We start from the raw sequence: 288,358 nt of genomic DNA on the forward strand, positions 1-288,358 counted from the left end.
TTGTCATCTTGCTGTATTATCCCAGGATAAAAGGGCAGGATGGGGAATCTTTCTTGGACCTCTTTGATCTCTCTCTCTCTCTCCCTCCCCAACCTGACCTATTGAGGGAGACACTAATCCCATTATGATGACGCTTACTACCTAATCACCTCCTAATGCCTTCAGCTTTGGGGTTAGGGTTTACCGTCAAAGTTTAAGGAGAGACAGGGACATTCAGGTCATAGTACTTCACATTTTCCCTGTCTGAGTTTTGTTCCCAAGGCAGTTAAAACTCAGAGAGGTTAAATAGAGCACGATAAAAACTCAGAGAGAGAAACTGGGGTTCAACCTGAAGACCAGAAAAGCAAAGCAGCCGTCTTACCTCTACCTCAGTCTGAAATGTCGATCCTGCCTCCAGCAATCTCAGAATGAGACTGTGACTGAGAGCTGTCCCCTCCCATCTTATCAGCCTCTCTAAGGTTGGGATTAAAGATGTTCACCACTATGATTAAAGGCATGCACCATCCAGTTTCTATGGCAAACTAGTGTGGCTACTGGGATTGAAGGTGTGTGTTAGCACTGCCTGGCTGTAAGGCTGACTAGTGGGGCTGTTTTATTCTCAGATCTTCAGACAAGCTTTATTTATTAAAATACAAATGAAATGCCACTACAGTTAAAAACTTGCCTGAGGTTACAGAGTCAATGTAGTAGCCTGAATATTACTTCTAGTAACATCTGCCTGTTTAGTCCACCTAAACAGGCAGATGTTACTAGATGTTTAGTTCTGTTATGCTTGGGTCGGTCTTCCTATGTACGCTCACATCATGAATCTATCTTTTTTTTTTTTTTTTGAGTTCCAAAGGTACGCTACCTAGAAAGCTCACCAAAGGCCCCCATGCCTGGGATCATTTCTCTCTGCTGGTGGCCACAGCCCAGGTTTTGGTACCCAGAAGAGATGCAGAGGAGATAATAACTTGTTTGGTGTGGGTTCTCTGTTGGGATTTGCCCGACAACCCCAAGTGGAAAGTGTTCGTACACGTCTGCGATGCCGAGATAGACTAATGACCCCTGTTTACCTCCTCCTGCGCAGCCGCTTTGAAGAGAGAGGGGTAAAGGGCTTAGATGCTGTTTCAGGGGCCATGCAGAGCAAGGCGGGGTGACTAACATCAAAGCTTTGCACTGCGGTCTGTGTCCCCTTTGTGTGAGTCCCTCACCTGCACCAATGGGAGCAAGGCACAAGACTGCCTCACTCAAAACCCGCCACGGCTCCTATCCCCATGTCCAGAGTCACCAGGTACTGCCCTGCTTGTTATCTCTATCCCAAGGTGCCCCCAAAGTCTCAATTTATAACCATTGGTGTAACTGTTAATAACAAACTTCTTACATTTTAAGAACTATTTTAATATTTTACGTGTATGGGTGTTTTGCCTGCATATATGTCTGTGTAGCATATACATGAAGTGTCTGAGAAGGCCAGAAGAGGCTGTGGGATCCTCTAGGTCTGGAGATAGCTGTTGCGTTGGTGCTGGGAACCAGTCTTTCAACTACTGAGCCAACTCTCCAACCCCAAATTTTTATTCTTTGATAGTTTTGTACTGGAATTACAGACAATTTTAAGCCACTGTGTGAGTGCTAGAACTCAAATCTGGGTCCCCTGAAAGGGCATTTAGTGTTCTTAATGACTGGGCCATCTCTGCAGCCCCAATAGCAACCATCTTAAAAGTCAAAAGTGGTTAAAGCACTCACCATGCTAGCTAGCATGAGGACTGGAATCTGAATCGTCAGAACCCACACAAATGCAAGGTGTGGATTGTGGCCTGACTGTTACTCCAGCCTGGGAGGGTAGAGACAGGATCCCCATAGCAAGCTGCTTAGCAAGAGTAGCTATACGATGGGCTCTGGGTTTGATTAAGAAACAAACCCTGCCTCAATGAAAGATGGAAGACTGATCAAAGATGATTTCTGACACCAACCTCAGGCTTCCACATGCATGTGCAGACTTGCACACCCACAAACACACATGCAACCACATACTTGTAAAACATGCACACCTGCAAATACACATGCAACCACATGTGTGTAAAGCATGTACACACAAATGTACACCACACACACATGATGTGCACACATACACAGGCACTCACACACACACAAAGGACAAAAGAAAATAGAAATAAAATCCAAAGAGCCCTGGCTCAGAGCTTATAGGCCCATAGCTTCATGCTCCATAGGTCCAGCCATTCTTGTGTTTTTCCATGCCCTGTTTCTCATAACTCAAGGCCTTTGTGACACTGTCCCTTCTCCCTGAAATGATCTCTCCTGTTCACTTCTCTAGACAATGGTCACAAGGTCACCATTTGCTTACACCATTCCATCACCAGGACCAATCCCTCCCCGAGCCTTTCAAAGACCCTCCATATCTATGAACACAGCACAGGCACCTGAGACTGCTGCTCCGTCAGATCCATGAGTTCCCTGCTCTTAATTCATCCTAAGCTGCCAGCCACTGGCTCCTACCTCAGTCTCAGACTGAAATGGTGATTCTGCCTCCAGGAAACCTCAGAATGAGATTGATCTGAGAGATGTCTCCTCCCATTTTATATTCCTCACTAGTTCAGGGATTAAGGGCGTGCACCACTACTGCCCCGTTTCTATGGCTGCTGGGATTAAAGGTGTGTGTCACGGCTGCCTGGTCTGTAAGGTTGGCCGGTGTGGCTGTTTTACTCTCTGATCTTCAGGCAAGCTTTATTAAAACACAAATGAAATGCCACTACACTGCGACAGTCGCTTCCAACCTCACACCGTATTTTGAGGACAGCTTCAAGTGGTCTGGATTCTGCCATGTGGTAGGCACTGTGTCCATTCGTAGCGTGAGAGGGGGGTTGAACAACGCATAATGACAAGGCACCTAGGTCCTCAGCGAAAGACAGCGCAGTCAACCTGGGGACAACCTCCTAAGCACTGTGTGAGTACACACCACAGCCTGAACTGTGCCAGGGACTGAGGGGATCTACCTCTCTGTGTGCAACCCTTTGGGTCTGGAAATTACAGTGGAATGTGATGGCCCAGACAGGTGCTGTTGGAGCTGGAGGAGACATGGCTCACTCAGATGAGAGAGAGATATTGTTCAGAGGAGGCACTGTGGGAGACCTGGCAGACTGTCAACTTGACAGAAAAAAAAATACGTACAGTGTCTTGGGGTTAAAGGGGCTTCATTTGTTAGAGGATTCTGAATAATAGGTTGTAAGGAAGGGAGCGAGATGAACTTGGAGAAAGGCATGGAGGATACATCAAGAAGGGCCTTGATTGCTGTGGTCGGGAAGGCCAGACTTGCCTTTAGCTTAGGGTGTAAGCACCCATCCAGCGCAGTAGGCAGTAACACAGAGGCTAGTTTGCAGGGAAACCCCCATACCGCAAAGCTTCAAGGCTCAGCCACTCAGAACTGTAAGAACTGTTTGCCCCAAAAGTACTTCCAGGCTGGCCACAATCCCTCTGCATCATGTGATTTGTGGTCCTCAAATTCTAGGGGGAGGGCTGGAGGTAGAATATTACCGTACAGTTCCAGGTGGAACTTGGTCCCTTGCGTGGGGTAAGAAAGACTTATTGCCAATTTAAGTGAACTGTTCAGTTTGGGAATTGGCAATACTGAATAATTCCATCTTGGCACAGCACAAGAATATCACATTCTAGAACCATCGGGAAAATTGAGATTAGACTCTGTATCAGGAGATCTCATTGAATCAATGTTAAACGTTACAGTTATGGAGGAGGGTGGTCCCAGCCTTAGGAGAGAGTGGCGCGAGTATTTAGGAGTGATTCAACCAAGGTCGGTGACTTATTTTATATCGATGTTACACATGTCTGGAAGCAAATGTGGGAAAATATGAATGACCGGTGAAGCGAGAGAGACTGGGGATCTGTAGATTGGCACTGCTGCCATCCTTCTGACTTCTTTGTAGGTTTGATTGTTTTAAAAGTAAGTGAGAAGAAGAAGAAAATCAAACTCCAAGCAGGCACTGTTGAGTGCTCGGACTTCAAGTTGTGGCCCTCTGTAGGTGCGAGCGGGTTCCTGGAGCCACTCACGCAGCACGGATATCTTGGAGTTCCCCGGGAAAGCGCTTGAAAATCTGTCTGCAATTGCAAAGCTGCCACCATTCCTTCCCTTCGACAAAATCAAAACACAAAAGGGAACTCCTTTGTGCACTCTGCAATATTATGTCGCTTGGCTGTGCCAGAAAAAGATTTACAACAACTGCCAGGTCAACGTTATATTTGAAAATGCCACTCACGGGAATCTCTCTCTCTCTTTCTCTTCTTTCCCTTCCTCCTTCCCTCCCTCCCTCCTCTCTCTTTCTCCCCCATCCCGTGTATGTGTGTGTGCCTTTCTTTGGAGCCTAGCTTTAAACTACCAATAGAATTCTCATCTCAGGCCCCCCAGGATGCACGGCGCCTTTAATAATTCACAGCGCAATTCTATCATCTGTCCCCACTGCATTCCTCGCTCCAGAGCTTTATAAAATGTGTTTGCAGATGATTGCATCTGGGCTGAAGAAATACAGCGAGGGTGCCTCTTGAGAGAAGGGCGAGAAAATGATTTATAGCTACAGAATATAATAAATAACACAAGAATAGCTGTAATTAGTGAAGGCGAGTCACACGATTGAGCAAATAATGTGCTACATGCTTCAATATTAGCAGGCGACATGTGCCCTTCAGGGAAGTGATTATTCAGCAGCAAGACAGACAGGTCGGAAATCTTCCCGTCTAGTCACCCTTTCTGCTTACTCTGCGCCTGTGTTTGGCAACACACCCAAAGAAATACGAGACTCCATCATCTAACGAGAATTTATCACATATAATTCACTCCTAAAAGAACCATTGATTGGAAACCATTGTACATTTCAGAGGTTGAGAAAGAACAGAGTTCTGCAACCCTTTTTATTCTGAAGCATTAGGTTTTCTTTGAATTAAGGGTATATGTATGTGTCAGTGAGCGGGTATGTGCCAGTGTGAGTGCAAGTGCCCACATGGTCCAGAAGAGGGCAGTATATCCCCTGGAACAGGAGTTACAGAGACTGTTCACCATCTGACACTGGGAACTGAGCTTGGGTCCTCTGGAAGAACACTCCAGACTCTTACCTGCTGAGCCAGTGGTTCTCACCCTTCCTAATGCTGCAACCGTTTAATAATCCTCATGTTGTGGTGACCTCAACCATAAGATTATTTTGTTGCTACTTCACAACTGTAATTTTGCTATTGTTATGAATTGTAATATAAACAGCTGAGGTGCTAGATAGTTGATATGCGACCCCTGTGTGGGTCACGACCCACAGATGAGAGCTACTGTAGCCTAGCTGTCTCCGAACCCCACTGCAAACCATTTCATCTTGAGCCAGACAAAGAAACTTTCCAGGGAGAACCAGCAAATGTTTGTACTTATAAAACTGAAAAGCCAAATTTCAAGTGATTATCTGTTTCACCACCTAACATCTCACATTTTCTGTTTAACTCACTTCCTTCTTTTGAAATTGATAACTTGAACACCGATTTTACAACTTACTGGAGACTTGCCCTAGGTAGAAGTACACGAAGTGAGGACTCCCACTTCCACTCCCTTCAAAAACATCTTTCTGGTAGAGAAACTAACCCGCAGAATGGAAAGGAATAGGACCCTTGGGGGAATCTTGGCTCCGAGTGGAGAAATGACAGCTGTTGTCTTTACTTCAACAGGAAAGTTCACAGTGCTCTGCATCCTACCAGACACAGAGCGGGTATAGCCAAAGTCTGCAGGGTTAGCATCTGCCACCAGATGGACATGCAGAGCGCATGGTGGTGGTTGGAATTTGACACATTTGGGAGGAGGGAATCTCAGCAAAGGCATTGCTCGTATCAGATTGGCCTGTAGGTACGTCTGTGAGTCACTTTCTTGCTAATCGAGGCAGAGGGTTAACTGGGAATGGCATGAGTCTTGAAATCTCCAAGTTCACCCCCAGTGGTACCTCCAGGGGTACCTCCTCCAACAGGGATACACCACCTAAGCCTTTCCAAATAGTTCCGCCAACTGGGGACCAGAAATTCAAACATGTGAGCCTAGAGCGGCCATTCTCATTCAAAATACCACTGCCAGCTTCCTGCTCTTTGCACCATGTCTAGACTTGTATGTGTGCTGCCTCACCTTCCTGTTGTTATGGGCCCTCTCTCCTCTCTCTTTCTCTCTCTCTCTTTCTCTCAAACTGTTAGTTAAAACCAACTTTTCCCCAAATAAGTCGCTTTTTGTCATTGTAGTGGTTTGAATGAGAAATGGTTCCCATAGGCTCAGACATTTGAACCCCTTGTTGGTGATGCCGTTTGGCTTTGCTGGAAGAAGTATGTCACTGGGAGCCGTGTTTCACAGCCAATATCCTCCTACCACACCCAGTTCGCTCTCTCTGCTTGGTTGCTTATGGTTCAAGACGTGAACTCTCAGCTTCTTGTTCCTACTGTCATGCTGACCATCTGTTGTCGTAGCTTCTGGACATGATGCTCCCTTACCCTCTGGAACTGTACGCCAAGATGAACTTGTTCTTTTATAAGTTTCCGTGGTCATGGTGTTTCATCACATCAAAGCAACAGAAAAATGCCTAATAGAGAATCCAAGAGTGTATTGCACATAGACATCAATTTGAATTAAATAAGCTGTTGCAAAGCACTCAGTGTAGTGTCTGATATACAGCAAATGATCGATGTATATTAGCTACCAAGCAATAAGTGACAGGTAGTCTCAAAATGCTATACCTGTGATAGTTACCAATACACTGCCTCCCCTGCCCCATATCCGCAATCACCCATCTTTGCCTGCTCTGTAAAAGTGGATGCAGATTCTTTAGGGCTTTCCTTTGCTTAGCTGGCAGTGACCTTTGTCAACAGAAGGAGGTGAAGAGACATGGCAGGAGAGGCTTCCCCTCCTGGCTCTGATACGCTCTCTCCTGTAGCTCTGGAGCACTGATGTGGTATCTGCAGAACTCAGCTGTTACAGTCCAAGCAGCTTCTCCAGTACCAGCCCTTGACGTACACCTAACAACACCCAGTAGACAATGGCTGCTCCCTACCCTTGCCCACATGAGGTTTTGCAACCATGTTCCTCCACTGAGACACTTTTATGCACCTCTTTTCCCAGCACCTGGAAAAGAGTTTCCTAATAGGTTTCAGAGAGCAGATTTCTAGAACGTTCCATTGCTATGCCATTCTGATTTTTCTGCCTTTCTATGAGCCAGAGTTCTACCTTCACCCCCAGGTCTGAGCGCTGAGGTGAGGGAGCCCCTCTTTGTGCATTCTGTCAGCCTGGACAGCTAGTGAGTAATGCACACATCCACTCTCCTTACGTTCTTCAGTGTTCTTTATTCCTTTAACCTCATGCTATAGCAATGATTTTTCATATTAAGCATCACTCTGGGGCCAGCACTTGCTCCTAAGTTTGACAACCTGAATTCAATCTGTGGAGCATGTATGGTGGGACAAGAGAATCATCTCCTGTAAGTTGCCCTCTGATCTGTATGCATCTCACCACACACACATACATACACACACATGTGCACACACTCATACACACATGCACATGCAAAATAATTATAAACACCCCCATTCAAATTACCATTTTATTTCTTTCCCTTAATTGGATACAGACTGATACAGGTGTCTGGAGATCAAAGAATCTGAGAACCTTGGCCTTAGAACATTAGTTTCTGTAATAGCAGCTATCTGTGCCAAATAAGTTTAGGGTACTTTGTGTTATAATGAACTAGGATTTTGTAGAACAGGCATATAAAAGATAAAAGGATACTAAGACTTTTCAAGAGAGGATAGTTGTATGTAATATTTTCTTATGTCTTATGTGACCACGGTGTGGTGGTAAGTGGTGTGTTTTGTGCGCATGCGCACCTGCACTCATGTGCGTAGACATACAGCTGTATTTTAATGAAACATTTTCTGGGACTGATATTCCTAAAGCTCACACTGTAAACAGTGCTGAGTTAGTAGCTGGAGTCATTAATTTTGGATGCTTTTGTTCTTCTGTTTCCTAAAAGTAGTTCATCTTCCTTCAAATTCGTTTCTTTGTCCCTTTGTCTGCTACCTTATATCCACTCTGATTGGCTCTCCTAGTCAAGTTCTCCATTCCTGCTTCTGCTATGACCCATGAGCAATCACTATTTTTCCTCTTCCTTCTTCTCTCCTCCCTAGTCCCGTGGTCGCATTTCCAGATGTTCAACACAAGCAATCGGTCTTCAGCTGCTTACAGGGAAGTGGGGAACATTTGGGGGGGGTTGACCATTTTTGTAGGTCAAGTCCTAGCAATCATTGCAGCCAGTGTTTAGGTGCACTGGAGAGGACGATGGCACGGGTGCTACCACGGGAGAAGGTACGTACCATTGGGCTTCACAGGTAGACTGACGTCCCTGCCCCGCCCCGCCCACTCCCTCACCCCTGCTTTCCCATCCCCACCTTGGAGTAATATGGACTCTTTAAAGTTAGTCCTTGCAGAACATCAACTCAGAACAAGGTATTTTTGCAAGTGTTAGTTTAAATCTAGGTATGAAAGAGCGGCTAGTTCACACCACGGTGAGATCACCTTACATTCCAAGTGGTTTCATCTTCAAAACTATAGGAAATAAGTAGTTACTGATGTTGAAAACTTGACTCATAGGACATTCAAGACCAAGAAATGCCGTCTAAAGTTCTGCCCACTCCTTAGATGAGGTAGAAAGTGGGCCTCATTCACTTTTCACCTCCAACACCAACTTTGATCTTCATTTAATTCCATTTATCTGTGCATCTCTGTGTGCATAGGGTTTGCATTAGATGCTACAGGTGCGACAGGTGTGAGCCGGTCAGATGACTCCCAGAGACTCGGGTTGGGGGAGGGGGTAGAAATGAGATACAGACTTGGTCCTCTATGTAACGTCATTCTGTATTTTCAGGTGATGGAGGAGAGGGCAGGAGAGCTGAGAAGAGGGCACAGAGAGAGGAAATGGTATGACGAGGGAGTTGGATGAGTGAGAAACTGACTCCCCAGGAGTCAGGCTAGCCACCCATCAGCACTGTAAATCCCACGGAGTTACAGATCCTGAGCCAGAACCCAGTCATGTTCAACTTCCTGTAATACGCCCAGGTTGGATGATGGCACAACAGGAAGAGGTTGTCATGCCTTTACCCAACCATTCTCCACGTCATGAGTTGGTAACTGCCAATCAAGAACCGAGCCGCCAATCACACCAAAGGATGTTGAAGAAAAGTGTTGTGATGGGTGCCCTTCACGTTGAAGCCATTTGCCGGGCAGAGTTTCATTTCCTCGTGGCAGGAATGCATAGCAGGAGCTGGTGTAAGCTGTACCCGGGGAGACTGCTCCAGACACACACCTCGAGGTTCCCTCTCTTCTTGGGCCCATCATATGTGGATTTTCAAAACCTCACAAGGGGTCTTTCTATGTTTCTGTATCTAGGGATCATTGTCTTACAGGATCCCGGGTGATGGGTATTATCTTAGAGCCTCAGAAAAATGCCCGCTTTCCAGAGAGAGCAGCAAGCAGGTGCTGCTATACCCAGTAATTTAGAGACATCAAGTTGTTTACCCACGCCCAGATTTTATTCAGCAGGATCACCAAGATGAAAGAGCATTTCAGGGAATACCCTTGTGCCCCCAGCTGTACCGTCATTAATAGTTTACTGTACGGCTACATCGTCTCTTCAGCCAACTATCATCCCTCCATCCATGAATCATGCTGTTCTTATGCATTTACAATAAATTCCAGACATCACTGCCTCTCCTTTTAAATATTTCAATGTATGGATCATTAATTAGGGCTTAATATTTCTATTATATTGCAGTAATCTTTGTATTAAAAATTCACAATTTGTGTTCTTATTATATTGTGTATTCATGGTGCAGGTAAAGGTCAGAGGACAGAGGAATGTCATTCCTCTGGTGACATTCAAGTGTTTTTTTTTTTTTCTTCTTTTTGAGACAGAGTATCTCATTGGGACATGAAACTTACATCTGTCTGTCTCTGCCTCCCCAGAGCACACCACAGTTCCCAGATTTTTTTTAAAATTAACATGGGCTCTGATATCTTTATACTTGCAAGGCAAGTACTTTACAGGCTGTGTGCTCGCCCTAGCCCCCGGGTGCAGGCATTCTAGTTGTGTATTGTCTAATGTTAGATAGAATCATGTGATCCAAACTGCTATCAAGACATAAAATGTTGCCCCAACCCTTGAAAGTTCCCTTGTGCCCCTTCCCAACCAACCCCTTCTCCTGCTCTCCTAATCCCCTACTTCCCGGGGCCAAGCACTGTTCTGATTTCCCCAGGACGACATTTGGACTGTTCTGGAAGAGCATATTAACAGAACCCCACAGTGAAGTATAGCATACCGTCTTTCATTTAAAACTCCTTTCACCCAGCAGTCTGTAAGGTTTATGCTTTTTCTTGCAAGTAGTTGGGTTTGTGGAGGGGCAGGGGTTGCTCTGTTCTATCATTAGTTTATAGTCTATTGTGCAGGTAGATACACGGGCTTGTTTGCCCACTTCTTTATTGCAACAATGTAATTTTGAACCAGTTATCGGTGTCAGGCTGTATTCATGAAAGGTATTTATATTATTGAGATGTATCTTGTGCAAAACAAACACCACACACAGCACAAGAACACACGCACAAGCACACATGAATTATCTTCCTTTTGGGTTTGGAGTATTTAGAATACTGATGGAGAATGTTGTATGGAACACAAACTCTAGAGACAGTTGAAAGAGCAGAAGAGATAGATACCTTCACATTTCCAAACGTGCATTTATAGTTATTAGTGTGCGCACATGTGCATGGGCACTCATGCTTGCCACAGTGTTCTTGTGGAGGTCAGAGGACAACTTGCATGAGTTGGTTCTTTCCTTCTATTACATGGGCTCAGGGAATTGAACTCAGGTTGTCAATCTTGACAGCAGATGCATTTAGCTACTGAGCCATCTCCCTAGCCCCAGAATACTCTCAATACTTAAAACTTGAGTTTGCTTATTTTAAAGGTTATTTCCCTACCTTGTGTGTCCTAGCTCAATGATTTCATAATTGGTCTAGCTGCATTTTATTACAATTGTTTTTTTTTTTTTTTTTTTGTATTTCTTCTCCAATTAACTGGGAGCTCCTTCATAGCAGACCTTCTCTTGTTGGTACCCTCAGAGTAGAACCTGGCACGTGGAAAGTATTTAGTAAATGCTTCAACAAATGGAGCTGGCAAAATGGTTCAGCAAAGTAAAGGTGCTTGCCACCGAAACTGAGGACCCGAGCTTGATTCCTGGGACCCACATAGTGGAAGAAAACTGACTCTTGTAAATTGTCTTCTGACCCCAATGAAAGCATAACAAGAAGGGTTCTCCCAATAAAATAAAGGTCAATTTTTTAAAAAGTGAATAAATAGATTGAAAACCCTATAGGAATGATTCATTTATCCAAGCTCAATCTCTGTTCTCTGCACGACTGAGGCAGCATTCTGTGTCTGTGGACAACTGCAAAATCTTGTCTTAGTTCTATATCCTTTGATTTCTAATCGCACTCTCTGGAACTGATGCCTGGGGCAGGAATGTGCATTTGGCTCCCGCAACAGAGAGGTGGGGCTGCAGACCGAAAACAGTTGACAGCGCATCAATCAAAGTCCACGCTTGGGATGCCCCAACCCTGAATCCCAGAAGGTGTTGAGATCTTGGAGTCCCACCTCCTGATTTTTCAAAAAGACTGAAGGATGGGGGATGCCTCTGGACCCTCCAGGGTTCCAGGAACCAATCTTGACACCGGCCAGTAGGTAGCTCTCAAGAGCAAGCAGAAGGAAATAAGGAAGGATCTGGAGGGGAGCAAAGAGGTGGGGCTTCAAGCAGTAAAATGGTTTCGCTAAAGCTGACATCAGAACCCAGTCCTCTTCCCCGGTCCAGCTCTGGTGCCACCAGCTTTTTGTATTTTTAGCATCACTGATGTTATAAAAGATGGCATCTATTTCCCCTTTCCTGACGGCAACTTAATTATGAAAGCGGCCGTCTCGGCTCGCTGCAGCTGTTGCTTCCAGGTACCTGAAATGCTGGTGCCCCAGCTGTCTTGATTGAGAGGCCCAGTTTGCAAGAAAACAAGGCAAAATACTTTGCTGCCTTGATTCTAGTGGGAATTTAATTTAATTAGCATCTGATTTACACAATGCACTTCTGACAGCTGTGTTTGTAGAGTCTCCGTGGAAGCGAGAAATTACCATCCATTGAAATCATCATCTAGGCTTATTTATCATCCTGCCGCATCTTCCCAGCCTTGAGCGCTGGGGACTTCTGTGTATTTCTGGCACGCTTCACGGAGGTTACGGTAAATAATACTCAAGCGAGTGCACCGGGCTTTGTGCGCTGCTTAGTGCAGGCTTGTTCTGCAGCCTTAATAGGTTGGGGCTGGAAGCAAGGATTCGGAGGTTTCATCAAAGGACAGGTGCCTTTTAATGTTGGGTTTTAAGGAAGATGAAAAGATGGCAAACAAGAGAATGCTGAACACCTGGGCAGGAGTAGCTGGCTGCTCTGAGGAGGTGGCTTGGGATGGATGTGGGAGACGGAGTAGATTCTCGTCTTTGCATGACCGAGTGGTGACATTATTAGAAAGAGAAACATCCACCAGACACGCTGGTAAAAATAGAAATAAAATCTTTCCCAGTTCAACATGTCACTTGCATACCTGGAAAATGCCCATTTCCTGGTAATCCTCCAGTTGTATACAATGAGAACATTAAAACTTAAAGGTGGTTTATAAACTGTATCTTAGGGCTTTTCAAAGCAGACTTGCTACTTTTTGGGATACTCCATGCACAGCTCATCTCATCATAGATCTTTCTGGAAAGAATTATATAGTTTATCTGCATTTTGCAGCTTGCCAGTATACATTAATGTGTGAAGGATAAGCATTTTTCATTTCGTTTAACCAAACTCGTCCAAAAGATTAAATTTGGAGAGTCCATTTTTATAGGAAATGTATTAATGCCCAGAAGAAGATACAGAATATAAAATAATAAACACTAGATAAGATTACTGATATCAGAGGAATTAAATGACTTTCCCAAAATCATATGCATTCTTAGTAGCAGGGTGAGGACTGGAATTAATGTTAGCCACTCCTGAGCCATTTGCTTGTCTATCTCCTGGTCTCTGGTGTCTATAAAGGCGGCCTACAGGTCTTCAGCTGGAGGGCTAAACTCTATTTGTTCTGTCTTTCCCTGTTGCCTCCCTCCCACAGTACACAAATTCCTTCCAAGTCCCCGCACTTAGTAAGGAACTTAACCTCCCCTTCTCCCAGCCCTTCCTACCTGTCCTCTAAAAGACCAAAAGCAGTTGTTGATAATAGGGGACAAGTTGACAGGAAACCTTTCCCTATCACTCCGACCTAAATTCCTAATCTACCTACTTCCTCTCAAAGTCTATCTTCTGATAGATAGCACTCTGTAAAAATTCTCACTCTATGCTGCCTTCCTCCTTCTTGTGGAATCTGATCCCTGCAGCCAAGGATTCATCTTGCTGAGTTTCTCTGACTCCAGGTATTAAGGTCATATCCTCAGCCTAGCGGAAGTGGCTCTCCACAGACGCAGCTTTCCTCAGTCACCTGTCCTGCCTAAGAGCCATCTATAGCTGTGAATAAACAGGAAGAGCTGTTCTGTTCTGTTCTGCTTTTTCTGTTGCTGTGATCAAATATCCTGCCAAAAAGCAACATAGGGGACAAAGGGGCTCATTTCAATGTATGATGTTGGTTACATCTATCATTGTAGGGAAGCCAAGGGAGGAACTTCAAATAACTAGGCACATCACAGCCACAGTCAAGAGGTCAAGAACAGAAAGACATGAGTACACATGTACACACACCACACACACGCACATGCACATACACACACACTACCTTGCTTGCATTTTTTGATTTTTTTTTCATTATTAAACAGTTCAGGACCTCCTGCCTAAGGAGTGGTGGTTCTTCCCGCATCAATTAACTGAGTGAAGTAAATATACCAGAGAAACGAGACCCACTTCCATCTAAGTCCTTCATTTGAAACACTTCATATTTCTTTTCCCAGAAAAAGTATTGCCTACCCAAAGTAACTAAGATCATCAGAACCATGCCATTCCCTTGGGATGGTGCTGTGCAGTGCACAGCATTGCAGCTAACGTCGCTATGCTCCAGAAGGCCCGCTCTTCTTAGCCCTTCGCAGGACAAGCCATACAAGCCAAGAAACTGGAATTAAAATCTAAGTCTCTTGACTATTCACCAGGCATTTCCCTTACACTCCAAGACATTCTCCCTCCCGCATTCCAAGCATTCACTTGTAGTCTCTGGTGAGGACCCCTGGTCCTGGCTTTTCTCTGTTCCTCGTCCTGGAGCAGGCTGGCCAGGGAATTTGAAATTTTTACTGAGTTATACACACTTGCAGTTGATCTCTGAGTAGAGCAAACACAGAACCAGGCGTTTCTTCGTCCATATTAGAGTCTTTGACATCGTTTGATGAGCCTGAGGGAGCCAAGACAAGGGGTTCTGTGTAGCATTAGAAGAGCGTGGGCGTATTTAAATCTAAGACGGACGAAACAGCACGGAGCTGCTCTGCAGAGCACCTCATGGGAACATGGGCCAGCTGGCTGGTGTAGTAGCTCACTAAATATGGTGGTGGAAACTTCCTAATGCTAGCCGAATGTCAGCGGTATTCATCAGCGTTCTCCCGGGAAACAGACCCAAAGGGGTTTATTTGGAGGTACTGGCTCATGGTCTCATGGGCCTGGTAGGTCTAAAATCTAGACAGCAGAGCGGGTTGGGAATTCAGGTAAACTTTCATCCTATAGTTTTTGTTGTTTTTTTCTCCATACATGCATGTAATATATTTTGATCATCTTCAACCACTTTATCGTTTCTTATTCCTCTCCCACACCTCCCTCTGGACCCTTTCTTCCAACCCCCCCCACTTCCATTATGACCTACTAAGTTTAATTGGGGTCCACCACTGAAGGAAAGCAGCCATTGATTTCTAAGCCTCTTGGACAGGGGTGGAGTCTTCTCTGTCCCTCCCCGTCCCACGCTGGAATATAACAGGCTCCGTCTTGAGCAGGTCTTGTGCTGGTGACCATGGTTGCTGTTCACTTGTGAGTGTAATACCCATGCCCTGTCTTGAAGGCAGCATTTCCCAGCGCTCCTCCTCATACTCCAGCTTTTACATCTTCTACGCCAACTTCCATGATGTCCTTCCCCTGAGCACTGTAAATAAGGGATGTTGTGGCTGCCCTGTTTAGGACTGAGCCCTCAACAGTAATTTCTTCTCAGCTGCGTGACTAGTTATTAGTCTCTTCATTAACTGAGGCCTTCTGCAAGGTGACGCTCCTCTGACCAAGGCTCAGAATAGCGTTAATCTGTAAGTATCAACATAAATATTTAGAAGGCAGTTTGACAACATGTTCACTTACATGTTATGATTTTGAGAGAGGCTTGTTCCCTCCCCAGAAACCTTAGTTTTGTTTCTCAAAGGCCCCAAATGACTGACCGAGGTCCACTCAGATTATTGAACATAGCTGCTTTTACTTAGAGTCAATTGACTGTCATTATTAACCATTATCTATAGAATGTCTCTAAACCATAGATCAGTACCCCAAAGATCTGGGTCCTGAAGCTTTGTAAAGATGATATATGGAATTAGGGCATGGTGGCCCAGTCCTTGGGAAGCCTCTGCGTACCAAGAGGCAGGAAGATCTTGAGTTGAAGGCAAGCCTAGGCTACTTAGTGTGGTCATCTCAAGAAGAAAGATGCCTCAATGAAACACCCATCACATCAGCCAATGAGGAAAGTAGATATTTTAGTCAGTTGCCCCAAGTTTGCAGTAGTAGCTCCATATACATACAATTTCAGGGATTAATTTATTTACAATTTGAAAATGAAGGTTTAGCCAATATTGATATATTCTTAGAAGCCATCTTGCTTGTGGGAAGATGTCATCTTACCGAGACGCTAAAACAATGTTTCCCTCACTATAACCAAACTATCATGAATATTTATTGTAAAGACATAGTTTCTACGGAAATTCACTCAATTCTAAATAAAATTTTGTCTATATTATACCTTGATTTCTATAGTAGGTTAGTCTATCGGCAGGCTTGAAGAAAACAGGTAAAAAGAAATAATACTTCTTTTCAAGTAATTTATTCTAATAAAAAATACTGCCCACCTGAATAATCCATGATCCTTTGCCTCTGATGTTCTCAAGATTTTTTTTTTCCTTAGAGAAAGTTCCATGGCTGCTTGAGAAGCTGTCTACTGTGTTTGCTAGCTTATAACAAAGGTCTATAAGATACTTGAGGAATAAAAATGGTTAAAGTTTGCCTGGCTTCACTCTGATGCTGGTAGATGAAGTAATTATATATTAAAGTTGGAAGTGGTGCAATTTGGCAGGGGATAGAAAATTTTATGGGGATAATTGAAGGACATCGTCACCAAGCAGCAGCAAGGCTCAGCATTCCTTGGAGGGACGGCTGATTCGGAGAAAGGCGCTTGAGTGATTTATGCTGATGATAAAGGATGGATGCCTGTGTGCATCTGTCAAAGAGCTCCTCTCGTCACCTTACATTTTCTGAATCGTTACTCTGAAGGTTAAGGTTCGGATGTCTCAATCTTTAGCAAATTAACCTTCATTTGCCTACGTTACACACAATAAAAATACATTGATAAATAATCTAAACTACCAACAATCAGAAAGTCATTTAAATTTAGATTCATTCAGAAGACTTTGTGACATGATTCCCTTAACTGTGGATCTGTTTGGATTGACAAGAATTTGGGGTTCACATGTTGCTGAAAGAGGTAGCTAACTACTCCCCCTTTCTATGTGTGCCATGGAGCCTTGGAGATTGACAGATAGAATTAGGCAATATAGTTTCTCCATTATTATCTAGCACCCATAGATTTACAAGGGGGCAAAGATAGCTTTTGAGAAGAAAAAGACTAGAAGTGTGACTTCCTCAAGGTTCAAATATGTAGAGAACTAGGGATGGGTTTCAGGTGGTAGAGTGTTTACCAACATGCACAAAACTGTACATTTAATCCCAATGCCACATCAACTGTAATGTTGTGCAGTCTAGTGATCACAGTGCTTGGGAGGTAGAGGTAGGGGGATCAGAAACTCAAGGTCATCTTTGGACATATAAAGAGTTCAAGACCAGCCTGAGGTACAGAAATTCTGTCTACACACACACACACACACACACACACACCCGTACACACACACCATTTAAAGATGTATACAAGTCAGGATAGACTTAATAACAGTAACCAAGGTGAGAGTGTGATAACGACCTAGGGGGTGACCAGCTATAAAGAGGGAGAGGCCCGTGAGAGGGCTCAGTGGCTCGGGGTACAAGCCTTATTGTACTTACTGTACAAGCCTAGTGACCTGAGTCCAAGCCCCTGAACCCATAGAAAGGTGGACAGAGAGAACCAGCACCACGAAGTTGTCCTTTGTCCTTCACATGTGCAAGAAAATCACATCCACAAACATCCTCCCAACACACCAGTGTTAGTAAAATTGTTTGAACTTACAAAAGAGGGGAGTCTAGACCGGTGGCAAAGATGCTGTGTCTTGGTTGTTGGTGAGAAGTATCGGTTCTGCCTATGGAGTCTGGTAATGAGAGAACCTCTTCCTACTGAGCCATCTTGACAGTAAGACTGCCTTTGGGGGAAATGGCTGCTGAGGTCTGAGAGTTTTGTCACTGCAGAGGTGTTGTTTCCAGGAGCCTAAACTCTCTCTTTTGAAGTGATCATGACTAGTCTTACAGAGAACCGTTTGTTTTGGTTTGGTTTGGTTTTTGGAACATTGCAGACAGCTCTGGGCAAATGGCAGGTAGCAAAGGAAATGGGAGACTTTAGTTGCAGGAGGCAGAGGAGACAGTTATGTGCCTAGGCTTCCCCACCTCACAATAAGGGTGGAGGCACATCTGATATGGCTTGGTGAGTTCAGTCTAGTCTTGAGGCACGTGAGATGAAATACTTACCTTCTAGGAAGACTATGGTTCTAGGTTGAACTTAAGCATCCTTAGCCATCCCTAGGAATGTGTAGAAATAAAATACATATTGGAAGTATTGCTGTGTGAGGGCAAAATTTATGATGAAATATGTTAGCTTAGAACAGCAAATAGTTCTGACCTCAGATTCTGTAAGTCAGGAACTCAGGAGAGGTGTAGCTTGAAGGTCTTGTCTCAGGAGCTCTAATGAGGCTGTCAGCAAGCTGCTGGGTGGATCTGCAACCATCTGTAGGCTAGGAGGTCATCTTCCAAGCTTAGTCCCGTGGTTGGGAGCAGCCTTAGTTGCCACTGGATGTTTGTCTCAAACTCTTGTTCCATACCACATGGGTCTCTTCATAGCCTTGTTTAGTGCAGGCTGCTACAGCAAACACCATAGGCTGGGTGGTTTATAAAGACCATAAATATACTTCTCACAGTTCTGGGAGTCAGAACTCTCTAGGTGGCACCATAGCCAGGGTTTGAAACGACCATCTTCAGGGTTCTGAAAGCTGTCTTCTCACCTGGTAGACATATAACTGGCTACCTCTGGCCTCTTACCAAGGCCTAAATCTCCTTCAAGGGGAATCTGATGTGATGATCTAACACCTCCCACATCTAAAACAGTCACACTGAGTTGAGATTTTGACATATGAATTTAGGAGTCTGGGAAGAAAGCATTGCGTCCATTGCATTGCTCGAGTGCCCTCACAACATGGCAGTTGGATTGCTGGGGGGAGGGGAAGTGCAATCACATTGGGAATGTAGTCGGCATTTTAAACTTCAAAACCCACCTCCACTGACACACCTCCGCCAATAAGGCCACACCTCCTAATGCTTCCCAGACAGTTCCACCAACTGGGGACCAAGCACTCAAACATATGATCCTATAGGGGCCATTCTCATTCAAACCACCACAGCCTGGCTCCCTAGAATCATCGACAAGTAGTTGTTTAGCAAATGGATAGTTTTATTAGAAAAGTAAAACAAACAAAAAAATCACTAGAGCTTATTCTGAAAGAAAAGAGCAAGTAAATTAAGTATAGATTTTTGCTTTGATCTGACACCTGAGGTTTATGTAACTAATGCTTAGCCTCGAGGTGTGGCCCCTTCTGCTGTGTCATAAAACCCTCGAATCTGTTTCACCTTGAAACTGAACAAACAGAGCATGTCAGGTGACGAACTAAGCTTGCTTAATGAGGACAGACCATGCAAACCTGGGATTCTCGTTCAATGCCTATTAATCAGATTCTCCAGTGAAATGGAGGCAGTAGGATGGGTAGATGATAGGTCGGCAGGTAGATCTTATATGGGGAACTGGATAGATGTTATTAGAAAAAAGCTCTCTTGCTTTCAGAAGCCAAGAAATCCCACCGTCTGCCACATGCAACCTGAGAATTCAGGAAAGTTGGTGGTAGAACAAATCAATCGCAGTCCAAAAGCCTGAGAATGGGGTGGGGTGGGCAGGCCATGACCTAAGTCCTGGTCCAAGGGCTGAGAACGGGCAGAGTGGCATAAGCCGTGACCCAAGCCCCAGACGAAGGACACAGAAGAGAAGAAGGAACAAGGCATTTAGCTCAAGCAAGAAGGCAGCAAAAAGGGGGAAATCCTCCATCCTGGACTTTCTATTCCACTCAGGCCTTGGATGGAGTTATATGATGTCCTTGACACCGCAATGCGTTCGAGTGCTGCTCTCACTGAAATAGTCCCACAGATAGTCTTTAATCTGGGCCCAGTTGCCCCGTGTCTGCGCTCTGTGCGCTGGCACCCAGTTCGCGAGCTTCCGGCAAGGGGGCTGGAGGTTAAAATAACACAGACACACACAGACAGAGAGACAGCGACACGGGTCATCCTTGAATTTCCCAAAAATGCCCCCTTTATTGTGTTCGGGGGCAGATTATATAGAGATAGCCACGCCCCAGCCAGACCCACCAGAAACCACTCTCCTGTCATCAGGAACTCCTGAAGGTCTCGTGCTCAGAGCAGCTGTAGGCACTCAGATCAGGGGATTACAAGAACTTCAGGATCTGGGGTCTCACTGCTCCCAACACCCAGTCAACTCAGCACATCACCGATGTTAAAAAATTTAGTTGACGCACAGTGACTTTAGTGTCCAATTATGGCTAACTGTTTTTCCTCAATTTTCACATAAAATATCCCCTGGATTATCTGCTGAGATCATTTTTAGCTCCCTTTCCTGAGAATCATCTTCATTGAGAAAACGACCCAATAACCGTGTTGCTACAATGTGTCTCTGCCCTGTGGGCCACTGGAACTGAATTAGGGACTGACACAGGACAGAGGAGGGCTAATCAGAGCCTGCTTCCTGTCTGTCTAGAGTTGGGACTGAGGTCCAGAACACCAGTTACCGAATGGAGGAGTAGGAAGGTTATTGCATCTTCTTCTGCCTCTGGAGCAGGACAGAGGAGAAAGAAAAGGCACCAACTTTGGTAGTTCCTCATCAGACTGTTAAGAGACACTGTTGAGATTTATCTGACCTTGGAGGAACCTTAATATCCTTCCAAAAATAATCCTATCTTGTTATATAAACTAGTTTAAATTAGATTTGCTTCCCATAGCAAACCTGTTTTAGACACAAGAACATCAAGGTTAAGCAACTTACATGGGGGCGATGGGCCATAGAATTGGCAAAGCCGAAATAATCCAGGATCATATTAACTCACTGACCTTTCACCCATCTTCCATGACACTAAAAAAGAAAAAAAAGTGCTTCCCTTTTCAGGGTCTTCGGGGTTCACACCCCATAGCCCTGTGATGCTGCACTGTAGAGGAAGAAACATAACCAGAGGGGACAGAATTCTTTACATCTGTTGCCAGTGCTTAATTTCCCCAGCATGCTAGTGTTTCAACAGTCATGAAAGCATCAATGCATGGAGGAGCCAAAAGGTCAGAAGTTGGAAGATCCCAAGATCAGGAGAGTTGGGACCACGATCAGTTCTGTTCCACCAACTGCTTCCCAAATCCTCTCTGCCCCCAAAAATCCTGCCTACCCATCAGCCAATCAGCATTTTATTAACAATGGGAGCAACGCATCTTCATAGTGTACAAACGGATTATCCCACAGCACAGATGGGAACTGAGTCACACATGGGCTCCCACAGACCATGATGGGGATACCCTTTGATAAGACTTACCTGAGCTAAGGGGGCTCACTGACTCTGGACTGACTGCAGGGGAACCAGCACAGGACCAAACTAGGCCCTCTGAATGTGGGGGACAGCTGTGTGACTGGGGCAGAATGCGGGGCCACTGGCAGTGGAACCAGGATTTATCCCTAGTGCTTGAACTGGGTTTTTGGAGTCCATTCTCTTTGGAGGGAGACCTTGCTCAGCCTTGATATAGTGGGGAGGGCCTTGGTCCTTCCTCAAAGCAATGTGTTAAACTTTCTTGACTCCCCATTGGAAGGAAGCCTTACTCTCTCTGAGGAGTCAATGGGGGGTGTGGTGGGGCAGAAGGTAGAGGGAGAGGGAGGAAGAGAGGGAGTGAGAACTGGGACTGGTATGTAAAATGATAAAAGATTCTTTTTTAAAATAAAAAGGTAATGTAATGATTAAATTCCCAATGGTAAAATAAGCCCCGACTAATTCAGACAGCTGTATGGAAGGAAATGAAATACATATGTTATAAGGCGAATGTATAGGTTAAGTTTAGATTTCTGGCTTTGTTTTGTTTTTGTTTTTGTTTTTTTTTACTGGACCCTAGAACCACCATAAAAAATGGCAGTCCAAACCTCCAGGCCCAAAGTCCCATAAGGCACTGCAGTTGTGCAAAGTCAGGGCTGACAGGATTGTATTACTGGAATGACAGACAGCAGGGTAGGTGTTTACAATTTAAAAATGTATGTTGTGAAAGTATCTAACATCTCTTTCATTGTTACATACAGCTCTTGAATTCTTGAGACTTCATTCATGAGCTTAGAACCAGAGCAAGCTCAGAAGTACTGCCATTGTGCTGCTACCATGGTAACCAACAGCCAAGGCATTGGAATGCAGGGCTAGCTTCTGTTGTCCATCATGAGCTGGAATCTGCCACCAGGCCTCCTCCGGAAGAGATGGCCCCATACTCTTGGCCACCAGCTCCCAGGTGACACTTTTCATTAGGAATCTTGGCATCCTGGGCCTCTGGTTCATTCCCTTCAGTGTCCTTGTCAACTTCCTGTTTGGAGAGAAAGGAGGGAAAGCTTCACAGAAGAGCCACAGAGCTCTGAACTCCCTCTTGTAGAGACACTCATGTAAGGAGCTTTGTCTTTTAAGCAACATCAAACCTCACACCCAAACATTTTGCTATTCAACTTTTGAAATCGTGACTTCATGGGAATGAGGCAAGCACGAGTGTTACGGCACAAGAAGCGTTGGCAGTGTGAGCCAGTCTGGCCATGGGAGCTCAGTGCAGTTGTGCGACTTCATCACCAGGGAGAAATACATTCTTCCATACACTTGCCATCTAGATATTCCCTGTAGGCTCACGTATCTGAATCCTTGGCCTCCAGCTGGCAGTGCTGTTTCAGGAGATTGTGGAAATTTGGGGAATGAAAGGCCTAGCTAGAGGAAGTGGGTTGCTGGAGGATCAGCCAGCTTCCTGTTCCTTCTCTATCTCCTAATCCACCTGGATGTAAAGAAACAGCCTCACACCGCCACTGCTATGGAGTCATTGGCCTCCAAGTCTTCCCTGCTACTGTGATTCTGTCAACCTGTGAATCATCCTTGCTTAAGTTGCTTCTACCTGCGTTCAGCCAGAGCCAGCAGAAATCTAACTAGTGAAATGCCCCTCCCATCTCAGAGTCCCTGGCACCCCCCAGCAGGACTTTACCTACCTTATCTTGTGTTCTGCGATACTCATTCAGCACATACTGATATTTGGGTTTGGTAAGACCAAAGAAGACGGCAAATCTTTCACCAAGGAATTCACAAGCTGGAAGGAAGAACAGTGCTTGGAGAAACTGAATCCATGATTGAAGCTTCGGGTCAGCCCAGGTGCTAAGAACCTAAACTTGTTTGCAATGGCCTGTCCTACCACACTGGGCCTCTGGAATAGCCAGGACCACAGGCATGGGTCACCATGCCCAAGAAATTTGTATCGTTATGAGCCAAAGCCCCACATGAAAATCACTGTAGGCTCTTCCTCCGTTCTCTCATCCTGTAAGGTTCTGTATCTTTTACGAGTCCTAGGATAGGCCAGGAAACCTAAAGCTGTGCTGGCTCCTTCCTTCCAGATCAGAGCAACCTTTTCTAATGGGGACCAGACTTTCATGGTTCTCTTAGAGTCTTCTCTTTATGTGCGTTTTCCTGCGTTTCCCTGTCCCTAGTCCCTGAGTTGTCCCTATCCTGACAACTATGAGCACAAATTGCAAATCTGGGCACATACTAGTCTACCCGATTCTTTGAAAATTAAAGCCCACGAACACATCATCATTTGTCTTTGTGTCTCAGAGTCCAGCTAGGTGCAGGGCATGCGGTAGGCAGTCAGTAATGCTTTTCTAATGGATGAATAGAGATGAGTTTGTGAGAGCCACAGTTTAGGCTTTCTCAGAATTCTAAAGTAAAAAGTAACTTTTCTTGCTATCGCATTCACGAGCAGACAAATTAGAAGGAAATGAGTCATTATACATTTGCCAATTGTGTTCAAAATGAAACAAATGCAAGTAAAACAAAGTAAGATTCTATGCGCTATAAATAAGCATATAGGACATCCTGTATGTCCCCAGGAGGGGCCGAGAGAGCTCATGTTTATAGCAGAATAACTGTGCTGGGAGAACTTAGCACTGTGTCGTTCAATGTTCTTTTTTTTAACAAAAACAGGGAAGGGTGTCCAGATGGAGAATAAACTCAGGAAGGATTGACTAATGGCTTCAATTATTTGCATCTTTGATCCATGAAAGAAGAACGTGGGCTGATTTTGCACAACTCTGAGAGTGATGACTACACTGATGCAGGAACTTTCAAAGGAGAAAATTTGGGTCAAGATAAGAAAAAGATGTGATAGCCGTCTGTTCTCATGTGGTTCAGTCTTCAGTGGACAACACAGATTGGTCCACAGTATTCAGTGGGCAACACAGATCAGTACACAGTCTTCAGTAGACAACACAGATCGGTCCACAGTATTCAGTGGGCAACACAGATCAGTACACAGTCTTCAGTAGACAACACAGATCGGTCCACAGTCTTCAGTGGACAACACAGATTAGTACACAGTCTTCAGTAGACAACACAAATTAGTACACAGTCTTCAGTGGACAACACAGATCAGTACACAGTCTTCAGTGGATAACACCAGTCAGTACACAGTCTTCAGTGGACAACACAGATCAGTACACAGTCTTCAGTGGATAACACAGATTGGTCCACAGTCTTCAGTGGACAACACAGACCAGTACACAGTCTTCAGTGGACAACACAGATCGGTCCACAGTATTCAGTGGGCAACACAGATCGGTACACAGTCTTCAGTAGACAACACAGATCAGTACACAGTCTTCAGTGGACAACACCAGTCAGTACACAGTCTTCAGTGGACAACACAGATTAGTACACAGTCTTCAGTGGACAACACAGATTAGTACACAGTCTTCAGTAGACAACACAGATTGGTACATAGTATTCTGTGGGCAACACAGATCAGTACACAGTCTTCAGTGGGCAACACAGATCAATACACAGTCTTCAGTGGATAACACAGATCGGGTCACAGTTTTCAGTGGACAACACAGATCGGTACACTTGCCTAGAGCTGTCATTAGTGTTCAGAATTGCCAGGATGGGAACAGCTCAGGGACTAAGCACAGGGTGACTCGGGAAACTCACATACAGAGAAGAGCTGAAGAGAGTGGGAAAGCCTGGTTGGCATGGATGCCATGGCAACAACCAGTGAGTCTTCAAGTCACAGTAAAACTAATACTAATGGAGTGATATGGTCAGATGGAATGACCCTCCAAAGAATCCATGTTTTCCACAATGTTGGAAGGCAGTGACACTGAAATTACATTGGAAAGTCAATCCCATCCCAATCATAATCCATGGGTAGAAAGAAAAGCAGAAGGCAGATAGAAGAATCTCTGTGTCTTTGGGACAGTTACCACATGAATTTAGAAGTTACCAGATTATCATTTCTGAATCCTGGGGAGTGGATGGAACAGCTGGAAGTCTCATATGTCTTGGAGAATCAGTAAATACACAGAAAAGAAAGAATGAAAAAAGGAAGGAAGGAAGGAAGGAAGGAAGGAAGGAAGGAAGGAAAGAAGGAAGGAAGGAAGGAAGGAAGGAAGGAAAGAAGAAAGGAAGGAAGGAAGGAAGGAAGGAAGGAAGGAAGGAAGGAAGGAAGGAAGGAAGGAAGGAAAGGGAAGACAAAACCCAAATGTTGGCGGAGGATGCTAGTTCATTTCCTGGCCACCCGGGCCTGAAAAAACACACAGAAACTATATTAATTACAACACTATTTGGCCTTCTAGCTCAGGCTTCTTATTAACTAACTCTTACACCTTAAATTAACCCATTTCTATTAATGTATGTATTGTCACTAGGCTGTGGCTTACCAGAAAGGTTCTGGGTCCTTCTCTTACGCCAGTTTCATGATGTTTCCTTGACTCTGCCTACTCTCTATATCACTTCAGATTTCCCACCTGGCTTTAGTCTGCTAAGCCACTGGCTTTAACAGTTTTATTCATTAACCAATGGTAATAAAATATATTTGCAGCATACAGAAGAAAATCCCACAACACACAAACCTTAGCAGTACTTACTAGAAATTGAATTGCTTGCTACTTGACCTGCCCAAAACCAGAAGTATGATCCCCATGAAAGTTTAGACTGAAAAATAGAAAGAAATCAAATTAGGATAATTAATAACAAGTGGGCAAAGGCTGCCAAGTCTGGCAACTCGAGTTCAGTCCCCAGGCCCCGTGTGGTGGAAGGAAAGAGCTGACTGCTACATGTTGTCCATTGGCCCCCACACGCATACCATGACATGTGTGCTCTCAACCTCAACAAATAAATGACTAAGATAAAAAATTTAAAGATAATTAATATCAGGAACAGCGATTGGCAATTCTTTCATAGAGATTTCAAAATGTACTGTAAATGTTTAATTTTCTCTCTTACCAACGAGAAAACTAGCAAACCAATGGCTGTCTGTTGCCTATATGTGATCTAAAAAGCTATCAAGAAAACCAAAAGCTTAATGTAAAGCCATATTTTCCATATAATTTATCTGGATCAACCACTCATTTATTCCCCTCCTCCCATCAATACTAACACGATGAGCTTACAGGGTCATATGCTGAGTTCTGGTCCTCTTTTTCTTCCTCTTCCTCTGTGCTGTATTCTTCCATGGTGTCTCCGTCAGCAAAGTGGATAACCCTTTTGGGAGTAGCGCTTTTACGAGGTCCACTCATTTCTGATTCTGACTGTTGGAGGTGGTCTTCCTCCACAAGGGGTTCTCCCAGTTACATGAAAACAGAATGCCCCAGGACAAGCTGCCCAGGGCAGGGTTTATATGTAGCTAGTTGTTTTCAATGAAGGTAAGGGCAGAGGTCAGAGGCAATCCTATCAGGCAATCTTGACTCCTCACATCTGAGAGGAATGTTCAGTCTGTATCAGAATTAAAGAGATTGATTTAGTAAAGATGTGGTTATTGGATGTTTGGACAAAAGGTTTCAGCATGGCTGCCAGATCTTTTAATCACTGTGAAAGCCACAACTGTTGGGAGGCGTAAACCATTGACCATCAAAGTTTCTCAGTCATTGCATTTTGCACTGAGAGGTGACACAGGGAGCATTCATGAGCACAGATTGCACAGACAGGAGAAAATATTTGCAAAGCCTATTGCAGTAAAGAAGCACGTTCAGAATATGTAAAACATTACTATAATTCAATAGTTAAGACATAATTCTCACATGAGCAAAAGAGTTTAGCAGGCTACCAAAGATGAATTACAGATAGCAAAGACACACACGAAAGGATGGCCATGCCATTGATCATTAAAGACATGCATATTAAAGCCTAATAAGATGTCAACATGGGCCCACTAGAGTGACTAAGATTTAAACATGACTAACAATATCACATATCGGGCATGCGTGTGAGGCAACCGGAGCACTCATACACTGCTAGCGAAGAGTTGTTTAGATCTGGAACATTCGCCAAAAGCCCAGGTGTTTCAGGTGCAGTCCCTGGCCCGTAATGCTACTAGAAAATGGTAGGACATTTAGGAGGTGAAGTCTGGCAGAGGAACTGAGGTCATGTTGGAATGTGGTTCAAGAATAGATTGTGCCAGGAGAATTCTGAGTGCTTGTGATAAAACTCCAAGAAAACAAGACAAGAGACGTGTGACCTCCAGTTTCTTTAAACACAGAATTGTTCTGGGAATGTATGTTCATGCTCCTCCCAGCTGTAGTGGGTAGGAGTCGGTTTACTCCAGAATATTCATTACAAGCAGCTATTGTTATTTGTTGATATGCCTCTATGAAAAAGAACACGCTTTTGCCATGTGCGGCTTGCCCGCCATGTGTGGCTTGCCATCCACCTGTGTCTTGTCCTTGTGGAGGTACACTTTACTCTTGTGTCCCTTCTTAACCCTCAGAGTATAAACTGTCTGATGCTCTGAATAAAGCTGGCTACTGCATGAGACTTTAGTTCACCACATTTATCGGTTCTATTCTCTCAGGTCCCACCGCCTCTAGTGTGGTGATAAGGTCATTCGGAGTGCACCCTTGAAGGGACTGGAGCCCTTTCCTCTTTCTTTGTTTCCTCTTGATTACCATATGACCAGGCTTCCTCTGCCATGTTCTCACCATGTTGTGCTGTGCCACCAAAAGCCCAAGTAACCACAAACAGAAACCTCTCAATCAGTGAACCAAAATAAGTCTCTCAAGTCACTTTAGAGAACCATTTGGCAATTTCTTAAACATTAAACATACATTTACCATATACTTTTTTAATCCCTTCTTTTGATAACTATCCCCCAAAAAAGAAAAAAATCTTTTTAACATACATATGTGAATATTCATATCACCTCGATTTGTGAGAGTCCCAAACTAAACACAAATCATAAGATGGACAAACCAAAGGTGGTTTATCTGGTCAGTGAGATGCTACTCAACAATCCAGAGTGATAAACAACTAACACTTGCAATACAGTGAAGGACTCTCAAGAGCATTATGTCAAGCGAGAGAAGCTAGTCATTCCACGGCGTGATTCCATTTATGTTTAGTGAAGGCATCATACAGATGTGAAAACAGCTCAGTGTTTGCTAGGAATGAGGGTTAGGGAAGAGAACTAGATGGAAATATCCCAATAAATGTCATGCTATAATAGGGGGTCACCTGACTCCACACATTTATAGCAATCAAATTGACATGGAAGTTAATTAACTTTATTTCATTTCTTAAACGTTTATTTATTTGTGTGTGTATGGGGGGGAGGTTATACCATAGCATTGAGCATGGAAGTCAGAGGTTTAAGTAGTTGGTGCTCCTTCCACATTAAAGCTCCCAGGGCTTGAGCTCAGGTAGTCAGGTTTGGCCACAAACACTTGCTGAACCATCTTGCTGCCTCTAATTTTGTTATATTTAAAGTACATCTCAATAAAACAGAAAAGCTTTGCTGCCAGCATACCTATATTTAATTTTTTATTACTTAATAAACCCCTGTCATAATATGCTCATCTATTAAATAATAATACAGAATGATATAGTACCTTATAAAGACATACAAAAGGTAGAACAATTCTTAGATAGAAAATAATCTTTAATAAAAACTATTATTAAGTATCTATCTTTAGCTTAGTAGTGTATATAGCAGGCACCAATATTGTAAGCACACTTATTTTTTAAAAAAATAACATTTAATATATTTTAAAAATTATATCAGCAAGTAGGGGAGACTTAGTTGCTTTGGAATAATTCTCCTTTTTATTCCAAACACACAGACAGAAATCCTGGATAAAATTAACAAACAAAAACTTTAGCTCATAGCTGCTCTAAGAAGGGTGTGAAGAGGAGATGGAGAGGGAAGTGGAAGAAGAAAATAGAAAGGTAGAAAGGTAGGGAGGCAGGGAGGAAGGAAGGAAGGAAGGAAGGAAGGAAGGAAGGAAGGAAGGAAGGAAGGAAGGAAGGAAGGAAGGAAGGAAAATAGGAAGGAAGGAAAATGGGAAGGAAGGAAGAAAGGAAGGAAGATTTGAAAGAAGGAAGAGAAGGAAGGAGGGGGGAAGGGAGAGGGGAAAGGCTGAGGTATCAGAATCAGAGGAAATGATGAGTTGGAGCCCAGGCAGCAGCTCCTGGGAGTTTCCAAGTCAGATGCAGGCCTTGAGGCTGGAATGCTACTAGCAATACTGAGAGCCCAAGTCATGGACTCTGTGAGAATGAGGAGCTAAAGTGAGCTACACACAAAAGGCCAAGATAATAAAATACTATCACATCTCTAACTTATAGACTAAAGAAACTCTCCCAGGGTCTGCAGAAATAGCAGAGGAATTTACCGTATTGTGGCAATACTCTCCTGGAAACCGACTGGAATGCAGGCCAGTGCACATGCTGCTAGGCAGCTGGTTCAGGGGCATTATGTGGATGATGCTCTATGACAAAGCCAAGGAATCAAAAACCAGTCTAAGCCTCAGAACCCTGCCGAGTGGAAAGGCAAACCTGCCTCGGAATGAGTTTGCGTCATCAGGACAGGGCATCCTGAATCTCCGCTAAAACCACCTCTGATGAAGATGTACTCGCAGAAACTCAGAGACCGTGTGAAGAAACAAAGTGTCACGGTGGAAGGGCACCCACATCTGTGTTCGCCAGCTTTCTGCCGCCGTCACAAACGATTTGGGATAATCAGCTTGCAAGGAGAAAAGGCTTAGCTCGATTCCGTGTTCCAAAAGGAGAAGCTGCTTGTTTCGTGGTGTTCAGCAAGCAAAACGAGAGGAAGTAAAAAGGGTTAACGCGTGCTCCCAGTGGCCAAGCGTCCTTCCACTGGGTCTTACTTCTGAAAGGCTCTACGATGCACCTCTCACAATTTTAGCAAATAGACCTTTGGGTGGCATTCAAGATCTATGACAGACCTGATCCAAGAATTAAGAATAATAAAACAAGTGGTGTGATGGGTTTCTTGGTTGTCAACTTGACTATACCTGGAACTAAAAACCCAAAATGGAGGGCACTTGGAGAGCTTTTTGCTTAATTTGAAGTAGAAAGATCCATTCTTAATCTGGATTTTTGAGGTAGGAAGACACACCAGATCTAAGCTGGGCCACGCCTTCTCCTGGAAACCTATATAAGGACGTGGAAGAAGGAAGCTTTGGCCTTTTGCCTACTTGCTCTTGTCCTGCTAGCAAGCCCATTCCTTCACTGGCACTAGAGCCGACTCCTTCGGGATTCTGGCTTACACTGAAGACCAACTGAGACATCCAGCCTCATGGACTAAACAACCGCTGGATTCTTGACTTCATTCACAGCCACCCGTGTGGGATTAGCTAGACGGCAGCCTATAAATCATTCTAATAAATCCTCCTCTCTATATAGAGAATCATTCTGTAACCTCTGCTACTCTAGAGAACCCTGACTAATGCAGGTGCAAACTCTAAAGTGAGTCTTCCTGTGTCTGCTGTGTTCAGAAAGCCAAAGGGAAACGCAACACCCACAGAACAGGTCAACTTGAAAAGGGACTAGACAGAAATTCTAGAAATTAGGTACACAACCAACACGGGGAAGCTTGGGTATAAATTTAAAGTAGTGGAGAAATCTAAGAGTATGGAATAAATATGTACATTTAGCACAAGACTAGGGTTGCGAGCTATAAAATGTAGGTAAGAGAGCGAGAGTTGTCTAATAAAAGTTTTGAAAGCACTGAACAGGAACAGAGGGGAGGAAATGGCTTGTCAGCTGTCCATGGTAGAAGAAAGGTACAAGCCTTCCAAACTGGAAACAGAATACCTGGGGGGGTGAATAGGCATGAAATCGAATACAGATAATGAAAATTACAGAAAAATGTTTCCTCATTAGCAGTCCTAAGAAAGAACATGTATGCTAGCTAGTCACTGCTGCTGAAATATATCTACAGCCCAACAGAAAATAATTAATTTGACCGAAAAAAAGAAGATTACTTGTAAACGTGTAGCAATTATAGTACTGGCCAACTTCATGTAAACAATGGCCTATCAGACCTTGCATTGTTGTCAAAAGGAATTCAGTAACTAGCAAAACAATAATTTAGAGTGAAAACATGGCTAATAATTTTCTCTGTCTTCATTGAAAGACTGTATGTCAAAAAGGAGCAAGAGTAATATGCAAGAAGCAGAAATTACTAAAAACAGGAAAATTCAAATCACAGTAAGTATTGACCCTTAACACAATTTCAGTGGAGACAATATGAAGATAAAACAGTACTAAGTGTTAGACCATTAAAAAATATGAGCGGATAGCTTCTAAGCATTGTTTAGGGATAGGTTAGATAGGATAAGTTGTTTGACTCACAATGAGCAATTTAAAGTGAGAGTTCCAGGTCAGCCAGAACTACACAGTGAGTCTCTCTCTCTCTCTCTCTCTCTCTCTCTCTCTCTCTCTCTCTCTCAAAAAAATTGGCAAAACAAATGAAGACAAGGAAGAGGAGACCAAGTGGGAAACTTAAGAACAGAATATGAAGGAAAGGAAAGTATTAGGAATACATCAGGGGTAGAAATAAATGTCAGCCACTGTTAGCATCCTTTTTAAAGGCTGAGAACTCAAATTTCAAAACTATTTTGTGAGCAGCACAGGCATGATTGGATACGTGTGCACACATATGCACTCATGTATAAAGCTACCTGTGATTTTATTTTTGGTAACACAAGTAACCAAGTCTCATTGGTGCAATGCTCAGTTTATGAACTGGAATGATCAGAGTTCTAGAACTCCCGGGAGACAGACATGTTAAATTCATCTTCTGAGGCACAAGTTACTGTGCCTTTGGGGATCACTGAGGAGACCTGGAGGCTCCACCTGTTGTCCCTGACTTAGTGCCAGTGTATTCCACAAGAGCCACAGTGACAGAAAGTAAAGATACTATTTGGTTTCAAATGACAGTGCGTATTAAATAAATAAGTCTTCATTAAAATTTGTTTCTATAGTTTTTGTTTTTTGGTCTTCTCTTTTTGGTTTTTCGAGACAGGGTTTCTCTGTGGCTTTGGAGCCTGTCCTGGAACTAGCTCTTGTAGACCAGGCTGGCCTCGAACTCACAGAGATCCGCCTGTCTCTGCCTCCCGAGTGCTGGGATTAAAGGCGTGCGCCACCACCGCACGGCTTCATTAAAATTTGTTAAGACCAATATAAGAAGCACGATAGTATTGAACAAGTAAACATAACACGCCATGAGAAACAAAACCCATTCTATGACAATCCAAGGAAAATAAAAAGATTTCAGAAACCCACTCACATGACCTGTTTTTCATTCCTCGCTGTAATGAGTTGCCTTTTAGTGTTCTCTGCAGAACAACATTTGGTGCTAGCAGCTCCTCCACAGATGGTAAATTAATCCCATCCAACTGAGGCTGAGTCCCTGTGTGTGCTGACGTGGAAATGATCTTGTGTTTGTCTTATAAGGAGGGGCATGTTTGAGTTGTGGGAAGGTTTCCTGTATTTACATGGTCAGCATTGACCAAACCTGGTGCTCCCAAACTCCACTTTATGTCAGAACCACCTGGGTCAAGATAAAAGTTCCAAACAAAGGCCCTGCAGGCCACTTAAACTGCCGTCCCTGGGATACAAGGGACCCTGATTTCTGTGAAGCTGCCTAGGTGAACTTAAGGATCAGCGTGTCATATAAAGAGTGGAGAAAGATGACTTACAAATTCAAACAAAAATTGTGGGAATCAGTGAGGTGGTGAACGACAGAAAGCTTAAACTTCAGGCCAGTTCTAGAATGTTCTGTGCATTATTTTCTAGGAAGGTTCCTTACCTTTTACTTCTGAGCCCTATCCACTTCAGTCTCATCAAAAAGTAAAAAGCTTGAACATGAAAGCTTTAAATAAGGCTTAACAGTCTGGTTGTAGTCAATTTACTCACAAGACCACCCAAACACATCTTTCCACGCAAAGCCAGCCCCACATAGAGCCTGCTCTGCCTATTACAGGCTGAGAGCTGCTGACTATGATTTTATCAAAGTGTCTTCTGGAGAAAATGCTAGCCTCTGTTCTTCATAACAACAGAGTTCAGCATTCAGTAGACGCGCACCTTTGATTCAGAGGACTCCTAGCGAGATGGAGGGTGGAGGAGGACTAGCTCACAGCTGGCTTAGAGAAGGGTTTTCTGCCACCTAATGGGCATTTGAAAACATGCCGTACAGAATTCACCTTGCTGATCACAGTGCCTGTCCTACAGCTCAATACTGAGCAATTTGGAATGCTTGGCTTTATTTTTGAACATCTTCACAGCCTTTCTCTTTACATCAATTCCTAGGTCAAATGCTCCATGTGTCAAACTTTTTAACCTGTTTGATTCTTCGGAAGAACTTTACTTGTTTCTTAAAAACCTGACTCGAGGTGATCAAGGATGCTTCCAGGTACACATTGTAATCAGCAGTGTGTCCTGTGCCCAGCCTTTCAATATTAGATGCCTCTTGATGATCTTCTTTGACTCTGTGACTACACACATTTGACTCCAGAGTTTATATATTCCACATCAGGCTTTTGCTCTGGTATATTTATTTCACAGATCTACCTCCTAGCCTTGGATATCTAATAGATTTCCTGATTAGACTGAATCACTAGATAAACACACACACACACACCATCTGTCTGTCTCTCTCTCACACACACAGTCTCTTTCACACATACCATTGTCTCTCTCTCTCTCTCTCTCACACACACACACACACGCACTCATCGTGGTAGTCTTGTTATCTCAATACATGGCAATTTTATCCTGGCTTCTCAGGCTAAAAGCATTAGCCATTATTGATTCTTCAATCAAACCTCATATTAAATGTCAGTAATATACAATTATCTTGTGTATTTTCAGAACCCTAAGATTTTCTGCCATCAATTGTCTCACCCTAGTCTGTATTATTATAAAGGTCTCTTTAGGCTTCCTATACAGGAAAAAAAAAAAAAAAGCAGCCCAAATTGTTCAACTGTTTGATCCTGTCACTCCTGTTTAAACCACTCCAGTGGGCCAAGTCAAGGCCCAGTGGCTTCTGAGGTTGTGGTGTTACCTCTTATGCTATTGTTGTGAAATTCTTGTTGGTATGGTTTCAAGACAGCAATACCCCAGTCATTCCCCAAGTGTGATCACCTGCATGTGACCCTCATATGATTGGCCTTGTGGAAGGGGGCGAGGAGGGCCTTCAGACACATCATGGAAGATGCTAGGTTACACAGGTGGTGAGAGGTGACCGTCAGGACTATAGCAATGTAGCCCCTTGAGGTGTCACTCACGCCGAGCTGAGGCTTTGCAGGTGACTCGTCACCTCCGCTCCTGTAAGCAACACCATTACTGATCAGTTCAGAAGCTGGACTTGCAGGAAAATGTCTTGTTGGCCTACCTTTACCTCCTCCAGTTGTGGTGAATAGCAATGGCGTTCTTAGGAAGCCACACAGGGTCTATTCTCCCTTAGAACCTGACCCTAGCCTTGATAGACGCTCTCCCCACAGCCACCTTCAGCTGGTTGTTCTCCTCACTTCTTTTGCATTTTGTACCTTTTTGTTTCGGGTCTATCACTCAGAACACCTTATCCCCCCCCCCCCCCCGCCATCCTTCAAGGCCACTTTCCATCCTCTGATTCTTTTGTCTTTTTCTCACCCACACCATACCCATTTGCTCACTTTCTGTATCCCACGGCAGAACAGGTGTACTGGTTACCTTTCTATTGTGATCAAATTCTACAACCAAGGCAACTTAGAGTTAATTGGACTTATGGTTCCAGATGTTAGAGTCTTGATGTTGGAACAAACGCAAGGTAGCAGACGGTTGGGGCAGCAGCTGAGAGCTCACATCTTGATTCACAAGCAAGAGGCAGCGAGCATACTGGGATAACAGGAATCCTCGAAGCTGACCCAGCAACACACCTGCCAGACAAGGTCACATCTCCTAATCTTTCTGGAGGTGTGTAGCCTGGAAGATCCTGACGAGGTGCTCCATGTCCAGCTAGCCACAACACACAAAATATTGCGCTGTACTTGTAATATGAAATATTATGTAATATGTACTTGTGATAAGAGGTGGTTAAAATACCAATATAAACACAAGCATAAACTAAATATGCCAAGAAAATTAACTCAGGAAGCAGAACTGACACAAATGTCATTTAAATTATTACTGTAAGAAAAAATTTGTACTGTACTAAATCTGCTATTAGCTAAGTATATAAAACACACACTCCCACAAAAAATCCAATGAAAATGTAAGTAAAATTGCTTTTATTTTCATAAATAAAAGATAAATCATTATATAAACACTGAGCAGCGTAGCACTGTCCTTGCCTGGTATGACATACATGCAACACGACTGTACAGTTCCATCTCCCTACAGTTTTCATGCCAGTGTTCCACACTCGCTATCTCCCCAAATTCCCAATACCACTTCAAAACCTTCTATGATGGGGTTCATTAGGTGTCACCTCTTCAGCCAACAGAAGACTTCTTGTCTGACCATGTGAACACCGCCAATTACGGATTTCATCACCTGTACTTACTGTAGAAGCACTGAACATATATGTGCTTCCATTTCACCAATGGTGGTTTAGTCCAGTCCACAAAAATCTCCCTACCTAGTTAATTAGTACTAGTACCTAAAACAAGCCCCACGGGCAGAGAGCAAGCAGACTTGAGCAAGTACTAGTTAAAGAGTTGTCAGTAAATGGCACCTAGGACAAGCACTCTGTACTTAGGGGGAAACTTAGTATTTTTTCTACAGGCAGCAAAACAAACCAAATGCCCATTTGTTCATTCAGTAGTTTCTCCAAGTGTTCTGAAAGCTGCAGCTTCAAATGTTAAATAGATACCGTAAGCTGTAACTACCATTTCTATTTTTAAAAAAAAAACTTCATTGATTCTATGGAGTGTTTCCAAGGAGTATAAACTATGATATATGATTTATTGAATAAAATCTTGATTGAAGGATAATATGTTCATTCTTTATCATGAGATGTATATTCCTGTTTCAATACTTTATGTGACTGATGTGTTTCCCACAGGGTTGCTATGTAGTTGCAGTGGTTTGTCTAAGTGCCTGCCCACTGGTGCGTGCACAGTGAGCTCTCATGTGCACTACTGTTCCTATCAAGTGAGCCCATCTGCCCGTTATGAACAGGAGTTAACACTGCAGGAGAGTAACCGAGCAGGACACACTACAGATATGTGACTTTGAAAGTGTCACACACCCTCTATTTCCCAGTCTGTGGATATAACCAAACTGTTTAAGTGGTACCCACTTTGAAGATCATAGTTTATATCTATATCCCAACCTTCTGCTGCTATAGCCTTTGGCCTACAGCCAAAGAAGTCTGATAGGCTAGATGTCGAAGAAAACCATGTTAAAGACAATGTACACCAAAATCAGTTAACAAAGGGTATTTTCTGAAAATGCTTTTAACAAAGGAGTCATCAGTGTGATCCAGGACAACCTATCTCGACTGAGCCTAAGAAAGGCTTTCTTTACAACATGCAATGCTGTGCTTCTTTAAAACACACTTTCCATTCTTTACCTCTCTCTACAGAAACACCAAATACTAGTACAAAGCTTTGTCCCTTACATAAAAAAATTCATTAGAAAAAGTACTTGTAAAAAAAAAAAAAAAACCACTGTCTGGACACTGAGGGTGACGATGGGAACATGGGACTCTGCAGGGAAGGGAAGTGTACGCCATCACCGGTTTCCCTAAGTTCCACATTCCTCTAAACACTGATTTTTCTAGTAAATTATTGGCTGCTAAGTGTAAGGAAAGAATTTGGTCTGAAGGTTTTCTGATTTTTAACTGCAAATTTCTTTTCCCACCAGAAGACTGAGTTAGACTAAAATCTAACAAGTCGGTGACAAGAGGGGAACTCATTTCTTTTCAAACATCCTTCTGGTATCAAACAAGAAGCAAAACACTTTTTTATGAAGGTAGAAAAACATTAACATGAAACTTACTCTCTAGTGTTCAAATAAGTCCAACACCCCCACACACTCATTAAAGGCATAAAAACAACCCTTCCAAGTGTCGTCCTGATTAAAAAAGCAGAGCCCAGAAACAAAAGCATAAAACCAAGAATAAATAAACAAAAGGCCAAGTCTCTCTGAAGTCAGTAATTACCCCATGGGCTTCAGAGAAATCAGAAAAGGTGAAGTGAAGCCCCGCAGTTCATCTTAGGGACTGGCAGCGAGATCTCTAAACAAGTGTCACTTAAGAGACAGAACACCCAGTGTCCTTTTGAGGTTTGATATCCGGTTCTTTCACAGGTTTCACATCGTCTTCCGGTTTGGGTTTGACCTAGGGAGAAAGGAAACATGGTGAATATGCAAATGGAGCTTGAGGAAACCCGCAGAGGTTTCCTCTACTTCCTACCTTCCAGAGTGATATTAAAGGATGGCACTGAGGTGACCCACGCCACGGGGTCGGAGGGTGTACTCCTCCTCTACAATCTTTCAGTAAAGGAAAAACTTGGTAACAGAGATGATTTATGACAATATAAGCTATCTTTTAAAGGACTGCTTCAGAAGCCCAATAGGAAGAAAAAGTGATTGTATTAAGGAGTCCCAGCACTCGGGAGGCAGAGGCAGGTGGATCTCTGGGAGTTCGAGGCCAGCCTGATCTACAAGAGCTAGTTCCGGAAAAGGCACCCAAGCTACAGAGAAACCCTGTCTCGAAAAACCAAAAAAAAAAAAAAAAAAAAAGGAGTACTTGTATGGGGAGGAAACTATAAAAATATACAATTTCAAGGGAGGATTACAGTTATAAAACAATCCCCGCTCCTTCGGACACAGATCCCTAGTCTTTTGGTAATGAAACAGACCTTTCCTGTGAGCTACCGTCTGATTCAGAGCGCCACAGGAGCTTAGGGATGAACGAATGCACACACATTCTATTCACTTCTGGATGACTAACAGAATGCTGCCATTAACCCGAATCTCCAAATTCCTGGGGTCAGAAGGGACATTGCTATAGCAACATCAACACGGATTCCCCCCACCCCCCACCCCATCGTCTCCTTAAGAAAGCACTGACAAGCTGTGAAAATGAGGTGATGTGATGTGTTGGAAACAATGTCAGTAGATTACACAGAAATCTAGAAGTCACTGAAGGGGTAGGGGCTACTACTGAGAACAATCTACACCCGATTAGATGAAGCACTGTAATGAGCCAACTGAGCATTCAGACAAATACATAGACCTGCTGGAGTAAACAAAGACACGCAAAACTAGCTTTACAGTCTCCTTAAACATCTGTGACTGGAAAGAAAGCCCCAGTCTCATACACTGTCATCCTTGGGTCTCTTGGTGAGATCAAACGCAGCCAACGCTTCCGGTGTCCAGTGAGCACTCATAGGAGGAAATTCAAAAGGCACAGGCTCTACCAGTCCATAATTTGCTTTGAGTTCCAGTTGTGGGGCTTCTGTTGGGATTTTTTGAAAGTAACTGCAAAAAAGCAATTTAAATAGTAGTTTATTCATTTCTTCAGCAACACTTGAGCACCTAACATGTTCAAAGCTACGATGAGTATGACGGTTCTCAGCTCTGGGGGCACAGTCCCAAACGGACGGGCTGAGAAGTTGGGAGGCCCTAGCGGATTACAGCACAATGCAACAGCGTTCAAGGACAGAAAGAATACAGAGAGGGGTAGTGGGCCTGGATTTGGGGGCTCAATCTATTTTCAAAGGAAGGGAAAAAAAAAACTAAAGCAGACAAGTGAAAACATCAGTGTGACCAAATGCAGAGAGAGTATCACAGGAAGAATATAAAGAGGCAGGAGGGACAAGAATGATTCTCCCAACCTATGAAGGCACCGAACTACAGTTTGCACTGACAACTGTTGATTTCCTAATAGTTTCAGTCTTACTGCCTGAAGGGACCAGGAAAATTTACAAGAAAATTAAAATTTCCTACTTTATAGCTAGCTCAAACCAGAGTGAGACAAATATGTAAAGAAGTTGATTATAGACACACACACACCACACCCTGCACAGAGATAGCAGATAGAAGCAAAGTTTAGAAAAAATGAAGTCTTTATAGGAGTATCCTGATGAAATAAACTTTGTTACCAAACCCCACTTCGATTTTAAACCTACTTTTTATGACATCATATACAGAATAAAAGGCCCTACAAACAACTTCATCACCAATTTAAAAAGAAAATTAATACTAAATTTAAATGCAATCTAAGACACATCCTTTGGGACTGGAGATAAAACTGTTACTACAGTGACTATGGTAGCAATCCCGATCAAGGAATGAGGCATACGCACATGAACCCATTTTCTCGCTGACATTTGTCCAGGGTGTTCTTCACAAGGCTGCCAAGCTTCCGGAAGAACAGGTGACCTGACGGCTTGGCTGTAGGTCCTGGTCCTTTGGTTTCCCCGTACTCTCTGCACAGGGCTTCAGCCTCTGCGTACACTGCGGAGAGGACAACAGTCTGAGAACGGCTGGGCCCTGCCCGCGAGAGCTCAAAGACCTAAGTCAGGGACCGTGGCTTCTGCTGTTTTCACCTGCTGTGAAAGCAACACGAAGACAGTGCTGGTGGGAGGTGCTGTTTTCTAGAGGCTCGAGGATAAGACTTTTTTTCTTTTCTCCAAATATCTTGTCTATTTCTTTCATGAACTTAGCTATCTTACCCATTTCTTTCATAAACTTATAGAGTCTACACATTCCCTTTAGGATGAAAGATTTTTTTTTTTTAAGAGAGTTAAAATCCTGGAAGGAAAACTTACATTTTTCTGCTTCTTGAAGAGACCTGATTGCTTCTCCACATTTATCGCTAGCCAACAGGGTCTGGCCATGGTAACAATATGCCTGGCAAGAGAAACACATTTGCATAGATTCTGTGCTCAGATTCCATGTCACACTGTCAGGCACTGTTTGGACTATCCATGCAAGCCTTTACTTGAGGTAGGCTTCCCCTATCTCTGTCCAAATTAAATGAACAGTTAGGCCCAGCCCTGACAAGAAACAGATATGTCACTACGCTCTAAGAGCAAAACCTGCTAGCTGAAACTTGTTTGAAAAATGAGGACAGAACTATGAAAAGGAGTCAATTCTTTGTTATGCACACATAAAGAGATCGGGCCGTGTTTTGAGATGAACAAGCAGAGTCTGCTGACTGTCCCACTCCAACCCATGTCCCACCCTCATATGTCCATATATACCCCTCCTCCTGGGCTCAGGATCCTCCTCCCATCTCAGCTTCAAACGCTTAGGGTTACAGGCATGTCTCACCAAACCCAGTAAGGACCACAGGTTTTAAGAAAAGCACACCAGCCTGAAGTCTACTCATAAAAATCTGCTGAAACAGACAACTGGTGCTGAGCAGTAGCATGCTGTAAAACATTATATAATGGAAGGGGTAGAAATATTTACTTAACTCTGAAAAAGGTTCTGACTGCCTCCCACATGATAACAACCTTAAGTTTGGTCATTTAATCAACAAGTAAAGAGCTTCTAAAATGGTGCAAACTGGTGGTTTTTGTCCTAGGTCATACACACTGTGTGGTATGCCTAAGGTTAAAATAAATCAACAACAAAAGCACGGTGTGTATAGAGGTGTGAGTGAGCAGGGGCTCAGAGGCCAACCTTAGGTTCAGTCCCTCCCGTCTGCTCTGTTTGAGGCAGGCTGTCCTATTGTTTGCTGTGAGGCATGCAAGACTAGCAGCTGGCATTTCTGCCTTCTATCTCACTGTAGGGTGCTGGCCTTACAGATGTGCATGACTGCATTCAGCTTAACATGGCTTCTGGGGATCTGAACTCAGATCTTCACACTTGCTCACAACCTACTGAGCCATCTTCCCAAGCCACTGAGGTTAGAATTTGTTGATACAAATTTGTCCTCTCATGGACAAGATAAAACAACTGAGAGAATTCATTATGTGCCTAGCCTGAAAATACGATTTGGGACCGCGCAGCACCTCTAGGTCTACAACTGTCTATCCTCTTGCACTCACTCCTGAGAGCTGCCTGTCACTGGCAATCACTTCACCATCTGCAGGGCTGTCGGGACTTACATAGGCCGTGTAGAAGCACATCTTCAGGTGAAGGTACTTCCTCCATTTAGCAGAGTATGCAGGCTCCAAACTGGATAAAGTATGATCTAAAGTTACATTTTAAAAAGCAAAATATCATTTCACCCAGTTTCACTGGAACATTCCTTAGTTCCTGTGTTCTGGTGCTAATAAAAGCAGAATGTCATCTAGTCTAAATTCAAGCTTTCATACATTAAGAAAAAAAAAACTCTAAATACTTAATATGATTTATTTCTTCATAATTATGTATTTGAACAACATAATAAATACCTCTTCAATTTAATGGTTAATATAGCTTTAAATTAATGGCAAAATCCAAACATTTTCCTAAATCAATTTTGACTTCCTTATTTTCAACTTCATTATCACTGTCAAACTTTTCTTCATTTCCTTCAAAGCCTATAATAATTTCTTCTTAAACACCGAGCCTGCCTATCCCTTCACACAGCAAGCCCATGTGGGAGCTGGGAATTTTCTTTCAAAATTATGATCCAATCAAATCAGACTCACTTTGTTTTGCAATCAAACTAAAAAGCCACTTTCCTCCTGCAAGCATTCTCTGGCACGCCCACACTGTTCAGTTTCTTACATCAGTGATGCTGTATCTTATACCATGATCTGACTCCAAGTTCACCTCCTTCCCTAGACTGGGAATTTATTCTTATCTATTCCACAACCAAAATAGAAACGGGCCTCCGAACAGAAACCTAAGTGTGTTTCCTAGATCACAGGACCCAAGTTCTGGTTTTCACCTTCCACATGCTAGTAGTCACGTTATTGGTGGCCATATAACACTAAATAAGGACAACAGCTATAAAGATCTGGGCATGGTAGTGCAAGACTTTAGTCTCAGCACTTGGAAGACAGAAGCAGGTGGATTTCTTGGGTTTGTGGCCAATCTGGTCTGTCTACATAGTCAGTTTTCAGTCAGGGCTACACAGAAAGACCTAGTCTTAAAAATGAACTAACTAACTAAATACATATGTAAGATTGTTATAAAGACCAAAATGAGCAATGGCTGCATATAACCAGATATAACTGGTGGAAAGTACACTATCTTTCTATAAGCCATTGTTAATACATTGGCTGTGAGATGCTGGGGCCTGACTCAGGAGCTCTACTACAAGGTATATTCCCAGCTCCTTACACATTAATTTATACCATATTAACTAACATGTATACATGCATATTTGTGTCTGAGAGGAGCATGTGTGTGTGTAGGCTATTGACCCTATCTGTTGAGACAAGGTCTCTTGGCTTTTACCTGGATCTTACTGACTGAGCAAGGCACAGGGATCCCGCGTGACTCCTCCTCCTTGGCAGTAAGATCACAAGCACTTGTCATCACGCTTGGTTCTTTTACATCCTACAGATCGAACTTAGGTCTTAATGCTCGCATGGCAAACACTTGACCCACAGCGCTGTGTCCCTGCTTTTGAGACAAATTGTCCAGGCCAACCTTGATTTTACTCTGCAGTCAGGAGGCCTTGGAACAATCCTCCTGCGACAGCCTCTGGAGCACCTGTGCCACCACATCTGGAGCTACCATACCTGGCCTCTTATTTTTAAAAAGGCCAAAATCCAAAGATTTTGTTCTAGTAATGTAATGGGAAATACGAGATTCTCAGCAAAAATCAAATGAACACGAAAACCGAAGGACTGTTAGTTTAACAACACGGCGAGTTTACCTGCTTTCTGGTAGAAGCTGGCCGTTTCATAGGCAAGTGCAGCAATCAGTCCTGGAGCATGCTTCAGCTCAATTGCTCGGGCAATTGTTACTGTAACCGACACATAATAAATACAATCTCTAAGTTCACATCCAGTTATGGGAAGTTCAGTCATAACAGCAGAAGACAGCCTGACAGTCTTCTTTCAGATTTTCAGTTTTTCAAAAATATGTTTTAGTATAAAATTTATAGAAAACAAACACAAAAAGAAAACACTGATTTTATGTTTCTGATACAGTATCTTAAATCACTAGCCAACTATTAGCACAGAGAATTACTAAAATAGCAAGACAGAAGAAGAAAAGTGCTTTGAAAGCACTCAGTCTTGACATACAGATAAAAAGCTTATAGTAGTTACTTTAGTTTTTGGAAACTGACAGATGAAGACTTCAGGTAATTTAATGATGGGAGAAGGAAAGTAATAAGCACAACACAGGAGGAGGGATGAGCAGCGTTGATGCTTGCAGCAGGAACGAGGCTCGCAGTTAAGATTACAAAGTACTCTTTCAGAAGAGCCACGTTCGGTTCCCAATGTGCATTTTGGGAGGGTCACAACCACCTGTAACTACAGCTTCAAGGGATTTGGCACCCTCTTTTGACCTCCAAGGGCACCCACACACATAACCCCACCATATACACTCTCTTTCTCACACACACCTAAAAATTAATCTTAAAGAAAAAAAAACCCAAAGATGAACATTAATGTTATCAAAAAGGCATGAAATCAAAACCCTCTTTAAAGAAACATCAGCTGGAAGGAGCTCTCTAGACAGCAAAGGAAATGTTATAGGGTAAAACGGCCCTTATAATCAGTTCTTAAAATTTAAAACTTAATACAGCTAATTGTGGTATTTTCCAAAGACTCAAAAGCCAATATAAACAGTCTTAAAAGCAAAACACCTTGGAATGTTTCCATACCTTCTTGAGCCTCAGCCTGGCACTGGATGATGTAAGTATCTATAAGCCGAGCCTCTAAGTCCTGGCCCTTTTCTGCTGGTGTAAGAAGTTTGGGTATATGACTTTCCTGGAGAGAAAAAACAGAAAACAAACATGTCAAATCTCATCTTAATGCTCCTGTCAGAGGCGAAGATGTGATTATGGGATATTCAATTTAGAGACTCACTGGGAACCTAAGAGAACAGACCAAGCAGTGTCTGTAAGCTCACAGGCGTGGTGAGGACTTATCTATTCAAAGTGAATTTTTATAAGAAATCCAGAAGTGAGACTTAGGTTATGGATAGACTTCTTTGCCAATACAATATAATGCAAAGCATATCTTTATCTTAGAAAGTATTTAGCTGCAATAGTAATGAAAATTCTCTTTTGTTCTGTGACTTGTTCATTCACAGTAAGAGCTAATGTTGAAAAGAAAATACTGCAAATTCTACATCATCTAATTCAGGATGAAGAAACACCATACGGCTGCCTCCAGAGGCCCTCAGTAATCAGTAGTTTCCATCATAAGAAGCAGAAGGGCAGTGTCAGAGGAAGACAAGCATTTTTTCCTCAGAGTTCCTGTCCTATATTCAGGCTATCTGATATCATTATATTGCAGTGATTGGCTGGCCAGTGAGACTCAGAATGCGACCTCAGAGTCCGTACTGAGGGACTGCGACTGCTCCCAGTGACAGCAGAAAGTAGTGCGCGCAGTAGCACAGACATCAACTGATCTGTTTTGTTTTCACTCAGGGTAAGACACAGAAAAGTAAGCAGAATATTACAGCTAAAGCTTCTAGCTATGATCCACCAACTTGAAAGTAAAAATGGAGTTACTAGCATAGTAACTGGCTGTGGCTACCAGGAAGGCAGCTAAAGTACAGCCTGCACAGTCAGCTCAGACACAAGCCCTGGACATTTGCACTCAGCCACCGTGGCTGCACACATTCCCCTTGTCACCACTGCCTAGACAACACAGTAGCACGAGTACTCACAGAGCAGTCACTCTGTGCTAGCTGACGAGCGAGGTATACAGTACACAGGCCGTGCACAGCTTACATGCAGAGCCCACGTCATTTTAGAAAAGGCACCACGGAATCTAGATTTGGGTATGCAGATGTGGAAGGGCAGTCTGTTCTTGAACCAACTCTCTGCAGTTACTGCAGGGACTGGACTACCTCTCTGACACAATGGAGTTACTAATCCTGACACACAGTCCAAGATTTAACAAGGTGCCACCCCCTGATCCATCCTACCCCGCCCTGCTCCCCAACCCCATTTACCTTTAAATGTTTAAAAATCCCAGCTGCAATTTTTAGGCTCCGATGGACATCTTTTGCTTCATCTTCTGTTATGCTTTAAGACAGTGGTTATGCAAGTTAGAGGATGCGCCTTATTTCTGGTCCTAACAGCTACCACGTTATCAGAACACCAAGGCTGGGACATGGCTCAGTTCCTAAGAGCACTTGCTGCTCTTGCAGAGGACTCAGCCCAGCTCCCAGCACCGGCTCACATGCCTGTGACTCCAGCTCCAGGGAGACCCAACACCTCTGGCCTCCTCATGCATGAGCACATACCCACATACAGACACTTAACCAAATGAGTTTCTTATTGTTAGTTTTCTTCCTTAAAAAGAAATCTAATTTCCCTAAATAAATTAAAAAAAAAAACAAAACTAAAAATGCACATGAAACATACCCAAGACTCTGCAGATGAACAGCAAGCTTGCCTCGAAAGAAATACTAAACAGTCTTATGTCTTTACAGACTGCTCTGCCATAAACACATACAAAATACTACGAACTTAACACATCACGGCAGCTACACACACTACTCTGTTCATCTGAGTCACTCCACACCGGCCAACATGACTCATGTTTACATGTCTGCATATTACTATGTGTGGATTACCCAGAATGGATGTGCCAGCTTCTCAATGCTGTATGTATGTTACTATGAAAGTTGTCTCATCTAATTTTACAATTCTTAAAAAAAGTTGTTATTTCTCTGTGTGCATTGGTGTGTGAGTGGAGGTCACAGACAAGTGTGTGGGCTCAGCTCTCTCCTCCCCTTGTTCTGTGTCATTGACGAGCTTGTGTCATTGGGTGGCAAGCACCTTTACCCACTGAGTTACCTCATTGGCATCATGCAATTCTTTAGTCCTCTAAACAATTTTTTATGTACCTTTAAGGGTTTTTTTTAACCTCTTTTTCTACAAATTGCCTATTCATATCCTTTATTTTCAACTGACTTGATAGATGTTGATTTTTAGATTATACATTTAAAAATGGACAACTTATAACGAGTTGCAGGTTTGCTGACCAATTCTGTCACTGTTTGAAATCTCTGTTTATAGTACTTTAAATGTAGTCAAGGAGCCACACTTTTAATGGCTTCTTGGCTTGGGGCCTTACTTAGCTCTACTACCACATAGCAAGATTATGGAAACCTTTCCCCTTGTAAAACCAGAGTACAGGCTGGTGGCTGCACAGGCTGGCAACCTGGAATCAACCTCTGGAACCCATGCAGAAGTGAAAGGAGAGAACCTACTGCACACAGCTAACCCTGGCCTGTGCGTCCCCTGCCTACCCCAAGAGCAATAAATAAAAATTTACAAAACAAAGATTAAACTGCCTAACTGCAGTTCTTAAGTATGAACAATGACTCTTGTACTTAGTTCAAGTGGAACGTTTTAGAAAATAGCCTAGACTTAAATTCAATATATTTAAAACAACAACAACAACAACAACAACACACACACACACACACACACACACACAAATAAAACCTTTGCTTTCTAACTTACTTTTCTTTTCCAGCCAATCGTGAAGCATATTTGGTATACCATAATGCTACGTTAAATCCCATGGATATCAGTTCAAAAACAGCATCCTGCTGGGCACTGGAATTAGAAATGAAATCATTAAGTTCTGTAAATTATGAAGACACAGCTAAACAAAGCTTACTTGGCTTAGCAGGGTAGGGCTCTTGCTGCCAAGTTTGATGGCCCGAGTTTAATCCCTGGGACCCACATGGTTGAAGAGAAACGATTCCTGCATGTTGTTATCCAATCTTCGCGTATGTACTATGACATGCAGGCTCACACACATGTACACATGACAACACATATAATTAATAAGTGCATTAATTAAAAAATTATGAAGATACAAGTTGGGCACAGTGGTGCACACCTTTAATCCTGACATTTGGGAGGCAGAGGCTGGTGGATCACAGTGAGTTTGAAGCCAGCCTGGTGTACAGAGTCATTTCCAGGGCAGCCAGGGCTACACAGTGATAGCCTGTCTCAAACAACAACAACAACAACAAAAACAAACAAACAAAAAACCAAAGAAACCAAAAGAGAGAACTGACACACATAAATACAGGTAACTAACAATCTAAATACAGTGGTACAGAATTTTCTTAGTTTGCTTTCTATGTGCTAACACAGAAAGCATGCACACACACACATGTACACACATACACACACAAGCATGCACACACAAACTACTTGGGGAAGGAAAGGTTTAGTTCAGCTTACAGCTTACAGTCTAATATGACATCGGAACAGACACTCAGCACAGGAAACCGGAAGCAGAACTGTGGCAGAGGCCACGGTGGAACGCTGCTTACTGGTTTGCTCCCCATAGCTTTCTCGGTTTCTTTTTTATACAATTCAAGATGACCTGCCCCGTGGTAGCAACTCCCAGGTGGGCTGGCCCCTCCTCGCATGAATCGCTCATCAAGAAAATGACCCACAGGTTAATCCAATGGAAGAATTTTCTCAATAGAGTTCCCTCTCCCAAATGACCCTAGTTTACACCAAGCTGAGAAAAAAAAAAATTAACCAGCACAAGTGTGAACTATGTACTTCACAGTAATAATCACAAAAAAAAGTAGTTTCCAAAGCTGTTATAGAATAGCTTTAAAACTATGTATTTCTGAGACTCCTAAAAAGTCAGAAAGCCCTGGGTGGTGGTGGCACATGCCTTTAATACTAGCACTCGGGAGACAGAGCTTGTTCTGTAGCCCAGGTTGGCTTCAAACTCATGATCCTTCTGCCTCAGCGTCCCTCGCACGTGGTTATCAGCATGTGCACCATTGCTCAGCTTAATCCATGGAACCAATACTGGGATGATGTGGGGAAAGCGCTGAATTTACGTAATTCAAGCCCTTCACAGTCTGCCAAGTTTTTCAATGTAAAGAGGATGAAGACTTGATCCTTAAAAAATAGACTTCACGGGGCTGGAAAGATGGCTCAGTGGTTAAGAGCACTGGCTGGTCTTCCAGAGGACTCAGGTTCAATTCCTAGAACCCATGGCAGCTCCCAACTGTCTGCAACTCCTGTCACAGGGGATCCAACACTGTCACAAGAGACATATGTGCAGGCAAAACACAAATGTACATAAAATACAAATAAAATTAAAAATAGTCTTTCACAACAACAACTCCTTAATTTTGAGTGAAAAACAGTGATTACACACACACACACAAAAAAACCCAGGAAGTCTTGGAAAACTCTGGTATTCAAGACTACTAGAATCCACACAACATGTCCAAGGAAGAAAGGAAAGCAACAAACAGTGAATGTCTTAATTCTGTAAAGCCTGGCATTACATCATTCATCACGCCTACAGTTTCTCATTTTGTTCCTCACAGTATCCCATTATCATCATCACATCAAAATCTAATTAACGTGGATGTTCATAGAAAACCTACACTGTGTCTTGGCATGTATGAATCCAACATTCATCCTTTCTATTGTAACACCACCCTGGGATGTGATCTCCAATCGCTTCCTTTCTATTTCTGCTTGCTTGTGTTTATGGATACACATGTGTCATAAAGCATACGTGGAAATCAAAAGGTAAATTCTGGGAGTTGGCTCTGTCCTTTGACTCTATGTAGGGTCTGGGAATTGAACTCGGATTGTCAGGCTTGGCAGCACACATCTTCACACACTGAGCCACCTTACTGGCTTCTTTTCTATTTTTTATTAAACAAAGATCTATGGCCATTTTAACAAGCCATTGTGTTTTTAAAAAATAAAGGTTAATGTCGCAATGACCTATTCATAGTTGAGGAGTGAGAAAGTTTTAAGAGTAGAAACACAGTTAGAAAGGAGGGGGGAAATAAAGCCAGTTTTGGACTGCAAACTGGGTGTTATTAAACAGTCCAATGTGTTTAAAGTTAATATTTATTTTTGCTGCAAAAATGGATTTTGTCTGGTAGAAATACATTATTTTAAACTTATACCACACACTAGTTTAAGTCAATATTTTAATTAATTTCTTTACAAGTGACAATGCTTATCTGTTCTTCTTCAAATACACTGGCCAAACAGTTAAAGCAGAATTGGAGTTAGGCCTCATCAGCACCGCTCACCTCGGAACATGTCCTTGCAATGTATCAGTCCACTTGAAACTCTGCACATATCGTAACTTGCTTTCTTGGGTAGAGTCTCCCAGTGAATTTATGAAACCTATGAAAGGAAGCAACATATTTTAATTTTAGAACAAATATTTTTTCTAGTTAAAATTGTATTTGTACATAGCTGGGCGTGATGGTGCGTGCCTTTATCCCAGCACTAGGAAGACAGGCAGGCGGGATCTCTGTGAGTGCAAGGCCAGCCTGATCTACAAATTGCGTTCCAGGACAGCCAGGGCTACACAGAGAAATGCTGTCTTGAAGCCCCCTCCCCACCAAAAACAATTGTTTTATTCATATAATTACTTTTTTCAGGTGCCTGAATGAACCTTCTGGTACTGAATTTCTCCTTCCCCTATTTTGCATATTCTTCTATTAATAAAATATGAACTATATCTATCTATAGTTATCTATATCTATCTACCTATCTATCTATATTATAGATATAGATATCCACTTTTTAGACTATTAGTAAGACCATGTACCACCACTTACAATGTCACGTTGAGACCCAAGCATTCCAAACAAAGCCTGGGAGATAAAACTATCTGTATCTGAACAGTCAAATGCACAGACCACATAGCTGGTAAAGTGACCAACCTTGTAAAAGTGAAAAATACAAGTCTGCTGCGTTCTTCATCGTTTCCGGGTTACAGCTCAAATCAGTGAACAACTCGAGGAGCCGAGTCCTGGATGATCTCAAATCACTAACATCAACAGACAGGAAAGCTAAGTAAGCTGTGTTTCAAAGACTACATAAAAACAGTTCAGAGGCTACAACTTAAAAGTATTAAAACAATACCACAGATCCCCTGATTCCTTCTTTATGAAGTACCAATCCCAAGGAATAAATTTAATTAGGGTCAATGTTAGAAATAAATGAAGTTTCTATTAACAATTGCTTCAAAAGTTATACGAAAATAAACTCAGTCTAATTAAAGGGGCAATGCAAGCACCCAATTATACAATAAAAATATATAGCAAGTTTTAAAAGCAAAAATATCAACCAGGTATGGCAACACAAACCTGTAATGTAGTGCTCAGGAGGTGGGAGAGGAGAGGAACCCTTAGCTACAGAGCCGAGGCAAGGCTGAGGCAGCTCGGGCTAGCTGAGACCCTGTCTCCATCAACATAAATAACAACTGAATGGATTTAAAATTCATTCTTCCTTCTCTGTGTGTGTATGTGTGTGTGTGTGTGTGTGCTGACAGGGTTTCTTTGTGTAGCCTTGGCTGTCCTGTAACTAGCTGTGTAGACCAGCTGGCGCTGAACTCACCTGCTTCTGCCTCCTGAGTGCTGGGATTAAAGGCATGTGGCATCACTTGGCTCACTTTTCATTCTTTAGCCAATAGTTTCGGGGGAAACAGAAATTTAATGTACTTGTGTATCATTTTAATAACTATTTTGATTCCTAAATTTGGCACTCCACACAAAACATCTAACATATACTGTATGAATAAATATACATCCAGAAGATGTGAAACTGGATGGCCAAGGTGCCCCACACGCCATTCTTCTCCGACTTTCCCTCTTGGTGACAGTGTGTACTACAGTTCCAGGATGCTCCTCCCCATGCAACACTTCTTCTCTATGTCCCCAGTTCTCTCCCACACATAAAAAGGCCAGTCTTTGGCCTTCTGCTTGTCTCTTCTGAGAACTCACATCTTCAATGACTACCTCTCCTAGATCTGCAGCATCTAATCTGCATCCACGTGTAATCCGGGAAGCCATGAGAGTTCCAGAAATCACATTTAATGGGCATTGACTTAAGACCTTTAAAATAGGTTTAAGTTGCTGAAGAGTAAATTTAAACTATAGACACATAGAATGCATGATATATAATACATACTCTGAATATTTTCAAAGTCATTTGTAAATTTTCTCACTCTAAATACATGTTAGTGTGTGCGTGTGCACACACATGCAAATATTCATGCCTGGGCATATAAGGAAGTCAGGGGTTGGATGTCTGGGTCTCTCATCGAACCCAGAACTTTCCATTTCATCTAAACTTGCTGGCCGACTCTAAGATCTGCCTGTCTCCACATCTTGTGCTCAGTGCTAGGGTTCAGAGGTGTGCCATCCTGACCATTTTTTATGTGGATGTTAGGGAACTCAGGTCTCATGCTCATGCCTAAATTACCTATTTCTAAGGCATGCTTTTCTCAAGTTGTATAACTTTAAGATGAATTTAACTTTGGGCATGTTGAACTTTGGGTGACCACATGAGCGCCTGCATGCGTGTCTGAGACACACACACACGGAGCAGAAACAAAAGAAACAGTGGACCTAACATAGTGGGTAGAGTTTGCCAACTCCTGATACAAGTTAAACAATTTATGCGACCCTCAGCTCAAGTCCTTTCTCCTACATCACTACTTTGAAGGCCACTTCAAACCATAGCAATCTCTCCCTGCTTGGAATATTAATAATTTACTGTCTGGCCCATTAACAATACTTTTTTTTTCCGTTTGTTTGTTTTTTTGGAGACAGGGCTTCTCTGTATAGCTTTGGAGCCTGTCCTGGAACTTACTCTGTAGACCAGCCTGGTCTCAAACTCATAGAGATCTGCTTGCCTCGGCCTCCTGAGCGCTGAGATTAAAGGCGTGCACTAGCACACCCTGCTAACAATACTCATATCTTATCTTATGGCTCTGTTGAAATACATAGTTTAACTTTGTTACTGCTTTAACCCTTCTGGGACTCATTTACTGATCTAAGATTAAGTATGTGGCCCTGATGCCTAAAAAAGCTTAAATATCCCACGATTTAATCTTCATCTGTTGATGATAAAATAGAAATTTATCATGAGTTCAATGTTAGAAATGTGTCACACATTTCTATATTGACCATATAGATCAGTCCCTTGAAGCCTGCCCAACCAACACTGCTTAAGTTAAACTAACCGCTTACTTGCAAATCTTCGAAGCAGGAGGACCAGTGATCATGCCATAGTAGTTAAAAGACACGGGAGCTGTAGCTTTTAAAGGGTTCCTATGAAACCAATGTGTCATTTTCTCAAGATGTGTTCTACAGGCTGAAGAGACATAAAAATTGAAGAAACATTAAGTCAGAAAAAGACACAGTAAAAACTGGCTATTTTACAAGGTGTATAAACTTTATGCATAAGCTATTATACAGAAAATATACATATATAAGCATAATACACCACAAATAGATTTTGTCTTAAATTGAGTCTATAATTAGGTTATGTATAAGAAAATTAAGAACTCTGTGAGTCTGGCTAAAATGTGTTCTCACCAGTCTGGGAGAGAAGCTGAGACGCCGGTAGGGCTCCAGACTACACTTCTGAGAAGCAAAGCCGAGACTTGGTTGGATAGCTTCAAACAATAGGACCTAATGAGTCTCATTTCCTTAACACAGTCAAACGGATCCCCCCATAAACACTAAGTCTTCTGGAAATAAATAAGCTTCATATTCATTTCATTTTCCACATATTTCTGGTGCTAAAGGACCTTGGTGGATACCTTGTGTTCTGCAATCAATTGATTGGGTGTTAAACTGCTAGGACTATTTTTATAAGAAAATGTAAATTGTACAAAAACATTTGAAAAGCTTCCTCAATAAAATGTCAACCTAAAAAATGTAGCATAAAGAAAAAAAGCAGCACTGTTTTTTTTTTGTTTTGTTTTGCCTAAAAGTTCCTGGGTAGGGAATGCATTTAGTAACACAAGAAGGCTTCAAGCTGAATTCTCAAACATCTCATTAGATTCCAGAAGAAACACAGAAGCAATTCTGATAAGACAAATGCAATTTAAAGGCATTGTGCAGGTTTTCAATCCACCTTTATTGGGGGAAAAAGTGTGTGGAAGGATGCAGTGTTCTGAAATATCAACATTATGCATCACTCGGGTTAGACCCACTCATGACAAAACCGGTTTTGGGAAGCACCCGATAGTTAGTGAACAGAGAGAATGAATTTTATACTCAGGGGATACCTGGGCAGATCCACTTAGGACTCAAAACACTGAATATGCCCCTTCAGAACATATTACCAAAACAGCGTCTATACATAACACCTTCAAAACCTACGCAAACGCAGCACTAAGTGCGCCTACCATACTCTAAGAAAATTTTGAAAAAAAAAAAAAAATCCGCGACTGTTCCTGCTCCATCCTTCAAACACTCGGGTGACCTGGCACTTTTTGGGTCTCCAGACCTCGGAGGGTGGGGTCGAAGAACGACACACCCATCCCTCAGGAGCCTGCAGAGCCCCAAGTACAATCCCGAAAACAGAAGGTCACCTGCCAGACCTCCGGAGCTCCCCGGAGCCTACCTGCGGTCTAGACACTGCTCGCGCCCACTTCCTGTTTACCGCCCGGCCTCTTCCTCCGGGTGTTACCGAGTCAGGGGCCGCGACCCCACACACCCGCCTCCTGACTCGCGATCGGCTCTTAGGGTAGCACAGCGATCCTGTCAACCTCGGAAGGCCAAGCAGATGATAGCCAAGCCACGGTTCTGTGTCTAGCAACCCCTCTAACATCCAAAGGGGACGCCGAGCGGGGAGAGTCGGCCGATCTAGCTATTAATCCATCGATTCCTTCACTGTCTACCACCCAAGGGGCCATAGAAGCTCCCGTGAAGGGGGTGACCCTCCCACTGGAGTGCAGGGCCTCGAGGGGAGAGAGAGCACGGGCTCACACGCCTCATGACAAGCTTACCGGGGACTTCAGAGTCTGTCCGCCACTCTTCCTGCTGGAGGAAAGGGCAGGCAGGACCGGAGTCCGCCAGCGAGACAAGGAAGGCGCCGGTAGCACCGAGACGACAGGGCTAGAGAAGCCGGAAGCGGGGCCAGCCGCTAGGAAGCGTCACGTGACTGGAGACCGTGACAGCCGCAGGGGCGGCCGTGCATGTCTCAGAGGGGCGGTTCCGCCGCGTTGTGGCGGCCCCTGGGCTCGCTGCGTCTGCCCGCCCTTTTGTTTTCTCTTACCTCTCCAGATCCTGTCTGGGCCCTAGAGAGGGGGGCTGTGGCGGAGGTGGGGTGGGGTGTCCCCCGAGCCAAGGCCGGAAGCCGCCGTAGCGATGGCCTCGGCGGGTCGGGGCGGCCTCAACCTAACTGGGGCGTGGCTTAGGGGGCGTGGCCTCGGCGGGGCGGCCGCCTAGGAGCCGCAAAGTTTGGCTGTGGCGGCAAATGGGTTTGGGCGGCTCCTCGGCGTGTGGCGGTGGTGGCCTTAGCGGTTCCTCCCGGCCCTGTTAATGCCAGGGCCAAGCCCGGGGAGGATGGCGCCCTAGAGCCCGGCCTTGCTGGGGTAGGGGCGGGAGGGGGCCGGGGCGGGGACCGGCCATGTCGGAGGTGACCCGGAGTCTGCTGCAGCGCTGGGGCGCCAGTCTTAGGAGAGGCGCCGACTTCGACTCTTGGGGCCAGCTGGTGGAGGCGATAGATGAGTATCAGATGTGAGTGACTAACCGCGGGAACGGGCCAGGCAGGTCGCCACCCCTTGTTTCTGCCCAGGTCTCGCATCACTGTGTCCCGCAGCGCAGGCTTCTTGGGGTGCCCCCCCGCAAGCATTAGGGCTGAGATCCGGCTGCTCGGGGACCCCCCCGTCCGCCCTCCGGGGAAGCTCTCTCCTTGTCCCTCTTCTGCACAGGGCCGGGTCCATTCAACAGGTAGCTGGGGCCCTCGCTGGCTCTCTCCTTCGTTCCCTTGGTAGTCTCCTTTCCTTCCCGCCGCCTCTCCCAGGTTGCCACCCCTCCAGGGGAAACAAAAATCTTCGAAAATGCCCAGGGAATACTTGTGTGCTCTCCGCCCACGTTCCGGGGATGAGTGGCCTTGTTTTGCGTGTGTGTGTCTTGCACTCTCCACGTGTAGGAGAGGAGGGATGTGCTAGGGCGGGAGTGGAGGTTGTCCCCGGGAAGGGGAAGGGATGCCTCTCCTGCCACGAGAAGGGTCCCTGCTTGCCCCTCGCCCTCCTTCTCCACCCCTCGGTCTGGTGAGCGGTGTTTTCTCAATTCCTACTCAATTTCGTTTTCGATTTCTGGGACTGTTATTTGCTAGGCTGTGAGTCCCACCCACCCTCTCGCTTGGCTGCTTTGGGTGGAGTCCGCGCAGGATGTGAATAGAGGGGAGCAAAATGTGAATAGACCAGGCCCAGGAGCCGCCACTCCCTCCGTGGGTCCCTCCCCCTTTTCCTGTGTACATTGTATAGCCTCAGGGTACAAGTGAGGACTGGTTTCCTTCACCCACCTAGAGTCTCATCTTTTTCTGGTTCTTCCACTTAAGCTTTAGACACTTAGAAAATTTGTATAAACATCTTGGTTAGTTTCTTGGACGAAGAAACTGCTCATTAAATGCTATTGTTTGCGAACTGTTATTTAATTCTCGGTTTTAAAATAAATTCTTTGATGTTTCTCGAATTTTGAGACCATCCCCTTCGCTTTTTCTGGAAAGAATACAAGCTTGATACTTGGGAGAATCAAAACTCCTATCCTTTCCCAACAATAGCCACTTGTTTTTGGCTAGTCCATGACATAATTTGGATATATAGGTGTTCTCTGCCGGTCTTAACTGACAGATCGTCTATAAATTCAAAAATGTAGTGCTCTGGGTGTTTTGCTATGGACAACTACTAACATGTATTTGAACTCCCAAGTGATTTCATTTGTTTTTGTAACTGCCCACTAGACATAGAATTCTTTTTCTTTTTAACAAAATTTAAAAAACTGGGTTCACAATATGATACCTTTGAAATCTGGGGGGTGGGGGTTTCTAATTTCAGTCCCTTTCTGCTGATATTTAAATTAACAATAAATTGCTTTGTTTGATTAAAACATTGACAGACAAATTCTGTAAACAAATTTCAAGAGTCCTTCCATTGTTGCAGAATGCACTCTTCTGTACCTTGATTGGGTAGCCCGCGAGGGTTTGTGTGTGTCACCATCTATAATAATTAAAGTGGCCTGAAATGCAAAGCTGCCTCTTGCTTGTGATGCAGTGAACCTAGCAGCTGTTGGGACTGGGCAGCAAACCTTCCAATGGAAAGTGAAGAATGCCATGTCTAATTGGAATTACAAAGGAAAATTGAATATGCAGGCTGCTTAGTGGGAATGAGAGTAACAGGCACATGCAGATCCTTTGTTGAGTCTCCACACTGGCCACTGTACTGGAGAGCTGCAGAGTACTATACTCTCCAGTTCTTATAAAACGGCACTGTCAGAGTCCAACAGAAATGTAGTGACTGGGCAAACTTTGTAACATTCAGGCTATGCATAAATGAGGCCAAGAATTTAAGTCTTCCTAATCTACCAGAAATAGAAACAAGTTGCCTTTTCTTATTTTTGAACACACTTTTTTGGAAGGAAAGACCAAAGCCAAGGAGGCCAATCGAGGACCGTGATAATAATGTGAACAATTAGTCACTGGCTGGATATCAAGAATTAAGGGAGAAGTCGGAGATAATTGGGGTTTTTAACTGGGAAGCCATACTGTCTTCATAGTCATACAACGTATGGAGGCTGGTTTATGGAGGAAATGTTGGAGGCATAGTATATGTACTTTCACTTTAAGAATACTGTATTTTGTTTTTAAGTTTTATTATATGTATGAGTGTTCTGCCTGGATGTATTTTTGCACACAAAATGTGTGCCTGGTGCCTTTGTATGGAAGTCAAAGAAAACTAGCAGGATCCAGTTCTGGCCTTCCCGGGGACTGACTCAGGTCATCGAGCAGTTTACCTCCTGAGCCATCTCACCTGCCTGTTAGCAGTAGGGTTTTTTTGTTTTGTTTTGTTTGGTTTTGGTTTTGGTTTTGGTTTTTTTCTTGTATCTGCAGAGTATCAGCCGGGAACTGGTGGAGAGAAATCCTGGTTCTTTGCTACAGATGGATGAGACACACTAATTTCTGTCTGTAGCGATGAGGTTCCTGTCAGTCACTTATGTGCTCCAGGTATATTTAAGACACATCCTAAGAGCAGTCCTGTTTTACTTGTAGGCACCATTGTAGGATGAGATGAGACCCTAGAGAACTTTTAAAGGTTTATTTGTGTTTATGTGAGTTATGTGCACTTGTGTGTGCAGTGGACGTTCTCCATCACTCAACTTTCCTTCTGAGAGGCCTCCCTGGATGTTCTCTGCTAGACTGAAAGCTATCCAGCCTCGGTGATCTTCCTGTCTCTGCTTTCTTGGTGCTGGTTATACAGGTGTGCTAGGGACTCCTGGTTAGTGATGTGGGTGCCAGGGTTACAGGTGTGCTGGGGACTCCTGGCTAGTGGTGTGGGTGCCGGGGGTACAGGTGTGCCAGGCATGCCTGGCTAGTGATGTGGGTGCTGGCGTTCAAGCCCCAGTTGTCAGGATTGTGCAGCAAGTGTTCTTAACTGTGGAACCATTTCTCCAGCCCCTAGAGAAGACTACTGAACTATTTTCTTCCCATTGCTCATAACCAGTTTTTTCGTTCGTTCATCTGATTCTCCAGAGCATGTAGCTTTTCCTTCAGTGCACAGAATCAGGTCTCACCTTTCCTGTGAATTTCCATTCACATGAAAATTTGAGTTTATGTATTTAAAAGATTAAAGTATTTTTGCCTGACTTTTAAAACATTAAAAAGAGAGATAGAGAGTTTTTGTTGCCATTTGTTTTTTTAACTCCCAGTACTTGGGAGTCAGGCAGGCAAGTTAGAGTCTAGAATTTTCTACATAGCCAGTTCCAGGCCACCCATGGAGGACTACAAGTTGAGACCCCGATTCCAAAGACAAACAACACCACCATCACCAACAAAAACTATTGAGGTATAACTTGTACACCACAAACTGACACGTTTTGCATGTCCCAGCTGTGCAGTTGTCCCCACACCGCATTCGGGCCACCCCCTCCAAAGATCCCTTGTGCTCACTTGCATTCATGCCACATTCTTGACCCTCAGACAACCACTTACCTATGTTTTGTCTTCATAATGTCTTTCCTGGACATTTTGTGTAATAATTACCTAATGATGATTTTTAGCATAATATTTAAGATTCATTTAGCTTGTCTCACTTTTTGCTAGTGAGCAAAAATGTTACATTGTATAGGTGCATCACATTTCATGACCCTACTCAACTAATTAATGGACATTCAAGTTTTGATTATTATCAGCAATGCTGCTTTAACATTTACAGCAATTCTTTTTCAAAATTAAATTTTATTTTTAACTATGTGTGTTGGGGGGTGTACACACATGTGTGCAGGTGTCTGAAGTTGGGAGACCAGAAGTTTGGGTCTCTTGGAGTTACAGGCACTTGTGAGCTGCCTGACATGGATGTTGGAAACCGAGCTCAGGTTCTCTGTAAGAGCAGTGTACACTCTTAATCACTGAGCCACCTCACCAGCCCAGGTAATTCCTTATGTGGACATGCATTTCCATTCCTTTTGAGGAGATAGATACCAATGAGGGGAATTGCTGGGTCTGGTGTTAGATGTGTGACTTTAAAGGAAACCGGTTGCGCCACTGCCCAGAATATGGATGCCATTTCATGTTTCTGCCAGCAGTGGAAGGGTTTTTCTCATGTAGCTAGCATGTGTTCCTGTCTAATTACATCCCTTCTGGAGGGCATATAACACACTCCACTGTGGCTTTAATTTACATTTCACAAATGACTCGTGGTGTTGAGTGTTTTTTTCATACTTATTTTCTTTCTGTAAGTTTCTGTGTACCTTCCAGATCTTTTCTGCATCTTTTAAAAAATTGAATTACCTTGCACACATAAAGTTCTAAAGGTTCTTTATATATTCTGGATGTAAGTTCTTTATTTTTGTAATATGTCTTCCTGGTCTGTTGTCTACCTTTTGTACATGAGATTCTCTTTGAATTTAGTGTCTTTTCTATTGTTTGTTAGTATCTGAACAAGAATTTCAAGCTGTGTTTTTTCTTCTGGTGGTCACCCTGCTTGACCTAATAACCACAATTGGCAAATTATGTGTAGACTTACTTAGATTGAGCAACTGTGTCACAGTGTGATGCCCCTAAATTCAAGAGGCGTCACGTATAAATTTATATCGTATAAATTCAGCATATAGTTGATTTATAATCCTATAAGCTGCATTTCTAGGAAGTACTTCATACCAATCAGCATGAGTCCTGAACAAGGAAAATGGCCATATTAGTCCTTGAAAGTCTTCAAGTAGCATTTAGGGAGAAAATATATTCCCAGCTTTGGGAGAAAATAAATCAATAGGTAGAAGCAACTGCTCATCATTTTTTGTCTCAATGGGTTTATTATTATGGACTTTTCATTTGTGTGGAATCATTGCCATTTAATGCGGGTTCTTTCATTTAGCATATTTTTAAAGTTCATATTATAACATGTTATCATAATTTCAGCCCTCTTTATGACTGAATAATATTTTTAAAAATTTTATGTGTATAGGTGTTTTGTCTGTATGTATGTGTGCCACATGTGTGCCTGGTATAAGAGTATTTTGGACCCCCTGGGACTGGAATTACAGATGGTTGGGAATTATTATGTGTTGGGAGTTGAACCTGGTTGCTCTGCAGGAGCAACCTGTGCTCTTAACTGCTGAGGTATTTTTTTAGTCCCAGTGAAAAATCTTTTATGCTGGGTGTTGGTGCACTCCTTTAATCCCAGCACTCAGAAAGCAGAGTCAAGTGACTCTCTGAGTTTGAGGTCATCCTGGTCCACAGAGCGAGTCCCAGGACAGCCAGAGATACACAGAGAAACCTTGTCTCAAAAAACAAAAAACAAACAGAAAAGAAAGAAGGCGGTTCATGAATGGGAATAGCATGTTTTATTTATTCACTCATTAGTGAGCATTTCAGTTGTTCCCACTTTTTGGTGATTATGAATAATGCATGTGTGTACAAGGATTTCATGTGAACATATATTTTGAGATTTTTGGATGTATACCTTGTATGAAATTGCTAGGTCTTTAAGTCTGTAGTTAATTACTTGACAAACTTCTCCCTATGATTGGTACCGTTTCTGTGTTTTTACCTGCAGGGTATGAGGATCCTGCTTTTGTCCGTCCTCTTCAACACCTGTTATTTTCTCCCTTTGTTTTATGTTTTAAATCATAGCCATCTTTGGCAGTGAAGGGGTAGCTTGTCATTTGGTAAGCGTTTTCTTATGACTAATGATTTGAATCTTTTTGTCTTCTTAATGGCCATTTTTATATTTCTCAAGAACCCTCTCCCTACCCCCATGTGTGTGAAAGAGAGAGTTTTAAGTGTTGGTACTTTTTGCTTTACTCTTTAACATATAGGTTTGATCCTTACTGTTGAACGTGGAGTAGAAACATTGATTCACCCTTGAAAACTCTCAGTCAGCCTGCTGTTTACATATATATGTATACCCTGTGTGTGGAGGTCAGAGGACAACTTGAGGAAGTGGTTCCCTCTTTGTATCATGTGGGCCCTGGGGATCAAATCTGGGTCATCAGGCTTTGAGGCAGACACTGAGTCTTCTCACCAGCCCATAGCTGCCATTTTAAAAATAGGATAATTGGGTAATCAGTGATTTCTATTTATGAATGGTGGAATTTTCTTTTCTCCGAAAACAATTACCTTCAAAAACGGATTTTGATAGAGTATTCCCACTTTGTCATGGATGTAATTTGATTTTGGACTAACCAGCAAATCAATAATAAGTAGATTGATAAAAAATATCTGTAGCTAGTAGAGCAGTTAGAGCTCAGCAGTAGAGTCTAAGTTGAATCTGGGTAGTTACAGAGGAGTCTGTTCAGGTCAGGGAGGGCTGGATTCCACGCCCTAGGAGACACCCCCCCCCAGCCCTATCATTCTGCTTTTGCTCTCCTAGCTGAGGTTCTACCCAGTGACGTGGTGTGAAAAGTATTGTAGCACATTCAGAGTGCTTCTAAGGCTGAAGAAGACTGACATGATCACAACAAAGCATGGTGCTTCATTGTTTTTAAAAGATTAACCTGTATCATCTTGCTGCTGTTAAAAATAGCTTGCTCACTTTCAGTTCTGAATAATGTTTTCTTCTTATAGATTAGCAAGACACCTACAGAAGGAGGCCCAAGCTCAACACAATAATTCTGAATTCACTGAAGAGCAAAAGGTACCGTAAAACAGTCTCTGGTGCATCTGATTACAAATAAAAAGGAAAGGGTTTCTATCTTTTCAGTCCAGTAAGCAAGATACACCACACACACACACACACACACACACATGCATGCTCTTCTGTCTCTGTCTCTCTCAAGCTTAAGTTAAAAACAAAACAAACAAACAAAAAACAATTGATTGTGTTTTGCCTGATAGTAAGTGGTCATTTGGAGATGACCTACCATTTATTTAGTCAGCCATTCTCACTTTAAATAAGGTGGGGAAACCTAGACTGTACTACAGTCACCTGGGGAAGCAAGGTTATGAATAATTACATCCCACTTCACACTTAATTCTTTCTCTCAAAATAAGCCAGTGAGCACCTCACAACCCCCAAATTAAACCAAAACCAAATAACAAAAAGTGTAAGACTAAAAAGAAAATAGGACAGATTAAGAATTATCTGGCCTCTTACCCAGGTAATGATGGTGCTCACCATAAATCCCAGCAGTTGGGAGGGCAGATGTAGCATGAGTAATAAAAACCCAGAGACAGATATTGAGTTCAAGCTGAAGATCAGAAAAGCAAAACAGCCAGTCACTAGAGAAATCTGACCTCTACCAAGGCTCAGACAAACATAGGGACGATCCTGCAATGCTCTCCACCAACCTCAGATTCCACCCTCCACTGAGTTCCTGTCTCTTCCCCTTTATATTCCTCTCTCTGCCCAGCCAAATATTGCTCCTGTCTCCACCTCCCTAGTGCTGGGATTATAGGCGTGTGATCCCAAATGCTAGGATCACCTTTGTGTGAGTTCTGTTTCTCTTTTAGACGAACAGAAACAGAACTCACTGGGCCCAGATGTCTTTATGAGATGAGGGATTAGAGTCCTGCAGGACCTTGAAAGACACTCTGTCCCTAAAGCTCTAATAGCTTTACCTAGGAGGTTTCACTTTATCCCTGGATGCTGGATTTCTGAGACAATTGTTACTTAGAATGCTTGCCAGCAAGCCTGCTGTAAACAGACAGAACCTGGGCCTGCCTGTGTCTTGGCATCAGACCTCATATCTATATTATGTGCTACATTATGGATGTAAGTCAAGCTGTACACTTCTAAATGTTCAATTTTCTTTAAAAATTCAAGTGAAACATACACAAATAAAGCCATAATAGGCTTTATTTGATTGTCACATAGGGAAGTAGCTGTCAGTTAAATGTTGTGTGTGGCCCATAAGCCACAGGATAAAAAAAAAAGTTATATTTTCTACAAGAAAAAAGAAAAATGATAGATATTTTTTACTTTATTTGTGGCAAAATTAATTTATGTTTTCTATTTTAAATTACTTTTTGTTGTTAATGCTTTTTACTATTTCAGCGTTTTGGTAATAGTGGCAAAGTTTATAATTATATTTACTATTCAAAAGTTTGTGAAACTTTGAAAGAACCAGAAAGGGTTTCCCTGTCTAGCTCTGGATGTCCTGGCACTCACTCTGTAGAGCAGACTAGCCTGAAACTTAGGAATCCAGCTGCCTCTGCCTCCTAGGTACTGGGATTAAAGGCATGTGCCATTACCTATCAAAAGAATTTTTTAAAAATCAGTATTTCTACAGTTCTTTATTCTTTCTATTCTGTCCCCTCTTCCTCTTATTTTTATTTTGTGTGTGTGTCTGTGTGTGCGCACACGTGTCTGTGTGTGTGTGTGTGGCGTTTTGAAGCAGGGACTTACCTTTTGTAGCCCAAGGTAGCCTGTATTCACTTTGTATCTCTGGCCTTGAACTTGTGGCAGTCTTCCTGCCTCAGCTTCCCTGATGCTGGAATTATAGTGTGAGCCACCACGTGAAGCAGAATTTTTTTTTCTAGCTCATAGTAACCTCTTGAAAGTATTTTATAAGTAAAGCTTTGTTGGCTCTAAGTTTATTGGCATTTATTCAGAGGATTATTGTAAGATACATCATGTGTTTCAAGGTAAAAATTTTCATTTTTACAATATTACAATACAAAATTACAATAATTCTGCATTTTAAGACATTAACTTTAAATATAAAAAACATAAAGGAAATGCAATAATGAAACCCATTATTTTGTAGACTCTTGAGAATTGATAGGAATACGTAGGAAATTGCTGTTAGCAGTGAGAATAAGAACACCAGCCCATGTACTATGCAGGTGCTGGGATTAAAGGTGTGTCCCACCACTGCCTGGCCTGTATGGCTGACGACTGTTCTGCATTCTGTTCTTCAGACAAGCTTTATTTAATACAACACAAATAAAATATCACTACAAAAATATTTATTTCTGAGATTATGATATACTACCATCATTGCCCCTTTCCTTTCCTCCCTCCAAACCCTCCCGTGTACCCCTCCTTACTCTCTTTCAAATCCATAGCCTCTTTTTTATTGTTGTTGCTTGCATATGTGTATATTTATATACATACATATTCCTGATTATAATGTGCTCACCGTCCATAATGTCACTTACATGTGTATTTCCAGGGCTGTTGGGTAACCAGTTGATGTGCTCTTCTCTGAGGAAGACCACCTTGCTTTCAGTGTTCCTTAGTTGCCTTAGTTCTTTGTGTAGCATAGGGGCCTCATGGTCTTTTCTCTGTCTACTTTTGCATGTTTGTTGTTGTCTTTGTTAGCTTATATATTTTTGGGTTTTTTTGATCATGGTGTACCCCTGTCTATCTTGAAATTAACTATGTAGACTAAAATGGCCTTGAACTCACAGAGATCTTCTTGCCTCCACCTCCTGAGTGCTGGAATTAAAGGCATGCATCACCATGCCTAGAAAGCTTATTCTTACTCATGCCCTTTCATGGTTATTTACTTAGCTTTCATTTTAGTTCTCAATAGTTTTGTTATTATGACAGCTGAGTATAATAACTAATAGAAAGCTGCCAAATGCTTCATTCCATTGAATTCCTTCATGGTGTCGTAGGTTTTCTCATGTAAGTTTCTGCATAGAAATGATCATCTTGTCCCATGATGCTTAGAAAGCTTTTCCCTGTTTTGAGTCAAATTTAGTGGTAACAGTACTATATACGTGTTACATATTTTTAGGGTCTCCCTTTCTATCTCTAACCGTCTTGCTACCCCTATCTCTTTACACATAGTCTTTCTCTCTCTCTCTCTCTCTCTCTCTCTCTCTCTCTCTCTCTTTCTAGACAGAAGATGACTAGTTATTTAAAGTCTGGATTAGCTGAGACTATATTTTTTACATATATTTCAACTGATTTTCCCCTTATATAGATTGAATACATTATAGCACAATTAATTTATTTCTTTAATTGACTTTTTAAAAATGTTTTCTCCTAATTGTTCCTTTTAGCTGTCAATTTTCTGAGGAAATGGCAAAGTAAAATAGCATTTATCTAGACTTTCTATACTGTATTAAGTATGAACAATTAGTTTGCATGAATGTTAATAATTTAAATCTTTAAAATTTGACTTATCTTATCTTTTGTGCTTAGTTTTTTGGGGGAATGGGGTCAGGGGCAGTTGAGACAGAGCTTTTCTGTATAGCCCTGGATGTCCTGGAACTCTGTAGACCAGGCTGGTCTTGAACTCAAGAGATCTTCCTGTCTCTGCCTCCTGAGTGTTGGAATTAAAGCTATGCACCACTATTGCTATTTGCTTAGTCTTTTTTATTATTGTTATTTTAAAATTTAATTACTAGGGAGAACAACATTCAGGAGCTGGTTCTTCCCAGCCTCACCTCTCAGGTTGGCAGGCTTGCATAGCAAGCACAGTTATCTCTTTTATTCCCTGAGCAATCTGGCTCCCCAGTGCTTAGTCTTATTGAACTTGAACTCTGACCTGCCTAGACTTGAGTTCTCTAATCATTTATCTGTGATATTTCAGTGCAGCACACCATTTTGACATCAAGGGCATCTACATGTTTTTAACTTACTACCACAGCTGGAAGGATAGTGTCCCACTTCTTTTTTAATACTGAGATTGGGTGTCATTCATTAAAATAGTTATGAATAATGCCTACTGATATTTTTGCTATAGTGCACTGCATTTCTGTATAAGAGGCTCTTGGTTCTATAAAAAGAAAAGTTTATATTTAAGAGTTTATTAGTGAACAAGTTGCTAAACTACATTTTAATCTTAGGTGTTAAGTGTATGAAATTAAGTAGATTTTGTAATAAAGAAGAAAAGGAAGTAGACACTATCATTTTTAAACAATTAGTATATTAATATATCTCAGTGCAGATAGAATTCTTTTAAAAATTTAAAAAACATTTTATTTTGTGTTTGACGTTTTGTCTGTATGTATGTCTATGCACCACTTGCATGCCTAGTGCCTACAGAAGCCAAAAAGGATTGTTTTTTGGGGGGGGATTTCTGCATTTGGAGTTCCTGCTGCCAAGTCATTTATAGGCCTTAAATTTGGGTTCTCTGCAAGAACAACCAGTACTCTTTAACTACTGAGCCATCTCTCCAGTCCTTAGAATTATATATGTATTTATATGTGCACGCATGTGTGTAAAAAGCTGTATCTAAATATAGAACTTTACATTTTCAAAACTTTCTCTTTGAACTGTGCATCACCCTTCTAAACTGAGTTTGGTTCTGAGGCATGTCTCACTGTATCCCGGTAAGGTGTGTAAGCTCCCGTGTTGGAGTTTGTTCTTTCATGCCCGTGCTTTATACTTTGTCACGTAGGACATGATCTTATTGGCCGAGTCACTAGTGTCCATTTTATATCTTGTTATAGAAAGTATCTGACTGTCAAATTCCTTGCTATTTATTAGATACTGATTTTTGTATTATGCATGTATTTAAATAAGTTAGGTTTGCTTTAGTCAGATTTCATTATGATAATGTGCTAATGACTTAAGAAATTTTAAATCTTTTGGTGAATTATAGGCTGAATGGAGAAGAAATAGGAAAGCTTGGTAGGAACTATGCCACTGAGCATTGACATTCTTTTTGGAATATTTGAATTTATTATTTAATTAATATGTGTATTTATTTTTGTGACAGAACTCAGCGGAGACCAGAGTGACCTTGAAATCACAGAGATCTACCTGCTTCTAATTATCTGGAAGCTGGGATTAAAGGCGTGTGCCACCATGCCCAGCTATTTAAATTTAACTCACACAGAAAAACATTAAAATTGTACATATTAACAGGCAATATGATTTGTTTGTATATTTGTTTATATCTTATTGAGACAGTTTCTCACTGTGTAGCCCTGGCTGTCCTTAAACTTGCTATGTGCAGCAGGCTGATCATGAACTCACAGAAATCACCTGCCTCTGCCTCCAAAGTGCTGGGATTAAAGAAAGTCATGGGTGGACCAGCATGCCCTGTTGATAAGACTTTTTTGGTGCATTTATCTATTGTGTGACACTTAAATCAAATTAAACTTATGTGCTCAAACATTTATTATCTTTGTAGTATAAAAACATTCAAATTCCCTTTTTTTTTTTTTTTTTTTTAAGTCGAGCTGTGTAGCGTAGGCCAGCTTAGAATTTGCTGTGTGGCTAAGGATGACTTTGAATTCTTAGTCATGCTACCGCGTGAGTGCTGGGATTTGAGGGCTGTGCCCTGTGTCTGGTTTTAGCCTGTCGTGCTAGGGTTTGAGCCCAGGACTTTGTGCATGTCAGGCGAGCACTCTACCAACCACACCACATCCTGGCCTTTCGGGTTCTTTCTTTGGATTCTGTGAAGTGTGCCGTATCCCACTGTGTGGTGATAGCACAGCGCACCTTCTCGCTCCTGTCCTACTGTAACTGAGCACTCCTTTGCCATCTTCTCCCTCTCCTCCCTTCCTCTGTCTCTCCGCAGCCTCTAGCTACCACTCTGTCTGCTCAGCTTGTTAATGTTCCAGATGAGCGAGAGTGTGTGGTCCCTGCCTTTCTGTTCCTGACTTACTTGGCTTAGCTTGATCCCTAATTCTAAATGATGGTCTTTCTTGTCCTATTGTATGGACGAGCACATTTTCCTTATTCGTGTGTCAGTCAGTGGATACTTAGGGGTCTTTCTGGTTTGTGGCAACTGAATAGGACTGCAGGAAACAAGAGAGTCTAAATATCTCTTGAACATACTGATGTCATGTCCTTTGTTCACCAAGGAGTAGGACTTCTGGGCCATATGGTAGTCTACTTTTAATGTTTTAATGGGTTTTTTTTTTTGCATTCTATGTATGTGTATGTGAGTGTTTATGTATGTATGTGCATGTGTGTGGATGTATGGGCCATCGCATCCATATAGACATTAAAGGATAACTTGTAGGTCTTTTCTTTGATCATGCATGTTCTGGGGATTGAACTCAGGTCATTAGTCTTGGCAGCAAACACTTGCTAGGTTATCTTGCCAGCCCTAATTTTAATTTTGGAGGGAAATTCCATATTGGTTTCCTTTATTAACTATATTCATTACCCTTTAAATCATGTTCAAAGCTGTTACCAAAGTGACCTTTACTGAGAATTGTTTGTGAGCTGTTCCTGTGGAGAGTACACACATACCTCATCTCAGGCCTTTGCGTCCTGCTTTTCTTCTCTTGAGTCTACCAGATGCTACAGAAAAATAAGATTTAACTTGTTTAAAAAAAAAAAACCTCTTACTGATAAAAATTACCCGATATTATTTTATAGTATAGTGTTGTTGTTTTTTATCTCCCTACAGAGAACCATAGGCAAAATTGCCACATGTTTAGAATTGCGAAGTGCAGCGTTACAGGTAAGTAGAGGTGTTCTTAGCTGTCTGACATGATTGTTCTGCTGAAATAGTAGACATTCGTGCTGTGTCATCTCAGGGGAGTTTACAGTCAAGGGAATTCCTCAGTAACACGCACACTCACAGGGTTTGGTTCATATGTTGTAAACTATAGCAATCAAAGATGTAGCTTTAATTTTTTTTTATTGCATTTAGCCTTAATATACTGGGAATGTAAAACAAACAAAACCCAGTTTGGAACTTTTCGTTTCCTACCTTGAATGCAAGAAATAGATTTTGAGTCACTTTGAATTTTTGGTTTTACCACTTAAGAGACATAGGGTACAGTGAAATCTTTGTAGTAAAAAGATGTAATGTGCATATTTTAAATTTAGTCCACACAGTCCCAAGAAGAATTTAAACTGGAGGACCTGAAGAAGCTAGAACCAAGTAAGTGTTTTCTTCTGGTGCTCTTGTCATCTCTTTAGGGAAATAATTCACGGTAGATGTTAACACTGTTTAGCATAGGTGGTGGTTTTCTCCTGATACCTAGCTATGTAACATTTTTTTAGTCCTTCTTAAATTTCTGCAATATTTGTAGTAGTTATAATTTGGTGTAAATATCTATTAACCTTTATTTTGTTTTGGTGGCTTTAATAAGATTGGTTTCTTTGACAGACATTTACAGCACAGTCTAAGGAAGAAGATAAACTATAGTCAGTGATGCCAATCAGTTTACATGGCATGAGAACTGTAGCCCATGCTACGAAATTCTTGCTTGTGGTGTTTATTTCTTTCCTTTTCCTCTAAAACTTTCTGAAGTAAATACTTTCTTTAAATATTTTGGTGGTTAAGATGCTGCCTGAAGGCCACTACCACTCCTTTTTTTTTTTTCCTTTTTTGCTGATTCAGATGAGTGTTCTCTTTCTTGAAATGTCTGCAGTATGGGCAGAGGTGAATATGACTGAGCAAACCTTAGCCAATACCAGCAAGGCAGGATTGCATGGTTTAACATGCTTTTGTAGACAGGGAAGAACAGCTTTCAGACCCATCTGCTAAGGCATATTCTAAGTAGGGAATCAAAATCGTTATAGTTGAAGAGGAGATGAATCGGCTATGTTCCACTGCAGCCCCTGGTAGCTGGCAGAGCCTGAATCACTGCAGTCCTTCTGGTGTACCACACCTTGTGTGAGAGGTGAAAGAACTAAAGAGATGTTCATATCAACTTCACAAGCTGCCGATTCCCTGCTCATGGCAAGGCTGAGGGAGGTAGACGTAAGTGACCAAGGAAGTGGGAACACGCTTGTAATGGAAGGACCAGGCTCCGAGGTTTGCGGCGTCTGTGCTCAGCAGGGTCAGATTTCTGTTGTTTTGCTTGGGTTGGTAGAGAGAAGCAACAAAAACACAGAAACACAGATCTGCTGTGACTCTGGCTTTTCCACAGTTGTTAGATGATCATATTTCATCTCTTCAGAGCAAGGTTCTTCTGCATATGGCAAGAATTAGGATGAACTGTCATTTTAATAGTTTTGGTGTTTTATGTAATGCAGACATAACCTTTTTGTTACAAGAACTGTAATTTTATATTTCTAAGTAGTTCTTACCTGTTTTCAGTGAATATAGAAATGCCAATTAAATAATGTAAACATTTTTAATTTTTTCTGATCACATTTTTCTATTCATAGAACTTTTATGGTTTCTTTTAAAAATGTTAACAAATACTTTATATAAGTTTTTATTGGTAGCTTCAGAGAATGTTATTTAGAAACCATAAAATTCACTAATTTAGAGTTATAATTACTCATTTTTATTGTCTTGACAGTGTATCATTTCCACAGTCAATTTCAGGGTATTTTCACCACCCTGAAAAGAAGCCCTGTACCCACCAGCATCACTGGTTCTCTCATTCAGATTCTGACCCTCTCCAGTCACCAGATCTAGACAACCACTAGTTTGTCTATAAATTTGCCTAGTCTGAACATTTTACACAAATGGAATAATATATGGTCTTCCATGACTGGCTGTGTATAAGATATTTTGGAGAAAAACACATTGATGGCTTTAATTAAAGATTATAACTCTGAGACTGGTGTTCTCAATGGTAGAGCGCATAGCCAGCACATGTGAGGCATCCCCAGAACCACAAGGAAACAAACAAATGCAGCAAGGTCACAGCTGCCTTCTTTCTCCCTGCATTCAGTTTAGTTTTTCTGTCTTGCTCTATTCTGCCCTGTCATACACAAAAGTAGCTTCTTTATTAACCAATGGTAAAAAAAAAAAAAAAAAAAAAAAAAAAAAAAAAACATATTTATAGCATAAAGGAATCCCACATCACTATAAACTCAGCAAATTTGTGCTGTATTCAGTAGATTTGAATGAACTGCAAGGGGATGACAAGTCCATTTTTTTGTGAGTTTGAGAGGCTGGGGGACTGATTCTCAGTAAGAGAGGACACTAAAGGTGTCAGAGTAGTAAAAGTTCATAAAACTGAATGGTCCTCAGCTGCTGGTGCGAGACTGTAAAACACTTAAAAAGTGAGGCCTGGAACTAGCAAGGTGGCTCAGAGTATAAAGACACTTGCCACCAATCCTGACTACTTGAGGTCAATCTCCGGGACCCACATAGTGGAAGGAAAGAACCTATTCCCAAAAGCTGTCCTCTACCGTGCATGCACACAAAATACATAAAATGTAACAAGAAGAAAAAACAGTGAGTCTTGGCCGATGGAAGCAGGCCATAGGGACATTCCTGTGGTTGGGGTGAACATAGGAGTGCATGTGCTTTCAGAGGCCACAACAGGGTCTCATCCATAGGAACTGAAGTTAGAGATGGTTGTGAACCACCCTGAGTGGGTGCTTGGAACTAAACTGTGTGGTTCTCTCAAAGAAGAACACATGCTCTTAAACACGGAGGCATCTCTCTAATCCAAGTATTTCTATTCCAAAGCACTAATACCTGAAAAAAGAAGTGTACAAAAAGCAAAATATTTGCAGCTATGGTGTCTTAGGGTTTTACTGCTGTGCAGACCCCGTGACCATGGCAACTCTTATAAAGGAAACATTTCATTGAGGGTCTCCCTTACAGTTCAGAGGGTCAGTCCATTATCATCATGGCAGAGAACATGACGGTGTGCAGGCTGGAGGAGTAGTGAGAGTCCTACATCTTGCAGGCAACAGAAAATCTACTGAGACCCTGGGTGGTATCCTGAGCATAGGAAACCTCAAAACCTGCCCCCACAGTGACACACTTCTCCAACAAGGCCAAAACTACCCCAACAAAGTCACACCTCTTAATACTGCCACTTCCTTTGGGGCATTTTCTTTCAAACTACCACATGCATGCCTGTAATCATCCCACTTTGAAGGTGGAGGCGGGAGAATTAGGAATTCAAGTTTAACCTCAACTATGTAGTGAGCATAAGGCCAGCCTGGGCTACACTAGACCCTATGTCCTCTCATTTTCCTAAGGGAAAACATTCTTTGTAACCGATGTAGCTTTCAGTGTCTTTCACATATTTTAAAGGTTGTTTTTTTCCCCTTTTATTATTAGAAAATATGGCTTCTGTGTCAACTAATATTAATGACAATGTCGTTCTCTCTACTGTAATACTATATGATTAACTGCTATTTACTGAGTTAAAAGTTTACTGTAATCATAAAGTGTTGACAGAGGTTTCTGTCCCACCCAGTCCCGCAGCCATTCAGTCCCAAAGAAACACACAGAGGCCTACACTAATTAGAAACTGGTTGGCCTGTTAACTCAGGCTTTCTTATTAACTAACTCTTAAATCTTACATTAACCCATAATTCTTGTCTGTGTTAGCTATGTGGCTTGATACCTTTTTCAGTGAGGCATTCTGATCTTCCTCTGCATCTGGGTGATGACTGCAGACTGAGCCTTTCCTCTGCCCAGAATTCTCCTGTTCTGGTTGCCTCACCTATACTTCCTGCCTGGCTACTGGCCAATCAGCATTTTATTAAACCAGTACAAGTGATAAATCTTTACAGAGTACATTACTGTTGTCCCACAGCACTTCTCCCTCTTTTTTTTCCAAAACAAGAACTCTGAATCTAATTTCCTTTGTTTAGCTTTTTTCCTGACCATTATCCATAGCAATTTGTAACTAACACAAAGACAAACATCCACAATCCATTTTTGGGGAATATGGGTGTAGTTTTCTAGGCTACTTCCTGCTGATTGGGGTCGCTTATAATCTTTTGGGGACCTAAAGAAAATTTAAGATATGGTCAAGTCCTGACTGGAATATTCTTTGAGCTTGATCATCTCAGGCAGCAATCTTGAGGCTGTTCTTGATTTCAGAGGAAACTCCAACAGAGGTCCTCTGACATGTTGGATCATCTGGGAAATCTGCTCTCATCAGAGATTTTTCAGAGGGTCTTCCTTATTCAAACCTGATTTTTCTTAACCCAGAATGAATCCACAACCTCCCATTTCCTCTGGAAACAAAAACAAAACCTCTTCTCCAAAGTAACGTATCTTTTGACTTAAAATTTGAAGTCAAGGCACTTTCAAAATATATGTTGGATTAATCTAGTAACATTTATAATCAAATGTCTTTTAGCATCTGTTGGTCCTTCCTCAGTCATCAAACAATTCAAAGACAACAACATACAGTATCCAAACTCTGTATATTTTCCATCTTCACATCACTTTATTTTAAACTCCATTTCTTTTATTTTTAATTTTTGTTTTGATTTTTGTTTTTGAGATAGGGTTTCTCTTTGTATCTTAGGCTGTCCTGGAACTCACTCTGTCTTTGAACTCACAGAGATCCACCTGTCTCTGCCACCCAAATGCTGGGATTAAAGGTGTATGCCACCACGCCCAAGGACTTTATTTTTTTTTCTTTTTTCTCCCAAGTGTACATATATTTTTAAGCACACTGTAATGTGTTCAGAGGTTTTTTCGTCTGGTTCTATCTTACTGTATATCTTTCTTTTTCTCACCACATGAGTCTTTAATTTGCTAAGCAATATGGCTAAAATTAAAGCCATGGCTTTGACAGCTGGATCCACCCCATTCCTTAGCTTTCTGAGTGTCTAGCTTCATGTCAGAGGTACTGACGGGAGCCATGTTTATTGCCACAACTCTATGAAGTTTTAAAGTCCCTGCCACCACCAAGAAGCATGCTGTCAGCTATTCATAAACACCATTTAAGTGTTTGGTGGTGGGGCCTCTTAAAAGAGCTGCAAAGTTTTTGCAGCTAAAGCTGAGTCAGGAAGCCTCTCTTAAATTAGATGCTTTCCCCTAGCAAACAGAGGCCACCTGAGAAAATATTGCTACCAAGAAGCCATGCTTAACTCTGTACTTTTGTGTCTAGAATTGCTTCCCAAGCTCTCTCAGATTTTATGTGGATGTAGTTGGCCATGTTGGCTCCATTTGTTATCCATCTTCAGAAGGGATGTTACTATGCTTTGAAAAGGTGGAACTCTTTGTGAGGCAGGAAACACTAGGATTCTAGTCAGTCACAATGGAAAGCCATGGCAAATAGTAATTCATGCATAACAGTGCAGGTTTCTGCTTACTCTCTTTTTAAGCACTGAGACCCAAAAACAAAGAAAAATGAAAAAGACATTTATAAAATACAGATACAGCTGAGTATGGTTATGTTCAACACTTCAAAATTTCCCCTGCATCTCATATATATTCTTTAATTTTAGTTCACTCTGTAGTCTGTAAAGGAAGTGGCATTTCCATTTTAGGACTGGGAAAACTAAGTAATTTACATGACTTTAGAATAGTTACACACTTTCGTTGTTGGAATTGCAGGGCAGACGTTTTATTTAAACCACTTTGGTCTCTGATAGTCCTTTCTTGCTTGTAAACTTTCTATTATTTGAAGAAGTCAAACCTCGCTGGATGTGGTGGGGCATGCTTGTTCAAGAGTCTGAGGTGGGTAGATTGCCATAAGTTACATAGTGAGTTCTAGGCTAGGTTGAGATATAGAGTGAAACTCTGTCTCAAAAATAGCAAGCCCCCCAAAACTCTACTTTCTTCTCTGTGCCTTTATTGCTCTTGTTTCTCCAGTACTGGAAAGTACCAACCCTGCAGTGACTGTGGGTGATGCCTCTATCCTGGGTCACAGCTCCAGTGTCTTCTGACAATAGTTTTGGATGTTGACCCTGTGGGTTCCAGCTGCTCTACTGTTTCTGTGTATCTGTCCTAACAGTAGCCACATTTACACATTAGCTTATCTACTTGTCAGCATCCATGATCTGCTTTTCTTGAGTTTGGTCTAAAGTCCAAATGGGAGTTTTGGCTGAGTGTATATCTCAACCTCCAACCTACCACAGCCAGCCAGTCTAAAGACTTCACTTCAGGATGAGCTCTAGTCTGTCTAGATCTGTAGAATGTTAATGTAGGTAATAAGATTTTATTATAAGAGAGTCATCAGAAGAACAACCTTTCTGTTGCACATCTTTCCAGTTTTATGCTGTTGAGGGGACATTTACTCAGGACAGAATAGAGCAGGATGTGTTGCTCCTCCCCTGTCCTCTGTGATGCTGCCATTTAGCTTCCCACATTTGTGTATTATCTGGTCTGTTGGGTGACATGTTTGTTGTTTGTTTCTCATGAGTTTGGTTTAAGATCCTTTTAAGAGTTCTTGATCACGGTGTATCTAAGAGTCCTAACTAAGTACACAGTTACTGAGAAAAATTAAGATAGTGGGAGGATGAAGGCAAGCTAAAGAGAAAGAGTATAAACCAAAGAGAACTGTGACTTCTGACATTTTTTTCCACACTGGATTCTATGAGTGCACATATAAGAAGTTGGGTAAAAACTGACAATCATTGGAGCATGTCGTGCAATTGCAACCTGTGCCCTCTGGATACCCTCTTTAGAGGCTATCTGATAAGTACCAATATGCCCTACCTCTTTCAGCTCTGAACTATGTGACTGCAAAATTAAAGGCTGAGTATATTGAGTACTAAGTTCCAGGGGCCTTTTGTGTTGTCCATTTCATGCTGTGGGTTCACCTTCTTGTAATTTGCAGCTTGTTACTGGGACCCTTACATAAGGCTGGAAATGAGACACTGAATTATAGACTTAGAGTAATTCTGTAGACCCAGCAGCATTGCAGAGCATCTCCCTCCCTCTAAGCTCACATGCCCAAAGGGAACTGAGAATGTAACCACAGGCAGGACACAGGTACTACGTGGAGTACAGAAGTCTCCATGCTGTCTGGAGACTTCTCCTTAGGATTTATTCTACTGTGTCTATGTCTGTAAATATATAGACATAAGCAGTAAATTTCATCATAAAAGCAGATGTATAACTGCCAACATAAACCATATCAGTTTGGTAACATCCTGGAGAAAACTCAAAACAGATGAAGATATGCTCCTGTATCTCTTTAATTGTCATCTTTGATGTCAGGAGGACCCTGCATCTCACCCAGGATCTTGTACACATTAGGATATGTTTTGGTGACCTAATTTTCTCAGACTTTCTGCAAACAAGTACAGTGGCTCTGGAATGATAATCTGGGTATTTGAAAATATGTTTAAATGTTCATGGTAAAATTTATTAAAAAACTAGCTCTGTGAGCTAAAATTTAGTTTTTTATAGAAGAATTCATGTTTCCGCTGGGTAACGATGGCACATGCCTTTAATCCCAGCACTCAGGAGGCAGAGGCACACAGATCTCTGTGAGTTCGAGGCCAGCCTGGTCTACAGAACAAGTTCCTGGACAGGCTCCAAAGCTACACAGAGAAACCCTGCCTTGAAAAACCAAAAAAGAAAAAAGGAAAAAGGAAGAAGAATTCATGTTTCTTTGTCTTTTTATTGCAGTCCTGAAGAATATCCTTACATATAATAAAGAATTCCCATTTGATGTTCAGCCTATCCCATTAAGGTAAATAAGTATTTATATTCATCTTCTGCTCTTGCTGTCCTCTTTATACCCACTTTTCGGTTATGTTTGTTGTTGTTTTATCCACTTTGGTATATTTGATATGATCAATACCAACACTGGTATCAATACGTTAAACTCTTATAATACTCAGCATCCTGTGGAACAGCTGCGAGGCCTTGTTGGTGTATTAAGTATTCTAGTTCATTGTTTAGTTTCTTCTCTCTCTCTCTTCCATGTAGACGAATTTTAGCACCTGGTGAAGAAGAGAATTTGGAATTTGAAGAAGATGAAGAAGGTGGTGCTGGAGCAGGCCCTCCTGATTCTTTTTCTGCTAGAGTTCCTGGTGGGCATCCTTACACAGAACATGCACTGCTTTATCCAGTGGGACACTTGGTCTGCTAGTGCAGCGTAAAACCTTTCCAGAGCCCTTGCCATAAACTGAGTTCCATGGCCAGGCCACTGTCTGTGGTTATCTCAGCACACAGTGTGAACTTCTCCAGAGCCCTTACCAACTGTAAACTAAGTTCATTGGCTGGGCCGCTGTTTGTGGTTATCCCAGCACACAGTGTGATAGGGCCATCTGTGTTAGTGGTCCTCAGAACACATGTTAAGTGATTCACCAGGACTCACAGCTAGAAACACAGGAGCAAAATTAGCCAAAGGAAAAGGCATATGGACCAAGTTAGAGGAAAATGGATACAGAGTCCAAAGCCCCTTTCCCTGTGCTGCCAGCCACATAGGCAGAATTTAATTCCTACTCTATCAAGTTGTGACAGCATTGTGACGGGTGAAATGTCTGCTTAGAGATTTAGCACACAGAACTGCTGTTGTTAATTGATCACAGAATCATTTTCTACCTACTATAGACCAAAACTATAGATATCAGAAGGGAAGAGTGTTCAGCACAAGCTATACTGCTCACATAGTTCAGGTATTGTAAGATGAGCAGGACAGATAGAAATCCTCATCAGATCTAAGATCCCAAGTGCCAGCCTGTAGCCAGAGGCTTTTCTCTGTTCCACCTGGTCCCACTGGACTGATTTCTCTCCCACCCATTGGTCCCCTACAGCTGCTTATAAAATAATCATTCAGAGGCTAAATATTAATTATAATTGACCGATGGCTCAGACTTATTATTAACTAGCTCTTACAACTTAAATTAACCCATTTCTATTAGTCTATATTTTACCACGAGGCTTGTGGCTTCTTAACTCCATCTTACTTCCCCAGTGACTGCTAGTGTCTCCCTGACTCTGTTCTTCTCCCTATATCTCCGCTTGGATTTCCCGCCCTGCTCTGTTCTGTCTAGCTATTGACCAAATCAACTTCTTTGTTAACCAATGGCAGCATACAGAGGGGTTATCCCATAGCATCAGCCACAGGCCAAGCTTTGTCTTGATCCTGCAGTCTCAGCCTGTCCTGTGTTATATAATAGTCTTTAACCAAATTGTGGTTGGTATAAGTAGGCCCGGGTGGGCAGATACTGGAGCACTACCTTCATCTAAGAGGAGTGAAGGGTATAGTGAGTTGTTTTTATTTGTAGAAGAGCTTGGATGAGGATCTTTTCTCCCTGTGATTATAAATAACTTTAGGGAAATTACACATAGTAGCTGTTGCTGCTGGCAGGTCTTCTCACGTACAAGACGTTATTTCTGGTCTGTTTTGCTTTTGAAGACATATGATTATTTCTATATTTTTTAATTTTTTTTATTTATTCATTTTTCAAAAACTTTGTGTGTTAGTGCTTTGCCTACATGTATGTATATGCACCATATGCATGCCTAGTACCTACAGAGTGCTTGCCACTACCAACGTTGAGTTAAGCACAATTTTCATTTTTATTTTTATTATATATTGGATGTTTAGCCTGCAAGTTTGACTGTACACATACTATATGCATGCAGTGCATTTGGAGTCCAGAAGAGGGCATCAGGTCTTCTGGGACTGGAGTTTCAGACAGTTGTTGAGCCATCGTATGGTTGCTGAGAATCAAAGCTTGGACCTCTGGAAGACCAATCAGTGCTCTTAACCACCAAGCCATCTCTAGCCCTGGTAGTTAAGCGCATTTTTCTGTAGGCCTTTTAAAAGCACAAACGGTGAAGAAAGGGATTACAGGGCAGGGAACCCTGGTTGCTCTTTGGGCTGACGAGGGAGGGGGACTTGACTGGGGGAGGGGGAGGGAAATGGGAGGCGGCAGTGGGGAAGAGACAGAAATCTTTAATAAATAAATAAATTAAAAAAAGAAAGAAAGAAATCTGATGTGGGAGATGCCATTAGAGCAGTCATTCTGGCAGCCTGAGCTGTGCTCTGCGCTGGACAGCAGCTGTGCTGTCTTCTGGAAGAACCAGTAGAGGTCTGATAGGTGTGGGAGCATCGTGGTGCCCCTGGCATAGGTGTGTCCATATGGTGAAATTCAGCAAGCTGCACTTAAAATTTAGGCATTTAAATGTATATTTTATGTTTCAGTGCAATGCTTTTTAAAAGAAAAGCCACTAGTAAGATGTTTATAAGACATGAAACCAGAACTTTTTCTAATGTATTAGAGATCTCTTACAACTTAATAAGGAAAGGACATTTCAAGAGAAATTTGGGAAAAATAATTGAACACCCTCTTCAGGAAGGAGAAAATCCAAATCTATGATCTAATAGAAAGCTATGAGGCACTGTTAGCCATCAGAGACCATACAAGTTCCCGTGAGGTCAGTGCCTGCCACACCTAAGCTGATTCAAGTGAAGCATCTGAGAAACACAGTGCCTGAGGAGCACAGCAGTACCACTGTGCTGCACTGTTGGTGGCACAGAAATGGAACATCCACGGTAGGAGCTGATGACTTAGGAGTTCCTGTTTCAGAGACGTTTGTATGAGAATATGTTCACCACTGTGTGCATGGTAGTATTAAAAAATCAAAAGTTGATAACTCAGATGTCCATTAACAGAAGAATTAGGGCATAAATTTTATTATTTATCTAATAAATTTTATATAATCACATGAACCTTTTTTGTAGAAGAACTCAACTAAATATAAGTACTCCCATTTCTTTCCTAAAATTTCAAAGGTATTTCTTACCTTTCTGAAGTTTGTGTCTGAGTCCAGTGAGAAGCCCTCGTTCTGAAGGTGCCTGTATTTGTAATCAGACGGTCGAAGACAGTGTAGACAGTCATGAATTTTTGTGTATATGTCCAGAATTTCTCCTGTCCCATGAAGTTTTGTTAATGAAACACTGCAGTGAAGGCCATCCCCCACTCTTACTTTTGTGTTGTCTTGGTATTTAAATTAGGGAGTAAGATTAGGAGCTCCCATAATCTAGCACATGGGGATTGAGGTTGGAGGGTTGCCTTGAATGTGAGTCAGCCTGCGCTACATGAGACCCTACCCCCCAAAACAAACACCAAACTCACCAAAAAATTAACACATCTTAAAACTATTATTTTTAATAGCGTTATTATAGTATTCATATAAAATTTGCCTACTATTTGTTGATTCTTGATTTATAGATTCTATTTAGAATTTATAAATTCTAGATTTATAAAGTGGCATCCATGACCACCTTCCATTTTACATTTTCATTGCCCCCCCCACCAGTTTCCTCACACCTGTTCACTGTCAATCAGGTGTTCATTTTAGAAGGTACTGAATCTTGTTCTCGGATTCTTCATTGTTAAAAGTAGGGCAGCACATTGTTGAACAGAAAGGAAAGATACCAGCCAAATCCTATGTAAGTGTTGTATCTGAAAGTCGTTTAACTTCTGCACACACGCTGGGTTAAAATTGACCTTTTTTTTTTTTTTGAGGGTTGGGGTGCTCTTCTCTTTGAGTGGGTTTTTAGGTTTTGGGGGGGCATGCTCTGTGTGTAGTATATGTGTGCCTGGTGCATGCACCTAAGTTTTGGGTACACATGCCATGCACACAGACTTGGAGACCAGAGCAGAATGTGGAGTGTATTCAGCAGCAGCCTCTACCTTATTCCTTGAGGCAGAGTCTGAATTGGAATCTCAGCATTTGAGACTGGGACTCCTCTGCCTTTCTCCTCTGTGCTCTTAATGCTCAGGTCACAGGCAAGCGCAAGCATGTCCAGCTTTTTACCCAGATGTTCCGTATTCAAAGTCAGCTAGCAGAGAAAGTACACTTACCCACTGAGCCATGTCTCCAGCCCAGTCTTTAAGTTCTAAAACTTTAACTGGTGAATTGCTCTTTCAGTTTTATGTTGCCATTTCCTCTAGTACGAACTTCTAAGAATACATCATCCATAATAGGATGAGGAAAAGATAGGAAATTAGGCTTTAATAATCTACCTAATAATTGAATCTCTGAATATTGAACGATAAATTAGTAGTAACTGAAGGATTTTCTGGTTTATTCTCAAACTTCTCATGCTTCAAAATAACAGAAAATACTTCAAAACTGTTCTGTTTTTTTTCTACAAGTTCATATTGAGATATAAGGTATATCTTTACAAGTGTATTGAATAAATGTATTATGTGGATTGCTGTATTATCAATTTGTAGCAGCTTAAAATGAATTTTTAATATGCTTGCCTAAATAATTCTATTTATGGTGTTTGTGAAGTATGGAGTACAGATTTATCTTATGTATAACTAAGTATGTGTTCACAGAAAATACCACCAAGTGAGGTGTGATGACACTTGTCTATAATCTCCCTACTCGGGAACCTAAGAACATCCTCAAAAACAAAAAGGAATGATACAGTGTTTGAGAGTGGTAGAAAGCAAGATGGGCAATGCCTGCCTGGTTGCTAAGTTACAAGGAAGCCTGTGTCTCCTCTGCATGCTAAAATGTTCTCTGGAATTATGGGTAACCTGATTTTTACTATGGTTTCTCTGCTGCCAGGTACTTTATTGCCCCGATTGCCCTCAGAACCAGGGATGACGTTACTCACCATCAGAATTGAGAGAATCGGTCTGAAAGATGCTGGGCAGTGCATCGATCCCTACATTACAGTCAGCGTGAAGGGTGAGGAGCTCTGGGTGTGGTGTTCCCTCTGCAGGTGTCATGCTGCTTTCCACGTGCAATAGTGGTTCTCAGAGCGGTGGCTCCTGAGTCTGTCACAACTCACTGTAATCCATTTTATAATGATAGGAAATCCCTGAAATCAATCCTTACTCCTTCAGTGAACGCTCTGATAGATTTAATAAACATATTTTTAAATGTGTAGCTTATGCTCACTTTTGCTTTTGAGCCTATCTTTGTTTTTATGTTCCATACTCCAGACCCGTCTAGGGAGCCGGGTAGCCATGCACAGTCCCCTTAGCAGAGACAGCTTCCAGGATACAGAATTAGAAATAGTCTTCCTCTTCCACAGGAATGTAGTTTGAATTGCCCTCTGGCCCTCTGATTCCTACAACAGGTTTCTGTAAAGTGGGTGCTGAGTGGAGGTAGAAACCAAGAGAGGGTCTGTCCATATGTCCAGACTCCAAGAGCCTTTGCAGAACAGTAAAGAAAGTTATCAGAGTTAGAAAGTATGGTTGTTCCTGTTCCTAACAGAAAATCCACATGGTTGAATTCTTTATCGTTGCCATACTGGTCACACAGTACCTTATCCCTGTACACAGTACCTTATCCCTGTCACACTACCTTATCCCTGTCACAGTACCCTATCCCTGTCACATAGTACTTTATCACCATGCACAGTACTTTATACTTGACATATAGTACTTTATACTTGACATATAGTACTTTATACTTGACATATAGTACTTTATACTTGACATACAGTACTTTATACTTGTTATACAGTGCTTTACTTTCAAAACACTAAGTCTTTAAAAATAATTATTAGACATCAGGCCTACTGAAGCCTGTGATCTCAGTTTCCAGCAGCTGAGGCAGGAGAATCACTTGAACCCAACTTTGGAAAACACATGACAAAACCCTGTTTTTAAAAAATTAATAAAAACAGTTGTTATTCAGTCAGTAAGGGTAAAGTCATCATTATCAAGGAATAGTTACAGGGCTGGAGAGATGGCTCGGTGGTTAGGAGCATTGCCTGCTCTTCCAAAGGTCCTGAGTTCAATTCCCGGCAACCACATGGTGGCTCACAACCATCTGTAATGAGGTCTGGTGCCCTCCTCTGGCCTGCAGACATACATGCAGACAGAATATTGTATATATAATAAATAAATAAATAAATATTTTTTTAAAAAAGGAAATAGTTACATAATTCATGCAAGTGATTAACATTAAACTGCAGTTTGAAGCTAACAAAAGAACTAGATGTGGGCTGAAAATAAATAGAGGCTACTTTCATCACTTGTAGAAATAAATTCACACGCATAGGTTCATTAGTAACAATTAAAATAAAAAGGAATTTAGCCACAGAAAATAATTTTAATAAGCATAGGTTGTAATTGACAATGGTAATACTTTAAGGCAGTGGTTCTCAACCTTTCTAAGGCTGCCACCCTTTAACACAGTTGTTCATGTTGTGGTGACCCCCAACCATAATATTATTTCATTGCTACTTCATAAATGTAATTTTGGTAGTTATGAATCATAATGTAAATATCTGTTATGCAGGAAACCTTCTATGTGACTCCCATGAAAGGGTTGTTTGACCCCAAAGGGGTCATGATCTACAGGTTGAGAACATAGATAGCTATCAAATGTGTGAAGTATTTGTGCTCCATACATTGTTTATAAACCATCTGCAAAATGAAATAACTAATTCAGGAAGGTACTCAGTAAACATGAAATGTTGAACGATATGTAGCAGGTGTTAAGTTACTTTTGCATGCTTGTTGAACTGAAACAGGATTTTGTGTAAATATCTTTTAAGAACTCCAATAATAACATGTACCAAATTACTGTAGTTTTCTAAGACATCTTTGTTAAATAATAAATATGTAAACACTTATTTGTTAAATAAGCCTAATGCAGAATTTGATTAAGTGGGGTTCCTGGATCCAGGAAATTAAAGCCATACCCAGTAACTTAGTACACCATCTGGTTGTAGTAAATCAGTTATGTTTTAGGAAATATAGGCAGAATGGAAGTACTACTTAGAAAATTCTTTACTGATGAAAGGGATGTTTTGGCAGCTCTCATGCCCATCTGACTTGAGTACAGTGCAGGAGGTCTGTCTTAATTCTAGATCTAAAGCCTTTCCAGCCATGCCCTTGATCAGTGTTGCAAAATAGGGGTCAAGGGCCACCTCGTAGCAAAGTATATTCAGTCCAGGTTCTTACTGCATGTAATAGAATGGCCTGTGCTCTCAGCAAACAGGAAGTTCTTTCCCCTCTTAAAGATCCAATTTGATCTCCTGCAAACTTAGTTTTTTCTTTTGGGGGTTCCCATCCTCTCAGTTCAGCTCCCCCCCACACCGGTGGAGAGCAGCAGTTCCCAAGACCCTGTTCATACAGGGAGGCTCCTTGTGAGCCCCAGAATCCCTCCCCATCTCACCTCCACAGGAAACGGTACCCGTAATGTGATTGCCCCTAAGTGGAAACTTGTTTCTCTCTAGATTTGAATGGGATAGATTTAACTCCTGTGCAAGATACTCCTGTGGCTTCAAGAAAAGAAGATACATATGTTCATTTTAATGTGGACATTGAGCTCCAGAAACACGTTGAAAAATTAACCAAAGGTTTGTGACCACAATCTTTCTTTTCCTATGAACAGCACACATTTGGGAGGGTATGCACAGTGGTCCCATCATAGCCCACATCTGGCAGAAGTCAGTGTCACCTGGTTAGTTGATTTGAAGAACTCCAAATAGTAATGTTTTTTAAATGTTGAAATTAGGTGGTGTGCTATCTGGTTGTATAATGACACTAGAATATAACATTCTTCAATAGTAAAATTTTGGGCCTGGGAGATGACTCAGTGGGAGGACCTGAACTAGGTCCACTGCACCTGTATGAAAACCAGGCATGGCAGCTTGCCAGTGCTAGAAGATTAAGACAGCAGAGGCTTGCTGCTCAGCCAAGCTAGTTCCACCTTTAGTAAGAAATCCTGTCTCTAGCCAGGCAGTGGTGGCGCACGCCTTTAATCCTATCCCTTGGGAGGCAGAGGCAGGCACATCGCTGTGAGTTTGAGGCCAGCCTGGTCTACAAGAGCAAATTCCAGGACAGGCTCTAAAACTACAGAGAAACCCTGTCTCGAAAAAACAAAAAAGAACACTGGGGATGTTCTATCGGGAACTCACCAAGGCCAGCTGGCCAGGGTCTGAAAAAGCCTGGGTTAAAACCAGACTCGCTGAACATAGCAGACAATGAGGACTACTGAGACCTCAAGAACAATGGCAATGGGTTTTTGATCCTACTGCACCTATTGGTTTTGTGGGAGCCTAGGCAGTTTGGATGCTCACCTTACTAGACCTGGATGGAGGTGGGTGGTCCTTGGACTTCCCACAGGGCAGGGAACCCTGATTGCTCTTTGGGCTGACGAGGGAGGGGGACTTGATTGGGGGAGGGGGAAGGAAAGGGGAGGCGGCGGTGGGGAAGAGACAGAAATCTTTAATAAATAAATAAATAAAATGGAAAAAAAAGAAAAAATAAAAAAATAAAAAAGCAAAAATTCAATGAGAATTAATTCTATATCACAAAAAAAAAAAGAATAAAAGAAAAACCAAAAAAGAAAAAAAAAGAAATCCTGTCTCTAGTGATGTGGGAAACCAGGTGAGGAGTATACTGACGTTAACCTTGTGCTTCCTGCACACACACACGCGCGCGCGCCATACGCATGCACTCACGCATGTACATGCATGTATGGAAGCTTTTCTCTTTCTGATGAGTGGGGGAAGCCAGAACTCCTGATGATGCTCTGTTCCCTTCCTCCCACTTGGATACACTGAGTAGAAAAGTATCAGAACTTGGCAGCTCATTGGTGCTGCCTATGGATTGTGTGTCTTTCAATTTCACAGGTGCGGCCATCTTCTTTGAGTTCAAACATTACAAGCCTAAAAAGAGGTTTACCAGCACCAAGTGTTTTGCCTTCATGGAGATGGATGAAATTAAACCTGGGCCAATTGTAATAGAATTGTAAGTTTTGGGCATGGAAAATGGAATTTGGGGGTCAATCAGAGTATTTTAAACAATAATTTTTTTCTGTTGTGGTTCCAGATACAAGAAACCCACTGACTTTAAAAGAAAAAAATTACAGTTATTGACCAAGAAACCACTTTATCTTCATCTACATCAAACTTTGCACAAGGAATGATCCTGATACAAATAACCTGGAACTTGTGTGAATTTTACCACTCCGAAACCATCACAGCTCCGTGTAGCAATTCACTCTTCACAGGCAGGAATTGCCCTACCCATGCCAGCTGGCCCACACGTCGGTTGCAAAGCCGGACCCCCGAACTCAAAAGTTCAGCACATCACTGACCTATCCTTTGGATACAGGTTTATTGTAGATTTTGAAACATTTTTTACCTATTAATTGTGCAATTGATTATCTATTTTCTCATCACCACTACTTGCCCCTGCTTCCCAGACAGTACTGTTGTGGTCGATGTGCTGAACTTCAGACAATGCAGCAATAAGAATGTGCTAGAGTTTACATTTCTGCTCGCTTTTCCTCCAGTATGCTCTTCTGGCTTGAATGTCACACTCTGGGTTGAGGTGGGTAGAATTGCTCTGAGAGGAACTGGGCTAGCTACATTGCCCAGGAAAGTCTGTCTGGAAGCTTATAGGTACTCTTTAGAAGTGGCCTAGCTGAATGCCATAGATCTCCTGCATGGAAAGTGTGCCCTGGCCAGATGAAAATCCCACGTGGGGAGTTCCCCAGATGACCAGACTGTTTTCCTGAAGTGAGCACATGTACAGTCAGGTGGATTATCTGCTCCACTGCTCTTCTTCCTGGTAGATTCTAGGGTTAACGTTGGAGCCATCTCAGAACAACTCCAGGTCTTTAATGTGTTTACAATATCTTTTAAACTGCATCATTTAGGAAGAGTTGGGTCAGATGTTAAGATACTGCGGATAACTGCTGCTTTCCTGACAACCCATTGTGAGACCTTAAGACCGCATACCTCTCCTTAGTATGCAAAATCTGGAAAGATAGTTTATTTTTTTTAATATAGGTAGATATAATTGCCATTTATTTCCTACTTAGATATACAGTCATTCATTCCTTTTGAAAATATGCAGGTCATTAGTTTATTTTAAATTGACTATTTACTTTTGATGTAACGAGGCATAAATAAGATTTTCAGAGCACATGATGTTGTTACACAGAACATTAAGATTTGTGAGGGGCTTTCTGTGGGTGAGACATAGAACCCACATATTTTAATATTCACTTTTCAGTGTACAGTGCATAAGGAGACTGCACTGTCAACACTGGACCTGTTTTTAAATAGTATAATTCCACCACACCATTCAATATATTTGCTTCTTCAAGTAAGGAATCTCAGTGATATTTTAGCCTTGCCCGTCAAGAAATCTAGTCTTCGCTTTCAGCACCTACAAGGCCACAGTTTACTAGATGGATGAGAAGAATCCACAACCAAATTAATCTTGATTGGATTAATTCCAAATGCTGAAACAATTCCGTCGACAGTAGCTCTAAGGGATGTAGAATTTGCCTTAAATTAACTCATTATCCGACTCTTAAGCTTTGAGTTGTGGATCCCACGACTGTAAGCTCCTCACGGGGCAAGAGCCACATCTCTGGGACATGTGAAGGGTCTAAGGTGCTTGGCGGTACTCTGTACCTGTGGAGTACTCAGTATCCTGGGCAGTACTCTATACCTGGGGAGTAATCAGTACTCTGGGTAGTACTCTGTACCTGGGGAGTACTCAGTACCCTGGGTAGTACTCTGTACCTGGGGAGTACTCAGTACCCTGGGTAGTACTCTGTACCTGGGGAGTACTCAGCACCCTGGGCAGTACTCTGTACCTGGGGAGTACTCAGTACCCTGGGCAGTACTCTGTACCCTGTGTCAGTACTGTGTACCGTGGATAGTACTCAGTACCTTCTGTCTGATGTTGCTGACTAGACCTAAAAATTAACCCCATAAAACCTACTATTATTAAAATGTAGCAAAGACTATACATTGTCCTTTCTCTTTTCTTACAGACCATAAGACAAATAGCAAAGTGGTCATTTTCTGTGCTGTAGCCCCGATCCTTCGCATAAGCATGTTTATGTGAACTACAGAGGTGCCTGCCATCAGGATTAAAGAGCTTTAGTGGAACATCATGTGATAAGCTCAGTTTAATTCAGACATGAAGGGCACAGCCGTCATAAGCAGTTAGCACAGAGCATTCCACATTTCCCAAGTCAAGTTTCCATTGCAGTGGGAGAAACTGTCGCACAGTCGCCTTTGCCCTAGCAGGCATGCTTTCAGGCTCAGTTACTTCTCCTAGTCCGAGTATTAGCTGCTCAGCCCAGAAACAGTTAGCTGGAGGCAACGTCTGAAACAGGAACTTTTGAAATGAAAAAATGGTTCAACTGAGGTGTCACATCCTCTGTGCCATCTGGAGGCTGACAGCTTGTCATGGGCTTTTGTAGCACAGGATGTACAGTTGGACAGGGCTGAGGGAAAGCAATGGTAGACAGGCTCGCAACTGCCCAGATGTGCTACATGGAGATTTCCCTACATCTTGCTGATGATGTTTATGTTATATGGGATAATCAGAGGGCTTTAGAGGGAAATATCCTAGTTTTGAATTAAAGGGGGGGGGTACTTAGCTTTACTATTTGTCTTAGGTGGTATAATCTTAACTTTAAATGCCATCTAAACTTAGGTGGTTAGATAGCAGAGGCAGGAGGATATGAAGTTAGAGAAAGCCTGAACTACATAGATGAGATCCTATCTTAAAAAAAAAAAAGCAAAAATTTGAAATTATATTAACTTCACTATTTTGTATCTTGAGGAAGTTGACATACATTCAGATTGTGTTTGCAATTTAGTTTTATTTTTATATTTGGTTTAAAAATGGCATATGGTTGGGGCTTAAGAGATGATTCAGAGCCGGTAGTGATGGCACATGCCTTTAATCCCAGCTCTTGGCAGGCAGAGGCAGGCAGATCTGAGTTTAAGGCCAGCCTGGTCTACAGAGTGAGTTCCAGGACACACAAAGAAACCCTGTCTCAGAGAGAGAAAGAGAGACAGAGACAGAGAGAAAGAGGGTTCAGAGGTTAGAGCACTTGCTAGAGATGCTCAGTGGTTAAGAACACTGGCTGCTCTTCCAGAGGACCTGGGTTCAATTCTTAGCACCCACATTGCAGTTCACAACTGTTTGTAACTCAAAGATCCACAGATCTGACACCCTCACACAGATAAACATGCAGGCAAAATACAATGCACATAAAATAAAATATAAATAATTTTTTAAGAGCTGTTCTTTCAGAAAACTAGGGTTCAACTCCCAACACCCACATGGTAGCCCACAACTGCCTGTAACTCCAGTTATAAAGGATCTAGTGCCCTCTTCTGGACTCATGGGCACTGGACATACATGTGGTACACATACATACATGCTGGCAAAACATATATGCATAGAATAAAAATTAATTTTTTAATGACATATACTATCCTGTGGTGTTTTCTTATAGATATAAAACCTTCTGTGATTCCAGATTGGGACAAGGCACATTGAGCTCTTAGTGGAAGCCATGCAGGCCCCTTAGAACTTCCTGCATTCGGAGAGCCTGTCTTTGTATATTATGTCTTCAGTTGTTGGCGATTTTATTTCACATTGAAGCTTTTGCTCATTTTTCAAAATCCCCCATGGATGTAACATCTCAACAGTGACATGCATGATATGGCCTAGGTTTCAATATCGTGACTTCATAGGACTTCAGAGACTACAGTGTCACAGTAAGCAGTTTTCCCCTTTTATGGCTTTACATAGTAAGGCTCTGCTAGTGACTGTAAGTAAATTGTCTGAACCAGTTGTTTTGAAGACAGTGTAAAAGGGGTGCAAGACTACATGTGATGCAGTGTCAGATTCCTAGACTTACCTGATTTATAAATAAAAGCACCAATATTTGATTAATTTCAGAATAGAATCTGTTAAAGAATTGAGCTAGGCAAGGTGACTAAGCCTGAAATTCCAGCCTCTAAAAAGCTGAGACAGGATTACTGAGAGTCTGAAGCCAGGCTGGGCTACAAAATGAGACCCTCTCTCAAAACAACCATATAACTGAATTCAGTCCATAGCTGTGTACTGAAAACAGGTAAGTGTCCTAGTTTGCCGTCATTCGTCCTCTCGGCACCTTCCTGATGGTTTCTTGTCATATGCTTGAAAGTCAGCTGCAAGGTGATATGAGAGAGGATAGAATATACATTTATAAAAAGAAGTGGTTTTACAGTCATGGCACATGATTTTTATCTTGTTATCCACCCTTAGCGCAAGAATAGTTTTAAGCCAGGCAGTAGTGGTGCATGCGTTTAGTCCCATCACTTGAGAAGCAGAGGTAGGCAGATTTCTGTGAGTTTGAAGCCAGCCTGGTTTACAGAGTAAGTTCCAGGACAGCCAGAGCAGCTACAAGAGAACCTTGTGTTGAAAACTTAATAAATAAATAAATAAATAAATAAATAAATAAATAAATAAATAAATAAAAAGTTTTGAAAGCAGCAAAGTATCATGTCAAATAAATTTATAATTTACATTTTTTCCCCATGTTTCTAGGTGTATGTGTGTACAACTTGTGGAATTTGGTTGTTTTCACTGGGTGGATCCAGAGGATCAAACTCCAGCTGTCAGGCATGGCAGTTAGGTGCCTGCTGAGCCATCTTGCTGGCCTACATAATCTTTTTTTTCCCCCTCAGTTTTTGAGACAGGCTCTATGTAGTGCTGGCTGTCCTGTAACTCAGAGATCCACCTGCCTCTGCCTCCCAGATGCTGGGATTAAAGGTGTGCACCATGACATCCAGCCGCAAATAATTCTTGATACTAATGCAAACACATACTCAGAAAATCGTTCCCAAACAGGCAGTCAACAGAATCAGGACGAGTGGGGCTGCCGACTTGTTGTAATATGATCGGCGGGGCTGCATCCCCAGCACCCGGCCGCCTGCTAGCTTATGCCCCGAAATAATTACATGGATACTGTATTCTTTTAAGCACTGCTTGGCCCATTATATCTAGCCTCTTCTCGGCTAACTCTCGCACCTGGACTAGCCCATTTCTAATAATGTGTGTAGCACCCCAAGGTGTGCTTACTGGGAAGATTCTAGCCTACGTCCATCCTGGGTTGGAGTTCATTGCATCTGTCTCAGAGAACAGGGCTATCGCATCTGCCTGGGAGAGGGGAGCATGGTGTCTCTGAGCTCACTTCCTCTTCCTCCCAGCATTCTATTCTGTTTACTCCACCCACCTATGTTCTAACCAATAAAATGGGCCAAGGCAGTTTGTTTATTACCAATGACCTTACTCCATCACCGACTTACTTAAATAAGAGAAGATTCCCGTAGTGCTCAGTGGTGACTTAGAGAACTTAACAATGTCACATGGAGTGTGTAGCCTCAGCACTGCAGTTCCAGAAGCCCAGCTGTCAGGATTCCCAAATGATACATGTCTCAAAACAACCCAAAGAATCAGCAGACACTTGGAAAATATTAATAAACAAAGTTTATGAACTATTACTACAAAGAACTTTAGCAACGGGAGAGAGTTTATGATCCTTGAGTAAACGTTTTTTAGCGTAACAGTCTTTCAGACACAGATAGAGCTGTTGATGCCTTGCTCCGTGTTTGCTGACAGGCACTAGACCAAGGCCATGGAAATACGTGTTCTTAAAGCATTTCCACAGGAAATGTTCATACTTCAGGATATTCTAAATCATTTAGCAATTACATATGCTACATGAACTAAACACAGGTATTCTTTATTGCACATTTCAAAGTTGGAAGGACACTAGCTTAAGAGGTGATTTTTACTTAGAAGGGAAAATAATATTTTTTGTTTGGCTCAAAAATGCAGACTGCCAAGGCAGCTTAGTACTAAAAAAAAAAAAAACAACAACAACAAAAAAAAAAACCTTTCAGGTTTTGAAGCCAATGAAATCCTTTGCTGTAATGAATTATGCACTGTCCACTTTCTCTCTTGAGTCATGATGGAGGTCAAAGTTAGGGGCTGGGTTTTGAAGCCTGTGAATGGTCCTGGACACTGCTTGAAGAAGCAGGTGGGGCTTCCTCTCTTGGGCCAGAAGGCAGTGAGTCTCTTGCAGCAGGTGGTGGCAGTGGGTAGTCCTGAGGACCATGAGTTGGAGGTGGTAATCGAGTACCAGGAGGAATAAAGAAGTCTCTTGGACCAAGTGAACCTGGAGGTCTAAATGGTGTATGCCCTGGTAAAAACTCCCGAGGATCAACAGGCAGGTCCCGTTTCCCAGGCAGAACAACTGGTGCGTATTCTCTTATGCCCACTGGTGGGCGCATGCCTGCAACTAGAACACAAGAGCCATGTAAGTGAGCAATCATCCCAAGTGCAATAACATACTTACTAATTTTTTAGCCATAGAAAGTCAAGTGACTTTCTCACTGACTTTAAGGCAAGTAAGACTTAGCAAGTTTAGTCTGTAGCCACTAAGCAAAGGACCGGTTTAAACACTACTCTGCCTAATTCCAAGTTTCCTTTTCACTCTGCAATTTCAGAACAACTCCACTCAGAATAACAGCCATACCAGGAGGATAGTGAAAACACAGATTCACTGTGAAACACACATTCACTGCAACCACGTTGGTAAAGGAGATGTTACTGCCTACCACAGTGTCAACTGAAAGTTCATGTGGCCAAAATACATTAAGGAGCTGGACTCAAATTGATCTACGTTGACTAGGTTGCTATGATATTCTCTGTAACACCTCTCTTCTATCTAGTCCCAGTGAGAAGGGATTGTTTAGCTTTCCTGTCTATATTCTATGACCAGTGTGGCTTATGCTTCTGTTTGTATCTGTGACGTACAGGGTGTAATGGCATGTGTCACCATCTTTTCCAAACATAATATGTAGCACCTGCAGAGAGAACATTACTGGCTTCCCTAAGTGATCCCTTACCTTGTCTAACCACGCCCAACTCAGTTTAGAGAGATTAAATAGTAGCTAGATGTGCTCAGAAGCTTGAGGATAGGGTACAATGTGCTCGCAGTTTTATCCTCACCTAGAAAGGTCTATGGTAGCAACTACTTTAGCAAGGAACAGAAAGGATGAGCATGTTTTACAAGTCAATCAATACTGTTCAGATTATCTTACCAAATGGTGGAGGAACTGGCCGAGGCCCAAAAGGCCCACATAACTGAGGAGGTGGTCCATATCGAATGGGTGGTGGTATAGGGCCTCCCAAAGGGCCACCCAAGAGAGGCACCCCTGGAAACGGAGGGGGCCCTTTGGGAGCCATGTTAACCTGTAGAAAAGAAGCAATCAGAGTTTGGAAATGCTTTTATATGATAAAGTATCAAGACTAGCAAACTGGCACCTGTCCAAAGAATTGTCAGCGTAACACCACCCCCTACCCCACATTGCCCATGACAACTGGAGAGGTGAGAAGGATGCTGCAAGCAGTGACTCGAGTCACCGCTTAATAGCTGCACAGGAACGGGAAAAGCCAGAGGACTACCAGCTTTATAGGAAGTGACTGTGACACACCCTACCCATGCCATACCCACTGCAATCCATATTAAAAGAAGTACTTATCACTGTGATTCCATATGTGCATATTAGGAATAGAGGATAGAATGAAAATCCATTTTCTACACAAGCAGTAATCGCAACCACTCATGGTAGCATCAGTAGACCTTTGCCATAGTATCCAAATTCTCAGATCTCAGCCTGTGCTGACTATCTTGCTTTAAACATGAAAGGCAAGAGGAGTGGAGCTGATTTGCTGTAGGTCATACTGCATGCAGGAGGGCAAGGTGGAACTCAAATGCCAGGCTTTACTCCAAGGCTGTGCCGCTCCAAAGCCTCCATAATTTAAGTCTCCAGTCTCTGAACACATCCCTGGGACCCTGTGCTCCATTTCACAATATTTCCCGTTTTATGTTTGTAATTAGAAAGATGGTGCTCCAGTAATGACCCTCACTGGCTGGCAACACTTCAGGACAGGAATTTTCATGTTAATGTAGCACAGAAGGCTGAGTAACTGCAACAGCCACACATGTCACAAAAGTAAGCACTTTGTGAATACCGAACTTGTACAGCCATGGCTCAGGGCCAGATCAACAGATGCTACACGTTTCTTTTCGTAAGCAATCTAATTTCCTATCATTCAAGACAGTTTGCCAGGTACACAGATGTAGGGGTTTCTCAATGGCACAGTTTCAAGCAGATAAGACGAGTAATGTGATTTACAGTGAGTTTATTTTACTCACAAGAGTTTTCAGCACAAAGCGCACAGCATAAGTTGTACTGATGGTTTTTCACTCTGAGTAATGGCTGCAGCAAATGCTCTACTGATTAGTAACTTAGGACACCAACAACCAACCACTCTGGCTCAGTGACACTCCAAAGTCAAGGAGAACTGAAGTGATACTGCTACTAGATAGATGGTGAGCAAGATGAGTACCATGCTTTCATAAACTTTCTAAGGACAAACCAAGCAAAAACCAAAGCCCACTCTGACCCTCGATCTCTAAACACTTACTGCTACTGGATGCTCAGCTAAAGGGGCCATGCTGGAACCTGAGGGGCCATCAGGCTCTTGGGGAACAGTTTGCTTTTAAAGAAACAAATAGACATATAAACAAGAGAGGTGGTGGAGACCAGCAGGAAATACTCATCTGCCTGCAGAGCGTACCTTGCCTTCATCCGTGGCCTTCGCTGGGGAGGAGCTCCTGGAGCTGCTGTTCATCACAGGAGCTGGACCTGGGTCTGCAAGAGGCCGGAGAAGAACTTAGACTCACCCTGCCGTGGGCTCTGAGAAGTATTAATTGAAAGTCCCTCATGCATGAGGCTTGGAAAGTCCTTAGGCCCCTTACCAGAAGCAGAGTGTTTTCCAGATGCCTCTGATGGCCATCGAGGGCGAGGTAAATGTCTGTCCAATGACCCTTGAGAAAAAAACAACAGAGGCCTTCACAGGTAGTTTTCAGGGGGAATAAACCTGTTGTGGATAGGGCTCAACTCTTAACTAGAAAGCAGCATTACAAATAGACCCGCTAGGCAAGAGAGCACATACCTGCAATTCCAAAGGGATCTCAATATTTGAGTCACAATTTATGCAGAGACTTCAAGTATTAAAACAAGAGTTGCCTCAGTTTTTGTAAATTTATTTTAAAATTATTTTCCTTTATTTTTGTTTTATGTGTATGGGTATTTTGTTTGCATGTATATATTTATACCACATGTGTGCAGTACCCATGGAGGACAGGAAAGGGTGTCAGATCCCTTGGGACTGGAGTTAAAGGTAGTTGAGAGCTGCCATGTTGGTTGTATGAAGTACATCTAGGACCTCTGGAAGAGCAGCAAGTGCTGCTATCCACTGAGCCACCTCTCCAGCCCCAAGAATTGCTTTAGTTTTAAAGAAGAGCAACAGACTTTATAGTAAGAATACTGGTCTGGCACTTGAGGCTAGAGATGCAATCGCACTGTACTGGTGGCATTTTCCCAGTCTGACTGACGCCAGACAGAATCAGAGGAAGGTGGCATTTCATAGTCACAGTTTAATCTTACGGCAGCGCTTACAGTGGCCCACTTTTCTATGGGGACAGACCCGAATTCTAACCCAGTAAGAGCCCGCATCATGTACTGTAGTGCAGAGGGATACGCCAGTGCTCACCACATTCACTTCTAGGCATGTCTCCTTGACTGAGTGTGGCAGAGAGAGGTCTCCCAGGTGGCTCTGCTGGTAGGGGAGGGGAGCATTCTCCGCCACTCACAGGGGATGGACCAAAAGAACCATTCTGGCTCAGACCTGAAGACAGCAATGCCTTGTTACCACTATGACAGCCCCTTCCCTCCAGGAAGCTCAGGAGTCTTTCTAGGGCAGCATACTTATTACAGAAGTAAAGTTTAATTTACACACATTCCACACCAAAATCCTGCTGCCTTGTACAAAGTGCTTCCTACCTCTCCGGGGAGGGTTCTGAGTATTTGGTCTTCCTGGCATTGGCTTTACGATCACAGGTTCATCTTGCCTCATTGCCATCTTTTGGGTCATTTCCAGTAATCTTGAATATTAAGAAAGAATGGAATTAAATTGAAATAGCAATCAGTTCCTTATTAGATACCACCTAGCATTAAAACACCATAAAAACCCCTGAAAAACAGGTGTCAAGACTCCGTACTTGTGCCTTAAGTTAGCAGCTTCTCTCTTCTCCTCTGCCATGGCTCTCTCTGCAGCACGAGCTTTGAGCTGTTGGAAGAGAAAAGCATTGTGGTTCAGATGGAGTAGGCTGTGCACAAAATCCAAAAAGAAAAACCTCTTACCCAGTTATCATGAGCTTTCTTCTCGTGAGCAGCGATCTGAAAGACAACACATTAAATACACATTCAGGCTCTTTATACTGCCTACTTTAATATAGATTAGTTATCAAAACAATCTGCAACTAAGGCAGGTCAATATAGTTTTTACCTGGCTTTTAAATGATCGTTCTGTTTTTTGTAATTCTTCTTCCATTTCTTCAATTCTCCGCCTAAGAATTACACTTGGCATTATCAGTTAAAATACCACTCGATAAAATTGGCAGCAGCCCAACAAGGTTCCCTTAACTCTGGGCGGTTACAGTTTTAAAGATTTTACCAGACATACAAAAACATGTTTTATATAAATTTACTGAAAGTACAGTATAATCAAAACACATTAATTTTCCTGTCATTTCATGGCTAGAGATTCTTAGATTATTATCTCCTTAATGATCTTCAATATAGTCTCAAAAAAAATCTTGCAATGAATATCCGTTTCTACACAATTACACAACTTATTTTTCTTTCTACAAAAAAACAAAAACAAAAAAAAAAAACTCAACAGGCTAATGACTACTGATCTAGCAATGGTATAATCACTGCAGGGTTTTTTTTTTTTTGAAGTTACATAGCAAACTGCATTGTTTAAAGAATGACTCTAAAACAACCTGTGGGATGAGACCCCTTTGACAAATCTCTATCTTCAAAAACACATTACGATTCATAACAGTAGAAAAATTACAAGGAAAATAATTTTATGGTTGGGGTTCAGCACAACATGAGGAACTGTATTAAAGGGTCGCATCATTAGGAAGGTTGAGAACCACTCTAATATGTAAAACTCCTCCCCACCCTGCCACCCACAACCACCTGCAAGAAACAAAAGCCTTTTTACATTCCTAAGTAAGTTAATGGTAGCCTCTTTCATTTAACTTTTCCCTGGGTGAATGAATGGTCTTATAGCCCCTCCTCACTTAGTTTCTGTGTTGTTTTCTTCTAAGAAACGGTTGTAGAAAGGAAAGTGCAGCCCCGTGCGAGGCCCCAGTCCCCATGCAGAGCCTGAACTTACTTGTAAGTTTTTACTTCCTCCGCAGCCAGAACCACCTTTTCATCTGCAGCCGACAGTCGCTGCTCTCTGTCTTGCCGCTCATACTCTTCTTGACTCAGTTTCCTAGGATCAACCAGTTCTTAGGTGAATGTCGTTTCTTACAACAGGCTCTTTCTATTCAATTGTCATCTCCTACCCTGTGTTTGTTAGTTTGTTTTCCAAGACAGTGTTTCTCTGTGTAGTCCTGGAACTCAGTCTGTAGACTGGCTGGCCTTGAAATTGGAGATCCACCTGCCTCTGCCTCACTGGGATTAAATGCATGTGCCAACACCATGCAGCTTCCTATTCTTCTCTTAATGCCCCAACACATGAAGTCATGCAAAGAAATGAAAACCTTCCCTGACATCCAAGAAATCAAACTGACCTCTTGGCAAGCAGGGTGCAACATTCTAAGTATACCCCATAATTTCCTATGACAAGTAAGGAAAACAACTGTAAAAAGCACTCTGTCTGTGGGAAGGAAGGTGTGAAAGTACCTTCCTGTCCTATGGAAAACAGCACTCTTAACTCAACTAAGCAGGGGCATCTGCCCTGAATGGGTACTAATCACTTCTTTTTTTTTTTTTTTTTTTTTTTGAGAAAGGTTTCTTAGTAGCTATGGAGCCAGCTCTGGAACTCACTCTGTAGACCAGGCTGGCTCCTAAGTACTAGGATTAAAGTAGGATTAAAGGTAAAGGTATGCACCACCACCACCCAACACTAATCACATTTTTATGTTGTCCTAGAAGAACCATTGTATAAAAAGCCAGGTGTGGAGGAGTACACCTTTAGCCCCAGCAGGGGGAGGCAGAGGCAGGCCGATCTCCAAAACTCACTGGCCCGCCAGCTTGCTCTTCTGGTCAATAAAGGATGTCTCAAGAAACAATGGTGGACATCAAAGGAGGAAAAGACAACTAACTATGACCTCTGACCTCCACACCCCACCTCTGCACACATGTGCACACCCAAATCAAGTACATATAGCGCACATGCGCGCACACAGCAAGTCATAGAAAATAAGCACAAAGGAAAAGTCAAGTCTCTGTGGGGAAAGTGTAAATGAACTTTAGACAAGGCAGTGACTGCACAGCCAGTAGAACAGTGGGACCCTACTTCTGCAGAGCTATCTCCTTCTGCTGGTACAGCTCATTCAGGATCTCCACTTTCTGCCTCAGAGTTTGGCATTCTTCTTCCAGCCCAGCTTTAGCGGTCTGCAGCGAGTTGCGGTCATCTTGTAATTTCTTGATTTGGTCTGTAAGGAAGACAAAGATTTCCTCTGTATGTGTACAGAGGCCTCAGAGACAGGACTGAGGGGGCAGTTCTGAGAAGTGAGAAGCATGAACACTCGAATCTATTTATCTTTTTAGTCAAAATTTTAAATTGTTTTAATACATGGCAATTTTATCTCCAGAACCTACCTTCCAGGTTGCATTTGGTGGACATTGATGTTGTTAGCTTAAGCTGTAAAAGTTTTAGATCCTCTTCAACTACTGAGATTGCAGTTTGTGTCTGAAAATTACAGAAGAAAGATCTAGTCTTAAAAGTAAGCCACAGGAAGGCCTCCTGGATGCTTCTGGGACTTCAAACAGGATGATACCCGAGAGACGTCCATCATCTGCTTAATCCTATTCTTGATCTTCTCATTTCGGTCACCTACAAGAGAAAAGGCTTCAGTTGCTTTTTCTTTTCTTTTTTTTTTTTTTAAAGCATTTTAGTTTTTTCTTAAATATTTATTTATTTATTATGTATACAACATTCTGTCTGTGTGTATGCCTGCTGGCCAGAAGAGGGCACCAGACCCCATTACAGATGGTTGTGAGCCACCATGTGGTTGCTGGGAATTGAACTCAGAACCCCCGGAAGAGCAGGCAATGCTCCCAACCTCTGAGCCATCTCTCCAGCCCCAGTTGCTTTTTCTTTGTTGCTTTTTAATGACATTCCCATGACTTCCCTCAAACCATGATCATATTCAAATGGTGGAATAAAAACAAAAACCTAAGAAAACTGATTAACTAATTTAGAACTGAAAATTTATATGTACAGAGTTTACCAGTTTGTGCAATAAAAAAACATCATCCTTGCTCCGAGACAGAGTGCTTTCCTCTGTCAGATCACCTCCACCTGGATCAATGTCTACTTAAAGATACCCAGGCCTTTGTTCTCCCTCAAATCCACTGCCAGGTGGGACTTAAAGCACCCACAGTGGTAAGGAGCAGTTAGTATTCAACTTGAGAGACATCACCCTCTAGCATCCTACAATGCCGTATCTGTGAGTCCAACCACCTCAGGCCTAGAGACCACACCCCACAAGGATGAGGGACCTTTTTAATACTTAGAAGCATGAGAAGACTCACACAGCTCCATGATACATGTCAGTGTCTTTGCATGCCTACACTGTACTATACCTGAGGAACCCACCTGGCCCAACACAGACATTCATATCTACAAGTCTAGCGGTGTGAGCACACTGCCATAAAGCTTATCACAGCTGAAAAGTAGCCTCAGTGAACTGAAATTGAAGCCAAGAGAACAAAATAGGTCCAGCCTCCCTGAGACAGCTCTTACCTCCTACCTCTCCATTAGCTAGCTCATCTGACTCATTTCCTCCTTCATTCTGATCCTCAGATTCAAGTTCACACTCCAACGAATTCAACTGTGTGATGCAGTTAGTCAAAGCCTAGCAAAGAAGTGAATGGTATAAGAGCCTCTTGGATTAAATCAGAAGAATTCACAGGATTAAACATGTACTCATAAGGATAAACTTACATTAATATTGTCGTCTTTGTGAGTAAGAGCTACTTCTAAGTCTTTCTGGGATCTCTCGAATGACTTGATTTGCTCAGTGAGCTCAGCATGTGATTTACTCCACTCTTCAATCTGTTGCTGCAACTGCAAAGTCAAAACATATAAATTCCTGTGTGTATGGGAGACATCTGATCTATGTGGGACAGGGCAGGAAGCCACAGCTCTGCTTGGCATGTCACTAGGTGCTAAAATATCAATAAAGAAAAAGGGTGAATGGTCCCACCCCTCAGAACTACAGGAAGAACATGAGCCTGATCAAGGATGTTGATCCAATTATTTCAGCCTTCAGAATACTATTGCTAACTCAACTTCGTTTTCTTCCACGATGAACGGGTGGGTACATCTTAGACTCCTAAGTTCAGACTCTGATCATATAACCTCCTCTTGGTCAGTGAAAAAAATAACTATTCAAAGAATGATTATAAAATACTTATCTGATATAAAAACCCTGACTATTTTTGAGGCTACTCATGTCAACGACTGACTGGCATTTGACAGGATAAAGAATAAACCCCGAGTGCTGGGTTAAGTTGTGAAGAAAACTCATGACACAGACATTTGCTCAACCTGGGAAGCATGGTTTCCACTTCTCAACACCCAGCCTGAGTACTTACTTCCTTTCCTTGGCAGGGCCAAGAAAATACTGCTGAGAGGACACGCCATCACCTATTAGAACTGGCCTTACCTGCTCTTTCTTCTTCTTAAGCCTGGCATTTTCTTCCTGAACACGATGACATTCAGATTTTACATTCTCTTCCCTAAGCTTGGCTTCATTAAGGGCAATTTGAACCTAATGTAAAACACTTCCAGTTAGTAAATAAGTTCCCCCCTCCAAAATTATATTTTTCAACCAAATATCATGCAACTTTCATTTTTTACATGCTTTAGCATGCATCAAACTTTTGCTCAACCAGACTAAGACAATGCTATTACTCTTGTGTAGGGCATACAGGCAGCCTCACCTCTGAAAGTTCTGATGCATCCATCGAAATGACATCCTTCAACTTTTCGATAGACTTCTTCTTTTCTAGTATCTGACCCATGAAAGCAGAACACAGAGCCTCAGGTCTCAGCACAGTCACTAGTATACACACATGCTGTCCTTATTTGCTTTCTATTGCTGTGATAACTAACCAAAAGTGACTTGGGAAACAAAGGGTTTATTTCTGCTTACAGCTTTACCGTCCATATCTAAGGAAGTCAGGAGGCAGGAACTGATGCAGAGGTCACAAAAGAACACTGCTTACTGGCTTGCTTTCCATGGCTTACTCAGCCCATTTTCTTGTAGTTTCTAGGACCATCAGCCCAGAGGCAGCACTGCCCACAGAGAGCTGGGCCCGCCCACATAAATCATCAGTTGATAAAATGCACCACAGGCTTTCCCCACATGCCAACCTGATGAGAGCATTTTCTCAACTGAACTTCTTTGTTAACTTGACATGAAACTAGCCAACACACACACTAAAGGCAGAAACACTAATACATCCTACAACAGCCTATATTTTTGGTAAAAGTAAGGGATCCAATTTTGGCCTAAGGAGGGCAGGGAAATCAATGTAGTAATAATCCAACCATCTTAGTTATTAGATAATGATGTGGGATTCCCCTCTGTATGCTGTAAATGTGTTTTGTTACCATTGGTTATAAAGAAGCTGCTTGGGCTTATGTCAGGGCAGAATAGAGCAAGTCGGGAATTCTAAGCAGAGATAGAGAAGAAAAGAAGGTAGAGAGTCAGGGAGACACCATGTAGCTGCCGAAGGAGAAGGAACTGGATCCTTTCTGGTAAGCCCCAGCCTTGTGGCAATACACAGATTAATAGCAATGGGTTAATTCAAGATGCATAAAAATATGCCTGAGTTATTGGCCCAACAGTGTTGTAATTAATACAGTTTCTGGGTGGCTGGGAAATGAACAAGCAGCCTCCACCTACAAGATAATATAGCAGATGCCCACATAAAAAGATAAAAGAAAATTAAAAAAAAAATCTTTCAAGTCAGCCAATTCAAATTAATGTCACTGTTGTCTTCCATCCCCAGCTCCTCCTAGTGGTAGAAGAAAACTAACTTGGGGAAAAAAATTCTCTGCCTAGCCAGGTCTGCTAATAATGTATACTAATTTAGGAGACTGAAGCAAAAGAATCATGATTTCAAGACCTGTCTTGGTTACAGATAGAGTTCATAGCCAGCACAGGCAACTTAGTGGAAACAATCTCAAAATTAAAAAAAGGTAGTGCTATAGCTTAATGTTAGAATACCCACTTACCCTATGTGAGACACTAGGGTCAGAATCCCAGGGAATAGGGGGCATTAGAATACCCACTTACCATATATGAGACACGAGGGTCAGAATCCCAGGAAATAGGGGGTGTTAGAATACCCTCTTACCCTATGAGACACTAGAGTCAGAATCCCAGGGAATACGGGATTTTAGAATACCCACTTACCCTATGAGAGACACTAGGGTCAGAATTCCGGGAATAGGGGGTGTTAGAATACCTACTTACCCTATGAGACATTAGAGGGATAGGGAATTGGGGTTCACTGCCTACACTGAAAACAGTTCGGTTTGGAAGAAAATAGATAAATCTCATACAGAAAAATTCCAAAGATTTATGAAGATACCACATCCTCAAGGGGTTGTAAAATGTAATTCTTCCCTCTAATTGTGAACCATGTATAGTGATTTCCAAAGAATGCAGTAAACAAAGCTGAAAAAAATAATTTTAACATCAGAGAAACGATTGGCTATTACTTCCTTAGCTGGGTGATTAGCACAGCTGGGATAGGATATAATGGGAACTCTATTTTCCCTGTAATTGTTATATGAAACTGAAATAAGTTTATTAAAATGAGAATTTAAAAAAAAAAGATCTAAGAACTATTCAATAAGGCTAGATTTCCTAGGTCATCTAGTTGTTCTGGACAGCAGAGCTAAACTATTTGGTTTAATTATCTAGTGTTGAGAACAAAAATACTCTTCCATAAGAATAACTCGCTGAGTTACAAGTTAAACTCCTCCAAGACAAGCCAACTTCCCTGAGTCCTCCTTTCGATTTAGTTAACAGTGCTCAATTATGTCACCAGTTAGCAGCTAAACTTACCACGCCCTGATTCTTAACATTCTGTTCTCTTTCCGACTCTAACATAAGATGAAGACTTTTGGCTTTGTCATTCAGAATTTCATTAGCTTCTTCAAGTACTTTAATTTTATCCTTAACAAAAACAAACAAACAAAAAGGATATTTAGGTTAGTAAGAATTATTCATTCCATTTATTTTCACTTTTAGAATGCAATTCTTACCCAAAGAGATTTTTTTTTTACCTTGTATTTAATAGCTTCATCAGAGAGAATCATGTTTTCTTTCTTTGTGTCTTGAATATATTTTTTTGACTCTCTGATCTATGTAAAACAAAGTGTTTAAGGTTAATAGTTACAACATAGAATGAACTACAAATTATAATGCTACCAAAGTCATGTCCAAGCTCACAACCTCCTACAGAAAGCAACCGTTGACATCTTGGATGGCTCATAGGAAATGATGAAGTAAAATATGAATCTTAAAAAAAAAATCATAAATGGAATGTTAAAGACAAATATTCAAGCTGGAACAAGGGGAGGAAATTAAAAGAGTAATTATACCTTTTGTTCATAATCTGACAATTTTTCCATAAGTTCTGCATTTTCTTTCTTGATATTCTCCAACTTTTTAGAAATTTGCTTCTCAGTTACTAAAAAGAAAGGAAATGTGTAAGTTTGTGAGCCCAAATGAAGCCGATGCCCCAGGGCCCTGCAGCAAAGGCATGCTGTCGGGTCAGGCACTCGGAGGGAAACATGCTTTGCATGACTAGTCTGTCCTTAAAGCAGTCTGTAGTGACTGCAATAAGGATGTAAGAATACTAAAGTTTTAACTTATTTTAGAGATACAGAAGAATCTAAAGAAATGCTATAACTTGATCCCATCTCAGAAAACGGAACTGCTTTTTAGATGTCATTTGCAAAGAGAAACAGAAATACCAAACAGCAGTTCATCCCACCATCCTGCATGTCATCTACTCAAATACGGATTTAACGTGTTCAGATGTGACAAACGTGCACTGCACCAACACTCAAAGTTAACTAGCCCTGCTCTCCCCACTCCCTGTTTACTGCTGCCGCCTGTCTCAGCTGGCGTCGTCACGGTTCTATCAGCCAAGCTGGTGGCCCAGAAACAGTAAGCTTCCAGGAGTTAATAAAGCAGTCAGGCATGAGAAGTCACGGTACCTCTGTCTAACTTAAAGAAAACTAACCATTAAACACCAATGCAGAGGGTTGGTATAAGGAGAAACAAACCTAGAGATTTACCTTGATATACTCTACTCTTTACCTAAAAGAAAAGAAATAAAATTAAATTTGTTGTCAAAACATAATTATCATATTGTTCCTAATACAGAAGTGAGAACCATAAACAAATGGAAATTTAGTAACAACTAGGTGCAGCAAAATAAATCCACAGTATTAAAAATAAGGAGAGCTTGGGCTAGCATGATAGCGCAGCAGGCAAAGGTGCTTATCGCTAACCCTGGCATTCTGAATTCCTTCTCCTGGACCCACATAGTGCAAAGAGAGAACCTACAAGTTGTGCTCTGATCTGCACACGTACACCATGGCTCAAATGCATATAAATAAATAAATAAATAAATGTAGTCTAAAAGTTATTTTTAAAAGACAAAGCTAAAGGCAATTCACATGTAATTGGTATTCATACTTCATAAATAGCTTCAATAGATGTGTATCTTGTTTTGCAGCTACAAGTATGTTTGTGCATCTATTAAGGGAGCACCAATCTTAAGATATGAGCACTGATGCTTAATACACACGGCTACTAGCTTAGCAATAAACCTATCAATAATTTATTTACTTGATATCATCTGACAACTCCCAATAGCCAACCTCTAGAAATGAGTGTTCAAAAAGACAAAGAAACTAAACTAAGGGGAAAATCTTTGTCTTTAGATATGTACTCACCAGAAAACATCCTATTCAGAGTTGTCTACCTGCTGAATTTAGAAATAAGTAACAGGGTTGGGGCAGTGGTTAAAACATTTGCCGTGTTAAGTGTGAAGACAGACCCACAGGGATGGCAGTACGTATTTGTAACCAGTGTCCCCACGGTAAGACAGGAAGTGGAAATATGAGTCTCCCAGAATCCTGCAAGCCAGCAGCCTGCCAGATGTGGCATTAGATAATTAAAAAGGAAACCCAGTCCCCAAAAAGAAAACTAAGACTACACCAAGGGTTGACCTTTGAGCTCCACACATGCACACTCACACATGTGCGTACACACACACACACATTCATGCACACAAACATCAGGAACTTACAAAAAAAATTAACAGCAACTCGGAATCTGATATCAGAGTACCACGTGACTTCCAAGACTACTAACAATGGTAATGTTAGTAGTAGATGGTAATGGCCTGAAAAAGATGTATTTCCAGAGGAAATGTACAGGAGAGCTGACAGCTAAAACTGTTATTCCCAGAAGGAGAATAATGACCTCTAGAGCAGTAAAGCAAAGGCAGTTATTAGTGCAGAAAGATTTACTAAATCTATTTTTTCTTTTGAGATATGGTCTCATTCTGCAGCCCTGGCTAGTCTGGAACTCTCTATGTAAACCACGTAAACCATGTAGTCACCTGCCTATGCCTTCCAAGTACTGGGGTTATAGTTATAGATGAATGTCACAACACCAAATTGCACTTATTTACTTATGTGTTCATGGGGGGGGGGTGCACATGCCAGGGCATACATATGTACACATGGAAATCAGAGGTCAACTTGTGGGAGTTGGCTCTTTCCTTCAACCACGTTGGGTCCTGGGATAAAATTCAGGTTGTTAGTCTTGGCTGCAGGCACCTTTACCCACTGGGCCGCTGTGCTGGACCACTAAATTTCTTTGTGACTCAAAACATATTTCTCCTTTCCAATGCTACTATTTTAAAAAAAATTAATATTTATTTATATGTGAGTGTTTTGCTTGCTTCTATGTATGTGCACCCTATGCATGCCTTGTGGCTGTGGAAGCCAGAAGCAGGCATTGGATAGCCTGGAAACCAGAGGTATACATGGTTATGAACTACCTTGAGTGCTGGGAATCAAACCTGGGTTCTCTGCAAGAGCAACGAGCACTAAATCATTGACTGAGCTTGTCCTCTCTTCAGTTCCTCAAATGCTACTATTAAATGGTGATGAGATTCTCAGACCCATCCACAAATCACACGTGGAATTTCAAACTTATCAATAGAACACACGTATAAATATCTTGTTGTAAGAAAATGCATTTGGGGGCTGAAAAGATGGCTTAGCAGTTAAGAACACTAGCTGCTCTTCCAGAAGACCTGGGTTCCCAGTACCAACACAGCAGTTCACAACCATCTGTAACTCCAGTTCTAGGAGTTAAAACAAAACAAAACAAACAAAAGCTTCCAACACAGGAAAACAAATGTCCATTTCTTTAATGGTGTAGGCTTGTCAATCAAAGAATCATCTGTACTCATCCCATTTCACCCAAACTAACAGAGCAGGTAAGGATCAGGAAGCAAACTGAGGAATCTCAGGGAAAGCCCAAGGCTCCCACACTCAACTGTGAATCTCAAAAACAAATTCTGCTCAGGGGGAAAAAAAAGAGAGAATGAAAATGTAATAATGTGTGTTGGGAGCAGTGAGACCCCAGATCCTGAATTTCTTGTAATCCCCTGATCTGAGTGCCTACAGCTGCTCTGAGCACGAGACCTTCAGGCGTTCCTGATGACAGGAGAGTGGTTTCTGGTGGGTTTGGCTGGGGCGTGGCTATCTCTATATAATCTGCCCCTGAACACAATAAAGGGGGCATTCTTGGGGAATTCAAGGATGACCCGTGTCGCTGTCTCTCTGTCTGTGTGTGTCTGTGTATTCTAACCTCCAGCCCTCTTGCCGGAAGCTCGCAAACTGGTTGCCAGCGCACAGAGCGCAGACACGGGGGTGCTGTGCACAGCAAACGTGTCTTTGGACAACCTACAATCTATAATCTCCAAATAAAAGAATATTTTTTGAACAGCACAGCATGTGATCAAACCAGAAAACTTGGGAAACACATACAAAGGCCAAGACTTGAAAGATGGCTCCAGAATTAAAAGCCCTGCTTCTCTTAGAGGACAGGAGTTTGGTCCCACAACCACCTGCACTCCAGCTCCAAGTTCACATGCACACATGCATATACATAGACTGAAATGACCTCATCTGCTGCCGTGTGTCACTGTACTACTTTGCAGTGTGCATGCATGTGTTTATATGTGCAGTTTAACATCACTTTTAAGTCAGTTTGTGCTTCATTCCACTTCACACTAAATTATGAGCATTTGCTGCATCTCACTGTCTTTGTAATCATCAAATATCCCATTATATAAATATATATTAGGTTGCTGCAAGTTCCCGCTCTAATAAATACCCTTCCAGGGCTGACAAGATAGCTTAGCAGGTAAAGGTGCCTACTGCCAGATGATATAAGTCTGATGATGAGTTCAATCCCTGGAATGCAGGTAAAGGAAGATGATGAGAACCAGGTCAACAAAACTGTACTCTGACCTCTGCACACCCTCCATGGCCTGTGTGCAAGTGCACATGCAGAAAACACACACACACACACACACATCTAATAACTAATTGGAAATAAAGACTGTGCCATTCAGCATTCTTGTGTAAGATTTTTAATGTATATGATTGGTTATTTCTTTCATAGAGATCACTACACAAGGTTTATCATACTATTTAAGAGGATATCTATTATCCACCTGACTTTATGTTTAAAGCTTCTGATACATATTATGAAATTATTTTTAAGGATGGCTTTAGGAATTCCCAGTTCTACTTACAGTGTACATATATCTAATGGTATAGGAGTTTTTTTTTTTTTTTTTTTTTTTTGAGACAGGGTTTCTCTGTGGCTTTGGAGCCTGTCCTGGCACTAGCTCTGTAGACCAGGCTGGCCTCAAACTCACAGAGATCCGCCTGCCTCTGCCTCCAGAGTGCTGGGATTAAAGGCGTGCGCCACCACCGCCCGGCTTGGTATAGGAGTCTTTAAAATCAAAATAATTTTCTCATCATGATAATAAATGCTACCTTGTTTTCTTAAGCCTTTATCAATACAAAGATCATACCACATTACCAAGATAGAATTATAGCCAGCAAGTTGCATTCATGTTACTAATTTAAAATAAATAGGTAAAAAGGGCACTGAGTACGAAACACCTCATGCACTTCCTGAGTCATGTGATAAGGTCACTGAATTTACTTACAACAAGAATAGTTCTCCAGGAGAAAATTGCAAATGAGACAATTCCCAAGATGGCAGTCACGATCACAGGCTGCCATGGTAGTCCATAAAAGTCAGGGCCGGGCTGAACGTTATCGGGCAACGTGGCAATCAACTGAAACCAACACATCAGAAATAATGGGAAACCTTGAAAATGTTTACAATAAAACATTCTAAAAGAATCTTCCCAGAAATTCTAAGTCGTCTGCATCAGATAACCACTCCTGGCCATCCATCTTCAATACCTCCCACTTTAAGAAATACAGGATATTGTCATTCTCATGTTTGTTTAACTTGGAGTGTTTTCAAGTCAAGTGTCGAAATATCTTTAAGTTGGCCATATATTTCCAGTTTCTGATAGGCTCTGCCATATTGTATTGTTTATATATAGTTAAAAATTCCCTGGATCATTCTTTTAGATAAGTTTTTTTTATTACTTTGAAAAGTACACAACACGAAAGCTTTAAATATAAACTAATCAACTTTTATGAGTGCAAATAAATCCAGTGTGATAATATGTGTTCTTCCCCTCATAGTTTAAGTATTGGCTCCAGTTTTACATAAACGAAGACAAGTGTCGAGTAAGTTCAGACAGCTCTTGATAACCGCTTTAGGGGTCCTGCTCTCAAAAGTCATCTACCCGACTCAGTGCCTTAGCTCTAAATGTTTCCTTAAAGGCAGGATTATTACACACCTGCCCACTCCAGACTTTCACTACCTGTTAATTATAACACTGGCCCCACCCCACCCCACCCCCCGGCAGTGCCACCAGGAAAGGAAGCCTCCACGTAACGCGGTGCCTGCCACCTCGACAGTGCTCCGTGAAAACCCAGCAAGCAACCTAAGCGGCCCACACCGCAGCCTCGCTCCCCTCTCCGGGGCTGTCGCTCTGGGCACCCACTCTGCCCAGCACTGGTCCACCCGCCAGCCGCGGCCGCGGTCCCTCCCTGGGAGTGGGAACTGTCACCTCCAGTAGCTTGGCTATGAGGGCTGCGTAGAGCACCGACAGGGGGCCCAGCAGCTCGGGATCCCCCGGGGAGGCGGTGACAGCAGGCACGGTGGCAGGCACTGAGTCCATCGTGTCTGGGGCAGCTGCGCGGAGGTGACGCTTCCTGCGGACAGCACCGAGCCGGCTTTCACCGCTTCCGCCTCGGGAAGGATCGGCTCAGGGGGGCGGACACCGGGAATGAACTTCGCCTTCCCGGGACGCGGCACCTTCCGCACTAGGCCTCCGGGGAAAACACGTCATCAGACGGCGCCCAGGCGCTCACGTCAACGCACCCAGGAAGCCGGCAAGCCGGGAGCACGGCGCCGGGATTAATGCGGGGGCGGGACTGGGGCGGGGGCGGGACTAGTGCCGGACAAACCAACCGAGCAGGGCTGGGGGACCACAACGCGCTGAACCGAAGAATCAACCGCGAGGGGGAAAGGTTGAGCATACAGGTTCGCAGATCCATCAAGGAGAGAGAAGGGGTTGAAAACAGCATGGGCCTGGGCGGGAGAGTCCAAGTGAGGGCCAAGGGCGCAGAGTTGACTAAAGTCCAAGTGAACGAGGCGGGGAGGGGGTAGAGATGAGCGCAAGAGGACCGAGAAGTGAGCGAGGGGAAAATAACATGTAGAGTTGGGCGGAAGAGTCCTTTGAGGGAAGAGAGGGGACGAAAGCTCAAAGTGGCTCTCGTCCAGTGAAGGACAATCCAGATGAAGAAAGCTCACTTGCCACAGGGGATAAGGTCAGCATGGCCAAGTAACTAGAAAAATGGGATTGTGGGTGGAGCCTGGGAAAAGAGAAAGCCGGGTTTCTCAGGCCCCTCCAGCAGCAATAATAATTGTATACGGAGCTGGTATATGGTTTCCAAATATATTAAACAAGCAAAATGGGAAAATAAGAATACTGACCACCAGGAAAAAGATAAAGAACTAAATGTTTAAGGCTCTGGCATCATAACTCAGAGAAAAAAAAGGCTACATAGTAACTGGTCTGAGATCTGTGCTCTTTCAGAAAGAGTCTAAAAGACTGGACCTTTCTCAAGCATTTTTTTATTTCTGTGTGGCAAAATCTTACAGAACTCCTTCCAGATTTGAAAATGAATGTTTCATTGTTATAATCTAATGTTATCGCCTAGTTAGTCTCTCTGCTTTTGTTTGACATTTTCATGACAAAATATTAAAAACCTGGGCATGGTAGCTCCCACCTTTAATTCCAGCACTCTAGAGGCAGAGAGACAGGCAGATCTCTGTGAGTTTGAGGCCAGCCTGGTCTATATACTGAGTTCCAGGACAGCCAGAGCTATGTAGAGGGACCCTATCTCAAAATAAAACAGAACAAACAAAAACAACCAATAAAATTTAAAACAGGCTCTAACTTCACATATTGAAAGAATTACTGTGTATAAAGGAATTAGATCTTACGAAGAGTTTCACACAGAAGGACGTTTTGAGCCAGTACAAAAATGAGTTGACTACAGTAGAAGGATGTGTGCCCCTGAAAGGCAGGCGGCTCACACTAAGAATCACTGATGCATGCCGGAAAGTAGGTCCAGCTAGAGATGACCACACTGAGTGGATTAAGGCAGTCTCAGAAAGACAGATATGTTTTCTGTCATTTACTGTTCCTGGATTTTAACTAGGCACACAAAAGCATGCATGTACATATGCCATGAGAACAGAAGTGAGACTGTCCAGGAGAAACTTCCTTCCATGAGGAACCAGAGAGCTGGGGCAGGGCGAGCAGAGGGGGGATGGTACGGTGCTGAGCACAAAGCATCTATTTGTATTCAGCTCCAAAAGTGAATACATTGAAAAGAATTGCTAATGCACAGACCTCATAATAACCTGTCAGGAAGTTACTGTAATTAGTGAGACACTGGGGCAGCCATCTTCCAAAGGCCCTTCTAATTGTAGGATTCCAAGTGTCAGCCAACAACGGACCCATGACGCTGTGTTTCCCTAATCATGGCGGAACTCATTACCTCCTGGGTAACTGCGCCTTGTTGGAAACTTCATATTGCCTCGTACATCGGTCCTCAGGTTTCACATATCCTACCTCCATAAGCCTTGCAAAAATCAAGACTACGCTTGGCCCATGTTAGACTCCCTCTCACTACATTTGTTTGTGGGTGGGGATGCATGCCGTGGCACATGTATAGAGGCCAGAAGATAACTTCGCTTACAGGCTCCTTAGTAAGAGATAACTTACTAGTGCTCTCCTTCCACAATGTGGGATGTGGGACTGAACTCGGACAGTCAGACTTGGCAGCAAGTGCCCTTACCCGCTGAGCCATTTTGCTAGCTGCCATACTAGAATCCTTAATTCCTAGCAGATGCCTTGTGCATACCGAACCATTAAAATGCTTTTTGGAGCATGCCCTTTGAGTCAGCATCTTGTAGCACTGCATCCCTTCTTGCCTTTCAGGTCTTACCTTCCTCTGTCACCCTACAAGTGGAAGCCATATCCTGTAGCATGTCTGTGTCTCTAACTCAGACCCAGAAGACAGCCCATACATGCCTAGGAATGTGAGGAAGACAGACTTCCTCCCACATCCAACCACTGATTCCTTGCACTGGTCAGAGGATACTCCTGAGCCTGGCTCAGGCATCAGAAGCACCGGAACTCTAACAGCTCAGGACCACCACACCTTTGACAGGCAGCTGCCGCCAGCATGAGCAACTGTAGGAAAAGCTAAAGATGCATTTGCTCTGTTCCCTCTTTCTCACCCAGGCAGCCTCTCCCCTGAATTTGCTGGGCAGTCAACATCTTTACACTGCCCTCTGACTATAAAGGAGAACCAGCCCTGGGAGGAAGTCCCACAGCGGTCCAGAGACCTCGCCAGATGCTTCCCGCTGTCAGATCTCTCTGTTATCACAGAGTCGTTTTTATTTGCCCTTTTCTGATAAGGAAGCCAAGATTCAAAGTTTAGTCACTTGCTACTGTCATCTTAGAGAAAAACAGAACGGAACAGTGGTTGGTAGAGACAGAAGGGCAAGCTGGGAGGACAGAAAGGAATTAATAAGGAGCAGAAAGCACAGCGGAGCTAGTTCTGAGTGTTTTCAAATGATCACAGTAGAGTGGAGAGATGGCTCAGCAGACGGAGGTGTTTGTTGCCAACTCCAGTCACCTGGGTTTGGTTCCCAGAGCCCACAGGTAGAAGGAGAGAGCTGACTCCTTCAAGTTTTATCTGCCGTCCACATACGTATTCACAAACATTAAATACATACATACATAAATATAAAAACTTTAAAAAAAACCCGAGTACACATAGAAATGACCACTGTCCTGAGTATTTCCTGATTTGATCATTACATAACATACACATATATCCAGAACCCACACCATAAGGATCTGCAGTTCTTATTATGCTTCAATTAAACAAGGCTTAGTAATTTGCACAAACTTTTAAATAGGGATTTGAAAGCAGACCTTCCTGACTCAAAACCTGTTTACAGAAACATCAACAGCAAAATGCCATTACACAAACCTCAAAATTACAGGCCCCACAGGAGACTGCTGTGACCAAGGTGACATCTGCAGTCCTGGCATCATTTTGGCCTTCAGCATCATCCAATTTACCTAGAAAAATGTCCAATGCCCACACATACCGCAAGGGGGAGCTCAATCCTCCACGCTTGACTGAGCTATTAGAGATGGCTAAATGTCTTTCTTGGATCCTGACTCTCTTCAGAACGATCAGCCTGAATAAACATTTTGCCATCATAGCTCTTTCTAGGACATGGATCTGACAAACCACTTCCCTGTTTCAAACCTTCAAAGGCTCCCCGACACTGGCAGCTCAACAGCACTCAGGGACACACTGCCCATCACCCTGCACAGACGCCAGGGCTTCCCTAGTTATCCTATGTCCCCTTAACAGCACTAGGGACACACACTGCCCATCACCCTCCACAGACGCCTCAGCTTCCCTAGTTACCCTATGTCCCCTTCTCTTCATACTTCCCTTTCTCTGAAACGCGTCCCCTCTGTCCCTGTTGCTCCTGTCACCCTTCCCACCCATTCTATCCAACAACAAACTATACTTCGGATTCCCTTTGATTCTGCTTACCATATCCCAGCTCTCTCCTAACCTTCCACCTTCTCTACCAGTCCTGACAAAAACCTTATTTTCTGTTTCAAGAGAGCGTCTCCAGTTCCCCGAGGTACCAAAAGGTCCCCAGGAGGCAAGCATAATTCAGAGGTGTGTGCCTGCCCAGCCTGCCAGGCAGTAACCGCTCGTGTGCTAAACTAAGAGCTCCTAATTAAAGCCATCCACCTGCGGCTCTCCTCAGGCACCACCTTCAGAGTTCAGAAAGACATTTTAAATTCTTCCCTCAAGTGACACCAAGGTGGCGGCCCGTGGCTATGGCAGCATCAACACTTTAGAGGTGCTAAAGAGAGAATCGAGAGTTCAAGGTCAGCCTTGGCTGCATAGTGCATTTAAGGCCAGCCTGGCCAACATTAAGACCTGGTACCACTCCTCACCCATACCATCACCCCTGTACTGGTCAACATTCTAGCTGAGGAAACTACGTCAGACTTACCATCTTACTTATGTAAAGGATGCAGGAATACAGAGAACCGAGGGCATTTTCCGGAGGTGGGATGTTCACTGTCTCCTCTGCCCCTGTCTCCGGGAGCTTTTCTGCATCACCAGCCCCAACAGGAGAGTCTTCCGTTACAAGGAAACCTAAAAGGAGGCAAAAGACACCTTATTTGCTCTTTTGCTTTAGAATAAGAATTGTTTCTCTTCATTTAAATATTAGCTGAGTGTCCTCTAAATATTCGTCATTGAGCACAGAATATTCGAGTCCCCTAAGGAAAATTACAGAGAAAAGCAAAAGCCTTCAAGATCTTAATCGGATCCATCGGATTCTTAATAAAAAATAGATTCATCTCCACTGTCCAGGATACCCCTTCATGTCTCCCATCCATTTACAGAAATTGAAGAAAAACCCCCAGATGTTCTCCATTTAGACAGAATTGCCGGGCAGGGTGGTGCAGGCTTTTAATCCCTGCACTCAGGAAGCAGAGGCAGGAGGATCTCTACGAGTTCAAGGCCAGCCTGGTCTACCAAGTGAGACCTTGTCTCAAAACAAACCAAAAAAATCCCCACAAAACCAAACCAATCAACCAACAAAAACCAAAACAAACAAACCAAAAAAAAAAAAAAAAAAACAGCACCATCAAACAAAACTGTACAGACACAATCACATTCAGTCCAGCCTAATGACCCGAGTTTGATCTCTGCAACCCACATGGCAGGAGAGATCTGCCTCCTGAATGCTGTCTTCTCCACATGTGTACCATGGCGACACACACGCTAAATAAAAATACAAAGAAAATAAAGGCTTGCGGATAGAATGCACTAAGGCTTAGCATAGCTGGCATGTAGCGGGTGTTTGATATTTCCTTTATGGACAGGTGACAACTGCGTGAAATCTGGTAAATGCCAGGAATGATGCAAAAGAATTCCCTGTGGAGTGGGAACTGGCACGGAGGCTTTGTGAAAGAAGGAAAGCCCAGCTATACCTGAGAGGTTGCCTCACAAGGAGGTGAGGGGAAGGCAGGCGGGATTTCAGCTTGAGTCAACAGCCGTTAGTGAAAGGCAGGACTGGACCCTCTGGGGTCCCTCCCAACCTTAAGACTCAGTTCACTATTGACCCAGTACTGACAATGGGTGACATCCCCCCAGCTGGGTCAGCATCCTAGCACCTGAGGTGCATGCTGTGCCAATGGGAAGACTTGCCTGGAAAGGTAACAGGCACCGCGTGGGAGGATATAAAGCAAAGATGCCATTCCAAGTTCTGCAAGCACAACTTTTCCCAGTCCTGAAGGTGCTGAGCAAAAAAGCAGTGAATCTCAATGGTGCCTGACTCTTTTTCAGTAAACAGGAACTTTCTGAATTAAAAAGAACTTGGGCTGGGCAGTGGCTGCGCACGCCTATAATCCCAGGGCTTGGGAGGCAGAGGTAGGCAGATTTATGTGAGTTTGAGGCCCGCCTGGTCTACAGAGCAAGTTCCAGGACAGCTTCAAACCTACACATAGAAACCTTGTCTCAAAAAACAAAACAAAACAGAAAAAAAAAAGAACTTGAAAAATGTTCCACATGACCATGCCATGCTCTGACGCATCCTTCACTCTTGGCTCGGCGACTTCTCTCTGCTGAGATGCTCCCTACCTTTTGTGCATTAGCTGGAGAGCAGGGGATGGTACCCTACTGACTCGAACCCTTCATTTCTGGAAACTAACACACAACAAAACACTGTGTGTATGCTTCACATGTACACAGGCTCACGCACACACAAAACACTGCTGGAGCTGACAGTCAGTGGAAACACACCAGCCTAACACGCAGGGCCCTGAGAATGGTCCCCAGGACTGTGAAAAGCAACTCTCCCCAAAAAGAAACCCAGTAAGGACGTCCTCATGGTACCGTATTGGATGGCAGAATAACACAGCGAGAGCTTCTAGTGAACTAAGAGTGAGCTATACGACAATTAGAGAAGCACTGAAACCATTACTGAGGATGGTCAAAACTAACACCTCTATCTCCCACCAATATTTCCCATGTGCGGAAACCAAGGATTTACAATTATAAACGTCAGTCTGGTCTGGACTCTCATTCCTGCACTGTTTCCTAAAAGCATTCTTTCAAAAGACGTCTGGACTCCTTTGCAGCATCTTTAAGAAGCTGTATTTGCCTTATGGAGGAGAAAAATCAAAACAGCAACTGAATTCTGTAGCTATTCAGAGGAGTAGAGATGAAGAGGAAGAACCAGGACCAGGGAGTTGAGACTCTTAGCTGGTGCCTGTCAGCTTTCCCTGGGGCTTATTTCATGCAGACTGCTTTCCCCAGGCCAGCACTTCATGTGCTGTTGTCTGTCGGAAGGCTCTGCTTTAGAGCGTGTGGCCTTTGAAGGACAAGAGCTCAGGTTCACACTGAGGTGATTGACAGAGGCTGGGTATAGCCAAACATTGGTCTGCAGTGACGTCCCCCCCCCCCCAGCCTCTTTCCTGTTTCGACCTCATGTGTCTGAATGCTTGCTTTTCTGTTACTTGTGGAAAATTTTTAAATCTTATACACACCTGGATTGTCCTGTCTTTCCTGCATTTGAGAATAAAGCCTTAGCAGGCCTTCTTTACAATGCATGTCTACTTTGTAGAGAAAAATTATAAACTTTACCTGGATCTACGTCTTTCTCAGTATTTGATTTCTGTGATGCCTCTGAGGCACCCGTGTGCCCAGTCATGGGTTGATCCGAGAGACCAGGCTGTTCCAGAAGCGGCACACTGGTCACGGGTTGATCCGAGAGACCAGGTTGCTCCAGAAGCGGCACACTGGTCACAGGTTGATCCAAGAGACCAGGCTCCTCTGGAAGCGGCACACTAAGATCTCCTGTGTTTTCTTGTGGTAAGTTGTCCTGCTGGGGTGGCTGCACCTCTGGAGAAGAACACATGGGGAGGGCTTGATCAGAGAGCCACCAGCAATCCCTCTTCACACAGCCCAACGTCCTGGGTCACGTATGCACGAGTGAAAAGGGAAGCAGGAGTTTTAACTTCTTCCCTCTAGATTAACAATGACTGGCGTTTCATGGAAGAGAATCCATTGCTTTGCCTTGGCAACCCAGCGTGTGCCCACAGACACAGAGACGATAATTGCAGTCCAGCACGGAACACGGGAACCACATACAGAATATAACCTCCTTCATACACAGGTGGCTGGGTTCACAGAGCTCATGTAGATAAGGGCATTCTGCACGTGGGTAGCTTGCCAAAGAGTCTTTCAAATCCTATCAAACTACTGCCAAGCAACAAAGAGTGGGCCCATTTCCTTCCTGAGTGCCTCTTTGCAGCCTAGTATTTTCCATCAGAAACTAAAAAGAAGATGATTTATCTTATTTTACGTGTATGGGTATTTTGTCTGCATGTACCTATGTGTATCATGTATAAGCAGGGCCCACAGAGGCCAGAAGAAGGCATAATATCCCCTAGAACTGGAGGTATAATGGTTGTGAGCTGTCATGTGGGTGCTGCAAACAGAACGCAGCTCCTCCATCAGAGCAGCCAGTGCTCTTAACTGCAGAGTCATATCTCCATCCTGAATTTTCCATCCTTAAGCAAAAGCTTTGATTTTTAAAACATGCTCACTTCTCCCAGGTCTCAGGAAAATTAGCACCTCTGTGAAAACAGATGTTCCTGTAACTCTATGCCCACTACATTTGCCTGCAATGCAGCTACTTCTGTTTGCAAAGCATGGCTACCCAGAACACAATGTGTAGCCAGGGATCAGGAGCTGATGGCAGGGTATCCTGGGGTCAGTTCAACAGATGCATGCTTCTATTTGTCCACTGATGTTAGAAAGCCCCTCGACCTCGTTCCAGCCTTGATTACCTTAACACAAGAACCCCAGGGCCCGGTGAAGCATATGTGGAGTAAGTCACTGTCCCCAAGAAGCAGGAAACAGCAGGACACCCACAAAAGATAAAAATTACTCAGAGTGAAGGAACTCCAAGGCATCCATTTAATGAGCTGTTTTGGCCAATCCCTGAATAAAACACAGTTATTGTTAGGAAACTGTCCAAGATGCATGCATAGCAGTCACTCGGGGAATAAGGCCAACGAGTGGAAAATGGGATTTCATGAAATTAAATAGCTTCTGCTCGGCAAAGGGAGCATCAAGTAAAGGAGTGCGACAGAATAGGAAGAAATGTGCTCCCTACACATTCAACCTAGACTAGCCAAAGAACTCAAGGCTACATAGTAACCACATGTCCAGCCTCACCAGCCACCAAAGAAATGAAACCACACTGAGTCTACCTCACCCCAGTCAGAACTGTGTCATTAAAACAAATGCCGGTGGGAAAATGACAAACACGAACCCGCATTTGTGGCTGGCAGGTATGCAAACTAATCCAGCTACTGTGGCAATGCAAAAACTAAAAGCAAATCTACCGTAGGAACCAGCTACACCACTCCTGACTATTCACCCAATGAACTCCAAGATGACGTAAGCGGGAGAAACACTGCGAATCGATGCTTGCTATCACGCTAGTCACGACTACTGTGTTATGGAGACAACCTGGGCGTCCGACAACAGAGGGACAGAGAAAGAAAATGTGGGATATACACATGGTAGAATCTTTTCTGTCATAAAGAATAAATTATATCATTTTCAGGATAATGGATGCAACCGGAAATCATCATAGTAAGTGAAGTAAGTCTATCTCCAAAGGACAGACAGACACTTCTGGATCTCAGGGTTTAGACAGGTACATAAAATCATATAGATATCATGAAAGTTGAAACTTATCTGTCTGGAAGAACAAAGATGCATCAGTGGTAACAAATAACTATGAAGACCCTGTGTTAAATCAAGCCCCTTTTATAGCCTTCCATGAAAGCTGTACTTTGTTGAGAGTTTTACTTTGTGAATTATTTCCTTGGTTATATATTTAAGAGTTTTATAAAATTTCCTTTTGGAAATGAAAACCAATTTCAGCTCTTCCATGGAAGGGAAAAAAAATTATTAGGAATGTGAGCCCATCTGCATTCATGGTCAGTCTGAAAGGAAGCTGGAAGGTGAAGCCTTGTAAGTCCCTATCCTTTACATACACGGGAAGAGTGACTAGAACTTTACACAAAGGAAATGAAGCACTTTAGTATATCCCTACCCCAAAAGTACAACCCCTCCCCACCACCCTGCTCCTGCTTCCCCAGCCTAACTCCACAAGGTCAAAGGCAGGTCCTTTACCTTCTACTGGTCCAGCGTCACCTTCCTGATGAGGTGGAGGTGTGACCAGTGGGGCCGTCTCCACTCCAGAGTGTTGGTACCTGACAAAGTAGATCAGGTCCTGCACGTCATCCAGCACCGCAGCTTCTTCTAACAGGATGTTCTCTTGTGTCCCCAGATCTCTATTTTTGTGCTCTCGGGTATCGAGCATATTCTCTGCCACGCTTAGAATTCGTGACTCAGAGGCACGGAAGACTTTATCTAGGACTTTTTCCACGTTGTAGGGCAGACTGTCCCGCTGAGCTGACTTCAGCCTTATGGACATATCCTGCAGCATGCCCTCCAGCACGTGGACATCAAAGTACTTCAGGAAGCGATACAAGGACTTGTGGTTTTTGAAGAAGCTGTTGATGATGGGCAGGTCTTCCCGTATGCTCTTGAGCACCACGTCGGGAATTTCAGGGGTAGCTTGTTGGGGCGGGCCATCCTCAAGGTCTTCAGCATCAGGCCCCTGGCTTTCTGAGCCTCCAAGCGCCTCAGGATCCTCAGGCTCCCCCTCTGAGATTTCTTCTCCCCCAGGAATCTCCACAAGCCCCAAGGTATCATCAACTAGCTCCTTGGGGTTGTCGTTTTGTAGGTCATTCGGATCCTGACTCTGAACGGCTTCCCAAGAGCCTGGAGCGTGAGCTGCCATCGTCTCGGGAGGGCCGTGGGCTTCAGATGGCCCCTGAGCGCTCAAGTCTGCCAGGGGGCTTTCTTCCTTGCCCACCACCCCACTGCCTGACTCCTCGCCCATACCATCTGCCTCTTCCGACGTAGTTTCACTCATTTTTCCAACCTCCAAAATCCTATTAAGTGCTTGTTTGTTTTCTTCGGTGTCAAGATTAAGGGTTCCTACAATCACTTTTTCAAACACCTCAGAGTTCATATCTGACCTCGTGTGGGGAGCGCTGGGGCGCTTTTCTTTAGACTGCCGTGCGCTGACAGCATTTTCATCCTCCAGTAGCTCCTCAGGGGGATCGTCGTCCTCCTCCGCTTCCGACCTTTGGGTCTGGACTCTGGGCACTTCTGGGCTATCGGCCTCCTGTGTCCCCTGCATGAGCTGGGGGTGAGGTGGTTCCACAGCTTCAGGGTCTTCTCTGCCCTCCCCACCAGCTTCATCTCTCTCCTGCTGCTGCCTAGAAAGATTTCTTTCCAGAGTAGGAACTTTGTCCCCCAGTTCTCTCGAAAGACCAGTTTCCTCTGGAGAGGGGAATCTAGGTTGATTCTGAAATCCCTCCCGTTGGCCCACTTTCGGCTCACTAGCGGAAGCGCCCGAGACTTCCGTTCTGTCCTTGGATGCATCCGGCTGGTTTTCTCCTAAAAGTGGCGCAGCATCCAAGGATTCACGTTTGCTATGATTTCCCATCTCTGGGCTCCCCACAGCTCTGTGTACCGAGTCACTCTCTACGCCGTCTCTAGTCTCTTCTTCGTGGACTATTTCCTTTGAGATATGGATAACTGGTTCTTTTAGGCCATTTTCTTTTTTTTCAAAGACGGCTTTTAATGTAAACTCTTTACCCTTTTCAGCAGTTGGCAGAGGATCAAGCTTGCTACTCTGAGATTGGTAAGTAGCTGCTGTTTCCGACTCTGCAACCTCTGATTTGGGCTCCTGGTGTGCCAAACCTCTCCTGGATTCTTGTGGTACCTTCTCTTCTGCTGTAAGGACAAGTTCTGGCTCTGTTTCTGACTTCTTCTCACCATTTATTTTGGAGTCTTCTACAAAGAGGTCATCTTCTTCATCCTCAGGGTACAAATGGCCAGCTGTTGACTGTGGCTTCCTCTGATGGCTACCTGAAACCATTGCATCCTCCTTGTCTTCCACCGGGTTAGAACTCTCTAAACCCACCGCACCTGTTTTTCCTTCGCCTCCTGCAACAATAGAGAAGAAAGTATCCCCCAAGCTTGTCAATAAATTTTTATTGTCCTTTTGGATGCCAGGAGGCAGAGTAGGTTCCACTTTATCCTCTTCTCTCGGGTCCTTATCTGTTGAATATTTCTCCATCACAGGCTTCCCGAGGACTCTCTCATCATCTTCATCTGCGAAGGATAGTAACGGTAGCTCATCAGAGTTGTCTGTATTCTCCTCTTCTTCATCCTCCATTGGGTAATATTCAGCATCCAGTTCTTCATCGAAATCATCTTCTAACGAAGTGACCAGTCTGGTGGCCTCGTCGTCAGACACCAGCGCGTCGGCAGTTGAGCCAAACTTGGTTTTCAAGTCCAGAGTCATTTCTGTTTTCAGAACTTTGTAAGCATCTATGTTCCCCTGCTCCGCGGGGACAGGAGAACTATTGCTGCTTCTGTTCTCACTTCCTGACACTTTCAATTTATCGTGCAGCACTTCCTCAAAGCTGTCCAAGGAAGACCGCACTCCCTGAGCATGATCCGCTGCGCTAGAGGCATGTGGGTGGCTCTCCTGAGCTGGGGACTGCTCCTGCAGTTCCTCAGTGCTCTCTAAGAACGCACCTTCTCGTTCCCCTGAGTCAGCTTTGCCTAGCTCAGGCTCAGGTGGGGGGTCAAGTTCAGTGCCCTGAGCCCCTTCAGGAGATTTCACTCCCTGCTGAGAAACTTCTTCAGCTTTCTTAGACTCTTCCGGTAGAGAGTCATCCAGTTCCAAAAACCCTAGAAGTTCCTCTACATTATAATTATCAAAATCGTCTCTTCCGCCTTCGAAGCAGACAAAATCTGTCTCCTGTACGGAAAAAAACAAAAGCATTAGTGTCTCAACAATCAAGTGTCCCAAGGGGCACTTATATGCGGGACAGAGATAACTCCGAGTTTGTGCCTGGTTCCAGGATGTCTTTGAGCCAGGGCTGGGCTAGTGCGGGGATATCAGGATGGAAGCCACTTTCGTTCTCCCTTCCTAGGGAGAAGAATGACTCACGTGGCTGGTGAGCTCGCTTGGCCCCATTCCTGGTTTCTGTTTGGAAAATAATCTGTTCCTCCATGCTGTCAGTTTTAGGGGGACAGTTGGAGGCTCCCAGTTGGCCAGCTCTAGTGAGGTAAATCTGTCTTATTCTACACTGCAATTATTCCTGCATTTGTCAAAAACCGTGTCATATTCTCTGAAAAGCACAGTGAGTAAACAAACGGAGACATGTTATCCTCCCTCTGCGCGATTCTGTGTTTCTCAGTTTGTTCTCAGCACTTGCTGACGGATGGCATTGTCAGCTTGGCAGTGTTTGTAACTGCTTAGGAGACAAGCCTCAGGGCGTGGCTGTCAGAGTTTCCAGACCAGGCTAATTGTCGAGGGAAAGAACACCTTGCATGTGGGCAGCACCTTTTCCTGGGCTGAGGTCCTGGATAGTATACGAAAAAGGAAGCGATCTTTACATCAGACTTCATCTCTCTGAGCTTCTGGAGCATAACACAAGATGAGCAGCTGCCTTGCTGGGTGGTGGTGGCGCACACCTTTAATCCCAGCGCTTGGGAGGCAGAGGCAGGTGGATGTCTGTGAGTTCGAGATCTGCCTGGTCTACAAGAGCTAGTTCCAGGATAGGCACCAAAACTACAGAGAAATCCTGTCTCAAAAAAAAAAAAAAAACAAAAAAAAAAAAAAAACAACAACAACAACAACAAACAAAAACAAAACAAAACAAAAATCAAGATGAGCGGCTGCCTCACGCTCCTGCAGACAAGACTCCCCTGCCATGATGAGCTCTACCCTCAAACTGTGAGCCAAAACAAGTGCTTCTTTCTTGAAGCTGCTTTTGCTGAGTATTTCCCCAGGACAATGAAAAAAGTAACTAACATAACAACAGAGGAGGGAAGTGGGGAGACCTGGACGGAGTCTTCCCGTTTCTAAAGTCTGTGCCTGATGACCTGGATGCTCAACTCCTAAGGATCTGTCTGGGGAGCTGCAGGACCACGCAGCATCTCTACCCTAAATCCTCTATGCCATACATCTCTGCCCAGCCAGCTAGAAACAGGCAGAATTAACTGGCTGTCATGTTCTAAGTCTGCATGGATTTTTGGAACATATTTTCCTAGACTTAGAAATGCCAACTTAAAATGTACCTTATGGCAGATAGGTGCACAGAGAGTGAGAATTTAGAGCAGCACTTCTCAACCTGTGTTGGTTGAGGGTCAACCAACCCTTTCACAGAGGTCACCCAAGACCGTCGGAAAATACAGATATTTATATTACAGTTCGTATCAGTAGCAAAATGACTGTTATGAAGTAGCAATGAAAAGAATTTTATAGTTGGGGGTCACCACAGCATGAGGAGCTGTATTAAAGGGTCGCAGCTTTAGGAAGTTTGAGAACCCCTGCTCTAAAGGGATGAAGAACGCTGTCTGAGGGGATCTCCACTTTTATTACTAGTGGAACAACAACTTGAAAACAAAGCTCAGTGCGATACCTTTCTGTAAGTTACAGTTCTCAACGGTGATAAATATCTGCTTTTAAGACTATTCAGAAATCTGCATTCTTCCCTTTTCCCAAAAGTCAGCAATCCGGTACCAAAGGAATCACACACAGTACTCTGGAGAGGCTTGGCCAGAGCAAAAGGGGCTAATAACTTCCTTTTCTCATCACACGCACTTCTGCGCCATCTTCTTAACGTCAAGAGCAGGGTGATGAGAAACAGAACCCAGAGCAGCCGAGGTCTCGGGCCCCATGAACATCTCCCATCCTGCACAGCCTTTGTCAAAAGAGAAGTCCACCGGGGATCGTGCTATAACGCTCCTTGAGATCGAGGGCCGTGAGGACCGGGGATGGCTCTGCAACACTGGCTACAGCCTCACCCCACCCAGGAACGACCCTCGATCAGCAGCTCCGTGCTCTGCGGCCACTTGAAAGAGACGCCCAAAGTGACTCGGGCGACTACTGTTCCCAAAGAAATGGGAGTGATGGGGATGAGTGGGAATAACTGGGAATGAGGGTTCTAGAACAAAAGAATCATTCTAGACCCAAGACCACTGTAAGCTGTGCCGTGAATGAACGCTCTGTAGAGCGAGAGCTGGAACCTTACAGATTTGAGATTGGACCTCACAATAAAGCCCTTAGCATCGCTTTCCCCAGTCTGTGACTTAAGTATTTAATCACTGGAGTCAGGAAAGAAGCCTTTGTACGAATAGGTCTGCATGCAATTTAGAGTCTGAGTAATTGAACCTGATTTCTATGTATTTAAAATGTTTAGTACCCAGTGAGTAATTTTCAAATCAGGACACCTCTTTTTGCCTGTAAAATAAAATTATTTACCTCTCTGATAACTAAGTACAAAAATTTTTTTTCTTTTTTTGATTTTTGTTTTTTTTTTTTGTTTGTTTTTTTTTTTTTTTTTTTTTAGACGAGGCCTTGAATAGTTCAGACTGGCCTTGAACTCCTGATCGATCTCTCTCCATCTCCCAAATAATAGGATTATAAGTGAGTGAGTATCATTACACTTGGCTAATGTATTAAGTTCTTAAGTTCCACATTCAAAAAAAAAAAAAGAAAAAAAAAAACAGAAAAAGCCCTGCTTATCAGTCTATAGTCTCATAAGAACATCAACCTTAATATATTGAACAATTATCAGAATGCATAACTCCTCCAAATGCTCTTTAAATGTTCTTCTCTCTCAGTTAGTCTGATTCCAAATTAAAATCCAATACACAAACATCGGGTTGTTTTTCCCCATCCAAAACATATTCGCTGACTTTCAAAAGAGTTCACTGCACCTCTGAAGAGCTGTAAGGGAAAATGCAATGTCTTGCCTAAAACTGTCTTCAGCTGGCACTACCAATACCACCAAAATTTTAATCGATTACAAAGAACATAGAAACCAGTTTGTAACTGAGAACAACTTACATCTGCAGGGACATGTAGCTCCTTTTCCGTGTATTTGTGAAGAACTTTGATCAAATCCTTTGGAAAATATCCAAAGATTTGTCCAACCTGTGTGAAAAAGAAAAAAAACGGACAAAAGGGGCAAATACCAATTAAGTGCTGTATAAGAAATCAAAGGAGAGAGTTCTAGGAGTGACAGGAAATACACAGACAAGAAAGAGCTAAAATTACCCTGCAATGATTGTGCCAATGAAAATTAGTATTATTAAACCAACAGTTCTCCAAGCTGTGTTTTTTTTTTATATATTGGCACATAGCATACAGTTAGAAGTAGTTAGAGATGTATATAAGAGAAGCTTCCTGAAAACTGTATGGCCAAGACTTGGCAAACCAAAGCTAACACAGTTCCAAGTGGTCTCTAGCAAGAATTTACACGAGCACTTGACAGCATTGCTCATGAGCCGCTTCTTACAAGTCTCCCCTATGTCAATCCACAGCAGCCATGGGAATAAGCAGAAGAAAACGAGACTTCTGAAACATATACCGCCACAACAAAACAATATCTCTTGATACCAAATACTACGGTAGCTTTCTCCAAGAACAGTATTTAGAAGTATCTGGGGGGATTAAATAAAATTATGACGTGATGCATTCTTACCTACCTCTCAGGCTTCCAGTTTCATGTGAAATGAATCTACAGAAAATGACCCCAGTCTTTCCCAGCACGCATAATTAAGATGTATGAAGTGTGCAGACAGTGAATAAAAGCTCCACCTGAGAAGTGTCCTTCTCTAGCCACAACCTGAAAGGAAGCAAAGTCCTGTTCCCAGCCAATAAAGCAGACTGATAGACGGACCGATAGGCCAGTCAGGGGCACGAGAAGAAGAAAAGCCACCTTATCACTGGTTCTAAAATATCTCCATTCACCAGTGTTCTTGGTTTATCTGGAGACCATCTGGAGGCCATGTTAGTAATAGAATAAAGCCCCAAAGATTAGATAAGACCTGGAGCATTAAAAGCTACAAGTCTGGCAGATAAACCCTGAAACTCTAGGAAACAAAGAGAGACTGTCGGATAGGAATTAAGATATGAAGACAAGTCATTCTGAAGACGAGGGAGACTAGCTAATTCCACAGATGTTGAGGTTCATGAAATGAGACGGGAGAGAGCAGAAATACATGCCACCCATCTGCAGGACTCAAATGCTATAGAGGCTGGGCTAGAAAAGAGAAGGAATCAGAGATGTGTGAAAAGGAAGGGGAAGTCCCTTCTTGATCTGTCAACCGAGGCCACAGCTTACATAAAGCTCCACCATGAGATGCGGGTGCTTCCCTCTCCTATTGTCTCGTGGAATCCAGGCTCTCGCAGAAAGAATTCTTATGTCTAATTTTGCTTCTGCGTACCATCCCTGCCCAAGTACTGCTGATTTGATTTGGGGATGGGGAACAGACTCTGCCTCACGAGGGTCAGTTCTGCCTGAGAGCAAATGTAAGGAAGCACTATACTACCCTGTAAGGAGATACTCGAAAAGAAGGCAGAGAAGACACGTGGCTAGTGAGCTGAGACACCAGCTGGCTGACGAGCAAAGCAGTAAAAAGGCGTCACAGGAGCAGGGCAAACAGAGTCCCACCCTAACATATCTATCGGCCGAGATCACCAGGCTGGGTGCTAAAGCAGGGTTTCTTAAGGGGGTAAGGTGAGGACTTGGGCTGTAGACTCCTTGCCTATCATGTAGAAAGTCTTGGTTTGACCTGAAGCATTACAGAACACAACAGCACTGGGGAGGCAGAGGCAGGAGGATCAGAAGCTTAAGGCTAGCCTGGATACCTGAGAGCCTGCCATTAAGGGAAAATAAAAGCAGAGAGAGAGAGCCGTGATGCAGAAGGAAGCATCTGTCCAGAGGTGCAAATGCTAAAAGGCTGATCTATCCAAAAGCCCAGAGGTGGGGAAGGTAGAAGGACCTCGTAACTACCGTGTAAACAAATGGAACACAGGTATATGGGGAGCAGCTCCAGAATCAAGCCTATCCAGACACCCACTGGGGAGACACGAGAAAACAGCACAGACTCTCCCTCATGTCCGTGATACCGCTGGGAGGCGTCTAAATAAAAAGGCTATGCCCCACCACTCCATACTTTAAAAAATCCCCCATAGGAAGCTGAAATTTTTTTTCTCCCTAGGGGGCTTCTAGAACCTTATTCTGTGTTGGTTATTTGGTGTTTGATCGAGAGCCAACACTTTCCATGGTTGGAAGTGGGGCTGTTTCTGAGGCGGAAGAATCCCACGGGACATCACAGGCCGTCAGTCAACAGCCTTCCATGGACCAGCCCTCTTCAAAGGGAAAGGCAGCTCCCATGCTTCTCAGCCAAGTCACTGCTGAGAGTCTCCTTAAAACATACGAGCATGACAGATTCAGTCGTTGTCTGCCGTGTCTGATACCAAGAGGCCCGAAGAGTGGCGGGAACAGAATCCCAGGGGAAACTTCTAGGCACAAAGCAAAGCTAGGAAAAGATACCTCAGAAGTTACAACCAAACAAGAAGATCCACAGTGAATACAATATTTCTCCTTTTGTGTGTGCCTGCCTACATGTGATATGTCTATGTTCATGTATGTGCATGTTTATATACGTACAGTGTGTGTGTGTGTGCACGCATGTGTGCAGTTGAGTTGTATGGGAATGCATATGTGTGCAGGCCAGAGGACAAACTCACTGCCATTCCTCAAGTGCTGTCTACCTTATGGTTTTTGGTTTGGTTTGCTTTGGTTTTTGTTTGTGTCTTGAGATAGGGTTTCACTATGTAGGCCAAGCTGGCCTGGAACAGGCTATGTAGACCACGCTGGCCTTAAAATTACAGCGGTCTGCCTGCCTCTCCCTCCCTCACATCTCACCTTCCGTTTTTCACTCTCCAAGTAGGTGAAGCTGGGCGGCCTAGGCGTCCTGCTGGTCCACCTGTCCAGCACCTCCCAGACTCAGCATTAAAAGCTCACCCACACAAAGCTTGGCTTTTTTTTTTTTAAATATTTATTTGTTAATTATGTATACAATATTCTGTCTGTGTGTATGCTTGCAGGCCAGAAGAGGGCACCAGACCTCATTACAGATGGTTGTGAGCCACCATGTGGTTGCTGGGAATTGAACTCAGGACCTTTGGAAGAGCAGGCAGTGCTCTTAACCTCTGAGCCATCTCTCCAGCCCCAAAGCTTGGCTTTTTAAAGTAAGTTCTGGTGATCAGACTCAGGTCTTGGTTGAGCTATCTCCCTAAACCTGTTTCAGCTTTTTGAAAGATTTTTTTGTTAACAGGGAAAAGACATACAAACTTTAACCCTGAACACCTTAAGTGCTATCTTGCATACTACTTAAAAGATTAAGTCTAATGATAACAAATACTTCTTTCTTGATGCAATGAACTTTTAAGATTTTCAGGTCTTGGCCATTTTGACTTGAATTATATGTACAGCTTCGTGTATAACTGTGGGGCAACAGCCAGAACCAGTTCAGTTCTGTTGCAGCAACCTCTGTCTAGGAAAGACAGTATTAACAGCATTTAAATCTGCAGTACTACAAACCTCAACAAAAGTAAGGAAATAAAGGTTTTCGTGGTTCTACTTACACTCCCAGCCCAAACTTCAGGGGATCCCCCTGCAAGTTTGTAGTAGACATGCACATGGTCGCCTTTCTTGAAGCTCACAAAACGACAGTCAGGGCCTGTGAAGTCTCCAAGGGCTTCAGCGCGGTACATTAGCACTGTGTTCAGGAAAACAAAAACAAAAACAAGACATTAGGATATGACTTCTCACAGCTTCCCACACGCAATTAAAAAACAAAACAAAACACAGGATTGCTTGTACCCCAAGCTGGCCTTATACTTTTTTGGGAAGCCAAGGACGGCCCGGAACTCCTGATCCTCCTGCCTTTACCTCTCACCGGGTTTGCTGCTGGCACCTGCCGGATCTCAAAGCCGGGGTTTGTGTGTGTGAGGCAAGCCTTACCAGCTTAAAAAGCTCTTAGAGATTTTTCGGGAAATACATGAATCCCATTGCAGACAACAATCAAGCCCTCTCAGTACTCTGCTGGAATGGATTTCAATTCACATTTTCCAAGAGTCTGAAATCCCTAGAGCCTCACGGCTGTAAGTCCCATCATCCACTATAATCGAACGAGGGAATGTTTCTACTTTTCTCTCTGGCTGTCTGAGAAACCAAAGACAACGCGTCGGCCCCCACAGACCGCTGCTCTCAGGTCAACTCTGTTTCCCTCTCTAATCTTCTAGCGCCCCCCCCATTCCCTTCTGCCATTTCATCATCATAAAAGGCCTCACTGTGTGGATGTGTAAATGCAGGTGCAGGTGCTGACTGGTTTAAACATAGCTAACTGTGGGGATAGCAGGGAGCCAGAAAGAACGCCTAGGAACCCCCAAGGGGTCAATTAACTCAAACCAATCACTAACAGGCACTACCTGTAAAAGGCTGCAAAGGCCCCTGTGCAGCAGTAAACACTGTCCATTTCATTTGTGGCTAAGTTGTCTCTGCACAGTGTCTGGATGAATTAACAGGAAGGCGTATTATCACACGCTATTAGGAATCCAATCAATCACAAGGCAGTGTTTTCTGAGCAAATAATGTTGATGTGTCAGCATTAAGAAGGTTTCTAGCCAGGCCTGGTGGTGTCGACCTGCAATTCCAGTATTCCGGGAGGCTGAGGTAGAAGGATCATAAACTCAAGATCTGACTGACGAAGAGAGGGAGTTCAATGCCCAACCTAGGTAACTTAGTATAAAGAGGCCCGAAGATGTAGCTCAATAATAGAATGTTTGCATGGTATAGACTATAGACAGGCCCTAGGTTCGGTTCCCCAGTTACACACACACACACACACACACACACACACACACACACACACACTAGCAAATCTAAAAAAGCTTTCAAAACAATTTTACCTAAAAACAAAATCCAAGATGGATATTACATTTGTCAGGGTCCAGACAAAACTATGAGACTAGGTCAGAAGTTTTTCTCTCACTTAAAATGCAGAACTATGGTCAGGCATGGTGGCAGATGCCTTTAATCCCAGCCCTGAAGAGGAAGAGGCAGGCAGATCTCTGTGAGTTCCAGGCCAGCCAGGGCTACATAGTGAGACCCTGTCTCAAATAAACAAACATAAATACAGAGCTGCAATCACACCAATAGAAGCAGTATATTTTTTAAGATTCATTTATTTGTATGTGCACTGGTATTTTGCCTGCATGTATGTCTGTGCGAGGCTGTTAGGTCCCCTAGAACTGGAGTTACAGACAGTTGTGAGCTGCCGTGTAGGTGCTGGGAATTGAAGCAGGGTCTTCTGGAAGAACGGCCAGTGCTCTCAACCCCTTAGGCATCTCTCCAGCCCAGAAGCAGTATCTTGCCAAATGAAATTAACTGTGCATTAAAAGGCAGAGACACGGAAGTGATGGAAATTGCACTTTGTCTAAAAGCCAATTAGCAATAGTACACAAACACGCTTAAAAAAATACATATTCAAAGCACAAGCATACAGATCTGGAGGGTGTAACTTGGTTTGTGAAGCTAAAATAAGACCATTTTCATATATATCAGCATCCTGTTTCAGATGGGACTGAGCAAGATGCCAGACTGATGGAACCTAAGGCTGGGATTCTGCTCAAATTGGAAAAGGCCCTGTTTCTGGTTCCCTCCTTAGACTCTTGGGGTTGTATAGTAACATGTCAAGGACAGCCTCTCTGTCTCTATGTGCTGTCATTGTGTATGAACGACAGGCACAGTGCATCACACCTTCCGTGACACCTGACACTGGCCCACCATGAAGCACTTCCTACCAGGCAGCGCAGGCCTGGGCCTGCTTCTTCTATCATTGCTCATTGCCTTTGGTTACATTTGTTTGGACACGGGCCACTTCTCAAGTTATAGTACAGCCCGGACCTCTCCAGCCACAAGTCTCCGTTCTTTCTGAAGCAGCACCAGTGATACTGTACTCTCAAGTTTTGAGGGACTCGGGTGAGCCAATGTTTGACAGCAAAGAACAGAAAACACTGGGCAATAAATATTCAATAGCAAAATGGCGATAACTGGTTTGTTAATAGAAAAATGAAAGGGGACATTCATAATGGTGGCTCCACCTTTATTTTATTTACAGTGTTTTATTTACATTGGCCCGGGGGTACCTCCAGCACCTAGAATCTAGGTGATAGAAATTACAAGTACCCTCTTTCTCTTTCTTTAACGATATTGATGCAAACCATTCAAATGATGAAATTTGGTTTTTTTTTTTCATAAAACCAATTGAAGTATAAATGGCTAACATGTAGTCTTCTTAGTCTTTCAGGAGGAATCATAGTCTATATGCACTGCTTGTGATTTATGAAGGACACAGTTGTTGGAGACCAACCTGGAAACGTTATGAATTATTCTGGACAGGACTGGGTCCCAGCAACGAAGGGGACTAAGGAAAAAGCTGAACTGACTCCTGGGACTCTTGGATATTTATTTTTCACCATTACAAGAATAGCTCTCTTCTAATCTAACCCTCCCTGCGGCCCACCTCTAACCCAGGACCAGGGCGCGCGACTGCGCATAGAGGAGAAGGCTGCAGCTCTCAGGTGGTGACAGGTGCAGCTTCCTGGCCTCTTTAAGAGCAAAAGATGTTGACCTTCCCACAGCCCTACTTAGCACTGGCAAGAAGCAAAAGAGAGACAGGACTGAGGCAGAGAACCAGGGAGACCTCGAAATACACTGCGTTCCTGGCCTTGGGTTCATCCCAAACCTAAACTCCAGTTCCTCCGGTTCCAAAGGTGATGCGAGCTGGTCCCAAAACAGCCAAGAGGTCGAAAAGACACCAGGGTGCCTTCTGGAGGAACCCCGCCATCAATCAGCCACTGGGATTGCGCCCCAGGTCCCTTAGCGCGTGGGTCTCGGTCTTACGTGGAACCAGGTCCCCGCGGCCGGCGTAGGGACGCTCTTGCCTGCAGCATGGGGCGCCCAGGATGCGGGGACTAGCCACCCCATCACTCGGGGAGCCCAGCTGGAGATCGGGGACCGGGAAGCAGTGAGCTGACCCCGGGAAACCCGGCTGGGTATGAGGCGCCCCCCAGCCAGGTCAGAGCAGCAGAGAGCAAAACCCGGCAACAAGTGGCAGGCACAGCCCCCACGCCAGGGCCACCAGGGCCATGGGCGAGCAGAGCGTCCCGGCATGGATTCTGTGGGCCCGAGACCCCCTAGGCTAGGTGCGAGCTGCGGGACTCCGACCCAATCGGCCGTCGCCGCCACCCGGGAAAGCGCCTCCCGCCCAGCCACCCCACACTCACTGCTGCACTCTTCGTCCGCGCACACTTTGAGGTCCGAGAAGCGCCGGCCGGGGCTGGGGTCCAGCTGGCCCGGGACCCACCAGAGCGGTCCGAGCAGGAGCAGCCAGAGGAGCAGCCCCGGCGCCGCAGCCATGTTGTGGGCACCGCGGGCGCGGGTGACGCGGAGGCCGCCGGCGGGCGGTGCCGGGGGCGGGGCAGGAGCAGGGGGTACCGGGGGAGGCGCCCGGGCGGCGGGCGGCGGCGAGCGACACGTCAGCACGGGCTCAGAGCAGGCTGCGCTACGCCTTGGAGGAGGCCGTGGCGTCCCTCCCGAACTGCTGCTGCCTTGGCAACCGCCACAGTCACCTTCCGCCTCACCCAATCGCCGACTTCGGTTCACAAACGACCCTCCGCGTCACCCGGTTCGTCACTTTGCCTCTCTGCACCATCCCAACAGGTTCTTCTGCCTCCCTCCTTCAGCTTCGGATTTCTGGTCCATGCTAAAACAGCCATCCCTCTTCATCACTTCCTCCAACTGCCGTTCTTAGTTTTGAACCGCCAAGTCCCACACAGGGCTGGCCACAATGAGCAACTAATCCAGGCACAACCCCCTTCAACTCCCCTGGTACACATTCACTTCAGACTCCGTGGGATTGTTTTGACCCCCATCACACTCTTCTCCTTTGTTTTAATGGAATAGTAGCTGAGATGGTACATTAGAAAGCGGCATCCTTTTAGAAGGTTAGTAGACAGAAAACCACTGTCCAGTAACCCTCTGCCCAAGACCTTGAGATCCTCATCTCTGTCCATAAAGAAGTCATCTAGCCCAACATGTGTTCCTACTTCCGTTTCCCACCCTCTGTTCTGCCAATACTGGAGGCCAGATCAACTACATAGCTCCTCTGGATGCCCTCGAGTTGCCAATAGCTGCTGTCTCGACAGCGGTAGTAGCTCGAGTAAATCCGTGAGGATAAAGTCGGAGGTGTCTCTCCTCTCCTCAACCCTTCCCACAACTCCGCATTTCCAAGTAACATGCAACGGCTTTACCACAGACTACCCTGCCTCTCTTGCCTTTGGTGGCAACCTTCCCCTTCCTTTCCTCTGCAAGGCCCACTCAAACAGCAAGTCCACTCCTTCCTTGGTGCATTTATGCTTGCAGTTTCCCCTACCTGCAATAATTGCTCTCATAGTCCCCCAGGGTAAGTACCCTTCCGCCATCCTCCCTCTGTAGCAGCACCACACACCAGTCTTCAAACGGGACACACACACACACACACACACACACACACACACACACACACACACACACGAGAAACCTTCCCAGGATGGTTAAACGCATCACCCTGCTTTATTTAATGCATTTACCACTTAGCTTATGTTTGTTTCTCTGTCCCCTAACCAACTTCAAACAGCTCCATAAGAGCGGTAACATTTGTTTTATTTGTGTGGTGCCTGAGACTGGGTGTGCTCAGCACGAGCTACCACTGAGCTACATGCAAGGCCTGATTTGTTTAGTTTGCTCCTCTTGGGTGGCTAGGGAAACGTCTGGAACACTTGATGAGCTGCTCGACAATGAACTGCTGGTTGTACCACGGATCCCCTTTGCCACATTATTGATTGCGACCCACGTCCCACGCACAGGGTACTCAGTGTTTTCCCCTCAGTAGCTGCCCAACACCAGGAACAGGTCCACAGATGTGTTTATTAGCATGGGAAGTGTCTGTCAAGGTGAGTGACCACACTCTCACTGCGCCATTTCCTGTTGTGCTGTGTGCTGCCGGGGTAGGGAGAGCAGAGTAGTTTAAAGTCTTATTTCCACAGAATAGAATTAAATGACATTTCATTGGTTAAAAAAAAAAGTTAGAGTAACAGCCAATGTGGCATTCTCACTTAAATATGTTTTTACATACAGGGTCAATGCTTCTGTTACTGAAGAATAGGCTCCTTGGCGCATGAAAGTTTTCAGTTTTCAGTTTATTTGTCTTTTCTGGAAGTGCATTGTAGCAGTCAGAGGATGACTATAAGACCAGCCTTCTACCAGATGAGTCTCAGGGATCAAACTCATGTCTTCTGACTTGACAGCATGTGGCTTTATTCATTGGCTCATGGGGTTCTGAAGGCTTAACTTACATGTATTCCGTTAAAAATATATTTCTTTAAAGAGACATTATCAGTCTAGTGGATAATGAGAAAAAAAACTTCTCAGGCGACAACCAGGGTGGTAGTGACATCGCCCACTAGTGTATGTGTAACCAGTGTGTGACAAGAGTAAGCACTGCTGTTGCTCACGCACTGCATCTGATTGTGGGGCTCTGATGCTTAACATAAACTCTGACACTGGTGCATCATTTGCTAGCCCCACAAAGGGGATTTTCACTGTGTAATAATTAAAAGCACATTTGTGTTGTTTGTGGCGGAAGGGACATAGAAATATAAGATATAGCTGGTTCTTGACCTTGGAGGACCTATGCGTGAAAGAGAAGACAAGACAAATATATCCGAAACAAGCAGAAGACAGCATAGCAATACACATCATCGCGGACTTGCCCTGACACCTGTCTAGAAGCATCCAGAAAACCTACTAGTGGAATTGCCAGGAGCTGTCTTTATGAACAATGGAAGAGCCCATTGAGGACTACAGCTTCCATCCAAAGAAAAATGGGTAAAAGACAGCGGCTGGGACCAACAGCATGCTGGGCATCATAGAAGAAAATCCTGGTGAACTACAGATGAGATGTAAGCTCTCCCACAGGAAACAAAAGCCTGGAAGAAATGAACCACGAGCATCCGCAACTCGACCAGCCCAGTGTACATATAACTAAGGCTCCTAAGAGAGACGAGAAGTCGGAAAGCATGTGTGAAGGAATCATGAGGGAAATGTTCCAAACCTGGCCCTCACTTACCGACTCAGGAAGCTCAATACACCCATACTCACAAATAGTGATAAAATAGTTACCATGCACCAAATACTTAAAACCAGTGGTAAGGGGCTGGAGAGATGGCTCAGAGGTTAAGAGCACTGGTTGTTCTTCCAGAGGTCCTGAGTTCAATTCCCAGCAACATGGTGGCTCACAACCATCTGTAATGAGGTCTGGTGCCCTCTTCTGGCCTGCAAGCATACATGCAGGCAGAACTCTGTATACATAATAAATAAATCTTTAAAAAAAGAAACACTGTCTCCACCAAAATTTTTTTTTGAAAGGTTTGATGCTGACAAGTACTGACAAAGCTGAAGTCTTCTAGAAGTCTCACAGCGCTGCTGACTGGAGCGTGGATGGTGTAGTCAACAGTGTGAGCTGTTGGAAAACAGCGTGGCAATTTCCTGACCATAAAACACATCTGCCTTACAAAACCAGTCTTTCTTTCCCCAGAGAAAGGAAACAACAGGCTTGTACACAAATCGTCAGAGTGGCTTTGTTTGAAGCAGTCAAAAGAAGCAAAACAAACAAAAACCACAAGCAAACATATGCCCATAAATAAGCAAATAGAAGATATATTTTGGAAAGCAGCTGAAAAAAAAATGATGGGCTACTGAGATTAGCAGCAGAGGGGATGTGGCGTGTGATAAGTTAGGCAACAACACCTACTGTGAACTTCTACTTGCATCATGTGCTACAAAGGGCAGCGCAGCTGAGCAGTTCCTGAGGGCACGGCAGGAAGGCCAGGTGTAGCGGTTTGAAGAAGACATGTCCCCACAGGCTCAGGTCTATGAACACTTGCTCATCGCTGGTGGCGCTGTTCCAGGAGGTTATGGAACCTTTGGGTGGTGCAGCCTGGCTAGAGGAAGTACATCTGTGGGGTGGGGTTTGAAAGTTTAGAGCCTCCCTGTGACTGCTAGTTTGCTCTCTGTGTCCTGGGTGTCATTGTGTTATGACCCATCAGCTTCCGCCTCCAGCTAACTGGGCTGCCTTCCCCTTACTATAGACGCCCACTATGGAACTGTAGGCCAAGGTAAACTCAGTCTCGGGTAAACTGCTCTTTGTTGTGGTGCTTTAATGGTCACAGCAACAAAGTAATTAATACATTAGATAAGGAAGGGGCGGGCACAATGGATGGGAGTGACTAGGTATGTCTTTCCCTTCTCTTCACTGTGTGCTGATTTCATCTGCGTCTGTGCACACATATATAAGAAGATAATTTAAATGCTTAAATACAACAGGTGTCTAAAGTTTGAAAATATTCATATACGGGAAATGAATACTATTAAATAGAAATTATCACATTCATGGTTTTTATTTCTGTAAGCTGGACGACTCTGGAAATCTGTTACATAGATACAATTCAAACAGAAACTAGTCAATCTAGGGTGGCAGCTCCTGCCATGATTCCCACATTCAGGAGGCAGAGGCAGAAGGATTGCTGTGAGCTTGAGGCCAACCTGGTCTACATAGTGAACTCCTGGCCTGCCAGGGCTGCATAGCAAAACCCTGTCACAAAACAAATAAAACAAAACAAAAGCTACTATCCTTAGAAGTCTGAGTTATATTCTACTGGGGAAAAAAGTGCAAACTACCGTGTAAAAATACAGTTAAACAGGAAGTGTCTCCTCACTGGGTCTTGCAAATGGTTTCTTACTAAGCATTTCAAACCGACCAGTTTGGACTATGAGGAAACCTATATGTACATATAACATGAAAAATGTCCTCACTGAGGGGCTTCTGTCTCGGCATTCCCCAAGTGGAGGAAATTAGCTACATTGTTGCCCAATGAAAAAGATTCACACTTTTTCCTGTCAGAATGTAGTCTCCTTAGACAGTCAGAGAGAACAGCCTTATTTATACATGAGACACATGCTCCTAGGTGCCTCTCTGGACTGGCTATCAAGGCCTCGTCCTCAGCTTAATTTGGGGAGACAAAGCAAAGAGGCTTAGGCATGAGAACTGACTGAAACATGATTCCTGAAGGGGCTTTGGGTGGTTTTGTCGGGCATTCTCCCACCTTCCTATGCCCATTGCCATTTTGAGAAGGGAAAGCATTCATCTGCAGGCCCTAACGGTAGCTTTCCTGCCCAGGCAAGTCTTGAACTCCTGTACCTTTATGTTTCAATCCGTTCTACTCACACTTAGGAATCACACTTAGGAATCGTCCTCCTCCACCCCTTAGGGATCAGAGCTCCTTTGTGTAATGATTGTTTTGTCTCTTTAAGAGACAAGCCACGCCCACTCCCTCCTCCATCCACTGAGGCAGGCTGATCTTCAGTTTCCAGCCTGAACTCACTGCTCTCTTTTCCATCTTCCTCTCAGAGAAGCAGCTTTGCTTCTCCCCTTCCCCAGCTTCTGTCTTTCTAATCTCTCTCCCTTTTCTCTCTCTCTCTCTCTCTCTCCTCTTTCTCTTGTTCTCTCTTCTCTCCTCTCTCCTCTTCTCCCCTTCTCCCTTTCCCCTTCATAACCCCCCAAATAAATATTCAGCCTCACTCTGCATGTGGTGCCTATCCACGTCTCTGTCTCTTGCCCGCCCACCACGTGTCTCCTTGCCTGGGACCAGCCACAGCTTGGGGACCAGCAGCCGTCTCTGCCTGGGGCTGGCTGCTCTCAGGGCCCGCTGCCTGCTGCCACATGGCCCACTTGGGGGCCAACAGCATTTCTGCTGCCTACTGCTGCCAGGGATCCTGCATTTTTAATTTTTCCATTACACTTTGTATTACACATCCTTGGTTTTCAGTTTAGGGGGTTTGGTTTGGTTTGGTTTGGTTTGGTTTTATTTTTAAGCTTTCAGCAAAGCACTTACATCTTTTGATAGTTTCCTGGCATATAGATATAGATACAGATATATAGATATAGATCTGTTTGGGCCACTTCTGACTTTATGCTGTTTGTTTTATCTTTAAGTTTTTGAGATTTGTTTATTTTTATTCTATAGATATATGGGTATCACACTGGCAATATGTTTATGTCCTTTCTGTGTGTGGTGCCCACAGAAGCCGAGAGAGGGAGTCTGATCCATAGTCAGAAACCAGCTACAAATGGTTGAGAAAGGCCATGTGGGTGCTGGGAACTGAACCCTGTGTCCTCTGGAAGAGCCGTCAGTGCCCTTAATCATGTTTCCAGCCCTCTTTTCTTCCTTCCTTCCTTCCTTCCTTCCTTCCTTCCTTCCTTCCTTCCTTCCTTCCTTCTTTCTTTTTTGAGTCAGGATTTTGTATGCCCAGGCTTTGCATGTAAACTGGCTGTGTAGCTGAGATAGAAAACAATTCCAGCTTTAAGTACTTGTTCTTAATCTACAGCAAAGAACCGGAACACAGAGAACAAAGCTCCATTAAATACACTCTTGCATGAAAACTTAAAATAAAACACCTCAGGGCCCCATGAGGTTGAAGAACCCACTGAGGCTAAAGCACAGTAGAACAAATAGGGCACAGCTAAGAGAGGGCTGTCAGCAGAGAAATGGATGATATGGGGGCCAGGTTTGAGATGGCTGTCTGCTGGGCTGGAGTGCTGAGGGAGGAGGCTGTGGAAACTCGCATAGCCCAGTGTGTGGTGAGACCCTCCCACCCCAGTGCACATCTCACTCCTCCTGTGTGTTCAGTTTGTTGAGAAGCATTATCCGAGTCTGATGAATGCACCTCCTGGCATGAGAACCCTTTCATAGCTCACCTTAGAAATATTCAAAGGCAGAATCTTGCAGAATGCCTTTTATTCTAATCTATCAGAAGGCTTTTCTGTGAACAGATCTAAAGTTATTCTCTTAGACAATAGGACTGTTCTACATTATTGACTAATCTAACAGCCAAAAACACCATACAGGGATGGAGAAATGGCTTAGTATTTAAGAGCACATACTGCTCAGAACCTGAGCTCAGTTTCTAGTATCCCATGTTGGGTGGCTCACAACTGCCTGCACTTTAGCTGCAAGGTATCCAGCACTCTTTTCTGCACTCCGCAAGTATGCACATGTGCACAAACCCACATGCAGACACATAAAATTATTTGCTAAAAAATCAAAAGCACCACACTTCTTTCAGAAAGACTGGAAAAATGTTCTGTTTTTTGTTTATTTATTTATTTACTTGTTTGTTTTGAGGTAGGGTCTCTCTACAGAGCCTTGACTGACCTTGAACTCTCTGCGACCAGGTTGGCCTCAAACTCAGAATCTGCCTGCCTCTGCCTCCTGAGTGCTGGGATTAAAGGCAGAAAACAATTTGTTTAAAGGAAAATAAGGAATCTTCATCAGACTACAGTGAAAGCATGCGTACAACAGCGAAAGCCAAACTGGGTGGTAAGGAGAGGATGGATTATGAATGCCATTGAAAACCAACACAAGAATTTAGTCTCAGCAGAGACCTAGACAGCTGTGGGACTTTAAGTAAAGGGAGTCAATGACAGACATGGATACAAGAGAGCCACCTGCTCTGAGGAACATAGGGAATGAGGTTTGTGTTGAGCATGGCCCATGGGGCTTACTCCCTTCCCACAGCTAAGGAAGTCTTGTCACCGTGCACTTTCGCTGGGAGTGAGTCAAATACAAGGGCACACTTCCTGCCAACATGTACTATTTGTCCATCTCTGGCAAATATTATTCTACTTCCTACCATAGAAAGAAAGAGACTCAAACATCTGCCATTGGTACTAATATACGGGTGTATCTGTAGGTTCCTGTTTCTGGTTGGCCCGAATTTACCTTGGCACCATTTTCCTTGAAGTCAAATATTTGGTGTTTTGCAACAAATGCAGAACAGATTTCAGGGTGTGGCCTGCACAGCTCAGTCTCTACAGGGCAGACTGCCTGGCCTTGTCCCCTTAATTTTCAGATATGAACGGCAGAAAGCAGCAGCAGCAGAAGAAGTGGGGAATGTAGCCAGCCAAAGGCCTGGACTAGCCAGCCGAAGGACTGAATGAGGAGTCAGTTAACCACGATGAGCCATTGATTTTTCTAAGTCTTAGATTCTTTATAGAATTGCGGCCAAGGTTAAAAGTTTACAGTAATTATTAAGAAGAAAATAAAAGGACTACCTATTTGTGTTGATCAACTAACTGATCAGAGAAATTCCAGTCTGCTACAGACAGTAGAGTTGGTGGATGCTCCAGCAAGCCTTGGCAAAGGAAACATGTTTGGACGATGCTACCCCAGGAAATGTTCTTGTTCAGAAACAGCAAGGCCAGGAATGTCCTCCCAAGCTTGCTGGGAATATCAAAGGCACTTTGTGGAGGAGTGCCAAGACACAGGAAAAAGAAAACACATTTTTTTTTTAAAAAAAAAAAAGGTTTATTTTTAATTCTGTGTATGTGTATTTGTCTCTCTGCGTGTATGCGCACGCAAATACAGGTGCCTGCGGAGGTACAGTCTAGGGCATCAGAGCCCTTGGAGCTGGAGTTATAGGAAGTTGTGAGCCTCCTGATGTGGGTTCTGGGAACTGAACTCTGGTCCTTAACAAAAATTAGTTTGTGCTCTTAACTGCTGAGCCATCTGTCCAAGCCTGAGAAAATACTAGTGCAAATCTCTGGAGGTGTTTGCAGTTCAACAGGTGCATGCACACGGAATGATAAATAGGATCATAAATACCCTTCTAAGAAGACTGGACAATGAGCACCTGTGCATGAGCAAAGCAGGCGTTTTCAGTGGCTAGTGTGAAAGCCCTTTCCTACCCAAACCTCCACGGCACGTGAGAAGGTACATGACGGGATGGATGATTGACAGCAAGAAAGGCTCTATAAGTGAACACTTACTTCCCTTGTTTCTGGTTCCCCAGAATAGAATGTCTGATAAAAATATAATAACCAATTACAAATATAATTTGTTTTAGAAGTCATTCACAAACTATTAAAAAGGTTAATGTAATTTTTCTCACAGGACTTCATTTTAGCTCCGTAACTAGATATGCTTAGTGTCTACATAAAACTGATTTGCCATTTTATTTGCATCATGATTTTTGACTATAATCCAAGATTAAAAAGTAGAATCTTTATTTTTTTCTATTTAGACAAACTTTAAATGACAGAAGAGCCCATTCCTGTAACTAAACTTACTGATTTAATGAAGGTGTAATCAATGCAGAAAAATATGGCAATTTCTTGAAGAAGGATAAAAATAAAATTAAAGTTCACTATTTTCTAGAGTTTTCGCTTTGGCCAATAGAAGATGTTCCTAATGTTACAGACACCACTAGATCAACTCACACGGTCCACATAATTTCAGGTTTTATTTCTTTTTATAATGACTTTATTATTGTTGAATGTACACACATGTGCTTATGTGCATGCACACATACATGCAAAGGTCAGAGGTTAACTTTTGGGAATTGGTTCTCTCCTTCCACCGTGGGTTCTAAGGATCAAACTCAGGGTATTAGGTTTTTGTGGTGTGTATTTTTAACCACTGAGCTGTCTCGTTGATCCTCATCTTTGTTTTCCTGAGTAATAGATACTGTAGAATTTGTATGATAAATCTTTTAATGAGATCTCGGTCCTATCATGAGGAAATTCATTCCTTGCTTTCTCCCTCCTTCACTTCCTTCCTTCCCCATCCTTTTTTCTTTTGCCACGTAGATCAGTTGTTCATCTTAACCTTGACTTAATCTTCCGTTCTCTGCTGACTTAGTTCTAGGACCTTGGGCTCAGGAAAGTCCTTTATAAAGGCTGTGTGTGTTGCTCTTGGGGGCACACATCTGCAATCCCAGTGCTTGGGAGGCCCAGGGAGGAGGCCAACCTGGTCTATATAGTAAGATTTCTGCTTCAAAACAAAAACCAAAATCCACAGTGAGTTCCACAACATCTCACTCAATAGTGCACTCTGGTGCTTCAGCTACACTATTATGTGTGACTTGCAACCCCTTTCTGGGATTGAAATTTCTCTGATTTCAATCTCTAAGGTAACATTGCTGGGGTAAGTTCCTCAGACTGTGGTGTGACTCTAATTTCTAATTTTTTGCTGCTTAAATAAACTGACAGGTCAGGGAGCAGGTCAGGTCCAGATCTAGGAAAGTCAGAATGAGGTCCAGGTACAACATCCTGGGCTCAGCATAGCACAAGGGGAGTTTCCCTGGGGAGCCAGGACATATATGTCTACCCAGACAGAGGCACAACCTCAGGTAGGGACCCAGCGACAGACCAAAGCAACAGTCATACCAAAGTCCATCTTGGTGAACCAATGAATGTGCTAAGGTTCCTTTCAGGAGCGTGGGTGACTCACAGGCAGCTATGCCACTGAGAAGTCCTCCCCAGCACGGGTGAACTCATGGAGTCGCAGCCCTGGAGCTCTCTACAGACCCTGCAGGCATCTCGCTAGGTTGGAAAGTCTTCTCTGGGCCTCTGCACCCCCCTGCATTACTTTCTGGGTCTCGCAAGCCTCCCTCTAGGAAGGAATGTTTCACCCCGGAGGATATCTGACAGCGGTTACCAGCGTATCGCCAGGGCGAGGCATTAAGGTGCCTTCTTTTTCAGGAGACTGGGTTTTCCTCTCCGTTCACGATCGTGCTATGGCAACACCGGATGGAAATGAGGCTGGGTATGGTGGCACGTACTTTAACCTCAGCAATGAGGCAGCGGTAGGTAGATCTCTGTGAGTTCCAAGCCAGAAGTTGTCAGGCAACCGAGGCTACATCGTGAGAGCCGATCTCAGAAAAAAAAAAAAAAGTCAAAAAGGTAAATATGGAATAACTTTCCAAGGATTATGCACTCTGAACCACCAATAAGTTAATGTAGTTTTTCTGCAACTTGTCCTCATGTGGATCAGGGTATAAGGTTAATTCTTTCTTGCCAGGAGGTAGTGGCACACGCCTATAATCCCAGCACTGGGAAGCAGAAGCTAGAGGCTCTCTGTGAGTTCAAGGCCAGACTGGTCTATAGAATGAGTTCCAGGACAAGAAGAGCTGTTACACAGAAAAACCCTGTCTTGAGAAAAGAAACCAAAAACCAGATTAGCCCTACTTAAAAATGGTCACAGCACTAGAAAACGGTGATTAAAAGACAATTGTAGGGACTGGAGTGACTGCTCAGCAGCTAAGGGGACAGAGTGCTCTTGCAAAGGACCTGCGTTTGGTTGCTAGCACTCACGGCAGACAGCTCGCAACCACCGATAAACTCTAATTCCAGGGTATATGGTAACCTCTTCTGGCCTCTTCACTCATGTGTACATACCTATACAAAGGCATACTCATAATTGCAAATAAAATCTTTTAAAAATTAACATAGCACCATACCCATGTATTTGAATTATTTTTACAAATTTATTAAAAACAAAGTGCTGGGTTGTGGCAGCAACCAGATCTCTGTGAGTTTGAGATCATCCTGGTCTACAAAGTGAGTCCTAGAACAGCCAGAGATGTTACACAGAGAAACCCTGATTTGGAAATCCAAAACAAAGATTAATGTTGTCTTTTAGGGCCTAAAATACTTTTAGCCAATCTCTATATCCTCTTAAGATACTTTAATATACTGTTATTTGTGGAGTTATACAAAACCCTAATGTGTTTTTTTAAGATTTATTTATTTATTATGTATAGAATGGTCTGCCTGCATGTGTCCCTGCAGACAGAAGTTGGCACCAGATCTTATTACCAGTGGTTGTGAGCCACCATATGGTTGCTGGGAATTGACCTCAGGACCTTTGGAAGAGCAGTCAATGCTCTTAACCACCGACCCATCTCTCCAGCCCCCAAACCCTAACGTTTTATGGCATTTACAAAACATTCTTCCCAACTATTCTGAAAAAGAAAAAACAACAAAACAAAACTGTCATTATATCTTAAGCATTCCCACAGTTCCCAAAAAGCGCTTAACAGAAAGAACAAACTCAAAGGAGCAGGGAAATGTAGCAGAACTAGTCAGAAAGTAAAATCAACTCAGGCTGAATGTAAAAATTTGCAGACTCCTCTAATGACTGATTTTCACAATATGTAAAAATAATAACTGTTTGCGTCATTAGCTTTCCCATCACTGTGACAAAACGCCTGTCACTGTCACAAACATCCTATAGGGGAAGAGTTCATTTTGTTCACAGTTTCAGTAGATTCATGGTGGCATCACTCCATGTTCTGCAGCAACATATCATAGTGGCAGGACCATGTGACAGTAAATTCATCTCATGTCACACAGGAAGAACAGAGAGAGGTTGGGGTGAGACGCAGACCACGGATATGGCCGGTCACATACTCCTTCCATTGGGCCCTGCTTCTTTCTTATTGTTTTTGCCTGTCTCTGCTTCCAAAGCGCTGGGACTAAAGGTTTGCACCACCACCTAAAGTATTATCATCCTTTTTGGTATGATAATATTAGGAATTGATTAAGTGATGAATCCATAGTTGAAAACCTTGATGATCTTAACTGTCACTGGAAAGGGAACACCATCAGATACTCTCTGGGCATTTAAATGTAATCAGATTGGGAAATCACATTAACCACTACAATCCATTTTAGAAAAAAACAATATAAACTCCCTATAATCTATAAATGTTCATGACAGAATTAAACCTTATCAGATTGCAAAGAATTAGAAAGAAGAAATTTTAAAAGAAAAAGCCATGAATAATAAGACATCACTGAGATGATCTACATGTTAGAATTGGCTGAAATAAAATTTAAATTATCCCATAAAATGGCTGCAGTGCCACATACCCTTGTCTCCCAGCACTTGGGAGGCAGAGCTCTGAGTTCCAGGCCAGCCTGGTCTGCATAGTGAGTTCCAGGACAGCCAGAGCTCCACAGTGAGACTTTGTCTCAAAAAAAAAAAAAAAAAAAAAAAAAAAAAATTACTCCAAAGACTTAGTGGAAAGCATAGTTATAATGAACAAATAGGATATATCAACACCTAAGTGAAAACTTTCTTTTGAAAAAAAGAAATTTAAATAATAAAACATAGTTAAAACATAGTATTTTAAGTGAAAAAAATAATGAAACAGGCTTATGAGAAGATTTTACACTGTCAATCATCAAAGAGTCAATTTAAAGATAGACTAATAGGCATTATCGGTCTAATGATCAGAAAAAAATTGAGTGGAGATTCTATTACAATCTCTTCATACTAAGTGATAAAACAAATATATAGGGGCTGGAGAGATGGCTCAGTGGTTAAGAGCATTGCCTGCTCTTCCAAAGGTCCTGAGTTCAATTCCCAGCAACCACATGGTGGCTCACAACCATCTGTAAAGAGGTCTGGCGCCCTCTTCTGGCCTTCAAGCAGACAGACAGAATATTGTATACATAATAAATAAATGAATGAATAAATAAATAAATAATTAAAAAAATATATAATTAGAAGTCCTCAGAGTGTTTGAACAGAAATTTATTTGAGGCAAAAATGTTTAAAATTTTTCCAAATTAGCAAACAATAAACTGGTGGGTCAAGGAGACTCAGTGTATAAACATCGGACAAAGATCCACACGCAGTATACTATTACCTATAAATACAGAGTGCGGAGAAAAATGAGAGCAACCAGCGCCAAGTGAGACGCTGCCGATCAGTAAAAATGGTTAAACTTTAATCTCATTGGAAATGAGACTAAAAGTCATTGGGAAGGTTTACAGAGCTGAAAGAAAAAAAAAACCTGCTGGCCCATTATAAATATCCTTCAAAACTGAAATAAAAACCAAGACAATAGCAACAGGATTTCACTGCTAGCAATGCTGAAGGGACCTGCAGAATTAAAGTTGACTCACCATAGGGAAACGGATCGACACTCATTCCACCCTATGTAAAAAATTTAGTCGCTTAGCAAAATCATTTCTTTCTCCCTACTTTATGTCTTGTCTGGACTTAGCTGAATGATCTTCTATTCTATGAGTTACTGGCTGGGGTCACTCAAGCGACTTTCTTCAGCTATAACTTGGGCTGAAATAGCTTCATCCCATCGTCTGGTCATTGTGGTGTGGTGGTTAAACTGATTGGAATAGACCTGCATCTCACTTAAATTACCCCTAGTCATGTATCTTAAACTTGTTGCCTGGAGTCCTCTTTCACAATAAAATTCAGAAGTGTAAGGCCCAGGGCTAGAATGGCTATAGTACCACTTGCATCATATTTTCTTAGCCCAAACCACTACAACTTGGTGCCTACAGATAACTGCCATGTTAACGTTCAGTTTGAACTGGGAGTTTGTGTAGGGTTTAGCTTGCTTCTGCTACACCTGTTGAACTGGAACTATTCCTGTGGTTGCTTTCAGCCAATAACTGTGCCGACCACTTTTTTTTTTTTTTTAACCGTCTCCACGTATCTAGAACCAAGGCCTGTGCTTTCTTTGTGATGCTCATATGCCAGGAGCTCTTTCTTCATCCATCCCTCTCTCCAGGCTAGCCTGGGCTTCTTTCCATGGGGGCTCAGGTACCAAACAAGGAGGGGGAAAGTGAAGCTGTGCTTTTAGAACAGTCTTTTCCCAAGTCTCAGCCTAGTGTAGGGTCCTAGCCCATGTATTTCAGAGAAGCAATAGTTGGATAAAAGTGTTCTCTACTCTGCCATGCAACTTGGCTTTGTTTTTATGCTTTTATTTTTTTGTCACATTCTCTTTTCACCTATACTATTATGATGTAGTGTAGTTTATTTGTGATGTTTTCCAATTGCTTGATTATGTGAAATATATATATGGTTATATATATATATATATGGTTTGTGGGAATATTTTCCAAGATGCCTCCAAAGCTTTTAGAAAATGTAGCATTACTAAGTTGCTCTGTTAGTGGAAAGCAACTATGAGAATAATTTCCTCTCCCTTGTAACATACATTCTTCGAGGCTGAAATCAGAAAGCTTTTGTGCATGCTCCTTCTCCACAAATTTCATCCAGAATTGTACTGTGGGAAACGGTGTGTAAGGAATGTAAAGATAATGGATTTCTCATTTCTAGCTTCCAAAGTTAAGAGATGTTTGAAAACGATGACATCAGAACATCCCCAACCCCCCTCCTTATTTTTTTGAGATAGGGTTTCTCTGTGTAACAGCCCTGGCAGTCCTGGAACTCCCTCTGAAGATTAGGCTGGTCTCAAACTCAGAGAACCACCGGCCTCTGCCTCTCAAGTGTTGGGGTTAAAGTCATGTCAATATTTTCCATTTTTATGAGCATGAACAAACAGAAAAATCAGTCGATTTTGATGAACCACGCTTCCAGATGACAAGATAATCACTGTCTTCGTGTGTGTGACCATCCCTCCTTGGCCACTTCGTCATTTACTTTATTTAGCTTTGCCTGTAGTTTAAAAAGCACAGGTTTAAAGGCCAGGCATGGCGGTGCATGCATTTAAGCCCAGCGCTTAGGAAACAGGCAGGCATAACTCTTAGGAATTCTATGGATCTCTGAGTTCTAGGTCAGCCTTAACTGCAGTGAGTTCCAGAACAGCTAGGGCTATGTAGAGACTTGGTCTTTGAAAACCTAAATAAAGCAAAACAAAGACAGCAACAACAAAAAGAACAGGCTGAAGGGCAAGTGCCCCAAAACAATCTGAAGAACCTCTCTCCAGTGCCTATGGCTGCTGCGTATGGGTTATGAAGAAAACAAGTAGAATAAAGTATCTGTAGCATTAAATAAATCCCTCTTATATACAAATTCTCTTTATAGACCCGTTAATTCCCACGATACTCAGATTCTATTCTCAGCAGCAAATTCAGAGCTTTAGAGGCGTTGATACTATCATTTACGCATTCATAACTAACGACAGTTTTTTTTTCTTCCGATGACTCTAAGGTTGCCTCCATTTAGCTTTTACTCACGAGTGCTTGCTCACATCTCTGATAATCTGTCCAGTAACAGATCAGTCCTTCGGACAGTATTTTCCACACATCTCTGGCCATTCTTCGGGATATCTTCCCTAAGCCCTTCCCCTTTTCACGCGGCCTAACAGTTCCACTATCCACCTCCATAATTAATATATGGCTGTCAGAGTCCCTCTTGAAAGCGTACTCCAGGCCGATCCCTAGGACAATCCACGCCGATAAGGAAAAATGGATTCTTGCTCAACCTGTGAAGGCAGCAAATCCCTTAAATCGAATCCTAAAAATTTTAATAAAAATGATTCTTAAAGCAGCAATCAGAATCGGCTACGTGCCCCCTCCTCACACTCGACTTCGCGACGGAAACCTCGGTTTTGCCAGCTGGCACAGACCAAGATGTAAATCCGGGCCAAACCATCGGGAACGCGGAAACTAACATCCACATCCGGGTCAGGCTCTGAAGCCTCAGCAGAGCTGGAGAGGCTCTGCCGTACCCCCCCCCCCCCGCCGCGGCCACGTAAGGGGGAGGGGCGGGGCTACTCATGCGCACTCCCCGAACGCCGGCAGGGCTGGTTCTGCGCAAGCTCACGGGAAGCGCTCGCTAACTCGGCTTCCGGAGAGGGTTTTCTCTGGCAGTCGGTGGCGTGGGGACCCGCAAACTCTGGAGCCCGGCCGTAGCCGCGCGCGGGGTCTGTGCGCCCTTAGCGCGCAGTGGACTTGGAGGAGGCCTGTGAGCGTCCGCTTCTCCCTCCTGCTATTTCCTGCTGACTTTCTGTAATCTTGGGTTCTGGGAACGTGAGTTACTGGGACTGTGAAGTTTTGGTTACCGTGGCAACCGCCACGACGGTTGATTTCACATTCAGGTGTTACTTCAAGCTTTTGCGCCGAACGGCTGAATTTGATTTTTGAAAGCTTAATCTGGATGGAAGGCAGAGCAACAGAATTTGAGGCAGCTCTTGGGAGATGGCCCAGCAGGTCGTAGCGATTACCGTTAAGCCAGGTGAGGTCGGTCCGTCGTGCAAGGACCCCTGTAAATTATCCACTGACCTCCACACGGGCACGGTGGCCTACCCCGCGCAATAAACAACTTAAATAAAGAAATTGTGTGGCACACGCCTTTAATCCTAGCATTTGGGAGGCAGAGGCAGGCGGATCTCTGAGTTCAAGGCCAGCCTGGCCTACAAGAGCTAGTTCTAGGACAGGTTCCAAAGCTACAGAGAAACCCTGCCTCAAAAAAGAAAAGAAAAGAAAGAAAGAAATCGCAGAAAACAAACAAAAAGCGAAGGCATTGCATTAATTCTGGACAAATCTGAAGGTGTCCGGAACTAGGGTAGTGCTGTAGGATTGCAGAAAGGAGGGAAATTTGGTGGGATTGTAAATCGTAGTTCCTTCATCGTAAAGCTTCAGTATTCCATAGGTCGACAGAACAGGGGTGTTAGCATCTTGACAGTTCTCTTCAAGCGCAATGGCCTCTGGCTGCGTTTGTAGAACCATTTATTTGCCATGGCCCCTGCCCACCTCCTGGTCGTTTTTATTACACCAGCCGGTCTGTGCTCTGCATTTCTTAGACTCTTGTTTTCTTTTGGTCAAGTTGCAAAACTTGGTCCTACCGTTTTCATTCCTAACGTGGAAGAAAATAAGGTTGCTTCCGTGATTAAATTAGATAATTTTAGGCCAAGTATGTAGTGAAGTCCCGGTGTAAATACCGGCTACTGCTATTATTGTACTTGTTATGTTGTGTTGTTAGGTATTGTTCAATTTCTCTCTGTAGCTTTAGGTTTTTACTTTGTACTTAAGGATTGTCTAATGTTTGTGTGTGCTTGAGACATAGTTTAACAGTATCCTTTATCTTTTTATGGATTAAAAAAATTATGTGTATTAGTGTTTGCATGTATATGCACTATGTATACTCCTGTTGAGGTCATTGGGTGCCCTGGGTTTGAGAAGACCACGAGCTCTTACATGAGTACTGGGAACTGAGCCCAGGTCCTCTGTTGTTCCCAGTCTTCTCTTTTTGAAAAGTGGAAGTTTAGTTTGGGCTGTTGCTGACTTAACCAGATTCAACTTTTACTTTAAAAGAACTGTGAGAGGGGCTGGAGAGATGGCTCAGTGGTTAAGAGCATTGCCTGCTCCTCCAAAGGTCCTGAGTTCAATTCCCAGCAACCACATGGTGGCTCACAACCATCTATAATGAGATCTGGTGCCCTCTTCTAGCATACAAACATACATGGAAAGAATGTTGTATACATAATAAATAAATAAATCTTTAAAAAAAAAAGAACTGTGAGATACAATGGGTTCTGCTGCAGGTGATATTTATTAGAAGAAAAGATGGCTATTCTTCTGTTCCATTCAGTTGCCTGAGGATTAACATGTACTGATGCTAACTGATACTCTCGATTTGGAATAAATATGAGCGAATTCCGTGACGAATTGACAAGGCTTGCGGCGGCAGAGCATGACAAGAGAGAAGCTTCTGTGTTATCTAATCCTGGAATGCATTTCCCATGGCTTCAGGAGCGCTTAGAAACTGTCGGTAAGTGGACCAACATCGAAGCCTTTCACTTTTCATTCCAGGAAGTGCTGAGATTGCACCCAGATACAAAATGAATAACCGAGCTAGTTCGTTCTTCCTCCCTCCCCTCTTATTTTATTTTATCTGTTGTTATTGTTAAGACAGGGTCTTGCTGCTTATCCCCGACTGACCTGGAACACACTTAATGTAGCTCAGGCTGGTTTTGAACTCATGGTTGTTCCCTTGCCTTAGCCTCCAAGTGCTGGGATTACAGGTGTGAACCCTGATGCTTGATTATCTTACTAAGATTAGATGGAATGTTTTCCTTTTCATGCTTACAGCTATAGACAAAAAGGAGATGATAAATCAGTCTTTAAAATTTTTTTTTGCATTTAAGCTAATACATAGTCTATATTATGATAGCTATATATTTATTTTTAGATTTTTAGTTCTCTTTACCGAGCACTTATATCTTTGGCATTGGCAGAATATTGGTCTCTCATTGAGGAACACATACACAGGAATGTTTAGGTGACCAAAGGCTGTTTGAACAGATATTTTGCCAGTTTTGTGGGCTAGGTGCCTGAGATTGTTGTGGTCTAAGCAGCTTGTGTAGTTCTTATTAGATGCAGTGTCTGCTTCAGAGGGCTGGCCCAGACTTGGTAGGCCCCATTTCTAATTAGCTTCCAGATAACTGCAGTACTGCTAGCTTCAGGACCACGTGAGTGTTAAGGCTGAGGATCCTGGGTGTTCGCAACATGCACTAAGTGGTCTGGGAAGTACCCACCTACCTGGTCCATGCTGTAGGCTTCTTCCCCCTCCAGCCCTCCTCTAGATAGGGTCTTGCTGATCAGCCTGATTAGCCCCGAACTGGCTATGCAGACCAGGTTGGCCTCAAACTTGCTGCGATCCTTCTGTCTTTGTCCTGTGATTGATGGCGTGACGGGCGTGTACCACCATGCCCTGCTGGCTGAGTGTCTGTGGTCATTATCTTTTTAACTTAAATATCCCCTATGAAATATGTTCTGTGTACTGTCTTGCAGTACTTATTAAACTGTCTTGACGGTTTTATGGTGTTGTATAAATTGTTTTCTAAGTTCAATAGTTGCAAGTGAAAAATTTTCAGTACATGATGGATTTTTAAAATGGAATTATTTTACGTTAAAGTGGAATCTAAATCATAAAAATGTAATATCCTGTTACCAATTTTTAAATGATAAATAAAAAAGCTAGTAGGTGGGAGTTTTAGAATATTGATTTTTCTTTGCAGAAAGTATATATCACTGATATATATGTGTGTGTGTGTGTGTGTCTCATATTTTGCAAGCATTAGAGTTTCTTTTGAGTTGAGACATTGTAACTATTGGTTGTAGATAATTGATCAAAATAACATAAAAGCTTTGTTGAGATTGTTGGGACTTAACTATTAGAGTAAATTTATTTATTCATTCATTCACTCATTCACTTTGGTTTTTCAAGACTGGGTTTCTCTGTAGCTTTGGAGCCTGTCCTGGAACTAGCTCTTGTAGACTAGGCTGGCCTCAAACTCACAGAGATCCGCCTGCCTCTGCCTCCTGAGTATTGGAATTAAAGGCATGTGCCACCACTGCCTGGCTTAGAGTAAGTTTTAATTTGTATTTTATCTCAACAAAATAGATAAGGTTATCACGTTTTCCTCAATTGCTTTGTAAATCCAATGGTATTTATTATGTATTTATCCCCCTTTCCGTGCATGAATACTTGATTTTTGAGTCTTGCTATAGCCCAGGCAGACCCCAGACTCAGTTTTTTAGCCACGATGGCATTACAGGTATGTGCCACACAGCTTTGACTGTTGTGTATTTTTATTTTCCTATGGAGGGAACATTTAACATCAGTTCTGTTTCAGTTTCTGTAAGTCAGTTTGGAGGGACGGTGAGTCACATGAGGAAGTGAATGGTGGTAAAGTTTAAGCAGTGTATCTGAGGTTACATGATGATCTCTTAAAAGTTGCTAGTGTCAAGGTGGTGGTGGTGGCACACGCCTTTAATCCCAGTGCTTGTGAGGCAGAGGCAGGCGGATCTCTGAGTTTCTTTGACAGCCTGGTCTACAGAGCGAGTTCCAGGACAGGCTCCAAATCTACAGAGAAACCCTATCTCAAAAAACAAAAAGAAAAACAAAAAACAAAACAAACAAACAAACAAAAAAAAACAAAAAACCAAAAAAGTTACTAGTGTCAAAGCAGGGTACAGTGGCACATGTCTTTAATCCTGCGTTGAGTTTCCAGGTGAGCTAGTTTCAGACTGAATGGAGAGCAGTGGCTCCTTGCGTGAGATCTGCCCAGGATTACGTGTCAGCATTCCGTCATGGGTCAGGGGACCATTAAAACTGATGCTGTGTGATGTCAGGGTTTAAGTCAGTGGGCTGGACCCTAGGGTAGCTGGGTCAGTAGTACTTGCTGTCCTTGTTAAAGCTTGTGTTGACTGAGTTTTGAATAGCTGAGCTGGAGTTGGCTGTCTTTGTTACAGTGACCGGAGGGAAGAAGAAGAGGGATTTTACTCAGACAACAAGTGCTTGTTTACGCTTCATCCAAGAAGCCCTGCTGAAGCACCAGTGGCAGCAAGCTGCAGACTATATGCACAGCTACTTACAGACCCTGGAAGACTCGAACACCTTCAAGAGACAGGCCGCCCCCGAGGTAGACACAGTGGGAGTCTGCAGGCAGCACAGTGGCTGCTGGGAGTTGCGCTTCTAGCTCTCCCCACAGTAGATCCTTGTCTCCCCTGCCCCGCTTCCTGGGTGCTGGCGTGACAGGCGTGCCCCCACCACGCCTGATTGTGTCTTTCCTTTGTCAGTGTCCCGCTGCAAGGAATGCCACACTGCATGCATCCGTCCATCAGTGTTTTCTCTCAGCATTCATGTATGTGCTTTTGCATGGTGCTTGCTGTGATTTCTCTTCGGTGTATACTGAAGAGTGGAATTGTAGATTATATGATAACACTATTCTTAATCTCTTAAGGTTTTACCAAACTCCATACCAAAGTGACTTTTCCATTTTATATTTCTACCAGCAATATTTAAAGTTTTAATTTTTTCACATCCTTATTGGTCATTCCTTCATTTATCCACTTAATTACTTATTGAGAAAGTCTTGATCTGGATACCATGCTGGCTTAGACTCAGGTTTACAGCAGTCCTTTGTCTAAACCTCTTGAGGCTGGTAGGCACAAGTGACCATACCTGCTTTTTTTTTAATTGATTTTTATTGAGCTCTACATTTTTCGCCTGTCTTTTTTTTTTTTTTTTTTTTTTTGGTACCTTGAGTTGTGAGTTAGAATTTGCTCGTGCTATGATTTGCATTTCCCTATTGACTAACAATGTAGATGGGGCTTCTCCAAACCCTGGTTGAGAGCACTGATGGTTTTCCATTTTCTGGCGCACCAGCAATGGTCCTCTAATTGCTGTGGACTTCTTAGGAAGTCACCCTCTTCCTGGTCTGCCTGTCTGACCCCATCTCTTTAACTAGGGTTTTCTTCTCTAGCCTCATCACCCTTAACCTTTAATGGAGCAGGTCTTTCTTCAGCTCTTGCCTCCTCTAGGCCTTCACTCTCATGCCCAGCACTCCTGATGTCCTGCTGTATAAAAAGCCAGGTGTGGAGGTGCACACCTGTAACCCCAGCAGGGGGAGGCAGAGGCAACTTTTTCTTGTTTTTAAGACACCTGATTTTATTAATCTACTTTAGGTTGAAAGGGAATAGGTATTTGCTCCCCAAGAAAAACAGAGCTCAAATTCTGTCACCAAAATATGGCGTGAGAACATATATTTCATTAAAATTTGTCTTTTCTGACAGATGTTCTTAGATTGACATCCTTAGAGTGTAGCACATATACACAGTGTGGATGAAGGTTCAGGGGGTGCGGACATGCCTACTGTCTGCACTTGGAGGGTTGGAGGTGAGATTTCAGGGGAAAGAGTACTAAGTTAATAATGGCACTGTTATTCTTACCTGGTGTAGTGGTTTGAATGAGAATGCCCCCATAGGCTCTGGCACTTGAATACTGGTTCCTACTGGTGGTGCTGTTTGGGGGTGGGGTTAGGAGGTACAGTCTTGCTGGAAGAAGTAAGTCTGTCACCAGAGGTAGCTTTCAGAATTTAAGACCACACTGTTTCTAGTTTGCTCTCTGCTTCAGGCTTGCTGTTCAAGATGTGAGCTTGCTCCTGCCGCCATGCCTTAGTACTGCCGTCATAGACTAACCCTGTGAAATGTGAGCCTAAGTACACCCTTCCTTCAGTTGCTGTGGTCGTGTGTTTGATGACAGCAGCAGACATGCCACCAGTACACCAGCATTTTGAGATGTAGTGATTATCACCTAGTAAGAGTGCTGCTTTACTAGGTGGGGTGTAGGAAAGTCCAGCAGTGGTGGTTCCATGGAGAGGGAAAGTTACTTTTACATGTTGTAATCAGGAAAAAAAATCCAAAATTTTATAGGAAGAAACTGGATGAGATAAGGATTTATTATTATACTCTTAATTTCTGCTTTGATAGATCATTTGGAAGCTTGGAAGTGAAATTCTATTTTATCATCCTAAAAGCAATGTGGAGACTTTTAATAACTTTGCTGACCGGATGAAAAATATTGGCGTCTTGAACTATTTAAAGGTGAGAACATAGACTTGTAAATTTGTATTTTCAGTGTGTGTTTGTTTTAATTGCCTGTATCAGTGTTGAGTGAGAAAATCATGGAAAATAGATGAGCCCTGTGGGTAAAGGAGCTGGGAGAGCACTCCTGTGCAACGACCTGGTTTCCAGCTACCTTCCATGTGATCTGATTGGAGCCCTGTTGTCTGTCTCTGGCTGTCAAGCTCAGGCCTTCAGAGATAAGACTGGACCTCACTGTGGACACAGCCAGTTCTCAGCTATTTGCTGAACTTGAGCCGAGCTGGCATTTTGAGAAAAAGGCAAACTGAACAAAAGTAGGAACTTGAACATGTTCAAATGCTGCAACTTTCCTGCTGTGTGGTTACCTTTTCTCCGAAGTCCTGTCTTTAATAATAGTTTTTTTTTGCAACAGGGACTGAGATCACACCACAGTATTATAGCCCCTAACTAAAAGCATCATTCTTTAGTAATTTTCTAAATAATTTGTTAATTTTTTCAAGACTATAAAGTTGTATTAGGACTCGGCCACAAGTTGAGTAAATGTGACAGAAACCACACAGCTCGCAAAGCATAAATGTGCATTCCTGGCTCTCTCGGTTTTGTTTTTACTTGCTCAATTTTCTGATTGTGTGTGTGTGTGTGTGTGCGTGTGTAAGTCTGGAGGTCTGATGTTGACACTAGGAGCCTTTTTGAATTTCCTCCACCTCAACCTATTGAAGCAGGGTTTCTTGCTGACCCAGAGCTCCCTGGTTCTGCCCAGCTAATCTATCTAGCAAGTTTGCTCTGGGATTCCGTATCTACCTCTTGTGCACTGGGGTGATAGGCAGGCCGCTATGTCCTCCCAGCTTGACCTGTGGGTTCTGGGGATCCAGACTCTGGTCCTCGTGCATTCTCAGCAGAGTTTATCCCCTGAATCACCTTCCTAGCCCCTTTGTTTGTTGGCTTGTGTTTTTCTTTTCCTTTTTTTTGAGACAGTGCCTTGCTGTGTAGCCCAGGCTGGTCTCCAGCTCACAGTCCTACCTCAGCCTGTCTGCGTGGTGCTGGGATTATTGATGAGTGCCACCACGCCCAGCTCTATGGCTATTTTTGCTTTTGTTTCCGGGATACCGTTTCCCTCCTAAACTAAATCCATTCTTGAGCACTCGTTGGCAGGATGTTTTCTGTGAGCATATTTGACATGTATGAAGTTGTTAGGATGTTGTCGACTGTAGGTCAAGTAGACATAAGATTATGTCATTTAATCTTGAACAGCCTCTTCTGAAGGGTTACTGAAGACAGGTAAAGGAAGCGTCGAGTGACTGACAGTTCAGGCTTCGATGCCCAGTTTCCTCACTGTGTTGCACTGTCTACTGTTACTCTCAGTTACGTAGTGTTAGTTGTTTCTCATGTCTGTCTAAATGTGGATGACAGGGTATGGACTGTACCGCTGTCTGAGCTTTCACCTTTTTCCTTTTCCTTTCTTTTCTTTTTTCTGAGGCAGGGTTTCTCTGTGTAGACCAGGCTGTCCTCAAACTCGCAGAGATCCACCTGCCTATGTCTCCCAGATGCTAGAATTAAAGGCATGTGCCACCACCACCCAGTTGAGTTTTCCCTTTAATGTGGGGTCCTACTGTATAGTTTTCGTAGGACTAGGCCAGCATGTATTATATCTCCTGAGTTTTTGACTAAGAGTTCTGACTGCAGCAACTGAGTCTTTCTTACTGGTGCAGATCTCCCTACAACACGCGTTGTATCTTTTACATCATGGAATGCTGGAGGATGCAAACAGAAACCTCACTGATGCAGAAGCATGGCGGTACGGTGAAAAGTCGTCCTCTCAGGAAGTGCTGATCAACCTTGTTCAGGCCTACAAAGGGCTTTTACAGTACTACACGTGGTCCAGGAAGAAGATGGAGCTGTCAGAGCTGGGTGAGTCGGCACAGCCAGCTTTCTTGTGGTGACGGACAGCCGCACAGCAGGCTCACAGACCTCTGAGTTAGTCCAGATGGATGGAAGAAACCTTGCTCTTGGAGGCTGAGGCTGTCTTGAGTTTGAGGTCAGGGTGGGTTATGTCACAGTGTTCTGTCTCAAAAATTCAGGCAAGCAAATGACAATCTTTTTTTTTTTTTTTTTTTTTTGAGACAGGGTCTCTATGTAGCCTTGACTGTCCGGAATTTACCAGGTGCTGGGATTTAAGGTGTGCACCACTGTGCTCCATCATATAATCAATTTTTGTGTATCAGTTTTATATCCTGCAATCTTAATGAATTGTTAATGCTTATAAATTTTTCAAAATTAAATTTTATGTGTATTATCTGCATGTGTGCCTGCACCACATACATTTCTTCTGGTGACTGCAGAGGCCAGGAGAGGGCATCAGATCCCCTGGGACTAGGTTTATAAATGGTTGCGAGCAACAAGTGAGTGCTAGGAATGAAACCCTGGTTCTGTAAGAGCAGTTAGTGCTGTTACCACTGAGCCGGCTCCACCCACCTAGCTCTCAGGTTTTTAGTACAGTTTTCTTGAGACTTTCTGTGTGCCAGGATCGTGTTACCTGAAAGGAGATAAGTTTTGTCCTTGTCAGTCTAGGCATCATTGCGTTTACTGCTTCATTGCCCTGATGGAAGCCTGGCATCGCAGCAGAGAGAGACACGAGAGAGGATGCTTTGCCTTTCCTCAGATTTCGGCAACTCTGTTAGCTGTTTAATTACATTTTTAAAAAATTAAAAAAATCGAGATTGAGTGAGTCCTGTTCCTAGATTGGTGACTGTTTTCATCACCAACTACTGAACATTGTCGTGTCTTTTTCTGCCTCTGCAGAGATGACGGTGCAGTGATTTGGTTTAGAGGGAGGATCTTCATTCCTTGCGCTAGTCGATAGTCAGCTCTTAGCTGACCTTGGGTATGGTGGATAGTTGCTTTTTAGAGGTGGCTAGACTGTTTGCCAATGCCCTGCTGGGGAGCTAGGCATCCCATAAGAGGTACCAGTTCTCTTTGCACTTGGTAGAGTTAACAAGCGTCCACCCAGACTTGAGCTTTGCTTATGGCTTCTCTGAATGAATGAGCGAATTTCTTACGTTTGAGCAGATGAGAATGATTATGCTTACACTGCAAAAACTCAACACATGCTCAGCCAGAGTAGCAAGACGTCTGCAAGTATTTCTGCGCTGCTCAAAACTCCCGGGGTTTGGGACCCTTTTGTGAAGAGTTACGTGGAGGTAAGTAAATCACTTGTCGTAGGCCAGGGTGGTGGTGCTGAGGGAGGGGTGTTGCCAGTGTGAGGCCCGCTCTAGGCATATATGAATACTAATATGCTATGTAAGGTAGTCTCGTTTAGTTTTACCCCTGGCTGACTTTTTAATGGTTTGAATATGAAATGCCCCATAAAGACTAATGTACTTGAATGCTTGGTGGTCACCAGCTTTGTGAGATCGGAACTTTGTGTGGTGGGGCCTGGCTGGAGGAAGTGGACACTAGGAGCATCCTGCTTCCGTCCTGTTCCTAGTAGTGTCATGTGATAGTTCTTGCTGCACGCTTTCATAGAGTAAGCCTTCAGTCATATCTTGTGGATTCTAGCCCTCTGAACTCTACATCCAAATAAATCTTTCCTCCTCCTCCTCCTTCTGACCTCCCCCCCCCCCCCCCCCCCAAAAAAAAAAAGAAAAAAGAAAAACAGGGTTTCTCTGTGTGGGCCTGGCTGTCCTGGAACTCTGTGTAGATAAGTCTGGTGTTAAACTCAGATCCGCCCACCTCAGCCTTTGAGTGCTGGGATTAAAGGCATGTGCCACCACCACGCTGGCTAATCCTTTTTTTTCTTAGTTGTTTCTGTGAAATTTTTGGTGGCATTGATGAGAAAAGTAGATACACCTGTCATGGCCAGATACCTGTGTGCAGTAGTGATGTAACTGTGATTGGCAAGCCTGCATTTTTATTGTTGAACATACTGTAAAAACAGGATAATTCTAAAGATTTGTAGAAGGGAGGTGGAAAAACACTAAACCAAAGTCACAGCGTGGGGCCAAGGAACACAACGGCTTTTAGAAAGCTTATAAAGCTACCCCAGTGTCTCAGACTCCTTGCAGCAGAAGAACCGAGGGCTTGGGTGCTGCTTGGTACTAAGGAGACTGTTTTCCTGCCAAAGATAATCTAGTTCCTCTGTGAATCGCTTCAAAGGTAGGAGCCGTGGTTAGCACGGACTCCTTCAGCCTGAAGTTAGGGCGCTGAGGTAGCCGACTTACACCTGGGCATTAGTGGTCTCTACTTTGGGGACTTGGATTTCTTGTAAGAACAGTTACTACACTGTTACACTAGTAACAAATTTAAGGTAAGAATGAGACCTCATGTAGACCTTTGATCCTGTTTGTAGAAGTTGTAGGGAGCTAGAAAAGCAGAATTAGTGTCGCTGTTGTCACGTGTGATTTCTTTTTTATTGTTGTGGCTATTGTTCTTAGCAGTAACTTTGTATCTTATTTTTGTGGAGTTATTTTACAGAATTAATGTAAGACATACTTTATTTTATACAGATGCTAGAATTCTATGGTGACCAAGATGGAGCCCGAGAAATACTCACCAATTATGCGTATGATGAAAAGTTCCCCTCAAACCCCAATGCCCACATCTACTTATATGAATTTCTGAAGAGAGAGAAGGCACCAAGAGCGAAACTGATAAGTGTTCTTAAGGTATAGACATTTTCCCGGTGTTTGACTAGAAAGCCATTCCTTATATTGTGGCAGCCATAGAAAATGACACCAGGCTGGGGATGTAGCTCAGTGGTAGAGCACTGGACTAGCATATGCAAGACCCTGGGTTTGATGCACAGCACCATAAGACACAACAACAAAGTGTAAACAGTAATGTATGAATAGTGTTCTGTGGTCAGTAGAGAACGCTGCTCCCTGTGTGTGCTTTAGGCCAGTGTGTGTGGTTGAAGTCCAGGAAGAGGAGAAATGGCCCAAAACAAGCAGAACTTGAGAGCTTCCCAACTCATGTGGTGGTTACGTGAATGTGTTCAGCTTCCCAAGAACATGTTGACGGCACATAGTACTTGTTTGCCATAGCAGTATATGTATTTCAATAAAAAAATTTGAGAGTTGAGACATTCATAGATAAATAATAGAAAAATGTTACTGTAGGAACCAAGTTTTAATAACTTCTGTTATTGCTGCGGCAATATTTATTTCTGACACTGCTTCATTGACCTCTTATAAAACTATTAAGAGAAACTGACAAAATTTGTTGTTTTGTTGGAAACAAAGCCAAAGTATCCCAGGAAACAGAATGGATTGCATCCCAAATGCAGTTTCCCCTCCCTCCTCTCCTCCCAGTCCCTCCCCACCCACATCCACTCTTCCTCCAAATCCACTCCTTTCTCTTCCAAAAAGGGCAGGCATGAATCCACTTCTTATTTATTTTGTCTGTGTACATGTGGAGGTCAGACGACATCTTGTCCCCCTCTGGTCCCCAGGGTTTACACTTGGGTTGCCAGGCTTGGCAGCAAGCACCTTTGCTCAAATTCATTTTTAATATATGCTTTGAAATGTGAGATAATGTTACTTCAGATCCTGTTCCATAGTCATAAAATAGTTCTTTGTATTCTTAAGAAATAAAGTCTTTGTTTCTCTTTACTGTTTATAAAAAAACTGTTTAGAACAATCACATGCTTTTTAGCATGGTTTGTTTGAGTTTATTCTTTAAAATTACTCGCTCTGTCCTTTTGAGTTTTTGTTTTATGTAAATCTTCTGTGATATTTTCTGACCAATATGGTATTTTCTATGTGAGTTCTTTGATTTTGTTTTCTTGAGACTTGGGTGTCATGTAGTTAGAGACTGGCTTCAGACTTGTTCTGCAGCCTGTCTGGATTTGAGGTCCTGATCTCCTGCTCTATCTCCTGAGTGCTGCGTTACAAGCCCTCGGCTACCATGCCTGGCTTTGTAATTTCTTCTATTCTTTTCAGAAAACAACATCATTTAAGTTATTAGTATGGCAAGCAGAATTGATATGTATAAGATAGAAATAAAAGCCTGTCTACTCAGTCTGTTTCTTCCTGTGAACCTTGTCATTTTGTTAGCAGGAATTTTGAGAGGGTGAGGGAGGGAGACCACAGATGAATGAGAGAGAGGGAGAGAACACGTGCCGGAGGTCAGCCTCAGGCCTCCTTTCTCAAGAGCAAGCTATGCTGTTTTGTTGTTGTTGTTGTTGCCTTTGTGTAACCCTGGATGGCCTGGAGCTCCCTGTGTAGACCAGGCTGGCCTTAAACTAACAGAGATTCACCGTCCTCTACTTCCTGAGTGCTAGAATTAAAGGCATTCTCCACCACACATGGCTAATCTTGTTTCATAAAGGTATTCTCCCTGAAGCCCATCTAATAGTCTAGGTTGGCTGGTCAGCAAGCCCCAGGACCCACCCGTTTCTGCTTCTCCAGTGCTGAGGCTCCAGATGTGCCAGGGTTCTAGGGATCAGAATAAGGTCCCGTGCTTACTAGACAAACAATTCTGTGACTAAGCAGTGTCCCCAGACCAGGTGTGTATTGCATGGTTGTTTGGCATGTCTGTGTATCCCATGCATGCGGTGTTTCTGGAGGTCAGAAAAGAGTGTTGGATCCTCCTGTGACTGGAGTTAGAGATGGCTGTGAGCTGCCATGTGCTCTTATCCACAGAGCCATCTCTAGCCCCTCCACCTTTTTAGATACAGGGTTTCTCACTCAACCTAAAGCTCACCCACAGGCTAGGTTGCCAGGATGGTGAACTCCCAGGATCCTCCTGTTTCTCCCCAGTGCTGGGATTACAGGTGTTTGCTACTACCCCTGGTCTTGTCTGTGGTGCTGGGGATTTGAATTCAAGTCCTCATGCTTGCCAAGTGAGCACTCCATCCAGAAAATACCTTCTTACGTTCAGATTGAAACTGGATTAAAAAAAAAAAAAAGTCCTTTGTTCATTTGCTGAGAGCATATTAGCCAGTAAGAATTTTACACGAAAGAAAGCTAGAATTTGAGAAATGTCTGTATACTGTGTAAATTACAAGACTATTTTCTCTTTCAGATTTTACATGGGATTGTGCCATCCCATCCACTGATGTTAGAATTCCATACAATGCTTAGGAAATCAGGTAAAACTGTGTTTTATCTTCATTTGTGTGTACAGACTAGATGAGGGCCAGCCGTCTGTGATCCAAGGGCCACTTCCACTCCTCACCTGTTTTCACAAGCTGCAATCGCTGGCTCTCCATGCCTCCTGGGCTGCTGTAGAACCTGTCTCTGCAGTGGAGAGTTCACATCCCCAGCTCACAGCTTAAAATGCTTGGTGTCCGGGGAAGTAGGAGGACCTTTTGTTAACCCCTTGAGTGCTGCAGTGCAGTACAGTAAAGAACATCTGTCTTAGAAGGAAGTCAGCTTGTTTAAGCCAATTGTTACAAAGTCTGTAGGTCCCAACCTGTAGATACTAAACATGCCAAATAGGGTAGGAGGTATTTAGAGGGGTGTAACCTGAGAAGAGGCTCACATCTTATGTCCTACGTCCTTAACCTTCATCTCATCACTGCACAGTGAGCATGATGAATTGTTTAAACACCTAACCAGCCAGAAGGCTGGCAGTTCATAATGCATAACATGATGTAGCTTCTTGGCTCTGAGCACTTCTCCAGTACCTTCTGTAAGCTTGGGCTCTTGTGACCATTGCAGAGACAGAAGAACACCGGAAGCTGGGCTTGGGCGTATTATTTGAATTCCTTGATTTTGCTGGATGCACCAAGAACATAACTGCCTGGAAATACTTGGCAACGTATCTGAAGCAGACATTAATGAAGTAAGTCTTCAACATAAGTAATTGTAGCACAAATAATATAAACCCAGATACTGGGTTCAAGCTGAAGATCAGAAAAACAAAACAGCCAACCACTAGAGAAACCTTTTACCTCTAGCAAGTCTTCAGACCAAATCCTTAGACTCCACACTCCACTGAGTTTCTGTCTCTTCTCCTTTATATTCCTCTCTCTGCCCAGCCATATCGCTCCTATCTCCACCTCCCTAGTGCTGGGGTTAAAGGCTTGTGATCCCAAGTGCTGGGATCATCTTTGTGTGAGCTCTGTTTCTCTTTTGGACAGACTGAGTCAGGGTGGCCTTGAACTCATGGTGATCAACTGCCTCTGTCTCTGGAGTCATGGGATTAAAGGTGTGTTCCACCACTCCCTGGCCTATATGGCTGACTAGTGTGGCTGCTTTGCCCTCTGGTCTTCAGGTAAACTTTATTTATTAAAACATAAATAATTTACCTCTATAAGTAATAGTCACCACATTTTAGGTGTTGCTTTTAACGTTTGTAACTTAATGGTTTTGCATTTCCTGTATAGGATCTTAGCTCTTTTTTTCTGAGTATCAGAAGCTAGGAAATACAAACGCATAAGCCTAACACACAGAAATTCTATGCATATATTTCATGTTAGCAAAATCAGTGCCACATCTGAAAGCATGTTAGCATGTCTGACGCTGCACCTGCCTTGCATGTTATCAGCACTGCATTCTGGGTAAGAGAAAAGGCACTACCCTGCTCACAGGTATTCTGTTTGTGAGAAGAGAGGCCTCCCAGAGTTAAGCTTCACTTGAACGTTATGCCCATTTTGGGTGGTGAGGAAATCCTATGTTTGAGAATACTCGCCTCGGGCATAGAACTGACTTTACTCTGTACTTGCTACTCTGGTTGGTGGCATGAACCTGGGGCACGGAGCCCAAAAGTGAGGCAGACAAAAGTCTCATGTAGTTAGACTCTGAATAAAGCCAGTTTTATTCAGAGCCTCAGACAGTTTATACTCTGAGGGTTAAGAAGAGTTACCTGAGTAAGGTGTCTGAGCGCGGCGACCGGACACATTTGGAGAAACATTTGTCCGTAGGGGCATGTGACTAGCAACGGCTGAAGTAAACTCACTCTCGTCTGCTATACCCGGGTGGGGCACGGGAACACAGTCCATGTTTTTGAAGAAACTGATGTCACATCTTGTTTTCTTGGAATTTCTCACAAGCACTGAGAACTCCCACACCACTTCATTCTTGGACCAGGTTCCAACAGTGTTTCGGCAATCCTCCGACAATCCTGAAGACAGAAGAAGGCTGAAACTAGGTGGATTTTACAGAGAAGTCTTAAGACTTTTATTTATTTACTTATTTATTTTCTTAAAAAGCTCTGGTAGCAGAGAAGTCAAAGGTGAAGGCACCAGCAGATTTGTTCTGGTGAAGCTGGGGTGTAGTCGGCGTAATAACCAGGCTAGCTTAATATGAAACAGCAAATTTTAATAAAAAAAATAGCTTACAACACCAGGGATCCAGCGATGAGCAGGAGATACAAAAAAAGAGAGCAGCGGGGCTCACGCTCCCCAGATTTATATGTAAACATTAGCCCGAGGTGACACGCCCTCTAAGGGGCTGAACTATCCCTACATCTCCCCCTTTTGTCTAAATAAGACAGAACTAAACCAAATACAACTATATACAATAATAACAAATAATAATATAACAAACAATATTGAGAACAAAAGTTTTGCTAAACATTCTATCTCAAGGAGTCTAAATAAGGTAGAGAGTAACTACAATTATATAATCTTCAACTCCATCAAAGATCTGAGAAGGGAATTAATATTACTTAACAAATGAGAGATATCCAAAATGTGTAACAATTGACAGAGACAACAGACTACCTGGGCAATCACCCTAAGTCTCGTTTGCAATGTTGAGTCAACCAACTTTGGCTAAGGCCTAACATAACTGACATACCATTATTAAAGGCAAGGACCTTTCTTAGAACTATCCTACCCTGTCTTGGCAGGATAAGACAATCCTGTTTTATCTACTTACGGATATTCTGTATCTTTGTCAGTAGTTGAGGTATGGGCTTTTCTTAACCCAAAGGCCAGTTCTGCCAAGAAGACAAGCTCCCAGTGGAGTGTCTTTGGTGCTCAACGTTCTCTTGGGGAGTAGAGTGGTGTTGTCAGGAGTAATTGTGTCTCGTTGGCACAGAATTCTAGGTTAGATTAAAGGCCATTTCTACAGCTCTTCGAAGAGGCTGAAGATTATACTATCTATATTAAGTATAATCTCTATGTATCTAAAAGACCTAATTAATTCTCAATACCTATCTAACTTGAAGACTAAGTGATTAAACAACTGTGCAATATATGAAGACAATGATCTTCAACTGTAAACAATATCATTACATATCAAATGTAAACAATGTTCTATAAATAGTATCAGAGGTAGAAAATGTACATTGTAATATGGTAGATGTATCAATACAATATAGACAAAGTTATAAGCATATTCTTATACAAAAATAGAGGTAGGAACAGCATGACTGGGCTCAAGTGAGCGTAGCCTGGCTAGCTCAGTCGGTAGAGCATGAGACTCTTAATCTCAGGGTCATCGGTTCGAGCCCCACGTTGGGCGCCAAAATGTAGTCGGCGTAATAACCAGGCTAGCTTAATATGAAACAGGAAATTTTAATAAAAAATATAGCTTACAACACCAGGGATCCAGCGATGAGCAGGAGATACAAGAAAAGAGAATGGCGGGCTCACGCTCACCAGATTTATATGTAAACATTAGCCCGAGGCGAACACACCCTCTAAGGGGCTGGACTATCCCTACACCGGGGCCCTCTTGCTGTTGCCTCATGTGGCAAAAGACCTGAGTCAGCTGCTGTCTGGACTCTTAAGCACTGGTCCAGTTTGTTGGCACACTCACCATCGGTCGCTTCACATATCCGAAGTATTGTTTAATCCCTACTAGGCCATAGGGTTTCTGAAGGCCAAGAGACATATTCTTCACATGTTGGATCCAGCAGCTCCACCACAGGGGCCGCCACGGGTGTTAATACACGTTTACTCGAGTTGCTGGTGGACACTTAGTTTGCTTGGTTCATCATCAAGGTCATGTTTGTATGTTTTTGTAGTGATAGCATCTGAATTGGCATAGTAATTTTGGTAACATCTAATTTTATCTAAGATTGTACCGTTCCTTTTAGGTGATTATGATAGTAACTGTTGACGTGTGATGCGCTCTGTGCAAGGTGCTTTATGGGGATCTGTGTGCTCTTGGACTAGAAAATAGCCATTTCCACCATCAAAGGGATTGAGGCTCAGAGAGGTGGGCAGCCTGCTCAGGATCATACAGTTGGAGATGGGGAGCTGAGATTTCAGTCCAGGATTTTATCTCAGTGTCCTGCTCGACCACTCTGCTGTAAGGCGTCGGCTGTGAAGTGGAAATGGGATGTGCAGACCAAAAAGAATGAACATGGGCCTACCTCCCTGCCTCTGTCCTGACCATGCTCAGACCAAAAAGAATGAAAGAACATGGGCCTGCCTTCCTGCTTCTGTCCTGACCATGTGCAGACCAAAAAGAATGAACATGGGCCTGCCTTCCTGCTTCTGTCCTGACCATGTGCAGACCAAAAAGAATGAAAGAACATGGGCCTGCCTCCCTGCTTCTGTCCTGACCATGTGCAGACCAAAAAGAATGAACATGGGCCTGCCTTCCTGCTTCTGTCCTGACCATGCTCAGACCAAAAAGAATGAATGATGGAGGAAGGTCATTGGCTAATAAAGAAACTGCCTAGGCCCATTTGATAGGCCAACCCTTAGGTGGGTGGAGTAAACAGAACAGAATGCTGGGAGAAAGAAGCCGAGTGAGGAGTTGCCATGATTCTCCCACTCCAGACAGACGCAGGTTAAGATCTTCCCTGGTAAGCCACCTTGTGGGCTACACAGATTATTAAAAATGGGTTAGATCAATATGTAAGAGCTAGCCAATAAGAGGCTGGAACTAATGGGCCAGGCAGTGTTTAAAAGAATACAGTTTTCGTGTAATTATTTCGGGTATAAAGCTAGCTGGGTGGCAGGAAGCAGCCTGCTGCTCCTATTACAACAAATGAACATGGTCCTGCCTTTCTGCTTCTGTCTTGACCATGCTCAGAAGTCAGCCCGTTCTCCCGTGTTGTTGTAAGAGATGCGCACAGTCAGCTCCGATGACAGCGTTCCCCTTCACTGTTTTCTTTTCTCATGTTTCCTTCCAGAAGCCATCTGGCATGGGTCGAAGAAGAGTGGAAATCTAGGAGAAGCTGGTGGCCAGCCTTTCACTTCAGCTTCTTTTGGGCAAAGAGTGACTGGAAGGCAGATGCTGACTTAGCTTATGAGAAAGCTTTTGTAGCAGGAATCCTTTTAGGAAAAGGTTTGTGGTTTTTTTCTCTGTGATTTTGTGTTTGTTTGGATGTAGCTTATTTATTTATTTTTAATGTTTTATTATTACTATTACTTTGTTTTCGAGACAGGGTTTCTCTGTAGCTTTGGAGCTTGTCCTGGAACTAGCTCTTGTAGACTAGGCTGGCCTCGAACTCACAGAGATCGACCTGCCTCTGCCTCCAGAGTGTTAAGATTAAAGGCATGCACCACAACTGCCCAGCGTAGCTTTCAGCTGGCTCTGAAGCTAGAAAGTGGGCCCTGTTGCTCATCTTGTCCAGTATGATGCCTCAGGGTTATAGATGCTTGAGAAACAACTGGAACAAGAGTGTGAGCCCTGAGCAAGATCGTGATAAGAGCTTATGTGGGATCTTATATACTGTGTGGTTGGCTTCCACACCTTGACTTGAGTTTGGGCCTTAAAATACACTGTGCAGGCTAGACTATTGGGCTAGACTATAAGGTTTGCTTGTGACATCACAAAAAGTACAATGCTCTTGACTGACCTCGATGTCTTCATTAGCATCGTGTTATATTTACTCTCCTGTAAGGAATGAACATCCCCCCGTCCCAGAAAGAATACCACTGGTGAACAGCAAGTCTTTTAAAAAGACGAAACTGATCTTTTATTATGGGATACTTTGTTCAGTAAAATGCGTATCTGCTCTGCACCACTGAAACATGAGCAGTGGATCATTCTAGTAAACTGCCGTGAAGTATGTCTAGAGGTAGGAAAGGAATGCGGCAGTGAGCACCGCAGAGCCCTGTGCTTACAGCTTTCGGAGTTCGCCTTTGTGGCCTGTAGTCCCATGCAGTGAGCTCCTGAGGCTCACGGCCATGTGCAGTGCTGAGAGGGCGTCTCTGGTGGAGTGGAATCGGTGTGTTTCTTAACATTACTAAGATGCGGAAAAGGTTGGGTTTATGAGAAAAGGGGATTCATGAAAACAGAGTTGAAAGATGCCATTTCTAAGAACACTCGTGATGGAACAGAAATGGGCTTGCCTGCAGGGCTTCCTTCCTGAACCCTGAATGCAGTACAGTAAGCCGCTCAGGGCAGCTGCGTCTGAGCTGGGTCTGAAGGCCCTGGGCAGTTTCCAGTCCTCTTGTCATTAGGCCAAGCAGCAACCTTTGGTGGCTTCTGTGTGAAATGCACGTTGTGAGCATGGCTCTTTCCTTATTTGCTAACTGGGTTGTCAATACCAAGTGAACATCCCCTGGAGGGCTCTGAATTCTTAAGTGTTCTGGGAGTGAGAAGCCTGGTTCTGCTTGAGAATGGCACCTTTCTCCTTTGGGGTTGGTTTAGCACTGAGCTGAGTTTGATTCTTGTTCTGGCCACCATCATTACATCCTCCACATTCCATCTTGGTCAGCTTCTGCTTTGTCTTAGAATGGGTGTGACAGCTGCCTTCATCCTATGCTGTGTGAAAGCAAAGCAGGCCCCTTTCTCTTCGGAGGAGCCTTCCTCACAGTTAGCAACCCAGCTGCCTTCCTAAGTAAGCTCTCTTCACGTCTATGCAGCTCTTTAGTGCTAGCACAGGGTGAAATTCTTTCCAGTTTTCTATATAGGTGAAAGCAGAAATCTGGCTGTGTTTAACTTCTGCTATAAAATAGTATATTTATGAATACAAATTTTCATGCCTTCCAGATATCAGGAGGCTGTTGTAGGAGGATCATTTGAACTCAGGAATTATATGAAAACCTGGACAACATGGCTAGATCCTGTCTCAAAAGAAATGCACAAATTATTTTAGTAACACTACAGACACTCTTTAGCCCGCACCACTAGCATCCTGTCCTCAGGGATGGCAGAGAGGTTCTGTAGTTATGGGATATAACCTGGCGTTTTCTTAGGAGAGAGAGAGATGTGTGTCAGCTGAGGATGTAATAAAATCCTTACGTGACTTTAGCCAGAAAGCTGAGAAAGGAATGTTGTTTTTGTTTAAACAGAAAATAGTGTTTGCTTAAGGGAGCGCGTAGCACTCGTGCGCTCGAGTAGCTCCTTTTGCGTTGGTGTGGGACACAATGAGTCGGCTTTCATATCCTTAGTGTTCGGGGGCTGAAGCAAAAGTAAAAAATGTACAAGTGTACTTAATTGAGAAATATTAAAACTTTTTTATTTTGTTTTATTTTCTAGGTTGTAGATATTTTCGGTATATTTTAAAACAAGATCATGAAACCTTGAAGAAGAAAATTAAGCGGATGAAGAAGTCTGTGAAAAAATACAGTATTGTAACTCCAGGTGTTCGCACCTAGATGGTAAGCTGCTTTGCAGCTGTTACCACAGTGTGGTGCTCAGTGGTTATTGAATGTGAGTGGTTGATGTTTTAAGATGGCTTTTCAAGTTATTATAAGCGTGTGCATACACACGTGTACATCCACATGTGTACATGACAGTTGTGTCATGTCCTTCCTCAGGAGCCTTGCTTTAGACAGGTCTCTCACTGAGACCCGGCACTCACCTCTTCGGCTGGTTGACCAGTGTGTCCCAGGGATTCTTCTTAGCTCTGGGATTGTAGTTGTAATTTATTCATTCGTGTGTATGCGTGTGCAGATGACTGGGCATGAGTGTGGTGGAGAATGACTTGCAGGAGTGGGTTCCTCCTTCCTCCATGGAGGTCTCAGGACCGACTGGCAGTGAGAGTGACAGGTGACCTGTCCACTGAGTGGATCTTGTCAGCTCGTGCACAGCTCCCGTGTGGGCGCTATGTTCAATTCGTGTCTTAGTGGACTATTTCCCTGGCCCTTTATTTAATTATTTTTTAAAATAATTTATTTTTATTTTACATGCATTGCTGTTTTGCCTGAATACTTTTCTGTGTGAGGGTGTCCGATTCCCTGGAACTGGAGTTACAGACAGTCGTGAACTGCCACATAGATACTGGGAATTGAACCCGGGTCCTCTAGAAGAGCTGAGCCATCTCTCCAGCCCCCTATTTCTATGTTTTTTATATTTCATTTTATTCTCAGTTATAGTTAAAATAATTTCACTGCCTTTACTGTTTGTAAATGTATATACCTGTATTTTTCTTTTTTGTAACGTTACATGTATATTTTACTTGTATTTTAATAAATAAAGCTTGCCTGAAAATCGGACAGTAAAACAGCCCCACTGATGAGCCTTATTGACCAGGCCGTGGTAACACACACCTTTAATCCCAGTAGCCACACTAGTTTGTCATAGTAATGGGATAGCAGTGGCACACACCTTTAATCCCAGCCCTAGAGAGGAATATAAGATGGGAGAAGAAAGTTCTCAAACAGTCTCATTCTGAGATTCCTGGAGGCAGGTTTGCCATTTTCGGACTAAGGTCAAGATAGAGCCACTGGCTTGGCTGCTTTGCTTTTTGGATCTTTAGGTTAAAACCCCATTTCTGTCTCTGAGTTTTTATTAATTGTGCTTCAGCGGGATGATTCTTACACTTTATTTTAGCCAGAAAACTGAAAAAGGAATGTTTTTGTTTTTCAACAGAAAACAAGTGTTGTTTAGTGGAAGAACATAACTCTAGAATAGTTACATTTGTAGCTGGCCTGCCTGTGGTGTCTGTGATAAATAGATTCGAACTGGCCCATGTTCAGTTTACCCCATGGAGATGGTACTAGAGATGAGGTCTGTTGAGGAGGTGAGCAGGTGGCCAAAGTATCGCTCCAACGGGGGGACTTGGACTCCGGAGGACTGACGTGAGTCAGAATGGTAGAAGAGGCTGAGGGGCACGGTGATCTAGGATGTGCTTTGGGACTCGGGTATTCCTCTCCCTTTTCTCTTGGGAATCTAGCTCTACCAGTAAAATAATGCCCCAGATACAAAGTAAGCCCAATGGGACAACTTGACCAGAGACTAAAGACATGTTCCAGGAACACAGGGTGGGCTCTGTAGCGTATTGTGCTGCTGATAAATGCTTCTTCAGAACGGCCTTGGCTCCTGTGCAGTTATTGTTGAAGTGGCTAGTATTTGGATTCCAGGAAGTTCAGTGTTCAGGTGACAAACGACACATTTCCCCATTGGCCTGTAGCCCTACCTGTCTTAAATCATGTGCAATAAAACTGGGCAAGTTATGCTTTGTCAATACTTTTATCTCAGTAGTATTTTGTACATGGGAGGAGGACTCATCAACAGAGAGCTTCATAATGGACAAATGAAACAAGGGGACATTTCATAGCACCACTTGTAGACCAAGTTGGAGTCAGCACACTAAAGGGACCAGCTTTACTGAGAGGGGTGGGTTGCCTGCACAGTAGTTCTGTGTAAGCAGCACAAGCCGCACACTAGGAATAAATGCCCAGACAGAGCTCCGGGCATAGGCTGAGATTAGCAGGAAGCCACTGCTGGAACCTTAAGGTTTGTGCATCCCAGTGTTTTCTGGGACTGTGAATGGGAGGTAAGTAGCTGTGCTCCTTCGTTTCTATGCAAAGCTTTACATTTTGTTTTGTTTTTGTTTCTTAAGGTCTGCCCGTGAAGACACAGCTGGCCTTGAACTCACAATTCTCTGCTTCAGCTATTATGTGTGTATACTACAACACGGAGTTTTTCTTTCCTAGAATTTTCTTATCACATGTTCAGTTAGAGCACTGTGATTTAGCACCCGTGGAAATTATTTTAGGTCTGCTGAACCTAAAGCCGGCACTATGAATAACGACGCCAGCCAGGTTTTGTTAGGCACTTTGAAACTCCCGTTTCTTCATGCCCCCACATTTCTCTGCTATCCCTTCTAAGAAGCTGAAGTTGGAGCTCAGAGATAAAGTAGGTACTTCACCTCTCCAGGGTTAGGCACCAACCATATTAGAGTGGTTCTGAAGATACCACGTAGACCTACATCTATTGTCTCCCAGCCCCATGTGAAGCACTGAGCTGTGTAGCCAGGGTCAGAAGAGAGATGATTCATAGCCCTGAGGCCATTGACTCAAGCAAACAAGGTCTGTTCTCTCTCCCAAGCTTTTGGGAGACTCCCTCTTTGTGTCCTAGGAGCCATCATACTGTGTCTTCCCAAGCTATCACATTTAATTACTTTTGTAGTGCTTGTCTTACCCATTAGTGTGTTACTGAGGCATACACATCTTTATGTTCCACCACCTAACAATGTCTGGTTTAGTAAACAATGAGTTGAAGTAAATAAAAATGTATGAAAGTTACAGAGGGTGTCCACCCCCTGGAAAATACCTTAGCAAGCTTATGCCAAAAATAGGGCCTTGAGAAACTGTTGGGTTAGTGTCTTACTGTTCTGTTGCTGTGAAGAGACATCGTGACCAAGACAGCTAATAAAAAAAACTTATTTAATTAGGGGTCTCAGAGGGTTAGTTCATAATCATCACGGTAGGGACCATGGTGGCAGACAGGGAGGCATGGCACTAGAGCAGTAGCTGAGTTCTAGTTTTCCTTAGTTATGATAAAAGATAAATTAGATATGAAACTTTAGACTCACAAAGAAATATCGTAACTAATTCCTGCTTGATACCTATTTTGTTATATGTAATTTTACTATGTTAAAGTTAAAACCTTTTTATTTAGACAGAAAAGGGGAGATGATGTGGGATTCCCTTCTGTGTGCTATGAATATATTTTATTGCCATTGATTAATAAAGAAGCTGCTTTGGCCTATGGCAGGACAGAATATTAGTAGGCAGAAGAACTGAAATGAATGTAGGGAGAAGGAAGGTAGAGTCAGGGAGATGCTATTGTAGCTGCTGAAGGAGAAAGACACCAGAACCTTAGCTACAGCCTTGTGGTGATATGCAGATTAGTAGAAATGGGTTAATTTAAGATGTAGGAGCTAGCTAGAAATAACATCTGAGCCATTGGCCAAACAGTGTTGTAATTAATGTAGTTTTTGTGTGGTTACTCGGGTCTGTCTGGGTGGCCAGGAATGCACGTGCAGTCCACCAACAGCTGAGAGCGTGCATAAATGTCCATAAATGTGGCAGAGCCAGAAACCAAGAGAAACTGGGCCTGATGAAATCTCAAACCCCTAAGTACCGTGGAGTCAGACCTGGTGGGCCTTAAATCACAGCACATCTAAAACACTTGATCTAATGGTTCAGTCCCTGTGTTCTGTAGCAGTGGGTGCCATGGGGCCTGGCGTGTGGATTTCCTCTGTAAGGGGTAATATTGGATAGTAACATTTTAAAAAAGAAATGATAGGCTGCTCAATGAGCGTCCCCACAAAAGATGTGGGAAGTGGCTTAGTCTTGAACTTGGAGAACGATGACTCCATGCCAGTTTATTCATGTCTTCCATCGTGACTACTCTGAGTTCACAGATAACCTCCCCCAACAGGACGGCTGTGTTCAATTAGTGTGCCTTCAGTAGCTAGCTGCTGCAGATACAAGTTTTTTGATAAAAAGAACAATTAAAAGTGATTTCTGAGTCTGGTAAATCATGGAACGAGATCTGAGCTGTAATTCAGAATATCGGATTTTATTGCCATTTGACCCCTGGTGGGATTCTTAGGTGCCTTTCCGAACCTCTGGCCCCACAGGCTTGTCTCCGTGTGGTAATGGGGTGTGTGCCTTCCCACCTCCGGGAATTATTTTAGATCGGGAGCTGTGGTGTAAGAGCGTGCTCTGTAGGCTGGCGTGTAGGACATGTGTAGGGGCTGCTCTCCATCATCAGGTACATCTGTTCACCTGAGGCTTCGGGGGAGGGGCGTGGCATGAGAGTGGGCTGCAGGAAGACTGTGGCTCAGGAGATGACCTCATCTGGAGATGTCTACATAATTTAAAGAAGGCCGTTATAGTGGGCCTTAATCCAAACAATAAAAGTACAAGTGGGCACATACACGCACACAGGACAAACAGCATCTGAACGTGAAGGCAGCAGCTGGATTCATTTGCACAGCACTTCTAAGCCGTCGCTACAGAAGATGGCTTGTGAACCACCACAAGCTGGAAGCGATGACTGGGACTGATTCTCAGTCCTCGCCTCGGAAGGAACAAGCCCTGCTCACGCCGTGACCTCATGGCCATCAGAACCGGGAGACAGTAGTCCTCTCGTGAGGCCTTTAAGTTTGAGCACCTTATACAGCAGTCCAGGCCAACTAACAATAATTTACAAATGTGTGTTTCAACTGGGTGCTGCCATGACTTCAGCCCTCAGTCTGGTCCTATCGGATAGGTCCAGACAATTCTCCAACTGAGTCTGCTTCTAATGGTTTGCCGTGACCTAATTTCCGAGTTTCCCTAACACTGTTCTTTTTTTTTTTTTTGCCAGTGCTCTATCAAACCCCCTCTAGCCCCAGATGCTTAGATGTCTACTGTCTCCATTCTTCTCTGTGAGTCCTCCATGGCGCCGTCCTCCCTCAATTAATATAATCTGCCTTCCATTGTTGCACACTGCAACATTTTAAAAAATGCTTTCCCTCACCCTAGGGATTCTATGGCTGTGAAGAGACCCCGTGACCACGGTAACCCTTACAAAGGAAAACATTTCATTGTGGTGGCTCACAGTTCAGAGATTCAGTCCATTATCATCATGGTGGGACATGGCAGTGTGCAGGCAGACATGGTGCTGGAGAGGTAGCTGCTGCATGTTCATCTGCAGGCAACAGAAAGTAGACTGGATACTCGGAGTAGATTCAGCAGAGGAGACTTCAAAGCCCACTTTCCCAGTGACACACTTCCTCCAACAAGGCCACACCTACTCCAAGGCGACGCCTCCTAATAGGGTCACTCCCTTTGGGGACCATTTTCTCTCAAACCACCAATACTCCTCCTTCCTCCTATATAGACCATATTAGCCTCAAGCTGGTGATCCTCCTGCCTCAGCTTCCCAGGTATCTTGTCTTATTAGTGTTCCTTTGCCTGCATAAGGACACCTTGCACACAGTAATACTTCTTTGCTGAGTTAACACTGAGGACCTGTTGAAAAATGACATTGCATTATGTATTTTTTTTTTCTGAAATGTGACATTAATGAGGAGTTTGTGTCAGGGTGCCCAGTGACCTGCTGATCTTTCCTTACTAAGCTCTATAAGAACATTTGCCTCAGACAGGAAAATCTCCATGTGTGTTTGTGGCCAAAGGAGAAAGAGCAAGATGTTAATAAACGATGGATAAATTGTCTCCAGGATGGAAGATGCACACACACTCACCCAGGCTCAGGTGTTTAGGAGGCCCTGGTGGCTGTGACTTCACTGGCCAACGTGAGGTCAAGGGTTCCTGCTCCCATCCAAGGTTTCCATAGCAATGACAAGGACTGACCGACCTCTGAGTAAACAGCCTGTGGAAACGGCACGGTCACCAGTGAATCACACTCCAGCCTATGCTTTCAGAAACAGGTGAAGCATTTGCCTCAGCGATGGTTTGTCTGCCCAGCATGTATGAGAGCCTGGATTTCATCCTCAGCTCTGCCAGTGAGCCAACAGGTGTGGACAAGGTGTGGTGTTGAATGTCACCTTGACTCTCCACTTCTGACTGCCCCTTGGTTTTATGGGTTTTGTTTGTATCTTAAATATTGTGGGGCCTTTAAAATTCAGAGACTTGGCTACACCTAGGCTCATGGTCTTAACATCCTCCTGGCAAAGGCTTTCCTCTGGCCAGTGGGAGAGCCACTTGGGCTGCCCTCTTTAGAAGCACAGCAGGGCTGGCTGGGTGTGTCAAAGATTTCTGACAATTCCGATGGGTGGAAATCACAGAAAATGCTGGAAGGAAGCACAATTCAGGTACTAAATATCTGCATGGACCTGTGCCCTCTGGGTTTGGGGCCATGTGACTTTAGGGCTCCATATCCATCCATTAAAGAGTTAACTAAAAGCCAGGCGGGTATAGTGGCATTTATCTTTAATCCTAGGACTCGGGAGGCATCACTGTAAATTTGAGGCAGGTGTGGTCTACATACAGAGGTCCAGGCCAGCCAGGGCTATATAGTGAGATCCCATCTAAAAAAAAAAAAAAAAAAAAAAAAGCTTATTGGGTGACAGAGACATATATGAAGCAAGCCAACAGTCTTACTGCAAACTGGTGACATACATGGAGCAAGAATGCTTCTAAAGCAGCCATAGGGCTGGTGTGGTGGCTTTGCAGCCAAGCTCAACAACCTGAGTTCCATCCCTGAGTCCCATTGAATAGAAGAGAACGTACTCCTGAGAGTTGTCCTCTGACTTCCATACATACCATGACATGCTCCCCCGCACTCCCCCCTCCCCCCAGGTGTAAGAAAATCAGAGCAGCTATAGATCTAGCAGCATAAGGAAGTCGAGTGTTCTGTGCTTCCTCGGCTTTGTGCTCTGGGACACAAGGATCTGCTCATGAAAATTTTGTCTGTTGAAACCTGTCAATGTATGAGTGATAAGAGCCAAGCTTTGAGCTGATGAGTTGGCCACCTTTTCCATTACCGTAAGAATGTCCGGGGCCACCAGGAAAGGCTTACTTGAACCTGTGGTTTTGGAAGTTTCAGCCCATGGCCCTGCATACATTGCACTTGGACCTGTGATGTAACCTCTCACAATGGCGGGAAATGTAAGGCTGCTTACCTTGCGGCAGGTGGGAAACAGCAAGGGACAAGTGGGGGCTTAAATACTGCCAAGAGCACCCCCTCAGCGCCTGATTTCCTTCTATGTGGCCATGTCTCTGAAGGGTCCAGCACTTCCCTGTGGTGCCACGAACTATTGGAGGGGGAAGTTTGCAATGTATGCATTTTAGAGAATATTTGATATCTAAACTTCAGCAGCTAAGGGGAGCAGGTCAGAGGTGGGGGTGCTCAGCATGTGTGAGACCCTGTGCTCAATCTCTTGACCCTCTAGGAAGCGACTGGGGTGCCTGGAAGGGGACTTCCGAGGGTGAGTTTCTTCTCTCTCTCATTGTGGGGACACAGCAACAAAGGTTCCTCACTGGACTTGCTGTTCCTTGATTTTGAATTTCCCAGTCTCTAAAGAGGGAGAAATTTATACTGTTTATAAGCTAACCCAGTCTATTTTCTTTGTGTACTTTTAAGATAGGGTCTTATGTAGCCCAGGCAGGCCTCAGACTTGATGTATAGCCAAGAATAACCTTGTACCTTCGATCTTCCTGCCTCTACCTCCTATGTATTAACATGACAGTTGCACACAGTGCAGCCTAGATTGTGAGGTACCGGGAATCAAACCCAGAACCTTATGTATGCTAGGCAAGCACTCTACCACAAGCCACTTTCCAGTCTGTGGTATTTGTTGCAGCAGAGTGAAGTGACTGAGACACCCTCCCTTTACTGTCTGGGCTTTTCTTGTTGGGCACACAAGAGTTATGACATTTCCTCCCATCCAAGCCATCTAAGTATACACAAGACAGTCCTCCCTGATGCGTTCCCAGACAGTCCTCCCCGATGTGTTCCCCAGACAGTCCTCCCTGATGTGTTCCCCAGACAGTCCTCCCTGATGTGTTCCCCAGACAGTCCTCCCCAATGCTTTCCCAGACAATCCTTCCTGATGCATGTGTTCCCAGACAGTCCTCCCCAAACTTTCCCAGACAATCCTCCCCAAACTTTCCCAGACAGTCCTCCCCGATGCGTTCCCAGACCCACACCAGTCGTCTCGTGTCCTTGTACACTGCAGGAACCTGGACGCTTGCCTTGCAGAGTTTGCCGTTGGGACTCTGTAATGTGTGATGTGCTATTCAGACTGCAGAGAAACAGTAAACAAGTGGGACTTTCCTGGCCTGCCCCCAACATGGCAGGAATTCTGTGCAGGTTGAGGAATCACGGCACCTCAGTCATTGGCACCGTCACGCCTTTTGACTGAGCACCCGGGGGCCCCAAGCACTTGGCAGTAGGACTGAGACTTCCTCCAGCTTTGCTCTTAGACGGAACTGACAGGTAAGGGCACCTCTCACTAATATCACTTGTGTGCTTAGTCACCAGTCCGGAGAAAGGACTCCTGAGGAACCACCTCGGTGAACTTGGGGCAGGATGTGAGGGAGAGAAAGAAGGAAGAGAAATTGGGAGCGGGGGAGGGAACTTGGGCAGACTGGTCAGGCCAACCCAGGAAGGCAGCAGCAGAGAATTCCCAGGGCCCAAATGCTGGGAAAACATACTAGCCCACACACTATTCCTGGTCGTCTGGCCCCATGGCTCTCTCCTGGTATTTTCTACCTGGGCCTCACGTTCTTGGGCTGGGTGGGCCTACTGCAGGGACACCCCCAGTGCTTGGATTATGGGCCACCCTTCCGTCCTCCTCTCCAACTGGAGTTTTGCTCGGACTATAACTCCTTCGGCTGCTGCGATCAACGCAAGGACCACCGTATCGCTGCCCGGTACTGGGACATCATGAACTATTTTGACCTGAGGGGCCACGAGTTGTGTGGAGGTTACATTAAAGACATCCTTTGCCAGGTGGGTCTGCCTATGAGGAGGAGAGAGAGCCAGTTTGGAAAAGTGCTTTCTGGCTTTAGGGTGCTGGGTTGAGAGGCAGGTCCTGGAGTAGGACGCTCCTGCCAGGTGCCTCCCTGGAGAGCTGGGGAGAGGGTGTGCGCTGGTTCTCCATACTCTTCCCTCTGAGGTGTTTTCCCAGGCAGCAGAAGTCTGAGAAGCATTCATAGGGTTCTCAGGAAAGCTGCTCTGTCCTGCCGACAGGAACCAGAGAACTGGGCACAGCATTCCTGTGGCATTTATGGATCATGCAAGGGAGAGGGGAGTGGCCCCTGCCAGGGTGGGCGCATTGCAAAGGGAGCTTCTGTTATGGCAGTGGCAGCGGTGGGGATTGGGGTTCTGTCTGCAGAACTCCTGGGCTGCAGGGAGAGAGCCTCAAGTTGCTGGGAGGCAATGACTCAGAGTTTCTCTGCTCCAGGCTCGCCAGCAGCCAAAATCCACACTTGGGAGGCATCACCTTAGGTGAGCTGAGCTTGAAAACACGAAGGTACAGGCTGTGCATACACATGCCAGTCTGTGGGGAGAGGGTGCCAATGGGAGAAGCTGCTTAAGGAAGCAGCAGTCTCGTGATGTGATGGAAGTCCAGGCTGACCTTTGACCTGACACCTCCCAGAGTTAGTGCTATTGTGTGGCTGTCCCAGGGCTTCTTTTCCACCATGGTCACTGTTCCCAAGAATACTGGCCTCCCCAGCTCTAGGCATGGGCACAGGCATCCCAGGCAGGCATCACAGTACAGTTTGAGTCAGAGGGCAGCCACCTTGGTGGCATTGCCCTGCGGCTGTGCTCTCATGCCAGGGCACTATCCCTTAGCTGCTTCCTGGAGATTTGATTCTGAGATGAGCATGTGTGGTGTGCATGTGTGTGTGTGTGTGTGTGTGTGTGTGTGTGTGTGCAGGCGCACGCACATGTTCTCGTGTGTGGTGTGGTGTGGTGTGTATGTGTGTCTTTACTGAAACTCACTGTCAGGTGTCTTTCTCTGTCACCCTCCACCTTATGTTTTGGGACAGGGTCTCTTGTAAAATTGGGATTCCCTAACTCAGGTAGGTGACTGGCCAGTGAGCTCCAGCTGTCCTCTGCCTCTGGTCCAGTGCTGGGGTTGCAGGCACAGTCGCCTGGCTGGGATACAAATGCAGGTCCTCATGTAAGCACAGCTCTTCAGTCACCGAGCCGCCTCCTCAGCCCCAGGAGCTGGGCTTTACAAGTAGCATGGAAGTCCTCTACTGAAAACCTCTCTCCTCCCCGAGTCCTCTCTGATTCAGGAGCCACACTCAGCTGCTCCCTTGTTTCATGGACTTGAAGAATAATATCACCTTATTTGTGTCTATTTGCTACTCCTTCCCCCGCCCCCCCTCTGTGGTCTAGACCTGAAAGCGATGCTGCAGGTGGTTATGAACAACATTGGAGTCCTGTTGGCTTCGGGTCTCAGGACCTCTTGGTTACATCACAGCAGAGTAAAGCACCAGCGTCCTGTCTGGCCCCTTTCTGCACCGGTTTTCTGAACTTCAGGAAGTATGAGCTCTATGAGAAGCTGACTGTGGACTTTGTTCACCATTGCTTGTGGGGCCTGCACATGGGAGAGATGCAAGGGGACAGTCACACAGCAGAGAATCTTCTGGGCCCGACTTTCTCCCCCTGAAGAAACACGGGTTTGGTTTCTGAGATGAGTCAAAACATCTTGGCCAGCTCTAAATGGCTGCCTTAGCATGCCAGGGTGATGGTTATGTTTCCGCTGCCAGTGCTGTTCCCCAGGATTTCATCATTTCGCCCTTATTTCTCCCCCCTTCTCTCTTTGCTTCAGTGTCCAAGAGTGGGTGGACGGGAGTGAGCTGACACTAGAGAGTGGGTCAGTTTGGTTTGTGTAGCTCCTCTGACAAGCAGCCTTGGATGGACCAGACAATCCAGGGGGAGACACTGTGCATCTCTGGGTTTCCTTGTTTCCCCCTGCCTGGTTGCCAAGGGCTTGCTCTACGGTGTCCAATCAGGGGAAATAAGCAAGAACAACAGAACTCTAATAAACATGAAAAGTGCTTCTGTCCCTCTGTAAAGAGGACAAGTTGCTCGGATTGAGAACTGCCATTGGTCTGGGATGCTTGGCTGACAGGATCACCTCTCTCCTGCTGTCCCAAATTCTGTCCTTTCACCCTTACGTCTTAGTTACCTTTCCATTGTTGTGATGATATGCCATGGCCAAGGCAACATATAAAAGAAAACATTTAATATGGCTTACGATTTCAGAGGGTTAGAGCCCATGAAGGCCAAGTGAAGGGAACAGCAAGAGATCACATCTTGATTCATCTTGCAGAGTGAGACCACTGGGAAGTCCCTGAGACTTTTGAAACCACAAAGCCCACCCCCCATGGCACACCTCCTCCAAGGCCACAATCCCACCAGCTGGGGACCAAATATTCAAATCTATGCACCAATAGGGGCCATTCTCATTCAAACCACCACAACTGCCATTTTTACTTCCCAAGTCTCCCTTGCCTCTGTTTGCCTGTGCTATAGGGAGCTGATGGTAGACCCACAGAATTCTGTTGTGTTGTAAAGAGAGGCCACTTGTTTGTCCCGGCCTCCTGGTTAGCTTACACCCGAAATAACCACACCGAAAACTGTATTAATTAAAACACTGCTTGACCATTAGCTCTAACTTCTTATTGGCTAACTCTGACATCTTGATTTATCCCATTTCTATTAATCTATGTATCGCCATGTGGCTGTGGCTTACTGGCAAGATTCTAACTGGTGTCTGTCTGAGATGGAGGATCCATGGCTTCTCCTGACTCTGCTTTCCTTCCTCCCGGCATTCAGTTGTGCTTTCTCCGCCAACCTAAGTTCCACTCTATCAACTAGGCCAAGGCAATTTCTTAATTCATTAACCAATGAAAGCAACACACAAACAGAAGGAACTCCTACACCGCTGTTGCTTCTGAAATTGCTGTAGCCCAGGTCCTAGACTCTATGGGTCAATCAGCAGATACTCCTTTGGACATTTAAGCCTTGTATACTTTTGTATAGGGCAGTCTCATTACTGAAAACCCAGATTTGACAGAGAAACCTATAGCTTCCAGCATAGTGCCCTGCCCATTGTCAAACACAAATGTTAAATACATGAAGGAATGACTAAACATCTAAATCTCTGGGCGAGATCTTTGATTATATAAGCTTGACCTGTTAACTATGTCAAACGTGAAGGAACACAGAATAGGAAATACTAACGCTAGGTGTCTGGGTTTAATAGACACGGAACTTGTGCCATGTTGCTTCACCTTGAGGAAAAGGAAGAGTTGAAAGATGTAATACCATTGTTTTTAAAAAATATTCTTTTTGGGATAGAGAGGTTTTCCCTGAGTGGTTAAGAGCATTTGCTGCTCTTGCAAAAGCCTAGCATTTGGTTCCTAGCACCTATATGGTGGTTCACAATCACCTGCATCTCCAGTTCCAAGGGGGTCTGATGCCCTCTTTGGGCTTCCGCAAATGCCTGCATACATGGTGCACATAAATTCATAAGCACCCACATATACACAGAAATAAAGATAGAGCTTTAAAAGCTATTCATCCATCTAATATAATTTATGTTTGTTTGTTTGGCTTGGTTAGTTTTTTCAAGACAGGGTTACTCAGTAGGTATGGAGTCCATCCTGGAACTTGCTCTGTAGACCAGGCTGGCCTTGAACTCACAGAGATTCACCTGTCTCTCCCTCAGGAGTGCTGGGATTAAAGGCGTGCACCATCACCACCTGGCTAATATAATCTTAAGTGTCAAGAACTAAGCTATTAAGAGCTATGGTGACCTGTGCAAGATCTAACTAGCAGCCTGTCACGGAATGGGGGAGGGATTAATGGGATCCCACCCCCTGAGGATTTATATCCTAGTTAAAGGTTAATCAGAGAGGGAGAGATGGTTTCTTCAGTGGTATAACCACAGATAAGCTGCCTTGCTATTGTAAACAAACCCTCACCCATTCTCCTGTAAACAGACTTAACAAAACTCATCACACACACACACACACACACACACACACACACACACTGAAAGTAGATGGGGTGCTATTTGGAAAGAAGGAGATCAGCGAGAATGGGAAGGAGGCAGGAAAGGTGTTGTCGTGAATTATAAATGTGTCATAAAAATGTCATGATGAAACCCATTATTATGTAAAATTTAATATATGCTAATAAATATTTTGGAAAAGAACTAAGCTGCTAAAATGCTAGGCACAGCGTGGTGAATATATGAGGGTTCTTTTTTCTCCAGGTTCATCAACTCTGTCAGAAAGCTGGGTCCTGGGGAAATGATTAATAGCAATTTGTAGGCAAACCTCCAGAATCCAGATTCCCTACTAGACCATTGCTCCTCTCTTTTTGCTTGCTCGAACTGAGATCAAGTTTCTGGTTCCTCTTCCAGGAGTGCTCTCCTTATGCGGCCCACCTCTATGACGCCGAGAACCCTCAGACGCCCCTCCGGAACCTTCCTGGCCTCTGCTCTGACTACTGCTCCGCCTTCCATCACAACTGCCATTCTGCCATCTCCTTGCTAACCAATGACCGCAGCCTCCAGGAGTCCCATGGAAAGGATGGCGCCCGCTTCTGCCACCTCCTCAACCTTCCTGACGAGGACTACTGCTTCCCTAATGTGCTGAGGAACAGTCAACTCAACCGCAACCTGGGCATGGTAGCTGAGGACCACCAAGGCTGCCTGCAGCTCTGCCTGGCCGAGGTGGCCAATGGGCTGAGGAATCCCGTGGCCATGGTCCATGCTGGGGACGGCACCCATCGCTTCTTTGTTGCTGAGCAGGTAGGCGTGGTGTGGGTCTACCTCCCTGATGGCAGTCGCCTGGAGCAGCCCTTCCTGGACCTCAAGAGCATGGTGTTGACCACACCGTGGATTGGGGATGAGAGAGGATTCTTGGGTCTGGCTTTTCATCCCAAATTCCGCCGCAATCGCAAGTTGTACATTTATTACTCATGCCTGGGCAAGAGGAAGGTGGAGAAAATCCGGATAAGTGAGATGAAGGTTTCTCTGTCTGACCCTAACAAAGTGGACCCCAAATCAGAGAGGTGAGACAATCTCATGAGAACCTGAAAGCATGCTTCCAAATGATGCCCATCCATTCTTGGGGTGACAGTGAAGAAATGGGCCTGGGTTTTGAACACTAGCCTGAAATGTTAAGAAAACAGGCTGGACAGATGGCTCAGGGGCTAAGAGCAGTTGCTGCTCTTGCAGAGGACCTGAGTTCAGTTCCCAACACCCACACAGCAGCTCACAACCATCTGTAATTCTAGTTCTAGGGGATACGATCTCCCCCTCCTGGCATCTGCTGGTACTGCATACAGGTGGTACAGAAAAGAAAACATACTTACAAGGAAAGATTAATACACATAAGAAATGTTGAGCAAAGAGTCAGTACTGATGAATGAGAACAGCCTGGGTAGGTCTAGAGAGAAGCGTCCTTATGGGGTGTAGCCCTTGCCTGACTGCCCTAGTTAGAGTCATGCTTGCTTGTGTTTCCCAAGGAGAAGCCCGGACTGGCAGCCCAAAGGAATTTTAAGGTGATTATAGATCATATATTGAACACAACAGTAGCCTCTAACTAATTGTGTGACCACTAGAAATCAAACCCTTTCCATTTAGTGTGGGATTTCTCACTTGCATGGGAGCTATGGCCCAAGGCCGTAAAGCTATTCGCGCATGGGTAAATGATGCAATAGTTTCATTCTGTGGCTGTGACGGGTCCCTCGAGCAACAAGTTAGAGGAGGGAAGGATTTATATGGCTTATGCATCCAGACCACAGTCCCTTTCTGAGGGGAGGCGGGGCAAGACCTCAGACAGTAACTTGAAGGTAGACCTGCTTGCTTTTCCATGCGGATTTACCTCCAACTGAGGGACTCACTCCACAGTCAATAAGTACAGCAGGAGCAATAGAGGATGCACTTGGTAGCTGGCTTATTCTCGGCTTCCTTATACAGCCCAGGACCGCCTGTCTAAGGATGGGATACCCACAGTGGGCTGTGCTCACCCACGTCCATTATCAATCTAGAAAGTTGGCTCTCTCCCTACAGCAGTCTCCCGTAGACAAGCCCAGAAGGCAGACCAAGGAGACAGTCACTCATTTGCGACTCTCCACACAGAGGACTCTGTCACCACGCTGCTCACCAGGACAGATGAGACACTAGTTCTAGCTGGCTCCAAGGTCATCGTTGTCTCTCCATCACTCTGTCTTCTCCCTTTCTTTCTCCTTCCTGCCTGGCTCTTTTCCCATTATAGACAGACTAAAGGACTGGAAGGGACAGAATGACCTGCCACATTTGCCTTTCTAAGGAAGGAATGGGAAGTTCTGGTGGAGTAGAGAGAGTAGGGCACGCCCTGCAGAGGACTGGCTGTCACCCTGGCTGTGTCTCAGCTTGCGAGGTCATGGTCTGAGAGAAGAGAGAGCCACAAAGCTCTGGGGATGCAGACTGCTTACCTGACTTGTGTAAAAGTACTAGGTTCAATCTCTAGTACTGGAAAAAAAATAAAAGATTCACAAAGGAATTATACCAGGAAACATGGGGACCCTTATGGCCCCAAGCCACCTCCTTTGTGGTCCTTGGAGACTGAAGCCAGGTTCAGCTAACTTTTGCAGATCTTGATGGCTTGGGCCAAGCAACTTCTGGGTGTCTTGAGAACATGTGGCTTCAGCCTTGTCAAAACCTAATGTCTAGTTTCTTTTTCTCTTCCAGGGTCATCTTGGAGATAGATGAACCAGCCTCAAACCACAATGGTGGACAGCTTCTTTTTGGCTTGGATGGCTATCTGTACATATTCACTGGGGATGGAGGGCAGACTGGGGATCCCTTTGGCAAGTTTGGAAATGCCCAGAACAAGTAAGAGGGATGGAGGCTGCGTCTGTTGCTCCTTTTTAGAGTACCTCTGGGACAGTGTTCTTTCTGCCAGAGTCTAACTCAGAAGATCCAATCCCTTCCTCTGGAGCCAGTGAGAGGGGCCTTTGGCTGTCTGTCTTAAAAATAGTACAGAATACTTTTCTAGTTAATATTATAAATACTTAATGCAGCCAGGTGCGGTGGCCCACACCTTTAATCCTAGCACCTGGGAGGCAGAAGCAGGTGGATCTCTGAGTGTGAGGCCAGCCTGGTGTAGAGTGAGTTCTAGGACAGTCGGAGCTACAGTGTGGCACCCCGTCTCAATAGATAGATAAATAAATAAATACTTACTATAACTACCACAGTGCTGTGTAGAAAAGAATTTAAAAATTAAATGCTTAGCAGGATGGTCTATGACAACCGCCATTTAATTCGACTTAACAGTAGTACTGGACAGTGTGTCCCCAGCTCTGTCCTCGGCCCTGAGACACACGGGAAGCCAGCTGATCAGAGCTGATATAGACTGAGCGCCCAGTATGTTGCCGGCGACCACTTCATTTGGGTTGTATATTATTCTGGAGAACCTGACATGCTTCAAGGGCAAGAAAAGCTTCATCCGTTTTAGTTGTAATGACATCAGTACCAGACCTCGTGTAAGCGTGGATGAAAGGCCCCTGTGAAGTCTAGGGATCATGGTTTGCATTTTACAGACATGCGAAAGAGGCCCCGTAGGTAAATGACAGCCCGAGACTGGCACGCTGGTATCAGAGCCACCCACGCCAGTCTGCCCTTTGTACTCAGGAAGCCTTGTGCCCGCTGTTCATAGGAGTAACATATTAATGTCAATCACACTAAGCTAGTGTCTGCCGAGTGCTGTCCGTCAGGGATTTGACCAAGAACCATGTGCGTAATAGTTCATAAAATGTATGGTTACAGCAGCAATGCCGCACGGTGTTATTTGCCTACAGCAGTCAAACTCATTCCAAGATCTTCTCAAAAAAAAAAAAAAAGTCTTTTTCCTGAGCACACTGCTATCTGGGGAAAAATAAAACCATTACTTATTTTCAAATTTATAATATTAGACTGAATTGGAGAGCACCCATCGTTAAGATAGAAAACAAAAGCTGAAGCACTGAGGGTTATGTGGTGCAGGATCCTGTCGCATTATGTAGTAGATCTCCTTGAGCCAGAGGTGAGGAACTCTTAAGCGTCTTGTACAGATTTAAAAGAGCCAAGTAGGCCACTTTCACCTAGCTTTCTCTCCTGGCACCAGCTCTCAGTGTGATCTGCATCCCCCTCCCACCCCTCGTGTCCGCATCCTCCCCATCCCCACCCCCTATCTCTCTTCTGGTCCTTGCTCACCTGGGCCTCTTTTTTGGCTTTTTGTGTCTTTCAGAAGCTCTCTGCTAGGGAAAGTGTTGAGGATTGATGTGAATGGGGCAGGCAAGGATGGCCGGCCGTATGGAGTGCCCCTGGACAATCCCTTTGTTTCTGAGGCAGGGGCCCACCCTGCCGTCTACGCCTACGGGGTCAGAAACATGTGGCGCTGTGCTGTGGACCGAGGGGACCCCGTGACCCGCCAGGGCCGGGGTAGGATATTCTGTGGGGACGTGGGCCAGAACAAGTTTGAAGAAGTTGACCTCATTGTCAAAGGCGGGAACTACGGCTGGAGGGCAAGGGAAGGATTCGAGTGTTATGATAAGAGGCTTTGTCACAATGCTTCCTTGGGTAAGTAAGACGCTGTCTAGGCTTTTGGAATGAGTTGACTAGGTTGCCAGTGGAGACAGCGGTACACAACCTGAGTACCCTGAAGGCTATCTCCATGGCAACTTATTGTTGGGTTGTGGGGTGCTACCTCTGCTGCCCCAGACAGTGACACCAGACACATTTTGGCCATGCTTGTTTGAAAGTCGATCCCTGCTGGGTGTGGTACTTGCCTAGAATTCCAGTGCAAGAGGCAGAGGCTGGAAGACTGTGATTTCAGAGCCAACTCTGACAGCCCACAGGGGGTGGGGAGTAGCTCCCTAAAATTGGCGGATCAGTTATTTTCCTATCATTCTAGCTCCCTGTGACTGCCTTTCATTGACTACCGTGAGGCTTGTTTTTATCCCTGCTTCTTGAGACAGGGTCTGAATAAGCTTGGATTGACCCTGACCTTAAATCCATGATCCTCCAGCCGCAGCCTCCTGAGTACTACACGAAACCCTTCTCTCTATCACAACTTCCTCTGCTCAGATCACTGGCACACAGGTTCTGATCTACAGAAAGGAATGTTGGCTAACTCTGGAATAGAAGCTAAGCCAGTTGATATTGATTGGGGCCAGTGAGACAGCTCAGTAGATAAAGGTACTTGTTGCCAAACTTGATGACCTGAGTTGATCCTGGGACCCAAGTGAGGGAAGACTTGAACCAGCTCTTGAAAGCCATCTTCATGGCAAGGGCTCAGGGCATAAATGTAAAACTCCTTTTAAAAGATGGCTTCAGCTGGTGTATGCCAGGCATAACACATTTACATTTTGGGTGAGCTGGGGTACAGGAAGTGACTGTGCTTTAAAGAACTTTCTTGAGTGACTTTTAGGCATCCTATTTTAAGAACCATTGGTACAGCAAACTTGATGGCTGCATAAACGTTAAACACAGTCTCCCAGTTGGGACGCTCCACTAAAATGGTATTCCACACACACAGGGAAGAGAGCAGCCCCTCAAAATCAACAGTCAAGGGCTGTTTAGGAGCTTCCCTTGCTTCCAAGATGAACACTGACTAGCACCTCTTCTTCCTCCTCCTCTTCCTCTCCCTCCTCCTTTCCCTTTTCCTCCTGCGTTTGAGGTAGAGTCTCACGTAACCCAGCCTGACTTTATGCTTATTGACCCTTCCGCCTCCACCCACGTCTTCAGGCGTCCCATATGCTAACACCTGAGTATTTTCCATGAGTCTAAGAGGGGAACCAGGGAGGGGATTTAAAGGGAAGCTTGCATTTGTGACTGGTCTGTTGAGAAAAAACAAACACAACCTAAAAACAATTGAGTCAGCTGTCTGGCTTACTGATGGCCAAAAGCTAAATCAGACAATTGAATTCAGAAGTTCATGATTGATTCCCTAGACTGCTCCACCCAGGCAGAATCTCCGTTCTTTTTTCTCGGTCCTGACAGATGACATTTTGCCCATCTATGCTTATGGCCATGAAGTGGGCAAGTCGGTCACGGGAGGGTATGTCTACCGTGGGTGTGAATCTCCCAATCTTAACGGCCTCTACATCTTTGGGGACTTCATGAGCGGGTAAGGAAGTATTTATTTATCTTTTTATTTATTTGTTTGCTTTTTGAGACAGGGTACTGCTATTTCTGGTTGACCTACAGCTCACCATGGAGAACAGAATGGTCTCAAACTTATGGTGATCCTCTTGCTTCTTAGAGGTGTGCTTTACCATGCTCAGTTAAGACCCAGCTAATATTTAAGGACCCCCAGTTCTTGGTGGGAAAATAATCTCTGAAGTGGAAATACGGATTCCTACAACATAAGGTTTTATTTTTCATCTAGTCGACTTATGGCTTTGCAGGAAGATAGGAAAACTAAGAGATGGAGAAAGCAAGACATCTGCCTGGGCAACTCGTCCTGTGCCTTCCCGGGGCTGATCAGCACCTACAGCCAGTTCATCATCTCCTTTGCGGAAGACGAAGCGGGTAATCTGTTGCAGTCCTGTTGGGTTGTTCTTCCGTAGCCACGGGCTCTGGCTGCTCGTCTGTTGTCGTTTGAACAGTCGCTTCTCTCACGGCAGTCCGTGGGCCGAGTCTCATAACACGCTGGGTAATTAGTAACCTTGGTGCCCAGGTGGTGCAGCCTTTATCTCCGGTGTCACGGTGTCACGAGGGGAGGAGACAGGTTGGCTGCTGATTGTCCCACATGCCACCCTGCTGAGGTGGAAGAGCTCACCTCCTCGTGAGGGGCGCTGTGCTCTCATCTCTGACTTTGGAGAAGCTCACTTCTGCTGACTTTATTTTAAAACAATATGATGACGTGGGCAAGGCCCCAGGGGGTCAGACTAAATGTGCGGCCCATTCTTATCCCCTTGGGTGGGAGGAGATGTGTGACTATTGATTGGGTTAGGGTCTTCCTGACTCTGCCTAGGGTTAGTGAGAAAGAGATCTGGGTGTAAAAGTGTATGGGGGCAGGTAGGCAGCAAGGTTAGTTGACAGAAGAGGCCAGGCACATGCTAAGAACATCATTGAAGACAAGGCATGTACTCATGTCTGAGAAACATGTGTGCTCTTAAAAATACAGAACCAGAGATCTCATTTTTAATTTCAGCATTCCATTAGTTAATGTTTCATTTTGAAAGGTTAAAATTTAATATTACATTTTGTTTACCTAAATACACACAGGATATTTTGTCTAACATGTATAATGGCACAAAGGTGGTAAGATGGTGCCGTAGGCTGTGGATGGAGTTTGTTGCTAGAGTTCCTGAGGCTCTGGGTGCATGCCTGTAATACTAATATTTAGGAATGGAGGCAGGAGAATCAGAAATTCAAGATTGTCCTTAGCTACAGGGCAAGTCTGAGACTAATCTGGATATATGAGACCTTGTCTTACAATACACACACACATACACACACACACATACACACACATACATACACACTCACACACATACTCACACACACACACATACATACACACTCACACACATACACACACACACATACACACACATACATACACACTCACACACATACTCACACACACACACAGAGAAAGAGAGAGAGAGAGAGAGAGAGAGAGGACAAACATAGACAGAGATAGACACAGAAACAGAGAGACACAGAGACAGACAGAGATGAAGAGACAAAGAGACAGAGACAGAGAGCACAGATATCAAAGTCAAGTGTCTACGGGTTATAGATACCTGAGATTCTTCATAGATGTGAAGCCAGGGCTGCAAGTCTCTGAGTTTAGCCTCCTTCCACTTGGGGCCTCAGGGTGACTGCACAGGAACCTAGCTTGAGTAAGTAATAAGGAAATCCAGTCAGCCCTCTTGCTTTCCTTTCACTTAGCTGCTAGATAGATACTTTGAGAGGAACATTCTATAACAGCAGAGGGTATTTCGGGAGAGTCAAGAATTTAAATAGAGGAAGTCTATGTGAGTTCCAAATTGGGAATCCAAATACATAAAGAAGTAGAGATGCCAGAGGCTGGCAGGAGTCTGTTCAGTGAAGAGAAAACAGATAGGTGCAAGCCATCTACCCTGGTGGGGCACCTCTTCTGGATCCCCCCCAAAAGGTAGATAAAGCCCGACCCCCAGAGGCTGGCCTGCCTAGAGACGCGCATCTTCGGAGGCTGGCTTCTCTGAAACAGGACAGAACCCTGACTTCGGTGCTTTGTTGTGCAGAGCCTGTAGGCATCTGTCACAAGAAGAAAACAGTCAGGACTCCTGGCAAACAAAGCTAGTGTCCCTGACTGAATTCTGGGTAGCGGGACTTGGCCAAGGCTTTGTCCCAGGTTGGCCCTGAGGCCTGAGAAGCTGCCCCCAGGCGAGCTCCTTTCTCTTGCGCCTTCACCAAGCAGGCTCCACTTCATGTCCTTTGTGTATTCTTCCCCACGGAGGCTCTTCCAGATGAGAAGGTCCTTGTCCCCTGTACCAGTTGTTGCCTTAGGTAAGCGGTTTTTCTGTGGCCCTAGCCTTCTGCCTCCTCTCTTGCCACAGTTTACCCGTGGAGCCCTTAGACTTGAAGTGAGGCTTAGTGAATGGCTGGGCCCAAGCTATTCGTGGGCCTGTTTGTAAGCTGATCTAAGGAAGGATGCTTGCAGCAAGTCCTACTATGTTACAGCTATCTCTCTGCCTACAACAGATATTAAGGGACTGGCAAGACAGGTCAGCTGGTTGAGGTGCCACTGGACCTGACGACCTGAGTTTGATCCCAGAGAGAGAACTGAAAATTGTCCTCTGACCGCCACATACTTACTGTAGTATACATGCCCCTCGCATACACATAACTAACAAATAGAATATAAAATAGATATTAAAGATATTAGCTGGATACCACAGATAAAATTTGCCTTTTGTAATCCCCTTCCTAAAGATAGAACTGGAAGTCTATGGCATGTTCACAACATATACATTATACAGGCTGTAGTCATGGAAAATGAACATGCAGTGAGACACCCCTGCCCCCAACTATGGAGTTTCTGTATGGTTTGGAGGGGTTCCTTCCAGAGAGTGGCCTGCATTCACATAGACTGTTGGAAGACAGCCCATTTATCTTACGATGTCTGATGGTGTTGGCGTTTCAGTCAGATAGTACAAATTGAATCCAGAGTAGGATGTGTCCTGACTCCTTGGACCCCTTCTCAGAACAGCTACAAACTACGTTATCAGTATGTGAAGTCATAGTGTCTTCAACACTTGTCACCCTGGGTAGCAGACTCGGTAGACACTAAGAGCCTCACATTGCATAGAAACACATGGTCACTGTTCTCCACAGACCTGAGGATGAAAGCTGTTAAATACAGCTGTAGAACCGGCACATTTGCAACTTCCTGATTGTCTTCCACAAAGGGGACAAAAAGTCACATGAGCCATGTAAAAGTGAATTTGATACACTGTGCACTGTGTCACATTGGCAGAGTGGCCAAGGCTCGTGCGCCAGAGATAAGGAAGAAGAGAAGGCCGGGGAACTGACTTGGTTGTTGGGTGCCTGCAGGCAAGCATGAAGACCTGAGTTCAGTTCCCCAGTGCCCAGGTAAAACCCAGGTGAGGCAGTGTGCAGCTGTAACCTCGGTGCTGGAGAGGCAGAGGCAGGCGGACACAGGAGCTCAGCGGCCTAGCCAGCCTAGGTCCTGATTCCATAAGAGACCCTGCCTCAGAAAAGAAGCTGGAGAGCAGTCAGGGAAGACACTCAAGGTCAACCTCTGGCTTCTGCGTGCTGTTGCATACGTGTGCACGCCACACATGTGAACATATACATTCCTTCCCTCCTCCACACAAAGCACTAGTCACTAGTTGTCCCTCTATGCTTCTCTGAGGCACTGTGGCTCTGTCGTCTCAATGAATGACTAGCTGGGTCTTTATGTCGGTTGGGAGGCCACCCGGGGTAGCACAGTTCAGAACTGGTGTTATGATAATTTATGTCTAGAATTACCAATGGGACACTGGAGCCGAGGCTCATCCTCAGACACAACCGTGCTCTTCACGGGCAGGTGCCAAGCCAGGTGAAATCAGACAAGAATGAAGATAATTCCTGAAATGCAAGTAGGAAGGACTTGGAGGAAGCAGGGCTCTTTCTAGAAGTGACACTGAAGCATCTGGCTGGGGATGTTTGGGATGGGGGTGTGTGGAGAAGACCAAGGGGAAAGGTCACAAAGAAATAAACAACCCAGTGACTGAGAAAGAAAATGCCAGAGCTAGGCTGACAGGACACAGGGGTGAAGGAGCAGAGTAAAACAACCTACAGATGGCCCCAGCCTGCACCCAAGCCTCACCTGTGTGGAATGACTGGAGAAGGGGGTGGAGCTTCACTGATGTTTCCAGGAGGAAAGAAGGGATAGAGAAAAGCCTGGTGGATCCAGCACACACATGGAGTGGCCTCCACTGGGCCTGGCTCTGAGAGTCTTTGGGGGTTCAGAGATGAACTTTTGATGTGGGATGTCCTTCTGCATATATGCTGCTTTTATTGGTTAATGGATAAAGAAGCTTCTTGGGCCTATGACAGAGCAAAATAGAGGTAGGCAGGAAAACTAAACCGAATGCTGGGAGAAAGAAGGTGGAGTCAGAGACACCATAAAGTCGCTGTAGGAGACAGACATGCTAGAACCTTGCTGGTAAACCACAAGTCTCGTGGTAAAACATAAAATAATAGAAACAGGTTAATTTAATATGTAAGAGCCAGCTAAAAATACACTTAAGCTATTGGTAAAACAGTATTACAATTTTGGTATAGTTTCTGTGTGATTGTTTCAGGTCTGGGTGGCTGGGAACGAACAAGCAGCCTCCATCTACAAACTTTCCCCAAGAACCTTGCAGCCCCATGAGAGGCTGATGGGCAGGAGTCCAGAGCTCATCAATGGCGCTCACAGATTTTAGCACCATAGTTGCATTAGGTTGTTTTCTGTGTGTCCAGATAGTATGTGTTCTTGTTGCTGACTCCTGTTTCCTTAGGGGAGCTGTATTTCCTGGCCACTTCCTACCCAAGCGCCTATGCAGCGCATGGATCTATTTACAAATTTGTCGACCCCTCGAGGTAAGGGTTGGTGTCATTTTCTTCTCAGGAATTAGCTCATAGCTAGGTCTACGGATTGGTGCTCCCTGTGAGACTTGTTTCCCAGCCTGAGGTGGCATTCAGTGGATAGTTGACAAATAGGTTTAGTCATTGCCCAGGGTCCAGCATAACTTAACTTAACAACCAGGCTCTCTGTCTGTGTAATCTCAGAAGTTCCTGGGAGAGGTTCAGCTGATCCCCAAGGCAGTGCCTTAGATGCCCTGCTCAGAATAGCATGTGGATTGGCACAGGGTGAACTCAGTCTGGGCAGCACACAGCTCTTGTTCTCAGGCCTGAGCAGCCCAGCCTTCTGAGGGCTCTGGGTGGGTGATGATACCCCTCCTTTGACACTCTGGTGATTAAGTTTGCTGAGGAGATAATTGTCTTTCCCAAGAGCAGCTGTGAAGAACCAGACAGAAGGCAGGGGTAAACTCTGTTGTTCTTCTTGAGAGGGGAGTCTCATTTTATTGTCTAGGTTGGCCTGGTACTCATTATGTAGTCTTGAACTCAAAGCAACCCTCCTGCCTCAGCCCCCTGAGTGCTTGGATTGTAGGTGTGAGCCACAAAGACTGGCTGTTTGCACCTCTTTTCATGATGACATTTATTATCCATGCACCAGGGAGACCACAGCAAGCACTATGCACACACATGTTGACCGGATGCCAAGAAGATAGCAAGCCAGTTGAGTCAGCACACTGGCCTACATGGGGTGAGGGTGACATTGTAGAGAGGGCTGGAGCAAAGTGAAGGCAGAGAGGGCTAGCTGGGATGTTCCCGCTCAGTGCCCAAAGTCTGTTTGTTTCAGGAGTTGAACATGTGCAGTTTAAGAATGAGCATGATAGGCCGGGCAGTGGTGACACACGCCTTTAATCCCAGCACTTGGAGTGTTCTGTGAGTTCGAGACCAGCCTGGTGTACAAGAGCTAGTTCCAGGACAGGCTCCAAAACCACAGAGAAACCCTTTCTCAAAAACCAAAAAAAAAAAAAAAAAAAAGAATGAGCATGATGGTAGCTGGAGAGGAGGGCCATCCTTAGGGTCTGTGCCAGGACCCTTCGAAGGGATTTTCCTTAAAGTGATTCACCATTGCCATTGTAACAGCTATCATCATCATCATCATCATCACCACCACCACCATCACCACCATCATCATCATCACCACCATCATCACCATCATCATCATCACCACCACCACCACCACCACCACCACCATCACCACCACCACCACCATCACCATCATCATCACCATCACCACCACCATCATCATCATCACCATCACCGTCATCATCACTATCATCTTCTGAACTCTTATTATGTGCTGGGCCTTGTCCAAGTGTTTTTTTTTTTTTTTAAACTTCATTCTTCATCAATCATGTATGGTGTGCCAGGCACACAGCTCTCAAACTTCACTATCTCCCTGTGAGCCATTGGAAACCCTCCTCCTTTTCCTCCTCCTCTCCCTTCTTTCTTCTTCTTGTTATTATTATTGTTATTGCATTTCATAGAAGCATGCGTTGAGACTTTGAAAGGTGTCCTGAGCTGCTCTGATGTGGACCCAGTGCCTGTCACCAGGCTGTCCTCCCCTTTTCACTGCCCGCTGAAGGCCCCGAGTACCCTTTTCCCTCTGCATCTAGCTCTGAGCTCACTCCTATAGCATCCACCCAGTCCCGTGGGCAAGAAAGGGTCCACCCCAGTTCTAGTGAATCTTGATGTCTTAATTCTTGGGTCATCACCCTTCCTGCCCATGTTTCTAGGCGAGCCCCACCAGGCAAGTGCAAATACAAGCCAGTGCCCGTGAAAACCAAGACTAAGAAGATCCGGTTCCGGCCGCTTGCCGGTGAGTCCCCTTCTGTGTTTTGGTTTTAGTCATTGGTGCAGTCACATCTTTAACAAATCCCCAGGGTGGGGTGGGGGTTTCATACCTCCATTGTTTTCTATTGGCAAGATTTATTTGTTTTATTTTCTGTGTGTGGAGGTTTTGCCTGCAATATAGATGTGCACTGTGTGAATGCAGGAGTCTGCAGAGCCCAGCAAGAGGCTACGGATCCCCTGGAACTCCAGTTGGTTGTGAGTCGCTGTGTGGATGCTGGGAACTGAATCTTGATCTTTGACAAGAGCAGCAAGTGCTCTAATGGCTGAGCCATCTTGGGCTCCAATGGTCACAGTTTCTCTTTTAAGAGTTATGAGGATTAATAACTTGTAGTTCAGTATATACATCTCTCCTGCCAACTGGAATTAATGGGAGAGATACCTGCTTCTACCATGATTGGTTGTTCTCTAGTCATTCATTCATTCATTCATTCATGTAATTATTTATGTATTCATTCACTTGACAATATTTATTAGTACTTGCTTTGCAGGAGGTTCTAAGCTATTTAACAAAGGATGTTCAATATCTCTGACCTATACAAATTCCAAGTCAAATCATAGGAGGACATGGAGAGCTAAATATATCATGAGGGTCTGGCACAGAAGGGGGTGCAGGGCACTGTAAGGGAGCCTGAAGTGAGGAATTCTTCATGGTAAAATGGGGAGCCACAGAAGACTTGCAAGAGGAAGGATATCATCTTAGGCAGAAATCCCCATCTCTGGAGTGACCCCAGTCCACAAAGGAAGGCATTTACTGCAAGACCAGAGAAGGATAGTAAAACAATATCAATGCAAAGAATTAATATCATAGCAAGCTGGGTGTAGCGGAACTTACAGGACCTGCTCCTCAGGAGGCTGAGACTGGAGGATTGCTTGAGCCTGAGAGTTGGAGGTCAACTTGGAGAACTTGGCAAGAGCCTGTGAGGTCCCTTAGTGTTTCTTTGACAGCCACTCCCCAGCTGCAGCTTTCTCACTGAATGAATGCTTACCTTCCAGCCACGGTTTTGGACTTGCTGAAGGAGGAGTCACAGAAAGCGGCTCGAAGATCATCCAGTGCCCCCGTAGCTTCTGACTCAGACCGGGCTGCATCTCAGAAGGGCTCCCGCAGGAAGCCAACTTCTCCCACAAACAGAAAGAAAACACTGAGAGGGCCTGGTACCAAGAAGAGAGGCAGACTATGGTCCCCAGGTCCTCAGGGCAAGAGGGGGCAGAATCTCAACACCGGCAGGACCGGGATAAGGCAGGTGGCACAGCCCAAGTCTCCAGGCAGAAGCCAACAGGGACCTCTTGGGCAAGTTGGCTGATGAGACCAGAGATAGGAGAAGGCCTCACAAAGTGAGATTTGCTGCTGGCTGCTGGGGTAGGTCTCAGACAGTCAGGAAACCTGGGTGGAGGTGGGCGGGCAGAGCTTGACTCCAGTGTGTGTGGTCTTTCTCTCCTGGGAAATCTTGCTGACTGCTGAACACAGGAGCTTGGTCTGTGGGCAGCATTTCTGTGGCGAGACCACAGCCCATATGACCCCACACCTGGCTTATGGCATGCTCTTGTATGCATACCTGCCTGGAATCCCATCCGACATCCCTTCACCCTGAGTAATAAATCAGCTTTGGCTCACCCTGATGCATCCTTTGATCTTAGTGTTTGGCAGTGGGAAATCCAGCTTGTTTCAGCCAGCTTGCTTAAGCAGCCCACTCCACACTCCCGTTGTCTGTAAGTGACTGGCTCCTAAGTAAGCCCTCCAGAAGATAGATGGCCCCTTTCTTTCCTCCAGACAGAAGCCCGCGCACCGAAGACAAGCAGGTTCAGCTCTGATCCTCCAGAAACGGCACAGTCAGCCAATGGTCCATCTCAAAACAGTACGCCTCCCTCTGTGAGGGCCTCAGTGAAGGAATGTGGCTTCTGAACCACAGGAAGAATTATGAACTAAAGTGTGTGTGTTTGGGGGGCACTGGAGAGATGGCTCAGAAATAGCACTGGCAGCTCTTCCAGAGGATGTGGGTTCAGTTCCCAACACTCACGCAACACCTCACAACCACCTCTAATTCCAGTTCCAGGGGATCCAATGTCCTCTTCTGGCTGCTAAAGGCTCCAGGTTCACACGTGGTTCATATATATCCACACACACACTTAAGAAAGAAAAACTAGGAGAGGAAGTGAGGTTCTGGCAGTTCTCCAAATCCTGAATTACACCCAGAACACTGAGGGATGCTGAGTTTCAAGAGGACAAGCATAGCACACTATGGTGGCCGAGGGCTTTATAGCACAGTATAGTGGTTTCTAAAAGTTAAGGGCTTTTAGGGGTTAATTGGGCTCTGCTCTAGATGGGATGAATGTACTCTGGACTGTGTTTTTTTGTCTGTTTGCTATGTTTGTTTGTTTTCTGATAGAAACCAGTTGCCTCTTTCTTTGCAACAGGCACACTGGCTCACTCTGCACCTCCCCAGCCTTTCCACAAAAACACATGCGCTGGTGCTTGCAGATCAAGCGGTGGGGCTGGGCGGCGACAGGGGCCGAAGGATAAGGTCTGGTCACGACAGCTGCGGTGATACAGGTGTATGGCAGGAGACAGCTCCCTGCCAGCTCCATGCTGCCACCCCCAGTGGCCTTGAGGAGCTCTGGTTGGAGACCTCTCCCCAGGCGAAGTCGGGTGCTGGGCTGCGCCCTCAGGGCAGGACGCTATGAAGCAGCGTTGGGGTCTTAAGAAGAGGTTTGAAGAGGTTAAAACACGGGTGTTAACAGGAGGCCGGATGCTAAGAGAGCGGTTAGTAGTCATACAGAGTGGGCTCCGTTCCCCCAGGTGTCTTAGTCACAGCCACACACGTGATTGTGGTGGCTCCTGAAAACATACATGAAGTTTCTTGGGAACCCTCTTTTTTCCCCCTCTTCCCGTTTTTGGTAAATGGAGTCGCAGAGTTCCTGCGTCACCTTGGATAAGCTAAAACCACACTAACAAAATAGGGGACGTGAATTATAATTAGACATTTTATTCAAGCCAGCAGCATGTTCAAGCGTTCTAAGCTGTGAAGCCTTCCTAACGACATAGCTTACATTCCCTCCCTCCTTTGTTCTAAGTTTTCTGAAGGGAGGTATGTTTGTTTCCTCTCCAGTCGGACCAGACGCACTTCACGAGGCCTCCACTTTGTGTATCCTGACCGTCCCAAACACAGTTCTTTAACTGGCCCTGACCCCGAAACCTGGGTGAAAAATCCAGAGCCTGGAAAATTCATGAGTTCAGAAAAGATTCTTGGCTCTCTACCGCAAGTGCCTGTGCGCACAGGGCATCCTAGCATCCACGAGAAAACAGAGACTGGCTGTGACCACAAAGCAGTCGAGAACTTTCATTTTGGGAGTCCCTCCCCTGCCCTTGCCTTCTCGCAGGACAGGACCTTGGACCCAGGCTGGGCTGGCGGACGGAGGCTGCCACGCGTCGGCCACAGCCAGGGCGGTGTCCAGGTCCCTGTGGCCACATTCCCAAGGCCACCGGCAGAGATGGCCGGAGCGGCGCCACAGCGCCTCCCACCGGCAGACCTGCGCAACTGCAGGCCTGGAGCCTTCCCACAGTCAGAAGTCAAGTTTTGTCCAGGTCTGCCTTCCATTAGAGAGAGGGTGGAGCCTTATACACCCATCCTGACTCACCAGTACGTCGTACCCTCACACCCCACCCCAACCCCTTGCGCCTCTTCTTGCTTTTGTTGAATTCCAGGATTTCTTTTTTTTTTTCTGCGTCACTTCTAAAATACAGTAAGAATGTCTGGCATTCATGTGTATATCTGTAGAAGCAGCCCCAGGTGCTAACATCTTAGGAACCTCTTTCCCATGGAATCTTTTTTGTTCGCTTATTTATTTTAAATGATATTTTTATTCTTGGAGAGTTCCATATGCTTGCGCAACTGTCGGTTCTGTGGACTCTCCTACTGACTCCCTCTAGCTCCCCCTAGTGCCTCCACCCCTCCCCTACCAGCTTCAGCTTCGAGTTCTCTGTTTTGATTTGTATTATCAGTTACCCCTTGAACCCAATTAGTGCTGCCCCCGCGCACGTGAGAGTGGGTTCCTCCAGTAGGACGTGAGCGGATAGCCACAGCTAATGAGATCTGATGCACGGGACAGCTGTGCCAGAGCCAAAAGTCAGCGTTCCACAGCTTCCACAGCTGGCTCTTCCATTCTGTCTGTCCCTTCTTTGAAGTTCCCGGAGCATTGGATTCTGGGAGGTCGGTACTGAGGACCCATCCACAGCTGAGCCCTCAGTTTTATACTCAGCACCTTGACCTGTGATGTGTCTCTGCATGAACCACCATGGAACGGCCAAAGGAAGCTTCTCTGACCAAAGCCGAAAGGAGCACAGATCTGTTGGTACACGCATATTTAGAAGGTGTTTGATAGTTGATAGTAGGACCCTTTAGCAAGAAAAAAAAAAAGAAAGAAAAAAGAAAAAAGGGAGATACCCCATATTGCCCGACAGGGCCTATAATCTCCTCAGCATGGGCTTTTGCTCAGGTTTACAGTACCAGGTATGAAATTCCTCCTGTGGGGCAAGCCTCACATCCAATCAGAAAGTGATTGGTTACCTGCTTAGCTGTTGAGCCCTTATATTCCAGGGGGCTCTTTCTGTGGTCTGATCAGTGTTGTTGCGTGCAAGGGTCACAGCTGCATCAGGTTATTGGTGACTTTCTCCTCCAGAGGCCTGCACCGCACCTCAGGCACTCTGCACGCTAGCAAAGAGAGTTTCTTGATCTCTGTGTTGAGCACCGAAAATTAGGGGTGTCTTCAGCAGTAGGGTCTGACCATCTATCTATGGAGGGCAACCAGGAGCAGCAGTAATGGGCTGTGTTGTTCTGGGTATCTCTGGGGTCTCCTTAAACAGTAACTCATAGGGAGGTATGGCCTGCCTGGCACTGAGATTTTCATTTAATAACTCATGTCTTCTGGGAACAGTATTACTCACTCATGTGGGGTACTTCTGTTCAATATCTATCTTCTATCTATCTATCTATCTGTCTGTCTATCCATCTATCTCTCTTAAAATTAGTGGCATTTATTTATTTATTTATTGGAATTTTCGAGACAGGGTTTCTGGGTAGCTTTTGATTCCTATCCTGGAACTAGCTCTTCTAGACCAGGCTGGCCTTGAACTCACAGAGATCCGCCTGCCTCCCAAGGGCTGGGATTAAAGGCGTGCGCTAATTAGTGGCTTTTAATTAGGCTTCTTCACGTATCCACACTTTGGGCTAACCCACTCCTGCCATCTCATCTCCTAAACCCCCTTGTCCCCACGTAAGTCTTTAACCCTTATTATATTCCCCCTCTCTCTTTCATGGCGCCTGTGTTCCAATGTTCCGCTGTGACTTGTTCCTCACCAGGGAAGTAAGGGGAGAATTAGGAGTCGGAGAGTAAGTTCCAAGGACCTGTTTATAAACCTAAAGCTTGGTCCCTACAGCCTCCCACGTCCCGGCAAGTCTCCATGCCCAGCACAGCCTCCCCAAACAGCGCCACCTACTGGGACCAAGTGTTTAAACACATGAATGTATGGAGACGTTTCACATCCAAACCACTAGACTTACGTACTTGTTTCTAGACAAAAGGTTTTTATTCAGGGATGATTTTGTGTCCCCCATGGTAGGGAGCCGATTGCAACATCTGCAGATATTTTGGTTATTATAACATGATGGAGTTGGGGCGTGGGGGTGCTACTGGCATTTCCTGGGCAAAAGGCCAAGGGTACTGTTAAATGTTTGTGGTGGACGGGCAGCTTCACAGTAACACAGACTGCTTTGACCCAGTGATGCCAAGGGCAAGAAGTCCCAGTCTCTAAACATCTGCAGTAACGGGGAATCTGACGTTGCTGGACGGTGCGTGCCTGTAGCTCGCGCTTCTCGCACTGGGCAGGCAATGAGCAAGGACTCTGGACAACGCCCGGCCAGCAGCCTATCTATTCTTAGAGGCCACAGTGGAGACACTCTCTTCCTCTTAGATGTGAAGAGCCATGGCGACATGGCACCGTGAGACTAATCTTGCACCCCAAATTTAGAGATCTTGATCCGAAAGGTTAAATAAAGACAAGACGGTTGCATCAGGTCCCTTGGGAGGACCATCTTTCTCCACGTCCGTGTTTGGGACACCTGGAGACAGCATTAGCTTGTCTGTCATGAACTCGTCATTTAGAAGCAACAGCTGCCAAAGAAGAAGGGTGAGGCAGGACTGGCAAGTAAAAGTCTCGCTCGGCTTCCTTGTTGGTGCCATGGGTCTTAGCTCATTGACCTCAAAGATAGAAAGATCATACGACTTCCCGGCAAAATGTTCCAGCTGAGTAAGGAGAGGAGAATTCATGTAAAACTCCCCAGGAGAAAACTTCCCTAAAAAAGGACCTCCGAGGTCCTCTTGGCTGCTATTAAGCGGCTGATCAGTAGGTGGCGCTAGGTCACCACATAAGAGGATTCCTCCTTGGCCTGCAAATTATTTCTGTCAGTCTTGGAGTGCAACACACTCCGAGAGAGAAAAATAGAGTAACAGGAAAGATTTAGTTCTTAAAATAAGTCAGCAGCTTAGTGAGGCAGACTCGACCGCGGCAGGTACATTTTCTTGCTTGAACTGGTGGAAAAAGGACATTTGCTGCCAGAGGCTCTGGCTGCAGATACCAAATCATCGAAACACACAATTAAATGAAGTCACGCAGCAGGCCTGGCCTCACAGGTGAACCTGAGCCATCTGGCGCCCAGTCACAAGTCTGGGATCCGGCATGGACAGTCTTGTTTTCTCCATCAGTTCTGGTCCCGGCTTCTTGTTGTTTTGTCAACTTGCAGATGCAACGCGATCGGGTTTTCTCTTTCTGGATGAGAAATTGGTTTGCAATTGATTCCTTGCCTGGGAACTGAGCAAATGACTCAAGAAAAAGGGGCTGGATAGCAGTGTTGTCCCTTGCCCTCCCTTCCCCCAATTCTGAGAGCTAGCGCCCCCTTCCCTACCCCCAATTTTGAGAACTAGGTTGCTGGAAAATGCTGTGGAGCAGATTCTGATATTTTGGAAAAGTCAAATCCTGGCATCAATGCGGGCCGTTGTGGAAGAGATTTGACTGGGAGGAAACAGAGGAGAAAGATGGCGGGTTAAACAGGCCCTAGGGGGAGAGTTTTTAATAGCATATATTAATATGCATAATAACGGGGTTCGTTATGATATTTCTATACGTGTAGCTAAAGCATTTCAACTATATTCACCCTCTCTTGTCCCGGGTCCCCTCCTGCTGGTCCCATCCCTCTTCCCAACAAGTCTCCATTCAACTGTCATGTCTCCCTGTTGTTCCTGTTTCCTTAGGACTGCTCACGGGAGTAAGGATGGAAGTTTATTAACTGGAGCAGGACCACTTAGCAGTGGCTACACCACTGAAGGAAGGGGTTCCCCCTCCCCCAGCAGCCATTAACTGCCCGCTACTCTCCAGGGAGGAGCTGTACCCCTCTGAGTCCTGAGATGCTGATGGCCTTGTCTGAGCAGGTCCTGTCAATCACCGTGAGCTCAGGCATGCCATTGCTGTGTCACGCCTAGAAGACAGGGTCCCACAGCAAAGCATCTGTGTTTCTTGTAATTGTTGGGGACCCCTGAGTGTAAGTCGGGCTTTGTTCCCAGAAGGCATGCGACAGCGGTAAGTTAGCACGGCAAACTATAAACAGAATTCATACGCCTGGATAAAGGAATCAGCAAATTTGCCTTCTACAGTAGCATGTACATCATCTTCTGCAGATGACAAACACTGCTTCAGGAGCAATCATAATCGAGTCCCTGCATGTTAATGATGCTTGTGGATCTCGACTGTAGTTGCTGGAAGCCTAGCAGTGGGATGCTGTCTCCCACATCACTTCAGGTTAACAGCAGACCCTCAAGAACTCTGGTCTAAGAAACAGTGTTTCCAGGCCTCAGGGAATAAGAATTAACTTTCATGTAGAGATAAACTGACAAGTGAAACCCACAGGGGAGTTGTCCCTCCTCATCCAGGGACATTGCGGCCACCCATCTGACGTTTCTCTTATCTGTGGGACATCCAGTCTACACAATGTTAACTTCAGGGCACGAGGAAGATCTGAGCAGAAATGAAAGGAGGATCTCTGCCTGTAGGAAGACATGGCAACAGGCCCCCTGCTCTGCAGATCCTTCGCACATCCGATCCGAGAAACGGGCACTTCTAAACTTAACTTAATTCACGCAGAAGAACTTAAACGAGCTGTCCAAGGTTGTCCAGGCACAGATGTAGGTCTGGAAAGCAGAGGAGAAATAACTGTCATGGGTGAGAGGGACAATGGTGGAAGGAGGGAGAAAGGCCGGGGAAGTAGTCAAGGGAGATTGTCCCGAGCCAGGACGGCTGGTCTCGGTAGGCAGGGGCTGCCTCTCTACTGAGGTGTCAGAGGGGCAGAGGGTGGGGGTGAAGCAGAGGGCAAAACAAGGTCACTGCGGAGTGTGGGAGTGTGGGACGGGATGGTTGGCTTTGACAGTGTTGGGGGATTTTAAGGAGGGCGAGGGGGGTAAGACCTCAGTGCTCTGAGCTGCAGGAGGGACTCCCGTGGCAGCAGTGACACATGAGGATGCTGGCCTCAGTCGGGTCCTCGCCTTCTCTGGATGTTTAGTGGTGTACATCCGCTCACCTGCCCTCCCTGGAGCAGAGGTAGGAGAAAAGATTTTCAAGGTTGTTGATAGCACTGGGGCCTTCCTTTTCTGTTTTTTTTTTTTTTAAATTGTATTTACAGTGAAGGGTTTCCTCCTCTTCCTCCTCCTTCTCCTCCTCTTTCTTTTTCTTTTTACTCTAAACTAGTTCTAGAGGCTGGAAATATGGTTTATTAGCTAAAGATGCTTGCTGCCAAGCCTGACGACTTAAACTCACATGGTGGAAAGAGAGAACCAAGTCCTACTGACCTACACACACATAGACACACACACACACACACACAAAACATTTGTAAAAATCTGTTCCATTTTACACAAGCCTTGCAGACTGGTAGCCTCCTGTCTGTCCTTTTCAAACAGGCTTTAGTGAGAAGCCTGGCTTTCCTCTCGGTCTCCATCCTAAGGTCTTCCCTATTTCACACTTATTTATCCACCTCGCACTCCACGGGAGGGGGCAGGCTGTGGGAAACACTTAGGTGACTTAGCTACTGGTTCTTCCTCGAGGGGGCTTTGAAGTCAGCTTGGAATGAGAAGGTATTGAAAGATGCAAGGGAGAAAACAGCAAGGGCTCTGAGGACTGAGGAGCGGACAATTAGCCAGGATGGCTTCCTGGAAGAGACAGCTCGACCTTGAAGGAGTTTGGTGTGGGCCCCGTAGAAGCCAAGGTCCACACAACAGGTGTTCCCTGAGGAAAGGCATGAAAGCATAGTGAATGAGAACCAAGAGAGGGATGCACCCATGAAGATGGTCAGAAAGACCAGTGACTAGAGAATAATATTGATAAAATTTACCACAGTATCTTAGGTCATGTCCCAACGCGTATGTACTTGTTAGCTCAATCCTTACGGCATCCCTGTGACACAGGGACACCATCTTCCAGTTACAGATTGAGAAAGACCTGGAGGGAACACACGAGTTGTCTGAAGCTTCACAGCTTGTAATAGCGAGCTTCACCTTGACCCTGGCCTATTCTTGTTGGGAGGGAAGTGGAGAAGTTGACTGCTCCACTTTAGCCAGGTCCACAGCTGTCACCTCCATCTTCAGCTCGCCATCACAGGTATCCTCGCCCAGCCCACACTGTCTACCCTGAGATGTCCAGTCTCTTCTTCCCTAGACTGCACGTGGCCCAGGGGCCTCTGAGGGGCACCGGAAGCCCCGCATAGCATCTCCATGGAGCACAGGGACTTTCTGCACTGCTGGGTGTAGACAGAGGCCCTGAGCGGCAACAGGCAAAAGCAGCAGTGGTAGGCCGTGGCCTTCCCATGTTCTTTCTCCAGTTCTGAATGTAGATCTTATAAGCTCTGCAGCGTGGGAAGAATGCCGACAGGTAATGCAGAGCCCTATGGACTTTTGGGCCAAGAACTAATTATCTTTTTTCATGTGCATAGATGAATGGGCCTCTCTGGGTGTCTGTGTTAATACGAATCAGCACGGGATGAAATGCTGTATCGTGCTTCTATAGCCCAGCACCTGAGGCATGGGAGCTAGAGATGCAGACATGACATGGAGGCTTAAGTTTCCTGCGGGAAAATCACTCGCACAGAGGGAACGGTCAATAAATAAGTGTGAAATGAAGAAACAAGAACTCAAGGGTAGTGTGTCCAAGATCATGTCCTAAGCGAAGGAGGGAGAGGGGAGAAGAGGGCTGGGCATGTTTTGAGATCTATTTTGACAACTTGTATTGAATCATGAGAAGGCTAACACTGAAGATCGGGGTGATGTTGTTGAAGTTGGCTATACGATTGGGCTTTAACAATGGTCACCAATGTTCAGACCAGTCGTAGGCTACGAATGACATGTTGGAGAAGTATGATGCTTAAACCTTGGATCCTGTTCCAGAGGGTGTCCATTGGGCAGAAGAGACAGATGTGACAGTTTATTACTCACACTTCAGAGATGGCCAAATAGTGCTCAAGAATGCTGATGTGGGCTGGGTGGTGGTGGCGCATGCCTTTAAACCCAGCACTCAGGAGGCAGAGGCAGGTGAGTTCGAGGCCACCCTGGTCTACAAGAGCTGGTTCCAGGACAGCTAGGGCTATTACACAGAGAAACTCTGTTTTGAAAAAAAAAGAAAAAGAAAACTAAAAGGGATGCTGACGTGGAGCCTGAGGGTAGAAGACGAGCTTCAGGGAGGAGCTGCCTGGGGAGGAGTGGATAGATGTGAGACTCTGATTGGTTGTCTAGTCTTATGTACATATGGGGCAGTCGATGAGATATGGTTGGAATGAGAATGTCCCCCATAGGCTTAGACATCTGAACATTTGATCCCCAGTTGGGCACTGTTTGGGAAGGTTTAGGAGGTGTGGCCTGTTGGAAGAAGTAGGTCCCTGGAGGTGGGCTTTGAGATTAAAAATGCCTTGCCTGCTTCCAGTTTGCTCTCTACTGCTTTGTGCTTGCACTTGGAAGATGGGAGCATTTGGCTTCCTGTTCCTCCCACCAAGCCTGCTGCCTGCTACTATGCCTCTCACCATGATGGGTCTTATCCCTCTGGTACCGTAATTCCAAATAAACCCTTCCCTCCCCAAGTTGGCTTGGTCATGGTGTTTCATCACAGCGACAGAGATGTTGCTAATACACGTGGCTAGTCCTCCAGAGGCCCAACATAATCCTCCTAGTCTTGCAGAGACAACCTCCCATCATCCAAACGCTTGCTGTGTGCCAGGAAGCACTCGTGAATGAGGAGTTAGTCATGCAAGATTGCAGCAGGGCCAGGAGCTCAGCTCCTGTGTCCAGTGGTATTAACAGGTTATCAGAGAGCCCCATGACAATGACTGAGCCCGATGCCATCCATTTCTAGCTAGCTATGTCATCCTCAGTCACTTTTGGCATTACCTTCTTGGTTGTGTTTTAACCCAGCAGCCTTGGTTTTTCTCTCTGGCCAATGGAAAGCTGCAATGGCCAGAGTTGGTGTGAGGCCAGAATCCTCCACAGAACTTCTAAATGTATGAATCTCAGCAGATGGTGATTTTTAGAAAACGGGTTTTAGAGAGCATTTGTTTATTTATGCATGTCTGTATTTGTGTGTGCACACACATGCCAGAACACACATGTGGGAGTCAGAGGATAACCTGCCAGAATCAGTTCTCTCCTTCCATCATGTGGGCCCTGGGGACTGGACTCTAATGGCATACAGTTGGAGGCATACACCTGTACCCTCCGAGACGCCTTAGCTAGTCCCCAGGAAATGGTTCTTCCCTGTGAGCAAGAACATCGCCTCATTGGAGACAGGTGGCTGGGCTCAGGTGTCATGAGGAGTAGAGGACACAGCTGGAGGGAGCAGGGTGCAGTCCTGGGATTGAGGAGAAATGAACTCTTCCTTTCAGGGTTCCCTGTCTCCAGCACAGCCAACCCTCTGGGTTGACGTTCGTAGGTTTTGTATTTGACTTAGCAGCAGGATTAAGTGTGCCACCAGGTCCAGGAGACACGGGTGAAGGTGAGTCGGCTGACATTCTCATTTGCATGCAGGGATAAACTGTCCTTGAATCCAGTCCACAGACCAAAGCGCAGAGCTATTAGGCTGGACTCTAGGCAGGGCTTTATTGGACAAAAGCGTCTACCGCGGCTCTTCATGCCCGCTAGTTTTGGAAGGACGGCTATGAATATTAATCCCTTCCCTTGGCAGACTGAAAGCCCCTTGCAAGCAGAACTGAGTTGTTCTGCAGCTTGCCAGGATCTGATGAACTGACGCCGTGATCACAGGATTCATTTTGGAGGGTTATGCTGCAGCCTGGGGGGGGGGGGGAGCCCAGGATCTTCTCTGATGTTTGTTTCTGTTCTGCCTTAAATGTCTTTGTTCTCTCTTTCTTTGGTAGTAGGCAACAGGAATCTTCGGTTCGCTTCTAGTACAAGGATGTGCAAAATTAGCGGAAATGGCTGAAAGTTCTATGCAGCCACAGCTAACACAACAACCCCTACTTAGTGTGAATTTGTAGGGGGTGACTGAGATGAACCCCGAAAAAACACCAAACAAGTCCTCCCTGTATTATTTTGGGGTGCTAGTGCTGGGGATATCAACAGAGATACGAGCTGTTAGGGTTTGGGCATGAATGTCCCCCACAGGCTCACATGTTTGAACCCTTGCTGATGATGGTGGCACTGTTTTGGGCGGTGGAACCTGTCTGCAAGAGGCAGATTTCTGGGAAGAGGGACTGGGTTTCTACCCCAGGACCCCATTTTCTCACTTATTTCTACTCCCTAACTGACCGAGAACAAGCAGGATCATGCTTCCCCCAGCAGCTGTAGGCATTCACCTCTCCATCCTTCCCCATCATGATGGACGTTAGTCTTAAACCATGATCCAAAATAAATGCTTTCTTTCTTAAGTTGCTTCTTTTAGGTACCCGTTCTCAGCAGTAAGACCAGTGAGGGTGGCTATGGCAGCGGCGGGCAGGGGGCTAATGCTGGGGTGTATGTTGGAAAGAAGGGAGAAGAGTTTGGGTAAGCCAGGGATGTGATTTGGCTTTAATTCCCGGTGATGCCTCTCAAGGAGCACAAAGGGCATTTGAGAAGCTGACATAGAATTGACACATTCTCCGTCGCCTTAAGCATCGTTTTGAGAAGCATAAGCCATCACCCGCTGCCCGTAAGTGATGCTCTGTGATGAGAAGCCTGCACTTATAGTGGCCTGGAGAGACACTAGAAGCTGGCGGGCAGTACTTCTTGGAGATTCACAGTTCATACAGATGTCAGCAAGGTAAAATTTCTGAGTTCTGCTGGGTGTAGTGATACAGGTGTTTAACCTCAGCCAAGGTCCCTGTGAGTTCCGGGCCAGCTGGAGCCATCTAGTTTTCCAGCCTCCACCTCCTGAGAGTGTTAAGATTATAGGCACTTGGTTACCATGCCAGGCTGCAATTAGCTTAACCAACATCTTTTCAAATTTGACTGTAAACCTCCCCCCCCATCATACTTGGGGAAATTGAGTCACAGTAAAGGCAAGTAGCACAAACCAGGTTCTTCTGCAGGAACCTGGCCAGGTGCTTTGTAGATGCCACCTTCTGTGCAGTAGTTTCCCGAGCAATGTGGTTTTTCCTTCTTTTTTATCTCCTTTCTCAGATCAAGGATTGGAGTTGAGCAAGGTCAAGAGGTCAAGTTTAAGCTTACACAGATAAACACAGATGGCTCTGGGATTTGAAACTTGGTCCGCCTCTCCCATTTCCAACCAATAAGCAGGAAGGAACGGAATGGGAAGCAGAGGCTCTCAGTCAACCAGCAGCAGTTCAACACTCTTTCTCGTCTAGACACAGCCAAGATCATCTACCTGCTGGGAGTCTTTCTCTGTCAAGAGAAATGCTTGAGAAGTGGCCAGGCTCGTAAATTCAAAAGTGACTGTGAGGAAGACTTGACCGTCCTTGGGCCCAGTGCAGAGTGGCATTTAGGTGGGTGACCAGAGGCTGCAGCCTTCATGATGGCATTCATACTTTATGAGATTCCTTCATTCAGTTGTTCCCCTTTTATGGCCGTTGAAGCTCTGGGGGGGCTATGGAATGGGCTCCACGCTCTGTTGGAGAATAGTGTGCCATCATAACCCGACAGGGGAAAGTGTCTGAAGAAGGGCTTTGCTGCTCACCTACCCCTAGTTTGTGATATCAGAGGTCTTTCTGACCAGGGACTGTCAGCAGGGCCAGGCTTGGTCTAGGGCTCATAGGTCCCCAGGGTGAGGTTGGAAGTCAGAGAATTGAGGCCATCACCATCAACATGAAGTGAGAATCTGAGGATCTCTGTGGCCACTTCTGTTCTTCTTAGCACATTCTTGACAACCTTGTATCACAAAGGGGTTTCCCGTCAAATCTGGTCTCAGTACAGTTGACTTTCTTTATGTGACCCTTTAAGGGAGTGTTAAGCTTTTCAAAATGTGTGTGTGTGTGTGTGTGTGTATGTGTGTGAATTTATGTGTGAGTGTGTGTGTATAAGCCAGAACAGAAAAGGGCACTGTATTCCTTGAAACCTGGGTTTCAAGTTTTTGTGAGATGCCCTGATTGCTGCGTGGGTACTGGGATCTGAACCCTGGTGCTTATGACTGAACAGAAAGTTCTCTTAACCCCTGAGCCATCTCTCCAGGACCCGTTCAAGAGCTCTGACAGAAAACAGTTTGTGTGACAGGCATCCACCATGAATTCTTTCTTAGAAAAGTTGAGCCGGAGTGTGGCTTTGTCTGAACTCTGGGTGGAGCCTGGGACCTTAGGTAGTGTGCTCAGTTCATCTAAGATGCTTCTGCTGGGCCTTGAAGGCCAGTGAAGATGAAGGACGCTCCTTCTGGGGAGGGTCCGCGTGGGTGTGCGCTGCAGTGCAGGATGGAGGAGGCTTCCTGAGAGGGACAACATGGAGCGTGAGGACGCAGAGAATGGCGAAACCTGGGACCGGGGGAGGGGGGCTTGGAAGGCTTCAGTGAAGCTTGAGAGTGGGAGTCTTTTCCCCAAGATTTTGCTTTTGCGTTTAAGTGTGTGTGTGTGTGTAAGTCTGAGTTTGTGCCTATGAGTATTATTCCCATGGAGGCCAGATCTCCTGGAATTGGAGAGACAGGCACTTGTGAGCCAATGGATTTGTTTTCTGGGAAATGAAAAGTGTTCTCTGCAAGAGCAGTCAGCGAACACCCTTAACCATGGAGTCGTCTCTCCAGGCAGAAGTGGGAATTTCCCTTCCCTTCCCTTCCCTTCCCTTCCCTTCCCTTCCCTTCCCTTCCCTTCCCTTCCCTTCCCTTCCCTTCCCTTCCTCCCCCCTCTGTCCTTCTTTCTTTCTTCCTTATTTATTTTGAGACAAGGTTTCACTATGTAGGGCCTGGCTTGGAACTCGCTCGACAGACTTGTCTAGCCTCAAACTCACAGAGGGAATTTCTTGTCGTATAAAAGGGCAAGGACAAGGAAAGGCTATCCCAGGCAGATGTCACAAGCAAAGCAGTTAGATTTCCAAGTCTAGGTTGAGTCAGGAGGGACTTCCGCAGGGAGAGGGATGTCACCAGCTCCTTGAGGCACACCAGCGTGTAGAAAAGGAGAAGACCCTGAATCAGGGACACGTGGTGTGTGGGAGCACGCTTCAGCAATCGGCTGCCCTTATGCATCGCATGGTACCTGGAGTCACTGCAGGCAGCCAAGTTGTCTTTGGGAGGGAAACCTGGGCTTGGCTTTGTGTGCAGGATATGGAATTAAAATTCTATTTTTACCCTCCTTCTTCCTACCCCCTTCTTCCTTTTATGTCCTCTTTCCCCAAAGGTTTTCCTATGTAGCTCAGGTTGGCCTGGAACTTGTGTTCATTTGATCTCATTCTTCAAAGCGCTGGAATTAGAGACTTATACCACCGTGTCTCACCTTCAGTTTCTTTTCCCGCGTGACAGCCAGGGAGAGGATGACGGGGGAGGGTCTCTGGCCAGTCTTACTCAGAGCCAGGTGCTGGTACCTGAAGCTGCACCAGGTAGTGCTCACCACTGTACCTAGCCAGCACAGAGAGGGTGGCAGGGTCCTTGCTCCTTCTAAACCTCCAGATCAGAGAAACGAGCCTCCTTTCCAGCTGTGGTTGAGTGCCTTCCTGCCGGGCCTGAATGCCTGCCCTGTCCCAGCTTGGATCTCTGGCTGAGACTGAGAATGCCCCCATTGTGCAGGAGAAAGGCGTTCTCCAGAGCTGTCAGGACCTGAATATATACAGCGAGCCAGGCTGCCGTCCACCCAGGGTAGCTTTCAGAAAGAAAATCACAGAGATTTCCACATCTGCCAAGATGTCACACCCCATGGATTGAAAGCATAGCTCGCTGACCTTCATACTGCTCACAAGGGGCCCATCCATCTTTCCCTCACAAATCCCTCTCCTCTCTGTGGCCTTCCAATTGGGTCAGGCTATGCCAGTAAACCCTGGGCCCCCAAGTCATACGAGAAGCCCAGCCTGCAAGGAGCCTGCATCTCTGGTGTAGGAGGCACACATGCTTTGCTTGCTTTCTCTTATTTGTTTTAATAAGCCCGTGACTTTTTTTTCCCCACGGTTTCTGTAGAACAACAATGATAGGAAAATGTAATGAAAAAAGAGACGGGGATCATGTCCATACACCATCCACACACCACATCACACATACCCACACACACCCACACCCCTTCGACACATACGCATACACCTACCCACCCACACACATGCATATGCATACACACACACATAGGGACACCCACACACCACACACATAGGGACACACACACACACACTAGCTCTGGAGACTAAGGGAGGACTACTCAGCATGATTGGATAGCAGTGGTTTCCAAGGTTGCTGGAGATGGAGAAACTGAAGCTCAGCAGATGGAGTGAGCATATAGGTTGTGAGCAAGAGGTAGGAGAGAGGAAAGGGCGGGGTAACACATGGCTGGCAGAAAGCCCAGGTTGTGTGGTCCTAGAGTAAGGGGGAGGATGGCTTCCAGAAAGCCAGGTGTAGGGGCAGGCAGTACATTTCCCTTGTAGGACTCCATCCCAGCTGCAGGCTGCGGTTGAGGAGTGTGGTCAGGAACTTGTATAAGATCCACTTGGAGTTTCCATCAGAAGCAATAGTTTTTCGAGGCAAACTTTCCCTTTTCTCCCCCTTCCCTTTTCCTCCTGGCTGCCTGCTGCATCCTTTCAGGTACAACTCCAGGTTTGAGGAAAAGTCTGTTTTATGTTCCCACCTCTAACACAAGGCAGTGAGTTTAATGCCTTAGCAGTGGTTCTCAACCTGTGGGTCAGGGCCCCTTCAGGTAGGGGCAAACCTCTATCTCCCAAAATATTTACATCATGATTGATAACAGTAACAACATTAGTTATGAAGTAACAACGGCAACAATTTTATGGCTGGGGTGGTCGCCACAACATGAAGAATTGTGTTAAAGGGTCACAGCACTAGGAAGTTGAGAGCCCCTGCCTAAGGGATCTTAAGGGTCTATGACTGGATAGGTACCACCTTTGACATCATTGACATGGTGTCGAAGTTCACACTTGAGAGCTACACTGAATTTAAAAAAAAGTGCAATTTTTTTTTACAAAATTGCAAAAAATTTCTTATAATGTTTAAGCAAATTTCTGATTTTTCTTTGAGTGTCTTCCATAGCTATTGTGGGGTGCATACAATCTGCAAGCCACAGGTTGGATGTACTTTAATGATAACCATTAGGGGTTTTCTCCCCCTTTTCTTTCAGCCTCCAGTCTCTATTGGGGAGGGGGTTCGAGGAGAGCCCCATGGGGTGAGAGGGGAGGCAGGTGTGTTACATGCAACAGCAAGCAGAGCTTTGTCCACTTCAAGAGGGAGGTGAGAAAGGAATGGGAGCAGAATCCAGGACTTAGGGGCTCCAGGGTGCCTGGAATCTGTCTTTGCTTGCAAGGTTTGAGCTGGTGACAGTCTGGAAGGCAGAAAGAGGCCCAGGTGACTCCAACAAATTGCTCCCTGTCTTGGTTTGGCATAGAAGAGCTGTCCTGGAGCACTTGATTAGAATAATGCAACTCTCTTTCTGCAGGATTGGATCCAGAGACAAGGGCAGTTCCCTGGTGGGGCATCAATCACCTGGATTCTTTCTCGTCTCCCCTCCACTCACTACTTTTCAAACATACACCTGGATGAACCGAGTAGGAAAAGAAATAAAGGACACAAAAAGGAGGCAGCCTGGATGCAAACAGCAAACCCTGCCGCCTAGACACGGCTTGCTTTTCTTCCGCGGTGTGGTGGCTCGCACTCAGGACCTTGTGCATGGATAAGCAAGGGTTAACACTCCAGCCCAGGGCTGTTCCTTTTTGACTGCCATGTTGTCCCCAACCTCACTGCTCCCTACATTAAGGAAATTGGATGACCATGGCCAGAGTTTCGTGGCAGGAAGGTGGAGTCCCCGTGTTAGGATGCTTTTTGACAAGGCTGGGAATAGGGCATCAAGGATTATGAGCTCAGAGGGCTAGGGATTGGCTCAACAGTTCAGAGCATTGCTGCCCCACTACTCACGTGGGGTGACTCACAACCACCTGCAAATTCCAGCTCCAGGGGATCTGATGCCCTCTTCTGGCCTCTTCGGACATCAGCAAACTAGTGTAAGGCATACATGTGTATATACACATACATACGTACATACATATACATACACACATATACATAGACACCCGCATACATACGCATAGACACACATACAGTTTACATTAAAGAGCTATGAACCTGGGGCAGCAGAGCTGTAACCGATTTCGTCGCCTCTCATGGGGAGTGGGAACCTGAGTTCCAGGGGGGAAGACACAGCAGAAAGTGAAAGAGCGTGTGAGAAAGGAGCCCGCTGCCACTCAAGCGGAAACGGAAGGCCTTGTACAGACGGATGCTTCCCATCAGGGACCTGGATGCTTTGACGCCATTCTTTTCTGCCTTTGGTAAAGCCGCTTTCCAAGCGCAGCTTGTGCTGGTGATGTCAGGCAAGCTCTGGTGGCTAGGCTCATGTTAGGTCGCTGGATAGAGGAGCATGTGTATAAGAGACTTTTATTATTTAAAACAATTGACTGCAAGAAGAGCCGGGCGGTGGTGGAACACACTTTTAATCCCAGCACTCGGGAGGCGGAGGCAGGTGAATCTTGTGAGTTCGAGGCCAGCCTGGTCTACAGAGCGAGTGCCAGAACAGGCTCCAAAGCTACACAGAGAAATCCTTTCTCAACCACCCCCAGCACCCCCCCCAAAGAAAAAGAAAGAAAGAAAAAAGAAATAGTACATATTAACATCAATTATGTAAGTATGCCTCAACTATTTGAAAAGTTACATAATTTTCTAGAAATCCCGTATCTTTGTTCATTACCACAGAGTGGGCTGTGATAGCTTTTAAAAACCATTTGTTATTGTCTATATGTGTGGGTACATAACAAAGTTTGGGAGTTGGCTCACTCCGTCCATCTTTATGTGGGTGGTGGGGATTGAATTTGGGTTATTGAGCTTTCATGGCAGGCGCTGTACACACCGAGCCATCTCACCGGCCCCGAGATTGCTTATTTTTTATATGTATTTATTTAATGTGTGCGCGCATATGCGTATGTGTATCTATGTGAACACGCATGGCCTACGGTGTACATGTGGAGGTCAGACAACTACAGCGGCCAGTTCTCTCTTCCGACTGTGTTAAGTTCCAGGGCTCAATTCAGGCTGTCCCGGGCTTGGCGCTCAGAGCCTTTACCCAAAGAGCCCGGAAGTCGTCTTCACGCTTGCGTATCCGAACTCTCTCCTGGTGGCGGGCAGGAAGAAGCAATGTTTGTTATTCCTGGTTGCTTGAGGGTTTTCTGTTTGACATATCAGCCCAGAACAGCCCACTGCCTACTGGGGTGCTGTCCTCATCCGGTGGGTGAGGTGAGTGTGGCTCAGGGTGGGGTCATCGTGGGGTCATCAGAACCAAGGGAAGGAGTGTAAAATGGTCAGCCGCGGCCCTGGAGCCGCTTGGAAGGTCTTGCGATCTTCATTGCCGTGTGCCACTTTGCTATGGCACTGGCTCTTGTTTTAAAGGTCAAGACCAACAAAATGTTCCATCTTTTCAGGTCAGGTGTGCCAAAACTCCAGGTTTGGCACTGGGCTGTTGGCCTCTGTGAATGCCCTCGAGGGGACATGCGTGTGAGCCCCCCTGTCCCTCACAGCTGCGGGCTAAGCTGGGTTGAGAGGGCAGGTGGCACAGAAGGTAGGTAATTGATTTCCTTTTATGAATATTCATTTGCGGTTCCTGCGCCATCTGTTCTCCTTATGTAGTTTCAAAATGGCCACTGAGGCCACAGAGCAAGCCCTTCCTGCTTCTGTGAGGTCACCAGTCACTGTGGGGCCACGGCTAGAGACTGAGCAGAGAGCCTGGTTAATCATCTGGGTGCAGGATCTTACCCCCCTCCCCCCTCGCCCCAGATTATAAATCCTGATTTGTGTTGCTGAATTATCATGCCTGTTGGTGCAGAAGGGCCGGGAGCCAGTGATGCCCAAGCTGTGTGGCTGAGCCCCGAGGCCTTCCTAGGACCGGGAGGGCTCATAGTATCACTGGAGAGTGTGTGTGATGGAAAGGAAGAACCGGAAAGTGCAAAAGGCTCAGGAGTTAGGATGGCTCTTAGTCCCTTGTGTTAAATCCAGCCCACAGAAAAAACGTGTCACATTGGGCTTGCTGTCTCTTATGGGAGAAACTGCTTTATGATCCTTTTGCATGCTGCAGTTCAAAAGTGGCTCAGTTTATGTTAAAGCTACATCTATACCACGGAAGAGACTGTGTATCCGGTATTCTGTCAATGAATATTCAGTACTGAGCTGGTCTTTTCCTTATCCATGAAAAGTGTTAGCTGACAGTCTTAAAATGACTCCGAAAGACAGAAACAGCTTACATAGTCCCTGTTTCATGATAGATGGATGAATGAGGTTTAAGTTGTCATGCGAAAGGCACATTGTGGGACACACACTTTTTGAAAATTGCTAGTCTTTGTATTGTATATACAGTACTTTGCATGTAAAACTAATTAGTGCAATTATGGACATATTGAATCCCATATAGTTTAGTTAAATTTTCATTTCTTTGTTCATCCATCATTCATGTTTTCATCTTTCTTTAACAAAATGCTTGACAAATGATACATCATGACTACAATTTAGATTTTATTATTTTGCACGGAGCATGAAGCAAGCTAGAGCCTTTAACACCGTGGCATGCCTGGGAAGCCGTGTGCCCCGTGTAGCCGTGTAGTCCTGCATGGAATTGTGTTTAGTGGCGCAGCACGCAGAGAGGCTGCCTGCTGACCAGTAAAAGACAACCAAGTACTGTCCTCGACTTGCAGGGCCACTGGGAAAGAGAAGATAAACAGATAGTGACCAGGTCAAGGGGTGGCTGAGGGGTCCTCACACGGAGGTGAGGCAAAGGGCACTGTAACCCAACAGGATGCTGAGTCCCCTGTTTTCTTTTCTCTGCATCCTCTTGGGGTGCTGGGAATTGAACCCAGAGCTGTGCATATGCTAAGCACAGGCTCTACCACTGAGCTATGTCCCCAGCTGGTGACATCTGGTTGTTGCAACTGGAGGGTGTTGCTGCCAGCCTCTAATTGTCCTCGGTCGGGAACGATGCTGCTGCATGACTGTAGACGTAAAACACAGGTCTCACATTAGGATTCAGGTTACCTCAAATTCCGCAACATGGAAAGAGTTTTACCCGGCTTTTCTGGTTACAGCATGAGGGGAAGTCAAAAGTTGAGGCATTTTGCAAACATTGGTGGACATAGCAGGTAGGCAAGCTACAGTGGAGGGATTTTATTATGTTATTCAGAAATGATCTGATAACATTATAATTTTTGTGGTCAGTGGAAGCTAGTGGTCTTTTGAGTTAATATATTCCAGAGGTTTTTATCTGCTGGTCACAAGGATGCCAGACACATGGGTAGGCAATGAATAGATCAATCAAGAGGACTGAAGAAAGCCCAAGAGAATTTGGCTCTGCATCAGCAACATTTTAATTATCTACAATCGATCAATTCTAATCTGTCAATCAGAATTGTTAGTGCAGTGTGGTTCCTCCTCTCAGCCCCAGGGCCTTTTCATCACTCTTTCTAGTAATGCACAGGTCAGCTTCCCATAGTCAACATATTGATAGTGCTGCCCTGGGCTCTGCGCTACACGCTTGGCCCATACTTGAAGGCAGGGCCACCACATAGTAGTGCTTTGGCTTGAAGAACAGGATGGAGGGAAATAGAAACAAATGTCATGTGCTGTGGTTAAAAAGATAAACAAGAGTGCGTATGGGAGCCCATGGGGACATACACCTCGGACCTGGGGAGTCAGAAAGAAGACACTCCCCTTAAACCAGAGGATGGGCAGGAAGTACAAACACCTGGACACAGCTGGCTAATGCCGGCGATTTAGTGAGCAATTGTTGCATGCGTCTGTGTTTCACAATGTAGTGAGCAATTGTTGCACGTGTCTGTGTTTCAGGATTTAGTGAACAATTGTTGCATGTGTCTGTGTTTCACGATGTAGTGAGCAATTGTTGCATGTGTCTGTGGTTCGGGATTTAGTGAGCAATTGTTGCATGTGTCTGTGTTTCAGGGATGAGCTGTTGTCTTTCTATTTAAATTGTTTCCTTTGTTGGGAGTGCCCCATGGACCTCATTGCTTGCATGAAGTAGGGACTCTATGTGGGTCCAAAGTTTGTGTCTCTCTCAATTCACTCATTGACTCCCTAGTGCCAAGGTTATGATTCTAGGAGAAGGGGATATGGGGAGGTGAGTGGGTCATGAAGGTGGCTCCCTTATAAAGGGTATTAGTGCCCTTACAAAGAAAGCTGTAGGGGACTTAGTTTTCTGTTTTACCTTGTAGACATGAGGAGACACAACACAAGCTATGAGCACCTTCATCAGACCCAAGATTTATTTATTGGTGCCTAGATCTTAAATATCCCGCTTTACAGAAATGCAAAAAATAGAGTTCTCTTTTCTTTTTTAATTTTATTTGGAATGCTGGACAAGAGATTTATCATGGACCTTCATTGTTGGCTCTGATTTCTGTTGTTTTCAAGTCGTCTAGTTTTTTGGATATTTAGTAGCTCAAAAAGAGTAACATTGTCTCCTAGGGAAGGCACAATAAAAAGAAACCATTATGTCCAACTTCTGGGGAGTCTTTCAAGTATAAATCAAGGGAGGTACAATGTAAGATGAGAAGATTGTGAAGGATTGTGGGTGATAGGATGGGAAAAGATAGATCTGCCCATGACCTGGCCACAGGGTTTTTCTGAAGTGGGCAGCAATGTAGGTCAAAATGCTGAGAGCAAAGGACTATTAATCATATGTCACTACACACACACACACACACACACACACACACACACACACATCATACCATATCACTCAGCCCTCAGTGAGACATCTCTATCAACAACCCCTCCCCCACCAAGGATTGGAGGGCATTGTGGAAGAGGGGAATGAAAGGAGATACAACTGGAGGTCAAGGAGGAGTGTTGTGAAATGCTGTGTTCTGGACATCACGATCGCCATGGTTACCTGCACAAGCCAGGGATAAGGTCAAACCAGCAAGACCAGTCAAGTTGGATTTAGTGGTTGCAAAAAAGGAGCAGGTGTGAAGAGGAGACTGGGGCGTGTCCTGGGGAGGTAAAAGAGGAGAGCTGGCGGTGGTAAGTGTGATCAAGGCGTATGGAACTTCAAACACGCAGCTGTACCACAGGCCTCATCTGTACGGGAAAAGTCACCTCTCCCCTTTAAAAGATTATTGTGAAGGATTTGGATAACACATATAGGATCGAGTTTTACAATGACAGAGTTTAGAGGCAACTGTGAGAGCCTGTGATAGATGCTGCAAGAACAAATAGGAGGGACACCTTTAGTGAGTCCACTTCATGGTCCTTTCATTCCCTAAAGTGTAGCCCAGACCCAATGATAACAAAGCTCAGACCTTGGGCAAAGAGATATGTGATGGGGTCATAATGGGCTATGGAGGGAATCAAGGACTATTAGAAATAAATCGTATTACCATCAAGTATCATCATGCCATCAAATTTGGACACCACGGGAGATATAAAAGGCCTCAGTGATGTTTCTTCCAAAGGCAAATACTAGAAGACCTGGACCACAGGACCTCAAGTGATGCTGACAGCGCTCTTTCCCCTAGCGGGTGTCCTACACAACATATGCTTGTGTTTGTTGTACAGGCTCTTCTGTCTCATCAGTTTCTCTAGTCTGGAGTCTCAGAGTGGTAGAGAGCCATGAGCTACTCCACAGGCTTCTTGCTACTGCACCCAGCGACCTTGAACTTCGGAACCTCCTGCCTCTACCTCTCAAGTGCTAGGTTTCCAAGTATGTATCTCCACACTCGGTTTATGGGGTGCTGGGGTCAAACTGAGGGCACTGTGCATGCCAGGCAAGTACTCTGCCAGCTGAGCTATATCCCCAACCTTAATTCCATAATTTTCAAATTATGCACATTATAAAGCACATAACTTTATGTAAACATTAGTAAACTAATCACCTATTTCTTTGTGTGCATGTGTGGTATTCGTGTGTGTGTGTGTGTGTGTGTGTGTGTGTGATGCACATTTGTGTGTGAAGACAGAGGCTAATGTTGGGTGTCTTCTACCATTCTTTCTTACTTTATTTTTTTCTGGTTGGGTTCTCTCATTGAATCTGGAACTCATCAATTTGACGGAGATAACTGTGTGAGGATCTCTAGAATCAGCCAGTTGTCCTCATCCATCCAGCTCTGGAGTTATAGCTGTACATCATCAAGTTTGTGTTTGTACATGGGCATTGGGAATCCGACTTAAGTCTCCTCGCTTGTCCATGAGCCACTTTGCCACCAGAGCGTCTCTCCAATGCTCCTGATTCCCTATTTTGATAGCAAACATATTTTGTTTGAAACTTTTTCCAGTAATGCAATCTGACTCTTATGGCCTATAAAAGAGCCATTTTACTTAAAAACCAAGCAAAGCAGTCATTAGCCAAAGCAAAATGCACGTTCCTAATTAAATACTGAGCTATCAACACACTGGTCAAACTCTGCTTGTTACTCTAGCGGTTTCTTTCTGTGTAGTCATGCATGCAAATAATTCCGCAGAGTTGCATGTGCTCACTGCAGAGACCCAAGCAATCACGGCTTGGAAGGCTGCAAGGGGTTTTAAATTTGGTATGGAGTTTGTCAAAGAGAAGCATGGAATCTTGCAATGTGGATAAAATGTCTAGGAATAGAGATAAGCCCATGATGAACAAAAGCTATGCACAATTTACAATACCCCTTTCTAGAGAATAGATGCTATTTTGGAATTAGAGGATGGGGGTTGGAGTTTAGTCTCTTTAAAAGGTCTAGCTCTTGGGAGAGTCACTTAACCTCTCTGGGCCTTTGATCTCTTATGGTTTGAAATGCGAAAATGGTTAGAAAGACTCTTCCTATAGGTGTTTTTTTTCTTCTGTGCTCTGTCTCTTAAAAATTGATGAGAAGCTAATGAGTTAAAATGAATGAACTAAGATACTTGATTTTATTTTGTTTATTACATTTCATTTGTTTTGAGATGGGGTCTCACTGTGTAGCCCTGGCTGGCCTGGAATTGGTTTTGTTTACTGAAAAGTGCAGTCTACTTCATGAATATGCAGCAGGAACAGTGTCATAAATATATGTATCATCTCTCAAACCAGCTGCCTTGTATTCCATTTCTCATTTCCACTTGGCAGTCTTGGGCTTGCTCCTCGTGGCATCATCAGAATGGAGGTGAATCTACATGGTCCACGTTATCTTTAACTTCGCTTCCTTCCTTTACCAGCCCACTGTTTTCTTCAGGTCTTTTAGTGACTAAATCCTTCCAAGAGGAAATACTATCCTCACTGTGAAAAATCTCGGGGCTATAGATCTTAGACATGAAGTTTGTCTCCATCACAGGGAACTAGCAGGGTTTTCTTGGGGAGATGGCTGACTCTGGGCATGGTCCTTGCTCTTGGGTTCCAGTGTCTGAGATGTCATAGGCAAGAGTCACAATAAAGCACCAACCTGGTGATTCCTGAATACAGTTTAATTTACTACTCAATGCTCAAGAATTTGTTGCAAAGCCTCTATCTGTCAGTCCCTGAGACAGGGCTGGATGACTTCCACTGCAAAGACTAGAAAATCAGAAAGCTTCAGCTATGCCTCTTGGGAGAAATGAAAAAGAAGAGGAAGGGAGGGACTTCAGAGATCTAGTGAAGGCAATAGTGTGTGTGTGTGTGTGTGTGTGTGTGTGTGTGTGAGAGAGAGAGAGAGAGAGAGAGAGAGAGAGAGAGAGAGAGAGAGCCTCCCAGAAGTTCAGCCTTCCTTTATCTACCAGTCTAAGATCACCCAGCATTTTTAGAATATTACTCAGGGGCCATCAAGTCTTTTAGGAAGAAATTGAGCTATTGGAACTTGGGTAGTCCTGGGGATAACTGTACTTTCCCAGAGTTTCACATTGTTCATTTCCAGAAAGTAATTTTGGTTGATTGCCTTGCGGTCATTCTGAATGAGGCGTTTTAAGAAATAGGATAAAATTGAAAGGGTTGGCTTGACCTCAAAACATATCCCTTCTAAGTGCTCCCAAGGGCTTGGCCTCTGCCAGTCTGGGAGGGGAACTTGTTGGAATTTCTCCCTGGAGGGTTTTAATGTTAAGGCCAGGCAGCTCCCCTTCATGGTCCGTGTAACTGGACAGTTGCCTGGGACAGGAGTATCAGGTGGCCCTGTAGTTATGTGGCGCATTCCAGGGCTGGCTTTTGTGACTGGATGGTAGATTCATGAGGGTCTATTAGGCTGTCCCACGTCTGCTTTACTATTTTGTTCAATGCCTCTTCACATTGACTCTCCAAGAAGATCTTAGTTTCTTTGAGGTCTGGCAGGCTGTTTCCTTCTTTATATCCTACACGGAGAAGAAAGAGGCCAGGGAGAACCACTGAAGCATGGTTCTGGAAGAGATGTGTGCAGAGAAATGGGAACAAGGTTTCAGGCAGAAGGCTGAACATTGATAAAGAAGAAAATACTCTGAGTACTCTGAGTTCTGAGGGAGAACATACGTTGCTGTGGTGTTATGCTGTAGACTGGTATATGCACCTCCCAGCGTTTATACACCGCAGACCTAACCCCAGTGCAGCTATCTTGGGCATAAGGAAAGAATTCAAGTCGAATTAAGTCAAAAGGATGGGGCCCTGATCCTGTAATATTGGTGACCTTATAGAAAGAGAATCAGACAGCCTGTCCAGCCCATCCCCTCTCTGTGTACGCACACTGAAGAAAGGCCATGTGAGGACATGGTAAGAAGGCAGAAAGCCTCTTGAAGCCAATAACTGGGCTTTCACAGACACTGAATCCTGCCAGAACCTTGTTCTTGAACTTCCCAGCCTTCAGAACGGTGAGAAAATATGCTAGTTATTTGAGCCCCACAGCCTGTGCTGTTCCGTTGTGGCAGCCCTCGCAGACCGACATTTAAGTACAGTTTGATGCAGGAAGGACGAGGAGGCACTCAGTCTGGAGCCCCAGATTTATCCATGAAGGAGGTGTCAAGATTCTAAGGGTGGCAGGACCCAGATGGAAGCACGTGGAGTGGTTACTGGGAGAATGGCAGCCGATATTGACCAAGTACAAGTAGCCAGGGTGAACCAGGAGCAATGAAGGGAGCCAGTTCTGGGAGCTGTCAGGCTCTTGTCCGCAGTGTAGACGAGATGGGTGTCAGGATGGAGACGAGGCTGTGGCAGTGGCTGAGGGCTGGAATTTCCCTGAGAGACATGATAGCAAGAGCTGGAAAGCAATTGTCGAGGTTAGCAGCGGGAGAACCCTTGGGACCACCTGGAGGGGTGGGTAAGGCAAGGAGAAGAGCTGCTGCTTCTGGAGGGGAGCAGAATGGAGGAGCCAAGGAATGAATGGATCCCTGTGGGGCCAAGGATCAGGCGTGGCAGGAATAAGGCAAAGAAAAAGGCCATAGAATAGGGTCGTGGAGTGGAATATCAGAGTTCAGGATTTTCGGGGTCCTTGAGTCTGGCTGTGGTGATGGGAACCTCAACGAACATGGTAGCTGTGAGCAGTGTCAGGGACACCTATGGGTTTCAAGCCCTCAGCATTGGGTGGACCCAAGTGCCTATCTTTGTGGACATTCCATGTCTACTAGGATTTGATCAGGAGGAAGAGTAGAAAGCCGGGTGATAGGGAGCTCTCAGGAACTCTGGTTGGGATACTTCAGCACTTGGGGGACTTACAGGGGAATCTCAATTCAGAGGAGCAGGGTTAGGGCTGGGGATGTGATGGCTGGCACACAACTGAAGGATCCGAGAAGTTAGTCAGGGAGGAAGGAGAGTTGGCAAGAGAGGGCCAGATTGTTCTGTGTGGAGGGAAGCAGACCTTGTTTTGCAAAGTCCTCAGGGTTACAGAGTGACAGTTAAGATGAAGATGAACCCACAACTTGCTAATTCCAACCTCTTACAGCGGGCCCCACTTTGCCATTTTAATTAAAACCTTTTAAATATCAACTCAGTTCCCGTCTTCAGGGGAACAACAGACTTTGAAACTTGGGTCTGGTAGGAGAGGATATTCATTCAGAAATGCTATGCTTTCTTCACATGCCATGTGATTTAACATCTCTCTATGGAACTAGCAATAACTAACTAACTAGCTAACTAACTAACTAACTAACTAACTAACTACCTAACTGATATGGGTGGCCAAATAGAGGAGATCAAATGGTGGCTGCCGAACAAGAAAGCTGAGACCACTTTGACTCCTGTCTCAGTGAGGTACAAGCCGAGTTGTTATTAATGTGTGTGATGCCCATGGGCAAAATGTGGATTAAGGAAAGAGAAAGGCACTCTGACAGCAAAGCCAAAATGTTTGCCAGGGGGAAAAGTGTCATAAAAGGAACCAACTCTATTTCGACTGAATGCCCCGAGCTATGAGTTATTTCCGAGGAGAGTTAGCTAGCTGACACTCTGATGTTGGAGCTGTGAACTGCATTCTCATCGTGGCTGGAGCTGGATGTGGTACAGAGCTAAGAACCCGGGCTTTGGAGCAAGATGGCTCTGGGCCAAAATGCTGGCTCTTTCACCCTGCAGGTGATCATTATGACCTTGAATTTGCATCCAGGCTGTTTTGAGCCATTGTATCAGCATCAGTAGAAGAAAAAGCAAAACTGTCCTTCAAAGGGGAGTGTTAGGAGGGTCCTTAGGACCGTATCTAACACATAATCTATACGTGGTCACTGAGCTGCTCTGAAGAGCTCCCTGGTCAGTGAGTCTGATGATAGAAACAGTGCTTGCAAGGGCTGTGCAGACACGTTTAAACTGCTCTCTTAATAAACGATTGCTTTGAAATAATTAAAAATGCAAATGAGACCTGCAGTGCTGCAGACAGGGTGGAAGGGTGTCTCTGAGCTTGTGTGTGCATCCATGCTGGTGGGGACACAACTCTGGGAAGGTGACAAAGAGCCAGGAGTGCCTGGCTTTCTGGCCTTGGAGAACTTTTCTCGGACTGACCTAGAGAAATTACTCAACCCTCACAGCCTATTTCGCAAGTGCTGCTGGGACCATCTTTCTAGAGGGAAGCATGTAGAGCTTGGGGCTGTCCCTGGCTCTGTATCTGAGGAGAGGCTCAGAGAGGAGGTGGCATTGGAACGGGTGGTGTGAGGACTCTGGCGGGCTGGGAAGAAGAGTGTCTAGCAGGGCTGCGGCCATGCAAGTGTTGAGGGCCACATGCTGCCTGCCTGCTGGGAGCTACCTCATGTTTCCAGTGAGGCTCTCTGGACTTTGAGCTTGGCTGTGCCCCTCTTCTGAGGAGACACCAGGGAGCTTCATTGGTGCAGGAGTTAAGTGATATTTAGATTTGACTGTTTCATAACCTCTAATAGAAATATATTAAAAATATATAACTCCCGTTTTGATGACGCGGAACAAATAAACACAGACAAATCATCCATCAGGGTTTATCAGGAAAGCTCTGGAGAGGGCTGAGGACGTAGCTCAGTGGGTAGAGGGCTTGCCCAGTGTGGACAAAGCCCTAGACGAAGTCTTTAACACCTCATAAACCAGACATGACAGTGTATGCCTGCTATTTCAGGCATGCAAGAGGACCCCAAGTTCAAGGGAATGCTGGGCTACGTGAGACCCTGCCTCAGAAAGACAGGAAGGCTTCAGGAGAAGGTGTCTTTGGGATACACAGTGACCAAATGGAGGTGATAAGATGGGAACTGGTTAGGTGGTTTTAGACCTGGGAAGCTCAGGCCCCTTCTGGAAAAGAGGTTTTCTTGGTTTGTTTTCTAATTTTTGAATTTTAGTCAATCCAGGAAACTCTAGGAAAATCACCAGAGAAAAAGCATAACTTTATTTTCTTTGGACACCCTGAGCACTCAGGATGCATGAAGGCTCGCTGACAGGCAGGGGGTGGGTAGGAAGCCACTAGTCCCACACTGTGCCTTTTTACTCTGTGTTAAAGAGCAGAGCTGCCGACTTTAAAGACAGCGTTTAAAGATATGTAGATCAGTGATACGACCAGCAGAAGCATTTGTTTCTCCCTCATCTACAGATGTGAACCTCGCTCACACTGCCCAATGATGCTGCAAGCTCTCAAGATGCTCCTATTGGTATGGACATATAGCTGCATGCTGTTTGGGTGACATTCCTTCTTTCTACCCCACACTGATTTCTTGCTAGCCAGAACCTCAAGATTGACAGCTCCATTTTGATATCTATTACAGCTTGGACCTGCTGTCCCTGGAGGAAACATACATGCATTTGGTCACTGTGATATTCTCTGACCCTCAGCCCCATCTTGGGTCCTAAGGCTCTGAAGATGAAGGCTGCCTGGTAGCTTGTCCCACAAATCTCTATTATATTAGAGTCACACTAATCTCTGGTGTTAATATCTCCAGTCAAAATTCTAACGTGGGTAGAGGATGGGCCCGGAATTCCTTACCCACAGTAGAGGAGCTGGCGGCAGCTGATGGCTTCTGATGGATGACAAACTGCTGTCCTTTGGGAATGTTCCAGATAGTCACTGCCCATGCACAGCGTCAATTGTGCTGAACACCCATGCACAGCGTCAATTGTGCTCAGGGTTTTATTAATAACATTAGACAAACAGGACCTGAAGCTGGGAGGGAGATGGGGTGGGTGCTCTAGAGGGAGTTAGAGGTAGGTATTGGAGGATGGATTTGAGCAAAATGCATTCTAAAATGTATGAAATCTTTAGAACACGAATAAGAATATTATAAATAAGAGTTAAAACACTCCTGACATTTATGACTGCTTCCTAAGTCTGACATAGACATACCTGTGAGCACTAATCCTCTTTATGAGCTTTAGGGATAAAATTGTGCCTGTGGTTGTAGAAATTCCATTTAAAATTGTAAGGTTTCAAGCAAGGGGGCTGGACTCAGGAAATAAAAGAGATGTTCTCATTGTCTAGCCCAAGGTGGCCTTGAAAACACTGTGCCCTTACCTAGGCCTCCTGGCTTCTGGGATTGCAGGCACGTGCCATCACATCTGACTCCAGAGCTCATGGTTCTAATGATGACACCATTTAGCTGAAAATTTAGCTTAATGGAGGGAGGTGCACAAACATGTAAGAGAACTTATTAACTGATCATACAGACACATATGACACATATCGTTACCAAGCAGGACATGGTATTACATTTGTTATCATATATATGAATAAATCATATACACACATACATCATGTTATATATGTGATCTATATATGTGTGTGTATATATATGATAACATGACACACACACATGCACATATAGTTGTTATTGAGGCTCGGTCTCACTACATACCTCAAGGATTGAACTCCTTGTACTTTTCAGAATTCCTCCTACCTCAGCCTCCTGAGTACCGGGTGACAGACATGCAGCTCCTCACCTGGCTGTCATTTACTGAGTCTTGGAGCAGGCTAAATTCTGGAACTCTGTCCTTTTCCATGAGAAGCTCACCTTAGGATTATTACTGCAATCTTTTACAGAAAAAGGAAGTTCTGAGAGATGTACATATATTTCCCAGAAATCTAATCCCTCCGTCCATCTCATTGAAGCGAACATTGAATTGAGATGTCCCGGCTTGTGAAGGAGCCCAGAACAAGAGACCCATCGCCACCATCATCTCATAGAAGCCATCCTTATGTCGTCCCTCAGAGTCCATGACATTGTTATAACAATGATCTTGTTGATAAGCCTGACAGTCTCAGAGACAGATGGACAAGCCGGCATCATTCACTCTCATTTTTCTGATAAGTAAATTATGGCCCAGAGAGGTTGATTGACATTATGGATTGCAGTCAGATCGCGTCGTGGCGTGGACCAGAAGCCATCATTTTGAAATCTGAGTCTGCCCCATGCTGCTGTGCTGTCTTGAGTGTGGATAGTCAATGACGCCAAGGACCTGCCAGGAGATTGGCTGATCATTGACCACATGCCATGTCTTGGAACTCCACAGTCTCTTTTCCTGTGATCATGCTCTCGGGACGCCAGAGAAGGAGGCCAGCCTGATGATGCTGGTACCCTTTGCTGCTGCTGTGCATCTCAGGGATAGGGGCTGAGCTGCCCGCATGTGAGGCCTGCGATATTTGAACGTTCAGTTCCTGGAGTGCCATAGGCTAATTGCCTTGTGTTCCACATCTACACATGCGGCCAATTTGTCTAAATTGGATCTCCCTTTTTAGGATGATCCAGATTACAGACCAGAAGTGGCAGAGCGAAGTGGGATCTGGACAAAATGATGAGAGGCGACCCTTGCTATTTGGAAGCATGAGAGGACTTAGGTTCAAGATGTCACCATGTGCACTGTAGAACTTTGTGTAATGTCTTCACATACATTTTTCCTATGAGTGTTCCAGACTGTTATGGCCGACCCATTTTACACATCAGGAAGTGGAAGCTTTTGTTTAGGTAAAGGCAGAGGCTTTAAGTTGCCAGGTCTCGAATATATAGACGTTCCTCCATTTCTTTCATGCATGGTTGGTTCAGCCTTGGGTCTTATTCAAGCTTAAATGGTTTATGTTCTAAATGACTGCTTGACTGTTTTCTTGCTAGGCTCTCTTTTGTTATATAGTATTGGGAAATATATTCTCCATATTTAAAATTTTAATTTTGATGGGATTAAAAGCTCCTTGAATGGGGTTCGATCTCTACACTGAGCATAAACATAAGATTTAAGTGCTTCTTAGTGCAGTCATCACTCCAAGAACACAGTTGCTAATGCCTTCACAGCCCAGCCCATACTATACCACACCGCACCGCACCGCACCGCACCGCACCATACCATATCACACCGCACCGCACCGCACCACACCACACCACACTATACCACACCACACCGCACCGCACCGCACCGCACCATACCATATCACACCGCACCGCACTACACCACACCACACCACACCACACTATACCACACCACACTATACCACACCACACCACACCGCACTGCACCGCACCGCACCGCACCACACCACACCATACCTGGGATTCTACCATGTTCTTTGGTTCATAACAGGACTTGTTAGACCTATCCACATGTCGTCAAGGGTCTTGTGGGCCTCTGGAGTGGGGTGGGCTGTTCTCAGCTAGACAAACAGCTTCGTTGTTCTGTGGGCTGTCGCCCAAAAGTTGGTGGGCAGGAATTCACACCTCAATCTAATAAGATAATCTTATACAAGCATATCTAGAGGCCAGTCTCATCAAGTTGACAGTTGAGATTAACCACCACAGAAGTCTTCCCCGTTGTAATCCTATCTCGGAGTCTGACACACTCATTGCTGACCTTATCATGTCTTAAACCTCTGTCTGTAAGAGGGCAAGTCTCTGTCTAGGGTGGGACATGACTTGGTGATGGAGGCCTGGGAAGTAGATTGTGGGAAAGAGTAAGAATAGCCAGGAACCCACACAATGTCACGGTAACAGTGCTTCTAATAGCATTAGGTAAAGATGTCCAACATCACAGTCACCGGGCAGTCGGGTCAGAAGATGCTCAGGCTGATTTCTGCTGCTAAGAGGCATTTGAATTCACGTCACACACGCGCTCCTGCCTTTTCAGTAGGAGGGAGTGTAATTACTGAATGGGCATTCATTACGGGGCGCATCAATAATGCATTGGCTTTTGCAGTACGCTCCCTTCTGTTATCGCTGTGCTGATGGATTGTGAGTCTAGGCAGATTCAGTAATGTCACCGTGATTTATGACAATATGATGTGTTTAGAAAGGTCTGGAAGTAAACTGTTCGCAGAGGGAGGAAGAACGGGGTGCCATGAAGGTGAGCAGCAGGCGATCACTCTTCCATTTAGTTTAGACTTTGGATACAGAGCGCATCCCTGGATACTTGATCAGCCATCTCTTTTCTTCATCTTTTGGTTCCCTCAGCAGTTGTGATTATTCAAATTTCTATGAATAGTGAGATATGTTAGAGCAAAAAAAAATCTTTTCTGTATTGATATTTACAGGAGAGGGAAAAATTGGAGTCGCGCTTTGGTGGTACTATATATCTTGGAACCTGATGGGTCAAATACGTTTTTATTGTTAGAATTACTTGTTGTTTAATTTATTTATTTGAGCATATGAAAGCATTACTGAGTGCCAATTGTACACAACAGTTGCCGTGGGAGGGCCCATCAGAAACAGCCTTAACACAAGACAGAATGAAATAAGTGTCGCTCACAGTCCTGGAAATAGAAGTGAGGACCAAGGAAGATAAGGTCATGGTTATTTAGTGTATTTGGCTGGAAGCCATGAAAACAGAGCCTGAGGTAAAACCGCACCACATGAATACCTTCCTGTGGGCACAATCCTGTGAAGGAATAGGGTGGGAAAAGTGGGAGGACAGGTGAGAAAGGGGAGGAATGCCAGGCAAGTGCATTGGCACTGATGTTGGTTTTCTAAAAACCAGAGGGCTGCTCCAGAGAGCCCACGGGGAGTGGGTAGCCTTCTGTCCTATAGACGGTGCTCCAGAGAGCCCACGGGGAGTGGATAACTCTCCTACAGAGGGAAGAAGAGGATATAAATTGTGGGCTCACATCTCTTTCCCACCTCCTGCTAGTCAAGTCAAAGTCTTCTCCTGGGACACTGACTTCCTTACTGTTGACTTGTGTCGTTTAACCCTCCAGGAGGGTTGAGGCCGGCACCTCGGTGGTGGGTCAAGTCTGTCCCAAAGTCAGATGTAGTAGTGCGTACCCGTGGGTCTATGATGGCAGAGGTCATGAAGTGTGTGCAAACCCAGAGTGGTCCACATCTTTATCGAGAAGGTAAAAGAGGCAGGGGCACTTAAAATGGTAGCCACATGTGATGTGGTTCTTGGTTGTCAACTTGACGACATCTGGAGTTAACTAAAACCCAAATGGTTGCTCACACCTGTGAGGGATTGTTTTCTCAATTAAATCATTTTTAGTGGGAAAAGCCACTTCTAATCTGCATCTTTGAGGTGGAAAAACATGTCTTTAATCCAGATTTTTCAAGGTGGGAAGATCGCCTGGACCATGCCTTCTGCTGGCGGACTACATAAAGGACGTGGAAGAAGGAACTTCTTTTCTCTTTGCCCATTTGCTCTTGCTCTCACTGGCAAGTTCATTCTTTCACCGGCATTAGAGCCTACTTCTGGCATGTACTGAAGACCAGCTAAGACATCAATCCCTGTAGTAAACTGAACAACTATTGGGTTGTTCATTGGTAAACAACCATAGTTGGACTAGCTGGACCACAGACTATAATTCTAATAAATTCTCTCTCTCTCTCTAAACACACACACACACACACACACACACACACACACACACACACACAAAGAGAGAGAGAGAGAGAGAGAGAGAGAGAGAGAGAGAGCGAGAGAGAGAGCATGGCAATATTTCCCATAGCTAAACTACAGAACCACACTAGGTGCCCGTCAATACACGAATGGATGAAGAAAATGTGGTCTGTAATACAGTGAAGTATCATTCAGCAAACATATGGAAATACAAAATGAAACACACCAGACACAGATGAGTACTGCATGCTCTTTCCTACTTGGCAGAACTAGAAAAGGTTGACTTGAATGTAGACGAGCCATTAATAGATTTACTAACTGGGGGAGAGGGTGGACAAAGGGGAGAGGCTGGATTTGATGAATGAATGCTGTATGCCCATGTAGGCATATCACACTGAACTTCTTTAATAAGCATAATCAATATGTGTTAATAAGAATGATGAGTAGTGTCGTACAAAGAGATGTTAGCAGTGAGATTTGAGTCACCTGAAGGCATGGAGGTAATATTATAATTAGAATCTAAAATGTTCCCCCAAAGGCTTGTGTGTTAAAGGTTTGGATCTTCGTTTGGTGCTGTTTGGAGGTGGTGAATCTTTTGAGGATTGGAGCCTGGTGGCAGGTCATCAGATGTTTGGGAGAATGTCCGCAAGAGGGACATTGGGAGCCTGGTATCTTCCCCTTTTGCACTTCCAGGGTATGAGATGACTAGGTTGTACCCCCATATGCTTCCACTATGATGTGCTGGTGGAGGTCTAGAGGCCAAGGGACCAAGTGGTCATGGACAATACTCACAAAATTGTTACTGTTGCACTTTCCCAAGTTAGCAGAATCCACTGTATGCACACTGGAAAACTATGTTAATGTGGACTATTAGTGTGTGAAAACAACCCCGTTAGGGAGGAATGGGCATTATAATGGGTCCTGTTAATGAGTTTCCTCAAATGATAGGGTGGTAGATGAGCTACAAACCTGTTCTTTCTTAAAAATCTCTGAGTTGATGGACCTGTGTGTGACTGAGGATAGAGGCATTGCATGTAGATACTGCATAGGCTTGTCTATAAGGACCAGGGAGTACTTGTGATGGATTTGTGTGTGCATGTAGATACTGTATAAACCTGTCTGTAAGGACCAGGGAGTACTTAAAATAGACCTGTGTGTGACTGAGAATAGAGGCATTGCATGTAGATACTGTATAAACCTGTCTGTCTGTATGGACCAGGGAATACTTGTGGTGAACCTGTGTGTGACTGAGGATAGAGGCATTACATGTAGATACTATATGGGCCCGTCTGTAAAGATCAAGGAGTACATTGTGACACTGTCACTATGGTTGATTTCATTTTCCAGAATCTACATCTTCTCATTCATAAATAAGGGGCCCTGATGTCCTCTTCACCTCCTGTCTTCATCCAACCGTGGACCACAGACAACGCCTTAATTATTCTTTCCATTCTCAAAAGATGGGACATGGATTCTATCATAAATAGAAGAGGTAATTTTTACATGAGGTGTGCATGTGTATCTTCTAATCTGTTCTTTGTTGCTGTAATAAAAAAAAAACTGACCCAAACCAACTTGGGGAGGAAAGGGTTTATTTCAGCTCCTGGGTCACAGCCCATTATCAAGAGAGCTCAAGGCTGCGGAATCTGGAGGCAGGAACTGAAACAAAATCCATATAAGAATTAAGTTGGGAAAGACCTCTTATTGGTTTGCAGTTTCTGGTTTTCTCAGCTACTGTACAGCCTAGGCAACCTTCCTAGGAGTGGCACTGTCCAGAGTGAGCTGGATCATTCCATATATTAGCGGTCAAAAAATGCCTTGCAGACATGCCCATGATCTGATCTGACGATCTGATGGAGGCAGATCATCCATTGCAGCTGAAGGCATCCTGGCAGTTGGGAGTGAAAGAATACCACAAAGTCACTCTAAGCCACCAATATCCAGCCCTGCTCCTAAGAAAGATTTCCCCAACGCAAGTGTAACAACTCTGCTCCAACAGGGGAGGGTTTCAGCAGTGGAAGTTGTTACAGCTCTATTCTGCTCTAGAGAAGTGTTACATCTGTGCTCAGGTCTGGCCAAGTGTTACAACTGCTCCACTAGGGAACATTTCCCCAGGGAAAGTGTTGGCGTTCTGTTCTGCTCTGCCTCCAGCCAAAGTTGTTACAGCTGGGTTCGCTCTGGCAAAAGTGTCATACCATACAACAAACCTCACTTGAGTTTTATTAAGAAGGAAAAATCCAGGAGGATGGCTGCCTCTAGGGTGAGAAGCAGCAGCAAACTGTACAGGATACAGAACTTATGTAGGGTTTTTGGGGCTGAGGAAGGCAGACAGTGCTTTCCATGATGGTTTGGGATTGGTGGGTTTTTGCACCCTAATTCTTTGGCAAGCACAGAGATTGGCGGGATTCTGAAGCCTGACTCTAGGGCGAGTTCAGGGATTGGTGGGATTTCAGCCCTGGTGCTGGGATCATTTCAGGGTTAGGGCTGTAGATGAAAGTTTCTGTCCCTCCTGGTCCTGCATCCATTCAATCCCAAAGAAAGACACAGAGGCTTATATTAATTATAAACTGTTTGGCCTATTAAGTCAGGCTTATTAATTAGCTCTTACAATTTAAATTAACCCATAATTCTTGTCTATGTTTAGCCATGTGGCTTGGTACCTTTTCTCAGTAAGGCATTCTCATCTTGCTTCCTCTGCATCTGGCTTGCAACTATGTCCCTGCCTTTCTTCTGCCAAGAATTCTCGTCATCTGGTTGCCCCAGCTTTACTTCCTGCCTGACTACTTGGCCAATCAGCGTTTTATTAAACTAATACAAGTAACAATCTTGACAGTCTACAAGAGCATTATTCCACAGCATTTCCCTCTTTTTTCTTTTCACAATAAGAACTCTGAATCCAATCTTCTGTATTTAGCCTTTTTTCCTGACCATTATTCATAGCAACTTGTGACCAATAGTCTAAACAAAGACAAACACCTGTAATCCATTTTTTTTGGAAATGTGGGTGTACTTTTCTAGGCTACTTCCTGCTGATAGGGAGTGCTGATAATCTTACAGGTTCCCAAAGCCAATTTAAGTCAAGTCCTGACTTGAATATTCTGTGAGCCTGGATCATCTTACCTGCAGTCTTGAAGCTGTTCTGGATGTAGAACTCAGAAGAAACTGCAACAGAGGTGCTCTGAAATGTTGGATCTTATGGGCTGTCCATTCCCATTGGAGATTTTTCAAAGGGTCTTCATTTATCAAACCCTATTTTTCTTAACCCAGAATGAACTCACAGCCTCTCATTCCCCATGTAAACAAAAGCAAAATCTAGTCTCCAAAGTAACATGTATTTTGACTTAAAATTTGAAGTTGAGGCATTTTCAAAAATATATAGGTTGGAATAATCCAGCAGCATTTATAATGGAATGTCTTTTAGCAGCTATTACTCCTTTCTCAGTAGGTGAACAATTCAAAGACAACACAATAACATACAATATCCAGACTCTGTGTGTTTTCCATTTTTTGTGACTTTTTCCTTATTCTTTCTTTTTAAAGGACCTTTCTCTATCCCTTTTCTTTTCTATCCCAAGCCTATGTTTATTTTTAAACACACTGTAAAACAATTAGATTTTTTTTTGCGTGTGTCTAAATCTGTCTTTACTGTATATCTCCATCTTTTTCTAACACGAGTCTATAATCTGCTAATTGGCATGGCTAGGATTAAAGTGGCATGGCTATAATTAAAGCAGCAGCTTTGGTGGCTGGCTCTGCCCATTCCTTGACTTCCTGAGAGTGTAGCTTCATGGCAGAAGTATTGGTGGGAGCCACATTTATTGCCACAACTCTGCAGAATTCCTAAGTCCATGCCGCCACCAAGAAGCATGCTCTGGCTGCTCATAAACACCATTTAAGTGTTTGGTGGTAGGGCCTCTTAAAAGAACCACCGAGTGGTTTTTGCTACTAATGCTGAGTCAGGAAGCCTTTTTTAGAGGAGCTGTGCCTCTGCTTGCTGCCAGCACACAGAGCCTACCAGAGTAAAGACAGTTACTGAAAGCTGCACTTGACTCTGTCCTTGTCTGTCTAGAATCCCTCCTTTTAAGCTTTCTCAGACTTTTTATGTAAATTCTTACCATATGGGTGCCATTTGGGGCTGGAAATTTTCTCTGTCCCTCTGGTCCTTCTGGCCAAAGTCTTAGGCTTTTTACTGGCTATCTCTAAGTATTAAATTAACTCATTTTTATTAATCTGTGTATTGCCACGAGGCTGTGCTTTACCAGTGTGGCATGTTACTCCTTCAGAGGCTACATGGTGTCACCTCTACTCTGCTTACTCTCTCTCCCTGTATCTTTGTTTGACCTTCTCACTTAGCTATATTTTGCCTATCTATTGGATGAAACAGCTTTATTCATCAACCAATAAAAGCAACACATATACTGAAGGACATCCCACATCACAGGGTGTGTTTCCTTGACTCAGGTCATGGGACAGGGTGTTTTTTCCTTGGTCCTTTCCACCCTACAGACATCCCATCAATTGATAGTCCCTCTTTCCAGGTATGTTAAGTTGATAACTGACAGGATTGTAGTGTGTATGAAGGTGTTTCTAGAAGGCATTAGGACTCACTCACTCCTAGAACTCCACACGGGATGGACTATTGCACATGTGTATGGCCGGCATACAGTGTGTACATCCTAAGGGAATGCTATGGGTTTAACCTGAAATGGCCCCATAGGCTCACATTAGGAACACATGTTCTCCAGCTGGTGGATGGTGGCACCTGATTCAGAGGTTGTGATGACATCTCAGAGGAGAGACCTACCTGAGACCACAATGTCAGGTCTTGGAAGGGTGTATCCATATCCTGGTCCTGATTCCTGTCTTTCGGTCAGCTTCTTGGTCTGCTGTGAATGACCTCCGGCACATTCTCCCACAGGTATTCTATGCCTTCCTCACCATGATGCATGGACAACCCTCTGAAATGACAAGTCAAGATAAACCTTCTTGTCTGATGTAGTTTCCATCAGGTGCCTGGTCAGAACGACACAAAGGTAACTAACACAAGTAGAAGGGATCGTTTCTGTTGCATCTAACGTTTATCTTTGTTAATTCAGAACAAACACCTTGCCTGGATAATATGGGTAAAGGTGTAATTGTCTCCTTTGCTATAGTGTTGTTGAAATGGTAGGGTCAAGGGACAGGCCAGAGGTGTCATGGTATGTGGGGTCTGAACTCTTGTCTGCACTCTGATCAAAACCTTATTTTTATTTCCTTCACTGTCACCCATGTCCACGGAGATTTTGTATGAGACGTAGTCACCTAGCTTTGAGACAGGCCAGGAAATTGAGGGAGGGATAGAGAAGACTCTGGCCATAGACTTCTTTTCTCCAAAACCCCTAGAACTTAATAGTCTCTGGGGGTTCTTGGTGGACTTGAGATACAGTAATTACTAGTGATTACTGATGCTCCAGATGGTCTCTTAAGTTGGAATGTATACATTACAATAGTCACGCTCTAGATAGATTCTATAGGAAACACAGGGTAGTGGTAACCCTTGTTCTGTTAGCTCTCCCAGTCCACTCCCTGCTAGTGCTTATGGCTTGCTGCATCTCTGTGGGCGTCATTCATTGTGGCATTCTGATAGTGGCAGCATGTGGTGATGCTCTCTGGAGCAGAGCAGCTGCCAGAAGAAAACTGATTAGTGACACCCGCATTGTTTGACCCTGCGGTCTGTGCTCAGCCGTTGTGACAACATGAAGGGCAGCTCTTAGGATTGATAGCTGGAGGAATGGACGGCACTTACTTCCCCTCTCTCCACCTGTGAGCACAGGCCTAGCTGAGCTGGACCATTGGCAATCTAGTTCTGAGTTCAATACAGTACTTTGAAAATAGGTTGATGCATGAGACCTGGTGAGTTTGGGTGCACATGAGTGTGTGTGTGTGTGTGTGTGTGTAAAACTGTGGCTCTGTTTGCAGGGGACAAGAGTTTTTTTCTTTTTCTTTTCTTTCTTTCTTTCTTTCTTTCTTTCTTTCTTTCTTTCTTTCTTTCTTTCTTTTTTTTTGAAACTATGTTTTACTGTGTATCCCAGGTTGGTTTAGAAATTGAAATCCACTTACCTAAGCTTCCCAAATGTTAGGAATGCAGAAAGGCCACCATGTCTAGTTGAATGCTATGACTTTAATGGTAAAAAGATTAGAAACATGTTTGCCAGCCCCCCAGTGGACTATCCTAATCTTTATTTTTTATTTTTTAACCACAGCCTCATGTGTTTGTGCTTCCATGTGCTGTCAGGGGTCTTCTCTGTGTGTGCTGGAGCTGAAGTTCCACAGTGTGGGCATAGAAGTCAGTGGAGGAATAAATGGAAGGCTACATGCAAAGCCTCTTTTTGTAGCCGATGCTCCTTGGTCCTCTGCATGAGACCCTTCCACGTGAGACCCTTCCACGTGAGGTGGGGAACACACACAAAGACTGTACTCCTGACCACACAAGGCTGAGAACACAGAGAGCAGGGTCAGGAGTGAGGTCAGGAGTGAGGTGTCCACTGAGTCAGCTTGATGACCTGGTGAACTTGTGGAAGGGGACAATGCTCATTCCACTGGACAGACATATTTCACCAGTGAGAAAGCCATCCAGAAGCCATGCTTCCTGAGAAGGTCGTTTTTAGTTCTTCTCACCAATGTTGGAATGTGAGATTAAAACATGTGTGTATGTGTGTGTGAGTGTGTTTGCTCATGTTATGCAGTGCCCATGGGGACAAGAAGAGGGTATAAAAGCCCCTAGCCAGAGACCTTGTTCTTGTCAAATCATCAATGTCATTAAAACTGACTTCTAAAACCAATTTATCTCATTGAAAGAAGCCTCCCCTGACCCAACATTAACCAATTATACATCATTTTAATCATATGCTTTTCCCCTCATGCTTATATAAAGCAGACTGAGTGTAGCCATTCGTTTGAGTTACTTTGGTGGTTGCTGAGACAAAATAGCCAATAAAAGCGACTTACAGAGGAGGAGTCTAATTTCGGCTCACAATTTGAGGATACAGTCCGTCCATCATGCAGTCTGGGGTCCCAGTGGACGAGGTGCCCATATTAGGGAGGCTCTTCCCTCCTCAGTTAAGCCTTTCTGAAAACATGCTCACAGACGGACCCTGAGATGTATTTCCATGGTTATTCTAAATCCATTTAACTTGACAGTGAACACTAACCATCTCCCTGCTTGCTCTCCAAGCCTTTTAAGACCTGCCTCCTCTCACACTTGACCTTGAACAATATTTGACTTTGGAGGTGGCGCAAGTAATGAGGTTGCAAAGCACATCCATCTTAGCGCGCGGCAGCATCTCCAGCGGGGCCATGGTGTATGCTGGTCACACAGCTTCTGCACTTTGTATGCAGTGCAGACGCCTTGATGACGCTTGCGTTGTTTATTCCACAGTGCCCGTGACTGCCCTCCTGCAGTCATAATTACAGCTGCTTTATTCCGAGTGTCGGCGGACGTCCTCCTGTACTAGCCGAGTTCTACAGTGCACAGCGAGGTAATTCCTGTCTGTCCTGAAAATGAAAGGTTCTCACATTCTTCCCATTCCTCTAGTTGACAGGCAAATGGTCACCCTGATCAGGTGACGCTGTTTAAAAGTGAATGTCCTATACTTCCCCTCCAGTGTGGTTACTGGGGGAAGGGTGGAATTGCGGAACAAAAGTCAACCTACTGTGTCTTTCTTGCCTCTCCTCTTCTGAAGGTCTTAACAGACATTGGCAGTTTTATATCGCTGTGGAGTTACTTTGGGACCACTTTGCTGGTGGCAGGAGGCCAGTGTAGACAGTTTCTCGATGCCCATTTCTTTAGATGACTCCTATGTATATCCACAGCTTTTGATGTGGAATATTGACAGCCATGTCTTCATGTTTACAGAAAAACCAGCTTATCAAGACCCTCTGGAGGCTCTTCCTCCGTCATGCCTGATCAGCTGAATGTCACTCTGCACTCAGTGCTGACTTAGGAATTCAGCCCGTGTCCTTCCCTTATGGAGCTCTGTGAAGATGCTGCGGCTGAGGGGAGAGAGCCCCAGGGACCATTCATTCTGCCTTGAATGATGCCGCTTGTTCCTTGGGGTGAAGAAGTCTCCTGCCAAGCTCCACCAGAGCATCACAGTGGTGCCTAAGTTAACAGTGTGAATATATCCTGGGACATGCATTGTCAGGCAGTTTAACATAACCTCATGTGACACCCTAAGGTGTCAGGCACTAAGATGGCTACAATGTCACCAAGTAGTATAATCTTATTGAGAGCTCTATGACCAACTTGTTACTAGGTGGTATATGAGCTAGGCTTCTTAGTCTTCCTAGGCATCATGGCTTTGGAAAGACATGGCCATTCTAGAGGTGGGGTTAAGAAGGCCTGTGTACCTAGTTCTAGTCCCTTTGGAGGGAAGGTCTCAGCAGAAGGGGAAGGGCTGCTAAGGGCATGTTGATGCTCTCACTGTGGAAATGTGAAGTCTGTCTTTGACAATGCCGTACTTCAAATAGGCCATTCTGTTTCTCTTTCAGTTAACACGGTGTGATGCCATTAGCAATTCAGATACACGCATCTTTTGTGGAGCTTCTCGTTAGCCATCATCTGAAGACTGTGCAGTGTGCACTGGATGGTGTGCAGGCTCTGAATTTAGTGTGCAGTGTGCACTGGATGGTGTGCAGGCTCTGGAGTTAGGGTGCAGTGTGCACTGGATGGTGTGCAGGTTCTGGAGTTAGTGTGCAGTGTGCACTGGACAATGTCTAGGCTCTGGAGTTAGGGTGCAGTGTGCACTGGATGGTGTGCAGGCTCTGGAGTTAGTGTGCAGTGTGCACTGGACGGTGTGCAGGCTCTGGAGTTAGTCTGTTTGGGTCTACCACTGTCTAGCTTTGTGATCCTTTTCAGTTTTTACCTTTGGACCTCTGTCCACTCATCTGTAAAGTAAGAATCATAGCCATACTGATCTCAGTTTTGCTGGAAGCCTTAAAATTAATTCAAAAGTGTTAGGAAGAGCATCTTTTATATACCAAATAACAGTCAAAATTTCTTCCCCCTAATACTGATGATTGAACAGAGGGCTGTCTTCAGCCCTTTAAACTTTTGAGACGGGGACAACAACCCTCTTAGTTGTTCATGCTGGCTTTGAACTCACTGTGTAGCCTTGGCTGGTTCTGAATTCATGCTGCTCCTGTCATTGCCTCCCTGGTATCTGAGATTATAAGCATGCACCAGCACACTGAGCAACGCTCAGTGCTTTCTTCTTATGATAATCCTTTCTGCCATGTTCTGGCGCATTCCACATTGCTGGGGTACCACTTTACTGTAAACACTTCAAGGCAGAAGATATGACTGGTTTTATGCAACCAGCTCACTTAGCATTCAACAAGGAAGGCACTGGCATCGTTCCTGGTACAAGAATAGACAGGCAGCCCTGGCATCTGCCTCTTTTGATGTTATTATCATCAATACCCATTAACTGTAGAAATTAATGGGACACCCTGCGATGCCCTGGACACTCATCCATCACGCACTGATCGTGTCTTTCCACTCCTCTCCCGTCCTCAACTGTTCCCCTCAGAAACATTCTTCTCATTCCATAAGAACCACTCTTAATTTGCTTCTCTCTCTACTTGCCATACTTCACCCCAGGGACCGCGATTCCCTACCATTCTTCAAGGTTGACACACTGCTTTCCATCCTCGAGCGAGAACACGTGGTATGTGTCCATCTGTGTCTGGCTTCTTTCACTCACCGCACAGCCTCCAACCCTCTCCATGCAGCAAAGAACAGGATTTCATCCGTAGACTGCACTTTCTCTGTCCTCTTACCCAGCAAAAGGCATTTGGGTTGCTAGTGCATTTTGGCTGTTGTGAATGATGTTTATCTGTTTGGTAGAAAGATTCTGTTTCCTCTGAGTATATATCTAGGGGTAGACTTGCTGGCTTGGGTGGTAATTCTAATTCTAATTTATTTATTATTTATTTATAAATGTACTTTTTGAGGAATTTTCAGTGTTTTCCATAATGCTTGTATTAGTCTCATTACTTGTATATGAACTCCATTTCTCCACATCCTTGCCAGAATTTGCCATTCTCGTCCCAACCCTGACCCTAGTCTTTTTCCTGTTCCTCCTCCTCCTTTTGGATGATAGCCATTTGAATTGGGGTGGGATAATATTTCATTGCCTTTTTTTGTTTTTCCAATGGCTGGTGAAATGAAGTGTGTTTCATTTATTTGTTGGCTCTGTTTGCATTTTGAAAATTGTTTGTGTGCTTTTTTTTTTTTCTTGTGGTGCAGTGGGTCTAACCCAAGACCTTGAACCTTTTCAGGCAAGCATGCTGTGGGATCTTTAGTTCGTGCCGTTTTGTGCCTCACCTTTGGTTTTGGAGGCAGTCTCACTCGGTGACTCAGGTATGTCTGGAACTCACTGTAGAGTCCAGATGGCCTTGAACTTGGGATCCTCTTGCCTTTGCCTTCTGAGTGATGGGATCACAGGCATGAGACACCACATTTGGCTTCCACTTTGCTCTTTAGCCCATTTCAAAACTGGATTCTTTGCTTCTCGGGGTTTAGTCTTCCAGTTTCTTATACTTACTGCATGTCGATTCCTTGTCAGATCTACCATTGGCAAATATTTTCTCATACTTGGTAGGTTGTCTCTTAATCCTGTTGACTGTTTCCCAGGCTGCGGCAGAGCTCTTATTTGTCTAATATTTGGTTGCCTGAATTTGAGGGTCCTAAGTGTTTTCTTTTGTGTTCACTTGGAGCAATTTCATAGCTTGAATTTCAAGACTTAGGACTCTGATCCATGTTGAGCTGGTTTTTTTTTTTTTTTTTTTTTTTTTTTTTTTTTTTTTTTTTTTTTTTTTTTTTTTTTTGCACAGTGAGAGAAAGCAATCAGTCTCTTAGACAGGATCATTTATCATTTATCGAAAAGCTATGTCTTTCTTCCATAGCATACAGTATTTTGACGTGTCCCCTTTTTTTCTATCTATCTGTCTGTCTGTCTGTCTGTCTGTCTGTCTGTCTATCTTCGTTGTTGTTCTGTGGATTGAGTTCAGGGCCTTGCACATGAAGTGCTCCACCATGGAGCCACACTCGTAGCCTTCAGCCACACTCCAGAGCAATGCCCTATATCCCACACACCTCTTCTTTCCATAATAGCTGCCTAAGCTGGAGCTAGAGCTTCATGGTAAGAGTGTAAACTTAATGAGTGCAAAGCCCTGGGCTCAATCTCAATAACCCTTGCTCCCCATCCCCTTCCTCTGAACAGAAAACTATGGCTTCCAGGTCCATAAAATGAAAAAGTTAAAGCATTTTACAAACCAAACAAAGATCTGTGAGCGTCACTGAAGGCAGCGGTTTCTATAAGAGCTTTATGCTAATAACTCTCAGGGTTAGCAGCAGGGGATGCTGCAGTGGCAGGAGACCCAGCCAGGCGGTACCAGGGTACCAGATGCAGCTAGGCAGTACCAGATGCACAGCCTGGGGCGCTTTTCAGAGCCCGGCTCAGGTGCAACCAGGATCCTGGCTTATGCTGCAGAAGAGAATTTTAGGACAAATTGGTATAAAACACAGTTATTTGGAATTTATTAAGGAAAATCTGGGAGGGGGAGGGAAGGAGAGAGAGAGAGAGAGAGAGAGAGAGAGAGAGAGAGAGAGAGAGAGAGAGAGAGAGAGAGAACAGTAGTACATGTCCAAATGCCTTCTCAAGAGAAAGAGAGAGCTGCCTTTGCCTCTGCTCTTGAAGAGCCCATCTCCTAGCACAGCAGCTCAGTTAGTGTTGAGATGAAGGGTGATGCCGCAGGGGTCCCCTGTGATCAGCCATCTCTGTAATGCAAGGCAGCAAGAACGACAGCTCAGTGTAGCGCCAGCTCTACAGATTTGGACTCTCATTTCTGCCTGTGAGAAACTAGAGAAGTTTCTTCCCATTTATTGAATCAATTTGAGCATTTGGAAAAATAGATATCATAATAGCACGACAACATGCCTGATATTAAAACACCTCCTTCCTTCCCTCCTCCAGGCTAAACCCATATTCTGTGGGCTGTTTCTTACTCTCCTATCCCATCAGTATGGATGAAATGATTAGACTCCAAGGAACTAGAGATTGGACCAGCTCACTCATTCGTTACTCACAACACTCACTCAGTCAATCACTCACTCAGTCATCCAGGGTCCTCTAGATTCTCACTGTGGGCTGGGATTTGTTCTATGCCTTGAAGACACTGTGCCATAAAGCTGCGTTAGTGTTTTGGTCACCGTTCTGTTGCTATGATAAGGCATTCGGATGAAAGCAAGTTACATGAAAAAAGGTTGATTTTGGCTTAGAGTTGCAGAGGGGAGGCGGGGTAGCAAAAATATGGGTGGACATCACGGCAGGGAGGCGGGGCAGCAGGAGTGTGGGTGGGTCTAGTATCAGCTGAGCTACCTGTGGGGGAAAAAAATAAGAAAGCAGGAAGTGAGGCAAGGTTGAGCAACCTCAAAGCCCTTCCCCAGGGGTGTGCTTTTCCTATCAGCAGGGGACCAAATGTTTAAACCCATGAGCCCAACAGGGCATTTCATATTCAACCACAATAACAGAAAAAAAAAATCCTCACGTTCAAGAAACTTTTAAAGGGATACACAGGACTCAACCAGTTATAATTCTTACAATATTAAGTAGTGACTGAAACAGTTCCTTACATGGTGGTGGGTCTCTGCAGACTATCTCATAATGAGCGAGGAGACGAAAGTCTGTCTCTGTCTGTTTCTCTGTATGGGTGGAATATAAAATCTCTGGTCTGTTTTGAGTTACTCAAGGATTTCTCATTTGAGAGCCGTGGTTCAGGCCATCCCTCTAGCGTCTACAGTTCTCCAGATGAATTTCGATTTGTGAACATCCTTCATAGAAAGCAATGTTCAGAGTTGAACCCAGGCCCCACACCTGGGGGTCTGGCAGGGTCCAGGAAGAACTGCGTTGTTCTCTTGGTTGCTTGCTAGACACACCTGTGATCAATCCAAAGCATAATCTGCTTTTTGACAACTAGAGACAGCAGCTATAAACGGAGCTCTAGAACTCTTCAGGGCATGCTAAAACCCCACCCCGACTCTCTCCTAGGTATCTGTAGAGACAGCTGGGCATCCCTTCCTCAGAGTTTCCTTGCTTAGGTAGCTGGAGTTGTTTCCTAGCCAGCCCCCATCCTTCATGGGATTGTGCGTATCACCCAGGTTGAAAGAATTAAGATCTGCTTCAAGAAGACTCTGACATGATAACTTAATGGAATTTCTGATTGTTCCAAAAGCTGTTTAGGCTGACTCAGGGGGTTCCGATGCAGAATCCCTGCAGTGGGCAGACGGTGTGTACATGTTCTCCGGGTACCATCTTGAGGCATCACACTCTGTAGCTTCTGCTTCTGCAAATGTGAGCTTGCTGACTGAGGTGCTAACCCACCTGAGGATGGACCAGATGCTGTTATTATATGTCTCCTGGATGATCTGAATCTTTGCGCTGGCACTAAAGCCTTAGACGGAATGGCATTTCCAGTCCTTGATCTTGGTGATTTATGTTTATCCCCCCCTCCTTCCATTATCCCTTCCTTCCTTTGTAGGATGGCTGGTACCTGGGTGGGCTGGGGAAATACCCAGGCCTCTCTTTTTCCCACCAACACTTTCCAGGTCTGTCCCAGATGGGAAAAACTTACTATTCAGAGAATAAATCTGTAAAAGTGGCAACTTTCAGGGCAGTAAATCTTTTGCAGTGTGCACAGGTATGCATGCCTGCACATGCCTGAATTCCATGCCCTGTGTATATTAAGTATCTGTGTGTCTGAGCGAGGAGGTCTGTGCACGGAGACCTTTGATTTCAATAATAAGATTATGGAAGGAAAGACAGGGTTGCAGAATCCAGGAAGGCATGAAACTAGGGGACCAATAGGGTCAAGGGAAGGAGAGCCAGGCAAAAAATATTTTCTTAGACTGTTTTAGTAGAGATAGAGAGAAAATGACATAATTTGAGGTAATTGTGAAGTGTCAGAAGAACACCCCCTTCTTTGGTAAGTCCCCTTTGGTGATCCTTGGGGGGAAGTGGAAGGAACTCTCGGCTTCCTCTGCATCATTCAGTTATATTTTTATAGATATCGTGTTATATTTTTTTCTTGAATCCAGGGAAAGCAGTGAGAATGGGTTTAACTTCTCACCAACTTTCTGAAAAATTGTGAATGAAGCAAAGCTCCTTCAACCAAGGGCCGATGAACTCATTGACACTCCCTCCTGCTCTGCTGTAGAAACCAGATGTGTGGAAATGGTAAAAACACTTGGCCAAGATAGGTAGATTCTCAGTATTGGAGACGTGAATGAGGTGGGGGGAGGACAGAGGACAAAGCTAATGATGATGAAGGGTCCTTCCTGGACCACAGGATTGCTAAGGATGACTAAAGTCTACTGAATGTCTTTTGTCCTTCTAATAGCCGTCTCCCACCAAATTACTTAGGAAGGCCACTGGAATGGCTAGGGTGATGAAAGGCAGCAGAAGGACCACAGAAGGCGTGGGTTTGGCTGATGACACAGATCTTGGGGAGATCCACCGAGGTTCTATTAATGTACATTGTCCCAAAACGGACTCTGAATCTTTTCACTTGTGAGTGGGACCTTGTTGCTGGAGTGTCAGAGGGAAGTGAGGGGGTGTGGTAGGATGTGGGACTCTCAGGAAAGAAGAGTCAGAGAACTGTGGAGGTTTGTTGTGATGGAGAAGATGCAGGCACAGAGATGGAGGGAATCAAGAGCATGCTGCCTTAGCTCAGACAAGGCAGAGAGGCTCTGGAATTCAGGCATACCTAGAGAGGGCGGGTTCTGCCCAAGGCAGCCATGGGGGCCACTGCTGAGAGAAGAGCATCTTATTAACCTAGAGGGAAAATAAGTAAATGTCAGGCTCAATTGTGAAAGCTTGTACTTTCCTGGGGACAGAACTGAGGGGGAGTTGGGTGGTGGGACAGTGAGTTTCCAAGTTACGGTTTTGGGAGGAACTCTTGGGTTGGAAAAGAGATAACAAAGGAAATTCCTGCTAGACTGGTTTAGTTCCTTCATCTATGAGGGATGGTTATGTCATATGGCTGCATCTAGATTGTGACTTTGTCTGGACTGGACAGGAGTTGGGCCCTGGGGTTTGAGTGTGTTGAGCTAAGAATGCATGCAGGGAAAGTCTTGAGGAATCTTACATCACGTACATTGTCCTTGGAGTTCAGAACTCCCCCTTCTTCCCTACCACTTCTAGCCCCTTTCAATACTTGCATACAGGGCAAAAATCATATCCACAAAATATATTTGGGGCTAGAGAAATGACTGTTGGTAAAAGGGCTTGCTATGCAAACATGAGGACCTGAGTTCAGAGCCCAGAATCATGGAAAAATCAGGTATAGGGACATAGATCTAACTCTAGTACCTGGAGGACCTTGGGAGGCTGGAGGATCCCTGGGTTTAACTGTCCACCCTAGCCAATCAGTGATCTCCCAGTTCAGTGTGAGACCCTGAAAGTCTGAAAGAATAAGGTGAAGACCAATGGAAGAGGACACATGATATCAACAACCATGCATACACGCCCTGGGAGAAAAAGGGAGAGGGAGAAGTGTGTTTAGAGGAGTCTTGTTTTCATTACAATCTTTATTCAACAGAAAGATTACCCAGAGGAAACAAAATACTGTGTGATGGGTCCTTTAGGCTATTGTTCTCTTGTCTATTTCTTTTGCCTTCTCACACTAATGAATGGAAACACGTCTAACTCTAGTGTTCTCTCTGGTCACAGCACCTTGTGAGAGCCGCATGCTGCTCTAGGGTAGTGTGATTATGGTAGATAAATGCACAAGGACAAGGAAGAAACCAAACAAACAGGGCTGTTGGATCCGGCCCAATATATTCATCCATGCTTTGGGGGAAGAGTGAGGATGGAGAAAGAAATAGACAAGAGACAACAGATAGAGTCAGGAGGGCACCCAGTAAATACTGAGATTCTCCTTGTGTTTCTCATAGCCTTTACATACCCCAATCTAAAAGGAGGGGAAAGGCAAAAGACTTCTTTACCAAGATACAAAGAATAAGCAAAGCAATTACCTTCTTAATACCTAAAGCATCAAGTAACCACACTCGGTCAGAACATCTTGTTGTTAGTCACACTTTAGGTCAAACTTCCTGTCATATAACCTTGAAGGAGCAAGAATAGCTCTGAACTCTGACCTTTAGTCAAGGTGGAAAGGATCCATTCCTCTGAGCTCCCACACAGGAAGGGAGATCTGAAAATGGACCCATATGGCTGAGTTGATTGTAAACAAAACCATGCATGACAAAATAATTCTTCGTCAGAGACAGAGGGCTTGAGTGATGGGGAATTAAGATGAAGATGAAATATTCCTGCAGCCTATTTTCAACACATCTACACATAGATATGCTAAAATATACAATTCCTTATTATTGTATTGTGAATTCTTACAGTATTTAGGGGTATGGTTCAGTACGAGGCTGTGGAATTTGTAGCCTAGGAACCAGGGTTTAACCTGAGATCTCTCCACAGGCTTTTGTTTGGAAAGCTTTCCTCAGCTGACAACACTGTCCTTGAAGGCTATAGCATCCTTAGGAAGAGGGTCTTACCTGTTGAAAGTGGGTCACCAAGAGCAGGCCCTTGATGTTTACACTCAGTCCTTGGTTCTGGCTTTCTTTTTTATTTCCTGATTTACCACGAGGTGACCGGTCTTTGCCAGCTGCTACTGCCACTGTGAACTGAGCTTCCTTGGTGCGCCTTCCTCGGCATGATGGACTGACACCATCTGAAACCATGAAACAAAACAAACCTTTCTTCCCTTAGGTTGCTGTGTCGGGTATTTTGATCTCAGTAATACAAAAATAACCAAGAAATAGGCTTAGGGACGGGGTGTGTGCGGGGCGGCAATCACTTCATAAGTCTGTTTGAGCTGTCTGGATTGTTTTTCTCAGGTTCTGGTGTATGGGGTGGCACTAGTGAACACACCCATGGCTGCCATATTACCTCACAGGGGAGGACCACGTGCTTCAGGGGCAGCTCCATTTTGTGAGCACACATTTCTGGTTTCTATTTTAGGGTCATAATTTTTCTTCTCCTGCTTATTATTTATGGATTCCAGATCACCACCCACTTGGAAAACATATGATGCTGGCTCGTGTGTGGAGGGACCAGCTTTGGGGAGGTCAGCCAATAAAGCGGTGGTATAAAAATCTCCCAACAGCACGGGGCTCCGTTCAGAGCCACAAATCAAGTCCAGGTGCTCCCTGCCTGGGGCAGAGGTGGAATCTCAGTGCCTGTTGCCCACAATCAAGCTGTCTCTATCAGAGGCCTGGGTCAAACTGTATTTAAAAGGATATTATAGAAACCGTATGTGTGTGCAAAAACATATTGCCTTTTCTTTTTCTTCCCAAGACTGGCAAAATGTGTTACCTTTTTTTTCTTGTAGTTTTTCTGAACTGTAAATAGTGTAACAATCAGGGGGAGACAGTGAATGCTGCACCCCCAGCATAAATCCAGCCAATAGAGAGACTTAAGACAGGAATGAACTATGGGCTTTTCCAACAATGACTCCTTATACAATGACAGCATTTGAGGGACCTACTCGACATTTTAAGGAGCCAGAAAGTTCTGGAATATAAAATAGTCCGAAAAGCCTCATGACCCAATAGAAGACTAGCTTGATTTTTTTTGTGAAGTTATTGGTATATGGGAATATGTGCATGCTTGCGTGAGATCATGTATGTACAGGTACATGTGTGCATGCATGCATGTGGAGATCAGTGGTCAGCCTCAGGTGTCAGTCTTCATCCATGTTGTTCTTTGAGACAGAGTCTCTCACTGGAACTTGGAGTTCATCCATTAAGCCACATTGCCCCACCAGTCAGGCCTAGAGACCCGCCTGTCTCTGCTTCCCCATTGTGGGGATTACTGACTTTAATTTTTGTAATGTGGGTTCTGGAGGGTTGAGCCCCAGTCTTCACTATGTGATGCAAGCGTTTCACTGACCGAACATCTCTTAACCCCAAAAGTTTATTTTCTTTCTTGTTGACGTAATTGAAAATCAGTATTCCCAAGACTACAGAGCCACTAACCATGTAACCCGAGCACTGCAAGCTTGCTTGGCATTGGCATCTTCCTGGCACTTGGGGGGCAATATCTGTGCACCTTCTTCTTGCTACTGTGATCCTTCAGAGCATGGCTGTGTGAACAGCTGTCTAGACTCAGCATCTAGAACTGAGGGTATATGTCAACTCACCCGTTGTCCTCACCTGCTGTCTCTTAAGCAGACACACAAGTTTTCCTTTATAAAATGTTTCCTTAGTAGCCCAGAAGGCTGGGGCCAGAGTTCTAGAAGCTAGAGTGACCATTTTAAAACTTAGTTGTTGCTTAGATTTTTCTTTTAGAAGATGGAGTCTAATATAGCCCAGGCTGGCCTCATATTCATTATATAGCCAAGGATGACCCTTGACTTTCTCAGCTTCCAGCCTCTACCAAAGATCTTCTCAGGGCCAGCAGGATTCAGGCATTTACCACCACCCCTGGGTTCTGCAGCTCTGGAACAGAACCCAGGGCTTCATGTATGTTAGACAGTGCCCTACCAAGAAGCCACAACCTCACCCTGAGAACTTAGGTTTTAATGGAGAGCAGTGGACACTAACATAAAACAGGTCATACACAGCAGTGACTTTCAAAGTCAGATGCCCTGACGCTCATGTCAGGTCAGGGCTCCTTGGGAACCTGGCTGTAACTCAGAGGCCCAGCTCTGGGGTTTACTAAACCAGCATGGAGGGGATCAACCGCCAGGTCTCCGCAGTTCTTCTGGGTGCTTCTGAGAGCCAGAGTGACAGGTGCAAGGATGGTGACGTAACCCAGGATGATGGAAACCAAGGGGGAAAATGACCTTGTTTTTCTGCTTACAATTTTAGTACTTTGAGCTGGAAGCTCTGTGGTCTTGACATGCTGAGGGAAGCCCAGGGAAGCTGATCAAACATGCCAGAAACCAACCGTACCCTGAACTTTGGTAGCTAGGAGTTGGCACACCTGCCCCTTCTTTCCTATTTAAGCCAGATTGATTTGCTTTTTCGTGTGTGTGTGTGTGTGTGTGATTTGTAACTCAAGGAATCCTAAAACTCACAGAGCTTAAAAAAACAAAATGACGAGGAATTTAGATTTAATACGCTTCAGATGATTCAGGAGACCTTTCAGGAGCCCCCTCCAGATGCTTTGACATCTGTGCCTACATTGCCTGGTGGCAGACTGCCGCTCCTGAGGACAGCTGATTCTTAGAGATAACGAAGGACTTACCTAGGAGCAGCTATTTCAAACGCACACCAGACTCACCAATCCAGAGCCTGCACTCTGAGGCCCCTCTGCCTGGCTTCTCCTCTAGAGGCGGCCTACTCTTCTGCCTGGAACATTCCAGAACTAAATTCCAGGTACTGGGAGGCCGCACCCACTGCAGAGAGCAGGTGGTGCTGTAGTTACTCCACAGTTTTCAGTCTGGGCCATCACCAAGGGAACTCTGACTAAATGGTAGTTTGCTTCATTTTGAGGTAGAAGAGCTCTATGTCATATTTATGCAAATTAACAGCCACCTCCTGTCCAACCAGGGCCCCCAGGCATATCAATAAATAACTTAGCCACACAAGTAAAACTCAGAAATTTACCAAAGTAGACACGTCAGGAGGGCCTGTTTTCATGAACATCCCTGCGAGGAAAGAGGCCGACTGGGAATGCCTGGTGCTAGTTTCCTTTTGCTTTTCATTCTAAAAGCATCCCTGAGCAACAGGGCCATTTATCATGCAAATATTTCATAGTAGAAGTGGGTGACCAGGGTCCTGTGCTGCATTTAAACCTGCTGGAGTCTATCTTTCATTTTCAGGAGGTGGGGATTTTGATATGGAGAAAGGTCTAACTAGGCATGAATGACCGCACATCTGTCCTCTTCTGCAACCCAGCAGCCCACCCCCCCATGAGGGTAGGGTACACTGAAAGGCATCCCTTCAACTTGTACCCCAATTTTAAAAATATAAATCTGAACCCAAGAATCAGTAAGTGGTCTAGAAGAGAGGAGTGTCATCCGACCTATGCGCCGCCTCTAAAGAAAGAAGCAAGGAGCCCAAATCCTTCCCTTTGTTCTGATAGTGCTTTAACTCATTAGCCATCTTTGCGGTTAGCAAGACCAACGGGTCAGACATGGAGGAAGTGAGAGATGGCTAAGGGTGGGTTTCATTTGCTCCTGTTTCCTGCAGTGGTGAGGAATGAAGCTGTCAGCTGAAGATGGAGGTGATGGAGAGAGGCGACATTGGAGGAGGCACCAGAATTACTGAGGAGCACACACACACACACACACACACACACACACACACACACACACACACACAAGAAGGCACGATATGGCTCCCACCAAAACAAGGAAACAAATGTATTAAAGCAGTGGTTCTCAACCTTCCTAATGCTGCGACCCTTTACTATATATAGCTCCTCATGTTGTGGTGACCCCCAACTACAAAATTATTTTCATCACTACTTCATAAGTGTAGTTTTCCTACTATTCTATATCGTAATGTAAATATCTAAATATGCAGGATATCTGATATGCGAGCCCTGTGAAAGGGTCATTCAACCCCACTAAGAGGTTGTGACCCACAGGTTGAGAACCTCTGTATTAACGGAAGCTTGTAGGACTTCCAGGTAGTTTTTGCATGGTTGTGAGTCTTTCTCTAGCTGCATCTAACTGACTGATAAAAGCAGGAAGCTAATCAATATGGAAGCTGGAATGTGGGGACATGGGAACCTTGGCCACAGACAGTGGGGCTAACCACCAGAGGGGCAGCACAATGGAGACTTGAGACAGGCTGTGACTATGGCCACTGCTTTATAGTAGCACTGCTGGTACTCTGCAGTCACCATGATACGTTACAACCCTTAGATACGGGTCCTGGGACTATTCACCAAACATGGCCCATGGAAGTGACTCTCCCCCACTTTGATCTTTATATCACTTGCTCATGACTGAGGGTATTGATGGGCAGGACCAGGGGCACTATTGGTCCAAATGAAGCATTGTGTGAACTATACAAAGCTGTCCTCCTCTTAGACATTTTGCTCCCCTCTGCTGGAATGAAGACATACATCCAGGATGTCTGTGATGTGCTGGCACAGCCTGCAGTGAGCAGCGTGAAGCATCACAGTAGCCCTGCCCTTGAGCACGCCCTTGATTTGGTTGCCACGGTGTGGAAGGAATAACAAACACCTACATTTAGCTTCTGTGCATTTGCACAAAGAACATTCCTTCAAATGGGAAGGGAGGTTTAAAATAAGTTTTATTTTTGGTTTTAATTATGTATATGCATGATTATCTATGCATATGTGAGTGTAGGTGCCTCAGAAGCCAGAAGAGGGCATGTGATCCCTTGGAGCTGGAGTTGCAGGCTATTGTGAGCTGTCTCACTTGGGTGTTGGGAACTGAACTCAGGGCTTCTTCAAGGGCACTATGTATTCTTCACTGTGGAGCCATCTCTCTAGACCTTGAAAAGAAAAAAAAAAGATGGTAACCCACAGTCAAACAAGAAATCTCAATATACTCTATAGTTTAAGGAACTGACCTTAGATTGGTCTCTTAAACTAGGCAAAGTAGAGGTGTAACCCAACCCAATCCAGAGGGAGATTTGGACCAGTCAGAAGATAGACTGCTCACTGAGATCCTGAGTCCTTAGCTCAAACAAGTCAAACCACATACTGGAAAGGTGTTTTTCTTGGTGATTTGATGTTCTGTAAACCAGATTTACTCAGCCTGTGTCATGAGGGGTGAGTAGGCGAGATTATTTCCAGAGGAATAACTGTGATGAGGACTGGACAGGATGAGAATTGTGTTATTGTGTAATGCCTCTTATTGGTATTTGTTAAGATGGAATAAATTCACATGTTGAAAGTTACTAATAAATATAGCAATTTTGGGGAGTGGGACAATAGTGACCAGAGTCCCTTGTTCCTAAAGAAGATGTTTCCACTGCTAGTCATTCTGGGATGGGAAATAAGGCAGAGTGGGGTGGAGTCGGGGGGAGTGGCTTCCTGTTATTCTGCCCCCAGACTGGAATGGAGTTATGAACTGGGATGGAGGAAGGCCTAAAGATTTCTAAGGGGATAGGGAGTCCCTATCCTACATCACCAAGTGTAGCTCATGGAGAAACAGGCAGGAAAATGAAGGTGACTTTAGTTATTGGCAGTGGCAGACAAAAGTATCTTGGCCTCTCCAAGTCTTTGGTGAGGAATGTGTTACGTGCTGACACCGGCCCTTAGTACCATACTGAGAACTCAGCTAGAGTGATGTGGGTTGTGTTTCAGTTGATATAATACAGAGTGTGCCTTAGGTACCAACTAACAGTCTGGAGAGGTGGCTCAGCAGTCAAGAGTAAATACTGCTTTCCAGAGCTGGGGGCTCAGTTCCTGTGCCCATGTGGGCAGCTCCCGGCTGGATGTCACTCCAGCTCCAGAGGGACCCGACTCCTCTAGATTTCTTGGGCACTTGCACTTGCATGCATTACCCACACATAACTAAGAATATGAAAAATAAATCTTAAGAACTCCAGAGAGTTCCTTGCTCGTGCTCTCTCTCCTTCTGCTCCTGATTTGGACCTTGAGATTTCTGTCCGGTGCTCCAATGTGGGTCCAATTCAGGACTGCGAGGGGTGCACTCACACACTGAGACAATGGGGATTGGGAACTCACCAAGGCCAGCTGGCCTGGGTCTGAAAAAGCCTCGGATAAAACCAGACTCGCTGAACATAGCGGACAATGAGGACTACTGAGAACTCAAGAACAGTGTCAATAGGTTTTTGATCCTACTGCACGTACTGGCTTTGTGGGAGCCTAGGCAGTTTGGATGCTCACCTTACTAGACCTGGACGGAGGTGGGTGGTCCTTGGACTTCCCACAGGGCAGGGAACCCTGATTGCTCTTTGGGCTGACGAGGGAGGGGGACTTGGTTGGGGGAGAGGGAGGGAAATGGGAGGCGGCGGCAGGGAAGAGACAGAAATCTTTAATAAATAAATAAATTAAGAAAAAAGAAATCCAGAGAAAAGATGACACATAACTTCTAGGGTTTCTATATGTCACTAGGCTAGATGATGATGATGATGAGCCTTCCCTGAGGTGCTCAGCTGATGGGTAGAAATCTACAGAGTAAGAACTCTCCCAAGAAATATAGAGATGGGCTTGAATTCTTTGCAGTAGAACTCTGCAGAACACTTCCCTGGAAGAGGCCTGTAATCTTGCTAGCATGGGAGCAGCAGACTAACAAACACCTTCACTGCCTCTGTCATGTGACAGGCATTGCTTTTTAGTGTAAGGGGTTGGTCTGTGAATGTCATGCTACTCCTGTCTCTGGCTCAGCAAGGGAACTAGATCAGTAACTTAGTAACCACACCTCATCATCAGTGTGAGATTTCAGGTAGTCAGTCTCGTCACAGCACAGGAGGCCAGGTCTACAGAGAAGCCACTATCTGCTCCCTACCTTCTTCCCCTTCCCTGACCCTGTCTCCTCCAGAAGATTTTCTAGTGTTCTCTTGGGCTGAATCCATGGTGCAAGACAGTCCATTAACATTCTGGGCACACCAGCCAGCCCTTCAGGCCCTTCCTTGACTCTGATATACAGATCTGCAGGTCTTGCGTGGTAGTCACTGGCACTGTGAAGGCATTGGTGGGCTCTGTGGGGGTGTTCGGCTCCTCACGGAGGATGTACAGAACCCTTGAGAGAGCAACTTTGCCTTTTTGGACCTCAGGGTTCAAGGGTAAGTAAATCTGGGGGCCTGTGGAGAATCTTGCCAAAGAAACTTCCCCATTGCATGAAATATAGCAGCTGCCGTTTCTTGGCTCCCGGTTCTCAGCAATTGCTTTTTCACGCAGTCACATTTAATACTGGGCAGTGTTGCAGCCCAGGAGTGAAGTAAGGGGAAGGGAAGAAAGGGTGGCCAGAGTTTTCTAAGGTCACAGCAGCAGCCATTAGCAGCAAGATGGAACTTTCATCTTTCTGACCCCAACCCTTAAGACATGCCTTCTCAAGCAGAACGTTTCTGCTGGTGGGGACTTTGGGCAGTGTCTGGGAACATTTTTGTTTTTTTTTTTTTTTGGTTTTTCGAGACAGGGTTTCTCTGTGGCTTTGGAGCCTGTCCTGGAACTAGCTCTGTAGACCAGGCTGGCCTCGAACTCACAGAGATCCGCCTGCCTCTGCCTCCCCAGTGCTGGGATTAAAGGTGTGCGCCACCATCGCCCGGCTCTGGGAATATTTTTAATTGTCACGACAGGGATGGTGTTGCCATGAGGGGCACGAGGTAGGATGCTGCAGCCCACACTGCAAGCTCAGGATGCTCTTTCTCATGGCTTGAACTTCGTCTCCCTGAGAAGCCACGTAGGAACCCTAATACTCAGCATCCCAGCACTGACCTGGCCACGTACTCCCAGGTGATGGTGTGAAGACAAAGGCCAGGAAGAGCCAGGAGGAGGGGAAAGCAGGGACTGGAGCGAGGCATCACACCAGCCAAGGGGCACCGGGAGTGCTGTTTCTAGGAGTTATGCTTCTTGAGGTGGGGACCAAATGCCCGGCAGAAACAGCTGAAGGGAGGAAGGCTTAATTTTAGCTGGGGTTTCAGGCAGATTTTATTTTTATTTTTTTAAATATTTATTTATTTATATATTATGTATACAATATTCTGTCTGTGTGTATGCCTGAAGGCCAGAAGAGGGCATCAGACCCCATTATAGATGGTTGTGAGCCACCATGTGGTTGCTGGGAATTGAACTCAGGACCTTTGGAAAAGCAGGCAATGCTCTTAACCTCTGAGCCATCTCTCCAGTCCCTCAGACAGATTTTAGACCAGCGCCATGGGGAAGATGGGAAAAAATCTTGTGACGAGAGCAGCTGAGACTCTAATATTGGAAGGATGAGACTGTTCCCATTGTAACAGACAGGAAGCAGAGAGAGCTACCCCAGAAGAAGGGGTTGACCTTCAAAGGCCCACACCTTTGACCTACATTCACCAGGCAGGTTCTACCTGCTGAAGGTTCCACAGTCTTCAGAATAGGGGCAATCTGGGGCCATTGTTGAAAGCGTGAGTCAATAGGGTACATTTTAGGGCCAATCCCTAACACGGGCCACTTGGAGAGGGCCATGCGTATCCTCCCTAAAAGGCCCGAGGAAGAGCCAACCCTACCGGTAGACACCTTGACACCAGACTTCCAGCTTCCAGAAGTGTGAGGAATGACATCTCTTGTTTTCAGCTACTCTGTCTGTGGTGCTCAATTACAGCCCTGGCAAACCAACAGGCTCCACAATGGAGCGACCTGGCCCACAGTGTCAATAGTGCTGCTGCTGTGACACCCTGAATCACGAGGACGCCGCACTTCCCTATGCTCAGCAAGCAACCTTCCTCCCACTATGCAGAGGCCGCTAGCCACTCTGGGGAAGGCTGAAGCAGTTATGCCCAGACCCAAATAGAGGCGTTAGCAGTGCAAGCTGCTTTAGAGGTTAGAAACCTGTCTCTCAACACGTGTAACATGCTTAGTTCATCTGGCAACCTAATTAGCCTCAATCCTCCACGGGAGCAAAAGGAACCAGCTGGAGTTGCGTTGATGGATTGAGATACTGTTTGTACAGGCTGAGAGCTTGCGTGTCTTCCTGGCCCGCTGAAAAGCTATGGCCTTCAGGGGTTGGGTAGGTGGACTGTTTCTTCTACAATGTAATATCCTATTTTCCTGGCCCCTGTTTCCTTTATAAGATTTAGGGCCGTGTTTTAACCCGGAACCCAAAAGTAGTGTTTCACAAGCATCGAGAGGGAAAACATTGCACCATATCGTAACAGGAAAAAAGATAGTGGTGTGGTGGGGAGACTGATCCTGCTTAGAGCAAACGGAAGAAGCCATCGCCAGAATTGGCTCATTCGCTCTCTGCTAAGGTGTCACTGCTCAGTCTGAGTTGTCCTACAGCCCAGGTAGCTCACTCAGTGCTCAGTGCAAAAAACTTGATATTCGATGAACTCAGTTCTGTAGAACTTTGTGCTTTGCTTGCCTTGTATGCTGGGGTGAGTTAGATAGGACATTGAAAATCCAATTTTTCTTGCTTGGGCATTGGGCATATAGGCAAACACATACACACCACACACACCACACACACCACACACACATACCCCCCCCCCCGAAAATGTGTGGAGGAGTTAGCTTGAATGACCTTTACAAATTGTAATTCTCAAAACCGACATGAAGACTTTTCTAACCAAGCCACATTCCCAGTCTTGTCATCTGCTTTTGTCCGGTTCTCATGGCAGCAGACTTCCCTAAGAGGAAGCACTGAGATGGAAGCGTGGAGACCTGGGTTTAAGGCTCAGCTCTGTCGCCAGCTGTGTGGTCATAGAATAGTCACATAGCATTTTGGATTATAGTTTTCCCATCTGTCCAATGGGACCCGTGCCTGTGCTGAGTGCATTCAAGAAGCTTTGTGAGCATCCGATTTGATTGTGACGTTAAAGGGCTTTGAAAATAGCACGGCAGTATTTAAGGGTCACAGATAATCATGAATACATTGGCATTCCCTTCTAGTTTTCCTAGCGTAATGCAATCACACCTCTAGCCAGTCTTGCTGCTTATGCAAGGGTCAGTAGCGCCCTTTCCTGTGCAGCTTGATTTTAGTTTGACCGTTTACTCCTCCAGGCTTGCTTCTCAGTGGGCTGGCTCTGAGTTTACAATCACAGGTCCTTCCAGGGAGCATGGTTGACTTCCCAGTGTCATCGGTTAAGATGATGACAGTGATTTAGGAATACACAGTTGCTTGGGAGATAACTTTTAGGAGTGCCACACGGACCTCTGCATCTTAGAGTAGTGCCTTCCATATATGCCGGAGTTTAACTGACAGTTTAAAGTATAAATGGTTTGGGATGCTCGGTGCCTTTCACGGCTCCATCTGCAGCTGCTGTAGAGGAGTCAGCAACACCCATGGGGGAATGGGTTGGGTGATCTGATGCTGGGGTTTCTGGGGTTTAAGAAGCTATGACAGGGTGAAGGGAGGTGTGGCTACATATTGCTAATTAGATCGCCTGCTGCCTGGTATTTGCACACCTAAGGATGATAGATTGTTTTTTCCCCTTGCATGAATGACAAGGCATTTTCTTCCTCTTCCCCACTCCCTCCCACCCCAGCCCCATCCCACTGCAGCTCATCATTCATCTTTTCTTTTTTGACACCATGGCCAATGCTCTCCTTTTCTTGACCCTCACAGTCACTGATTGGTCCTCTCTCTGTCCACACCATCTTGGCTGTGAAGGGCTGGGACAGGGGGCCCCAGGAGATGATGCTGCAAAGCTCCTGGCTGCTGTAGCTAAAGCCATAGGAATGGCTGTGAGGTGTCTGTGAAATCAGTGAAGGGGAATCCCTCAGGCAGGGCCCCTCAGAGAACTTCTGGGTGCTTCTATTTCTGACCTGGGCAATCTGCAGAGTATCTGTGAGCGCAGTGGATAATGGTAGGACCCCAGCCTTTTTATCCCAGGATTTCCTTCATACTGATGTCCCTGTTTAAGTCTAACTCGTTGGCCTACCCCTGCTGAACTTCAGGAGGCAGAAGTTTGGGTCCACTTGAATCAGTGATGCCGTGGCTGAAGTGTGTGCAGGGCTCTGCTGAGCCGTGGACCATCTAGAGATGCACGGTGATGTTCAGAAGGAACAATTTTTATAGTCTCTTTCACAGGGAAATTCTTTTATATAAATTGTCCTCAGAACCTTGGATAGTGTGTGTGTGTGTGTGTGTGTGTGTGTGTGTGTGGTAATTCATCATGTTCTTTTACACTTAAGAAAAACAAAGGAAGGATGGAGAGAATTTTAGTCGGTAAAGCATTTTCCTAAGTTCCTAAGACCTGAGTTCAGTTAGAACCCATGTAAAAATCTAGGCATGGTAGCACACACTTGTATCTTAAGTCTTTAGGGACAGATCTCCAGGGCTTATTGACCAGCCAGGCTAAGCCTACCTATTGAGCCACAGGTCCCAGTGACATGGAGACTCTGCCTCAACCTCACGTGTCCTATATCCGAGGCTGGGGCTCTCTCCTCCCCACCACTGGATTTTGGGATTGTTGAGCCATGGGCAAGAGTCCAGAGGATAAATAAGTCAGTAGCTGGCAGCTCTCAATCAGCCATGCTTGACTCAATCTATATAATTGGTTACATTGGAGGCCAAGAGTTCTGCTTCATGTTCTATTAGGGATTCGTAGTCTTTATTCTTTCTACAACGGTGCTGTTCAGAAGACCTCTGCCTTCTGCCAAGCAAAAGCTGGCATAGATCTGCAAAATGAATCTGAAATTGAGCAGCTGTGATTGAAGGCAGGGGTGGGAGTACCTTGCCCATTTTACCTGTCTTTAGCCATCAAATTGGCCACAAGACACCCTTGAGAGCTCAAAGAAGTGAATATGAAAGCTTCCAGACAGAGACAATTTTGTCTCTCTCTTCTCCTCCCTCTTTTGTGGGCACCAGCCTTTGTGCGGCTCAAGCACCCTGTATTTCGGTTATGGCCAGAACACAGAGGGCACGGTGTGTGGTCCAAGGACACTTCCACTCTCAGGCAGCTGGCCGGTGAGCCAAAGCCTTGAACCTATTCTGGGCTGTCAGCATATTTCATGGGCATCAAAAGCTCCCATTTTTTGCAATAGTCAGGATTGCAAAGACTCCCCCTGCCCCAGCTACACACGGGCTGTGGGAACATTGAACAAATGCTTGCCTTTATCCAGTTAGGATGACCCATCTATAAGGGCCCGTGGACTGTGCCTGGCTGCTAAGTGAGCTAGACACAGCCTTTCCTGCACTGTTAGAACACTTGCTGAAAGTCTTCATCAGCCTTGGGATGACTCTGCTAGATGCACTTTGTACGTTCCAGTACTGCCTTACCTGGGACTAGGTGGTTACCTGTGGAGCCGGGATGGGATCTGAGGCTTCATTGGTCCATTAGCTCAGCATGTGGGGTCTCCAGCTCCATTTAGAAAGAACTTCTCAAGAAAGCAATGTGCTTATCAATAAACTTCCTTGTTTACATCACCTTTGTGCTTTGTTTTCCTTACATTTCAGCAGTTTTTAAATTATCGGAGGACAACAAACCCGGCTACTTCCTTATCTGAGACAAGCACTGACAAACACTTGGGCATTCTTTTTTTTTTAATTAATTAATTTATTTATTAAAGATTTCTGTCTCTTTCCCACTGCCGCCTCCCATTTCCCTCCCCCTCCCCCAATCAAGTCCCCTCCCTCGTCAGCCCAAAGAGCAATCAGGGTTCCCTGCCCTGTGGGAAGTCCAAGGACCACCCACCTCCATCCAGGTCTAGTAAGGTGAGCATCCAGACTGCCTAGGCGCCCACGAAGCCAGTAGGTGCAGTAGCACTTGGGCATTCTTCATCTCTTCAACTCCACAGACATTCCCTTCCCTTGACAAGGAAGGATTGCCAATGTACGTGTTTTGTTTGGGTCTCTGGTGACTTGGTGCTCTGTTGGCATTGTTCAGTAGACTGCAGACTTGTTATGAAATTCTGCCATATTCTCACTCCTGGAGTGTGTGCTTATACACGTAGGCATGAAGCTGCTTGCTGGGTGGAAGCGGAAGAGCCCACTCAGGTCTTCTATTCTGAACCCTGGGGTACTATTTGTTTTTGCTTCCTAAGTCTTGTTTTATTTAGACTCTTAGTCACTTTCTCAGTTATGGGAACAGATGTACTCTGCTTTGTGTATTCTCTATTGGGAACTCCATCAGGGAAGAGTGAGAAGTTATAATCTAGGCATGGGAAACCCACCTTCAACCTTAACACTGCAGATAGCTTTAACACATTCTAATTCTCTACCAATTCTGGGAAATCGCCTCCTTTAAAAAAAGGTGTGTGTGTGTGTGTGTGTGTGTCTATGTGTGTGGTGTGTATGATTTGTGGTGTGTGTATGTGTGTTCAAGCATGCAAGTGGCGGATGTCTGAGGAAACCAGAAGAGGGTGTTGGATCCCTGGAGTTGTAGTCACAGTGATTGTGAGCCAAAGTGCATGCTGAAGCTGAATGCTGGCTCAGGTAGTGAGTACTCTTAGCTCCTGGGCCATCTCTCCACCCCACCTTTTCCTTTCTTTGTTGAATCTTGGAGTTCATATTATGTTCATTATTCATTTTTGACTCCCTTTGAGTGCTCTGAGGACTGACCATAGACATCCTGTGAAGGGTTCCATTTGATCTGAGTAATCCTCAAAACCACTGGTTCTCAACCTGTGGGTCGTGATCCCCACAGGGGCCGTGTATCAGATATCTTGCATATCAGATATTTACATTACAATTCATAACAGTAGCAAAATTATAGTAATTTTATGGTTGGGGGTCATGATAACATGAGGAACTCATCAAAGGGTCGCAGCATTAGGAAGGTTGAGAACCACTGCCCTAGAGGATCTCTCTGACTCTGTCAGCTGTGCCTTTTCTCCCCAAGTTTCTCAGCCACCAGGTAACTCCGCTGACTTTCCAACTGGCTATCAGAGTCTACCTGGTCCATAGGCAGGCATCTCTGAGCCTCAACCGTGGCCTAAGCTCTCAGCTGCCATCCTTCTTGTCCCATTGGGCTTACCGGCCACTGAGACTTACTGAACGGCAGTCTTGTTCAGATGCGTGGAGATGAGGAATCGTCCAGCTAATCGGGATCATGCAGAGCTGGCGAATAGCATTTCTTCCTTTACAGACATTTTCATTGCCGTTGTCTCTTTATAGGTGCACATTATTCTTGACAAATGTTAGCGTGCTCAACTCCAGTGGTACTTTAAAAGAGTGACCTTGACGCCTCCCTAAACTATGGTAAGAGAAGCAGGCATTGCTATTGCTGGATCAAGTTTATTTTGTTGAGATGAATTCACAGAGTAAAATGATTGGGCAAGTGGGGGGAAAACACACTTCAACTCTCTCTACTCTGAACTCTCTCTAAACTGAAAGGAAGCCTTTGTGTGAGCAGCTCCTCATACCCTCATGTCTGAGAGCATCTTCCCCGATGGTGAGTCTGTGCCCTCCTCATCTGCCCTCCTCATTCTGCCCATGGCTGGGAGCATCTTCCTCATGATGAATGGGTGAGGTGGCCATGCCCTCCTTATCTGCAGTCTTCTCTGTTTTCAACTTCTCCCTGTCCTTCTTCTCATCAGGAGCACAGTGACACATCCCTCTCCCCTTTCCTTTGAAGAGAAGAAAAATACACGGCTCTATTCTTTAATCCCTTAGAGAAAGCCACACCAGCAAAATTAAGCCATATCTGCCTCTCTCCACTGCAGGGCATTGTGACTACAGTAGTTCCCATGTGTGGCCATGCCAGCTGCCCCTGCCTGTGGAAAGCAGTGGGAAAATGCCTGGTCAAAAAGTATCCCGGAGAGAGCAGACTGCCAGCTAAAGGGCGGTGAGTCACAGCTGATTAGCGTGATGTGAGCTGTCCCTCAGGTCATAAGTGGAGGCTGGAACACACTGCTTGGCATTACCTAATGGTTGTCTGTTTCAGCTGCTGGCTGGGCAACACATAGGTGGGCTCTGTTGCACTCTGGGATACGTATCAACCAGATACGGTGGTCCAGGGTCCATGGAAGGACTGAGTATGATGGAAATTCTAATCGTGAACGCCTCACTGAAATTTTAATTTGGTCAGCTCTCTATGCCACCGGCTGCAGCTGGTCTGATGCGCTGCCTCTGAAGAGCATCTATCGATGTACCGCAGAGGAATTAACTTGGACATAATGGGATTTTCGTTTTCACCGCTGCTCATAAAAACAACCGCCTTGAGCAAATGAGAATGCGTGTGGCAATTTGTGCGTTTCTCGTAATGACCGTGGGTGGACAGAGGCTTCTTAGAGAGGCAACAATGTCCCTGCAGCTCAGGGCTGGCTTCTGAGTGATTAATAAAAAGCTCTCTAACCAAGATACTGGCTCTGGGGAGATAAGGCAGAATGACGGTGCAGGCTACGGGGAGGCAAAATGCCTGAAAAGGTGTGGCTCTCTCCAGGGCCAGGGGCCAAGGAGTCTGAATGGTACCAAGGAGCAACCATCATTTCAGGGAAGAATGAGCAAGACCAGGTGCCCCGAAGTGGTCAAAAGATGTCAGAACATGAATACTGCTTCCCCGTGGATCTTCCTGGAGCCCCTGACCTTCTGGGACAGGGGCCACACTTCTCAATATCTTTTCTCTTCACTGTGCAGTCCTTTCCTGGCAGTTCCACCCCGTGTTTTTCTCTGTTCTCTAGAGACAAGGTCCTTAGGACCATTGCCTGCTTGGCCATTGCTTCTTGCCAGTCTCTGGGTAAAAGAAAATCCCAGTGCAGGTCACCGCGCAGGCGCAGGATTCGATATACCAGCAATTCTCCCTGTTGTCATCACCACAGTTTAAGTAAAGCCCCCTGGCGATTTCTGTGCTTGCTCTGACCTAAAACTCAGTGTCACAGCAAAGCACTGTGCCTGCTCTTTGAGTTTTCACTTGTCATTTCTGTAGTGTACTCAAAAATTTGTATAAGAAATCTGAGTTGTTGGAGATATTTTACAAAGCCCAAATCCTTTATGTCAGGGTCAGGGGAATTCTGAGTCCTAGGGCATGGAGCCTGGGTCCCTGGACCTAGAGAGGGTCAGTAGCTTTGCTTTGGTTTCATGGAAGACAGCCTGTGCCTTGGTTATGCCACTGTCGTGGGGAGGAGTCTGGGCTAGGCTTGCTTCTGGTCTGCCTTGGCGACTGTGTAGGAGGGCACGCATGGGAAGTGAAATGTGAACAGACTGGGTAGTAATGAACCCGGGATCTGACTGAACAGAGCTGAGGCTGCATTAATGACTTTCCACCGCTGGGATAAAACACTATGGCCTAGGCAGCACAAGGAAGAGAGAGTTTATTTTGGCTGATGGTTCCCAAGGGATCCGAGACCATCATGATGGGGAAATATGGCACCAAGTGACAGGCATGGTGGCAGAAGAAGGAGGCTGAGAGCTCACATGTCAACCACAAGCACTAAACAGAGAGAGAGAGAGAGAGAGAGAGAGAGAGAGAGAGAGAACCGGAAGGCTATGAGAGCAGTTTTAAACTCTCAAAGCCTGTTCCTAGAGACAAGCTTCCTCCAGCAAGCTAAACTTCCTAAACCTACCCAAACAGAATTGCCAGCTGGGGACAAGGTGTTCCAATACTAGCGCTCACAGATGATAGACAATATTCTCACCAAAACCACAAACACTTGTTTTCTTCCTAATCTTGACTAAATCGCATACCTTTCTATGGCAGATTAGAGGTGGCCACTGTAGTGGTTTGAAGGAAAATGGCCCCTAAAAGGACTGGCATTATTAGGAGGCATGGCGTTGTTGGAGGAAGTGTGTCACTGTGGGGGCGGGCTTTGAGGTCTCATTTGCTCAAGTTTTCCTCAGTGTGACTGTCAGTTGACTTCCTGTTGCCTGCAAATATGTAGCGCTCTCAGTTCCAGCGCTACATATGCCTGTGTGCCACCATGGTCCCCATCGTGATAATAATAGATTGAACCTCTGAAACTGTAAGTGAGGCACCTCAATTAAATGTTTTCCTTATAAGAGTTGCTATGTTCTTTGTGTCTCTTCACAGCAGTAGAAACCCTAACTAAGACAGTCACCTATTACTCTCTTCTCTCCTATCAAGATGTGGAGTCTTAAGTCTAGGCTGGTCTGAGATTGTGCTAACCAATTCAATACCCCAGAAGCAATGCTAGCCAGTTCTAGATCTTCAACGCATTAGGAGCTATGCCTTGTCTTTGTGGGCATTGCCTAGGTGTATATGTATATGTGTGTGTCCATGTGTGTGAAGGTACATATGTGAGAGGAGGCCAGAAGATGACCTTGTTCGCATCTTAACTTTGTGGAGTTCTGGCAAGTGCTGTAACTGGTGACTTAACAGAGTGTTTCATGACTTTCAGTGACTATGCGTGAATCCAAGAGCAAGGCAAAGGGCTGGTTTCCATTTCACTTGTGCTTTCTACACAGCACCTAAAGGAAGACAGTTGAGTTGGATAAGTGGCATTCAGAGTGGGTTTGGGGTTTAGCTCAGTGGTGAAGCATTTGCTAAGCAATGGTGGGACATTGTGTTTGATTACCAGTATCAATAATAAAGAAAATTAAAGAACAGGTGAGATTGGGCATATTCTAGGTGGGTGGTATGGCCTACAGTCCACAACCTCAGAGAAGCTAGGAAACAAGGAGGACCCTAAGAGAGACATACATGGATTCCTTTGGGAAGGGGAAATAAACAAGATCTCCTGAGTAAATTGGGAATATGGGGGGAGGAGAAAAAGGAGGAGAGAGGGGAGAAGGAGGGGGGAGGAGGACATGAGGGGTCAGGAAGTTTGAGTTGGGGGAAGGACAGAAAAGGAGATGAAGGAAAAAGATTTCTTGGTAGAGGGAGCCATTATGTGGTTGGAGAGAAACCTGACACTAGGGAAATTCCCAGGAATCCACAGGATGACCCCAGCTAAGACCCTAAGTGATAGTGGAGAGGGTGCCTGAACTGGCCTTGCCCTGTAGTCAGATTGATGACTACCTTAATTGTCATCATAGAACCTTCATCTAGCTACTGATGGAAGCAGATGCAGAGATCCATAGCTATGCACTGGGCCAAGCTCCTGGAATCCAGTCATAGAGAGGGAGGAATGATCATATAGGCAAAGAGGTCAAGACCATGATGGGGAAACCATCATAAAACAGCCGACCTGAACAAGTGGGAGCTCACTAACTCTAGACTGACAGAAGAGGAATCTGCATAGGACCAAACTAGGTCTTCTAAAGGTGGGTGGCTGTTGTGTGACTTGGGCAGTTTGTGGGACCACCAGCGGTGGAACTAGTATCTATCCCTAGTGCATGAACTGGCTTTTTGGAGCCCATTCCCAATGGAGGGATACCTTGCTTAGCCTAGATACACGGGGGAGGGATTTGGTCCTGCCTCAAGTGACTTTACAGGGGAAGGTGGGGAGAGCAGAAGGAGGGGAGGGAGAGGGTACTGGGACTAGTATGTAAAATAAGATTGTTTTAAAAATAAAAAAGAAAGTGTAACAAAAAGAGAATTTAAGAAATTGTGAGTAATATTGTCTAATACTGTTAGTATATCTTCTCCAGTGTGAAGAGTCAGGGAATTTTACTGGGTACTTTAATTTCTGAGGCTGCTCACATGTGTATGGAAATAGTGTCTGTGGAATGAGTGGGCTTCTCTGGTAATAAGCGTAGTTATAAAAGGTCAAGTTTAGAGGCCATTGATTAGCTATGACCAATACATTTGGTTCAGATTTAGTATCCCTCTCTCCAGGGTCTTTCTATGTAACTTATATCTAGCTCATGGTTTTCGTGCCTCAGTTTCCCCAGTGCTGAGGTTCTAAATGTGCTTACCACAGCTGTTTCTATTTGCGTCATAGTTTAAATCAGTCAGTCCCATGACAGCCTCTGATTGTTTTATAATTTGGAGCATCCTCAGCTGGTCCTTCTACGTAAGGCTCCTTTTTCAGTGCTTGGAAGCAAAGACAAAAAAAGAAAGAAAGTAAAATATGATCCGAGTTTTCCCTTCTTCCCTCAAAAATAGTTATACATAGGCTGAGAGAAGGGCTAAGGTAGTAGAGTGCTCGTTGTGCAAGCCTGGAGACCTGAGTTCAGATCCCCAGACATTCTCTTGGAAAGCGGGGTATGGGAACATGCGTTTGTAATCCTAGTGCTGAGACTGATGGATTCCTGAAGCTCGCTGCTCAACCGGTCCAGCTGCGGGGTCAATGAGCGATCCTGTCTCAGATAAGAAGGTAGCAGGTGATTGATATTGACAATATCAATAACATATCTGATAACTGTCTCTGGTCTCCATATGCACACACACACCCATGTGCACATGTTTCTGTACTGGCACATACATGCGCACATACCGTAGCTGTATAGGACAACAGAGCATCCCCAGTTTGTACTGGCACATACATGGCACACACTGTAGCTGTATAGGACAACAGAACATCCCCAGTCCTGCTAGGAAGAAGCCACAGAAGCTTCTTCCCCCACACTCATAGCAGAACTGTCACCGTTCTCTGTCCAAATGCCTGCCTTAATGAGGAGATTAAAGGTCTGCGAATGCTGTTGGCTTTGCTTCTAAGCAGATGATAGCAGAGCTCTCTCCCCTTTCTGCTGATAGGATGACTCTAAAGGTGCAGGGACCACATGGTTGCAGTGATCTTGTTTTCTACATCCAATTAAATGGAGCAGAGATACAACCTATATTGTTTTTGAAGTGTTGAGGTGAGAGAGTTTTTTTTTTTTTCCATGCCAATGGGAAGAACAAATGAAAGACACTGGGAATTCTGATGTCCTTTTAAAAAGATTTAGCCACTGAGATGCTCATAATTTGATGGCAAGTCTTGTGTGATGATATAAGGGCATGGCTAGCGAGGTATGGTGTCTTAGAGTTTCTGTTTCTGTGAAGAGACACACCATGGCAACTCTTCCAAAGGTAAATGTTCATGTGGGGTGTCTTACAGTTCAGAGGTTCAGTCCGTTATTGTCTTGGTGGGACATGGTAGCGTGTAGGTAGACATGGTACTGGTGAAGGAACTGAGAGTTCTGCATCTTGCTTTGCAGGTAGTAGGAAGTGAATTGTGTTATTGGTCAAAGCTTGAACATAGGAGACTTAAAAGCCCAGCCCAACAGTGTCACAAACAGCTGGTTAACCAAACATTCTTCTCAGTAAAACAAGCACCATTAGATGGCAGTCTTTGGTTCATCAGAGATAATCTCTGTCTTCAGGACACCAGCCATTCTAGACAGAGTGTGCAGTTATTTCTCGTGACAACCCCTTTTCACATGGGGAAAGAATTATTGAGCAGAAATCTCTTTGAAATATAGTAGGTTGGGAAAAATATGTCTCCTTTGCCAATAACGTATACTATTAAGATGGCTTGGAGGAGAAAAGCCGTAACTCTGTTAGTACAGGAAAGGCCCTGACTGGGAGATGGCATAGGCTTGTTGGTATCAAGTTGTCTTAAGAGTGGTGTGGGAGAAAAAGAGAAGCCTCCTAGGTGGATGAGCAAACAGGAGAGGTCACAGTCACAGAGAGTCATTGAGGAAGGCGCTGTGGATGGAGGAGTTCAGAGTAAGAGAGCCATGGCAACCAGCCCTATGCATTTGGATTTGATCCTCCATCCTCACCCTCTATCATTTGGAGAGGGTCCTGGGAAAAGGCTAGTTTAAAGACTGGTTTGGGTGGAGGATTGCAGAACTTGCGTGGTCCCGTCACCCAGAAGAAGGAAGGGACCTGGAGCAGGGAGGGTAACTCCATGAGCAAATACCATTACATCATTGTGCATCCCCTTATAGAAGTTTACAGTGAGACAAAGGGGGAGCTTTGGGCAGGATCAGTGCTGCACAGCTTTCAAATACAATTCACTTTCTGTGGGAGCCTTTTCTCTTAAGTCACTCTCAGAGGCTGGGGGTGTGTGTCACCTCTGCTTGAACAGTTCTAAAGATCTGATGACGTTGGTAGACATCACTGTTCAATCTCTCCTTTCGTAGAACACTAATCCTGAAACTTTCCTGTCTGTAATTTCTAAAGCTTGGCCCTAGAATAATAATCTATTTCCATCTTCCAGTTCCTCTTCCTACTTCCATTTCCAGTTCCTCTTCCTACTTCCGTCTTCCAGTTCCTCTTCCTACTTCCATCTTCCAGATCCTCTATGGTCCCTTTAAACACTTGCACCTTGCATCCCACAACCTATTTTGGGTACCATGGTTCTTACTAATGTCACTCAATCTTCTCATCTTTCCCCTTTAGAATCCTGAATTCCAGTAATCCTTCAATCCCCAGAAGTACCCTGCAATGGCTGATCCTACCTGGTTTTCATGACCCCCTCATCCTTCTGACACCTGCCCTCTACTCTCTATGATGAGCTTTCTTTCTAATTCCTCATCTAAAGACACCCTCTGTTCCTACACCTTCCTCCTGCTTCATGCTCTCACTGACAGCACCACCCTGGCTACAGCTCTACCTGTTCTGCGCACATACCTATACAGATGAACGCAACCAGGAAAATTCACACTCTCGATGCCTGGTTTGACTTTATACTCATGACTATGAACTTGAAATGAGAACTTAATGTTGCCCGGGGTCATTATCTTGGTCCATTTCCCATTTTCATTCACTCTCTCACATTCCTTGAGAGCCATTTCACCGTTTCAAACTTCACAGCCCTCCCTCATTCCCATTCTCACCCTCTCACCTTGAATCCTGCTTAACTAAGACGCTGAAGCAATCAGAAGAGGATGTTGGCAGACTTCCCCCTCCATAGTCAGTGAGTCTGTCGGCCTGGCTCTTGCTTCTGCCTCTTCCCAGTGTTGTGTGGTCTCAGTGAAAGCTTGCTAACTCCTATCTCCCTGTGCAAATCCAGGACTGTGCTTCCACAATCCCCTCCTCATTATCTTTTCCTCCTCTGTTGGATCCAAGATATTGCTATATCTCCTGTTACAAAGATAGAGAATACGTGCCCATGGAATGCTCAGCCGCAAATAGGACCTCTATATCACACTCTTCCAGGCAAGGCTCGGGGACCATCATGGAAGAAAAAGGGGACAGACTGTAAGAACCGTGGATAAATAATGACTTTTGGACGTGACAGGGCTGTTACACTGCACCAAACCCTTGCAAGAGCAAGCCAATCAACACTGAAGCAAATTGCAGCAATTGATCAGCTGGAAAATAATTATTGATTTGCTTTAAAATTTGAGCAAATACAATTGCCTAAGAATCATTATTTTGAAATTACTGCTTCAAAGTAAGGGTTTCTAGGGGAACTGGGATCACTATTCCTCTTAAGAATCTGACTGAGCCTTCAATCCCAGCACTCAGGAGTCAGAGGCAGGTAGATCTCTGTGAGTTCAAGGCCAGCCTAGTCTACAAGAGCTATTTCCAGGACAGCTAGGGCTGTTACACAGAGAAACCCTGCCTTGAAAACCAAAAAAAACAAAAAAACAAAAAAACAAAGAAACAAAAAAAACCCCAAACCAACCAACCAATCAAACATACCAAAAAAAAAAAAAAAAAAAAAAACCAAAAACAAAAACAGAATCTCATGGAGGGACTCAAGATCTTCTGTAGACAATTTTCAATTTTAAATAGGGCTGTAGCCACTGGATAACTCCCAACATTTTCTGAAAGTCATTCACAGCTTGTAAGTCTTCTTTCTAATGCAAACTGTATCACTCTCATTAGCTGACAGGCATCATTTTGCATTTTCTCAGGTGCCTGGCTCGGGATATATTTGCATTTTCATACACACTTGTCTGAGCGTGGTGGAGCTATGCTCTCCACGGCTTGGTCGGCTAACTAGGGGCCCAGAACCAGGAGGCCTTGGTCCCTCGTGCCTGCTAGATCCGAACAGGGTGCAGACCATGCTCTCTGAGGCTTTGTGGTCCCACCCCAGGCCAGAGTGGTGGTGGCGGGCAAACTTAGCTGTAGTGGAGGTTCCCAGATGCCCACCACTGCAGTGACTCTCAGGGAAGGGGCTTCACTGTTAAAGTCAGAGTTGCAAAGCAGCTTGTAGTTCTCAGTCTTTTTCCACACGAAGGCCTGCAGTCTTCACAGCAACCCCCAGGAGGCAACCGAAGGGGAGAAATCAACGCGTAGATGGGGGTTGGTGGTAGACCTGGGTTTTGGGCCTTCCCTTTGCACTGCTTGTCTCCCGGGTTTCGACTTCGTGTGTATATGTGAACCAGCTTGGCAGACGGCACCCAGGGCGCTTGCGATTCTGGTCCCCTCTTCTATCAGTCATTCTTCTAACATCTGGAACAGTTCCAAGGAGAAAACAGAGCTGGCTGCTACCCCACAAGCTCTCCTGGCCCTGTCTTAGTCCTGGGAATATTGATTGTCATTTTTCATCTTCACTAAGAACCCCCGTTTGCTGCATACTGTAGGTTTTGAATGCCTCTAGCTATCTTCCCTCCTTTCCAAGCAACAACATTGCCCCATCTTTAATTTCTCAAGTTCTCTCTTGTTTATAGTTCCACAGCCACTTGGCTCGTTTATCGCCGTCTTCTCCCATGTGATAAATTTTCTTTGCTCCAAGTGTGTGGGCAGTGTCGCTGCTACCCGGGCTCTGTCTAGTCTCTAGTTAACCATCCCCACCCAGTCCAGTTTCCACTGTTCTTATTTGATTGGGAATGCCTTGAATCTTGGGACTCAATTCTCAGTAATTAATTTATTCCTTCATGAAAATTTTTTTTTTCGGGTTTCAGTGGAGCTGATAAATCATGTCTGCCCTTAGGAGTGTGAAGCCCATTGAGAGGTAGATGTGGGAACTGGAGATAGAGATAAAGATTCTTCTTAGTACTGAAAAACCCTGGTGAGAGAACACAGCGTCGGGTCTTTAGCCAAGGGCCTTCTCTCTTACAATTGGCGAAATAAGTCAGTCACATAAAGTAGACATGAGTCTCTCAAATGAAGGGTCTCAAGTATTCGAGAAAGAATACGTCGAAGTAGAGAGTGGAATGACGGCTGCTCAGACTGTGACACTTGGGAAGTGCTCCGTCAGTGCCTACTGTAGCTGCCACTCGTTAGCTCCAGCACTCTGCCCCCATCTCCAGTTTATTCCCTGGAGCCCTGGCTTCATCTGAGGTCCTTGTCCCTGCTGAGACACAATGCTGTCAGGGTAAGGGTGGCGGATGCATGCAGAGTGGTCTGACAGTGCCGTTTTCCTGCTGAGCACCTTGTGTCCCCTTTCAAAACCAAACCTGTCCTGGTGATAGACATAACAGCAGAAATAAATGATAACAAAAATATGCAGTGTGGAGGGGCTCCAAAGGTCCCCACTGTTCTACAGCTAGTGAAGGGTGGCAGGGGTTGGAAGGAGGGAACGACATTTTCTTCAGTGGCATAAGGTGCCCGTGGTCCTTCAAATCACCCGCCACCCAAGCTCTGGTAAGCAACCCGAAGGAAGTAGTGTTGTGAAAGTTTGAAGGGAACTGGTGGAGAAGAAGAGGAGATCAGCAGCAGTGTGCGGGGACAATAGAGAATGAAGGAGGGTGAATGTAATCGGAATATGTTATATGTTTATACGAAAACATCGTAACAGGACCATTATTATGTATAATGAATGTGTGCTAATCAAAAGTTAGGAGAGGGCTGAAGAGATCACTAAGTCAGTGGGTAAGAGCACTGCTGTGTACTCACGAAGGTGTGAGTTCAAATTCCCATCACTTAAAAATCTGAGTGTGTGTGGCTGAGTTTACACACATAATCTCAGCACCACGGGGAACAGAGATAGGAGAGACGTTCACTCACTGGGGGTTGCTGGCTGCCAGCCTAGCTCCAGGTCCAGTAGGAGAGGGAACAGGCAGAGTGTGGTAGAGCAAGACACCCGGCATCCTCCTTTGGCCCCTGTGTATCTGTGCTCAAGTTTGCGTACCTGCGGACACAGGCACATACACCATAGACACACAGACCGACAGACATAAGAGAAAGATTTAAAAATCAGAAATGACTTCAAAAGGTCCTGCTGAAATTTTGATGCCACAGTGATATTTTAAAAATGGCTAAATTGAGTGAAGCGAACCGAGAAAAATGTCCAGGCTGTGGAGACAGGAGTAGAGTGACTCGGGAGGACTTTGGAAGGCAGTCCCAGAAGGAGAACAGCAGGAGGCTGTAGCTGAGACCAGATCTGGCAGACAGGAGACCTGCTGTGCTCAGTGGTTCAGGCCTGGTTGAGGGAACGGTTGGGAAAGGCATGAGGAATGCAAGTGTTTTCATGTTCACGATGACATGGGCCTTTCTAGTTTCTCAAACATTGTATAGTCATTTCAGAAAATTAAAAAAAATGGGCTGGGGCTACAGCTCAGTGTTAGGACTCTGCTTAGCATAGTTAAGAATAGGTTTAATCCCTAGTACTTGGGGAAAAAAGATAATGCGGAAAATAAAGATAAACAAAAATTGACAATATTCCCTCCATACAGGGCTGAGTATGGTGGATACTAGTCCTTTTGTTAATACTGATTTTCTTGAGATAAATTCAGTGTTCTTTTTCTGTCCGGCCACATCCTAGTCACACTGGCAAGGCCATCTGCCTTTGGGGCAGTGGATACAGGGTTCCTGCCCCTTGGAATACATTCTCCCTCCTGCTTCTTTTTCCAGCTCCACCTTCTAACCGACAGTAAGGGTTTCTGTGTTACAGAGGCCAAGGTATTCCTTAATCTGAGATTAGAGATTCCAGCACTTGACTAAGAGCTGTCCTCAGGTCCTCAGGGAGAAGAGGTCTCACTCCTATTTTTAGGTAGCTTTGAATACAGAGACACACTCATGCTTAGGGAACAGCCTTATATCGAAGCAGATCACAGAAGTTACAGAATCCCAGGCCAACCCCATCAGTGACTGGCTCTGATAGCAAATGCTAGTGGGCTCAGCCTCCAAGCCTGTCACAGGGATAGAGGACAACTTCCCTTGAGCTCTGTGCTCTTTCAGCTCCTGTCTGCTTTGTTCCCTTCAGAAGCCTGGCTTCCCTACGGTTTTCAAGACGTTTCAACTGTCATGAGGCTGGCTGATCACTTTACAAGTAAAACTTGTTCCCTCTGTCCTTCCAAGCTTGACATAAATGAAAATCTACAGAGGAAAACAATCACGGATGCTGGCATACAACGCCAGATCTGAGTGGTTGTTCCCTGTTGCATTAATCTCCTTAGTCCTCTCCCTGTGGCTCCTCTCCTGACTTGGTTCCTCTTCCAGCCCTGTGTGCAACTGTAGAGCAGTCTAAGCCTATACAGGAGCTGCAAAGCTACCATCTCCTCCCCAGTCAGCTCTCCTTCCTGCTTCCTGTCTTGCTGTGCACCCTCTTTTCTCTGTAGCTTCCATAATCAGTCGTGTAGCTGCTTCCCATGAACTCTTTCTCAGTCCAAATGGCAATAGATTAGGACACCATGTTTCAAGTTTTTGACATCTTTGAACACAGTGTATGCACTGTCTTTCCTGTTGCAGATTTCCACAGTGGTCACCATAGTCAAGTGAGCAGACAACACTGGAAATGATAGATTTGGATAAGTTCCTTGTGTCTAAAGAGACCAAGTTGAGCTCACAGTACCCACTCGTGGACCACCATGGCATTCAAGCAAAACTGCTGCTCTTTTTCAAGGTTCTTTTGTGACCCTTATCTCACAAGGACCCACAGGACGCCATTCTTGACTCGCTGGTCTTTAGCAGTGGGCCTCATTCATATGCACTGTTCATTATTTTTTTTATTGTTGTCATAAAATGCCTGACAAAGGCAACTTAAGAGAGGAAGGGGATACTGTGTTGGAGGTCAGTTATGAACATAGCATAGAGTTCTGTTCTATAGTTCTAGAGTTCTCTTCAGCATAGGATTCATAGCTGTCAAGTTCCAGAACTGGTTTAACCAATTCTTCTATTGATTATTTATTAATCTTCATCCCTCCTTTGACTGTCACAGACAACACCATGAACCATATCTACTATGTTTACACCCCACACATAGGTGAGGATCTGTGGAAAGACTGCTTTCTGGCATGTAGGACTGACACGTGAGTGAGCGTGCGTGGCTTGGAATTTGTAGTTCATTGGTGGTGGTGGTAGCAGCAAGGAGCCCCTCCCCCCAGTTTCGTAGGTTAATCACTCTCTAGGCATTTTATGTTTCAGGTTTCATGCCTTCCTCTCCAGATTGAGGGGCTATTGTCATTTCCATTTTTAAAATGAGTGATTGGGTAAAAAGAGGTGCTTGCAGCCAAGCCTCATGATCTGTGTTGATCTTAAAAACCCATACAACGGAAGGAGAGAACGAATTCCTCCAAGAACGAAAGAACAGACTCCAGATTCTTCTGAGAGACCCACAGAACAGAGTAACCTTTGTTATTCTGTTTGTCTTTAGAAAGTTTGTCTCTTTCTAAAAGACAAAAAGTGGTACCCAAGAGGGAGTGTTTGGGGTGGGAAGCATATCTACTAACCATAACCCCAAACACACAGACTGTTACAGTCATCTTAAAAAGAAATGAATGCACCCTAGATGAATAATTCAAGAGTATTTCTTATCAGTTCACTATTTTCTTTCTTTTTGGAAAAAGTAATCCTTTTGCCTTACACTATTGGAAGAGGGATATTACTGGTCTCATTCTACCAGACCTTTAACTGACATAAATCTTCAAATGATTGACATGTGGTCCTGAATTTGCTGGCTACATTTAGGTACTTGAGAACCAAAAAAAACATTGGATTAAATTAGAATTTTGAAAATGCCAGGCAAGGATGATCACAACATCAGGTGTGTGTTTGTGTGTGTTTGTGTGGAGGGGTAATGACCCCTTTCCTAGGCATCTCAAAGCATAGTTTTTTTCTTTTTTCTTTAAGTGGTGGAAAGAACAAAACCATGGCATTTATAGAGTGCTTAGTCAGTTGTGTGGCAACCAAGAAAGAAGCCTTTTCGGGATATGAGTGAATCTCGCAGCTTCATCTCCCACCATCCATGTCTGTTGGCAGCTTTTTGAAATGAATGTTGGAGAAGACACAATGACTTTATGGGCTATTGTTTCTAGACTTTGCAGCTTACCAAAATCCTATTCCTCAGAAGACTGTATGCATTCTTTATTGATTCAAAAACCGTTTGTGGATGTCTTGTGAATGCTAATCAGTGTGCCAGGCAGTAGATACACAGTGATGGACCCAATGGATATGACTCCTGCCCTTGACATTCAGCCAAGTCAAAAGAGGCTGTGTAGAGTAAAGAAAGGAAAACCCAGTGTTTTGTTATGATATCATATTTCTTCTAGGGAGCAAATGGATTTTTAGAGGGAATGAAAATGAATACCCTATGGATGGATTTTGATAAAGACATTGACATTCAAGGATGTGCTGTGACTGGAGACACAGAGACATAGAGATGGCTGGACCATTCTGCATAGCACATTAGCATAGCTCAGGAAGTAAGGGCCAAAGGCTTTTGGACATCTGATGTCTGCTCTCTATTCTTCAGGCAATGTGACATCAAAGAAGGGGAGAAGTCGCACAGAATGGGGCTCAAAGATTCTTGGTAAAAGTGGACTCAGCAAATATGGACCTAAAACTCAAGGCTTACTTGAGAGGAAGGTCCAGAGTCAGTGCCGCTGTGGAGCTCAGCTGGCAGAATGCTTGTCTGACACACACAAAGCCTTGAGTTGGATCCCTAGCACTGCACAAACCAGGCATGGTGACACATGGCCTGTAATCGCAGACATGGTGGCATATATCTTATAATCCTGGAACTGAGGAGATGGATGCAAGAGGATCAAAACTTCAAGGTCACCTTTGGTTACATAAGAGTTCAGGACCAGTCTGGGTTAAATATGACCCTGTTTTAAAGAAATGAGAGAAAGACAGAGAAAGGGAGAGGGAGAGAGAGAGAGAGAGAGAGAGAGAGAGAGAGAGAGACAGAGAGAGACAGAGAGAGACAGAGAGAGGAAAATTGAAAGCTAGCTCTGAGTAAACCTGACATAAGTTTGTTTATTGATAAAATCCCCCTAAAATCCCTATATCCTCTGTCTTAGTTAGTGTTCCTATTGCTGTGAAGAATAGCAATGTCTTGTAGCCATATCATTGTGCAAAAATGCATTCAGTCCAACTTCAAAAGACTCCATAGTTTATCACAGTCTCAACAATGTTTAAAAGTCCAAAATTCAAAGTCTCTTCAAAAAACAGAGCACACACTTCCAACATATAATGGCACAGGATGCACATTACCATTCCAAAACATAGGGAAGGGAGCATAGTGAGGAAATAATGGACCACAGCAAGACTGAACACCAGCTAAGCAGACTCCAAACTCTGCAGTTCCATATCTGATGTTGAAATGCTCGTCATAGCTCCAATTCTGCTCAGCTTTGCTGACGACAACATACTTCTTTCTCTTGGGCTTGTTCCACTTCCTGTTAGCAATTCTCCTTAGCAGGTATCCCATGGCTTTGGCATCTCCAACATCTTGGGGTCTCCAAGGCAATCCAGGCTTTAGCTTCATTACTTTATGGTATGGCCTCTCCAGGCCTTCATTCAGAGACACTCCTGACACATGCCTGGCCTCAGCAACTTTCCTTAGTCATGGAGGCAAATTCTATAACCCCTTGCTTCTCAACTATAAAGCCAGAAACATATAACTGAAGCTACCAAGTTCTGTTACTTGCTGGGGCTGGACCACGGCTCCCTTACTTTATTCTATCTTCAGCAGCTTCCTGTGTTTGATGGTTACTTTCACTGTCTAAGCTTGGCTGTCCTTAAATTTCCTCTGTAGATCTAGTTATCCTCAAACTCAGAGATCCACAAGCCTTTGCCTTTCCAGCGCTGGGATTAAAGTCACGCACCAACCACATTGGGCTCTTAACTTTAGTTCCTTTTCACAAGTTGGAAACTTAGCTGGGTGGGATCTTGTCCTGTGGTCACCACTCCCTTTATTCCATTTCTTAATCTGTTTATTGCCTTGAACACAGGACTTAGCTCCATTCCACTTTCTGGTGCTCCTTTTCTTCTCAAAGTTTACATTTTGTAATTTGCCCTGCTCAATTTGTTCCTTTTCATTGTGAACCTTCATTAGAGTTAGCACCAAAAATCACAAGACGGAGTCTACACTAGGCTGTTTTGAGATTTCTTCTGCTGATGGAATTAGTACAAAACTCCTCTCTTTAGCCTCAGGCAGACCATTTGGACAAGGGCAAAAAGTAGCCACAGTCTTCACAAAAACATCACAGGAATGATCTCTAGGCCATATACTCAAATTCTTCTCCTCTGAAACCTTTAAAGTGAGTCTCCCCTAGTTCAAATATCTCTTAGCACCTCTGTCTTCCATGTTCCTACTACTATAACCTATTAAGCAACACTTAAAACGGTCAACTGCTTTTCAAATTCATAGTCCCAAGGTCCATATTCTTTCAAACAAAAGCATAGTCAGGCCTGTCATAGCAACACCCCAGACCCTGGAAATGACTTTTGTCTTAGGGTTTCTACTGGTGTGAAGAGACACAGTGACCACAGCAACTCTTATAAAGGAAAACATTTACTTGGGGTGGCTTACAGTTCAGAGGTTCAGTCTATTATCAACATGGTGGGAAATGAGGCAGCATGCAAGCAGACAGTACTGGAGCTGAGCGTCTTTATATCTTGACCCAAAGGCAACAGGAAGTTAACTGGGACCCTAGATGTAGCTTAAGCATATATGAGACCTCCAAGCCCACCTCCATAGTGACATGCTTCCTCCAACAAGGTCAGATCCCCTCAAAGCTACACCTCCTAATAGCGCCATTTTCTTTCAAATGACCACACCCTCCGTGTCTTCCTCAATGTGCTTTGTCTTATCCAGAACCTCTCTGGGACTGATCATTTCACTTCTACACAAATCTTAGAGTGCTTGTTCTCTCCTCACACTCTGGATGAGTCAGAGAAGCTCTATTGGGTTGTGCATCAATGTAGTCAGACATTTTCTTTGAGTCTTCCCTCAGAAGCTTGCCTTGCACGTAACATGACTGGGCAGATAATATCTGTTAGCTTTCCAATTCAGCTTCCAGGGTGCCCCTTGCTACTCACTGAGGACACTCTGCTTCTACTGTCTTTGTGAGTCTCCCAACATCGTCACGAGTAACGCTTTGTGATCTGAGTTGCTCGCACCTTCTTCTGTGACGCGACATTGCTTTGGATTTTCTACTCTGACCATCCTTTAGCTCTGTAGCACTTTCAAGCCAATGACCTCAGCCACAGGTCATTGTCCATAACCACTCCTGACATCATTTCCTTCAAATTCAGCTTAGAACCCCAGGTTCATTCTTGAAAATACTTTGTATTTTCTTCTACCTTCCTATTCATAATACAGTTATTTCACATTTTCTTCTCTCTATAAACCATTCATTTTTCTTCTTTCACTCCCTGCTTTGACTGCATAATTTATTTCATCTTCATGTCTTCCAGCCTACTTGCCTCTCAGCCTCTCTACCATCCATGTCTCCTATTTCCTGAACCACTTCCCATACAACTTCCTCTATGCCGAACTCCACTTGTCCAGAATTAACAAATTTCCTCCCTGTAGAATCAACGATGTCTATAAGAAAACATACAAAACTCTCTTCAAAAATTTTCTTTTGATTCTAGAACACTGCTCTCCAGATATCATTTTCTATCTCTGTGCTCATTTCTCACAGTGATATGCATAACTATACCATTTGAAACCACTTTAAACAGACATTTTGGTGACCTTAAGTGCATTTACATTGCTGTGTAGCTGTTACTTCTGTTCATTTTCCTTGGAAGGAGACATTACTGGGCTTTCTACTTTTTCATTCCCACTTTCTCTTTGCTCCTCTGGTCATGATTTTGATCCTACAACTTTTTTTCCATGTCACCAGAGACTCTGACATCAGTGATCACATGATCGCAGAACCTTTGTTAGTTACTTGGAGACACACATCCCCTTTTGCAGTTAAAATTTCTTTTTTCTTGTTTATTAGTTGTCCTTCTTATTGAATATGAACACATGAGGCCAAGCTCTTTGTCTGTTTTGTTTGCTCCAGATTGGGTGCCCATGATAGGACACCTTTATATATAGGTGTGTGTCTTAGTTAGATTTTCTATCATTGTGAAAATATACCATGAGCAAAAGAAAGTTGGAGAGCAAAGGTTATTTTGTGTGTACTTCCACATCACAACCCATCATCAAAGGAAATCAGGTCAGGCACCAAAATGGGGCAGGAGCCTAAAAGTAGGAACTGAAGCAGAGGCCGTGGAGCAATGCTGCTTACTGACTTCCTTTCCAAGGTTTGCTCAGCCTGATTTCTTATATACCCCAGGACCAGCTTCCTAGGGGTGGCACCACCCACAGTAGGCTATGCCCTTCCACCTCAATCATTTATTGATAAAATTCTCGATGGGCTGCCCATAGACCAATCCTACAGTGGCATTTCCTCCATTGTGGTTTTTCTAAGATAATTCTAGCTTGTGTCAAGTTGACCAAAAACTAGCCAGGGCACTATGGAATACAAGAATGAATGATACTTTGGGGTCAATCTCTCTCTCTCTCTCTCTCTCTCTCTCTCTAGATAGGGTATTAAGATGTGTCTTTAGCTTGCATCAAAGCCTCTCTGCAGCCTAGCCCATCCTCAAACTGGTAATCCTTTAACTTCAGTCTCCCGGTGCTGAGATTACGCTCATGTGCCACAAGCACAGCCTCATTCTTCTGTGTGTATTCTCACTCTTTCTTTTCTTCTTTTAAGTTTATGCGTGTGGGTGCATACACGTGTGTATGTGGAAGCCAGAGGTTGATGTTGGATGCATTCCTTGATTTCTCTCTATTTTATATATTAAGGTAGGGTATCTTGCTGAACATGGAGCTACTGTTTCGAGTCTAGCTAGCTAGCTTGCTCCAGAGACCCCCCTGTTTCTGTTTCTAGCATGCTGGAACTACAAGTGGCTGCTATATCCACCGAGCTTTCTTTGGGTTCTGGGGAATGCAAGTTCCACCCCTAACCTTACATAGCTAGAACTTTACCCAGTAAGCTGTCTCTTTAGCCATTATAATTTCTTCTGTAATTACCATGATCAGATTATTTATTTATTTATGATTATATTTATGAAGATCATGAAGTACTGACTAGACACATAGCAGAAACGGCCACTGGACAGCAGAACTGACTTCCATGTCCTCCCTACTGTCACCTAGGAGATAAGACTCAGGGGAATTGACGACACTCAGCCCCAGCCTGGAGTACCAGGTTGGCACTTGAGGGGTATGGAGAATGGGTCAACTCATGTTCTGCATCTCTTCTCCTCCCCTTTACACTTTGCTCAAAGAGTTATGTCAGGATACAGTGTAGGAAATGTTCCTGTATTAGGTCACAGAGCCTTCTGGATAGGAAGGAGTCACAGGGCAGCCTGCAGAGCCTGGGAATTAGATGACTAGTGTAGCTGTCACCATAGTAACCCTGATAATGTGGGTTCTGGAGTCACCCTCAGGTCCTCATGCTTGAGAGGCAAACATATTCCCCCTGAACCAGATGTCCTAACAACCCCCTATTCTGGAACGTTCTCACGCACCTGGCTGATTGTCTTTCACCATCAGCTGGTGCAGGGAGTTGCTTTACCTGGGTGCTACCTCTTTGAGTTAAGTTCAGACAACCCGGCCCTTCAGATGCTGGGGATTTTTTTCTCTGTCAAACCCAATAGAGCAGAATGACTTCCAGACAGGATTCAGGAATCACAGCTGGATCTGTCGTATATGGGGGGGGGGGACTATAGACTGGGAGGGGAACATCAACACAGCAGGCCCCTGGGTAGCAGTTAGAACTAAGCAAACAGTGTCAAGTTCAACAGTATGAGATGAGAAGCAATTTTTTCTATCTGTTTCTCCAGGCCGGCTTTGGACTGGAGTCTGAAAATTTTCACTTCCCCGAAAAGATACATGGATCCAGTCACAGAGACAAGACTGTCTTAATTGACATTTGAAAACTGCTCAAGCACTTATGCACACTCGTATACTTTTTCAAATATAGGCTATGACAGCTAGAAAATGTGTAATTTGTAGTTCTCTGTAATATGAAAAAAACAAGACATTTTTAAATGAAATATTTTTGAGGTCCTAGAATTTGTTTGAGAAAGACAGGGCAAGAGAGCGGAAGGGGAGGCTGGTGTTCCCATGTGGCCGTGCTTCCTGCTGACCTCAGAGCCAACCTCAAGCTCCGGCAGGGTCAAGGTGTCTTTCCTTTGTGAGAGGTTCCACCGGAATGTCTGATGGGAGGATGCATGAGGTCTCCTCAATTCCAGACAGGTTCGGGGAACCTCTGACCTGCCGTTTGCATCCGAAAGCTAATGTTGCAGTCCTGAGCTCCTAGAGCTGAAAGAACGGCTGCCTTTACCTTGAACACAATGAACAGGGGATCTCAGGTCATGGCTACAGGTGCTCTGAGGTCCAGGACTTGACACAGGAGGGAACCTTTTTGCTGTGACTTCTTACTAAGTAGATAGGCCAAATCAATCAATCAATCAATCAATCAATCAATCAATCAATCCTACTTTCCAAAATGTCCCTTTCTTGTGAATTTTTGCAAAACGGAGAACAATTTTATATACGCTGTGTCTTGGAAATGCAGCAGGGCTCAGTCCACACCTGTCAGGCTTCTCATTTGGATTCCTAAGCAGGCGGGACTTGCCGAATGTCAGCGGAGTAGTAAGAATTATGAGTCTTTTTAACATCACTGGTAAAACTCCATTTTCTAACGTCCTTGGCTTCTGTGGAGTTGAGATCAGTAGCTCAAATTGCTGCTGATGACGCTAAATCTCTGGCTCTGGTTTTCACTGATGACATTTTAAGTGGCCAGGCCTCATCTCCTCTTTTCTAGGCCCTGGAGAGTAAGAAGAAAGCAATTTGCCCTTGATCCCCGTGGCTGGGCCCATGCTGATTTCCTTGCAAAGCTGGCTGATGAGCGATACCCCAGTTAGCTGCCAAATTGCCTTGTGGCTGTGATGGCTTCAGTCCTGCAAAGTGTGCGTTATTATTCTGCTCTAATCCGGAAGTGTGGAGACAGAGGGGCGTTTTCCTCTTTGTTCCAGGGGCTGTCATCAGTCCCTGAATGGAACTGGTCCACTGTATGCAGATCCTCCTACCAGTTGCTGGAAGGTCCAGATTAAAGAGCTGGAGACGGTCTGACCTTCCCACCAGGGTAGGAAATTTCAAAGGACGTCCATCTTGTGCCTAGGAACCAGGGTTCAGAAGATAAAGTGCACGCGAGTTCTTTGAAACCACAGGAAAACCATGGAGCAAATGGAAGCAGTGTGGGTTCTCTGCCCACATGCCATGTTCTGAAGAGGGTTGCTGACTTTTAATGATGATTTTGTTTTAGAAGCGACACAAGAAAGGACCAAGTTGAAAGAATTTTAAATTTGATCCCAACAGTTCAACAGTTCAAGGCTATTATCAGAGGCTGTTCTGGCTGTTAGAATCCTAGCATGGGGAAAATTCAAGGGTTTTAGAAGTGCCATGCCAGGAACCACAAGAAAAAAACCAATGCCTTGAAAAATGATAATGCAAGGAGAGATAGCCTAGTGGTTAGGAGTCCATACTGTTCTTCCTGAGAATCCACGTTCCCACCTCAGTACCCACATTGGGATGGGGGCTCACAACTGCCTGGAACTCCAGATTCAGAGGGTTGGAAACTTCTGGACTCTTTAGGCTTCTGCACACATGCGCACATACCCACACACAGACTCCCACCCCCTTGGAAAGAAGATCTTAAAAAAATTCCACTTTAAGAAGTTACTGAAGGGCGCCGGCAGACGGAGCTGGGAGGCGCAGGCAGGCAACGACGGCTGCCGCCAAGACTGGAGGGGACCAGCGCGGCAGCAGAGGTCGCAGGCGGCAGGGACCAGCGCGCAACACCGAGAGCAGATCGCCCCACTACAATTAAATCAAAGAGGTAGGCCTTTGGTTGGCGAGGGCCCTGGCAAACGGGGAGCCGGGACCGGTTCCGGAAAACCCTTCTTAGGGGTGAGAGGGTTCTTGGCCCCCAGCAGGAGCCAGGAAACAGAGCGAGGGCAATTAGTAAGAGAAGCCTCTGGCCAGCAGAGAAACCTGATCTGATTTTAAAAGACCAATTAGATAGCATTGAAAGGAGGAGATGGGCAGGCGCCAAGGCAGAACATCACCCATTAATCAGAAAAACAACATGAAAACACCAGATCCCAAAGATCTTACAACAGAAAGATTTGAACACCCTAACACAGAAGAAGTGGAAAAAATTGACTTTATGAAAGCAATAGAATCCCTTAAAAAATATGTAATAAACACCCTTATAGAAATGGATGAGAAGAATAACAAAAAGTTCGAAGAATTAAGTAAATATGTACATGAGACCCTGGGAAACCAAGAAAAAACGATCAAACAGGTAATGGAAACAGTGCAAGAATTGAAAACTGAAAGGGAAGCAAGGAAGAGAACACAAAGGGAAGAACAGCTGGATATGGAAAATCTAGGCCAACGAGCAGAGTCTACAGAAACAAGCATAATCAATAGACTACAAGAGATAGAAGAAAGAATCTCAGATGCTGAGGACACCATAGAGAAAATAAATGCACTGATCAAAGAAAACAGCAAAGCCAACAAATTCTCATCACAAAACATTCAAGAAATATGGGACACAATAAAAAGACCAAACCTAAGAATTATAGGAATAGAAGAAGGAGAAGAATCACAGCTCGAAGGCCCAGAAAATATTTTTAACAAAATTATGGAAGAAAACTTTCCCAACATAAAGAAAGTTATCCCCTTGAATATTCAAGAAGCATACAGAACACCAAACAGACTGGATCAAAGAAAAACTTCCCCTCGCCATATAATAATCAAAACACAAAATAGACAGGTTAAAGAAAGAATATTAAGAGCTGCAAAGGAAAAAGGCCAAGTAACCTATAAAGGTAAACCGATCAGAATTACACCTGACTTCTCTATGGAAACCATGAAAGCCAGAAGGTCCTGGATAGAGGTACTTCAAAAGCTAAGAGACCATGGATGCAAACCCAAACTTCTGTACCCTGCCAAGCTAGTGTTCACTATCAATGGAGAAAACAAGACATTCCAGGATAAGAACAAATTTAAACAATACGTAGCCACAAATCCAGCTCTACAGAAAGTAATAGAAGGAAAATCGCAACCCAAGGAATCCAACAATGCCAACACTGACTACAATAACTCAGGCATCTAGTGAACCTTCACCAGCACAACTCAAAGAAGGGACACACACACAAACTCTACTACCAAAAAAACAATAAGAATAACCGGAGTAAACAACAATTGGTCATTAATATCACTTAATATTAATGGTCTCAATTCACCTATAAAAAGGCACAGGCTAAGAGATTGGATACGAAAACAGGATCCAACATTCTGCTGTTTGCAAGAAACACATCTCAACCACAAAGACAGGCATCTACTCAGAGTAAAAGGTTGGGAAAAGGTCTTTCAAGCAAATGGTCCTAAGAAAAAAGCAGGTGTGGCCGTGCTAATTTCCAACAAAACGGACTTCAAACTAAAATCAATCAGAAGAGATCGAGAAGGACACTTTATACTCATAACAGGAACAATTCATCAGGATGACATCTCAATTCTGAATATCTATGCCCCTAATATAAAAGCACCCACTTATATAAAAGAAATATTACTAGAACTCAAGGCAGACATCAAACCACACACACTAATAGTAGGAGACTTCAACACACCTCTCTCTCCAATGGACAGGTCAATCAGACAGAAACCTAATAGAGAATTAAGAGAATTACTGGAGGTAATGAAACAAATGGACTTAACAGACATCTATAGAACACTCCACCCAAATAGGAAAGAATATACCTTCTTCTCTGCAGCTCATGGAACCTTCTCAAAAATTGACCATATACTCGGAAACAAAGGAAGCCTCCACAGATACAAAAGAATATCAGTGTCCACCTGTGTCTTATCAGATCACCACGGATTAAAGTTAGAAGGCAACAACAATGCTGCCCCCAGAAAGCCGACAAACTCATGGAAACTGAACAATCAACTACTGAACCACACCTGGGTGAAGGAAGAAATTAAGAAGGAAATTAAAGTCTTCCTTGAATTTAATGAAAATAAAGAGACAACATACTCAAACCTATGGGACACGATGAAAGCAGTGCTAAGAGGAAAGTTCATAGCACTAAGTGCCCACTTAAAGAAAACGGAGAAAGCATACATTGGGGACTTAACAGCACACCTGAAAGCTTTAGAAAAAAAAGAAGCAGATGTGCCCAGAAGGAGTAGAAGACTGGAAATAATCAAACTGAGGGCAGAAATCAACAAAATAGAAACACAGAAAACAGTCCAAAGAATCAATGAAACAAAAAGTTGGTTCTTGGAGAAAATCAACAAGATAGACAAACCCCTATCCAAACTAATTAAACAACAGAGGGAGAACACGCAAATAAATAAGATCAGAAATGAAAAGGGGGACATAACCACAGACACAGAGGAAATTCAGAGAATCATTAGATCTTACTACAGGAGCCTGTATGCCACAAAACTGGAAAATACAAAAGAAATGGACATCTTTTTAGATAAGTACCATATACCAAAGCTAAACCAAGACCAGGTGAAAGATCTAAATAGACCTGTTAGTCGCGAAGAACTTGAAGCAGTTATCAAAAATCTGCCCTCTAAAAAAAGCCCAGGACCAGATGGTTTCAATGCAGAATTCTACCAGAACTTCCAAGAAGAGCTAATACCTATTCTCCTTAATGTATTTCACAGTATAGAAACAGAAAAGTCATTGCCAAATTCCTTTTATGAAGCTACAGTTACCCTGATACCAAAACCACACAAAGACCCAACCAAGAAAGAGAACTACAGGCCTATCTCACTCATGAATATCGACGCAAAAATTCTTAATAAAATACTGGCAAACCGAATTCAAGAACACATTAGAAAAATTATCCATTATGATCAAGTAGGCTTCATCCCAGAGATGCAGGGCTGGTTCAACATACGCAAATCTATCAATGTAATCCACCATATAAATAAAATGAAAGAAAAAAACCATATGATCATTTCATTAGATGCTGAAAAAGCATTCGACAAAATCCAACACCCCTTTATGATAAAGGTATTGGAGAGACTAGGGATACAAGGGTCATACCTAAATATAATAAAAGCTATTTACAGCAAACCGACAGCTAACATTAAATTAAACGGAGAAAAACTCAAAGCCATCCCACTAAAATCAGGAACAAGACAAGGATGTCCACTCTCTCCATACCTCTTCAATATAGTGCTTGAAGTTCTAGCAATAGCAATAAGACAACATAAGGGGATCAAAGGGATTCGTATTGGAAAGGAAGAAGTTAAGCTTTCGTTATTTGCAGATGATATGATAGTATACATAAGCGACCCCAAAAACTCTACCAAAGAACTCCTACAGCTGATAAACACCTTCAGTAATGTGGCAGGATACAAGATCAACTCGAAAAAATCAGTTGCCTTCCTATACAGTAAGGATAAGGAAACAGAGAGGGAAATCAGAGAAGCATCACCTTTCATGATAGCCACAAAGAGCATAAAATATCTTGGGGTAACCCTGACCAAGGAAGTGAAAGATCTATATGACAAGAACTTTAAGACTTTGAAGAACGAAATAGAAGAAGACACCAGAAAATGGAAGGATCTCCCTTGCTCTTGGATTGGGAGGATCAACATAGTAAAAATGGCAATTCTTCCAAAAGCAATATATAGATTCAATGCAATCCCCATCAAAATCCCATCAAAATTCTTCACAGATCTGGAGAAGACAATAATCAACTTTATATGGAAAAATAAAAAACCCAGGATAGCCAAAACAATCTTATACAATAAAGGAACGTCTGGAGGCATTACCATCCCTGACTTCAAACTCTATTACAGAGCTACAGTATTAAAAACAGCTTGGTATTGGCATAAAAACAGAGAAGTCGACCAATGGAACCGTATAGAAGACCCTGACTTTAATCCACAAACCTATGAGCACCTGATTTTCGATAAAGGAGCTAAAACTATACAATGGAAAAAAGAGAGCATCTTCAACAAATTGTGCTGGCAAAACTGGATTTCAATCTGTACAAAAATGAAAATAGATCCATGTCTGTCACCATGCACAAAACTCAAGTCCAAGTGGATTAAAGACCTCAATATCAGTCTGAACACACTGAACCTGATAGGAGAGAAAGTGGGAACTACACTACAACAAGTGGGCACAGGAGACCGCTTCCTACGTATAACATCAGCAGCACAGACAGTAAGGGCCTCATTGAATAAATGGGACCTCATGAGACTGAGAAGCTTCTGTAAAGCAAAGGACACTGTCGCTAAGACAGAAAGGCAACCCACTGACTGGGAGAAGATCTTCACCAACCCCGCAACTGACAAAGGTCTGATCTCCAAAATATATAAAGAACTTAAGAAACTAGACTGTAAAAGGCTAATCAACCCAATTATAAAATGGGGCACTGAGCTGAACAGAGATCTCTCAACAGAAGAAGTTCAAATGGCCAAAAGACACCTAAGGTCATGCTCAACTTCCTTAGCGATCAGGGAAATGCAAATCAAGACAACTTTAAGATACCATCTTACACCTGTCAGAATGGCTAAAATCAAAAACACCAATGATAGCCTATGCTGGAGAGGTTGTGGAGAAAGGGGTACACTTATCCATTGCTGGTGGGAATGCAAACTTGTACAACCACTCTGGAAAGCAGTGTGGCGGTTTCTCAGAAAATTTGGGATCAACCTACCCATGGACCCAGCAATACCACTCTTGGGAATATACCCAAGAGAGGCCTTATCATGCAACAAAAATATATGCTCTACTATGTTCATAGCAGCATTGTTTGTAATAGCCAGAACCTGGAAACAACCTAGATGCCCCTCAATTGAAGAATGGATGAAGAAAGTATGGAATATATACATATTAGAGTACTACTCAGCAGTAAAAAACAAGGACTTCTTGAAGTTTGCAGGCAAATGGATGGAAATAGAAAACACTATCCTGAGTGAGGTAAGCCAGACCCAAAAAGAGGAACATGGGATGTACTCACTCATATTTGGTTTCTAGCCATAAATAAAGGACATTGAGCCTATAATTCGGGTTCTTAGAGAAGCTAAATAAGAAGGAGAACCCAAAGAAAAACATATAGGCATCCTCCTGAATATTAACCTTCATCAGGCGATGAAAGGAGACAGAGACAGAGACCCACATTGGAGCACCGGACTGAAATCTCAAGGTCCAAATCAGGAGCAGAAGGAGAGCGAACATGAGCAAGGAACTCAGGACCGCGAGGGGTGCACCCACACACTGAGACAATGGAGATGCTCTATCGGGAACTCACCAAGGCCAGCTGACCTGGGTCTGAAAAAGCCTGGGTTAAAACCGGTCTCACTGAACATAGCGGACAATGAGGACTACTGAGACATCAAGAACAATGGCAATGGGTCTTTGATCCTACTGCATGTAGTGGCTTTGTGGG

The 288,358-nt window shown here is 44.5% G+C and overlaps 6 protein-coding genes across 18 annotated transcripts; 3 read left to right on the top strand and 3 right to left on the bottom strand.

Moving 5' to 3' along the window:
* Nucleotides 1-22,065: 22,065 nt before the first annotated feature.
* On the bottom strand, nucleotides 22,066-26,440 carry Fam177b (family with sequence similarity 177 member B). The gene is made up of 4 exons (XM_050142814.1): nucleotides 26,315-26,440; nucleotides 25,790-25,856; nucleotides 22,868-22,965; nucleotides 22,066-22,209 (listed from the first exon to the last, which is right to left on the bottom strand). The coding sequence occupies exons 1-4, from the start codon at nucleotides 26,438-26,440 to the stop codon at nucleotides 22,066-22,068; spliced, it is 435 nt and encodes a 144-aa protein (XP_049998771.1).
* Nucleotides 26,441-35,408: 8,968 nt separating this feature from the next.
* On the bottom strand, nucleotides 35,409-54,375 carry Brox (BRO1 domain and CAAX motif containing). 4 transcript variants are annotated; one of them, XM_050142871.1, is made up of 14 exons: nucleotides 54,262-54,375; nucleotides 52,572-52,651; nucleotides 52,224-52,347; nucleotides 49,911-50,017; nucleotides 49,269-49,365; nucleotides 46,690-46,785; nucleotides 45,168-45,240; nucleotides 43,867-43,972; nucleotides 42,910-42,999; nucleotides 41,204-41,289; nucleotides 39,917-39,998; nucleotides 39,452-39,602; nucleotides 38,465-38,624; nucleotides 35,409-37,479 (listed from the first exon to the last, which is right to left on the bottom strand). In XM_050142871.1, the coding sequence occupies exons 3-14, from the start codon at nucleotides 52,322-52,324 to the stop codon at nucleotides 37,393-37,395; spliced, it is 1,236 nt and encodes a 411-aa protein (XP_049998828.1). In that variant the 5' UTR covers nucleotides 52,325-52,347; nucleotides 52,572-52,651; nucleotides 54,262-54,375; the 3' UTR covers nucleotides 35,409-37,392. The 4 variants fall into 4 exon arrangements, with proteins under 4 accessions (XP_049998828.1, XP_049998826.1, XP_049998829.1 ...); XM_050142869.1 differs by lacking the exon at nucleotides 54,262-54,375 and adding an exon at nucleotides 53,993-54,242; XM_050142872.1 differs by lacking the exon at nucleotides 52,572-52,651 and having other exon boundaries at nucleotides 54,262-54,373.
* Nucleotides 54,376-54,467: 92 nt separating this feature from the next.
* Aida (axin interactor, dorsalization associated) lies at nucleotides 54,468-88,369 on the top strand. The gene is made up of 10 exons (XM_050142874.1): nucleotides 54,468-54,725; nucleotides 61,270-61,339; nucleotides 67,968-68,021; nucleotides 68,393-68,447; nucleotides 75,810-75,873; nucleotides 76,113-76,216; nucleotides 80,724-80,846; nucleotides 83,353-83,475; nucleotides 84,754-84,871; nucleotides 84,953-88,369. The coding sequence occupies exons 1-10, from the start codon at nucleotides 54,616-54,618 to the stop codon at nucleotides 85,047-85,049; spliced, it is 918 nt and encodes a 305-aa protein (XP_049998831.1). The 5' UTR covers nucleotides 54,468-54,615; the 3' UTR covers nucleotides 85,050-88,369.
* Nucleotides 88,370-90,400: 2,031 nt separating this feature from the next.
* On the bottom strand, nucleotides 90,401-131,434 carry Mia3 (MIA SH3 domain ER export factor 3). 4 transcript variants are annotated; one of them, XM_050142845.1, is made up of 29 exons: nucleotides 131,256-131,434; nucleotides 127,551-127,684; nucleotides 123,960-124,046; nucleotides 118,148-120,860; nucleotides 115,580-115,837; nucleotides 112,938-113,083; nucleotides 107,389-107,520; nucleotides 103,418-103,439; nucleotides 102,716-102,804; nucleotides 102,398-102,475; nucleotides 102,177-102,287; nucleotides 100,039-100,110; nucleotides 99,762-99,866; nucleotides 99,038-99,160; nucleotides 98,837-98,948; nucleotides 97,869-97,924; nucleotides 97,690-97,780; nucleotides 97,385-97,523; nucleotides 96,254-96,355; nucleotides 95,354-95,414; nucleotides 95,209-95,244; nucleotides 95,067-95,134; nucleotides 94,849-94,949; nucleotides 94,559-94,693; nucleotides 93,762-93,830; nucleotides 93,581-93,654; nucleotides 93,428-93,499; nucleotides 92,038-92,188; nucleotides 90,401-91,232 (listed from the first exon to the last, which is right to left on the bottom strand). In XM_050142845.1, the coding sequence occupies exons 1-29, from the start codon at nucleotides 131,386-131,388 to the stop codon at nucleotides 90,916-90,918; spliced, it is 5,787 nt and encodes a 1,928-aa protein (XP_049998802.1). In that variant the 5' UTR covers nucleotides 131,389-131,434; the 3' UTR covers nucleotides 90,401-90,915. The 4 variants fall into 4 exon arrangements, with proteins under 4 accessions (XP_049998802.1, XP_049998803.1, XP_049998804.1 ...); XM_050142846.1 differs by lacking the exon at nucleotides 93,428-93,499; XM_050142847.1 differs by lacking the exons at nucleotides 112,938-113,083; nucleotides 115,580-115,837; nucleotides 118,148-120,860; ... (1 more) ...; nucleotides 127,551-127,684; nucleotides 131,256-131,434 and adding an exon at nucleotides 108,373-108,635.
* Nucleotides 131,435-147,424: 15,990 nt separating this feature from the next.
* On the top strand, nucleotides 147,425-171,293 carry Taf1a (TATA-box binding protein associated factor, RNA polymerase I subunit A). 7 transcript variants are annotated; one of them, XM_050142864.1, is made up of 12 exons: nucleotides 147,429-147,860; nucleotides 149,217-149,396; nucleotides 151,883-152,052; nucleotides 153,902-154,015; nucleotides 155,725-155,923; nucleotides 157,082-157,212; nucleotides 158,518-158,676; nucleotides 161,036-161,102; nucleotides 161,674-161,797; nucleotides 166,049-166,203; nucleotides 168,346-168,467; nucleotides 170,654-171,293. In XM_050142864.1, exons 2-11 carry the CDS (start codon nucleotides 149,273-149,275, stop codon nucleotides 168,462-168,464), a joined length of 1,362 nt encoding a protein of 453 aa, XP_049998821.1. In that variant the 5' UTR covers nucleotides 147,429-147,860; nucleotides 149,217-149,272; the 3' UTR covers nucleotides 168,465-168,467; nucleotides 170,654-171,293. The 7 variants fall into 7 exon arrangements, with proteins under 7 accessions (XP_049998825.1, XP_049998821.1, XP_049998820.1 ...); XM_050142863.1 differs by lacking the exon at nucleotides 170,654-171,293 and adding an exon at nucleotides 169,034-169,396; XM_050142865.1 differs by lacking the exon at nucleotides 170,654-171,293 and having other exon boundaries at nucleotides 147,429-147,723; nucleotides 168,346-169,399.
* Nucleotides 171,294-177,033: 5,740 nt separating this feature from the next.
* Nucleotides 177,034-196,074, top strand: Hhipl2 (HHIP like 2). Its single transcript, XM_050142860.1, has 9 exons — nucleotides 177,034-177,504; nucleotides 181,943-182,595; nucleotides 184,259-184,402; nucleotides 185,796-186,127; nucleotides 187,550-187,676; nucleotides 187,938-188,080; nucleotides 192,553-192,634; nucleotides 194,404-194,486; nucleotides 195,515-196,074. The coding sequence occupies exons 1-9, from the start codon at nucleotides 177,190-177,192 to the stop codon at nucleotides 195,820-195,822; spliced, it is 2,187 nt and encodes a 728-aa protein (XP_049998817.1). The 5' UTR covers nucleotides 177,034-177,189; the 3' UTR covers nucleotides 195,823-196,074.
* Nucleotides 196,075-288,358: the final 92,284 nt, after the last annotated feature.

This window comes from Alexandromys fortis, unplaced genomic scaffold, assembly GCF_014885135.2.
Source record: "Alexandromys fortis isolate MF-2015 unplaced genomic scaffold, M_Fortis_MF-2015_v1.1 scaffold_51, whole genome shotgun sequence".
In the NCBI taxonomy this organism is placed as follows: Eukaryota; Metazoa; Chordata; class Mammalia; order Rodentia; family Cricetidae; genus Alexandromys; species Alexandromys fortis.

Excerpts from the sequence above, each read along its gene's own strand:
- Fam177b (XM_050142814.1), bottom strand. The coding sequence starts at position 26,440 with ATGAGTGGACCTCGTAAAAGCGCTACTCCCAAAAGGGTTATCCACTTT. Across the intron at positions 25,857-26,314 it reads AGAACTCAGCATATGACCCT|TCTAAACTTTCATGGGGATC; the intron begins GTAAGCTCATCG and ends TCTATTTTTCAG. Across the intron at positions 22,966-25,789 it reads AGCAAGCAATTCAATTTCTA|CTTGTGAATTCCTTGGTGAA; the intron begins GTAAGTACTGCT and ends TCTTCCTTCCAG.
- Brox (XM_050142871.1), bottom strand. The coding sequence starts at position 52,324 with ATGACACATTGGTTTCATAGGAACCCTTTAAAAGCTACAGCTCCCGTG. Across the intron at positions 43,000-43,866 it reads CCAGGCTGAGGCTCAAGAAG|TAACAATTGCCCGAGCAATT; the intron begins GTATGGAAACAT and ends TGTCGGTTACAG. Across the intron at positions 39,999-41,203 it reads TGTGCTTCTACACGGCCTAT|GCATATTGTTACCATGGCCA; the intron begins GTAAGTCCCGAC and ends TTCTCTTGCCAG.
- Aida (XM_050142874.1), top strand. The coding sequence starts at position 54,616 with ATGTCGGAGGTGACCCGGAGTCTGCTGCAGCGCTGGGGCGCCAGTCTT. Across the intron at positions 61,340-67,967 it reads AATTCACTGAAGAGCAAAAG|AGAACCATAGGCAAAATTGC; the intron begins GTACCGTAAAAC and ends ATCTCCCTACAG. Across the intron at positions 80,847-83,352 it reads CATTACAGTCAGCGTGAAGG|ATTTGAATGGGATAGATTTA; the intron begins GTGAGGAGCTCT and ends GTTTCTCTCTAG.
- Mia3 (XM_050142845.1), bottom strand. The coding sequence starts at position 131,388 with ATGGCTGCGGCGCCGGGGCTGCTCCTCTGGCTGCTCCTGCTCGGACCG. Across the intron at positions 102,805-103,417 it reads AAAGAGTAGAGTATATCAAG|TAACTGAGAAGCAAATTTCT; the intron begins GTAAATCTCTAG and ends CTTTCTTTTTAG. Across the intron at positions 102,288-102,397 it reads ATGAAGCTATTAAATACAAG|GATAAAATTAAAGTACTTGA; the intron begins GTAAAAAAAAAA and ends GTTTTTGTTAAG.
- Taf1a (XM_050142864.1), top strand. The coding sequence starts at position 149,273 with ATGAGCGAATTCCGTGACGAATTGACAAGGCTTGCGGCGGCAGAGCAT. Across the intron at positions 157,213-158,517 it reads TTGTGAAGAGTTACGTGGAG|ATGCTAGAATTCTATGGTGA; the intron begins GTAAGTAAATCA and ends TATTTTATACAG. Across the intron at positions 161,103-161,673 it reads TACAATGCTTAGGAAATCAG|AGACAGAAGAACACCGGAAG; the intron begins GTAAAACTGTGT and ends TGACCATTGCAG.
- Hhipl2 (XM_050142860.1), top strand. The coding sequence starts at position 177,190 with ATGCTGGGAAAACATACTAGCCCACACACTATTCCTGGTCGTCTGGCC. Across the intron at positions 177,505-181,942 it reads TTAAAGACATCCTTTGCCAG|GAGTGCTCTCCTTATGCGGC; the intron begins GTGGGTCTGCCT and ends TTCCTCTTCCAG. Across the intron at positions 184,403-185,795 it reads TTTGGAAATGCCCAGAACAA|AAGCTCTCTGCTAGGGAAAG; the intron begins GTAAGAGGGATG and ends TGTGTCTTTCAG.